The sequence below is a fragment of the Tympanuchus pallidicinctus genome, unplaced genomic scaffold, assembly GCF_026119805.1.
Source record: "Tympanuchus pallidicinctus isolate F22 unplaced genomic scaffold, pur_lepc_1.0 scaffold8, whole genome shotgun sequence".
In the NCBI taxonomy this organism is placed as follows: Eukaryota; Metazoa; Chordata; class Aves; order Galliformes; family Phasianidae; genus Tympanuchus; species Tympanuchus pallidicinctus.
In genome coordinates, this window is record NW_026294802.1 from 14,707,013 (window position 1) to 14,917,967 (window position 210,955).

The following is a 210,955-nucleotide window of genomic DNA, read 5'->3' on the forward strand; positions in this document are numbered from 1 at the left end:
TCGCAGTTTTAATTGCACAGAATTTAAAGCTCATCTTCATTTTGCTCATTCCACAGCACGTTTGACTTTTGCAAAATCATTCACGGGCCTCCACGTATTGGTGTCCCTTGAGGTTGGGGTGAGAGCAGAAATCATTCCAACCTGAAATGATTTCTTTCCTTGGTTTACAAAGAAGCTATGAGCATTTCCTTCCCTCATCCCCTCTGGTGCTGGATGAGCACATCCATCTATGCCAAGCCCTCATCTCCTGGAGCCCAGTTGCCATCCTGGTGCTGCACCAAAGCCATCACAATGGGCATGGAAACACCAAGATTGCAGCCACCTTGACATGCTCATCCCTGGGGTATTCAGAGTAGGTAGTGTCATGGAGGCATGGTTTAGAGCTACAGAGGCAACCAGAATGCTGTGCTAAAGGCTTCCAGGTGCATAACGCCCTGGAAAATTAATGGATCTATCAACAGTTTAGGCAACCAAACATCTTAAAATACGATGCTGAATGTTCTCAATAGGAAGTGGTTGGACTTGGTGATCTCGAATGTCTTTTCCAACCTAATGATTCTGTAATTCTAAGATCTTCTCCATAGGAATTACTTCAACTTAGAGAAGCTCAGAGCCTGGACTTAACAGTTCTTGGGGCCTTGTGATAAGAACCCCAGGGAAAGCCATCACGGTGGCAGGCAATTTTCAGCTCACAGAAAGGATAAAAACACAGCAAGCAGTTAGCAAAGTCCAGATTGCTCATTTTGCCATCGGCATACATGCCTTCATGCATAGAAGGGTTTCCCTGCTGTCCTTCAGGGCATTCACAACCCCAGTACCCTGCTGGTATATAAGTGTCTCTGTGATAAGGGAACTCTCTGGATCCTGCTGCTTTAAATTACTCACTTCCTCTTATTATCTTCTCTTTTTTTTTTTTATTCTTCCTTGCTTAAGTGAAAGTACTTTGCCTGCTCTTGCAAGATCAGCTGTGCCTACTCTTTCCCCGGGGCAGACAGACAGTGTTAGGACCAGGAGGCAACAAAGGGTTTTACTACCAGTGCAAATACAAAGCCCTCTGCACAGCTGTGTGCCCCATAGTATGAAATACTAAGATGACAAAACTGTTCAGATTTTGGCATTTTGGGAGCCAACACCAGTTACTCCTGGTCTGGGTGCCCTCCCACTACCATTGCTACATCCTCTCCTATTGTCCCCATCAGCAGCAGAGGCAATGCAGAGTCACAAGGGCTCTGTTCATCCCAATGGCACAATGGGTCTGAACCTGTTTGGGGCCATGGAATAAAGCCAAGGGTTTATCAACTGACAACAGCTGGGTAGGATGGACAATCTCTGAACAGAATCATAGAATCATTAAAGTTGGAAGAGACCACTAAGATCATCTAGTCCAACCATCAACCTATGACAGAGCGCCTGAAGGCTTATTGAGGGTCTCCAGGCTTTTTAGGGGAGTTTCAAGTTACTCTCAGCCCATGCCATTTTGTGACAACAGCATCTGCCGCTGTTGAAAACTGCTTTCCTTGAGACACAAAGATATTCAAGGACTCTAAAAGCAACAAACTAAAGTAATATGGGCCATGGAGACAGCCCCACTTAGAAAAGCACCAACACAGGGATCACTGGGTTGCTGTGAGGTGAACTTGAGGGGCAGCTGAAAACCCCAGTGAGTTCTCATGCTCTCCACACCAGTTTTAAAGTAGCAATAGGGCCAAGATATTTACTCAAGGACTGGACTGCAGCACCCCTGCTTTGTCCTGATCCCAAAAGTGACCCCAGAAAAGGTACAAGGAAGCAAACATTCATCATTGAGATCTCCCACCGTCAGCTATCTGCAAGCCAGATTATATCCCTGCTTCATATGTGTGGATGGGAGATGTGCCCTCCTCCTGCACAGCACCCATTGGTCCCCTAGAATGGATTTGTGTCACACCCACCATGGGGCCAACCCCAAGCACAGCTATGCTGTTCACTCCTGGGAGTCCTGCTAGTTATGTCTCAGTCCAATTACACAGTGTTTTGAAGTGGTCCAACAAAAGAGATGGTAGCAGCTTGAGACAGTCCTGAAGCAAAGAAGGATGAGCAAAAGATGGTTGTTTTTATAGTTGGAAAAGGGTTATTTGGAAGAAGAAACAAACAAAAAAAGATCAACAATGTGATAATTTATTGCTTTGTCCTGAATTCGACTGTGGTTCTTCCAATTCCCTCACATGAAAATGAAGTGTAAATTGGTATTTTTAAATTGACACCTTTTATCTGCAGTGGAGAACAAGGGCAACGCTGAGAAGAAGCGCTGAACTCTGTGCCAAGATCACTGGGTGGTTCATGCAGAGTGGGATCCTGGACCTGAAGGGAGGTTGTGGGGAGGTGAAGGTCAGCCTTTTCTCCCATGCAACAGCAGTAGGACAAGATGCGTTGGCCTCAGGTTGCACCAAGAGGTTCAGGTTGGATACCAGGAAAAATTTCTTATCAGGATGAGTGGTGCTGCAGCGGCACAGGCTGCCCATGGAGATGGTGCAGTCACCATCCCTGAAGGTGTTCCAGAGCCGTGTGGATGTGGCACTGAGGGACGTGGGCAGTGGGCATGGTGAGGATGGGCTGGAGGTTGGACCGGGTGATCTTAGAGATCTTTTCTGACCTTCACGTTTCTGATATTCTCTGATTTTTAAGACTTTTGCACTTCTCGTGTTTACAGCCCTTCAGATGTCCCAGATCTCTGAGAACTCACACAACTCTGAGCTCACTCAGAACTTTGTTCCTCACAAAGGATGTGCAAAAGGAGGAAAAATGGAAATGGTATTCAGAGCTCTACTGAATGGGAACAAGGTCTCTCTATGGGATAAGAGTTCATCTCATCATGTATTTTTTGTGTGCAATGCTGCATTTCAACTTGTACCTTTTCCCGAAGAGACTCACTGTTGGTCCCTACACAGGCTTCAGCCCCTGGGCAGAAGAACGGGATGGTAGTGAGCAGAACCCAGTGGCAAAGCAATGGCCAGGGAGATTTTATTTTTTTTTTTTCTCCTGGATGCTGAATGAAGCAGCCCTTTTGTGAACAGCCATTGTTTACATTCTTCCAAACAAAAGTTGGGATTTCCTCTGATGCCAGCAGCCTTGTCACCAATGTGTACAGCCAGCCAGATGCTTGAAAAATATTTTTAATAGTGTCTGAACTAATGTGAGCATGCTCGGCGCTTGCAGCAGCAGCCTCCTAAAATCCAAAGTCATGGGACAGGAGGAGATTCCTCGTCACTGCTGAGCAATCTTGTGTACAGAGGCCAAGCACCCAGCACAGCTCCCTGCAGACTTTGGGCCAGGGGCTGTTTGCACGTCTTCAAAGCATCTGCGGATCTTTCGACTCAGAGGAGCCCCTAATGTGTGGGGTGAGATCCTTTCCACAGGGACTGCGGACACCAGGTTCCCAACATTTGGATTTTGTCCATAAAATTGAAAGGTTTCTCAAAACCTGTTGCTGAAGTGCCTAGGAAGCCATGTGCTTCTTAAGCAGTTTTATTTAAGAATTTCTTTCCATTTCAGAAGACCAAACCTGAGAGCACTGTGCCCTGCTCTGCCATTAAAGATATTGTGGAGCCTCCTCTGCAGATATTCAAAACCCACCTGAATGCTTTCCCATGCAACCTACTGTACAGAACCTACTTTAGCAGGGGAGTTGGAGTAGATGATTCCCAGAGGTCCCTTCCAACCCCTACAGTTCTATGATTTTGTGATTCTGTGCCACCAACTGTGCAATGACGATGCAATTTGGTGCTATCTGCATCCATCCCAGTGGCCAGCAGGAGCAGGGAGGTGATCATCCCCCTGTACTCAGCACTGGTGAGGCCGCACCTTGAGTATTGTGTTCAGTTTTGGGCCCCTCACTACAAGAAGGGCAACGAAACTGGTGAGGGGTCTGGAGCACAAACCTTATGAGGAGCGGCTGAGGGAGCTGGGATTGTTCAGTCTGGAGAAGAGGAGGCTCAGGGGAGACCTCACTGCACTCTACAACTTCCTGAAGGGAGGTTGTGGTGCAAAAGGGTCTGGCCTCTTCTCCCAGGCAAATAGTAGGACCCGAGGAAACGGCCAGAAGTTGTACCAGAGGAGGTTTAGGTTGGATATTAGGAGAAACTTTTTCTCTCAAAGGGTGGTCAGGCACTGGAATGGCTGCCCAGGGAGGTGGTGGAGTCGCCGTCCCTGGTGGTGTTCAAGAGGCGCCTGGATGAGGAGCTACGAGAGATGGTTTAGTGCTTGTGGCACTGATAGGAATGGGAGGGTGGTTGGACTGGATGATCTTGCAGGTCGTTTCCAACCTTGTGATTCTGTGATTCTGTGATTCTGTGATCCCAGAGGACAAAGTGAAGATTTTTCTCTCTCTCCACTATGTGCTCTGAGGAACACAATGACGACACAAACTTGATACAACATTGATGAAAACTCTCCTGGAGTCATTAAAAAATAAATGAACGTCACCATAGACCACAAAGGCTTCCGAAAATTTCTGTTTGCAGTGCATCATTTCCCTCTTGCACCTAAAACCATCCAGTAGTGATTCAACTTAAAATCATTAAAAACATCAAAGCTCCTGAAGCATTTCCAATGAAAATAGGTGGACAACAACCTGATGGTAAAGCTGCATGCAGTCACCATAGCGACGGGGCTTCTGAAAGGATGCAGAGAGCATCGCCAGCGTCCGAAGCATGTGGAGGAGCACAAGCAGCTGAAATGGGGGCTGGGACAGAAAAGGATTTGATGATTAAGGACTTTGAGCATCTCCCATACGAGGAAAGGCTAAGAGACCTGGGACAGTTCAGTCTGGAGAAGAGAAGGCTGAGAGAGGATCTCATCACTGTTTATAAACATCTAAAGCATGGGAGCCAAGTCAGTGAGGCCAGATTCGTTTCAGTGGTGTGCAGCAGTAGAACAAAGGGTGAAATTGCAACACAAGAAGTTCCACTCTAACACAAGGAAGAACTTTTTCAGTCACTGAAGGAGCACTGGAACAGCCTGCCCAAAAAGGTTGTAGAGTCTCCTTGTCTGGAGATATCCAGGACTCATCTGGACACCTAGCTTTGTGACCTGTTGTAGTACCTGCTTTAGCAGGAGGGTCGGTCTCAATGTTGTCTCTAGAGGTCCCTTCCAAAACCTGCAATTCTGAGATTCTGTGATCTCTTTGCTGCCCTCCCCACCAAAAGATGAACTCGGGGGACCTGGGGACTGCAGATCCTTTAGAGATGTGTCTGCAGCAGAGCTGCAATTCGTCCAGGTTGGGGAAGAGATCTCATTGCCAAAATGGATCTTCGCCATCTTGAATTTCAACTTGAGTGAGCCCATGAGCAGAAGCCAGGATGAACCAGTTTGGCACCACAAAATCTGCTCTCCTCCACCCTCTCCCTCCGCTCTTTAAACATCCTGGAGGCATTTAAAGCCAGGTTGGATGGGGCTCTGGGCAGCCTGACCTGGTGAGTGGAAGCCCTGCCCATGGCAGGGGGTTGAAAGTGGATGGGATTTGAGGTCCCTTCTAACTCACAGCATTCTGTGATTCTGTGATTAAGAAAAAGGTGGCTTTAGACTCCTCTAGATCCATCATGGGACACAGCTCCAAGAGGACTTCATCTCATTCCAAAAGATGAGACCACACAGAAGTATTGCTTTGCTACTCAGCAAAGAGCAAATACTATTGATAAATAATGTTGATGAAGTCAGGGTGCTTAATACTTTTTCTATTATTGATCTTCAGTGGAAATATCACTGCCAAGCAGGAAGTTAAGAGAGAGAGTGAGATGTAAGCCCAGAGTAAAGAATTGGCTTGAGGGCACCCAGATGAGCAGAACGTTCTTAGAATCACTGTGTGGATGTGGAGTCCTCAGTACAGGAGAGACGTGGACCTATTGGAGCACACCTAGAAGAGAGCCACAAAAATGATTCTGGGGGTGAAAAAAACAGCCTTGATAACAGGCTGAGAGAGCTGGAGCTGTTCAGCCTGGAGAAGAGAAGGCTCTGGGGAAACCTGAGAGAGGCCTTTCAGAATGTAACAGGGGGGGCTGCAAAAAAAAAAGAGGGACAGATACTTTAGCAGAGTCTGTTGGGAAAGGATGGGGGAAAATGGTTTCAAACTGGAAGAATGGAGATTTAGACTGGATATATGGAAAAAGTTTTTATAAGGATGGTGAGGCACTGGTACAGGTTGCCCAGAGAGGTGGTGGGTGCCCCATCCCTTGAGACACCCAAGGTCAGGCTGGAGGGGCTCTGGGGACCCTGATCGAGCTGTGGGTGTCCCTGTTCATTGCAGGGGAGTTGGGCTAGATGGCCTTTAAGGGCCTGTTCCAACTCAAGGAATTCTGTGATCCTATAATTCTATAACTTTCATCCAGAAATGATGGATATTATCTCAAGTTATCTTCTGGTGGTTAATTTGGGGAATTTGTGGCAGACATGTCAGAGCACCCAAAGATTAAAATAAGGCAAAGGAATTTATCTCCACATTAAAAAGGAAGAGAAGAGGAGACAAGGGAATTACAGGCCAGCCAGCTCAACCTCAACTCTCAGAAGAAAAAAAAATCTGGAACAAATAATCTGCTCATTTGCAAATTTCTAGGAGACAGAAACAAGAGAAGCAGGCAGCTTGGATTTGTCAACAGCTAGCCCTGCCAACCCAATTGAACTGCCTTCCAAGAGAGAAGAGCAGGCTCTGTGGATGAAGGAGAAGCTCCAGATGTGGCACAGCTCAGTGGCAGCAAGGCTTCCACATGGTCTCAAGTGATGCTCCCCTACACCAGGCAGGGAAAGTCATTGGATGAAACCAGGTGGCAAAACTCTGCATTATTTCAGTCTGTAGCAGTGGTTCACAATCAACTTGAAAGGTTGAACTGGGTGAGGATCAGTCAGGATCAGCTCAGTTGGATGACCATGCACTGGTTTAATATAAATCAGCTGCTTTCTGGAAGAAAGATGAGGTTTGTTAAAGTTGCAGATGACCTAAAGCTGTGACAGGCTGCAAGTAACACGGATAACTGTCCAGAAAATAATATAAAAGAGGTTTTATACAATAAAATAAGACACTTAAATTTCAGGTGTTCTTACCAATAACATCTCGGAAAGACTGAATATACATATAGATGAGATCAGTCTAAATCCTTATAGCTACATATCTCCCTAAATCAGGAAATTGCTTTCTACTAGAGCACTGTGGAGAGCTCGCCTCCTGATTTGTGCTGTTTCTGCAGAAAGGGAACCAAGGCATCCTTTATTTTACATTTTCATTTCTTATTTTGAAGTACTCTGTTTTGCCTCAGGTGCACTATAACTCACATTAGTGACAAAGAAATGTGAAAAGCCTTCACTGCATCACCCGCAAGCCTGGAGCTTCCATCAGCTGGGAATTCAAAGACATTCTCAACTTTGTACTGGCTGTTGTGGCAAGAAAACAGGCACAGAGAAGACTGTGGCTGATGTTGAGAAAACCTTATTGCTCAAACACAAGTGTTCACAACTGGTCCACTAACCACATAGGCTGACCTTCATAGAAATTATATCTATTCAGATGATAACAAGATGGAAAGCACATTTCTTGGTAGCACAGGTTCTCCAAAATAACACCAATAACACCACGAGAACCATGTCTCTGTCTTGTATTGGGTAACTCATGCAGGAAAACAAATTGGATTTGGGCAAAGGTTCACACCACGCTGCACAAGACTGCTCAGGGACCATGTCAGATGTCATTTCAAGCACCCAGAGGAAGACTTCAGTGCTGCATTCAACACAACAAAGTTCAAAAATAAGTTTTAGCTTTAAGGAGGAAGTGTTAAAGGAAAATTGCTGTGGAGATAAGTATCACCTTACGCCCCAAAACAGAGCTAAGACAAGGTGCTGCATCTTGGCAAACAATCCAAGCAGGAGTAGAGGCCACGTTTCCCCAAGACATACAACTTCCACAACATACATTCTTCACTGGTGGAGTCACTGCATCTGTTGGAAAGCTCACTGGAGTTTCAGCCTAGAAGGAGTCACTCTCGCCCTCAAAGTGTCCTTAGATGAGATTAAATCTTAAGTGATATCTGCAGTGGCACCTTTGGAAATCACTTGGATAGACTGATATATAATTTGATGACCAGATCGTTTGAAACTATTGATTTATGTATTCAATCTTAATCACGATCTTGGTGTGATCACCTCATTGGTCTGCCATCATTTAGCTTAGTAAAACTAATGAATTAGTTTAGCAATACCCTTGCTCAGGTGTGCCTCCATTTGCTGACTCTTAGTAATTAAATCTGCGAGGAATACGCAAAGCAAGTTTACCCTACTGAACAGAGGTCACAAACCAAAGGGTAGCAGCAACTTTCGGTAGGGCCCATGCAGGCAGATCAGTTCTGCATCTCCTTAGCCAATAACCCACGCCCCCTGCAAATGAAGCCATCTCCCAGCAGTGTTGGACACACAAAGACCACCCATTGCATGAGTGGTATGGATCATAGTATCATAAAACCATTAAGGTTGGAAAAGATTTTCAAAGTCACTGCCCCAAGCCTGTAGCGATGCATGGGGATTTTGTAACAGAAATGCAGGATCCATGTCCTGGATCTACACACGGAGGACATCACACGATGGATGAGTACAGGATGTGGCCTTCCCAACCATCCTGTTAGTTAATTGTGTTTGTTACAGACAGTGATATCTGTTAGCTCTGTGACAAGGCCAGAATGTACTGCCTGAACTTTGTGCTGGCTTTAAAAAAATTATAAACAAGCCATTTTAAAATTTTTTTAATTTTTTACTGGGAAAGCTGTCCCAGGCCTGGTCTGTGGCCAATTTCTGTCAATGACAGGCTTTAATTGGGTTTTGTTTCCAGGCTTGCAGCAGCCTCTCTTAAAACCAGCCCTCTGCTCGTGAGCAGGGCTGGGCCCTGTCAGATTTCAATCGCTTCATCCTAGGCCAGGCTGTGGGATGGGGGATGATGGATTACCATCAGAGCAGGCATGTGAGCAGTGGTCGCCTCAGCACTGGCTGTTTGCACCACACACATTGGAGAGAGGGGAGAAATGCAGCCCTTGGGGGTGGGGGGTTTGGTGGCTGTGCCAACTGCCAGCCTCCATTTCCAGATAGGGAGGAAGGGCTCAGGCCATTTTAGGCATTTTCTTGGACTTTCTCTCCATCATTTAATTAAAACGCCCAGAAAAGAGCTATGCACCTTTCATTCCGTGCCTCAGCCCTTGCCTTGGTCCCACACATGGGGATGGGCCCAATGCAGGCCATGTCCCAATAAACCTGGCACCCACCTCAGCCAAAATAAGTCATGAAGATTTTTCTTGCAAGGGAGTAAGTGTGCAGTGATGGCTCAGGCACAGCCCCCGAGCCCCAGTCTCTTTCATGGGGCCCACACCCTTGTGCCAAGTGTCTACTCCTTGCTTCCAACATGTGAGTTGGTGGAAGGCTAATCTGAACTTCCCAGCATTTTATGATTTCTGCGCATCTCCCACTTCACAGTTTTTCTTCCTTGGAGCTGGTTCTTAAACAGCAAAAGTTTTTACAATTGTGTAATTAATGAGAATCAAGTAATAACAGCTGGAGGCATTCAAGGCCAGGTTGAATGGGGACATGGGCAACCTGATCTGGTGCTTGATCTGTCCGTGGCAAGGGGTTGGAACCAGATGATCTTTGAGGTCCCTTTCTACTCAAGCCATTCTACGATTCTGTGATTTAACATCAAACTTGAAGTCACTTTTGTGATCACCAGGGAAAGCCCGCTATGTTCCCCCAGTGCTACCTATATGTTTGTTCAGCTACAACGGAAGTCGAACAAAGTTCTTCATGTCTGTATGATGAAAACCACATTAAGAAGTTCACTGCAATTTTGCAGTGGGACAGTACATAGAGCTATAACGCCATCAGAGCCTGATCTCCATGGCCCCTCGTGAGAGGCAGTCAGAGGATGCTAGCAACTTAGTTCATGACAGCATAAAGTCCAAGGCCACCTGATGTCAGCATCACTTAATAGAAAAGAATGAGAGAACAAAAACCTCATGGATTTTGCAACATGAGGATTCACGATGGACCTTCTGGGAAGAGAAGTGATAAAGCCAAATGCATTAGGAAAGTACGTAACTGATGATTAACCCTATTGTTTTACACCAAGGTGTTGCATTAGTATCACTTGGATTTTGGTGTTTGTGGTTAATTATTGACTTCTACCTATGTGTAGAAGGAAAGCACTCACGAAGGCTCATGTGACAAACAGGGTCCCATTAGCTCTGTCTGAAAGCCAATGCCCTCCATACTGAACACCACTCTATTCAGTTCAATTCTCTGCTGAAGAGTAAATTCCTTCCTGACCTTACTGCAAGAATCACTTTATACTCTGAAGCATGCAAACGAGTAAATCACAAAAATGTTACTACTTTAAATTTTGATTGCAAACATCAAGCGATACATTGCAGTTCGGTATATAGACGAATATTGCAGTACATAAAAAAAATCATTCAGGAACACAATGTTTAAAAAAAGGTATAACAGAAACGTATTTTGCTCTTTATAAACATGTAGGTGGACAGATATATCTGTGGGACAATTCAGAAGCAAATTAAAAAGTAAGGTGAGGATTTAAGCTCAGAAGATTTCAAAACACACTGTTTATACCTTCTGCAGTACAATAAAGCTTATCAAGAACTTTCCCATTGGATACCAGAATCAAAAGAAGTAAGAGGAATGTGAACAGCATGCTTCCTCAGGGTCATTCCTTTCAGTGTAATTCTTTCAGCACAGATTTCCCATATTAGCTTGAGCTCCATCGCATAAAGATCATTTTTAGATCACAGTGCTGAGCTGACCAAATTGGTCAGACGTTGGCCATCACTTCACCATCCACAAGCTCAAAGCAACTTAACTAAAAATATGATGTTTTCATTCTATAACCTTCTGCTTTCATCTCCGTAGTACTCCAGGATAAATCAGCTGCTAATGTAAATGTATTCATTTAAATGTAATTTCATTTAGAAGACAGAAGAGCACTTACACAGAAATAGTGGCACTGACGTTCCCGTGTAATGATCCCAACGTGCTTTATGTAAGAGGGGAAGCATCACTTCCCTGCTGAAGGGAAGAGCTGAGCCTTGGGAGTGAAAGATGGTGATTTGCCAATGCTGGGACAGCACTGGTGCTATTCCACATTTGTGCTTTTGACGTGGAACAGAATATGAAAACAGTGCATAACGATAAGTGCATTTCAGAGTGTGAGATCAGCTTTAAATCACCAGATTTCAAGCAGTGGTGTTTCCTACATGTAGCCCACCTCTGTCCTCTGCTACGCCCAGCAGTCAACACTGCTCTTTTTGCTTTTGCAAAGGGACACTGTATGGCATGTTTGTTAGGACTATAATGCTGCATTTGCTAATGAAATTAAGTGTTTTGGAGAAGTTCTTTTAAGCAAAAACATGTGTTCCGAGGAGGAAACATTCTTCTGGTAAACAGCTGAGCCCTTAACATTTAGCAACATAGCTCTGTGTTTGCAGCTATTGAAAGCTGTGTGACTAAGGAAGCCTGCATTTCTGGGGCCGAGGACTGCAAGCATTTTGCTTGTTGTCAGCCAGCCAGACGTTTCTTTCATGTATACGCTAGCTGCAAGAACCAGCTATTGACTGGTTGCTTCTTATGGTTTTAATAAAATTTGTCTCATATCAAAATGCCGCTGGGTTTCAACATTGACACTGCGCTGAGCAGTGCTCTCTGCTCAGGCACAGCTGGCTCCTGCTTTCCAGAAATATCGATGTGCTCTGGCATTGCTTGCAAAGATTGCAGCCTTAAATCATTTCCTCATCCCTCTGACCCACTCCAAGAGGGACCCTCTGCATACAGATCCCCCTCTTTCATTGGAAGCAAGGGTCATTCCTCCTTTTCCCAGCAAGGAGAAGCTGCAGCAGCAAGAGGCAGTTGAGGCACAGAGGAGAAATTACCTGCTAGCCACAGGCATCAGGCATGGAAAGCTCACAAGGAAGGGAAAACAGCTGGAAACTCGACAAGAAAATAGGAGCATCCCAAGCACGAATGGGATGGAGAAATGCTTGCGCATTGATGCTAGGACACCACGTTCTGAGCACTTGACTCCCGTAGCACAACAGGATGTTATCTCATTCCCTGTAGCCCTCAGAGCAGCTGGGCATGCTTACAGTTTTCAACTACTACCAGCTAAGGCCAAACAAGATCCCACGATAAAAGTTCAATGCCTCACATTCCTCTTCTTATTGCTTTCCTGAGCAGGTTCTCGTTTTAATCAGACTTACGGTACTTTCACCAAGCTATCTCAAAGCACATAACAACCACTGTAATTACTGGCAATAATGAGCTAATTAATTCATCTGGGTATTATTTCTCAAGGAATAAATACTACTGTCCTCAGTGTGGGGGATATGGAAACTAAGGTAAGAGGGAGAGGTGCTTGTTCTCTAGAAAATAGCTTTTTTTTTTTTTTTTTTTTTTTTTTTTTAATTTAAACTAGTTGAATCTTTTCTTAATGTTATTCATATAGGCCTGTGTATTTGGTTTTTAGAATACTTCAAGTTTTATTACTGTTTTCCAGTAATTTAAAATGTTTTTATTTTGGCAGATAACGCTTAGCAGCAGCTGGTTTTGTGCTTCTGTATTGAGGTTCATTTAAGAAAGCTGCAATGTTTTTAGGAAAATGAACAGATGCTGAAGGCTTTCTCCCATTTCTTTATTTATTTCTACTCTATTTACATAGTTTCTATTTTTTTTTTTTTTTCTCCTTTCCTTGTTTTAGGGAGCTGTTTTTTGTTCTGTTTTGTTTTTTTTTTCCCAGAAAAAAAATGACAAGTAGCATCTCATCCTGATTTCTTTTTTTTCTTTTTTATTTATTTTTCATATGCTTCAGCTTATATTTATTTCCCAAATGTGGAAAGCTAACACCCAAGGAACTAACATATTCTTCTGGCTGTGAAATCTCTATTGCAAGAGATATGGTTGTACTAATGTATCAGTACGTTAATGTGAAGAATATAGATGCAGGTCTGACAGCATTCACCAAGGATATACATTTCCCACAGTTTGGATAAGATAGGTACAGTTCCCTAAGTTTGTTCTAAGGCTGAACAGAGAGGAATCTACGCAAATAAAAGACTTGATTGTGGTGGGGTTTTTTTCTGTCAGCTTCCTCCAGTGCTTAACTAAACCAACTGTGCTTATGATACTCTCTGGAGTAGCAAATAACTACCCAGTTTCTTAACTTTTAGGCTGTGATCCAGTGAGCACACGTGCTCAGTCTTACTATGGCAAGTAGTACAGTAAGATTTCAGTGGAACTATGTGCTACATGCAACTGTTGGTAGGAGCAAGCCACTAGATAGGGACTAATGTCACAAAACTCTTATTTGAAACATCTGCTTTCCTCCAAACTTGTTGTTTAGTAAGGGCCAGATTTTTAAAAGCGTGTAGGTGTTTATGTGCACCTTGGTATCTTTATAAAGCTGGCACTAATTCCTTCTTGAAGTATGGATTAAGGGCCTCTGGAGAGTCTGAAAACTGTATATAGACTTATTTCAGTCAGCTTTTAATTCTAAGGGGACTTTAAAAAGTTTTAAAAAGGTTAAAAATTAGTCTCAGCTGTGGTTAAAAAAAAAAATGAAGTGCTTCACAAGCAAGGGAAGAAGTTCAATCTGACAAAATAAACTGAGGTAATACAAGACTTCTGTGACTGGGATATTTCTGAGAATTGAGCAGCAATCAGAGGTAAAAAAACAGTGAGAATCGTAACAGTCTCTAAGGTGATGCTGTTTGGTCATTATTAACCCCAGCAACTTTAGTTCTGGGAGCAATAAGCTTTCTGATCTCAGACTGTTTTCTACTGCTTGTTGTTTTGTTTTGCCAGATGTCTTCAGCTTCATCTTTAAATGTATGGTTTTGAACGCTGTTGCTCCAGAACTCTTCAGGACAGATAAGACACGTCAAATCTTTGATTGCTTCTGTAACTGTTTGAGCAGAGCCCTGCTCCTGTTTTCTGTCTGGTGCTGGAGGGAAACAGCGACAGCTCTCCTTGAAATAAAGCCCAAATACGGGAAGCTCACGGGTGGGAGTACGTGAGGGAGCTGGAGGATAACAGCCAGAGGGCTGGGAACCTCCACCAGCTGCTTTTGTCACAGCGGGTGGTTTTTGTGATAGCCTCTTCCTTAATACCTGCTTCCGTTCGTCAGTACAGGATTGCAGAGGGCTCGGAGCAGGCAGTGAAGGGAAGTGGGATGCCGAGGCCATGAAGGCCTCGCAGATATGAGGAGGAGCAAGGCTGGGGCGTTTTCTCGCTAATGACAGCTGATGTGCGTTTAAAGGTTTGAGCAACCCCTGGCCAGCCGCTAATCCCCGTTAAGCCGTCAAATGGCTGAGGGGCTGCGAGGGGTTACGGCTGTAGCGAGTGACGTTGGGCGCTGGGCCCGGCAGGACCCGGCTGACGGCGTAGGGCCGGGGCGGAGCCTAGCGGTGCTGCAGGCCTGCTCCGAGCCACCGCTGCCGGGCGCTTCTCGGCCGACAGAAAAGTGCGTAAGGAGAGGAAGAAGGAAAAAGGAGTTTTTTTTTTTTGGTTTTTCTTTTTTGAGCACTTCCCCTTTAAGGGGCGGGGCCAACGCAGTTTGCGGAAGAAGCCGGCGAACGGCGGCCGCTGATTCGTCGGCGCGGTCTCGTGACCCTGCGGCAGCCCCACCCTTCCCGTCCGCCGCCGCACGCCGGCCCCCCGCGTTCCATTGTGTGCGCCAGCGCCCCCGGGCCCCGCCCCCCCGGAGCTGACCACGCCCCCTTTTTTTTCTCTTGGCTCATTTCCGGCCGCCGCCGCCGCCGCTCGCTTCCCTCCGAGGACTCGGCAGAGTGAAGAAACAACAGCCGCCATTTTGTTTGTGTGTGAGCGACGGAGGGAGGGAGAGACAGCCAGAGGCCGAGCGGACGGGGCGAGCCGGGGGGAGGGCAGCGCAGAGAGATCCAGGGGCCCGACCAGGGGACGGGGAGAGCAGCGAGGAACCGAGCCGCCCGCCCCCTGCTTTCTCCCTTTTCCTTCTCTTTCCCTCCTCTTTTTTTTTTTTTTTTTTTAATTCTATTTAATTTCTCCCTTCGCTTCCTTCCTCCCTTCCCCCCCGCTCCCGCTTCGCTCGCTCCTCCGCACGCCCCGGGAGCGGCGGCCGCCGAGCGCCAGGCAGGGGCAGTAGGGAGCCTGCGCCCGGCCCCCGCGCCGCTGCGCGTCCCGCCTCCCCCCCCCCCCCTCTTCCCCCCCGCCCATCCGCCCCCCCGCGGGCAGCGCCGGGACCCCCCTCCCCCTCCCTCCTTCGGCCATTTAACCCACCCCCGGCGGAATCTTTATTTGATTTTATTACTTAAATTTTAATTCCCCCCCCCTCCCCTCCCCTCCCCCGCTTCAATTCAGCTCGGAGGGGTCGCTAAGCCGCACCCCCTCCTCCCTCTTCTCCCCCCCCAACCCCCCCCCCCCCCGCTACCAACCTCGTCGCTTCCTTCCCCCACCCTCGCGAAGAGGGAGTCCCCGTGGCGGAGCGGAGCCGGGCAGCCCCCTCCCCGCCCGGCCCCGGCGCCCGCAGCCATCCTCGGCCGCCCGGGAGGAGGGGGAAGGTAGGCAGAGAGCGGGGGAGGGGCCGGCTCCTTCCTCCTCCTCTTGCCGCTGCCGTGGGCTCGGCCCCTCTGCCTGCGCCCGAGGGGGGGGCAGCGCAATACTGAGAGCGAGAGAAAGAGGAAGGGGAAAAAGAAGAGGAGAAAAGGGCGGAGGAGGGGAAGGAGAAGGGGGAGAGGGGGAAAGCAGAGGGTGTCGAAACCCGGCCCCCCGGCTCCCCATCCCGCGATCGGCGCTGCCTCCATCAGGACAACAACCCCTCCTCCTTCTGCACAACAAGATGTGAAGCGGAGACTCCTGGGACTTATCCTCATCCTCCTTCCAGCTCCCCTTGCTGCAGCCATTAAGCGGAGCGACCGAGAGGAAGACGCGCGTTGGAGCTGGGGCCGCCCGGCCGCCCGCCTGCCCCCGGCCCGCTCGCTGCCGGTGGGTTCTTTTTCGCAGGGTGGTGTCGGAGGGGGAAGGCGCTGCTGCTGCGGGAGGAGGAGGACGGCGGTCGTTTTTTCTTTTTTCCTCCTCCTTCTTCTCTCCCCTCCTCCTTCGCCCGCCTCCTGGTGGCGATGAGGAGGAGGAGGACGGCGCCGAGGAGGAAGAGGCTGATGGCGGCGGTGAGGAGGCAGCAGCAGGAGGAGGAGAAGAGCCCCCGGAGGATGAAGATGATGATGGTGACGGCGGCGAGGAAGCACCAGCAGCACAACAGCCGGGATTAATCTCACTGGAAGGAGGGGAAAAAAAAAAAAACAACCAAAAAACCAAACAACAACAACAAAAAAAATAACCAACCAACCAACACCACCAGCCTCGGGTTTTTTTTGTTTTTTTTTTTTTTTTTCTGAATTATTTTTAATTTTTTTTAATTCTTATTTTTGGCGGGGGCTTTTGCCAGCCCCGCGCCCGCGGGCCGAGGCCTCGCTCAGCCCCTCCGCTCCCACCTCGCCCCGCTCCTCCCAGGGGCGGAAAAAGGGGAACTCGGCCGCTCCTCGACCCTCCGCATCGTCGCTCCGCAGCCCCCCGAGGGCCCAGCCCCAGGAGGTTGGGGTTTGGGGGCTCTCCCCGCCGTCTCTCTGCTCGGAGTGATTGTCTAAAAAAGAATTAAAAATGGCCGAGAATGTGGTGGAGCCGGGCCCGCCTTCAGCCAAGCGGCCTAAACTCTCCTCGCCGGCGCTCTCCGTGTCCGCCAGCGACGGCACAGGTCAGTCTCGGGGGCCCGGGCCTCGGCCTGCTTTCTCTCCCATTTCTCCCCTATTTCTCCCCTCTCCTGCCCGAATCCCCCCCTTCTTCCTTTTGCCTCGGGCCTGCCCTCGGCCTTTCCACGCTTCCCTCCCTTCCAGCCCCGACCCCATTCCCTTCACGGCGCAGGAGGCTGTTCGTGTCTTTCTGCCCTTCTGTTTCTTTTGGAAGCGAAGCAGCTCGCTGCATTGTGCTTTTGGGCAATCGCTGACGAGATTTAGTCCTTTTCTTGTCTTTTACACTGTAGCTATGGCAGAGCTCCTCGCAAAGCCGGCTGCCTTGAATTCCTGTTGCAGAAAATTGAAATTGCACAGAAGCATCATCTTTAGCACTCTTTATTGTTGAATTTATGGGTGTGCCTGTCCACATGCACGAATGCGTGGCTTATTTCTTATTTTAGGTGGATACACGTGTGTATTTTTTCTTCTAGAGCTCGTTTAGAAATTAGATTTATTTCTCTGTTCCTTTTTCCCTCTCTCTTGTGCACGCTGCTTATTTTATCATTATTTTTTTGTGATTCTTCTTCTTTGCAGAAGAACATCCAAAATTTTGCTTTTTCATTTGCTTCAAACAGTTCTTTTGCCAAAGCCGGTGGCCTAAATCCTGAATCCAGATTGCTAGTTTAGGACATGAGGTTCATCAGGACTCTTAGAGAAACAAAATGTTACTATACCTTTTTTGCATCAAGAATCAATATGGAGTGCACTTCTTCTTGCATCTCCCATTTCTTTGCTGTGAGACCAAAATGTCTGAAATTGCCCTGTAGACAGATGAGGGGCTTCTCTGCAGTCCCTGCAGAAGCCCTTGGTGATGCTGTGGAGATGAGAAACGATGGGTGTCCTAACGCCTTGCAGATAGATCTGGTTGTGCTGGGAGGGCAGAGGGTGTACCAAAGGGATGTTCAGCTTTTGGATGCCTCTTGAGAAGCAGATAAGCTTTTGGTATCGTTCTGCTGTGAGTGCACTTGGTTACCTGTACCCTGGAGTCTCATTCCAGTCACTTTAGGTCTTCTGGAGCCTGTGGAGATGTGGACAGCGATCAGAGCTGCTGAAAAAAAGGAACAGTTTTCAAAGTATAAGGTAGCTGATTGATCGGTCTCTTGACAGTAAGCAGAAGGTTACAGGATTCAGTTGGATTGAACAGTGGCTGTGGTGATGCTTGGAATCACGTTCAGATTGTGACTTTTGTCTTCCCTGTACCTGGTGAATGACGTATTTAGTTCTGAAAAGTTTGTGTGCAACTTTCAGAGTGTGTTAGATCCAGGAAGGGTAGTGTGTGACTGGAGGAAATGACTGTTCCCCCAAAATCAACAGGTCTTCGGTGAGAGAGCAGAAGAGGGCTGGAGAATCTTTAGCCAGAGCTGACTGCTGGGCTTGGAAACCAGTGCCTAATTCAGCAGTAACCATTTTGACTTTGCCTTGGCAGTGATGATCTCATTCTGTTTGTGAATGTGAATTAATGTGTTGGTTTTTAATTGTGAGCTTATCGAGCAGCTTAATAAATGAACTTTTTCTAGTTACAGTGAAACACTGAGGAGTATTGAGCAGAAACTCAGAAGTGGCAGCACAAAATGGAATAAAATTCTTGTAGACTCACTGAGGTGGTCATCATCTGGTGGCAATGCAGAGGTTTGTAGTGCTGCAGACACTTCACGGATACTACGCAGAGGGTTTCTAACCCTGCTGGTTTCCTCACTGACAGTTTTAAACCTGCATTTGGGACACTTCCATTTTGTTTTTTTTTAACTTACTACACCTGTTTCTCTAATGAAATAAAATCAAGTGCGCTGAACCAATAAATATATTTTGAAGGTTATGTTTTTCAATTGCTGCTTGCGTGGCTCTTTTTTTTTTTCTTGCTTTTGCTGTTGCGGGAAGCAATTTTCAAATTGCCATTTAACCAGATAGGTTAAACTATCTGCTCTTTAAATTTGTTTTTAAAATAGTGCAAGCAGCTCTCCTATCATAAATTCCACGTAGGGAATCTGTTAGATTGTCCCCACTCCAGAGTTCATTATAGAAAATCAGAAACATGGCGCTCACGTGTTTATTCCAGCACTCTTTTTAAACTCAGGGTTTGATTTCCATATTCAACCTGGAGGGAGAGAGGTTAAGAACCTTCAAGGGTGCATCAAACTTTGCAGCACATGTGCACAGTGGGACTGTGTGTTTCCCTTGCTGTGGACTCGTTGCCTTGATTTCTTAATGTGAAATACAGTTTCAGCCTGTTAGGTACGTGGAAGTGATGGCTGGCTGTAAGTTAACTTATTCCCAACCCAGTAGGAGTTCGGTGTATTTATGTTGATGACTGAGCCTCTGATTCACCCACGTTTTCATTTCAGGATGCTGCTCATTTTCTGGCACTGGAATATACTAAACTCAAATAATTAGTTGGATAGAAGAATGGTAATCATATACGTATTATTTTCAGGTATTAAGGCTGAGAGCTTTACCGTGGGCTCACCTTTTGGTTGGCACGGTGTCCTCAGTGTAGCATGTAAATTTGACACTGTGCTAGCAACTTTTCTGTACTGAGTAGCTACATTGAGAAAATTTGCCAGTGTAGCTTTATTTGCTTACCCTTCCTCTCTGGTAGAGACACTGTTTTCATATGTTGCATCTGGTCTGGGAAGATTTATTTTTTTTAACACTATATTAGCAAATGAATTTATACCTCAGTCTGTTTTTTTTCGCTGCTAAAATGGCATAATTTCAGTGCATCCTGAGAAATGATCTCCTTGAGTAAATGCGTAGAAGTCCCTCATAACAATTCATTTTTAACTGGATGCTTTACAGCATTGATTTCATGTCGTCCTTTTTATCTGTGATTGCTTCAGTTTTTCCTGCGGCGATGCTGAGATTGCCACATACAAATTTCTACCTGGTGTATTCAGTAAGGATGAGGTTAATCATTTTTTTTACAATGCTCACTGCCCTTAGAAATGACCTGGGTTCTGTGTACTGGGAAAGCTTTTGGGGCTGCAGACTCCATAGACTGCTGTCTTCCATCAAGGAATACAAATGGAATATACGCAGCACTGCAGTGTGCTGGTACGGTATCGCTGCTTTGGTTGTTAGATCTGAAAATAGGATTGGAAGTGCTTAGTGTTTCTGACTTGCTCTAAGTCAGTTTTCTACGATTAATTAGTTGGCACACGTTCTATCAGACATCACTGCCAATTTGATACGTGCCTTAACTTCCTTCACTTTAACGTATCCAAAAGTCTCATTTTTCTGAGCGCTAACGCATCTTCAGTCTCTCCATTTCAGAACCTGTCTTACAAACAGTTTGTCATCTTGTTTTGTTAGTTTCTTTCAGGAACTGCTTTTGACCTTTAAAACTTTCCTCTCCCTTACAGCAAAGGTTTAAATCTTGCATGAAAACAACCCCAAAAAACAAACCAACAAACAAAACCCAAACTTCTCACCTACAGTTTTGACTGATCCTCATCTTTCATTTGTTCCAAATGTTATCAGACTGTTTCTTTGCTTGAGATGAATCTTACTGATCTTGTCTTTCTGCCTTTTCCAGATGCACTTGTAAGGTTTTCAACTCTGTTTTCGCTCTGCTATCGATTTTTTTTTTTCTTCTTACGGTTTGTATACACATCTTTTAAATAACTTTCACAAATCTGTTTTCTGACCAGTGTCAAAGACCAAGTCATTATCTGCTTGAAGCCATCAGTTCAATATTTCTATTCCTTCCTCTTGAACCACTTTTTTCTTTTTTCCCCTAAGTATTACTTGTAGTGAGCTGAGAAATGCTTTAAAATAGAGTTTGTTGGATAATACAGTCTGTAAACCAGGTGTTGCAGTAGATTATCTGCAAGCCAGGAACAAACACTGCATCTGCCAGGGAGAGTGAAGGGCTATCTCTGCCTTATAGTTGTCTGGGCTGTCAGAGTACCTGCATTAGGAGGAAGGTTTATTAAATGTTTTGCAAACTGACCATTCTGATGGCGCTTAGTAACTTTTCAAAGGAAGTCCTACAGGCTTTGGTTGTTCCTGCACTTTCAGATTGCTGTGCAGCTGCTTTTGCTACTCCGCTGAGTTGGGTGTATCTTACACAGGTCATGAAAAATACCCTGCTAACTTTTGCATCTTTTCTCCATGTTGTCAGAGCAGGGTTAGGATTTAGTCCAGGCAGGTCCTAGTTCAGATCATTGGTCAGTTCTGTATTTGCACGAAAAACCCTCCACCCTTCAGCAGGCTTTATCTGGGGAGAGCGTAGTGGAATCTGGAGCTTTTTTGAGAACGTCTGTTTTACGAGGCAGTGGCAATCAGCAGTGTCCAAATTACAAAGGTACAGGAAAAAGTTTTTGCAGGAAAAGTTCAAAGTGATTTTATTACTAGATCTTAATTTGCTGTGATTTCATGTGTGCTTGTCGCCTGCTCTTCAGAGGAGCAGCCTTTCAGTGCATGTTCTAACAACGCAACGCCATTACTTTAACTTTGCTCTTCACCGTAAGTAGTGCCCCCTTAGAGAGGGTTTGGCCAGAAGTCACTCGGAGTTGTTATCTGGCAAACAGAGTATTTTTGCTGTGTCGTTTTCACCATCAGATAAACACCACACACCTGTCTCCAAGGACCTGGGTTTTCGGTCTTCCCTTACACTGTAGCAGCAGGCTGAAGTAAAGATACATCTGTCTCTGCATATGGTTGTATGCAGTGACAGCACATCCGTGGTTAGGTTGAGTTTGTAGAACTTCAAGTAGAAGTGGATGCAGGGCAATTCACAGAAGTCCTCTCCCTGAGCAGTTCTGATATTATCGGCCAGCGTGATTTTGTTTGCTTCCTAAATAGCAACAAGTTTGCTTAAAATGCATTGGCATACAAACATGTTTAGAGTTCTGCAAAATGCGTTATTTGCTTTTTCAAGCTCTCTTCTCTTACAGAACTTTCTGATGAAAGTCAGGAAAAAGAATGATTAATTCTCTACTCCATTCATAGTAACTCATGGCTTGGTTGGCTGTGCTTACAGGAACAGCGCGGATACAAAACCATGGTCTAAGCTAGAATTTGCACCAAAAAAGTAAAAGTTGATTGCAAGATTTTCAGAAACTATGCAGATCTCTTTCTATTATTGATGACTGTAAAATAGGCTGGATAAACCTTTAGCTCTTTTCCATTTTTGACAGCGCAAAACTCCTCTGTACTGCATTTATTCTGCATCACCAGAAGAAGTGGAATTTTGAACTGCATTTATTTCCTTGCAGAGCTGTGAGGTTCCTGGATATCAGGAGCTCCAGCTGAATTACTGGTCGAAGCTGATTGTCTGATGTGCTGACTTTTGGTTTCTGTATCTATGAACTTGATACTACCTTTCTGGTTTTACTCAGGAGTGATGTTGAATGAACTCAAGTCAGTCAGAAAACTGACTTCACTCTGCTAATTGTGTATGTAGATTGCATCATTTCAGAGTTGGAGATGACAACAAAGTCAGCTTCATTCTTTCCTTGAAACAGATTTGTAACCATTTTTTAAATGAAGCTGATGATGTCCGTTTGCAGACGTAAAGGTGTTCCCTTCCTATCTGCACGTACCCATTTTTTTGTGAGTGTAGCAAACCAGCAGCTCTCAGACTGCAGAGAACACCAGCTTTCCAGACTTGTGTGTGTGATGCTCCAGCATTTATCAGACTCCTGGCTAAGATGCTTTTCTTACTCTCTAACAGTACCACAGACAAGCAGTATGTAACCTAACGTGGCCCTATGGGAATTTCAGTGGCATCCAAAAGCAGGATACTCTTGGGAGTGAGAATACTAATTTGAGACTTGAAAGGTAGCACAATGAAATTCGTGTGAACACCAGCACGCTCACAAGTTAATGGTTAAGTGTGTGACTTCAGCACCTTGGAATTGAAATATCAGCGCTTCATCTTATTTGGATCATCAAGGACAGCATGGCTGGTACCTTTTTGCTGTATTACATAAAAGCGTGAGTACGCTGCTGCACAAAGAACAGTGTTTCTGAACTTCCACCTGAAGTAATGTCTTCCATATATGATTACCACATTTCAGTTTCCCTAGAGCAAAATCCGTGTTCCAGAATCATTAAGTTTTCACTCTTTCTCAGCAGCGAACTGCACTCATCTGTATCTCTAAATGCTGCCTTGTAAAAAGCTTTGAATGAAAATGAAAACACAATATTCATCTAGCATTGCAAGACTCACGTTATCTGGAGTCTACTAAAACTGGTCTGTAAACTAGCTGGAGTAGAGTATAAATTAAACTTGTAGATTAGTTTTCTGCATGGAATTTAGACTTTTCTCCTAAATGTAAGTTGAAAGGGGTTGAGAATAACTTGAAAAATTAAGAAAGAGTGTGGTCCTAAAATAACCTTCAATAGATGTTGAGCAATAAGTGGCTACTTGTTTAAAGTGACTTTTTTATGCTTGCAAAATTCTGATGTTTCTATCTGCTAACTAGTATGAAATTGTGTGTTCTAGGTAATGAATTGCACTTCTTGACCAACAAACTTCTGGTTGTTTTTAAAAACTGATGCCTGGAGCTGTGTGCTAGCATGACTTGCTGACATGTTTTGTGCCTTTGCACATGGTATCTTCTAGGGGTGCTGAGCCCGCTCTCAGAATGAGTAGCATGCGTCCCTTTCAGATGTATTTTTTGCTTGTGTTGTTTGTGGTTTGTCTTCAAGTTATCAAGTTCCTTGATGTGGTGAGCAAATTTAGGTCTTCACTGGATTAGCAGGAAGGAAGGAGGAGGCAGTGCTTCCCCAGTTTCTCACAGGGAACAGAATTAAAAATTAAGTCTATTGCGAAGGCTGTTATTGAAATACTGTCACACAGCATAAGAATTCTCAGCTGTTCTTGCACAAGCAGTAGTGAAGACCTCCACATTGTGCTTCCACTTCAGCTGTGTATGGTGACTACAGTTATGCAGAGGCTGATGTCATAGGATTTTGGAAGCAGCAGTAGTAGCAATGATGAATCTAGACCTTAATTGTGTAGGCTGATGCTGAATAGTTTTTTTCCCCCTTTTGTCTTGAATCAAATTAGTGGATTATTTTAAACTCTCCAATTTAAGGTAGGAAAAATGGTTTGGCAAAGTTCTCGTTACCGTTGGGTAATTGTGGCTTCGCAGACCATCTTATGTGAAAAGCTTTCTCTTTCAAGGCTTTTAATCATAAGCGTAAATCTGGCCTCCAAAATATAGCAAAACTCTCTCACACCCACTTGGTAGGAATCTTGAGAGTTTTTGCCTCTTTCTTAGTGTGCTTTTCCCCCATTGAAGTTGCCTGAACATGCTTGGCTTCATCTTCTGCCATTGCAGATGCCGTGGGAATTGATGATTTTCTTTTGTTAGTGCTTTGTTACCAGTCTGTGCTTCACCTTTGCTTCTGCACTTTCATGGATACCTCAGAGTTGCCTGGTGAGAATGCAGCTCAGCGTCCCATTCTGCCACTTTTACTTCTTGTTTTCTGCCTCCCCCCCCCCTTTTTTTTTTTTTTTTTTGTTTTTAGGGGCATTTCAGGCAATGCCTTTTAGGGCCTGCACTACTGGTGCTGCTTACTATTGGGTGTTGGTTGTATCTGCTGGGCTTTCCTGCTGTTATACTTTGACTCTGTTCAATTCCTGGATAGCTTTGACGTTGCCATGTGGGGAAGATACTGTGCTCAGCACCTTATTGCTGCTATTTGTCTGAAAGCATAGCATAGGTTTCATGTCTTCTGTGTAATCTGTCATCATCCACAGCTCCTGTCAACCTTGTCACGTGCATACTTTGTGTTCAGTGTCTTGTAGTGAGCCTTGCCCACGTGACTCATTGTGAACCGAAGGACTGTGGTAGTGTTTGATCCACTGATACATTTCTGGAACCCAGGAACGCTTGTGCAAAAAGGGGACTGCTCAGCAGCTTGATGTCTGAGTTCAGAGTGTAACGTAGTCCATGGGATGCAGGGACAGAAACCGAAAGTCTCATTCCCTCTGTATGGTCAGCAATAAGCACTGGAATGAGTTGGCTTATGTGACTGATGTGAAGGCTTCTTCTGGCATCACTGTCAGCAAATGGTGCTGTTTCTTCAGATATACCACCTCCTTGGAGATGGAGTGCTTAGATTTGTTGAGGCTGTGGTACAGAGCAAGTGAAATTGAAGTGTTCTGGGCAGTTTTGTAGCATGTAAGCAAGTTCTCAGAAGACTGACTGGATTCATTGTAGTCCTTTTGCTAGTGCCGGCTGATCTCCATACTGATAGAAACTCCCATTTTGTTCTGAAAGGTGGTGGGAAGCCAGAAATGAGAAGGCTACTGACTGTAGGCTAGAAAGCATGCAAGAGAAACTAACACGTGCCACTTAAATCCATATGTGAGTTTCTTTGCTGATAGTAGGAATATGTTGCCCTTGTGCTGTGAGCACTTCTATCAGAAATGTCTACCTTGCCTTGTGTGCTTTGACAGCTGTTATCACTGCCTGGCGCTCCTGCAGTAACACTGGTTTGAAATACCTACTTTGGGACTTGATTGAAAGGGCACTGATTTCTTAATGACTTGTGGGTTTTGATTGCTCGCCGTGAATCTGTAGCGGTTTAAGGGCCTTCTTGGTGTCAGGTGGGTTTCCACCCCAGTCTGGCAGTCTCCTTGTGTCATGCAGATTAGCTGTCAAAGGCAAACTTAGCAGAAGTGTTTGTAGGGTCCAAAACTGTGGAAGCAATGCACCACATACAAGGAAAAGCTGACATGGTGATCTTTGCAGTCACTCTTAAAGCAGAGGGTACAGTTCATGTGACTAAATCTAGGTGAGCTGGGCTGCTGCTACAAAAAATGGACCAGTTCCATCTGCTGGCTTTCCTCACCCACTTTCTTACTACAGATCTAATGGAGCCATGGTGAGTTGGCCGGTTTCTTCACTCTACAAAGACTCATTTTGACATTCAGTGGCAGTACAGTTCGTAGTGGGAATTGTTATATGCCTTTGCATGCAGACACTATTTCGGCTTAACATTTAGTACCTACTTGGATGTTGTGCTTCAGAGGTACCTTCCATTTTTTGTAATCTCAGATGGCAGGAGCATCTATTTCACTTTCCTTTATTAGTGAGATGCACTAATAATGCCATTAACAGCATCATGTGAAATCACCCTGTTCTAACACTTACTGCTTGCTGATCCTGATGAGCTCTTAGGTCAGTCTTTGTCTGTTCTGTTCTGTCCCAGCTTCTCTTTGTCTGTGATTACGCACCGTAGTCTCTAAGGTTTATGAATCAGGTAGGGAAACCTTTGCAGGACTGTTCTGCCTCCTTCCCCTTCACACTACCAGCTTTGTTTTTTTAGTAAGAAATCTTCATGTGTGCCTTCAATGATAAAAAATTGCAGGGCTAGCAATGGCACTGGAAAGCCAGCCAGTTCTATGTGTTTTTATCACCTCTATCTTAAGCTGTTCTCTTGGCTCTTGTGTGGATGTATTTGCTATGATTGTCACGTACCCAGAGCTGTCTGCCCTCACCTTGTCAGTGTTTGGTGTGGCCATAGGTAGTTCTCTATGGCAGGCTGTAAGAGAGCAGTACATGTAAAGGACTGGAATGGATTGTAACGTGTGCCATGTGCACACAAAGTCCTATTTTTCTGTACGGTCCTTTGAGACTGTTTCAGTCTTGTATCTGAAGTCTTCTGCCTCCTGCCACACTCCTAAGTGTGATTCCTTAGCTGAGCAGATAACTGAGCATTTTTCTGTGTTCTTTTAATCTGGCTGGAGAAGACTTTGAAGTTTGTGCTCTGGAAAAGGCTTGGGAAAAAAAGAGGGGAAAGTGGCAAACCATGTCAGAGTGGTGCTTCACTGGCATTATGATTCTGGCTTGTAGGTGCTCTGTTCTTGTATCATAACCCTTCCATTGCACATTCTTTGTGGTTGCCAATCTTTGCAAGTTAGTTTCATATGGAAAGAACAGGATGCTTTCTTATTTAAATTTTTGGGTGTAAAGAATGGGATAATCTCACAGCTATTTAGTTGTTCTGTTTTGATATGGAACTGTTGGTGTGTTGTGTTGCGAGAAGTTAATTAAGAATACAGCGTTTTTATGGCTTTCTGCTTCCTGCTGGTGGGTCTGCATCAAATCCACTTTGCCAAGGAGCTCTGTTAGCCTGCACCAGGGCTCTTGGGTTGGATGAGAGCAAGGCATCTTAGCAGCTGGAAGTACCCACTTGCTTGACGAGGGGGAATTTTGAAAGAACGAGCTCTTCAGAGGCAGGTTAATATTGTCTTGTGCAGAAGGATGAGCAAGTCTTTCTCAATACACAAATGGCACTGCCCTTTTGCAGTGTTATATCTGAAATCATGTAAATAAGTCTTTCTGAGTAAATACCAGTGATGGTTTGAAAGACGAGCTGTTCTTGTATTCAGATGGCTGCTGACCACTTTCCAGGTGGTGTTGTGAATGGCTGGGTATGGAGTGGTCTGTTCTCAGGGGACATGAAGTGGGGTTTGGTTCTGGGACTCGCTCTGTGTCGGAGGCTGCATCTGTTGGAGTAGAAGTTCTTGTCCATCTGCTACCAGGTTTTAAATGCTGAAGAACTTGGACAGAACTACATTCTTTTGCATTCTCTCATTTTGAAACTTCAAAAAATATTGATTGTATTGAAAAATATTGCATCATTGAAGATGAATCCTTAGAATGTACCAGAAAGCAGAACTTTTAGCAGAGCATTTTCTTCAACAGATGGGCTAGCTGATTTTACCAGTTTGATACAGCTCTTTAGTGGAAACTCTCATTCCATCTCTGGTGCTTTGCCTTGATGAAGAATATTTAAGTGGAGCTATGGAGTCTCCTCTTGAAATCTCTGTGAAACCTGAATATTTGCTAACCTTTTATATATTTACAGAATTCTAAAAAGTTATGGTCTTATCTGTGTTGATAGTTGAGAGATGGTTTTCAGAAAAGAAGAAGAAAATAAATCACCTTTAAAACCCCTTAGTACTGGAGTTGTGCAGTTTGGATTCAGTGTTGTATGAAACATTTTGAATATATTTCTTATGCTGCTCAGCTTTTCTGACTTGCATGCTGGTTTTACAGTAGTCTTTCTCCATTAGTATTTGGAACAAGTCATCCTCCAACCTCTGTGAAATTCACTGTAATTGACACTTCCTTCTTAGCAATTGCTGAAATAATGAGTGGTATTGTAGGTCCTTGTCTAGATCTGAAGTTTTTGAAGATGCAGTGGAAGACCTCTTACTGAGCATCCATGAAATGACCTTTCTTCAAAAGTGATGCTGAACTATTTCCATAGTTAAGAACTTAAAAAAACAAAGCCAGAAAAACCCTTCACTGTGTATTCCCAAATTCCAAATGCTAAGCTTTACAGCCTAGTTGGTGGGCGTAGCTGTGTCATACAGTAAACTTTTTAATCACCTTTGTTTTAGCTGCCTTGGATTAAATACCAAAGTGGCACCAAGTGAACGCTATCTCTGCAGACGTTGGAACTTCTTTTCTTGATGAATTTGTTAGACACTGTAATATTCCCTTATCTATGTATCCTAAACAGTAATCTTTTTCTACTTCGTTACTTGCAGTATACTTTGCAAGGAGTCTTGTGATATGAATTTTAAGTGTTTTTTTCTAAATCCTACTGTGTTTTCACAGCTTTGTGGCCAGGAAAGTTATTTTGATTGTTTTCTGGCTATGCTTATTGTGGGAAAAATACTGGCTATTCCATGAAGCTCAGTTTAATTGTGTAGGTCTGTTCTGGGAAGGACTGGGTGTAGAAAATCGGAAGAAACAACCAAACAACAAAACTGTTTTGTTTTTAGAAACATTTTCTGGAAAGCACGTATTGATACTAGTTGTCTCTTCCTGAAAGGGATACTTCAGTGAAGGCTTAAAAATTAAGGTGGTGCTTTCTCATCAGTGTTTTAATTCTTGTTAATAACAGTTGTCTAATTCTGTTGGCAGACTATGGAATAGTTTTTTCCCTCCTTTCCCTTCAAATTTCCCAAGTTGGGAGATCATGTTCTTTCAAAATAAGGCATTGCAGTAAAGACAAGTAGAATGGCCGTCTCCAATTTAGGCTTGATGAGGTGTAGGAATGACTTTTATGATGACTAATTGGGGTAGTTTTCAATAATAAATGATAGAGGAATTCCACTGGAACATAGCGAGTGAATTTTTGATAGTTAAATGAACAATAAAAAAGAATTGATAAACAAGGCTTTTACTCAAGAAGAAACCTTCTGCTGCTGCTTGCATTGACCTTATAAAATTTCTTGTTTTCCAGATTTTGGATCGCTATTTGATCTGGAACATGACTTGCCAGATGAACTGATCAGCTCCACAGAACTGGGACTCACCAATGGTGGTGACATTAATCAGCTGCAGACCAGCCTTGGCCTGGCACAAGATGCTGCCTCTAAACACAAGCAGCTGTCAGAACTTTTACGGGCTGGTAGCTCCCCAAATCTCAATATGGGGGTCGGTGGCCCTGGGCAGGGCATGGCCGGCCAAACTCCACAAAATAGCCCTGGAATGGGAATGTTGAACAGCATGGTGAAGAGCCCCATGGCGCAGGCTGGGTTGACTTCTCCCAGTATGGCGATGGCTACAAGCGGACCAAATCAGGGTCCTTCAGCCCAATCTACAGCGGGAATGATGCCAACAGTAAACAGTCCAGTTAACCAGCCTGGCATGGGAATGAACACAGGGATGAATGCTGGCATGAATCCTGGGATGTTGGCAGCAGGCAATGGACAGGGGGTGATGCAGGGGCAAGTCATGAACGGTTCGATTGGAGCAGGCAGAGGGCGACCAAATATGCCATACCCAAACCCAGGAATGGGAACTGCTGGTAACTTATTGGCTGAGACACTGCAGCAAGGCTCCCCGCAGATGGGGGGACAGGCTGGACTGAGGGGGCCACAGCCTGGAGCCATGAACAAGGTAAGGCAAGCTAAGCTTGACTTTAGTACCCTTTTTTCACATCATTTTATTTCATCTGCAGTAGAGATTCTGTGGAATAGGATTTTTTTGTCTTTTAAGAGTCCTGAATCTTGTGCTAAATAATTAATATACTGCCAAAGTTGTATTTATGGCAATCAGGAGAAACAAGAAGTTACTCAGCAAGTATGGTTTTTCCTAGGTTAAGTGATGGTGTTTTGTTGTTTTAATTCTGTGGCAGCATAGATCGTCAATGTTAATGCAAACTTAACTTCATAGTATTTAATCTATTTTGTGCTTTTGTCCACAATTGTATCTTCTCATCTAGTTTGGTGAGTGTGATGGGAACAAAATGGGGTCTTCTAGAAGTTGTGATGCTTTTCTGTGTGACACTTAATGAGAGTATTTGCTGCCTGTGATCAGATGAGTATTGGTTTGAGCTGCAGCAGGTGAGAAGAAGCAAATACGAGTTGGAATGGGCTGATGTGCTGGATGGTTTAGGACATATGCTGGATTTAAAGAAAAATACATGCTTCAGTTACTGGAGAAAGAATGCTTGTGTGAATACCTCCAAACAAGAGTTGGGTTCCTAACAGCTGTCCAGTTGCACCCAGCTCTAGTTTTTAGTTTGGAAAGGTTTTGCCTACCTTTTTCTAAATTGGAAAGCTGAAAAAATATATTGAGGGGGAAAGGGGGAATGGATGTGCTTTTGTAATGTAAGAGATTTGAATGAAGCAGTTGTGTAATTGCTCTGGAAAAGTGAGAGAAGACCAAATGATTTAAGTTACAAGTTTAAAATTTGTCTTAGCTTGCACAAATAGCTTCACTAGCATAGGGAAACAGATGAATATTGCATAAGTTTCTGAGTTTTGATTAAAAAGCCTCAAAAATATGTAAACGTTTCATTTCATTTGATGGGGCTATTTTGTGTTTATTGGTTAATGAGTGGAAACTGTTTTTAGAAGGACTGATTTCTGCTGTGTTGATGATTTTGCTATGTTTTAATGTACTAAATAAAATGTTAATGTCTTATGAGCATTATTAAAATCTTTCTTGATCTTAGCTGCTTGCTTGAGCTCAGTGTGCTGCTAACTGTGGTTCTGATAGCTGTGACTGGTAACATGTTAATTTTGTGGTCTGTTCAGTTCATGTAGCTTTGCTTGATAAATGCTTTGCTGCAAAGTCCCATTGCTACAGTAGATGTAATTCATAGTGGAAAGAAATACTTGGTGTTTTTGTATTGGAATTAGTTGATTGTTGACTTTATTATATTTTGATTAAAACAAAAAACCTGTATTCAGAGGTCCAAAATTAATGCACCGAGTTTCAGGCTGAAATGTAACATCTTAATCCTTATTTATTGTACCTAAAGTGGAGCTTTAAACTGTTAAAACAACAACGAAACACCATGTTCTTTATCTAGGAGATATCAAGGAAGGCCACAAAATTGAGTTTTTGGCTGAAATAGTTCAAAATGAAGCCGTCTTCATTGCTTCTTGTGCCTTGTGCACATTCTTCCTGCCTTGTGCTTTACATCTAAAGTAAGCAGCACCTTGTGCTTTGGGGAATCTCTACACCAATGCAGAACTTCTGCTTTTTTGCTTGTAGTCTCAGCCTGATTTAAATAGAAAAAAGAGAGATGAAAAAGGGGGGGGGGATAAGCTGAAGGTAAAGTTCTGTAATTGTTGAGAAAACCCTTGGAGACTCGTAGGGTGAGCTCAGCAGGCACAGCCCGCGTAAAGCAGCCCGGGCTGCCGGATGAGAAAGGCACGGTCTGAAATGGAGGCTGAAATTCCAGAATGCCTTCAATTGGTTTGGCTGCTGGCAGGGAGCCTGTGTTTCACTTCGTGCAGCGGAGTTAGCGCAGTCTGACAACAGGCATGTCGGACCGCTTCATCTCCCCACCCATCTGCTTTTGTTTTTCCCCCACCTACAAATCTTCACAAAGTGGATGAAAACACAGGACCCTAAGCAGTTGTTTTCAAAAGCTTTTTTTTTTTTTTCTTTTTTTTTTTTTAAACTGATAAATTTAGCACGGCGTCGCTGCTAACGTGGGAGTTTGTGGAGTAACTTTCATACGTTTCCTTCATCGCTGTGAAAATGGGCATTATTTCAGAGCTGTCCTTTAGTAGGAGGGGGAAAAAAAATAGGCAAAACGTTTGGGCCGCATTCAGCGATGTTGTGTTGGCTTTGCAGAGTTGGCCCTTCATGTGGTGGGAGGTTGCTTCTGGGAGTTGTCCTTCAGTAAGACAGAGGTGTGTCATCCACCGTGGCTTTTACAGACAGTACCGTATGTTTGGTGCTATGCTAACTTACTGGGAGGGAGGAGGTTGTGCTCTTCTAATGGTAAAGATGAGCTCCCAGTGGTCCTGGATTTTAGCAGCAGGGTGGTCATGCTTTGTTCTGCTGTTCTGTGGAGCTGCTGAAATGTTTTCTTCCTCTCCTTAGCAGCTGGTGGCAGTGGGACGCTCGCTCTGCATGGTAGGCATGTTCCTCACTTTCCTAGTTGTGTAACTTCTGTTGTTGTTTGGTGGATTTATTTATTTATTTATTTATTTTTGTGCTTGAAATCCCAAATGCCCGTAACCGATTGATCTGAGGTCAGCAGATACACAAAAACTTGAATTGTCCTCATCAGCCACTTGTAGCGTGGTCCCATGCTGTAGCTTGTATGTATGTTGTAAGCCATTTCTGGAGTGCAAACAGGCATTCCTGTCTCTGTAGCAGTGGTGCTAATGTGGGAAAGGAATCCAGGCTTGAAACTCACCTGGTCATTGGAATAAAAAAAAAAAAAGTTGTAATTTGAATGAGTTTTCTGATGCACATAAGGGTAGTGAAGCACCGGAACAGGCTGCCCAAGGAGGCTGTGGATGCCCCATCCCTGGAGGCATTCAAGGCCAGGCTGGATGTGGCTCTGGGCAGCCTGGTCTGCTGGTTGGAGACACTGCACATAGCAGGGGGTTGGAACTGGCTGATCATTGCGATCCTTTTCAACCCAGGCCATTCTGTGATTCTATGATGCACGTTAAGAGCACCTGAAGTTAGGGGAGAGGATGGGCACAAGGAGAGGGCGCTGTGGTCAGGGCATGGGCCCTGCAGTCATTTTGGGGTGGCTTCCAAACACCTGGGAAGGTTCAGCCTGAAAGGAATGTTTGGAGAGGAAAGGATTTAGAACAAGTTTTGCTTTGTTGAATAGCTTTTTGTTTGATGGGTGCTTGATAGTGCACAGAGGACAGATACTCTTATTACTCTTAAAATAGAGTTTTGGAAACTATTTGTAATGCTTTGATTTTTTCACCATTCAGGCATTTTTTTTCAGGCATTTTATTTCACTGGCTAGCCTTCCAGTTCTGATTCAAGAGTAAACAGCAAACTTAAGCTCTGTAGTAAGTTAAGACGAAGTTCATCTTTTCTGTTTTGAAGCATTTTTCGTTTGGAAATATGTATAGTTAAAACCTTAGTGTGGCTTTTCCTCCTGGCTCCTGCAGTTCCCAGTTATTGATGAGTCTTACAGTCCAGCCTTTTGTTAGAAGGCCGTGCCCTTCACAAAGTGCACAGGTCCACCTGACTTTCAGGCCATTTACCTTGGGTCTCCCACTGATCCCCACAATGCTCTTTCATCAACAACAGGGACCTGAAGGCAATCCAGGTGAGTAGAGGAGCTGCTGGCTTTCCTGTTGGATCCGTTCCACTTGTGTGTGAGATTACTCTGAACATTTAGAAGTGGTGTTAATTCTTAGTAATGTGGCTTATTGTCTGAGTATATACAGAGCTCCCTCTTCTTATAACAGGAGGCACTATTCTGTTTTATCAGTGTGTAGCACTTGGATTAAGAATCAATTGCCATATTTTACAAAGACGATTATTTAGACCTTCCTTTAAATAAAACAGTCAGAAATGTCGTGTTGAAAGTTGCAGAGGCTGAAAATCATGACACTCTCCAAAATCTAGGTAAAGCAAATTTAAGTAAAGAAATTAAAAACCAATGTATGTGCATTAATGTTAGTATATTCATGTCACGCTTTGGGCAGCAGCAGATCAGTGTTCTTGGTTGCTTTATTTGCAGTAATCATTTGACTCGATGTGCGAGAGTACCCATAGCATTTAGATTCTGTGCTCCAAGTGTGCCCTGTGGTCAAGTACTAATTAATTGCAAGTGTAGATGTATGCCATGGTCCTTTGCTTTTTCTTCTTTGTAGCAGGTGGATAATTGCTCACTTTGTCCCAGTTTATGGGGAGAATGTGTTAGAGGAAGAAAGGAAGCAGGAAGGTTTTGTCTTTGGGGATCTAAGTTAGAGTGGATAGGGGAGTTTCTCACACAGATGGCAGTGAAATAATGCTTGTATCTTGCAGTAGATACCTTAAAACATAATGAGATCATCTGCAGAGAATAACCATCAGTAACAGTCCTTGGAAAGATTGTAGCAGATATCTCTGGCGCAATTTTGTTAGACTGTATGTGAGCTGTATCAGAGAGTTGAATGGCACCAGAAAGCGGTGTACGATAAATCAGTTACAAGATCTCCTCTTTAAGGAGCCAGCTGGAATTTAATAAAAATAACTTCCCGGTTTAGGAAAGTTAATTAACTTCTACTTGCAAATATGGAAAGATTACATCAGTGTGCTCTTAAACTAGTGCATGTACTACAGTTACCCCAATAGAGATGCATAGCTGATAGTGCAAATGTTGGGTTATTTCAACTGATGTTATAAAAACTCAACTGGTGGAGGCAGGAAAATCAAGCACAGTTGTTTTCTGCTGTGTGTAGGAATAAACATTTGAGATTACCTTTGCCACCTAGCAGCCATGCATCATTATCTGTTGCTTTTTATCCCTCTCCTTTATTGCAATTTGCCTCTGCTCTGCTGTGTGTGAAGGCCTCATGTGTGTGATGGAAGGAACCTGAGGCTGTGAGGAGAGAAAGAGAGGTGGATGGCAGGTGGAGTAGATGAAGAAGTGCAATGGGAAGAGCAGTGGAAGAAGGTAGGCCAGGAGTGCAGATTCTGAACTCGCTGACTTTGGGCCACAGTGCAGCCACATATGTTTTTACATGGTGTTGTAGAGGAAGCCTTGTGCCTATCTCATGCAGTGCCACCAGAACTGCCTTGCCTTGATTGGCACTTCAATGCTTGATGATGTACCTACCACTTGCCTCCAATAACTCACTAATTTGATGGTGAACTGTATGTCAGTCTTTCTGTGTTTGTTTTTTTTTTTTTCCAACTGATGCACTCTGAGCCTACTGGATTGTTTTTTAATCTTCCTTCTATGATTAGTTATTAGGTTGCTTGCTTCTTCCTGCTTGATGTTCTCCCCCCTCTATACACACACACTTCCCCTTCTTATCCATGTTTCACAGTCTGTCACATCAAATGACACTGGTGTACTCCCTCTTCCAGTGCCAGGGTCACTAATGAGACCCTGTGATCTCACTGTGAAGAAGCTGCCACCTGCCCCTTCCCTTGACTCAGCGTGGAGCTGTGTGCACGTTGTCTGTCTCACGTCAGTGGGTCAGTGACAGCAGGACTGGGGGCATCGCTGCAAAGCTTGGTTGTGGATCTGGCAGCTGTCAGTCTCACCCAGACCAAGGGATGGCTGCTTATTTGCTCCAGGAGACTGAAGCAGTTGGGGCTTTAAGACCCTTCTCAGGTGATGCTTGTGTGTGGTTTTTGGGATCACTTTGCAGTGCCTGCTCTCAGACCTGGCCATGTCCCCTTGTTGGAGGGGCTGATGTTGTACCCCAAGCAGTGCCAATGGCTCGTATTTGAAAATCTTTGTATTTTGTCAGCAGGATCAGAACATCTGATGCTTTGACATCAGTGGAAGAAGTCCCTCAGATTTCTGAAGCTGAGCATCTTGTTTTCACCCAATGACATCACAGTTTGAAAACGTGCTATCAGCCTTCAAATCTCAATTGTTTGGTTAGTTTTCTTAAAGTCTGGTAGCAGCATAAGGGTACAAGGTCTGTGGGGCAGTGTTAGCGATGGCTAGCATAATATATGCTCTAGCACATAGTATGTGCCCTGGTGAGAGCTAACTCCATGTTTTCTTAAGGAAATAATTCCCACAGTCTTATCCCGAGCTGTGAATCTTTTGCTCAGTTTTAGGCAGCAGCGGCAACAAGGAGATGTCCTCAAAGGTTCCAGTGCACTTGGCTCCCTGGAGCAGCGAAGGCTTGGGTCTCACCTGTCTCATTTTGGGCAGCAGCTGCCTGTCACCATGCATGCATTCATCACAGTTGAGACATGGCAGTGGCAGTGCTAAAGGAGACAGAGGAAGCATTTTTAGTTCTTTCTCATTGATGCACAACTTATCTGCCACGTGTAGAGGTTCTTTTCATTTCTCTCTAATGAATTATCACTGTGTGATTATAGTTACTGCTTGGAGTGGGGGGAAGTGGTTGCTATCAGGTATATGACCAGGGAATTTCCTCTAAGTGTCAGGTTTGTCAGTAAGGTTTGTGCTGCTTTTCCTGTTGCAATGGTTTGTTTCAGATTTACTTTACAAATGCGAGTTGAAGGCTGCAGTAATAGATTAGCAGAAATTAAAACCTGGAAAAAGGAAACTTTGGGTAATCACAGAGAACAGGTAATCTGTGGGCTCATAGTTACTTTTCTGTGTGGGTTGGAGAGACTTTGTGAGGAGCAGGAACAGGGTGCTTCTACTAGGGGAGGAGGATCTGAGAGCAATGGGAGTACTTGGACAGATGCATGCCATAGGAGTTTGTGTGCCCTTCTTGATTAAGTCTGGGTATTTTCATGGATCCAAACAAGCATCCAGTAGCCTGAACGCGGAGTCACACACTGATGTGAATTGAAATGTCACAGTTCTCTGAAGTACTTGTGTGCCTTTCTTACTGTGAGCTAAGGCTGCATGAGGATCTTGGCTGACTAATGGTGAGAGCTTGGTAGTCTTAACAAAAAACTCCAGTTTTCCTGGTCTTCCTGCCAGTTGTTTGGTCTCCGAAGACCAAATTTTCTGTGAAAACTGAAAGGGAATAGAATGGGAAGTCAGAGGGCAAACTACTTCACGGGCAGGATTGATCCTGTTCCTTAGATTCTAGACTGCTCCAAGGTAGCAAACTGTGTATTCTGTTATGCTAAAACTGGGGAGTATGCAAATAGTTGATACATAGTGTAGAAAGGAACAAACACTGTGTATCAGTCTGCTTCCATGGTATGGTTTGATAGCTTTGTTTTATTTGCAGCATTCCTGCTTGCTGTCTTGCTTGACCCCAAGTAGTGCTCGCTGCAAGCAAGTTGCAGTGCCTGTGTGCTTGTGGTGTTACCTGTGTCTGTAGTGTGTTCTTAAACTGAAAGCTGTTGTGTACTGAAAATGCAGATGAGAATTGTTATAGCCCTATGGAGAGGAGCTGTGGGGGTACTGACAGTTGAATGGGAAGTATTTGGGGTAAACCTTGATGATATGAATGGGGGGTGGTATTTGTCTCCTTTTGGTGGAAGCAGAAAATTCCTTCTCTAGTCCAATGTACAGATTTGTGATTCAGAAACTGATATGAGAAATCTGTTGAATTACGTGGTTATTGGGTTTTTTGGTGGTTTTTTTTTTTTTTTTTTTTTTTTTTTTGTTTTTTTTTTAAAGAGTCAGAGCAGTTCCAACCAAACTGACTTAAACACAGAAAGGCCAATCTATCAATGCTTATAGGAGCAATCAGATTGAGAAGATAATGATGTGTGATAGGTGTAAATACATGCACATGAGGGAGCAAGGGAAGCACGTGGATCAGGATTGCATTGCAGCTGTTTCATGGCTTCGATATCATTTTCTTCTCTGAAATATTTGTTTGCCTTTTGAATTGTGAACAACATTCTTATTTGAATGTCTTGCCATTTTCATTCCTAGATGGGAATGATGAGCAATCCCAGTCCTTATGGTCAGCCATATAGTCAGAATACTGGGCAGCAGATTGGAGCCAGTGGTCTTGGACCTCAGATGCAGAATAAGACTGGACTGCAAAATAGCTTACCACAGTTTCAAATGGACAAGAAGCCAGTTCCTGGGGCAGGAATGCCTAACATGGTAAGTAGAGTGAAAGATATCTTCAACAAATGCTGTGGCAAACTAAAGCAGAAGAATGTGCAGTGCTCAGATGCTGCCATGTTAGAAGTTTTGCAGCTGTGGATGCATGCTCTGAATCTACACATTACTTATTTGCTTAAGCTCCTAAAATGGCTGATACGGAGGAGAGAGCTGAGCTGTGCTCTATCTGTTAAGTTGCACCTTTACTTTTTACCCTTGAAACCCTATTAGCAGCCAAAATTACCTTTTGCTACCTGTGTGGAAACTTCTGCTCTCTTCTCCCATCCCTTCTCTTGTGTCTGGTTCACTGGGTTCCTTCTCAGTGTGGTTTTGTCTTGAGGATTGTTTTTCTGCTCGTACTTCTGATGCTTTTGGGAGAAGTAGTTCTTCTCAAATGTATTATTATATGTGGTAGTGTCTAGAAGTCCCAGTTGGGTGTTAATTCCTGTTGTGCTCTTATGTGAGCCTATGCAATGGTCCTCATGTTACTGTGGTAGCGCTATTGTTCCCTCATTCCTCTCAACACTGAGACTGCAGCAAGGCTTGGAGAAAGGGGAAGTGAATGGTGGAAAAAGTGGATGTCCCAAGCTTATAAATTACAAGCATTGGATTCACTAGCTTAAATTTAGCAGTAGTGCCGAGTGCTGTAGAAGAGCAAGGGCTGAATGAGTTTGCTTCCTTATTCTAAGAGCCTGAATTGTTTAGGATGAAGACGTGCAAAGTGTCCCACTATTGTTGGGTTGGGTTATTGGTTTTTTTTTTTTTTTTTTTTTTTTTTGGTCATATGTATATTCTTGTTTGTGAAACAAAATGGTGCTTCTGAATTTAGCTTGTGTTTGTCACTGCTTCGGATCTTAGATTGTTTATCTCTTGGGACTCAGTCCTTGACCTAAGTAATTTGCTGAAAAACACTCCCAGGTAAATTTGTATCTCTGAATTAAAGAAAGGGTGATTCCTTGGGTTTTATTTGTTTATGAAGTTGAGCATGAAACCATAGAATCCTAGTACTTCCAGTTGGTTATATTAACAAATAAAGAACTTGCCAAAACTTACTGTCGAGCTTCTGTTCAATTCAGAGCATGTAACTCTTTTGAAGTTGAGTTGCTACCCAGCTGGACCTGGGAATGAAGAGTTGCTGCTATCTCTCTCGTCATTTAGAATGACAGACTGCAAAAAGCCAGCTATGGTTGTACTGGAGCTTAGAAAAGCCCTGAAAGGACTGAATAACTGGTAGAGTCTCGTGTAAAATGAAAGGTTAATACTGCTATGGAAGAACTGGAGTTTAGGAATGCAGGTAGTTGAGCTCTAAAATAACTGGAAATCTTCATGAATGTTCCTTAAAACATTCTATAAGTGAAGAGCCTGTTACAAACTGAAGGCTTTGAAGTAAAACAAGCAACACAGAGTTGCCTCTTTTTTTTTTTTTTGTTTTTGTTTTTGTGGAGTGCTTGTCACAATTCATCTAGAAGAAAGAGGAAGTCTGAAGAAATAAACGTCAGTATGGAAGAAGTAGTAGGTGTTGCCATACTTGACTTTAGTTCTCTGACATGCATTATGCTGAAGTGCTTCATCTTTAGCAGAGACTGGTAGGTGCTTTTCCTGCATGTATATGTGCTAGCTTCCTGATGGAAAAAGGTTTCCTTAAGTTCCCTTTCATTCTCCTGTTCTAGAAATGATCGGTTGAAGTGCTTGGTAGAAGCAGGGGGAAATTTTTTTTCCTTCCAATTTTTGCCTTCCACTTAGGCAAGAATTATGGATGCAACTTTGTAGCTTTCAAAAGATGATTTGAGGCCCAAGTAGTCTTAATACTTCCTAGTTGGGCTAGCAGGAAACACTAAGCTGTGAGCATGTGCAAAGTGAAGTTCTGCTGGTCCGTTATAAGGCAAGAGCTAGAAATAGAGAGGGTATGACATGAGGAGGACGTTGTGGTTGGCAAGTGAAGTACTGCCAGCACTGTTATTAGGTGATGTTTAATATGGATCATCCAGAACTACAGGTAGGTGGGATATTCCCTTGATCACACAATGTAGCAATTCTTCATATATTTGTTTGTTTTTGGTGTTTCCGTGGCAAATGGGCAATTTTTAAATAGATTTATTTCTGGACACTTCCTTTCTCCTTCGTTCAGGGTCAGCAGCAGGCTCCTCAAGTTCAGCAAGCTGGGATGGGGCCAGCAGCTTCACAAGGAATGGGGTCTGGAGCTCCAACAGCAGATCCAGAGAAACGCAAGCTCATTCAGCAGCAACTAGTTCTCCTCTTACACGCTCACAAGTGTCAACGGCGAGAACAGGCCAACGGCGAGGTGCGGCAGTGCAACCTCCCTCACTGCCGAACCATGAAGAATGTCCTGAACCACATGACACATTGTCAGGCTGGCAAATCTTGCCAGGGTAAGTGGGGGAGGAGTGGTTATATAGATGTGGTCAACCTCTGCAAGACCAGAAGGGCGTATGGTAAAAGATGGAGAACAAGTGGGTGGCTTGGGAAACTGAATTTTTTTTGACCTGTCTGTCCCCTTAGGGATTCAAGTTATAACCTCCTCCTCGGTTTTTAAAAGTTTGGTCAAGTTAAGGCAAGATTACAGAAAGAAACAAATGAAAGTGTTTTGCTTATCTTGCAAACTCATTGCAGTACCTTTTGGATGCTGTCTTCTGATAATAGCAGGCACAAAGGAGAAATATGTAAGCAGGAGTCTATTTCCCCTAAATGGAAGGGACAAATCTTAAGCAACAGCTAGCCCAGAATTAAGGTGGTTCTGGCTCCAATGAACTCCTAATCTATCCTAGAAACCAAGGGAGATGTATGCTCTTTTTGGTAGCCTAGTTGTGCCTGGGTTGTGCCAGTTGCTGGCATCTTAATTGCTTGATTCCATGTGCCTAACTCCTTATGTATATGGTGTTGTTCTCAGAACTAGGCTTAGAAATATAAGATAGAGCTTCCAAGGAAATTTAATTAAGCCAATCTAGCTACATATTTAGAGCTAGATAATACTGAACTATGTCAATTAATCCTTTACTGTGCTGTGAAATCGATGTGTGCCCTGAGAGGAATAGTTACTCCCTACCTAGTTTGTATTGGCTGTGTGGAGGTGCTGGCATTAATTTGTAAAGGTTTCTCATTCCCTTTTTTTTCTCAGTGGCACATTGCGCATCTTCTCGACAAATCATCTCGCACTGGAAGAACTGTACAAGACATGACTGTCCTGTATGTTTGCCACTCAAAAATGCTGGGGACAAAAGAAACCAACAATGTAAGTCTGTTGGGAAGCTCTGCATGTTGGGTAAACTATAAAATGCATGTTGGGAGTTGTTTGTACAACAACTTTGTTTGGTCTTCTTTGACCTGGGAATAGATAGTACAGTTGTCATCATGCTTTGGAGTGGCAGAATATTTTTCTGCAGCTGATAGCCAGTTTTTGTGGAACCTTTTTAACTTTTCTAGCAGGAGAGTAGTAAGGGTGGACAAGAACTCTAGTGCTCTCAACCAGTTGATTTGCTTTTCTCTGCCACTTTTTGGAGCTGATGATCTTCTGGAGACAGACACGCACGGAGAGGGTTGTGCCATTTCAGCATTGATGTTCTGTCTTCTCCTGTTTTTCTTCTTCCCCTTTCTGAGTCCTTGGTCTTCCTGCCAAAATTTGCATGACTTCTGTCCTTTTGTTAACTGTATCCTCATGGTTCTTAATGTTATTTTGGGCTCTTTGCATGACATGAACTGGGATATTTCTTGTTCTAAGAAAATAACAAATCATGGCTGTTGAAGAGCTGAACCCTTCTGCTTTTAAACTCTGTGACGTGTGCCTCTGTTCTCAGTATTGAGCAAACAATGTCCTAAATACTTAAGGATTTTTTTTCAGCAGCTCAGAAGGAAAACAACGTTATTGAAATGACTGCTTGGGCCAAAATTCATTCTCTGTTTTCACAATGGCTTTTCCAGACCTGGCATCTTACTTGCATAGTCCTAGAAGGAGACATTTTGGTTCTGAACAACCGGTAGTCTCCTTCCTCTTTTTGTAGACCTCTTTGACTACCTCCCACTGTCCTTACTAACTTTGGTGCATCTCTTCCAGCACTACTGGGTGGAGCTGCAGTAGGACTTGCAAACGCCGGCTCCGTGGGTGTGGGGCAGCAGACTACACCCAGCATAAGCACTACCAGTCAGATAGACCCCAGCTCCATCGAGAGAGCCTATGCAGCCCTTGGACTAACCTATCAAGGGAACCAGATGCAGACGCAGTCTCAGGCTCAAGTGAAGAATCAGCAACAAGGACAGTCACCCCAGGGTCTGCGCCCAATGAATCCTATGAGTAAGTTTAACACTGACAATTGATTAAATACAAACTACAGGCAATTCTCCTGCACTATATCTGATGGAAATTTTGTTACCTACTACCTAATTACAGATAGTTAATGTGCAAAAGGTGTGAGTTTGCAGTGTTTTAGACATGGAATATCAACCTGCTCAGTGGAACAGGGGACTTTAGGGGGCCCAAATGCCTTCTCTTGGAAAACAAGACTTTCTGGGGAAAGCATGTTTTTTGGAAAAAATATTTTTGGGGAAAGGAACTAATTTTTCCAAAGCATATTATTTAATGTTGTCTTGCAGCTTTATAATGATATTGTTATGTCAGTGTCAGGAGTTTTTTGAGTTTTTAATTGGAAATGCACGCATTAGAATGCCTGCATTCCAAGATGCTTCCTTGTCACTTGAACAGTAGCATTTCGTGTTTGTTTCTCAGATCTGCAATGTTAGTTTTAACAAATGAAAAGCAGTACGTTCCTCTCTCTCTGAATTCTGTCATATAGACTCATGTAACTGTAAACTGCATGGCTTATTGTAAAATCACACAAGATTGCATAGGAATTTAATTGATGTGTGTTTAATTGTGCCCTGGCTATCACTGGTGTCAAAGTAACCTTTAACCAGACATAGAAACCTCCTTCCAGACATAGATGCCTATTCCTTTTTACTGGGTACTCCTTTTAGCACTAATAAAAAGAAAAGTCAAATAGATGGGTTAAAAAGCTCTTGAAGATTGAAGAAGTGAAGCTTACCATAGAAAGGATAAGCTTGGAGAGTGTAAACTTTTCACTTGTTTCATTGTTAGGCATGGAGAATTAAAAAGGCTGAGGTAGGAGTCATGCAATCATAGAATGGTTTGGGTTGGAAGGGACCTTTAAGATCATCTAGTTCCAACCACTGTGCTACAGGCAGGGGTGCCTTCCACTAGATCAGGTTGCTCAAAGCCCCATCCAGCCTGGCCTTGGAAGCCTCCAGGAAGGAGGCATCCACAGCCTCTGTGGACATCAGCTTATGAACTGTGTGACAGCTGGGCATGTTTTGGGCAAAAATCAGGATTTGGTGAGGGCTTTGATCTGAAGAGATGCAGCCCTAAGTAGATGGACAAATTGTTTCTGGCAGTTGGAAGAGAGAGGTAAAGCAAAGATTTGTAGTTGTCTTCAACACCACCTTGCTCTCAGGTGGCAAAGTGGGTCTGGAAAGGATTTATAAAATAAAAATAAATAAATTAAAAAAAAAAAAAAAAAGAATAGAGTGAGGGGAGGAACTAGAGGCAGCTATATGAAAAGGCTGTTAAACTGTTGGTTGTGCTCTTAAAGAAAGGTATGTGTAAGAAATACTCCTGAAGTACAGATTTGATAGGATTTGGGTGTCCTGAACATGTATAAAGAACTGACAATGGCTTCCATACTACTCAGCTTCACTAAATCATCTATTCAGAAGTTCCAGTCTGAAATAGGCTGCATTTCTCTTGAATCTTAACTGGTGTGTGTGGGCACTTTTTTATGGCAATTGAGGTTTGCTGTGATTCAGAAGAGATGGTGGTAGATAAATTACTAGAGCCTTTTCCTATAAAGGATTGCCAGTTTTCTTTTTTTTTTTTTTAATACCTGCACTGGATTAGTTGTAGGATCCTTAGCTGTGTAACAGGTGAGAGTGAACCTTGTCAGGTACAGGTTGTAGGTTGTAGCTGAATCTTTTGTTTCGAATCCTTTGTGTATATGTCATCTAAGCCTCTGAATCACAGAAGGAGCTTCTAAGGTAACAACAGAATTTGTAACACAGAACCTTCTGCAGGAGAATATTCTGGTAGATACTATTGCAGAAAATGGAAATTGCTTGTTGCTGAAAATTGCTGAAAAGTTCAGGAAGATGAGCAGAAAATTAGTATTGCTGATGTTTCACTTGGAGGACACTGTGCTGTGCCTTGGACTTCAATTTGGTAAAAAGAAGAGGGTAAATAGTAAAGAGTAATTAAAGTACTTGCATTTTGTGAAAGGAGTTTAAAGTCTAGACCTCTGTTATTGCTGAACAGCTGCTAATCATGCACAGTAGCTATGCAGTTCATTTCACACTACTTACTTTTTCTAGGTGCAAATCCAATGGGGGTAAATGGAGGAGTAGGAGTTCAAACCCCCAGTCTGCTGCCTGACTCAATGTTACATTCAACCATGAATTCCCAAAAGTAAGTTGACTAACTCTTTGCAACCCAGTGATTTGATTCAGCTACAGCTGCTAATGATTGCTCGTAACAAATGAGATGAACATGAAAAAGGTGTATATTAAAATCTTGTGTGCTTATACTTGAGAGGGTCAGAGCTGATTGTAGCTGCTAAGGACAGTTGAAAAAGAAGCCTTGTAGTTGCTATATCTTTGTTTTTATCCTTTCTAGAGATCTGTGTGTCCATTTTAACTTTTGCACTAAATGCTTGCAAACTGATTTTGTTAAGCCACAGAGGTTACAGACGTTATCTGGGTTAGTAACTGGGCAGATCTGAAGCACCCACTGCTGCATTTACTAAGAGAGATGGCATACCACAAGTCTGCTGTTGGTCTGCAATGGGGCTAAGGGGCAACTTATTCACTGAGGTGTAAAAATGATCCTTGTGCTTAATAGTCTCATGGCACTTTTTGGATAAACAGTGGGATAAATTCCACTGATTGTTGTCTCTCCCTCTGCATTTTGTAGCTTTTGTTCCCGTTTTCAAAATCCTTGGATAGCACAGCTTGTACTCTTCTATGGCCCTCTTTAATCCTGGGAGGGGTGCGTTGTTTTGGTGTCTGTGCTGCTGTTTCTGCACAGTTTGTCCATTGATTAGGGAATGGCTGAACTAGCACTTTGTACTAACATTATTCTAAAAGAGGCTCTGACTGTAAGATGACTAAGCTTGGGCTGGGCTTCCATCCTCAAATTCTTACTCTGTTTTTGAAGCTCCATGATGAGTGAAAGCGCCAATGTTGCTAGTCTGGGGGCTATGCCAACAGCTCAGCCATCCAATACAGGAATTCGAAAGCAGTGGCATGAAGATATTACTCAGGATCTCCGAAATCATCTTGTTCATAAATTGTGAGTACCTAATAACAAACAAGGGGCTGGGATGTGGAGCATATAAGGGTCAGTGAGAAGGCAAGGCAAGAAGCATGATGGAGATGTTCTTGCTTTTCTTCTCCTTCGTGAAGATGGATGTGCTGCTTTGGGGTTATTGTCTTGGAAATGTTCCATTCCATACTCAACCCATCAACACACCAGGAGCATTGCTTGGGGACAGCAGCAGTGCCTCAATCCCTCAAAAATTTGCTTACTGCGTTGTGTTCCCATCAGTTGGAGTTGGTGCTGAGGTGCTAAGGTCCAGGTTTGGAGACATCCTAATAGCTGGCATGCTTTTTCTTCAGAGTCCAAGCCATATTTCCTACACCTGACCCTGCAGCATTGAAGGATCGGCGTATGGAGAATCTGGTGGCATATGCCCGGAAAGTGGAAGGCGATATGTATGAATCAGCAAATAGCAGGGTGAGATGCTGTCCTCTGTCATCTGGTTTCATCTCTCTAATCCTACCTGGTAGTGGTTGGAGAGGAAGTGGGGTGGAAAGCAGAGTGTCCCAGGGCTGCTGGCTTGAGTCTAGGAACCAGCCAGCTTGCAGGTGTGCTGGGAATTGGGGTGGTGCCTGTTGTGCAGTGCTGTGCCTGAAACGTTCTGGATGAGAAGAAAAACTTTATGTGGTGCCCTGATGGTTGCCAAAAATGCTCTGACCAATGCCTGTGTTTGCCCACCAACCTCCCTGGCAACCCTGCAGAGGGGAAGCTTCCTTCCTTCTAAGCTGGAATGTGCATGTAGAAGGATGTCAATGTGACCTGTTGCCTTATTTTAACATGTCTCCTTCCCTTTCCTGGATCATATTGCTCTCCCAACAGGCAGAGTATTATCACTTGCTAGCTGAGAAGATCTATAAGATTCAGAAGGAGCTGGAGGAAAAGCGAAGAACCAGGCTGCAGAAGCAAAATATGATACCAAGTGCTCCGGGCATGCCACAGGCTCCTGTGAATCAAGGGCCCAACATGGGACAGCCTCAGCCAGGGATGTCTGCAAGTAAGAACAGTTGGGTTAGTTACTGCTTGGTGTGGGTCAAGTATATAATGTTTTGCAGAGTTACACTGAACTTATTCATCTCTGCTTAGGAGTACTTGCAAAATCTTTGCCTTGCTTATTTGTTAGTTAATGACCATGGATTATCTAAAATTATTTGTGGGCCGTAATATTATGGGCCAATAATATTGAAGCATCCTAACCCTTTATGCTAGATTAGAGGAGATGGAGGACATTGTAGAACTTCAGTCTCATTAGTCTCACCTCTAGAATTGATTGATAGTAACTGAAGTTACCTTTAACAAACAAGTTTTAGTAGTATGTAACTGTCTGGTGTTTAAAATGATTATTATAGCTGCTGAGCAGGAGTTCTGATAATTGAAGTGTTTCCCCAATTTATATTACTTATGCTTTTGAAAGTTTAGATAGTGCTTGCCCTATGCCATATTTATTTATCCTGCTTGGTGTTCTGTTTTGGCTTGGGTTTTTGAACAGATAACTCTTACAGTGTACAGTAACAACCAGATTTCAGTATTTTTCCCCGTGTAGCTGTCTTGTGTTTCACAGTAGTTCTGTTACTTGACACTCCTAATTCTAAATAGATTATTATTATTATTATTATATTTCCTTATAATCAGGCAGTTGCTTATTAGAGTAAAAATGACTTTGGAAAGGAGCTAATGATCAAAATTGTAATGCTACTGAAGACTGTTATCTGTTTACAGCATTAGGAAGTTATGAGACACAGTAGGCTTTGCCAGGTAATAGGTGAAAACAAGTAACACTTATTCTTGCACTTGATATTTCTCCTCCATTCATTCATTACTGCGTGTTTTTAGATACTTCACAGTTAAGAACTGAGTTCTGAAGACATCTAATTGGAATAGATGTATAGCTGTCAATGGCACTATAATAAATTGTCTTAAGAACATGGAGTCAAAATCAGAATTAGACAGTTGAGGAGGCAAGAATCTTGGATTATTTTTCTTATGCTGCACGATGAACCAGTAGTTCCAGTGTTATGCTACAAGGAGCTTAATCTGAGGAGGTTTTCTCCTTTTTGAATATGAATGTGTCTTGGTAATTCCAGTCTGGATCTTTTCATACTTGAACTTAGAACTGGATTTACCAAGATACCTTACCAAAAAGCAGTAAAGGCCTTGAAGATTGGTACTATGAATTTATTTGCAGTAACTTCCTTTAGATGATAGGATACTACTTTCGGGAGTAGATGTGATATTTTGGTTGTTTATCCCATATGCTGGAATTACCAAACTTCAGAAGCTTGATGAATACTTCAAACCATCCCATTTTTATGGTATTTTCAATCAGGAAGTGGAATAACAGTGTAGAGTGGTTTGTAGAAATTCTTGTGGTCTGGAATGTTCTCAAGCTGCTGAGTTTGTCATTGTACCTCAATAATATATTTCATATTTGTCCACGTTTCTAAAATCTGGCTGTAAGTCAATGTTTTTAGTCAATTGGGTATCAATTGGGTTTTGCTTCATACTTGAGGAACTCTGAAGTATGTTTAGAATTACTGAACAATTTCCATACTTTTTTTTTTTTTACAGGAGGATTTTCATTTTCACTAGAATGTTTTCTCAATTAAAAAGCTGGTAGTTTCTAAATGCTGTAATCTTATTCCAGTATCTTTTTTTACAGATGGTCCTATAACTGACCCAACACTGATACGTGCTAATGTGCCAAACCAGATGATGAATCGCATGCAGGCACAGACAGGTAAATGTTATAAGAAAATTTGTTACTGTGGTGGTAAAAGAATCTTGGAATTAGGCAGCCTTTGTTTCACCTGCTATTTTCCCATTTGACCTGTGCAGGATGCTGTAGGGGGCCTGCTTTGCAGAGGGGTTGGACTCAGTGATCTCTTGAGGTCCCTTCTAACCCTTACAATTCTGTGTTCTGTGTGACCAAGAAAACAGATCTGTACTTTATATACATAAATGAGTGTGTATAGATATATTTCTGTGTGTTTCTGTGCACAATGTTGTTTCATTTTCTTGGAAATGTGTTTCTTGTTAGCTGCTTGCTTTGTTAAATGAGGAGCTATATTTATTTATTTTAAAACGTTTCTATGTGAACATGAGATCAGCTTAGGGTGAGGGCATGTCCAAAGCAGAGGGACGATGCTGAAAATTGCTGCTCTGGGGTAGAACCTTGGTTGCATTTTCAAGGAGTATTGCAGCCAGTATAAAAAGCACTTAAATGAAGATTCACAGTCAGAATTTCCAAGAAACGAACTTCTAGTAATTCAGATAACGCAAACTATCACAAATTGTATGTAGGAACAAGTCTTTCAGGGGAAAAAAGCCAGCATGTATTCTGAAGTAGCTTGGATACTTAGTACTTGAAATTGTTCTGTTAACTGGCTGATAGGATATTTTCATGACGTGCTTTCCATTGCATGCTCGAAAATTTTTTTCTTTAAAAAAAAATAGAGAAGGAGCTAACAGCATTCTCCAAATGTTGAGTGGTGCCCAAAGGATAATTCAGGCCTCTGTTCATAAGTGGGTTTTGTTTGTTGTTGATTATTTATTTTTGGCACAAATGCACAGGAATGAATCAGTTTGGCCACATGAACATGCAGCTGTCACCGATGGGACCCCGGCAAACCCCTCCTCTTCAGCACCCTGGACAGCTAAGCCAGGCCGGGGCCATGAACCAGGTCAGTGCGCTTCCCTTCATCCTGGCTATTCAGCTCATGGGTTTGCTGCCACTGTGCTTTCCTTACAATAAGCAAACGAAAATAAATAAGATTTTAAACATTATTCCTGTGGTCTGTAGGCACTTTGGCTCCTTATTTTGCAGTGCAGCAGAAGATGTGTCTGGTCTGTGGTCAGCCTTGGTGATTTAATTAAAAAGACGTATAATTTCCTTCGCTGAAAACTAAGTTTAAGTGGAGTTTGGGGCTGTTGCTTGCCTGAAACAAGGAACGAATTGAAGTCACAGTCTGAAATCAGGATCCCTTTGCTTGGTTGGCAGATATCATAATTTCTATCTTTTGAGAGTCTCATTAGACTTTCAATATTGTATACTATGTCTAAGTATCGAGCAACCATTTTTGCGGTGAGATAAATGTTTTTGTAAAATACTACAAAAGTATATGAAATTAGTTCTTTCTTTTCCAACAGATGGGATTTCCTTCACGTATGCAACAACCAGGAGTTGGCCAACCTTCTGGTCAAAGTCAATTTCTGCAGCAGAACCCATTCCCTGCTTCTTCCCCAGGAATGAATGCAGCAAGCATGCCTATGACACAAACTAGCAATCAGACACCAGTTTCTCAAGTAAGTTTCTGATTTCTGAAGTGGCGTTAGCAGGCTCTGTCATATGCTGTTTTTATTGTTCAAGTTTGTAATAATGAAGAATAATTTGTTTTCTCAAGATGCTATTGGATCTATAATAAACTGAATTCATTTATTGAGACTCAGCATTTTCCTGGCTGTAGTGCTGGTAGTGGCAAGGGTGAAATATTGGCTTGTTCTCAGGCTTAAGTTTAAGTGGAGAGAATTACTTAAGTTTGTTTCTGTGAGGGAAAGAGCTTGTTGCTCAGCATATAGTAGTTAAGAGCAGCAAAGCAGTAGAGCCTGAGAAATTAAAAGAAGCTGGAAGAATAAGTCATAAAAAGGCATGTCCAACCACAGCCATCAAATGTATTTTGCTGCCGTTTGGGGAATAGGAGGGTTGTCACTACTAAAGCTTGGAACTTCCAGTCTAGCAGTTTCTTTTCTGTCCTTTCCCTCTCCCTTTTCAGTGAGAACCTTTCAGGCCAGGAAGAAGTAGGGAACGTCAGTTTGCTTCTCGTTGATGCTTCTTCCTAGTTTGCAGGCAAGATTATTATGAAGTGACAGCTTTTTTTCTTAACCAGTACATCTTTTTGTAATCTCATAGTGCAGTTACAGCTATATGTATTTCTGATGATAAATCTAGTTTTCTAGTCTTGGGGGTGGGGGCGTGGGCATACTATATTTGAATCCATTCTTTCTGCTGTGATGTATCGCCCCGTATTCAGGATGTATATATCTGCATTTTTAGAAAGAAATGTTTTGCAAACTTCAAGTGTAGGCGTGCTGTTCTTTGAATGTATCAATGAGTATTATTTACTCTGAAACTTCTATTTTAGAGCTGAGTACACTACAAAACAGCTGTATGTTCAAGTGACGCAAAATAAAAAGCCCGTTTCTCCTTTTGAAGTAGATGTTTAAGTTTGTCACTTTTTGAGAAAGTATGCCAGTAACTGTGGGAAAGCAGCCATTTTAACAGTACTTAGACTCCTTTTCTATTTGGAGTCATTGCAGATGTGTACTTGTTTTCCCACAGGCACAAATGAACAGCTCTTCCTGTCCTGTGAATTCTCCTGCCATGGCTCCAGGTTCTCAAGGGAGTCACATTCACTGCCCACCTCTTCCACAGCCTCCCATGCACCGAAATTCTCCTTCTCCAGTACCCAGTCGAACCCCAACACCTCACCATACACCTCCAGGCTTAGGATCGCAGCAACAACAGGCAGCAGCAGCTGCCACCACTGTCCCCACCCCTACTCCTCAGGCATTGCCACCTGGACCGCAGTCACAAACTATGCATCCCCCTCAGAGGCAGACTCCAACACCTCCACAGGCACAGCTGCCTCCACAAGTCCAGCCTCCAGTTCCTGTTACACCCTCTGCAGAGCAGCAGCAGCAACCCTTGTCACAGCAGAGTACAACGGCATCGGTTCCCACACCAACAGCACCACTGCAGCCACAGCATCCCACAACACCTGTAAGTAAATATTTTAATTGTACAAATGAGCAGATGTAAGGTTTAGGATCTGGTCTTTCCACAGAGGAAGTAATTTTTTCATGCATGTTGAGAAATTCACAGTGAAGTGTACATACAAGGCCTTTAGTTATGTCTGCGTATGCATAGTGGTGGCATACAGTAGGGAAACAATATGAAATTATATGCTAGGCCTTCCAGTGCATGTCTGTTGTGTTTTCTTCTGTAACTAAACTTGTGTTAGCAGTATGCACTTCATTTAAGCAAGTGTAAGTATAAAAGTGCGTTTAAACTTGATGGAAATAAGGTTATAGGTAGATCAGGTAGATTAGAGGTACATCAGAGCAGAGAAAAATAATAGGTTAATTAGAAGCCTGTTTGTAATGGATTTCTTTTGTTTTGTTTTGTTTTTTTACCTCTCAGCTGTCACAACCAGCTGTAAGCATTGATGGGCAGGTGTCTAACCCCCCATCCACCAGCAGCACAGAAGTGAACTCTCAGCAAACTGCAGCAGAGCAGCAGCAGCCACCTTTGCAGGAAGTGAAAATGGAGATAAAAGCAGATGAAGGGGAACCAGAACAAACAGAGCTGCAGATGGAGGAGAAATCTGAGGTGACTTTGGTTTGTTGTTGGGGAGAATATCTACTATTGTTAGCTCCTTGGTCTCCATGCAAGGTAGTCCTTCTAGACTTCAGTGAGGGAATTGGATGCTACCTGCTGCTGTGGTTTTGTCATCTCCCTTACCTCTAAAGAAGGGTCTCTGTTTTGTGGTGAAATTATGGTAGAAACCAGCGACCACAAGAAGGGCTGTGATAATGTGGTTGGAAGTGTGAAGTTTTTTGGTAAATGCTAATGTAAGAAGGTGCTCAAGATGCGCCTTTCAATGTTATTGGCACTCTTTCTTGTTAGAGTAGTGGCTGTGTATGTGACAGGCCGTTGTAGTGGGTTGTGACAATTTGTTGTGAGGACAGCTGGAAGCGTGACTTCCTGCAGCTGAAGTGCAGGAGTGACAGTCAGAACTGCCTGAGCAGCAAGATCCGTACCTCTTTGCTTGCTTGCAGCTCAGAACTGGTTAGCAGCCCATCACTGCCACTCCTGTGGTGGTAAAGATATGTTCTGGCACATTGGATCAAGTTTTAGGCAAGATGAGATTGCAATGTAGACAGCCTTAATCCTAGAAAAGAGCAGTGGGCAAGTGGTATGTAGGTTTATAGGACTGAAACTTGGGTGACTCTACAGGCAGCTGTGACAGGGTCTAATCTACTTTCCAGGTTAAAGTAGAACCAGCAGTGGAGGAATGTAAACCAGACCCAATGGAACAAGAAGAGAAGAAAACAGAAGTGAAGACTGAAATGACAGAGGGAGAGGAAAGACCTACAACTCCAGCTACTCAGTCTTCTCCAGCAGCAGGGCAGTCTAAGAAAAAAAGTAAGTAGAAACACTGGCTGAATTTCATTTATCTCCCTTAGAAGTGTTGAGAGAGAGAGGAGCTTTCTTCGTCGGTACTCAGTAGGCTTACATGAATTGTTTTTGTGACTCTTGGACAACAAATATTTCATACATGTAATTGTCTTTTGTCAAGTCCTTTATAGCTCTAGTATTATGTTAAGTGTTAGAGAAACTGTCTGTACAGTAGAGTTTGGAGTGACTGTGGCAGACTTTCTAGACAAGCTTATTCCTGTGACATCAGGAAGGAATATAAATTTGCTTTTAAATTTGATGGTGTCGTTCTCTGATTAAATCCTTCTTAAGTATTCTCACCATTTCCTTGTGTTCAGATGATTGTTTTAATATCCTTCTCAGAATGCAGTGTTATAAGGATAAACAAGCCCTGCAAGTGTCTTATACTTGTTGCCTGTAGTCTTTTTACACACCACATCTTTCCAGCATGTTTCTTCCTCCTTACAGCTTTCTGTCTTTCTAATGTTGATTGTTTTTCGAAAGTTTTCAAGCCAGAAGAGTTGCGGCAGGCACTTATGCCAACACTGGAGGCACTTTACCGTCAGGACCCAGAGTCTCTTCCATTTCGACAGCCTGTGGATCCCCAGCTACTAGGAATTCCTGTGAGTGTCTTAGCAAGATACTTTCCTGACTTTAACTCAGAACTGTTCTCAGAACATCTGCTTCAGACCAACTGAAGTCAGTCTTGCTTCCTTTTCTGTGTTGATGCGTTTGAGTAGGTTTGACTTAGACAGTGGAACATATGATGTTTGAGTCAAGAAAATGTGTTTTTTCAAAGGTTTGTTCAGTTCTGTTTACCTTCTGATGAGTGAGCACACATGCCACTCATTGAGGTGACTGTTAACAGATCCTGATGTTTTGAGGGCCTTTTGTGGTTCTTCATTCCTATGAAGATAGTTCTATTGATGAGATACACCTATGAAATGCAATGTATGTAAATATGTAGAAAACTGATTATGTAAAAACTTAAGCAGATGAAGACCACTTCAGAAATAGATAATACTCACTGATTAAGCTTACATTAGCAAAGAGGAGGCTACTGAGCTCCTTGTTTGTGTTGAGTTTTGCACTTGCTTTAGAGCTGTGTTTGGCAGACATTAGTATCCTTTAAGGGTCTGTTTTTTAAAACTTCTTGATTGACCACACCACTGCATTTTTATACACCTATACGTGTACATAGTCCTGTTTAAATGCTATGAGTGACATTTTTTCTCTGAAATATTTTCACTTGGTTGACTTTGTTGGTTTTTACTGCTTTTTTTAAATTGCAAAAATGCAAGGTCTTCTGTAGTAGAAGCAAGTATAGGTATTTCTCATGTTCTTAAACAAGCTCTCAACTGGTTGTTGTATTTGGAGGACTTTCTTAAGAGAAACAATCCTATAATTGATGAGGGGGATTGGAAAAAGACTTTTAGATGGAAGATGTATAGGAGGAAACATGGAGTTTTTATCATCTAGTACACGCATTAGGTTTTGTTATTTGGCTGGTCTCCCAAAAACAGTTCTTCCTGCTAATGTTATTATATGTGTCCTTGGACACGAAAGTACTGCTATTTTCTGCTTTCTGTAGTACTTTGTTTTGCAGACTAAAATTAGTTTTTTACTTCATTGATAGTGGAGGACTGATAGAACCTGAGGAATACAGGAAAAATGGAAAGGAAGCATGGGAGAGTTATACAGAATTAGAGACTTCAGTGCACGCCACAGGGAGCTTGACAGTCAAGTCAGGGAGGAACCTGTTTTTCTTGATGTATTGCAAAAAGATGTATGTGCTGAGAATGCGTATGCTGACATTTCACAACATGATTCTATAGCAGCATTTTGATATGCTACCCTTTCAGGATTATTTTGACATAGTGAAGAATCCCATGGACCTTTCTACTATCAAGAGGAAGCTAGATACAGGACAATATCAAGAGCCATGGCAATATGTAGATGACATCTGGCTCATGTTCAATAATGCCTGGCTCTACAACCGCAAAACGTCCCGGGTATATAAGTACTGCTCAAAACTGGCCGAGGTGTTTGAGCAAGAAATCGATCCAGTTATGCAGAGCCTTGGTTACTGCTGTGGAAGAAAGGTAAGAGTTGGTTTGTTTTTTTTCCTAGATTGGTTCTTGCTCCCTGGTGCTTTGGGGAAATAACAGCAATTGCAGTCATTAGCAGCTACATTGGGTCAAAAATTCTGAATGCTTACCAGGGTTTAGCAATCTTGAATAATTCTTGATTTCAGAATTTATGTATCTTCTAATGCTATCTGTTGCTTAAATTATATATTCATATATAAGCCCTTGTAGGGGGAGAGAAGTTAAGCATCTGAAGAATTACATTGACGGTCAGTGAAAAAGACTTTGCAGAAGCGTTCTCAGTTTCAGTGTATATCAAGGCTGCATTGTATTTCCATGATCTCGATATGCTTTCCATTTTTGGAGAAAAGCTAACTTGAGAATAACAGCCCGCTAAGCACTTTTTTGACTCTAGCACTTCATAGTCTTGCTGTGCTGTGAGATCTGTGCACAGAATAAGGTGGTAATGGTTGGTGGGTTGGGTTATGTTTGCTTCCCACAGAGAGCAAGTAAAAGCATAGGTGTCCCATGTGCTAAGATGGCCCATTCCTTTTTGCAGTTGGAGTTCTCGCCACAGACTTTGTGTTGCTATGGCAAACAGCTATGCACAATCCCTCGAGATGCCACTTACTACAGTTACCAGAACAGGTAAGGAAAACTTGCTTGGTGCAGTTTTGAGCATGACGCAATGCATCTGTGAAAGGCATGCATGTCTACACATATACACCCTCTTCATATGTGCACACCTTTGTGTTATAAGAAAAAATTTGCTGAAAGTGCCCTTGAGTAGTTTCCCTTGTGAGTAAACAATTTCTTTGCAAAAATTCACTGCAGTCTTTGCTCTTCCTTTTTTGCTTGCAGAAATGTGTAATGTTCTGCTAATTTTTTAAGCTATTGTTAACCAAATCTTTAGTTGTCTAGAACTCATACATGAGTTTGTTGACTTGCTTGCTACCATCTAGCAGTATTTTTCATGGAAAAAATAGAGCAAGTATGTTATGCTTGTATGTACGTTACACTTGGCAAGCTTTTGTTTTTCTTTGATGTTAACTGAAGAACAAACTATTTTGTGGCACAAATCCTCAGTGAAGATTTATTTATTGATATATTGAATAGTTTGGTTTCTTTTTGTCCCTTAGTCACCTTAAAAGAACAGTCTTCAGAGGCTTTATTACAGAATTCAAGTCGTCTTTGACTTCTGAGGGCATCTTTTTGCTGACTAGAAAAGTGAGGCAGGAAGAAGCGGAAGAATACATGTTTTAAAGCTCTCGTGTCCTCGTGCCTATTGCCAGAATGTACCATTTAGAGCTGAGGGCTGATTACCTCAAAATTATGTCACCTCCATCAGTTTAGTTCCTGCTCTGTTCTTTCACCTTCCAAAACAAACGGACGAAGAGTAACCACCAAGACTTGAATGCCAAGAAGATTTGACAATTGTAACTTTTTAAGCACCTGGCTAAGCAAAAGCAACAAAGAGCTGTAACAGTTAACCTTCTTAACAGTTAAGAGCTGTAACATCTTAACCTTCTTGTGCATAATAGAGTTTTGTAGCAGTGAATGGAAGTTTATAGGAGCAAGGAGGTAGAAAATAAGTTTCCAGAATCTGTAGTTATAGAATCGCATAGTAATTGTAATTCTGGATTTAAGATACAGAACACTCTACATTATAGCACTTGATAGACTAGAAGACCAATATTGCAAAATCTGGCATCCCTTAATGTTTTGAAACATTAAAATGGAGTATTTGCACTATAAGACACGCACATGTGATTTTCAAATTGTTATATATGTACGTGCATGTACATCCAGAGACTCAAGAGCAACATCCTAGAAGTAATCTTCTATGCATTATCTCAGGTGAAGACTGGTAGAGAAGGTTTAGACTTCTTGACTTAGCTTAACAGCTGTTGTAATGTTGCTTTGTGGCTTTACAGTTAACTGTTGCAACTTCTTTTCCTTTTATTTTTAGATGCCTTGTGCATTCAGTTAACATACTTCAGTAGGAGAGAGGCCACAGTTTCAAAACATTTGAGAGCTGGGGTAGAATCTTAAATCAACCAAATTCTTTTTCAGATGTGAATTAAATCTTTTCCTGTGATGCTTATTTTACTGGTACCTGGACTGTTCAGGGCTGTGGCAAAATTGTATCAGTGCAGAGCACTTTGTGTGCAGCTAGCATTAGGAATTTTGTCAATGTGCAGTTTGACAGTTTGATAACGAGTATCTGAAAGATTTTGAGGACTGATTTTATTAAAAACTTTAGATATTTAACCTCCCCTTCCCAGTGAGAAAAAATCCTGCAGCCTTTCAGAATTTGTACATCTAAGATGGAAGACTGCCCTTCTTCCATTGGTGCCCTGCAGATCTTCCTGCCAACAGAACTGCTATGCTGATACACACATCAGAGTGGCAGTTCTTCCTTCTTTCTGTTCTTTCCACTTTCTCATTTTAATTCTTTGCTGTACATGGCATGGATTATTAAAATGAAGAGGGTATGGGTGTGCTGAAAAGAAAAACTCATTTAATTTACTTTAATTGTTTACTGCTTGAGAGCCCATTTGAGAGATATAACGCTAATCTGTGCTTTGCCTTGGCTTTCTGCTTTGTGTTGTCTTGTCCTGCTTTTTTTTTTTTTGTCCTGCTACCCCACATTTCTTTGTTCATGTGCATATTTTTCTCCTTCATGCTTGTCATTGTCTGCATTTGGCTTTGATTGCACAAAAGAACCCACACAAAACCCACACAAAACAAAAACCTACCAAACCTAATGCAGGCCCTATAAATCTGCATCCTTGAATATCCTTGTCACCGTTGATGATCTGCTCTCTGCTCCCATCCTTTCCTTGGCTGTGATTGGTGACTCCATTGCTTGGCTTGGGCTGTGTTGTGTGGACGGAGCAGTTCACCCAAATATGGCCTTCTTGCTGACAGGTATCATTTCTGTGAGAAGTGCTTCAATGAGATCCAAGGGGAGAGCGTTTCTCTGGGAGATGACCCTTCACAACCTCAAACGTGAGTCACTTATGTTTGCTTTGGTTTTGCATTCATAAGCTGTGACGTGGTCTAAAGTGCCTTCTCAAAGGGAAGGAGTTTTAGTTTTAGGTAACTTCCTTATTTCTTATGCCAGGGTAGAGAAGACAAGATATTATTTGGAAAAGCCTGGACTTGTCCTCTAAGTTTCTTCTTTAATGTTTGGACTGATTGAACTGTAGCTAAGAGAAATTACAGCTGTGCCGCTAGAGGGGAAAGAGTGGAATCACTATTTTTCTGAATAAAACATGAAAATACTTTATTGGATAACCATGGATAACATGTTGGATAAAAATAACCATGCCTACAGGCAGGTAGGTAGGTGATAGGCATAGTCTGAAAAAGTTGAATGTACCATTCTGCTTATAGACTGGGTGTACTATTAAACGTGTATTCAGCTTCAGATTGCTTCTCATCTAAATCAGAAGTAGAAAATGTTTTTTTGCCATTTGCCATTCAACAGTATTTCACTGTTGGAGTGTCATCTGCTCATGAGAAATGCTGTGCGTTTGTTGAGCAGGTAATGCTAAAAGGCTGTGGATGGCTTTACTTGCCTTTACTTCTATGGTAATAGCATTGTTGGGACAGTCTTCCATTCCACTGTGCCCTTTTTACACCTCCTTCAGAGATCTTGAAACAGATATTTGCAAGACTAAGGAAGCCCTTGAGGGAAAGATGAGCGCCAAGCAATTGTTCTGAAAGTTTTGAGCTGTAATGCTCTTTTTGGGGGGAGGTAATTGCAGGAACCATGGTTTATAAGTTAATATGCTTGAGGAATTCTGCAGGTGACAGTATTCAGAGTAAACACTGACATAAAAGGACAGGAAGGTTAATGCAAATTGGACTGGATCTTTGTCATTACTTCCCAGGGAGGAACGTATTGATCACCTCATGCTATTATGAAGCACCATCTTTCAGAGATCCAAGAGTTCTTACATGGTTGCTCTGGATTACTTTAAAGCAAACTGGTGTCAAATAATACCTGGGACCTAACTGTCAAAAAGATGGAGTTTCTAGACCAGCAAATGATATAGGGAATGCAAAGCTAAAGCATTGAGTGGTGGCTATGTTAGGGCTGTGGCATTTGGAAGCTAAAAATTCTCCTTTGAAATTAACATATGAGGAAGGCAAGACTTTAGAAGAATCTGAAATCAAGATAACTTTTTTCAGTAATGAAAGATAACTGACATTCTCTGTCTTCAAAATATCAGGGACACATCAAATTGTTCTTTTACTGTAAAAACACTGATATAGCTGGTCCAAAAATTGAATCAGCAAGTTACCGTTTACTTTGGTAAACTGAACGAGAGAGATCACAAGCTGTTATCTCATAGAGAAGAATTTTTTTTATGGATAAAGTCAAGGATGGTACACACTTTGTCCATCACTTCATAAAATAAAATACCTTTCCTTGCAGTGCTTAGTGAGAGTCTGTATTTAAAAAAAAAAATCTGCTTTTGTCCCAGTGTGTGGTATAACATGAATGTCTTTTATTAAAACTGAGTTTTATTGCCTGTTTCTCCATAGCACGATAAACAAAGAACAGTTTTCAAAAAGGAAAAACGATACACTGGATCCTGAACTGTAAGTAATGCTGTCTCATTATGAATGATCCTCATTTCATCACAATTCCTTTGTAAAAGACATGATACTCATTTGCTTACCACCTTTGTTTTTCATCATCTTGCAATTTTCATGTAACCGTTTGTTAGCCCATAGGGGCTGCTAACTAAGTGGCATATCTGGCATTGTGTCCTGAGAACCCAAATTACAGCAGCTGTCCTTACAGAAAATGTGAAATCATATGTATGGCCTGAAATTAGTGCATTTTGTTGTCTTATATGTAGATCCAACAAAAGGATGAATGCAGGTAGCTTTGAAACCCTGTTGCAGCAAGCGCTTACGTCTCAGAACTCATTTGGGTCACTTGGCTATAGCTGCTTTTGGGGCTCTGCTGTAGCACAAGGAAAAGATCTGTTAAATCTGGTCCTTCTGCACTGCTCTGGTAGCAGATTTGTAGGCATTTGATAAAGATGGTGGTGACTCAGCTGCTTTTCTTTGTTTTCCAGATTTTTTTTTTTTTAAAGCCACTTTATGCTCCTTCATTATACACCTATGCTGCAATTCTGAAAAATGCTGTCTTCATTCTCAAATGAATGAGCAAAAAGGAAGCATGTTCTTCCCACACCATCTTTCTATGACGATATAAGGGTCAGCCAATTCTTCTATTTTTCAAGGGCTGTGGGAAGAAGAGAATAATAACTTGATTCATAACTTGTCTTTCCCTTTGTTGTTGTGGAGATGCAGCCCAACACTAAAATACAAACCTAAATGCTCTGTGCCCTACATAAACAACAACTATTCATTCTAAATCCGACTTACAAATAGATGTGTTCAAAAGGAGTCAGATTGTCCTGATATGTGAAACAACTTTTAGGTATTTAGGAAAACTACATTCACTGACTTTCGTGAAGCAAGCTGTGTAACTTAGCTCAGAGCCGTCCCTAAATCTGCTCTAGAAATCTGAAAATATCTAGACATTGCTACTATTTCCCTCTTCCCACTTTTCTGCAGTAGATGTGCAGTGTTCCTCAGGCTTCAGGCATAGTGGGGTGACTAATAGACAGCTGTTTCTCCTGATTCCTTGCTTCTCACACAGTGAATGAATTTTCTTCCTTATTATAGCAACAAGCAGTTCACAGGTTTGATCCTTAGAAGGGTTTCTTTTTAAAAAATGAGCGAGGTGGATGGACGTAAAGGAAGCAAATGGTAATAATGTATCCCTGCATAGACTTGAGCTGACAATTATACAAAACACAGAAGCAATTAATGGTACTACTGACCTTGATTCCTTTCTTTCTACAGATTTGTTGAATGTATAGAGTGCGGAAGAAAAATGCACCAGATCTGTGTTCTTCACAATGAGATAATCTGGCCTTCTGGGTGAGGAATTTCTCTTCCTTGACTGTAAGATAGATTTACTAGAGTTAGTGCTTGTGTAAAATTTGTCTGATAAAACCCTATCCAAGCAAAAAGTTGCACGTTCACCTGAAAAGCTTACAGAATACACAAGGTAACCTTGAATTCAGAAATTATATTTTACTGTTACATGTGAAGTTGTTTTGAATGTTCCCATGTAGAGAAGAGAATCTTTCAGCTTTGTTTACATTTAAAGATACTTGTAGTTCCTGTAATAATTTCCTACCAATCTATTTTCTGTATAACTCAGAATGTTTTGTCATTTTCAAATTCTGTAACCACTAAAGAATTTGAGACAAATTCACTTTTTTTTTTGGCTTCAGTAATCAGATTAAATCTGAAAAAACAATCTAGTCTTCTTTGAATCAGGCTTTTGCTTTACATAATTTGGTACTTCATCTTCATCAGAGACAACAGTTTGACACTGTTTGCTCTGGGAATACTTTAAGTTAGACATATTGTCAGATCTGCCAGAGAAGACCCTTGCTTTCTGAGCCGAAGTTTGCAGGTGGTGGTGGGGTAGCTGACAGCAACTGCTCCCCCTGACGTTTAGTGACTCAACTGCAACTAAGAAATGGGCTATTTCTGCTGGCACTATTCTCTCTGCAGTCTTTCAGCTCAAATGTCAGTTAAGGTCTTTTCCAGACCTTATCTGGTGAAAGATTTTGCTTCCAGTCTTAATATGCTAAGGGATTTATGGTCTGATTTGGGGTGTTCTTCACGTTCTCATATTTCTGTTTCAGCTTTGTCTGCGATGGCTGCCTGAAGAAAACAGGGCGAACCAGGAAAGAGAACAAATTCTCTGCTAAAAGTAAGTTTCTTATAATTGCACCACAATACTTCCATTTAAGAATAGGGAAGAGATGTCTTCTGTGCTTGTCCTGCATTTATTTCAGTCTTTTGAGTTTGGTGTATACAGTTGGTCAGCTCTGTCCAAGAGTTCTTGATGAGAATGTTTGCATTCCCAGATGCTGCCTTTGTGCAGGATTTATGTACTGTGTGAGGGTCCTGCTAGTGTAAGGTGCATGGTCTTTTTATTACGTAATAAACATCACTGAGAATTAGTTGTGTGACTACAGTCTAACTTAATTCTACGATTACACATTTATTACTGTGTTGCTGCTCTTGGAAGCTTGGAAAGCTGCATCAGGTGAACACAAAACTTGGTATTTCCTCATGATGAAGGTAGCTGGTATGAAGGTAATATAGGAGGAAATCTGTGCAGTTACTATCAACCTATCTTACAGACAGAATCTTTCAAAAACTTCTTTATTTAGTTATTTACTTTTTTTTAATATTTGCCATACTCCTCCTTTCCACCCCCCCCCTCCAGGAAAAAAAAACAGAAACCTAGAAAATCAGTATGTTTGAATACAGATTCAACCATAAGTACAACTAGTGCTACGCAGTACTTTTAAAGGAGCTGCTTTGTAAAAGAGGAGGGGGTCTTTCCAACTCCGTAAATTGTCTCGAAATGTGGGGGGAGACTGATAGGTGGTGTACAATTCTGTCAAACACTCTGTTCTCTTTGATTGTTCTCAAAATAGAAAGTGAAGAACTCAAAGGTTTCAAGTCTGTGTCTTTTTTCCAAAATCAAAACTTGCTAATTTCACTGAGGACATTGGAATTATGCAAGGATTATTTTACGGATGTTAACCTGCTAAGTTCTGTTTCTAGCAATCTGCATGTGTTGCACACTTAGCATAGTGATGCTTTTGTTGGAAAGTGCTAAACTGTAAAATGTAAGAGTTTGATTAACAGGCATGTAACACTAACAGAAGTAGTGAATAGCAGTGGGACAAACCCTGTTATGCCATAAGTTTTAAACTCATTCTTAACTTTAGGTTTTGTCAGTTACCTGTATGCTTGGTCTGTTGTCCAAATTTTGGTTGAATCATAGAATTGCTCATAGAATTGGAAAAGACCTTAAAGATCATCAAGTCCAACTGTAAAAAAAAAAACAAAAAAACTTCTGAACAAACTACATTACTTGCAGTCAGCCGTGTTTAGTAGTTATTTGTCAAAATAGATTCTTTTAGTAACTGGAGATACTAAGCTGGCTACTGTGGCAGAGTTTACTTCTATGTCTGCTCTCTGCTGTGTCTGAAAGCAATGTTTTGTAATCTAGTTTAAGTAATTAAAAGCTTAAACGCTTCTTTTCAGGAGGAGCCTTAATTGCAATTGACTTGTAAGATAGATAAGAACTGGTTTGAGATGCAGAATCTTTCTTCGTTTGAGTGATGTCTAAACTACAAGCGTGCCTGTAGGTGAAAGACAGTTCATCTCTAGCTAAGAGTAGCGTTCAACAGTCATGATTTAATTTATAGTAATGAACTGCATGCATTGATTTGCTTTTCATATGACACCTGAATAGAGAAATCACACAATCACATTTGAACAGTTCCATTTTGTATGTATTTAGAACTGATTTTACTTTTTCTGCAGGGTTACCGGCTACAAGACTTGGTACCTTCTTAGAGAACAGAGTCAATGATTTCCTAAAGCGACAGAATCACCCAGACGCAGGAGAGGTTACAGTTAGGGTGGTACATGCATCTGACAAAACTGTCGAAGTAAAGCCAGGAATGAAAGCAAGGTATGTTCTGTCCATTTCCAGTTTTGGTTCCTTTTGAGGAGGAGCTGTGGGGGAAGGTGGGGAAGCTACTTGATGCTATCTTTTAGAAGCTGATAAAGACTGTTGAGTTTAAAATCTCACCGCTAACCAGTTCTTGATAACAGGTGTTACAGGAACTTCCATTATTGGTCATGTCCTCTTTTTTTGTAGCAAAAAGTGGATGCATTTATATTTCAGTAATCTGTAAGCGTTTAAGTGTAAAATCACACAAAAATTACAATTACACTTGGAGTAGCCCTCATTGTTCCTTTGACATAGTGATATGTATTTTCTAATGTGAATATATTTGACACTTTGTTTTTACTTTCTACTTTGCAGATTTGTAGACAATGGAGAGATGGCTGAGTCTTTCCCCTATCGAACAAAAGCACTTTTTGCCTTTGAGGAGATTGATGGTGTAGATTTGTGCTTCTTTGGGATGCATGTGCAGGAGTATGGCTCAGACTGTCCCCCACCCAATCAAAGGTGAGTAGCTGTCTGATAACTGCTAATTTTATTTTGGGAATGTTTCAGTTCTGTGAAACTTTGTGAAACAAAGCTCTAAAAGTTTTGATGCTACTCTAAAAACAAAAACAAAACAGTTACTGGAGGAAATATTTTAGAATCACTTTTTACTGGAGATGCTGGCTGGCAGACAGCGCTGACTGTGGGATCACTTGTCAGTATTCTAAGAGAAGGGATTGGATCAATCTAGACGGAGGAGGCTAGCATATTAACAGCTGGTTTCTAGAAGTAAATTAGGATTAGACGTTTTGAGGACTGTTGTACTGGATCTTTCAAATATGTAAAACATGAAAAAAAAATAAATTTAGAACTAACTTGAAATCTGTTTCTGATCATGCCCTCTTTTTTTTTTTTTCCTAGGCGAGTGTATATATCTTACCTTGACAGTGTTCATTTCTTCCGCCCTAAATGCTTGAGGACTGCTGTCTATCATGAAATCCTAATTGGATATCTAGAGTATGTCAAGAAATTAGGGTAAGTATTCTTTTTAAATGTTTCCTTCTGTGCAGATTTGTGTTCCATAGCTCTCACTGCAAGTTACTAATACCTATTATGCAGAACATGGTGCCAAATATCATACCAAGTGACAGAGTAAACTGGTAATACCTGTGTACAGGTGAGAAAGAGAAAAGACAAAAAGGAGATTAACAGGCCTTTCAGAAGAGGCTTCATTCACATACTTCAGGTATATAGTTTCCAGACTGATGTTAATCTTCCTTAAATCTAAGTGGAAAAACTGACCTTTCTGTCTGGGTTATGAAATTCTGGTGGCTGTGCTGATTGTGTACAGTACTTGAGAAATGCCATTGCTTCAATTGGGTCATTCCTTTGGGCTGGCAAGTTCTTACCCATGCTTGTTTGTGTGGAGAGAAGTAAGTTTCTTCTGTCTGCACTGATTAACTCTTGCAGTTGTGCAAGGCTGCTAAGAAATCTCTTGCAGAAAGAGCAGTTCAAATTGTGAAAAACTGAGAAGTTGGAGGAGGGGAAGGAAATTATACACAGGACAGTGCAAAAGAACAGAAAATACATGAGGCAGCACAAAAGAGAATACAGAACAGGTGAAATAAGAACGGTGGAAATGATCATAAATGATCATGACTACTCAAGTAGAAAAGGCAGTAAAATAAGCATCAATCTACTGTCAAAGGTATCTGGTATCATTTAGCAGAGTTATGAAGAAATTTTGGGAGATGAGTTGCATGAGAAAAATTGGGAGAGTCAGAATGGAGGCAGGTGGTACTGTACTGTTTTCAGTACTGCAGAGAAATGATCAATGTGTGAACTTTGAAGGCATACTTTAGACTTTTTTTTTTTTTTTTTTTTACCACTTTTTATTGTATATTTCTGACCTGGGAATCTGTAAAACTGCTGCATGGAGCTCAAGCCTCAGTTCTACTTAATGCTGTCCTCGGTGGAATAGTTAACATCAGGTTCTAATTTTGGGAAAACAATATTGGTCATGCAATATCATCTCTCCCTTCTCAAGCAGAAGGAATGACAACTGGCTGCAGTACCTCGGGTTTGGGTAGGGTTCTGCGGAGCTGTTTATTAGCACACCAAGGATGGTTATTTTTCTCTAACTTGAGGTCTGATCATTCCTCCAATGGGAGTTTTTTGTTTTTTAAACTAATAGAGAAGAACTGTGAATGAAGAAGTGATCTTCATGGTATTTTATTTTCTGCAGCTGCTACTATCTGGATGCCATTTGTCTTCATAGTACTTGTGTTTGTATACCCAGTAGTTGAGGTCAACTCAGCTCAGTGACTACCTTTTTTATTCTTGGATATAATGGTGAAACCTTTTAAAACAGGTCTTCAAAGTTAAAAAGGAACTATAGTAGAAAAAGGAGTTGTTCAAGTAAACGCATGTTTTAAATGTTCCTAAGTAGTGAATGATTATGCTGTCTCCACGTTCTCATTAGTTATCAGGTGACACTTGCAGGTCTACTTTAGGCTTAGATTTTACCTTGACTGGAAAGCGTGCTCACTTTGTGATTTATTCTGCATATAGTGCTGAATTTCTGAAAGTCATTGAAAAAAATGCAAACATTATCTATGCGAGTTAAGCTGGAATGAACACTAGAATTAAGTCTTTGAGAGCTATTATTATCCATCTGTTAATGTGAGCCAACTTTGAGGTGGCTCCATCTTGTGGCAGAGAAGAAAGCAAGTTCTATTAATAACTCAGAGCCAACATATACTGTTTTTTGTCTAATGATGCTAGGTATACTACTGGACATATCTGGGCATGCCCACCAAGTGAAGGAGATGACTACATTTTCCATTGCCATCCTCCTGACCAAAAGATACCCAAACCCAAACGACTGCAAGAGTGGTACAAAAAGATGCTGGACAAATCTGTGTCAGAGCGCATTGTTCACGACTACAAGGTTTGTTGGATGACTGTCTGTGTTAAGGGCTGGTTTTGACCAGCCTCATCTTGGTTTCTTCCTTGCCTACGCTTTGTCTGATTCTGGGATTGTGCTACATTTAAGGGATTTGATCATTAAAATCCTGGAGTTAAAAAACAATCCTATTCAATGCATATAGCTTCTGAAATCAGTGCTAGCGAGAGATTTTAAGTGATGAGGTAGAACAAACTAAATTCTTGAGGAGTGATGTTTAAGAGAGCAAACCTCACCTTTGTTAATAGAAAGAACTTACGGGATATCTAGTATTCCTGTGTTAAATATAGCTGTGGGGTAAGTTTGTGCATTGAAGTCTATCAGGTGGTTACATGAGTGGGAATATTTGAAATGTGTCTGAGGAATTTTCTGTAAATGATGCAGTGTTTAATCTGTATATAGACCATACTCTTACAAACTTAATTCAGATTTATTGGTGCCTTTTTTAATCATCTATCAAAAAGCTTACCTTTACTCACTTCAACTGTTGTAGTGGTAACCAGGTGTGTTAATTATGCAGGATATATTTAAGCAAGCAACAGAAGACCGTCTGACAAGTGCAAAAGAGTTACCTTACTTTGAAGGGGACTTCTGGCCAAATGTTCTGGAGGAGAGTATTAAGGAACTCGAGCAAGAGGAGGAAGAGCGGAAGAGAGAAGAGAACACTAGCAATGAAAGCACAGATGTAAGAGTGCTTCTGTTATTTCATGACGTAATGCAAAAGTTGTGATTTCCTGTTACTCAGTGAAGCAGAAGAAGGGCCTAGGCTCTTCATTTAGCTGGCTTTTTCATGTTTTGCTCTAATTAAAACTCGAATTTATGTTTTATAAGTTAAAGCTGTTAAAATACCCTCTACATTTGTATTAGTGGTTGCTGTTCACATGGCTGTAAACCTGACTAGTTACCAACATCTTTAAAATGGAAACAGCTGCTAGTTGAATATTTTGTTACCGAAATTCAACTGTTATCAAGGTTCGTGCTGCAACTTTGGCCTGGCTAGGAAACCTTTTCCTTAAGCTTTCGCTTTTGAACAGTGACTCTTTCCTTAGTAGCCTGGACGTTATAATAATGATCGTAGCAGAGCACCAGAGAAACACAGCTCTGATTTAGTAATTCACCCAGCATAGGCTTTTGGTTTTTTTCAGTAGGAGGTTTTCAGGCATCAAAGATCTGAAGCTCAAAATAAAACTGAATTGTTGTAGGGCTACTCAAGCTACAACAATTTCTTGCTGGTGTCTTGTTTGTGCCATTTTCTTTTTGGAGAGCATACAACAAATGTGCTTTCACGTTCCACAAAGAACAAAAAAGAGTTATGCCTTTTCACAAACAAATTCATAAATGAACAGATGCAGAATTTATTTGCTTGATCTTCTGAGCTTTCATGGAATAGGTGGTGAATCCAGGGTGAAGTTTTGCCCACACAGTAGTACTTGCTAGTTAGCTCTGAACACTGATATAGATACAGATATTAGAATTTTGTTCTGCTTTAGAGTTGTTGTCTAGAAGATTTCTGCATCAAAAAAAGCTTGTTACAACTAGAATTTGTAATTCTCCTTTGCTGTCCTTGCAACATCTCCTGAAAGGCTTTTGAATAGACTTAAGTTTATGAGCCATCTGGGAGCTAGGCAACTTGATACCAAATTTGCATTAACTAAGTTAGTTGAAGTTTCTTCTTTGTTTTGTTTTAACTACTGCACCTTCCTATCATGTCCTCATACTAGAAATTATGTTACTAAGGCTTTTTGGACTGGGAAGAAAAACTTTGTTAAAATTGGTTTGATACAATCTGTTGGGCAGAGGGCTGTAACAAACTAAATGTAGGTGGAATAAGTCTGCCTTACCTCTGGTTAGTGCAGTATCAGTTGTGCTTTTCAGTTATTTTTAGTTTTGAATTGCATTAAGAGCCATTTGCTGAACACATTGGTAATTATCCAGGAGATTCTACAGTGTTCAAATATCATAGGCAGATGGGTTTCACTAAATATCATTCAGCGTTCTTTATCCCTTATAATTCCTAAACATTTATGCTTTTAGTGTTCCTGTTACCATACCTGGATCTTGTTATCTTCTAGAGTAATTCCAATTGAATTAATTTAATCTTTCAGGGGACCCCAGTAAGTGTCTTTGAAGTGCCTGTGAAGTATGTTTAGTCCTGCTATTAGAGGTGTGAAAGTAATAAAATGCTGGTGTGGTGTGATGTAGGTACCTGACATAAAATACCTTTAAAATTATTAGGTGAGCAAAGGAGACAGCAAAAATGCCAAAAAGAAGAACAATAAGAAGACAAGTAAGAACAAGAGCAGTTTGAGTCGTGGCAATAAGAAGAAGCCTGGCATGCCGAATGTGTCCAATGACCTTTCCCAAAAGCTGTATGCCACTATGGAGAAACACAAAGAGGTGAGAGTTGATAGGATGAGAAATACTGTTTTGAAGTATACAGATGTTCAAAACCTTGGTCCTTCTGACAGAACTGTGTGCTGTAAATCATACAGGTTTGACTGGGGAGTTGGGTGGTACACTAGACTTAGGTACCAGTAAGTGGTCGTTTTCTTTGCTATGAAGAAGATAAACCAACTTGCAGCACACTCAGAGGTTTGAAGTTTCCCAGTTCTTAAGAACGCACTACTGTAGTAGCACATCATTCAGGCATTAGCTGGGCCTGGAAATGTACACTGGAGTTTGAACAAAAAGTCTTGATAAGTGCTGGCATTAATTATTTTTATTTCAATTCTCAGGTTTTCTTTGTCATCCGTCTCATTGCTGGCCCTGCAGCCAACTCCCTTCCCCCCATCGTTGAGCCTGACCCACTCATTCCATGCGACCTGATGGATGGGCGCGATGCTTTCCTTACCCTTGCTAGAGACAAGCACCTGGAGTTCTCCTCACTGCGAAGAGCTCAGTGGTCAACCATGTGCATGCTGGTGGAGCTGCACACGCAGAGCCAAGACCGCTTTGTTTACACCTGCAACGAGTGCAAGCATCACGTGGAGACCAGATGGCACTGCACTGTGTGTGAGGTATGCTTGGTGAAGTTTTCCCTACTGGCATCCCTATATTTCTGTGCCCAGAGTTTTCTCAATGTTGCAAAAAAGATTTGTACAGTTCACCTTCTGGCAGTTGAGGAAAGAAGGATGTTTTTTCTTATCAGATAGTACTACTAGTTGGCTACTCAGTGAAATTTTTATCTTCTACTTTCAAGCTTTCAAAACTGAAGTAGCAGAATTGCATTTCCTGTAATTCATTTAAAGTGCTGTTGCTTAAACAGCTGGAAAAAGTAATGGTTGCTTGGGCTCTAATTACTTGATCGTTCTGAAGAGCAATGTGTTCGTTCTTCCAAACTGTGGTGCTGCAGTATTTCTGTAAACAGGGCTCTCCGTCAGTTTTCTGATACAAAGGTTTTGCTATACCATAAAACAGATTTCTGTTCTTGGGTGATTGTTCTGTTGTCACTCTGTAGTAGCAAACAGCATACTTATTTTCAGAACTGTTAGCAATATCAGTGTTTGAAGACCGAGCCCGGTGGGCCTGTTCCCAGAATCTGGAAGAATCTTAAATCTGTCTTGTAACTTAATTTTTTAGCCTGCTAGAAGTAAATGGTTGCCGTGGATTTGTTTCTGAAAAATTCTGATTAAGTTTTTATATTCTCATTTTGAAGTAGGTATTGGAAAACAAATTCTACGTTTCTTACGGATTAATTGAATCCCTTGGATAACTTGGATCATCTTAAATAAATTGAGCCCAAATTCTTGCTGTTGCTTTCACAGACTGTAAATGCTATTCTGTTCTTCTATCAGCACACTTTAGGGTTCAACTCACCTGACAGCCCAGCTTTCATCCTTCCTTCTTTGAAAGTTGAGTAAGAGTGGTAGGAAAGGTACCCCTTCTTTTGAAAAAGCATCATGCAACAGCTGTTTGATCCTTGCCTTTCTTCTCCTTTTTTAAATCAGGAAAGAAAGGGATTCTTTTCAGCCTGGCTGAATCACTTGTGACTTATTAACTCAGAGCAAACTTGTTATTCAAGGTACACGTTTGTGTAAACTTCAGACACCTTTATATTCCTGCACACTTTCCCTGGCTATAGTTTCAATTCATTCCTCTCTGCTACCTCAGTGTAGCCTGAAAGACTGATTTTTTTTTTTTTCCCCCAAGCATTAATTTGCCCAGAACAGTCTGGGAGTAATGTGCTGAGATGGCATACACCATTTGCTTATTGTGTGGGAGTAACAGGAACACTGATAACTTTACCTTCGTTGTCTTTCCAGGATTACGACCTGTGCATCACCTGCTATAACACTAAGAATCATGACCATAAGATGGAGAAATTAGGCCTCGGTCTAGATGATGAGAGCAACAACCAGCAGACTGCAACCACCCAGAGCCCAGGTGACTCCCGCCGCCTGAGCATCCAGCGCTGCATCCAGTCCCTGGTCCACGCCTGCCAGTGCCGTAACGCCAACTGCTCGCTGCCATCCTGCCAGAAGATGAAACGGGTTGTCCAACACACCAAAGGCTGCAAACGCAAAACCAACGGAGGGTGCCCCATCTGCAAGCAACTCATTGCTCTTTGCTGCTACCATGCAAAGCACTGCCAGGAGAACAAGTGCCCAGTGCCCTTCTGCCTCAACATCAAACACAAGCTCCGACAACAGCAGCTTCAGCACCGCCTGCAACAAGCTCAGATGCTCCGAAGGAGGATGGCAAGTATGCAGCGGACCGGTGTGGTGGGCCAGCAGCAGGGGCTGCCCTCACCAACGCCGGCCACCCCGACGACTCCGACAGGCCAGCAGCCCACGACGCCGCAAACTCCCCAGCCCCAGCCTCCACCCCAGCCCGCCTCACAGCCTCAGCCCGCGCCTCCCAACAGCATGCTGCCCTACAGCATGCCGAGAACTCAGCCCCCCGGCGCTGTGTCCCAGGGCAAGGCGGGCGGCCAGGTGACTCCTCCGACTCCACCCCAGCCGCCTCAGCCGCCAGTCCAGGGTCCTCCTCCAGCAGCGGTGGAAATGGCCATGCAGATCCAGAGGGCGGCGGAGACCCAACGACAGATGGCGCAGGTTCAGATTTTCCAAAGGCCGATTCAGCACCAGATGCCCCAGATGCCGCCCATGGGAATGAATCCTCCGCAGATAGCCAGGGGTCCTGGTGGCCACATAGATCAAGGAATGGGGCCGGCGGGGATCCAGCAGCAGCCACCTTGGGTGCAGGGTGGCTTGCCCCAAGCTCAACTGCAGCCAGGAATGCAGAGGCCATCCATGATGTCAGTAGCCCAGCCAGGTCAACCGATGAATATGGCACCTCAGCCAGGAATGGGCCAGGTACCTGGCGCTGCCCAGCCAAAACAGCCACCTCTGCCCCAGGCGGCCTTACAGAACCTACTGCGGACACTCAGGTCTCCCAGCTCACCCATGCAGCAGCAGCAGGTGCTTAACATCCTTCACTCCAATCCTCAGCTGCTGGCTGCTTTCATCAAGCAGCGGGCCGCCAAGTACGCGGGGTCCCAGAACCCCCAGGGGATGCCTGGTCAGCCTGGCATGCCCCAGGGCCAGCCGGGGCTCCAGCCGCAGCAGGCCATGCAGGGGCAGCAGGCAGGGGTGCACCCCAACGCAGCCATGCAGAACATGAACCCTATGCAGGGGGGGGTGCAGAGGCCCAGCATGCCACAGCAGCAGCAGCCGCCACAGCAGCCGCAGCAAGCCATGGCTGGGATGAATCCTCAGGCACAGCAGATGAATATGAATCACTCGGGGATGGCTCCTCAGTTCCGAGACCTCCTGATGCGGCGGCACCAGATAATGGAGCAGCAGCGCCAGCAGCAGCAGCAAGGAGTGGGACCGACGCTGGGGCCAGGGATGGCCAACCACAACCAGTTCCAGCAGCCCCAGGGAGTCGGGTATCCGCAGCAGCAGCAGCAACAGCAGCAGCAGCAACGGATGCAGCATCACATGCAACAGATGCAGCAAGGAAACATGGGACAGATAAGCCAGCTTCCCCAGGCCATGAGTGCAGAGACAGGAGCCAGTTTGCAGCAGGCTTTCCAGCAGAGGCTGCTCCAGCAGCAGATGGGGTCCCCAGCTCAGCCCAATCCTATGAGCCCCCAGCAGCACATGCTGCCCAACCAGGCCCAGTCCCCGCACCTACAGGGTCAGCAGCTCCCTTCGTCGCTCACCAATCAAGTGCGCTCTCCGCAGCCTGTCCCCTCCCCACGGCCCCAGTCCCAGCCCCCCCATTCCAGCCCATCCCCCCGGATGCAGCCTCAGCCTTCTCCGCACCACGTCTCCCCGCAGACCAGCTCCCCCCATCCAGGACTGGTAGCTGCACAGGCTAATCCCATGGATCAAGGGCACTTTGCCAGCCCGGACCAGAGTGCAATGCTTTCCCAGCTTGCTAGCAATCCTGGTATGGCAGGCCTCCATGGTACAAGCGCCACAGAACTGGGACTCAGCTCTGAGAACTCAGACTTGAATTCAAATCTTTCACAGAGTACACTAGACATACACTAGACACATTGTAGCATTTTGGGAGCAAAAAAAAGAAAAAGAAGAAAAAAGAAAAAAGAAAAAAACTTATTTTCTCAAGACTTTTTGTACTGAAGACGAATTTTTTTGAATCTTTCTTAGCTAAAACAACATTTTTCCCTGGACACATCTGAACTCTGCAGCAGTAGTTTGTGGTTTTCAAAGCAAACCAACAACGAACCTGAGGGACAGTAGAGTACAAAGAATATATTTTTGTTATGGCTGGAATCATAACCAGTCCTTTTTCTTGTTTATTTTTTTTTTTCCTCGTGTGCGTTGGGGAGGTCGGGGGAAGAGGGTGATCTTCTGGCTGTTGGCCAAAGGACGCCCTACTCGTTGCCTCCAATAGGTTTTATTTTTTTTTTTTAAATTAATGAAAATATGTAATATTGATAGTTATTATTTACTGAGGCAGATGGTAAACATTTTCCCTATTCTGGTTTTTCTTCGTGTCACCGCAAAAAAGAAAAATACCACAGTGAAAAAAACGACATCAAAAAAAGCCACCAGAGGAGAAACTTTTCCTAAAGCCGGAGGACAAAAGGGGTTAATGTTGCTTTAAGAATACATTACATATATAAATATATATATATAAAAGTAAATACCGATCTTTTCCTCTTCGGTTGGAAATATGTCAATTCTTTGAGAGAAAAAAAAAAAAAATGTAAAAATATTAAATAACTCAGTCCCCTCCTGAAGTCTACTTTTGTCCTCCAAGAATTTTCTATACAAGAGTCTGAGCTTAAAAATAAAAACTTCAAGTATTAAAATTTGTACATGTAGAGAGAAGACGACATTTTTTGCAAATACACAGGGGCAGCTGCCAAATGGATGTAGTATATATATTGTGGTTTCTGTTTTCTTGAAAGAATTTTTTTTTGTTTGTTATTTTTACATCTAACAAAGGAAAAAAAAGAAAATAAAAAAGAGGGTAAGAAACAATTCCGACGGGATGATTTTAACCTGAGAAAAAGTCCCTGGGGTTTCTTCTTTCTGCTTGCTTTCTCTCTCCTCTGCCCTTTTTCCCCACCCTCTTCCCACTTTCTGTAAAACTTGAAAATAGAAAGCAAAAAAAAAACAAAAACAAAAACAAAAAAAAAAAACAACCCTCAAATGTTGTAAATCATGCAATTAAAGTTGATTACTTATAAATACGAACTTTCGATCACTGTATAGACTGTTAAAAATTGATTTCTTATTACCTATTGTTAAATAAACTGTGTGAGACAGACAGCCTGTTTTTAATGATTCCCTGCGCTCCCACACGTGTCGCTCGTTGAGGAGACGCTGGGGTGGCAGAAGATGTGCTACTTCCGATGTTCGCCGTGTAGAAGTTGGAGAGCTATTTAATGTACATGACTGTTTTAAAGTGCAAATCTATGCTAAGGGGACGTGGAGTAACGAGTAGTCTTATAAATGGACGCTTTTTTTTTTTGGTACAAGCCTGCATTCGCGTTTGTTCATGGCATGTATTTTACCAAAGAAATGAGGTCTGACCTCCTCAGCTGTGCCGCTCAGCTGTACCGCACCCTGCTCGGCCAGGCTGGGAGCGGCCGACGCTCAAAAGACCTATTTTGCATTTTGAAATGAGAACTATTGTTTGGATATGTGATATTAAAAGATCCTATTTCACTTGGAATATATTGTACAGCTTTTGGCACCGAACTGCGAGCTTGAGAGAGAACTTTGCGTGGGTATTGCGTAGATGCTGCGCTGCAGTAGCTGATGGGTGCCCCGTTAATGCTGCATTGCACCCATCTGTGGGCTGTCCACAGGGTGCACATGGCTGCTTAGCATGGAAAGGCTGAAGTGCTCTTGGTCTCACCTGACAGCAGTGTGTGCAGGCAGCTGCTTCTTATTCAAGCGTGTACCCCTATTTTGGGGATGTCCTGAACAGAAATGCTTTAGCTAAGGAGTGTGTGTTCAGCAAGGCCGGTTGTGTGTGCCATCTGTAACTGTGTGCACATACTGTCAACCCTGTGGTGTCAAAGCTGGTGCCGTGCGCTGCCTGAGTGCCATATGTACAGAGTAGCCAGGGAGGGCTTCCTTAAGTACAGCCCTACCCTGTGGGTGTGTATGCCGTGGCTGTGGTGGGATAGTGACTTGTACCTGTGTGTTGTGCACCTGAAGATCTGGATGTGGCCAGAGCACAGCAGGGCTGTTGGGATTGTCCCTGTGTCCACGAAGCCCAGATAACAACACGAGCAATTTGCCTTCAGGAGATGGCTGGTGGAAGATGATGGAGAGGGGAGCCTGACTGCACAGGAATCTCGGTTAAGAGCCAAACAAAAGCCGTGGTCTGTTACAAAGTGGGCAGATGTTCATGGTTGTTAGAAACTTGGAACAAAAAGCTTGCTATTTAGATACAAGCACAAGGAGGATGATTGATCTTACACAGGAGCATAAGTTGTGAATAGAAAGGTGTACTAGGTGGCAAGATGCCTTCAGCAGGCTGGCAGACGGTCCCTGGAAGGCTTATGGAATGCAGCCCTGTGCTTTGGCGTTCTCCATCAGGCAATTCTCATTCTGATCATCCCTAAATGAAGTCAGCTCTGTGCCAAGCCCATTACTGCCCTCCTGTGCAGTGGAAGGTACTGACTGCTGTTGATCCTGTGAAGCAAACAGAAGCCCCAATGGTGAATACCCAGGGCAGCAAGATGGGATGTTTTAGGTCTGTGTTCTCCATTTCAACCGTGGCAAGCTTTCTTCTTTCTTTTCACCCAAACAAAGCCTAGTTTTACTTTCAGCCCTTGGGCCTCACAAGATGTAGTATAAATAAAAATCCTTCTGACCACACAGGCATTAGTGAAGTATAAAATGTACCCAGCTTACTGGCCTGCGTTATGATATTTCTATGTCCCAACTTAGAGGTTTGAATGAAGGCTGAATTGCAGTTGCATTGCTGCACCAACAGATGCTGACCTACTGACTATATCTGTTCTGCCTCAAGAGCTCTCCTCTTGTCAGGAGGCCACACAGCTCCTCCACTCATGGCTATTGCAACCTGAGCTATCAAGATGTGCTCCTGGTCTCCTCTGTAGATCTGCAGGTGAAACAGGACACATCTTCCCAGTGCCTAAAGTGGCGATCTTACAGCCTCATTTATCATGGGAGTCTCCATTTTTCAAGCTGATGGGCACTAGCGTCAGTAAAGATGAGTGGATGAGTGATTCAGGTTCTTGAGTCGTAAAATCACCAAGATTGGGAAAGACCACCCAGATCATCCAGTCCAACCACCCACCTACCACCAGTATTTCCCACTAAACCATGTTCCAAAGTACAATATCTAAATGATTCTTGAACATCCTCAGAGATGGTAACTCAACCACCTCGCTGGACAGCCCATTCCACCACTAGAATACTCTTTCACAGAAAAATTTTTTCTAATACCCAACATGATTTTTTAATGAGCGATGGCAGACTGCCCCATACAGTACCTCAGTTGGATGCGCCTGCAGTCCCAGAAGCTTGACTACCCTATGTTCTTCTACAAATGGACCCTGAGCTTGTTTGGAGATTCTAGCAAGGGGACACAGCTACCATATACCCTTGAGCAATGAATGGGATGTCTCCGTCAGGGAAAGTCATCATCTTTCACTAAGTAAGCAGCTTTGGGAGGGATGTGCATGGAACAGTGGGGAGGAAGGAGATACCTACCAAGCCAGCAGATCAGCCTTAGCAATCAATGGGGTGAAAGATGTCACAGCCAGTTCACCCTCACATCTGTGAAACTCCAGGAAAGTGATGTGGCTGGTGTGTGGCAGTTGTGCCAGTGTCGAGGCCTTACCATAAAGAAGTTCTTCTGCATGTTAGTACGGTAAGTTTTAAGCCAATGCTCCTCGTGCTATCGCTAAACACCGTCAAGAAGAGCCTGGCCTCATCCATATGCCTCCCATCTCCCTCAAGATCATAGAATCACAGCATGGCCTGGGTTCAAAAGGACCTCGAAGATCACATAGCTTCAGGCCTCCTGCTTTGGGCAGGGTTCCAACCAGCAGACCAGGCTGCCCAGAGCCACATCCAGCCTGGCCTTGAATGCCTCCAGGGATGGGGCATCCACAGCCTCTCTGGGCAGCCTGTTCCAGTGTGCCACCACCCTGGGAATGAAAAACTTCCTCCTAATATCTCACCTAAATCTCCTTTGTCGTAGTTGAAAACCACCCCCCTTTATCCTATCATATCCACCCATGTCAAATGTTGTTCCCTCTCCTGTTGATATGCTCCATTCAAGAGCTGGAAGGGCACAGTGAGGTCTCTTCAGAGCCTTCTCTTCTCCAGCTAAACAAGCCCAGTCTCCTCAACCTTTCCTCGTAGGAGATGTGTTCCAGTCCTCTGATCATCTTAGCGGCCCTCCTCGGGACCTGCTAGAAGAGCTCTGCATATTTCTTGTGCTGGGGGCTCCAGGCCTGCATGCAGTACTCCAGATGGGGCCTCGCAAGAGCTGAGTAGAGGAGGGCTACCATCTCTCTTTCCTTGCTGGCCTCCCCTGTTTTAATGCAGCCCAGCATATAGTCGCTTACGGGCTTCAAGCACATGATGCTTGCTCATATCCAGCTTCTCATCCACCAGGACTCCCAGAATATTCACAAGCATTTGTGTGATCCCCCCTCAGCCCTCCTTTCCCCAGGATGAACAGACTCAGCTCCCACCATGTCTCATGTGTGATTGCCATCACATCACACCCCTGGAAGCACGCACACATCTCTAGTTCTGCCTGTTTATTCCCCACGCAGCGTGCATTGCCATACAGGCACTGTAGGGAAGCAGAGGGTGCAGGGAGCTCGAGAGGGATGCAGGAAGGTTTAAGCCAGGCTCTTGGCAATGTTGTCTTCCCTGAGGAGTCCTCACAAGATCCTACGGCACAACTGGAGGTTTCTCTCCGCAGTTCACTTAGAAGACATCATTGCCAGGCCCTTCTCTGTTGCAAGTGACACGCGGAATCAAAGTCTATCACCACAGAGCAGTCATAAAGCAGGCATGTTCACTCAGCGCTGCGCACCTATGCTGGATGCAGGGGGGTATTGCCTCCTAGCCTGCGTACGGGAGGTCAAGAAAGGCACATGCTTAAAGAGCAAGCTGCTCACATATGCATTGGATGTCCAAGAAAAGGTTGTTTTATTGCAGCGAGTCCCCAGAATGATGGACATTTTTCCCCGCCCTGAGGCTCAGTTCTTTGATGCATGGGAGGCATTTCTCCCTGGTCATCTGGTGGTCTTTCTGATGAAGGCCGTTGTCTTCCTGGCTGTGTACTCTTTGACCTGGCTGCAGTTGGAGGATGCTTGCCTGGCTCTGAACGGTCCTCTTATCAGCATCAACTTCATCCACCAATCCACTGCTTCTTTGCTAATTTGTGGTTTACTGCCCGGCCTGCTGCCTTGCATTCCAGACATGGGATAGCTAACAGTGTTGTTTGGAGAAACAGGAGACTCGCTGTCCGCACTAACTCTCTAGGTCTGCATAAAAGCATCTGTTACCGGCAGCGAAAACCTGGCTTAGAAAGGTCAGACCTGGAGCTGCCAATTCAGCACCTCATGAAGGCATACAACTTCCAACCTAACTCATTTTCCTCATTTCACAAGGAACTCCATTCCATTCCTCCATCAAATGTGGTTTAATCAATCTAGCCAGCTTGCTTTCCAGAACACTTTGGCCCCAACTGCTCAGTTGTGTTCCATCTCATGCCCACACACCTGGCCAACATCAAGGTACACAAAACCTTGATCCCAACACCATCCCAGTAATCAGCCAATAATTTACCACCTCTATTCTCCTCCTTCCTTCTGGAGGCGACCCAGCCTCCAGTCAGAAGGACAGAAAAGGACACTCCTGCTGCTCCCAACCCCTTTGGTGTCTTTCCATGGGATGCAAAGTCTCTTTCTGATATTCGGCCATTTCCTCGTGGCAGCCTCCCATGACCCTACTTGGATGACAATCAGCAGATGGTGGTGTTCTTGTTTGATCAGATGCCGTGGAGTCTCCTTAACATCTCTGACACGTGCCCCTAGTGGACAGCAGAGCTCTGTGGAGAGGTTGTCGGGCAGCAGATGGGGGCCTCAGTGCCTCCCGGCATGGAGTCCCCAGTCACTAAGACAACGCCGGGCAACGGTGCCCAGCAGCTGCTCCCTGGCAGGGGCTCTCCATCACCCGCTGAGGTCATTCCCTGCGTCAGCATGGAACCGGAACCCCAGAGCCGATTGCGTCACACAAACGTGCTGTGTTGGAGGGCCTGCAGGGTTGCCCTGGGGACCTGCCTGCTCCCCAGCCCGGGGCGCATCATTCACTCTCTGTGAGGTGACACTGCAGTGTGGTGTCACAGTGGCTGCGTCATACACCCTTGTGGAGCGGTGGGAGCGGTGGCTCAGTCCGCTTGTGGGACCCGCAGGAAGTGGAACCAGAGAGAGCTTTGCGTCTACCTGGAGGCATCCTGCTATCATGGAGAGGCTGAGATTCCTTCGAGGTGAGTCCCTCCACCTCTCTGGACACCACGACGCTGCCCGAGCACACGTGTGCCTCCAGTGGCTGTTTAGGACATTGTGCCAGCAGCACCGTCCTTGCTCTGCCCAGTGCAGCTGCCCACCGTGGTTTCCCCAGCACCCCCGCAAGGGGAAAGCTCCCTCCCCTGCCCCCGCCAACCACTCATACCCCTGCGCTGTGGGGCTGGAGGAGCGTTTTCCCCCCACAGCTGGCCGGCTGCTCGGCCCTGGCTCCAAGCAACACCTGCAGCAGCTGCTCTGCTCTTTCCTTCCAGGTCTCTTTGCTTGTGTGGGCTGCGTGCCCAGACGGACGCGTCGCAGGGAGAGAAGCAGGGTGTCAAGCCCTGCCCCTACCTGCGCCGCGACCTTACTGCTTCAGCGCCTGCAAGATCAGGAGGTGAGTTGGGGGCATCCAACCAGCAACCCTTGCCCTCCTGGCCCAGGGCCACGGCCCCGCGGGTGCCAGGCCCGGCAGCACATCCACAGAGCCATGGGTGGCAGCGGGCAAAGCGAGCGTGACTGATGCTTGTCCCCAGGGTGACCGAGCGCAGGCGTACTGTGAGCTGGAGAGCGCCCTGTGCCAAGACAGCAGCCGCCCGCCGTGCGGAGTGGTGAACCGGCTGCTGGCAGAGGTGTCCCGGGACCTGACGGCAGCCCAGGTGAGGGCTCCCTCCCAAAGGCAAAGGGAACCGCCTGCCCACGCTGGTGTTCTGCTGGCGGATGGTGGTGGCTTAGCTCTTCCAAGGGCCTCGGGCAGTCTCCTGGGCCGCGTGTCACCAGTGACTCTCTTCCAGGGCGTGACCAGCAATGTGAGGACAGCTGCCAGCAATGTCCTGGTGGCTCTGGCTCGGACGCACTTCACCTTGGTGATGGCTGAGCTCCAGAGCCACCTGAAGGCCACGGGGGACATGTGCAAGGAGTTGGTGCTCATCACCCTGAGCAAACTCTTCAGCACCTATGGTAGAGTACCCTCAACCTCCTGACATCTAGAACAAGCGGGAAAGGGCTCTCTGCCCTCCGCGTGTGATCTGCCTTCAGCTGGGGGATGCAGGGCTGCAGCCCCTCCTCCCTCGCTGCCAGGACTCTGACTGTGGCCCTCTCCTTCCTCTCTGCAGCTCCACAGTGCATCCCCTTTGTGTGGCTGATGCTGGCAGGCCTGCGCAGTGTGGTGGGCCAGGTGAGGAGTGGCCAGATCCTGCGCATCGCTTGTGCTGGTGAGTGCTGGCCCCAGAGCAGGGGGCCTCAGGACAGCCCTTGCACCTCACCCTGCTGCAGACTCTCACAGGCTCCCTTTTCTCTCGCTCCCTTTTTCAAAGAAATATTACTATTATTCTACAAGTATTTGGTTATGTTTTTTCAGTTGTGAAACAGTGGCTGGATGGCGTCAAGATTCACTTGTCCGCAGGAATGCAATGCCCCTGGCCTGCCATGGAGAAAGAGCACACCTACGAAAACCTTCGTGAGCTGCTCTTCTCCGTGATGTGGAACTGGCAGGACTGCCAGGAGGAACAGGTGAGCACTGCTGCATTCCCAGCCCAGGAAGGCAGCAGGGGCACCCATGTCGGCAGCTCTGTCTGTGCCCAGTGGGCTGAGAGCTGAGGGGTGATGAGAGGGAGTGGGCTGGCTCTGCAAAGGGCCCTGAAGTGGCTCTGTGCCAGGGAGCAGCTGCATGTCACAGCACTGTGGCAGGAAGAGCTGGGGATGAGGGTACGGGGAAAAGCTGCCTGCCCTCCAGAGCGAGCCCATCTCCTGCTGGGCGTGGGGGTGTGGGGAAGGGGAAGGGAAAGAGAAAGAGAAGGCCCTCTGTGTAGGAAGGGCAGGCCTTCAGTCTTTGATACCGGGCCTCTGCCATCCTCTCCAGGACAAACAGGCCGTCCTTGGGGCTGTGGCTGCCATGTTGGAGGTTCTCCTGCAAGAGGAGCGGCACCAAGAGCACGTCTGGGAGCAGCTCCTCTGGCTCGTTCACCCGTGTCAGGAGATCCAAGACACCTGCAGGGTGGCCAAGGTGAGGCGTTGTGCAGGGCTCAGGGTGGACGTGGGGCCCGTGCAAGTGCCACGAGGGCTCAGGGGGATGCAGGGAGGAGGTGGGGAGCCCTTGGAGAAAGAAGGGATGGGTGTTCAAGGGAGGTCTGAGGCTTCCTGAGCTCTTCAGTCAAAGAAGGAATGGCCTGGACAAAAGCCAGGAGGGAGCCAAGACTCACAGGGGCTCATCTCCTGGGGATGGGAGACTTTGTCACCACCACCTGGGTGGTGGGGCTCTGAGTGCCGGAGGAGCTGTGTGCTAACAACTGGGGGGACCACAGCCAGTTGCATCTGAGGGGGGAGAAGTGGGCTGCTGGGTGGGAAATGCCTGCAAATGATGCCCAAACACGGCTCGACTGAGAGCAGAGAGACTCTCTTGGTGCTGCTGGGTGGTGGGGGATAAACAAGAACGCCCGTGCAGGAGCTTCTCCCTGCAGAGAAACAATTGGGAAACAGTTTCTCCACTCGCAAGTGGCTGGATGTGGCTTCATCCCTTTCTTCCTCTCCTGGTTTCTTGCAGAGCCTCACAGTCTTCCTGGAGGCCTTAGGGGGCACTGCGTCAGTCATTCCAAGGGACAAGTTTCAGGACGTCACCAGTGCCGTGTTCTACCAGGTAAGGGCAGCCTATCCTTGCGCCCACAGCAGTTTCCCTCTTGGCTAAGTCTCAGGAGGACTGCAAAGCTCCGAGCCCCTGGAGAAGGCGGCTCAGCCTTAGCTCCTGCATGCTCAAGGCTGCTCCAGAGCCGTGCATGTACTCCCGGGGATGCTGTGGGGCGGCCTGGGTTTTGTCTGCCTGTCCTCTTCCCGAGAGTGCCCAGGGAGACGAGAGCGGGCAGCACAGCGTCTTTTCCGTCCTCAGTGCTGATGTGATTGTATCAAATGGACCTTGTTCCCACAGCTCTATGACGACAGCAAGCAGCACAGCGAGGCTGATCGTGCACAGCTGACCCACTGCATCATGCTGCAGGGTAAGGAGAGGAGCCTTGGCCATGCTTGGCTGTGCCCTGGCCAAAACCTCTCTCACAAAGCTCAGGAATGGGCGTGAGGTTCTTGCTAACATCGCGTGGGATTTCCTCCCTGCAGCCCGGATCTGCCCAGAGGAAATGATCCTGTTTCTGCAGTCGCAGCTGGGCGATGACTGGGAGCCTGGATGCGTGGCAGCCCTGGGTCTGCTGGGTGCTCTGGCTCGCTCTGATGGTCAGTACCACGGGTTGCTCAGTACCACGCCTTGGGACTGCCAGGGCTCCCTTCTGCCACCTGCGTTGTGGCTCCGCTCATGCTTCTGTGCATCTCTTGCAGAGCCCATGATGACAGAGAAGCTGCCCCAGGTCGTCGAGGCTGTGCAGCGTCTGTGCAGCGACCCCAGCATCCGGGTGAGCTGGTTTGGGAAAGGAAAGTGCTGTTGGGGCGGTGATGCTGCTGCCAGCACAGGCAGGGCTGGGGTGACTAGAGAGCTGCTGGGGCATTGGCCACACGGTCATGATGGCTCCTGTGCGGAGAGCAGGCAGAGTGGAGCGGGCAGGTCCCTGTGCTGTGCCTGGAAAGCGCACAGCCTGGTGCTAAGGCCTGGCCCTCACGTCAGAAGCCAAAGCTTCTCCTCTGCTCTTGATTCTCTGCTCATGCCCAAAGGGCTGCCCTGATGAGCAGCTGGCTTCCCTTTGCCTTCTGACCAGGAAAATCACACCCATAATTGACCCCTTGCAGGTGAGGACGGCTGTTCTTTATTTCATCAAGGATCTGCTCAGTTCTAACACCTGGAGCTGCTCAGCCTGGGATGTGGTGGGGCACATCTTCAGGGAGTTCAGCCGCGCCACAGGAAGAAGGGTAAGGACAGTGGGCAGCATCTTCTTGTGGAAGACCCGTGCTGCTCGGAGGGTGGCACAGAAGCACTGCTGGGGCCACACCTCAGCCTCCTGAGAACTGAGCATAACCAGTGTTTCAATACAACTGTCGTGCAGGCAGCCGGAGACCTTTCTGCCCGGGAAGCCCAGGAAGAAGGAGCTCTCCAGGAGCTGTGCATGGACATCCTGGGATCACTGGACGTCTCTGTGAGAGGGATGTCCAAAGTAAGTCACGCTCTGCCCTGCTGCTGCTCCCTGCCCTTGCAACACGTCTTCCTCGTCCCTTTCCAAGACCCCAGCTCTCTCCTCCAATGTGCTCTGAAGCACACAGGACTCAGGGAAATTCACAGAGTCCTCTTCCTCTCTGAGCAGAGGCAGGAATGCTGACCTGCTCAACTGCCTCGTTCCCTACAGCTCCTGTGGCCGCGGCTGCTGCTGTTTGTGGTGCCAGCGCAGTACACAGGCATGCTGATGCCAGTCTCCCGCTGTGTCTGTGCCCTGGCTGAGAAAGAGGAGCTGACAGGACGGCCGATAGAACACCTGGATCCCCATTTTGTCAGCTCCATGTTTCAAGGTAGGAGCAAAAACTCCCCCAGGGAGCTCTGCTGACCTGTGGTAGCACCCAGAAGGGACAGTAGAGATGGGCATGGCTGGGCACGCAGTGTCTTGGAGTCTTACTCAGCACTTTTTTCTCTTTGCAGGCCCACTGCTGACGCCCCACATACTGCTGGCACGACTGCTGGTGAGTACATGCTCCAGAGGCCGGTGCCACGAGCAGCCAGGAGGAAGCAGCGTGGCCATGGGCAAAGCTGTTGGCTGCTCCTTGCCTGCCAGACAAGAGCCAAGTTTCTTCCTTTCTGGGGGGAAGCAGCTGCTCTTGCTGCAGAAGTGACCCTGCTTTTTCTTGCTCTCACTCAGGTGGTGGCAGGCAGCCCTGTAGCAGGCAGCCAACTCCAAGCGGCTGCCTTACTGCTGATGAAAAACCTCCACAGCAGGTTCCACAGAGCTGTGGGGGCCATGTGGGCTACTGAGATCCCCCTGCTGCTGCAGTGCCTTGAAGGTAAAGTACTGGTGGGGAGGAAGAGGCAGAGGCAGGGAAGGGAAGGGGGGTGAGTGAAAATGCAGCTCTGCAGAGTGCCAGAGGGGAAGCACTGCCTGCAGCCCAGTTCTTGCTCTGCTGCTGTTCCTATTCCTGGGAGTCAGCACTGAGGCCCAGGGACCTATGCCCCTGGGGATCTGCCCATTCCAGGACAGGGATGGGCCCTTCAAGTCCCCTCAGACAGCAGCCTTGGAGCACTTAGTTCCCTGTTCCTGTGGGGACAGTGTTTGTGGGGAGGGACAGGTCACTGTGGAGGGGGTGCGGGTCCCAGCTTGGCTGCGTCAAGTGCCCAGGCCAAGCCAGGTTTGCAGCAGCTCTTCTGTGCCTTGATCCCAAGTCAGGGTCTTTGTCTTCCTATTGCTGTGCAGGGAAAGATGAGAGCTTCCCGGACACTGCCGAGTTTGAGCGCCGTCTGCTAAAGGTACAGCATTGCCGGGAGGCGCGGTGCAGAGGAGTGCTTGCCTGCCCCAAGTAGCCCCGCTCCCACGTGAGCCGCTGTGGGACAGGAGCAGCCTCTCAAGCGCTGCTGCGGAGCGGCCGCACGCCTTTGTGGCGCTGCCTCTTCCGCTCTGTCCCAAGCCCAGGGGGGTCTCAGGAGAAGAGGGCGGGTGGCTTTAATGGAGGGAACGCTGGGGGAGCTGCGAGAGGGACTGTTCTTCCTGACACCTCTCCCTAGAGGGCTGCAGCAAGTTGGGAGTGAGGGAAGAGGCAAAGGGCAAGGGAACATTGTCTTCTCCTGTTCTCCAACAGTTCCTGAGGGCGTCAGTGCACACCGTGGATGATGAGGCGTGGACCGAGGCCCTGAGCAGTGAGCTGAGCTGGCGGCTGAGCAGCTCTGCCAGCAGCTCTGCAGAAAAGGTGAGTTCCCCCCGGCTCTACCCAGCGGTGCAGCTGCAGGTGTCCAGCTGGGGCTGGGGCTGCGGCTGGTGCTCTGCCCACGCGGGATGCTGATGCTGCTTCCCAGTCTGTGCCCCGCAGAGGCCTTTCCCTGCAATCTGCCCGGGGATGGCTAAAGCTGGGCCCTGCAGCTGCTCTCAGCGACTCCCAGCGTGGGAGCTGGCCCTCCCCCAGCAGGTTAAGCTGCTGCCACATCTCCCCTTCTTCCTTCCCTTCCCGTCCCATGCAGTCGTTCCTGTACAAGGCTCTGGGCACAGTGCTGGGATCCTGTCAGGGAGTCCTCCACGTCCAGGAGAAGCTGCTGCAGCACCTGCAGGAGGCAAACGCGGAGGAGCCACGTGAGGCCCAGGTGAGCTCTGCTCTCCTCCAGCTCCTGCCAGCATCCTGGCTCTGGCCCTGGGGCAGAGGGCTTTTCCTGGCCCTGCTCCAGGCCTTTCTATCTCCTCACTGCTGCCCTTTTGCTCAGGACAGGACCTGTAGATTCAGGCCTGTGCCAACGGCCCCTTGTTCTTTTGTGCAGGGAATCGTCTCTCTTCTCAGCCATGCTGCCGAGAACAACTTCCACACAGTCCTGGCCACGCTCACCATGTTTGCGTCCAGGCTGTGCAAAGGCCGCAATGCCAGGATTTCCAGGCGCAAGAAGGTAAAGCGTTACGGGTTTCCACCTTGGCATTCTTCGGCCTTATTTTCCCTGCAGCTCCTGCCTTGGGAGCCCAGGTGCATCGCGGGGCACTGGGGGCCGTTAGCGAGTGTCTCAAGGCATTTCTTCCCACACAGATGGAGCTGGACAGCACGAGAGCTCATGCCACACGCAGCGCTCTCATGCTCGCCCACGGCAGCGTGGCACTGCGTGCCTCCAAGGAACAGCTGCTTGCCCACCTGGAGGGAGGCATCGTGGGCAACATCCTGATGCTCTACAGCTGCAGCTGCCGGGTGAGAGCTCAAAGAAGCATGCCAGGCTGTCTGAGCGCCCAGCTGCAACCCCTCCACGTGGGGGGGATGCTGAGATGGGCCTTTCCTTTCCAAAGTCCCTCGGGGAAGGGTTTGTGTCCACATGAAGATCCAAGCCCTTCCCTTAGTGTTGTCCCCACTGTCTCCCTTGCAGCCCTTGTCCCTTCCCGCAGTTCAAAGAATGTTCTTCTCTCTTGCTCCTCAGGACTTGCAGAACAACCTCGCTCTGGTGCAGAGCATCACCGACTGCAGCTCTGCCTTCCAAGCTGTGGGTGGTTCTGCAAGCTTTAACCCCTCCTTGAAGAGCAAGCTCCTGGAGATCCTGATGGTGAGTGCCTAGAGACAGGGCTGCCTGCAGAGGAGTTCTGGGCTGCGCCACAAGGCTCGCTTCCCTGGGGGCATACAGGTGTCCAGCAGCCACACGTCTCCAGCTGGTGGGGACCTTGGGTGCTGGCAGGCAGCGGCTGGGCAGCGGGCTGGGTGCACCAGCTGCTGCATTCTGCAGTGCTTCCATGGGAAAGTGATGGGGCTGGTGTGTGGCAGTTGTGCCTGTCTCGGGGCCGGGTGGAACAACTCTCGTGCGCCCCTTGCTCACTTTGACATTGTCTCTCTGGGACTTGCAGGACCTGATGAAGAAGTATTACTCGGGCATCCCTGTCTCCCCAGTGCCTCTCAAGGTGGTTCTGGCCCTGGAGCAGTTGAGGTAAGGGCTGAGGTTGCAAGGCAGGATAGTGGTCCCCGTTTTGGGTAGCTCCTGAGGGCCCGGAGGGGGCAGGGAGGGAGGAGCTGCATCTACAGGGGAGACGGCTGGGCTGTTGTGCCCAGCGAAGTTGAGGTTTGGGGCAGGGAGAAAGGCCCTGGTGCTCCTGTCCCCTGGCAGGGAAGAGAAGGGAGAGCTGGGGTCTCCTTCCCTCCAGAGCGGGAGGTGGTTCACTGCTGCTGGGGAGGAGGTGGGCGCTGCTGGAACTGAAGACAGTCCTCAGCAGCATGAGCTGGGGGTATTGGCTTTGTAGCTGTTGATTGGGAGAAATTCTGAGGTTGCCTGAACCAGTCTGGAGAGCACTGGTAAAGGCCCTTTCTGATTTCTCATCCTTTCTTCCTCCTCTCCTCTCCTCTCAGCAAGCTGAAGCCCTCTTTCGAAAGCAAGGAGATGCGTGAGATGTTGGTCCTGTGCTGCAAGAACATCGTGACACATCCTTCAGCAGAGATGATGCTGAAGATCAGGAAGTCACAGCAAGCAGCACAGTACCTGCAGGTAACCTGCCGTAACTTTCCCGGCCACCTCTGGGTCGGCACCCTACCTCAGCACACACCACCTCTGCTCTGGCAGCAGCCGTGATGCTACACGTCACTCCCCTCTTCTGCTTTCAGCTTCAGCAAACAGCACTGAAAGCTCTGGGCCGGCTCATGGGGGTCCTGCTGGAGACAGAGCCCAGCGGTGGCTTCTTCCAGAACATAGTCCATGTGAGTATGTGCTGCGGGGGCAGCAGTGCCGGTGCTCAGTGAGGCCCGCGGGAGGCCTTGAGGGAAAGGGCTGGGAAAGGAGGGACAGGGAGAGGGCTGGCAGGAAGGCAAGGAAAAGACGTCCTCAGTGAGACAGATGCTCTACCCCAGGTCCTGCAGAAATCCATGACATCAACCAATGCGTGGGAGCGCAAGAGGGCCCTGCAGACCTGCTCCCAGCTGCTGGCTGTTTGTGAAGAGCTTCAAGTGAGTAAAGAGCCCCACCGCATGCCCCCTGCTCCCTCCCCGGTGCCCCTGAGCTGGCAGGTGAGCTCCGCCCAGCTGTGCATGCTGTGTCATGGCATGAGAAGGCACAGATGGGAGAAGCTGGGGAGAGCTGGGGCCGTCTACAGCTTTGTTCCTGCCTCTCACCCCTGCAGAGAGGAGATGCCTGTGAGCACTTTGGCTCCTTGGTGGGATTGCTGGCGCCTCTGACGTGTGACCCCATGCCCGCATCCCGCCAGCTGGCCGTCACCTGCCTGAGCTCCCTTCTGCGAATCCAAGGTGAGTCGAGCAGGCGTGCTCCAGCCCTCTGCCCTGTCCTCTGTCTCTCCCCCGTGGAAAGCAGTTTAATTTCCAGAAGCATGACTTCCCTTTTCTCCCTGTGCTCTTTCCAGCCAAAGCAGTCCACACAGTCATTGAGACGGGTGACATCGAGAGCCTGTGCGAGGGCCTGCATGCCTGCAGCATCGCCTCTCAGCTCCAGACCACGTCCAAAATGGCCATGGTATGTGGACCCAAAAAGGGGTGGTGGGATCTCTGTCCGTAGAATTCTGCACGACCCTGTGCTGCTCCCAGCCTCTCACACCATTTCCAAACTGAGCTGTCACCCTGAGACTGCTTTTCTCAGCCAGTAGCAGGAGGCTCTGAGCTATGTCTGGCCTTCAGGCAGCCAGTGCAAGGAGTTGATGCCATGATGTGCGTTTGTGTGTGTGTGTGTGTGTGCATGTGTGACTGTGGCTGCTGGGAGGTAGGCTTTGCATGTAAGCAAACACCATGGGTGCAGAAGCTGAGAGAAGGCTCCAGCGCCTTCCGTATCAACAGCAGGGTACAGACAGCAGGAGCGCTGTGATTGCCGCCTGAATGAGCGGCAAGCCGCTGAGCTAAGAATGCCCTCCAGACTGCTTTGTGTTTGGAAGAGCTGCAGCAGAGCAGTGATGGGATCTCTCCCGCTTCTCATTTCTCTGCAGATCGTGTGCAGAAACTTCCCCATCGAACGCACCGTTGACTTCATGGCGGCCATCAAGGAGACCATGCGGAAAGCCAACGGAGTGCGCGTGCGTGCGTGTGGGAAGTGGATGACCACCTTCCTGCAGATGCACGGGAAGGACATCAGTTGGAACGTAAGAGACTTTCTGCCACGTGTCTTGGACTTGTTCTGGCCATTGCACACGGCTAGGCCCTGCAGAGTCCAGGGTGCAGCAAGTCATTCTTTCTCCCCTTCTTCTCTCAGGTGCCTCCGCTCCTCTACGTCCTGCGCAGCATCACATCGTTTGCGCAGCAGAGCACGTTCCTGCCCTTCCTGTGCCAGGCGGTGGTCATCCTCACCCGCTGTCACACTGAGGCCGTGATGAACAACTTCTCCCGGCCGCTTGGGCCAACAGACAGGTACTGGCACTCCCGCCTTTGCTGTGCCTGAGGTCACAGTTGTAGCTGGCCTCTGCCAGAGGAATCCAGGGAGGAGGCAGCTTTGAGTCTGTTTGAGGTCACAAGTCACATCTTGAGACTCTCCTTTTTCTAGTGAGACGTGGAAAAGAATAAGAGAGTTTTGCCTTCAACGCTGGAGCCGGTAGAAGAACGAAGAGAAAGACAAAGAGGAGGAGGAGGAGGAAGAGGAGGAGGAGGAAAGAGAAGGAGAAGGAGGAAGAGGAGGAGGAAGAAGGAGGAGGAGGAGGAAGAGGAGGAGGGAGGAGGAGGAGGAGAAGGAGAAAGAAGAGAAGCGAAGCAAAGCGAAGAGAAACCATTAATCACATAGAGAATTGTAATTGTATTTGAATTGTAATTGAATTGTAATTGTAACACTATTATTATTAATATCTTTAATAATAAATACATAAATAAAACCACTATTTATATTAATGTTATTAATATAAAAATCCCTCTGATCATAGGAGTGTAAAAGCCAAATGGGAGGTGGCAAAAGTTCAGACACTCTTCCTTATCATAGCTGAATGAATTGGTTCGTTCAGAACTGTGGAACAGACTCTAACATCTTCTTAGAGCATTTCCTGGCCAGGAAGAATTAGATCACATTATTCTTGGAAATCTAGAAAGCAAAGGATGATTAGTTATGGCTCTGACCGATTAAGGACTTCCTCCCCAAGATGGGCTGCGTGATGGAAGTGATGCTCCTTGAGTAACAGACCAACAGCAAAAAGCACAGAGAGCAGTTCTGCAAACTGGTGAAGCTGGTTGTGTGGAGGGCTTCTATCAGAATATTCTGCAGTGGTTTTCAAGGTTTGTTTGCGACTGCTTGAGTGTCCATGTGCATCCTGAATGGCCAATATGTTCATCCCTCAGTCTGTCACTGGCAGGAGATGTTATGTTAGGAGAAACTGGATATGAGCAAGCAGGGTGCGCTTGCAGCCTGGAAAGCCAACTGTGTTCTGGGCTGCATTAAAACAGGGGAGGCCAGCAAGGAAAGAGAGGTGGTACTCCTCCTGTACTCAGCTCTTGCGAGGCCCCATCTGGAGTACTGCATCCAGGCCTGGAGCCCCCAGCACAAGAAATATGCAGAGCTCTTCTAGCAGGTCCCGAGGAGGGCCGCTAAGATGATCAGAGGACTGGAACACATCTCCTACGAGGAAAGGTTGAGGAGACTGGGCTTGTTTAGCTGGAGAAGAGAAGGCTCTGAAGAGACCTCACTGTGCCCTTCCAGCTCTTGAATGGAGCATATCAACAGGAGAGGGAACAACATTTGACATGGGTGGATATGATAGGATAAAGGGGGGTGGTTTTCAACTAAGACAAAGGAGATTTAGGTTAGGTATTAGGAGGAAGTTTTTCATTCCCAGGGTGGTGGCATACTGGAACAGGCTGCCCAGAGAGGCTGTGGATGCCCCATCCCTGGAGGCATTCAAGGCCAGGCTGGATGTGGCTCTGGGCAGCCTGGTCTGCTGGTTGGCGACCCTGCACATAGCAGGGGGGTTGAAACTAGATGATCACTGTGGTCATTTTCAACCCAGGCCATTCTGTGATTCTATGATTCTGTGACATGTCTTTGCAACTGCATCTGTCTCTCAAATACAACAGATACTAGCCAGATGAGGCATATGTCTCCTGATGGGGAAATGTAAATCAAAAAGAAGACTTTTAACTTTGCATGCAACTCAAGTACAAGTATGCAATTATATCTATCCCAACATAAAGCTCTCAAAATCATTTCCACCTTCTGTAGAATGCACCTGGGATAGCAGGAAAAGCAGAACACAATACTTTAAAAATGGCTTGTCTATTGATTTAATTGATTGATTGGGATACCAAGTCTTGGAGTCAAAATGTGGTCAGAGAGCAGGAAAAGCAGGCAGAAGAATATACTCCACTGTATTCCTTAGTTCAAGGTTGCAGTCGTCTCTTCTGTGTATTTTGTGCCAGTGATGGACATCGTGGACATCTTAGAGGAGCTGCCTCCTGTTTGAAGGCACAGTCCTGCACTCTCTGGGGATTTTCTGTAGCGAGGGAAGGTGCAGAACTTGGAATGGGGTTGATGCACATACACTGAGCTGTGTTACATTAATGAGGGGTATTTCCCATCTCTTCCCATTCTCTTTGACGGCAGGAGAACCAATACCCAGTGGGGATGCCTACTGCCAGGAAGACATCACATTTACTGCCAGGATCTAGGAAGAAATTTCTTACACAGGCAGTGGGGTCGCAGAAAGCAATCTAGGTGACTTAGGTATCAGGTAGATGTTAAGAAGGTAAGTATTGGCTCAGGGTACTTAACTTGAGATTAATAGTTGCCTTTTTTTTTCCTGCTATACATTCACTGCTAACCATTCCGATGCTGTTTGGTCAAAAAATTGTTTGGTGAGCCCGTGGGTCACCGACTTGTACAGTGGTCTTGAGATGGTAATGGATGTTAAAGAAGGGAGCTCCCAGTCATGACGACCACAGATAGGTCCATTGAATCTCCCCCTGAGAGAACCAGCCAGGGAATCAACTACAAAGTAATCCTATGTTTCCCACTGCAGGATTTGGTGGACAGCAGTATCAGTATGGGAAGGAGCTGAACAGGCCTCTGAGCAACCTGATCGAGCTGTAATTCCTGTTCACTGCTGGGGAGTTGGACTAGATGAGCTTTAAAGGTCCCTTCCAACTCCAATAATTCTGTGTTTCTATGACAAATGTAGGAGAGCTGGATGTGGGGATGGAGCATTTACATACTTGTTGCAGTTTTCAGTGCTTCAGCCCTCCAAGCATCGGCGTGGCCCTCCTCTGGACCTGCTCCAGCAGTTCTTCCTGTACTGGGGGCCCCAGGCTTGCACACAGTACTCCAAACAGTCTCACAAGGGCAGAGTAGAGGGTAGCAATTCCTCCCCCTCCCTATCAGCCATCCCTTGTTGTTTAGATGACTCACCGCTGGGTCTTAGCAGTGTAGAAATACTTTTTTTTCTTTCTTTCTTTCTTTCTTTTTTTTTCTATCTACTGTGCCAACACATTGAAGTTGATAAACCAAAGTTTGGCATGGAAGACAACAAATGCTAGAGATATGAAGAGACAGTGCTTCCTGCCTACGCTTAACTGGGAGCTGGGATGAGGGATGTTGCTAGTGGGTCAACTAAGACCACGGTACTTTTCTACGGTGGGGGGGAGGGAAGCTGGCTTTGCATGAAATGACTGCAAGCTGAGGTTGAATCAACAGCTGCTCTTTGGAAGGCGGGAAACATGGAACGGTGCGGCCGCCGTAAGGCGCCACGCTCTTCCGCCTTCTAGCGGAAATCGAACTACGCCTCCCGTCGTGCCCCGCGGGGAGCGCAGGGGGAACAAGCTCTTCGCTGATTGGCTTCTTTTCTTCCATCTGCGGCCAATCAGGTGCGCGGCTGCTGGGGGGATGCGCTCCACGCGCGTGAGGCGGGCTAGCGTCCTGGGAGCCATGGAGCAGGAGCAGCAACAGCAGGGGGAGGTGAGCGGCGGTGGGGTCGGGACGGCGCCGCCAGAGGCCTCCTGCTCCGACAGCGGAGCGCTGTGCAAAGCCCCACAGCACAGGCTGCGGGGCCCGGGCCGCCTCGTGTCCCGCGGGAGGCGCGCGGTGCGGGCTGTGTTGGCCGTGTAACGGCTGTTTGCGGGCGGTCCGCCTCCCCGTGTGGCGTCCGGTGTGGCTTCAGCGGGCCGTGGGGGTGGGGAAGAGACGGGGGCACTGCGGGTGTTCCCGCTCGGTAGCGCGTCTCTGCTTTCAGGCCCTTTTGGTTCCGGAGCAGCGGTCCGAAGTTCTTTGCTTCCTGCGATCTGAAGGGAGGTGCGAGCACAGAAGGGGCTGAGCTGCACAGTTCCTAGTGCCTCCCCTTACAGTGCTCGCTGTGTTGATGCTGCCTTCTTGCTGCTGTCTTGCGAATTCCTAACACCTTTTCTCAGGTTGTTTTGCCCTTATTCTTAGCTTGAGGCTTTTGTGGTCGGCTCCTTTCCTTCCGTTCCCGTCTCTCTGCTCTCACGGTAACAGCTCAGGATGTGACCCTGCCTGGATGCCAGGTGTGATCGGATGCAGAGACGTGGTTGTAGGGAAAGGCTCTTGAATAAAAGGTGACCTGTTGAGACAGCTTCTGAACTGAGGTCAGCTCTGGTTTTTGCAGTTTCCAAAGGATATAAACTCAAATCTGAAAAAAGTTGGCCAGCTGATCACAGAAACACCAAGGTTGGAAAAGGCCTTCAGGATTATCCAGTCCAACCATCCACCTGTCACCAATAGTACTTACTAAACCATGTCCCTCAACACAAAATGCAAACGTTCCTTGAACACCTCCAGGGTCAGTGACTCCACCACTTCCCTGGGCAGCCCATTCCAGTGCCCGACCACTCTTCCAGAGAAGAAAAGTAGTATATCCTAAAATCTGATGTTTTGTTAGTTTTGGTGGCCAGAGCGTGTAACTTGGTACTCTATGGGAAGCTCACAGTGGCTTTGATGATGGTGTCTGCACTGCTGTGCAGTTGTTGAAAGAGACAGTGCCTGGAAGGACGCGGGCTCTTTCCGTCTTTGTCAGTGTGCCTGTGAAGTTCCCTGCATTCATCCCACATTCCTCAAACTTTATGTCACTGCAGCTCCATGGCTGTGTTTTTTCCTCTTGGGAAGCAACGTACAGCATACAGTCTTCCTCTAAGGGAACTTGTTGCAGGAGGAGCAAGGCCAAGTGCAGGGTGCTGCACTTGGGCCGGGGTAATCCCACGTATTTATACAAACTAGGAGAAGAACCCTTTAAGAGCAGCCCTGCAGAGAAGGACATAGGGGTCCTGATGGATGAGAAGCTGGACATGAGCCAGCAGTGTGCGCTTGCAGCCCGGTAGGCCAACTGTGTTCTGGGCTGCATTAAAGAAGGGGTGGCCAGGAGGAACAGGGAGGTGGTTGTCCCCCTCTACTCAGCTCTTGTGAGGCCTCATCTGCAGTACTGCGTCCAGGCCTGGGGCCCCCAGTACAGGAAGGACATGGAGATCCTGGAGCAGGTCCAGAGGAGGGCCACTAAGATGATGAGAGGGCTGGAGCACCTCTTCTATAAGAGAAGTTGATGGAACTGGACTTGTTTAGCTTGGAGAAGAGAAGGCTCGGGGGGGACATCATTGTGGCCTCCATATTTGAAAGGACTGTACAAACAGGATGGAGAACAACTGTTTATGAGGGTGGATAGTGAAAGGACAAGGGGGAATGGTTTTAAAGTGAAAACGGGAGGTTTAGGTTAGATATTAGGGGGAAGTTTTTCACTCAGAGGGTGGTGATGCACTGGAACAGGTTGCCCAAGGAGGCTGTGGATGCCCCATCCCTGGAGGCATTCAAGGCCAGGCTGGATGTGGCTCTGGGCAGCCTGGTCTGCTGGTTGGAGACCCTGCACATAGCAGGGGGTTGAAACTCGATGATCACTGTGGTCCTTTTCAACCCAGGCCGTTCTGTGATTCTTTAAACTCCTGAATTTGAGATTGTTGCATGGATTTCTTGCACAGTCCAAGGCTTCTCTGTGGTCCTGAAGGTCTCCCAGCAGTGAAGGCAAGCTTGTGAATGTTTGGCATAAAATGTCTGTTTTGAAGCTGTCAGTTTCTTTTGTTAGATGGTGTCTTCCATTAGCAACACACCTTCATCTTTGGAGAGGGTGGAGGAGGAAGGTGAGGAGGAGGAGGAAGAGGAGGAAGAGGATGACTTGGACATCTTTGGAGGCTATGACAGCATCCGGAGCTACAACAGCAGCATGGGCAGTGACAGCAGCTCCTGTCTGGAAGAATCTAGTGATGATGAGGTGGCAGATCGGGAACTTGGGGATCTTCCACTCTCCCCTGTGCACCAGCCACCCACGGGCCGGATTACAGAAGACAGTGGCTCTGAGCCAGGTAGTGCCCATTCTGGTGTGTGTGATGGAAGGAATGAGGGCTGGTGGAAAGCAAAGGGTGTGTGATTTCCTTCTGAGTATGCTCTGGGAGCAGAACTGGACTGAGACTGCAGGTTCTGGATTACATGGGGGACCCGCTATGTGCAGTGGGGATTGCCTGGGCTTAGATCTGTCACTTGTAAAGCATAGACCCTGCTAACTGCTCATGTTTCTGTGCTTTTCCTCTCAGCTGTGTGCGAGATGTGTGGGATTGTGGGAACCAGGGAAGCTTTCTTCTCTAAGACCAAACGTTTCTGCAGTGTCTCCTGCTCCAGAAGTTACTCCTCAAACTCCAAGAAGGCCAGCATCCTGGCCAGACTGCAGGTGAGTCAAAACCCATCCTCCTTCCCCGGGGATAGAGCAGAATGCCCCTGTGTACAGGAATGGATTTTTGCTGTCTAGTGAGGTCTCAGGTTGCTCTTACCAGTGGTTTCTTATTTCCGATGAAGCCCTGTATGGGAACTGCTGAGTCACAGCCTCTGATGGATCACCTGAGGCGAGCCATGAGTCAGCCAGAGGAGCACAGCTGAAGGCAATTCACCTGTGCTGCCGGAAGGGGTGGAGCCAGGCTCCACTCCTCCTAGACCTATTTAAGAGCTGGCTGCCAGTGGGGAAGGGTCTCTTCTGGTGATCACCTCTCTTGGTGTTTTGTGGTGAGCCCAGCCGAAGGGTAAGCTCTTCCACTTATTCTCTTTTTGTTATGGTTGTCTGCTCTGCCTAACTCTCTTGATTATATTGTGATTATAACATCTTGATATCTATTGATTATACAAGCCCCCAGGGAAAAGCATCCCAGTTGAGAGGTGTTGTTTCTTAGAAGCTGGGGAAGGACCTAGTTATATTTTATTTGTTATATCTTCTAGTTCCTGAGAGCACTATAGTAACCTGAAAATCGTCTCTGGAGAGATGTGCATCTCCTGCTGGCCAGTTGCAAGCTTCTCTTTCTTCCTATTCCACTAATGTTCCTTCTTTTGTAGGGGAAGCCGCCAACGAAGAAAGCCAAAGTCCTGCACAAGGCAGCCTGGTCTGCCAAGATCGGGGCCTTCCTCCATTCACAGGGCACAGGGCAGCTGGCAGATGGGACGCTGACAGGCCAGGATGGTGAGTGTAGGCAGGTCATGAGGAGGTGCATCTTTAGGAGGCGTGACCGCGAGATGCTTCACTGATTTCTCCAGAGATGCTGGAGCCCCAGAGGTGGCCCCAAAACTCCCATTTCTCAAGAGCAAGTGACACCACTGATGGGATCTAGCTGCCCTTCAGGGAAAAAGCACTCGAATACAGAGTCCCTGCTCACTGGGTGGCGTGGTGGCATGTTGTAGCCTGGAGGTAATTGAGTACTGTGTGCTTTTAGATAAAGCTCTTTGCCTTACTTTCTTCTGTTGTCTGTTTCTAGCGCTAGTCCTGGGCTTTGACTGGGGAAAGTACCTGCAGGAACATGGCTTCAAGGCAGCTCCAGTCAGCTGCTTCAAACACGTGAGTTCTTTGCTGTGCCTCACAGTGTGCGTGGTACACGTTGCATGCACTGGGCTCTGTGGTGGTGAGTGGAGAGAGGCCTGGGGAGAGGCCTGTTTGAGCACTGTTTGTGAGGAAGGGAGCTGGGGTTTCTCACAGCCAAGAGTGGGAGGGAGTTCCATGGGGGGAACCTTTAATTTCAAGGGTGGAAGCAGAGGAGTACTGCCAGTGGTGATGTGTCTTTACTGGGGTGGGTTTGACTGGGTTGGATGGCAGACAGTTCCCAGCTGCCTCTGTGGTTTCTGTGGGTAAGTACCACACGCAGTGATGTGCAAGGAGGAACAATAACTGTTCCTCCATCAACTGCTCCTCTGACAGCGATTGGCAAGCCCTGTGAGCCAAGGAGCCAAGGCAGAAAAAATGGAAGGATAGCAGCAGCTATATTCTCTCTCTGTTAAAATAATTTGATCTGTGATTAGTATTAACAAAATTGGGTTTTTTTTGAGTATAGATCAGGAAGATGATGGCAATTTTATTGATGATTTGGGATTTTCATACCATAGAATGGCAGCAAGATAGGTCACCCTGAAAAGTAATGCCTCTTAGTTCCATGGAAACTACAAAAGATGCAAAGAGCACAAGAACAGTATTTGGTAGAGCAAATTCTCAACTATAAAGCCCTATAAAACCTGGTCACCACCATTAGCTGAATCGTAAAGATGAGCTGATGGAGACAGTCTTCATTTTGTGGTGTGGCAGCAATACATGGCTATCTGGGACCTAGCTTGTCTTTCACATTGCTGTCTCCTGTGCTGCAATGCAGTACCCACACCTCACTATGCTCACATCCACTGTTTACTCTCTGCAACTGTTCAGCAATCATCAATGAATGTCAGTGGGTGCAGTTTTTTCCACATGGAGGAATTCAGTGACACACCTTGGCTTCATCCACACTTCCATGTCAGATGATATTTTGTCAAACTGCCCCTCTGCTGCCCTCTGTCACATGGCAACAGAATGGGATGGAATGTTGGCAGGAAGGTACAGCCTCTGCTGCTATGTCACTGTGGGCCAAGGAATAAAGTAGGAGGCATTACTTTCAGAGCAGCTCTCCTAATTTGAGATGGCAGAACAGCCAGCAATGAAAGAATACTTTTCTACCTCTTGGGATCTTCTATAAACACCCCAATGAAACGTTGGTCACAGTTTGGTTGCAGCTGGCAGGTACAGGAGGGATAAAGCATGCAAATCTTTTGTCAAAGGTGAAAGTGCTCAGACTGCCAATGTCCCTTTTAAATTGTGGCTGCCTGTATTCTTTAGGTGCCGCTCTTTGATCAGTGGGATGACGTGGTGAAAGGTATGAAAGTGGAGGTGCTGAACAGTGATGCTGTGCTCCCCAGCCGAGTGTACTGGATTGCATCGGTCATCCAGACTGTAGGTATGCCTGCAGTGCAAATGCCAACAGCCAGGCACAGCTGACTGCTGGGGGAAACTTGAGTGAGAAGAACAGAGCTGGTCATGTAAAGCATCAGCTCTTTGGAGCTCAGCAATTCATGGAATCATAGAATGGCCTGGGTTGAAAAGGACCACAGTGGTCATTGAGTTTCAACCCCCTGCTACATGCAGGGTCTCCAACCAGCAGACCAGGCTGCCCAGAGCCACATCCAGCCTGGCCTTGAATGCCTCCAGGGATGGGGCATCCACAGCCTCCTTGGGCAACCTGTTCCAGTGCATCACCACCCTCTGAGTGAAAAACTTCCCCCTAATATCTAACCTAAACCTCCTGTTTCAGTTTAAAACCATTCCCCCTTGTCCTATCACTGCCTGTCCTTGTAAACAGCCGTTCCCCCTCCCATTCATAAGCTCCCTTCAAGAACTGGAAGGCCAAAATGAGGTCCCTCCAGAGCCTTCTCTTCTCCAAGCTAAGCAGGTCCAGTTTCCTCAACCTTTCTTGATAGAAAGAAATTGCTGAGGGATTTTGGAGCAGGAAATACCGTGGTATAGAAGAGGGAGGAAAACAGCATCTGATTCCTTTTCTGGTTGCTGGGTCCTTTGCAAGGACTGTTCCACCTCCATAATGGTTGGAGAAGCTCTGATAACCTGTGCGGAGTTCTGAATTCCTTGTTGTAGGGAATAAAGCTGTAGTACCCAAGACAGAGAAGAGAAATTATGTCCCTGATGCCTTTCTCTGGTTGTCTTCTCTATCCTGACAGGATACAGGGCCCTTCTGCGATATGAGGGCTTTGAGAATGATGATGGCCATGACTTCTGGTGCAATTTAGGCACAGTGGATATTCATCCCATCGGCTGGTGTGCCATCAACAGCAAGATCCTGGTGCCACCACAAAGTGAGTGTGGGACAAGAGAGACCAGAACACTGGCTTGGCTGCCTTTGGTTATGCATGGTACGGTGGGATGGGCACTCCTACCCACAGCTCTACTTGTGCTCTGCTGTGACAGTTGGGGTTGTTCACCCTGCATCTCCCTGTGGCTGACCCAGGGGGCTGCTGGGTGCCGAGCTGCTGTGTCACATCTGTGAAGGGATCCTAATGAATGTAGTCCTTCTTCCTTCTGACCTTCACAGAAACTATGTTTAGTTTTTGGAGGTTCATCTTGGATGCTGTTTCTGAGCAACGCACTGGCTCCAGTTCTTGCTCAGCTAGCAGTTAGGAGAAGGAGGCTAGTTTAGCAAGATTCTGGCAAGTGGCTTTGTTTGGTAGGACTTACATGTTCCCTGTAATACCACTTCCACATCCAGATGGGTGGAGCTGGATGTCAGCTTGGCGCAGTCCCTTCTGTGGTGGTGATCCCTCACAGGCCATCGTGAGGGTGAGCTGCAGAGTAGAGTCTGTCTGAGAGCAGAGCGTTGGAGTGTGAAAGCCTTCTCGTACAGATGAACTCTCCTCACCGAAGAGGAAGGGTGTAGCACAGTCCTTTGGTCATAAAGAGTTGCTTTTTCCCTTATGCATGTCTAGCTATCCATGCCAAGTACACTGACTGGAGAAGCTACCTCATGAAAAAATTGGTGGGAGCCAGGACCATCCCGGTGGATTTCCACATCAAGGTGAGGCCTTGGTGAAGGCGGTGCTTCCTTTATTGCTTCTCAGGAAGCTGAGATGGTTTTTGCTGCTTGTTCCTGGAACACAGCAGAGAGCTCACGCTATGGCAGGTGTTGGAGGCAGGCAGATGTGGTCTGTGTGTTTCTTCTCCCAGCATTCCACTCCCACCTGATGAGCAGAAATGGGGAGCACCTTCCCTTCAAAGATGGGCATTCAGTTTAGGCTGACTGAAGTGTCAGAGTCCATTGAGAGTGCTCTGAGTAATTCTATAGCACTCTGAGATCTCCAGTGCCAGAAAGTCAGGTGTTCTATAAGTGCCTTTGGGTATTTGCAGGTGAGTACAGATAGGCTGTTATCAACAAGCTGCAGGTCTCCAAATAGTCCATCAGAAGGCAGCCAGTGACTCACTGGGTCTGTCTGTAGCATAACTCCAGTGTTGGAGGTAGAGTTGGCAGGTGGTTTATCATGTTGCTCAACCTTTGGTCACAGTAGATAGCGAAAATAAGGACCTGACCTCTTGAAGTCTACTGAAAATCCTATTATCCTTTGGGAAGCTGTACCTCTCTGTTCCCACCCTGGAAACCTTTATGGCCTCTTTTAGGGCTGAAAAAGGCACGCAACTCCCCATTCAGTTCCTGCTGAACAGAGAAGTGATGTTTTTCTCACCTTCCATAATATTCCACATGCTGGCTAAGCACGGCTCCTGGTCTGCGGTACCTGTTGTAAAGCCACAGGACCAAGGGAGATTTAAGGTGGATGTGCCCAGCCATGCTGTCATGTTGTGGGGCTGGCAGCTCCCTGTGCCTCTGGTGAATTCAGCCCCATGCAACACTTGCCAGAGATTTGGGCGGCTTTGGGCAGTGAAATGAGCTGAGCAGAGTGTGTGTGAAGGGGAAAGAGGTTTCTTTGAAGTCTCTGGGGAAGGAAGGCACTGTGTGCAATCGCCTCACCTCTTCTTGTTGTTGCCAGATGGCAGAGAGCATGAAGTACCCGTTCCGGCAGGGCATGCGGGTGGAGGTGGTGGATAAGAACCACGTGTCCCAGACACGCATGGCAGTGGTGGACACTGTCATCGGGGGTAGACTGAGACTCCTCTATGAAGATGGTGACAGCGATGATGACTTCTGGTGCCACATGTGGAGTCCCCTCATCCATCCTGTGGGCTGGTCACGGAGAGTGGGCCACAGCATGAAGAAGACAGGTAGGGATCAGGCTCCCACAGGCATCTTTTGGTTTGCCTTTGCTGCCCGGCTCTACTGTTAACACCAGTCCCATCGTGGTGGCAGATCAGGCATTTGTTTTTGTATGAGCTCTGTATCACAGCCTGTTAGAGGAAGATGTAAAAGGATTGATGTGTTTTTATTCGTCTGATCTGATCTTGTTTAGCTTTTGAGTTCTCACAGATAACTGATAGCCAGCATGTTTTCTTGCTGCATTTGCTGCAGGTTTCTCACTTCTTTAGTGTTTTTTTTCCCCCATTCCTTGCAGAAGAAAAGCGCAGTGACATGGCAAACCACCCCACCTTCCGGAAGATTTACTGCGATGCTGTTCCCTACCTGTTTAAGAAGGTAGGACAGGCCTTGCTTTCTGCCATGGCTACAACGCAGGGAGCAGTGATGCCACTTCCTTGAGTATATGTTGCTTTGTGGGCAGTTCAGGGTGATTGGTCTGTTCCCCTTTCAGCTATAGGACAGTGAAGTATTTGGGGTGTCGAGGCAGGGGAAAGTCAGAATAATAAGGCAGGAAGACTAAAAGATGGCATCAGATTGAGGAGTGAGCAGATGCTCAGAGTTTTGAGTAGGAGTAAACAGGTGGGGCCTGAGATCAGAAGGAGACTGCTGCAGAGCAATAGCCAGATGCTCGGTCTGGCCTGAGTCTTGGCAGCAACTTGCTGGCATAAGGGCAGTATTGTGCTGTCTGCCTCTTTACACTGTATTTTAGTTCTTTATTTCCCCTCCCTTCTTGTGTTAATCCAGTTTGCATCTGGGGCAGTTGGTGTCAGGATGGGGCTGTCCCACACTCCTGACAGTACCTGGTGTTGTGGGCTCTCCTGTAGGTTCGTGCTGTATATGCTGAAGGTGGTTGGTTTGAGGAAGGCATGAAACTGGAGGCCATTGATCCTCTGAATCTGGGCAACATTTGTGTGGCCACTGTTTGCAAGGTAAGTTTTGGGTGGGGAAGAGGTCTTCTGGCTTTGTCTGAGACATTCCAGCCTTTCCTGAGGTCTTTGCAAATGGATAGGACTGGGTAGAATTTTGCCTGGGAGACAGGAGAGCTGTAAAGTGGAGCTATCAAGAGAAAGGTGGGCAGCTAGGATATGGAGGGTGTGTTCTGGGCTGGTACTGGAAAGTAAATTGCTCCTCCAGGTTTCCTCACGAGGGTGCTCTGCATCTCCCAAAGCAGGGTTTCCTTGGGATTTCCCTCAAGAAGGGAACTGCTGTAACAGAACCCCAGGCAGAAGGCTGTGATACCTGGGGTCTGGCAGGGGGGATCCAAAAAACTTTTGACTGGAAAATATCCCTTTAGGCAGCTCTTCAGAATGCTGAGAGGCTGGGGGCAGTTGTGCTTACAACATTTTGTCAGTCCTAATTAGCTGCAATGGGCGTTATGAAAGGAGTCTCACTGCTGTCAGTAGCTGCCTACAGCTGGATTGGGTGACCTTCCCTTCAGCCCAGTAACAAACTCACAGTGTGTGCAGTGTAGAGGGGGCTCTGGGCTGCCAGTAGGATCTGGTTTTGGGGGGGACAGCAGAGCTCCCAACCTTTATGGCGGAGCCCTGATCATAAAACTGATAGTGTCAGTTCCAGTCCTGCAGCAGTTGCTGCTCTGAGGATTAGCTTATGCTGGCTGACGTATCAGGAGAAGCTTCTGTGGATCCTGGAGCATATACTAAAATCTGTGAAAATATACTAAAATATACTAAAAAATACTGCATTTCACTGTCTAGTGGCAATGGTGGTTCAGCTGTGGGTGCTGTGAGATGTTTTGAAAGGAGAGACTTTAGAGCACTTTTGCCTTTCCCTCCTATCTTAGGTGCTCCTGGATGGATATCTCATGATCAGCATTGATGGAGCCACATCTGATGATGGCTCTGACTGGTTCTGCTATCATGCTTCCTCACATGCCATCTTCCCTGCCAACTTCTGTCAGAAGAACAACATTGATCTGACCCCTCCAAAAGGTGAGATTTGGATTCTGGCCTGTGGCAAAAATCTGTGCGCAGAATCTGCTGGACTGGGCTTTTCTGGGAGGTGGCAGATTGAGATGAATCAAAACCTCTGAGTTCCACCCTTCCTGGTTTTTGAGATCTAGCTGACTGGAGGAAAAGCTCTCACTCAGTACCGAGTCTTGGTGAAATGAAGCAACGTCTCCAGAGGGCATCACTGTTAGTTTAGCACCTGAAGGATCATGGGGACAGGTGTACAACTCCAGTGAATAACCAGCGGTGTAAAGGATAACAACGCTGGGAAGTGATAACTGGAGCTATTGCTCTGTGACTCGGACCACTAGAAATGGCAGGAGCCACCTCTTGTTGCACAGATAAATCGAGTCTGATATACCATCCCTCTAAGAGTGGATTTTACTGCCTCACCTGGCCATGCCCAAACAGGCCTACTCTGAATTTGTGTTGCAGCATTTTGTGTAGTGCTATTCTGTCTTCCCTTGATGTTGCTGTGGGTGGGATAAAGATTGCTTGTAGTGGTTTGCTTTGGATGTGCGATCAAATCCCTTCTTGATTGTTTCTCCTCACCTATTTCTGTGGTCTGATATACGATTGACGTGGGTGTTGCATCTTTTCTCTCTTCCCACTGGAGGGAGGTGCTGGACTGCCGTGGAATCTGTACTCTAAGAGTATGTCCAAATCAGATTTACACGCTTTGGAGGTAGCTACTGTGCTTCTCTCTTGCCTTTTCTCTCAGCTGATCTGCCCAGTGGTTGTGTTTTTTCTCTGACCTCTTTTTCCTCCTTCAGGCCAAGATGCAAAGACTTTCAACTGGGAAAGTTACCTGGAAATGACAAAATCAAGATCTGTTCCGGCACGGCTCTTCAACACAGTGAGTGCTGCCCAGGAGAAGAGATGTGTTTGTAGTCAGCAAGAAAGGCCACAAGAGTTCTGTCTGTTGTCGAGTGGTTGAGGCTGGAAGGGGCTTCTGCGTCCATCTGTTCCAACCTGCTTGAGCAGGGACACCTAGAGCAGGGTGCCTAGGCCCACGTCCAGATGGCTTCTGAAGGTCTCCAGGGAGAGAGGGAGGGAGATCCTACAGGCTCCGTCAGCAATTTCTGCCTGTGTTCAGGCTTGAGAGTGGGCTTTTTCTTTCTGCTTGCTGTAGGCAAGCCTGTAGCTGTTGCAGGGAACTGCTGTCCAGTATGGCTTTGGTCTGGATGCAATCGCCTTGAGTTTTCCTTTATCTTCTTAATGCACTCAGGACTGCCCAAACCACGGCTTCAAGGCAGGCATGAAGGTGGAAGCAGTGGATCTGATGGAACCCCGGCTCATATGTGTGGCCACGGTGAAGCGTGTAGTGCACCGTCTCCTCAGCATCCATTTTGATGGCTGGGACAACGAGTATGACCAGTGGGTGGACTGTGAGTCTCCAGACATCTATCCTGTGGGGTGGTGCGAACTGACAGGTTACCAGCTGCAGCCGCCTGTTGTTCCAGGTGAGTGAAGACTTGACTCTGGTTTCTAATGCTGGAGGCCAAGGTGTCCTCCCTCCTTCTCTGTGAGCGGCTCCTCGTTTTGGCCCATTTGACAGCTTGGGCTGGGCTGGCTCCCACAAGTCCTTCTCTGCAGCCGCACGAGCTTGCAACTGGCAGAGGAAGGAGTGTGTGGTGAGGAGAAAACAACCTGAGGTTTGAGGTTGGCTCAGGTTCCCCTCGGCGTCCCCACCTGCACACCGACAGAGAGCTGCTTGTGCTGAGGTTGGGTAGAGTTCAGGTGGTCCTGTCCCTGCACAGCTCCCTCTTCCTAAGCACACTACAGCCTTAGCCAGGTAGCAGGGGCACCTCGGGCACCGCTCCCTTAGCTCGTAATTTCTCTGACTCTGTGGAAGGTAAGAGTTTCCCTCTCAAGAGTTTGTTCCTTTCCTTGTCACAGGGAGGCCATTGCCTCACCTCTGCAGATTACTTCCTCTTGCATCCAAGCTACAGAGCTCATTTTCTCTGCCTGTTCCTGCCCGACATGCACTAGGCCTCTCTCCCCTGTGCTGCCCCAGCCTGTCACCCTGTGCCCTCACGTGGAAGCACAGACAACAGCTGCACTAGGGCCTTGCTTTCCCCTCAGCCGGTTGTCTGGGGAAGAGGGCGCTGACTCGGGGGGACGGGTGTATCTTGTTTCTCGCTTATATCACTTCATCCCAGTTACCTACTGGTTGTGGGACTTGGCTTTCGTTTCCCTCTCGTCTCTATGGCAGAGCTCACAACTCCAGTGAAGGCCAAGGAGGTGCCCAAGAAGAGGAAGAAACCCTATGGAAAGAAGAGTGAGTGATGTTTGATTAGTGCCCTCCCGCTCGCTCGCAGGCTGGGCCCAGTGAGAGGAACCCTGTGTATGAGCAGAGCAGGAGAGAGAGGCCTCGTCTTGCTGTGTGTGCTCTCAGTCAGCTCTGGGTGTGACAGCTCAGCTTCATCCTTCTTACTCGCCCCCATTACCCAAGAGCAGAGCGCCGTGCGTGTGTGGGAAGGCTCTGTCTCACAGTCTTTTCTGTTGGCTGAGGTACAAATGGTGCTTGTTTGCAGGCGTGAGGTGTGCTGCTTTCCCACCATGTCTGTGGTAAGAGGGAGTTTCTTGGCCACAGCTGGAGGGCAGCCAGAAAGCAGCCCTGGCTGCTTTGTGCTGAAGGAAAGAAAGCCTTAAGATGGCTGGAGAGGCCAGTAGTGGGGCTGGACCGTGTCACTGTTCTACCTTGTCCTCGTTGCTGTCGTTGTTGCAGTAGATATGGCAAGTCATGCGTAGACGGGCAAGGAGTTCATTCCCCGGGGGGTGGAGAGGAATGGACATCTAAAGAGTACACAGACACTGAACCTAAGTAAAAACGTCAGCTAAAATGGAAAATAGCAATGCTACAGTGTCCATGCCCTGGAGCCACCGTGCCCATTTCTTAGGGCTAGACCCAGACAGGTAAGCAAATCTTGAATGGACTCCAAGAGGACCAGCTCCTGGGAATTTAGGCACATGCTGAAGTCCATTATCTCTAATGAAGGACAACACGGAGGAGCATATGTTGAAATGATGAATGTAGAGTTCTTCTTCAGTAGCTCCTTTCCTTTTTTTTTATGTAACCAGTTGGCAGCTAATGATGGTGCAGTTTGCTGGTTGGTTGCGCTGGTCCCTGGCCTGTGGCTTCTCAGTGGAGCTGGGGTGCTGATCTAGCAGGGGAAAGAAGTGCACATTTTCCTATGCTTTGTTATCTCTTTCTTAAGGAAAAAAGTTACCTGCCAAAACCCGCACCATCAAGCAGACGGCCAAGAAGCCTCCCGTCTCACGGCTAAAGCGAGAAGCAAAAGCTTCCAGCAAAGCTTTGCCAGATCCAGCACCTGACGAGAGTAAGGGAATGCATTCCTTGACCCTGTAGCAATGTGCAGCTCTCTGGTGCTGGGGAAGGGGGTTGGGTAGGGTGCTTGGTGTGCATGGGGTGGGGTCTCAGAAGAGTTCCTGCTGCTCATAAAGGCTTAATTTCGCCTTTGCATGGACAGAGAGAAGGTGGACCACACTGGCTTTCCCTGTATTGATTTCCCCTTCTCTTTTTCCTTTGCTAGTCATTGCTGTGCAGGTGAAAGAAGAAACCATCGACCCCTTGGAGGCAGAGTTTGAAACCACAGAGCTTCCTGTTCCTATCAGCAGCATAAAGCAGGAGGACACAGACTGATCTTGGAGCATCCTGCGGTTGCCTCACTTCATCTGTGGCCCTTTGGGAAAGGTCCTGTCAGTGAGAAGTAGAAGACTTAGAGGGGCCTTCTCTCTTTGTGGCAGGCCACCCTGCATCATCACATCTCTGCTTTCTTGGTGAGCAAGAAGATTGCCCCCAGGCCTGTAACTTTAAGCCTTAGCAAATAGACTCAGAAAAGCCTCAGGCTTGCAGAGGAGCATGAATGGGTAGCTGCTGGCAGTGTGCTCCCTGCCCCAAAGGCATCTTTTCGAGCAGAAACCGCTGATGGGGACAGAGGCTGCCAAAACACAAGAGGGCAATCTGGGCTCTCAGCTGCAGCTGGAGATGTCAAAGATGTGATTTGAGATGATGCGTGCAGGTCACACGTGTCAGGGAATCAGCTGCTGTGCTGTGCTCTCTGGGTGCAGCCGCTGCCTTTGGGAAGGAGAGGAAGAGTGGAAAAGCTGAAAATGGAAAAGCAATGATGATGCCTCTTAAGAGAGCAAGAGAGCTCTTTGTGTACCATCACTTCTTGCTTTGGAACCCAGAACTGCAGTGTGCATGGTGCACAGTTTGAGATTTTTATTTTTTAGTAGTTCTACTGTAAATTTGATCAACAATATGTATCCTAAGGCCCTGTGGATTAAATGAAGGAAGAAGCCAAAGGCTTGTGTCATGTTTTCCAGAATACTAGGGCAACCCAAACTGGGGAGCAGAAAAACAAATCGGAAAGGTCAAGTAGCAACAGAGACAAAGAAGCTTTCTAAGTACTCCTGTGAGCTTTGTACAGGTGGGGAAGTGCCTGTCTTGTCTGTGGTGCTACAGGCCCTGTGTGGCTGCAGCACATCTGCCTTGTCAAATGCTGCAGGGAAATGACAGCTGTGCAGGACAGTGTCTTAGTCATGAAATGGCTGCCTTGGCTACGCGCCCCTCTCCAGTTTCCAGGCAAGAGCCTGCAGTGCCAAAATAGTTCATGCTTTGGAAAGTGCTTCGTGACAAAATAATCATAATAAAATGGCAATGATGGCAAAACTAGTTAGTGAACACTGGAGAGAGTGAAACACGAGTGAAAAAATTGTGGAGGATCGGTGTCAAAGCTGATGGGCGAACTGGGCCATTGCAGTCTGCCCTGTGTATGTCTCCCTGGGTCTCTGAGGAAACTTCTGGCCCAAAAAGGGCCAATAGAAAAGTGTTATGGAAGCAGCCTGTTGTGGGGTGTTAATGAAGGCAGGGAAGGGGGTGTCCCTGCAAACCCCCTGCAGGGGGATCCTGTTCTGGGGCAAAAGCAGAGTGTTTCCTCTCTTCCCCTCCCAGTGGTGCCAACCTATGGCCTGTTGTAGGGAATAGGCCAGGTACGCTGCTTATGAATGGGGTGGGTGAACCACTGATCAAACTTTGCAAAAAGGAGAACGATTTCAATCTGCTTTTGTTTTAATTCTAAGGAGCAGCTGGGAATTCAGGCAGTGTTTTCTCTGATGAAAATTTTTAAGTTTTCTCCTCTAAGATTTGAGCCAGCATGGGATGCTAGAGCTGCTTCCAGTCTGTTTCAGCATTTCTGAACCTTTGAAAGCAGTCAAGGAGAAAGAACATTTGTGAATTCCAGCTTTTCTGCTCGGCTCTTGAAGGCTTGTGAAGGTAAAGCAAGCATATGGCTTTGCTGTTGGAGTCGTCAGATAAAGCACATAGCAAACACTGCGGAAGCTTTCACACAAGTCCTTTACAGGATAATGTGCCTCTGTGGTCTGCGAAGACAAACCTTGCATCTGTCATACTTGGCCAGGACAGGTCAGCATCACTCCACTGTGGCCAAGCTCTCTCCTTCATACCCTGTACAAGCTCTGTGTTGCTGCAGCGAGGACAAGCCCAGGAAACTGCTCTGAGCGTGTTGTAGGTACAGCCCTGTAGCACTTCACATACGTTTCCTAAGCTTTGTTTTTCCTGAAGCCTCTGGATGGTGGTTTTTCTGACCTCTTCTTCTTGCTGGGTTTCCTTGCAGCCTTAGACTTGTCAGCACTGGCTCCTCTGGCTCTCCAGCCAGGACAGTTTTGAAAAGTGGTGGAAAACTTCACCTTCTGCCCCTGGGCTTCTGCAGGGGATGCGCAGGTGGCCCCAGTGCGCAAGTTGAGTTTCTCAATCCACCTGGAAATGAGGCAGAAGATCAGAGGAGGAGCAAGAGATGAGGCAAAACTGCATGTGAGCGGGTATGAATTGTTGCAAAACCTCTTGCTCAGGGCCTCACCTGCCTGGGCTTGGAATATCTGCTCATCCCTGTGCATCACTGCTCTTCTTACACTCTTTTTGCCACACAGATGTGTCTTGCAGGACTAGACCTCCCTGCTGAACCCATGTCACCAGTTGGGCAGCTCTGAGTGTCCCTGTGACTGTGTCCCCTCACAGCACTCACCTGTACAATGGTAGCAGCCTGCAGTCGCAGTGGAAAGGCACATCCCTCAGATTGAGGATTTCCAGCCCTGTGAAGTTGCTCATGTTAGGAATGCTGCTCATTTTGTTGCTCTCCAGATGCAGGCTTTTGATCTTGGGTCCAAGTCCAGCAAAGGCACGGGGGGAAATCTGCAATGGAACAAGAGTGTGGCAAGGGGATCACTGTTAAGAGGAGCAAACTCTGCTTCACAGCCACTCTGGAGAGCTGAGAGCCTGTCCTGAATTTGGAGTACCCATGAAAGAGTAGCTCTAATCAGCAGTGACTACGGGTTGTGTTCTAGGACTCACTAGATCCTACTCAATGTTTCTGGGAAGAAGATGATGTACAGGTCATAGAGTGATCTCTAAGAGGTGCATGGTCTGTATGAGATTGGTGTTAGCACCAAATTCTTGACAAGGAGAAATTCAGGGTTATAGCAGAGGAGTCCTAGAGGAGGGATCATCAAAAGAGGAGAAATTGGGATTGAGGAAGGAGCGGTTTGAAGAAGGGTTACAGGAATGATCTGTACCCTGCCAGCATTTGCTGTCTTTAATGAACAGGGAGTGAGGCTGTCCCAGGTCAGCTGGGGATGGGGCAAAAGCAAGACACAGCTCCATCCCAGCACAAGGAAGCTTCTCCCCCTGGCTGAGCTGTGGAGTGTCTCCCGAAGCTTTGGGAGCCTGGGGACTTTCAGGGGGTAGAGGTTCCTACAGGGGCCTGTCCCCTGCTCACACGCACCTGCTCCAGCCCCATGTTGTCCAGATAGAGGTGCTGCAGGCTCCCAGCCACCGGCAGGAAGGCACCATCCCTGATGTGCTTGATGGGGTTTCGGGACAGCTTCAGTTTGGTCAGGGCAGGCAGGTGCTGCAAAGATGATGTGGGCACCTCCTCCAGGGAGTTCCTCTCCAGGTGCAGCTTCTCCAGCATCTTTGTGGCAGCCAGGGCAGCAGGGCCAATGCTCCTGATGACATTTCCAGCCAGGCTCAGCCAGCGCAGCCCCGCCAACCCTGCCAGGTCACCTTTGGCCAGCTCCCCAATGGCATTGTGCTGAAGGTGGAGGGAGAAGAGGTTGGGCAGGAGCTGGAAGGCACCGGAGGGCACCTGCGTGAAGGCGTTGTGATCCAGGTGCAGGTAGGCGAGCTGTGGGACCCCCTCAAAGGCAGCGGGCACCAAGGTGCTGAGCTGGTTGTCAGAGAGGTAGAGGTAGACCAAGCTGGGCAGACCCCGCAGTGCCCCAGAGTGCAGCTCTGCGATACCACAGCTCTGCAGGTGGAGGGACACCAGTTCCTTCAGGCCCAGGAAGGCACCTGCAGGCACCATGCCCAGGGCATTTCGACGTAGGTCGAGGAGCTGGGTGTCTGTGGGGAAGCCACGAGGGATCTTCCTCAGGCCTCTGTTCTCACAGTTTGCGTGGTGGAATTCAGGGGAGCAGGTGCAGCCCGTGGGGCATGGCCCACTCGTGGTTCCCCCAGTCTGCACCGAGGGCACGGTGGGATTGGGGACGGGCACCTGGGGCTCCCCGCACTTCATCTCAGAGGGCCTCAGGGAGTCGAGGGGTCGGCCCTGGAGGGCTGCGGGGGCCACGCAGGTCCCCTCTGTCTGCACTCTTGCCCGCCCCATCCAGCGGTGGAAGGGGAGCAGGAGGCAGGAGCAGAGCAGGGGGTTCCCAGCCAGGCTGATCCTCACCAGCCCCCCGGCCCCCACCAAGGCAGGGAGCCCCTGCAGCTGGTTGTGTGCCAGATCCAGCGTCCTCAGCAGGGGGCTGCGGGAAAAGGCATCAGGTGCCACGTCCTGCAGGGCCGCATGCTCCAGGGAGAGGTGCTGGAGGGAGGCCATGGCCACGGCCTCCTCGGCCAGGTAGGTGATGGGGTTGTGGCCCAGCTCCAGCCGTGTGGCCTCGCTCAGCCGTGCCAGAGCCTCGCTGGGCAGCGCCTGCAGCTCGTTGTGGTCCAGGCTGAGCCTGCGCAGGGCAGGCAGGGCCGTGAAAGCTTCACTGCCCAGCACGTGGAGGGCGTTATGAGACAGCCGGAGCCACCTGAGGCTCTGCAGGCCCTGAAAGACCATGTCTGGGAGGTAGACCAAGGCGTTCTCCCTCAGGTCGAGGAGGGTGAGGGACTCCAGCCGGCTAAAAGCGCCCGGCTGCATTTCCTCCAGGTTGTTCTGCCGCAGGATGAGCTGCTGCAGGGAAGACAGCCCGTCCAGGGCTTCCTGGTAGAGGACAGCGATGCTGTTGGAGGCCAGGTTGAGGTGAAGCAGCCGCCCCAGCCCCCGGAAGGCCCCTTCCTCCACCCTTTCCAGCTGGCTGTTGCTCAGGTCCAAGCGTGTGAGGTAGGGTGTGCTGAGGAAGGCTCCGGCTGTTACCACCTTGAAGCTGTTGCCCCGCAGGTCCAGCTGCTTGGTGAGCTGCGGGTCATGCAAAGCTCCGTGTCACCGCGGGGCTGTGGCTCACCCCCTCCCATGCCCAACGGTTCCTCACCCACCTCGGGGATGGTGTCAGGTATGGCTGTCAGGTTCTGGCTGAGGCACAGGACGTGTGCACGGAGGTTGTCACAGACGCAGACCGCAGGGCAGCGGGCTGCAGTCATCCCTCCCGGTGCCAGAGCCAGCACCAGTGCCAGCAGGAGCAGCTCCATGCTGGGGCACCTGCGGCCGAGGAGAGGAAGAGGTGAAGGAAGGCAGCAATGCTTTTCTCACCCCGAACAGTACGGGGCTTCGGTGGGAACCGATGGGGCAGACGCTTGTTGCGGCACACACGAGGCCACTGGCTTTGAGCAGCCGTTCTGAGCCGCCACGCTGCGCCCAGAGCTCCTCCAGCCGCGGTGCAGAATAATGCTCAGCTCTGTTCAGCGGCAGCAAGGAGCGGGTTGGTTTTGGCAAAGCGACAGCGAGCTTCATCGGAGGGTACCGGAGAGGGGCCAGGGCTAAGGGGAGCACAGAGGGCTCCTACCACCGTTGTGCAATGGGGCCGACGGGGCTCAAACACGTGGGAGCCACCGTGCTGCCCACCCTCTCACTCCGATCCCGCCTCTGCTCTCCTCGCCCTCGCACTGCGGTCACATCCCCCCGGCGACGCAGCGGCCCCAGGACACCAGCGCTGCCCTCCCCCTCTTTTCCACACACCTTTTGGGCTTCACGCAGCGAGTCCCAGGTCCTCGAGAGACGGCAAGGAACGAGGGGGAGAAGCTGTTGCGTCCTGCTTCTGCTCGGCTCCTGCAACACCGCCCGCCTCTCCGTGCCTGCACCGGTATTTGCAAAAGCAAGCGCTGAACGGGACGCCTTGTGTCCCTTTCCCAGCAGCGCTGGCTGGAAGCAGCCAGGAAGGGGGGAGGAGGCAGCGGCTCAGCCGTCACCTCCTCGTCACCTTACGGGACTGGGATTCTGGGCGGCTGCAGGCGGCACGATGGGAAGCCGGCTGCGGGGCAAAATGTTTTAGCTCTGCCTGCAAGGAGCCCAGTCCTGCTCTCTCTCCTTACCACCGGATCGCTGCACGCAGCCGGAGCTTTTCCTCCCCTCTGCCACCGCTGCTTTGCTGCGCTTAGAAAATTCGAAATAAATACTCTGCCTTCAGGGTTTGGTGCACAAGGCAGGCTGAAGCAGCACTGCTGTCACCCCCACCTCAGCCTGATTTTCACATTCCAGAGCAACAAGTGCTCAAGGATCCCACGCCAGAGCCACAGGAGGGTTGGGACCTTAGAAATTACAAACTGTTTCACTTCTTGTTTGCTCCCTCCAGCTTGCAGTAACACTTCTGTTTGCAGCTGTTGCCAAAGGAATAAAAGGGGACCCAGTAAAGGAGGCAGGGCCCAGCCTTAGCACAGAGCTGAATGCTGCCATCACAGCCTCCATTCCATTCCATTCCATTCCATTCCATTCCATTCCATTCCATTCCATTTACTGACTCAGATACAGAGTTTTGGTTTAGAAAATATCCCTTGCTTTTAGCCTTCAGGCAACCTTTTCCAGAGTAATGCAGACACTGCTCACCTGAAGGTGTTCCCTTTCCCTCGGTTGTGGGCACCGTGAACAGGCCCACAGGGTGGCAGAATTCAAGCAGAGACTGTATGCATGTAGAGCTGGAGCATACCACACATTTCCATCCACTGCTTCAAACCCTTTCTTCTCTGTAAGCATTGCCTGCAAACCATGTGAGCAAACAGCAGCTCCTACATCATACAGGACAAGCATGCCCCCCCTCCCCCCCCACTTAATGGATGGTAGCTGCTCAGCTAAGTCCATTTCCTTTCCTGCTTCTGGCACTCTGTACAGTATAGCCAATGTAAGGGCTGGGGCAAGGATGAACACTTTCCTTCAATCATAACTGAGGAAAAAACAATCAGTGCCAAGTGAAGGGAATTATTACTTTTTATTACTCTAAAGAGAGGTGTAGATTCTCAGAAGCCCAAAAGACGAGTGCAGGTAGTTGACACCAACATGCAGGCAGGTGAACCAACTTCAGTGTAGAGCATGGGGTACCTCCTGCTACTCCTTCCGCGCAAGAACAAGGGCTGCCCTACCTGAGGAACACCACCATTGCCCTAATTCTGTGCTCTTACCTGTGCTCAGCTTTCAAACATGTGAACAGTCCCACTGTTCCAAAGGTAAGACTGAAGGAGAAAGGGAACACATTTCGTATGGACTTCATGGATTGTATTCATTTCCAGACCGAGTCTATTTAGCCAGGAAAGGAGAGGGAAAAGGAAAACTACACAGGCAGTGACAAAAAAAATTACAATGAACATATGCTTGCTCCCTTAAGCAATGGCCACCCGGGTCAGCCACACTACACAGACACTCCAAGCCAGAGTAGCGGGGGAGCAACACCCTAAAATACAGATTGGCCACACGGCACCTTCAAGAAATAAACTCAAAAGAAGAATCAATGGAGAGCAGACCCTGCTCCTCTGAGCCAGCAGCAGCTGGCAGGGGGCACGTCAAGCACGGCCCTGGCTGGAGAAGCAGCAGCAGCATAGCTGTCCTCCTGCACAGTCTGATAAAATAAAATGGACAGCAAGGGTTGATCCTGATGAGGGCGCTTCCAAGCTCCGTGTTCATTTTGGCACACCCTTGCCAATGCTACAGAAATGGAGAGAGACTCTTCAGTTCATGCTGAGCTCAGAGCGTAAGCATCAGCCCCACAGATCAGAGAGTCACTTCATGAGGAATAGAACAATATTAAAAATAATAATAATAATAAATCAGCAGGATTTGCCCAAGTTTATGAAAGCAGAAGGAAGGACAGACCTCCAACAGGGGCAACAAAACAAAACAAAAAAAAGGAAAAAAAAGACAGCACATCTGCGTGGGCTCCAGGATCTGATTTCATTGTGCAGCTCTGAGTTCTCTGCTGAGGACAGTCCTACAGGGAGAGAAGGCACATCTCTGCCTCTCACAGCTGGTGGAGGGTTTGTAAAAGCATGTGGCGGGCAAAGGAACAGGAGTCGAGAGCACGGTTTGGTCTGTAGGAAGAAAATAATTATTTACAATAGTAAAGCTTCAAAATTGCATTGTAGTAAACTCTAAGTGCCCAAATAAACACCATCTCAAATACACAGGGCTTGCATGTGCAACAGCCTACACATTTTCCCATCAGTTCTCTCCCTGTTCTCTGGTTCCCATTCAGCACATGCTGTAAAAATTCTCTCCCCTATTGCAGACAGTGAGAGAGTTGCCAAGAATCAGAAAATTTATATCCAGAGGTACAAAGATGGGCAGCAGACTGCTTCTCCCTGCAGCCCTGTGCCTCATTTTTGGCAGCAGGAAGTAGGTGGGAAGAGAATTCCCCTTCCCTCCCTGCAATGGAATTTTCCGTACAGATTGCTTTTAGGGCACCTGAAATGCATGAGACAAAGCTGCTTATGTTCACATCTTTTCTCACCAAGCCAACACCAACTTCAGCCTCCAGGATTCTTACGCTTTCAAGAAGAGGCAGCGTAACCCTGGAGCCTAAGAGCATCTGTTGGCTTCAGAAAAGGCCAAGAGAACCTGCTGTTGGCCTGAAGTACCTGAGATCATATCCTGGAGAAGAGTCAACTGCTTTTGTCCCCACAAAAGCCATTTAATGTCCCACACCTTCAGGAACATAGCAGGACACAATTTGCAGTTTATTTTCAGTCTCAGGGAGGGATTCATTGAATCACAGAATGGTTGGGTTGGAAGGGACCTCAAAGCCCACCCAATCCCACCCCATGCCATGGGCAGGGCTGCCGTCCACCAGCTCAGGCTGCCCAGGCCCCATCCAACCTGGCCTTGAACCTCCATGCATTTCAGTCATCGTGTTCAGAAGACCCAACCCTGTTTGCATGGGTGCAGGTTGATTGCATCTAGGCAGTGTCCCATTTCTGGGAGCAGAGACACTAAAAAGCTGGTGCTGATCACAGCCAAGCTTGCTCATCTTCCACCCTTAACACCAAACCTCCCCTAACACTACTATGGAGTTTCCCCCTTGCTGTGGAATTCAGTCGCCTGTTGCTCTGTGGCGGGCAGTTGAAAAAAGACCAGCAATGTGATCCCATCCAACAACACAGAGCTGCAAAAATAAAATTAAAAAATTCCCCCAAAAAACCACCACAGCTTCTGGAGAGCGACGAGAGGACAGGCAGACATCCCTGGACACTGCTTCCTCCTACAGGATCATGCAGATGCACAGGTGGGATCACAGCACCCTCTTGTGTCCAGAAAAGAAAATAAGGACAGAGAGCAGCAGAGTAAGATGGATGCTGCTCCCAGCACATACACTGCAGTTTCATTATTTTTTTTTAATAGACAGCACTATCCACAGCATCACTGCTACAAAACAGAGGAGAACGAGTAGTCCAGAAGTAATATAGTTTCACTTTCTAGAACTGCTGTTAACATGGCTGGTTGCTGGACAGGCCACTGCTATGCATCAGCTTTCACAGCTTCAGACACACCACCTGCAAAAATCCTCAGCTCATAACAGCCTGCTTCTAATCCCAGCAGAGCTAAGAGAAGGCTATCAGTATTTGGCTGAATCCCTCTTACCCATGGTTTGTACCAGCCACAGCTACTTGAGGCCTTTGCCCTTTACCAGCACAAGATTTCAAGCTTCTGCATACTCCTCACACCAATGAAAATCAGGAAGGCTTAAGCCTTTTCCTGAAACCCACTAAGCTGTCCTGACCCTACGTGGCACACAGTCTGTGATGAACCAGGCAGCCACCAAAGGCCAAATGGATTTCAGGTGGCTTTCGGTACTGAGACAGTGCTGGACTATTTCTCCCCTCTGCTCCAGAGCCAGTTTTCCTCTGCTTCTTCCTGAAGTTTAACACTTGCTAACCTAAACCTTGTGTATTGGAGTAAGAAAGATAGAGGGCCAAATTATTAATGCTTAATTTTAGAATAGGTACTTAGTGGGCCTTAACAGAGCAGCTTACATGCAAGCTATTAACCTTCCATTACACCAACTCTCACGGAGAAAGAAGATGGCATGACGAGTACAATACTCACTTTGTGACAAAAGCAGAGAGAACTGGGGCCAGGGATTTAGGGAAATAATCCTGCTGGACCACATGGTTCAAAGTCATAAGAATACCATAGAGGCTCGGGACAGCTTTGATCTTCTCTTCGCTCTGAGAAAAGGACAAGAAGATGGAAATCAAGCATCAGGCAGTCACTGCTTTATCCGATTCACTGCAGATGACCAAGGCAATGAACTCCCTGTAGAATGAGATTCTCCCATACATGGTAGTAAATGCTGTTCACAAGGTTAAGCATGATGTTCCTCAAGACCAAGGTGGCCAACTCTATAGCCTCCCTGCACCAACATCTGGAATGTTACCACGTTGAGGGTACTCTAGTACATATCATTTAAATATTAGTCACTGATTGCATCAGCAGTAGGGAAAAGGAAGTAATGAACATGCAAGCAGAACAACCAAACCTCAGAGGCTCTGTGTCAAAGTGCTCTCCTGCAGAATTCTATCTGATTTTATCAAGAACTGAGTTGCCTTAATTACACAACTTTCTCTTGCATTATTCTGTAGCTCAGTTTTACACCACCTCCAGCTCTTTGTTGGGATGCCTCCAGAACCTGATGCCCCATTCCCAGCACTGCTCTCGCACTCATGAATAAGGTAAAGTTATTACCATTCCTCCTCCTGCTTACACCACAATGCAGAATTTCTTCTTGCTCCTAACATGACACTGACCTACATGCCCCAACTTTCCTACCGTTTTCATTTATTTTTCCACTGCTATCCTCTTAATCTCTTCATTCTGTAGACAGAAACAAGACAGCCGTTTCTGGGTATGTGACCTCATATTTCATGGTGCTAAGGATATCTGTTGCCCACGTGCTTCCACTTATGTGGGACAGAAAGTTATGAAGCTGTTCCCTCTCCCCACATGCCTAATTCATCAGCAGTCCCCCACAGGTGACAACAACTGGTTGGCTGATTACTGAGGCCATTATTATCCACGCGACTTCCTGCCACAGCTTTTCCAGAGCACGAGTCTGTGCTTAGTGCTTCATACATCTGTTATTTTCTGGATGGGATAAGAGGTAGGTGGCAGTGCCCAAAACAAGCATTCTGCAGAGCAGAAAGCCATCCTGGGTTCTGTAGACCTGTGAAGAGGGGATGCTCACTTTTGGTCCCATTTGAATGTACACAGGGACGGGCTAAATGGATTTTTAAGGACACAAAGGATGTGACCAGCATGTTAACAGCCTTCTGTTCCCTGAGCTGGATATTAGCAGAAGGAGATTCATAAACTTAATTAAGAGGAGGCTGCTAGAATACAGACATTCTGCAGCTTAGAATCATTTTGGCCCAAGCTTCCATTTTCAGTTTCCAGGTCTTGAGAAGAAATGATCCTTGCAGCCCTAGTAGGCAAAAATATTGAAGTCTGCAGACAGAAACTCTCCCCAAGGTATCTCACTGAAGGCAATGCTACAGGTATTCTGATGCAGTTTGCAGGCTCCCACCGTCTCTTGGGAGGAAGTCTATTCCATATAAAGATGTATTTAACACTAGAGTGACGTGGAGAGAAGTTAAATGCTACTGATCAAACATGAGAAGTTGGATATTTGTTTGAGACGTGCTACTATAAGATGCCCTAAAGGACCATGGTTAATAACAATATTGCACATCAGACACCTGGACAAAGGGTTTGTTTGTTTTTTAATTAGACATCTGGAAGAGCCTATAGACCAGCAGCACGACCCTCCCTACCTTTAAGGGACGTCTGGGAATTCAGAGCACAGAAAACAGAAGAGGTACAAATTGCTGACACCATCTTCATCCTAATGCAATCTTGCAATTTTTGCCGGCAGTGCAGACTTCTATTGTCCCCGGGCATTAGGCATGCACAGGCACCCAGCTGTTTCCATGGTAACATAATTACCCCAAGCCCAACCGGTTTTCAACAGCCTAAGCAGACCATAACTTAACTCTTTCCTGCTTCCTCACCTTAAGTAGCCCCATGTGGATCAAGAGTCTTGTGATGAACGCATCTGAATTAAACGTGGCGGAAGAGAAAGCTTTTTTCATCAAGGCATCTAAAAAGGAAATGCATCACATGAAAACAATACAGAAAGGGACTCTGTAAAAAAAGTTTAAGATCACAACCGACCATTTCCACCATTTGTTGAAGGAATTTTGAGAGGTAATGTGCCCAGGATTAGGTAGAATCTCTGAAACCAAGACAGAGAAGATCTGGTCCTTAAGTGTAAGGCCTGATACTGGGATTTAAGTGGAAAAAATAATAGCACAAAATCTTATGGCCAAGTTTCAAGTGTAGCTTGATCTCTATCCTATGCACCACGAGATGTTCTACTCAGTGTATTTGTACTATGAAGCACATGTGCATATGTACATATAAACGTCATCAGTTGAAGTAGAGCAGTAGACCTAAAAGCTTGAGATGTAAAGGCCAGCAAGATTTCACCTTTCTTTTGAAGCCAAGTTCTCACTGTATTCTCATTCCTTTTGTTCAGTTGTTCCCTAGGCTTCCTTGGGACCCATATACTGCTGCTAGCTGTGGGCAAACCAGTGTTTTATCTTCTCTTGTCTACAAGGTAAAAAAGGCACAATCTTGACTTCTGACTGTTGTAGTTTCTTGGAGTGAACACAACCCACTACAGCAGCTGCAGAGCAGTGCGGGTCATTCGCTAGGGACCTCCTCATCAACTCACAGTTACTCTTCTGGAAGGAAAGCAATTACTAGGTACTGCTTTTCCCTACAAAGCAGGAGTAGTAAGGAAGAGCTCTGGTGTCAAGGTAATACATGCACAGCATGCTTCAGGCAATGCATGCATCCTGCACGCCATTTTTTGTGGGACACAACTCACAACGGGCAGCAGTCAAGGCTGGCACACACTCAGTGAAATGCCAACAGATTACTTTTGGCTGCCTGGACCCACACACCACTCCAGTTAACTCTGTATTAATTTACTGCTTTACAGACAATAGCTAAGTCTCACCATGCTTACGTATTCCAAACTAAGAAAATGCTAACTAAGGGAACACACACTTGTTTCAAATAAATCACTCTAAATGGCCTTAAAACCAATGGATCCATTTATTTTGCACAGTACTGATAGGTAACTCACGGATGGGGAAACTGTACTGCTGCATCATTTGGAAAAAAGATGAAAGCAAGTGGTCAAAGTGCACAGGTGTTGTTTGGAATTTCAGTTTCTCAAAGAGAAAATGAAGGGATGCTATTAGTACACTCACAAATAAAACCTACCCATTCTGTGCTGTACAGTGAGAAACAGTCCCTTGTTTTACAGTACCTATTGTGCCTCAATAACTAATTGTAACTAATAAAGAGGTACACTAGATAAGAGATCTCTCTTTACATTCTCTTAAAACTAAATTGGAAGGCTACTTCCTGTACTTTTCAAATGAGCAGCCTTGGAAAAAAAAAACAAAAAAAAAAACAAAAAAAACAACCTGATCTTGAGAGACACAGAACTATTGGCTATTGATAGCACAGCATCAAGGAGATTCAGGTAAGGGCAACACACGACCACGAAGACAGCAACAAGGGACACTCCTCATCAAACTTTAGAAGCATAAGACTTCTTTCATTTAGAACAAGCCTTTACTTCCACTCCACAAAACAGCATGTCACAGCTTGGTACTTTGTAATCTGGGGTTTCCTGCTACCAGAGTCAACCAATTGAATACCCAGCTCACAAAGGCCTTCCTTTGCTTTGCACTGCATCTCATCCTTAAGTGAAGAAAGATTGTCACCTGTTGTTTCATGCACTGCTGTTTTTACTGGGGCTTCATCTTTGAAGACTGAAGATATCCTTAAGAGAGCTGTAACTACTTTCTCTACATCAGATGTATCTGTCTGAAAGGCAAGGAGAAAAAAAAAAGAAGTGGTAGCCAAATAGAGAAGCTAGATCTCTGCCAACAGCAGTGACAAGAAATACAGCCTCCAGCTGACTGACATCAGTTTTGCCTTGGCCCCACTACAAGACATAAGCAACACTATGAAACAAAGTTACTCTGTGTAAAACACCTAGGGTGCCTGTGCAAGTATTAAATGCACCACCTGCTTCCACAAGGTTCCTCAGGGAGGAACTAGGGAGAAGCAGCAAGTCTAGGACTGAGAGAAAGTTAGCACTTCTCGGGATTAGTGATCCTGAGAAAGAGTCAAGTGCAGCAAACCACAGGCTCACCTACCTGCTGAGCTATCAGCACAGAACACTTTGGCCCTAGCCGCAGCAGCTTCTCAGGTGATGGGAAAGCAAGGAATGTGGCAACATCCACAGGAGGAGACGGCACGGGAGTTGAATCCTGAAACACGCAGAATCCATCTCAAGTTTACTCTTAAAAGCAAATAAATTGGTACAGCAAAGGCACACAGATCTGACTTGCAAAGGCACATCAGGTCAGAATTTGTTTTACTTTAAAACTATTCAAGGTTGGAATGAAGCTAGAGGTAAAACAGACACAATATTCTAGCACGACTGCATGGCAGCGCACATGCAAGGTTCTTACCACACTCTGAAGATGGGGAGACTTTTTCCACCCACATCTGTCACACTGGCTGTTCAGTTTGTACCACTACATGTGTGCACACGCAGCCTTTAACAAAACAGCTTGCCAAGTCACCCATTTTCTTCACCTTCTGCATGCTATCTCCCTGCCTGTTACCACAGAGCCAGTCCATGCAGGAATGTGAATTACTGCCAGCACTGCAAACTCTCTCTAAATCTTGTATCCTCCTCAGCTCTTCTCCAGACAGTAAACAAACGTATCCTGAAGTAAACTTACCTGTGAACTAATTATTTTCTTAGGAGTCATTGAGTCCTGTTCTCCCTGTCCTCTTTCCTTCAGCTGTTGCTGTTCCACCTCCTCCTCTTCTTCTTCCTCTTCCTCTTCTTCTTCTTCTTCCTCCTCCTCCTCCTCCTCATCCTCCTCTTCCCCTTCATCATCACTAAAGTTAGAGAGTTCACATATTCCATTAATCACATACTTGCAATTCCTATATGCTGGTATTCAATTTTTCTTTTCCAAGAACAAAAAAGCAGCCTCTCCTCAAGACTCAGTGCAAGAAGTATGCCTTCACTACAACACATTAGGAGGCCACCCGAGACTTCAGCCATCCAGTTGACAGTGGTAAGCAAAAAATGTAGTCAGTAACTGACACCGAATTAATTCTATCAATGAAAATAGTGTACAAGGCTTATCCTGCTTATGTTACAGCACTCCACACTGCACTCAGACCAACATCCAACTGCAATTACAGTTGATGTTACAGTTCTTACCTTAAACAAAGTAACTGTTAATAAAAATTGGTAGAAAACTTCTCATTTAAATTCTGGTGCCCTCTTACCTCAACGATCCCAGCACAGTTGCCATATTGAAGCCTTCAAGGATCTCCTGCAGTTGCTCACACCCCTCTTCACCCAGGCAGTTACCTGCATCCAGGGAAAAAGGGAATACATTCAAAAGATGCACACAAGCTTGTTCTTGGGAACATTGTTACAGCTTCTTATCTATATCTGTTTAAGTTAAAAAATAATATCAGTAATTTCTACATCAAGGCTTGGAGGCGGCAATGCAGACTTCAGTCATTGGAATCAAACAGCTGTTTAACAGATTCCAGAAGCATTACACAACACTTGGAGACAGACAAAAGCCTCTGCTGTTCAGAAAGTCTTGGAGAAACTTCCTGCTAGCTCTGTAAACAGCTGTTAGTCCCAGCAGTTCTGAAATGCAGACTTGGGTACGAAAGGCAAAAGCCCACAGTGGTCAAAGTCTCCAACTCCTCTGTAGAGATCCGCACAGAAGTTTTTACTTACAATTTTGAAGTATCTAAGATCACCCTGAACAGTTTTTAAAAGTTGTGTTGAGAACAGCTACAGGTGTCACTCCCATCCTTCTACCTTATGGGATGTACTGAAACTACTGAACTCTAACAACTGCCTGAGTTCACATCTTAAGACTGCCTTCAGAATCTAACCACTTCTGTCCCAGCATCACCCAACCTCAGCTACTCCCACATAACCATTTTTTAAATGCCAGATATTGTAACACCAGCACGGGTGATCCTGTAACCACTCTTTCTAGTGGTTTCTAGTTGGGGTCAGACTACATGTGCTTTTACCTAGCAAGCTTACTTACCATTGAGATCCAGCTTCTCCAGCTCTACCTTATCTTCAATAGCTTCAGCTACAGACAGAGCAGCGTCTCGTTTGATCTCACAGAAGGACAAATTCAGTTCCTAAGAAGCAAAAAACCACTTGTTTACATTGTTCCTGTAATATCTATCATCCCCATAAGCTTCACACGCTCACAAGCTTTCTGGAAAGATTCTAATTTGAAAAGGCCCTTAGGAAAAACAGATTTTTAACTGGAAGTGACATTTCTCTGCCTCATTTAAACAAAGTATTTTGAAACATACCATAATAAAAGCAACCACATAAGTTAAACAGCCACAAAGACCACACACTATTATGACTGCTCCCTTAAAAGGTAGCACCTGTTCCAGCCCTTAGCAATCAGCTGGTTGAAGACTTTCACCTACTCAAGAAGCACTTCTTAGAGAACCAAGGGGAGGAATTGTGGAACCACTTAAAGGAAGAAAGGCACGTTAGCTCTTTAATTTCCTCTCGTCCTCTCATGCTGCCCTGGGATTCAGCAGCATGTCCAGTCTGCTCAGGTAGCACAGACTGCCCTGTTGTGTTACCTTCTCCCAGAAATTGAAGATTTTTGTTTCTAAGCACATTCTACACCAGCAGAGCCCAGCTACCAGTCACACAATTCACACTTCAAGTTTTACTGAGGAACGGTAGCTGCTATACTGAACGAAATGCACATCTGCCTTTTAGTATTTACATTTCAAGTTACAGCCTCCTAAAGACAAACTACACCATCCCCCACCATTTCACATAGTGTTCTGCAATCCTTTCCTGAGATTTAATATTAACAACAGAAGGGAAGTTGTTCTTGAACACAGTGAATCAGTTACTATTGCTTCATACTACTCTCCCTTAACCATTTCTGCTCTGGAAGAGCAGGGTTTAATTTCCAACTGTTCACACAGAAAGTCTCATTACAATCCTTACTTAAGCCTACCTGGGAAACTCAGAAATAAGTTCTGGTGGAACCAGCAGAAGCTTGAGGAAAGGATCTCACAACAGAAGGCACCTAATTCTTACTGTACCAGATTCATACACATAGATAAACATTAGCACTGCAGCAGTGCTGAATTTTTGGTTTTATCTGTAAGCTTCCAAAAATGGGAATTGTGTTCAGCATCTGTCCCAGTGCAGCTGTGACCCTAGAGAGGTGTATCTAGAGATTCTAGTTCACTTATATTACTGACTTGACAACATTTCACAAAGGCCTAAGTCCAATGCCAGTGAAATTTAAATACTGATACAGAAAGTGAAACAAAAAAACCAACTGTTTGAACCTTTGATACATCCCCCAAAACAAGAAAAGGCAACAACTGTATCAACACTGAAATGATGTAGAGATCACAAGATACTCAGGAAGAGAGATATCTCAGTCTGCTCTCATGACTCTCAGGGGTTCTAAAAGCAGATACTTCCATTATTAGACTTTCTGAAGAGCAACTGCTAAGCTGAACCAGCAGCTTAAAAAACATAAGTGGGACCTAATCAGATTACTGGTATACCTTCACGCAGAACAGTCTCACATGGATGTAGTGATGCCACTAATCTACAACTTCATCGCTTTCAGTTACAGGCACAGAGCTGCACTGAGGAGAAAGCCACCTTAAAGTAATCAGTAGCAGTAGGAGAATGGACACGAAGCCAGGTAACAGAAAATAAGTCATTTTCAAAAGAGACTCAAAGCTGAACAGCAGAAGGCAGTACCTTTAATTTATGAAGTCCTTCTTTAAGAGCATCAGCAATGGCAAGAGCACCCTTGGAACGCACCAGGCAGTCTCCAAAGTTGATCACTTCAACCTGCCGAAGTGCTTTCAGAGTCTGCAAGACAACACAAAGTTGACGGTACAGACATACAAACCAAATGCGATATCACTTCTGGAAGGCCATCCTTCCCACCTCATTGTGGTACGTGGCTGCACCAAGCCACAGGCTGATGCTGACTGACTACATTTGAAGAGACGGGGAGGTAGAAGACAAATCAACCGCTTGGAACAACTCACCTCTGCCATGGCCACAGCTCCTTTCTCTGTGAAGGTGTTGTCATTCAAATTTATAACCTTAAGCAATGAATTGATAGCAAAGGCCTGGGCCAGTGCTGTGATGCCAGGATGGTTGATTCCATTCTGTGGCATATGGACCTCTTCTAGAGTCCCAATGATCTGCGAAAGGATGCAGATACAAAAAAAGGCTGTTAGAAGACGCATTTCAACTGAAGAATATAGGACTCCACTTTTTTTTTTTGCTCAAAATCTACTTGCAATTAAGAAGTCCGTTAGCTCTTCTACACAGAATTACTTAGCAGCAATTCTATCACAAATCTAAGTGAAATATATGGCTTGTGGCAAGCATCTAATAAGTTATGGGTAGCTCCCTGCTAGTACGTCTATTCTAGATACCTCAAAACAAGAGTTCTCAGTTTGAGGTTCAACCCTCAAACAAAGAAAAAAAAAAATCACTAGTTAGCTACTATATTTTATTATATTAACTCATGGGTTGAGATAAAAGCTATTTACTATGTCAGAAGAGAAGAAAAATACATTAGTTGCAATGCTACCCACTCACCAACACCCAGCTAACGCCACAACGGCCCACCAAAAGACAGCCCACCAACAATGCAAGGTCCCACGTGCATGTCACAAAACACAGTAATTCATCCAATTCTTATAGTCATTCAGTCTCAGTTCCTCTTGAATCGCTTTGTTACATGCCCCTCAAGTACCTAAGTCTTGTTTTTGCTATGATTACCAGTTAGTCAATCCAGAAAGACCTCCATAAAAAAAAAGAGCAACCTATAAACTGCAAAATCATCATTAATACATTTTACAATATGCATTATCACTCAGAAGACATTTTTAGCAGCAGTGGAGGAAAGCAAAGAGATGTAGGTGGCACCAACCACAGAGACCTCTCTTCCTCTGGTGAAAATGGAAGTTGATCAGAGACAGCTAGAAAAGTTGAGATGTCACAGGCTGATGCCAGCAAAAACAGCAGGTTGCTCCTGCCAATTGACTGAACAACTAAGCAAGGAAATCACTAGTACCTAATCACTTGCTCCACCTATCCCAGCACCAGACAACGTCCATTAGTACAAAGGAAGGAGAAGGAATAGGACCAAGAATTTACTAAGGACATACCTATTTCTCCTACTTGACACAGCAACTAGTTACATGCTTGGAAACTCAGTCACAGAAACATTCAGCCATCCATTCTAATCACACCCGTTGAAGATTCCAGTCTCAGCAGCATTGCTACTTCAAGTGACTTGATAGCCAGCCATTGTTTCCAAGCCATGGCAAGCCCTGCGAGTGCTATGTGCTACCTCTACCATCAACACTTAAATATACCTTGCTCCCACTTGCTGACAAGAGCTGGTTTGATACTTACTCCAAAGGCTTCAGCCAGCGCAGTGGCACCATCATTCTCCAGACGATTTCTGCCAGCCACAAATATCTTCAAAGCAAGAGGCTTGCCCTGGGCACTTGATTTCCTGTGACATTCTTTCAGGGCAGCAGCCAATATCTAAAGGAAGCAGAAGTAGTTTATACAGCCTCACCATTTCATTGTGAACGCCAAACGTTTTGTGTATCCAATTCTCAAGCAATAATACTTCAGACACTGACAAAATACACTTGCTTCTACAATAAGTTACACAAGAAAACTGCTACTGCAACACTTGCACATAAAGTCCCTAGGACAGAAGAGATGATTTTGCAGTAAAATACATCGATCCCACTAACATTTGGTTAATAAATATGTAAATGAATGGGTAATAATGACAGTCAGTCCTGCTTTTCTGCTTCACCAAATAGACACCCTTCAGTGCTAGGCTTGGTTTTCTCACATCTCCAAGGATTTTAGTTCTCTTGACATGGAATCTAAAGTTTAAGACAGACCTGTTTTCCTACCATGGAAATTATTATATTTCAGGAATTTGTCAGTATGAACACAGAGGGAAGGGATCATGACAGACTGGAGAAGTGGGACAGGAGGATTCTCATGAAGATCAAAGGACAACACTAGTTCTAGCTCCTGGGGAGAAACAGCCCAGTGTAGAAATATATACTGGTTGCCAAACAATAGCAAAACAGCTTAGTAGTGAAAAAAAAACCAACACAAAAAAACAACAATTGGGAATTCTGATGAAGTGCACCATACACTTGCAGCCAAGAAAGCCTACTGGGTTGCCGTGGAAGAAAGCGGCGTAAAGAAGGCAGTGTCAAACAAATGTTACAGACTGATGCAGAGAAAATTCCATTTGAAAAAACACAGATACAACAAACAAACAAACAAAAAAAAAACCAACCAAACCAAACACTTTTTTACTGCAAAGGTTGTCAAACACTGGGGTAGATTATCCAGAGAGCCTGTGAAGTCTTCATCTTCTGAGATACTCAAAACCTGACTAGATATAGCCCTGAGCAAGCTGGCCTGGTTGCTTTGAGCAGGAGAGCTGGGCTAGATGATCACCAAAGATCCCTTCCAAATCCAATCATCCTGTGATTCTACGTAGGGAAGTCTGAAACCAAGTCCTGGCTCTGACCTCATCCCCAGTAAAGAGACCACTTTTACCTTGCCACCACCAATGCCCATGCCACAGTTATTGAGCTTGAGTTCCTGCAGGGTGTAACAGGCAGGGCTCTTCAGCAACGCCTCAAAGCCACGCACACCATCTGGCCCAAAGGCATTGTCACTCAGATCCAGCTCCACCAGCTGGGCTCCAGCAGTGATGAGTGCATCCCCCAAAGAGATCTGCAGGGAAACGGGTGACAGGGGTGAGGGGAAAGAGAGGACTGCCTGTTACTGACAGCAGTGCTGCAGTGGTGAGGTGAGACAGTGATGCTGCAAAAAAAATTCTGTTCTGAAGATATTCTGCAAAGTTGCCTGGAGAAATAAAACTCCACAGCTAAAGCCAGAGCAGGAGTCACACAAAGCAAGCTAAGGATAACTGCAAGGAAGTTACGAAGAACTGTCTCATCTCTTTAGGCCAAATACTTCTCCAGCTCATACAGAAGGAGCTAAAAAACACATTACTTATTCTGAGACACTTAGTGTTAACATACAGAGAAAAACTCACTAACGAAGTCCCAGAAATACACTCCCACAAAAAGCATGGCAGGTGAGAAGATAAGTTATATGAGGCGGAAGTCTCAGATCTAGTTTTCACTTACCAAAGCAGGAGGGATCTCAGATCTTAGCCTCCCAGTAAACATGTCACTCCAATGACACCTCTAAAATAAGAAACATGCAGATGGGAGCCATGAAAAAAATATTTAGGACACAATGGTACAGAAATTTACACATACAAGATGCATTACATTAGTATGGACAGCTTAACGTTGCCTGCTGTGGCCTTGCCATTTGATTGTGCTAAGGAACAGTGACAACTAATACCACAGCTGCTTTCTTGGAAGGACATTAAGCCACCATAATGCATATTGCAAATAACAGTATACAAGAATTGTTGCTTGCATTTGAGCTGGGCTTCTTTTCTGCTGAAAAAGTTACCAATGGAAAAAACAGCAGGAAATTGAAAGACTGGAACATAAGTGCATTTTACTAAGGGATGGAGCTCAACAATCTGACTGACTCGAAAAGCCACAAGTGGGTGAATCAGTGTTTCATACTCCTCTCCTGCAAAGAGCAGTGCCTCTAGCAGCACAGCATCCTTCTAACATTAGGATGAAAGAATAGTAGGGAAACACAGCTTGGACACAGAAAAACCTTCTGGCGCGTATCCTCCATCAATTCCTTCATTATTCAGGTACTGTATGAAACATCACTCACAGAAGACTTGACCATTCTCCAGCTTTGCCATTAGAACTTGTTTTGTGGCCACAGGTCTTTGTCTACAGTTGTTGCCTCCACAGAGAGGCTCTTTCTTGCACAGCTTCCCAGCTTTAAGATTGGAAGCTTTTTGAATAGGAACAGTTAGGAACACAGGAAGTGCTCCTCCCGCTATCCCAAAGTCTCCAAGTTCTGCTATATTGTCATATGGTTATTCTTATCACTGGAAGAACAAAGTAAGCTTTGGGGCTAACTCAAGGCAGTCTCCAGAAAGAAGAGTGCAGATTGGCCTTCAGTGTTTCTACAAAACTTTTCCTGCCCCCACCACCCACTTGAAGGTCTCACCTTGAGCTCTGACTTCTTCTCCAAGGCTTTAGCAATAACCTTCGCTGCCTCCACACCCACTGTGTTGCCTTCCAGACGCAATGCTTCCAGGCCATCAAATTCCTCAATTTGTTTGATCACTTCTTCAGCTGGAAAAAACACACAGTATTCAGTTGGCCTTGCGATTACCATCTTAGATATCACAATAACAGTAACACAGTGAGGCAGAAGTATTTGCTAAACGCTACACTTAGCAAGAACATCTGAGTAACACTATCTGAAACAATCCTGAAACAGCAATGGAGAACACAGCTACAGTGTCAGGTCACTAGACAGAATGCCCTCCATCCACCACCCTCTCTCCCCTTTCATGATTTATTTCTATTATTACTTTGTCAAATGTGAGGTTGGCTGCATAAGTTTGATTCCTCTGCCATTCAGCACATAGTTTAGCAATGCAGGCATCAATAAAGACAAAGGCCTAAAATATGATGGCAATGGGTGCCACATCAACAGGAATGAGTTCCCACTTACTGGCAGAAATAGATGCCTGTTTAGCAAATGTGACAGAGTGGAACAATTGTACTCTGGAATACTCCTATTCAAAGCAAAGGTGCAGGCTGCAGTCTCTCTCCTGCCACTGACATACCCAAACTCTTTCCTCAAATTTCAGTGGCTTTGCACTATTAATATGGCACAGAAAAAGCACCACCGTTAGAGTCAGTAAAGATGGTAGACAGTAGATCAAATAATATCTCTGAAGAACATACTGTTTTTTCATGTAGCAGAAATGTTGGTCTAAATGTGTCTTTTCTCTTACCATCTTCAGCTGTGTTGAGTTTAAGGCTCTGGCCTTTGAAGCTCAACTGTCCGCCACCCACTTTGGTTTTGGCAAGCGACTCTGCAAGCTTAGCGATGTCTTCCGATGCCATTTTTCTGCTTTCCCAGTGCTAAGAGCTGTCAATTAAAACAAATGGTCACCATCAAAAAGATAAACTATAATACATAATCTGTATTAGCAATCATCTTTATAATCACTAACGTGCTGGTGTTATTTCCTGAGATACCTAATTGAGTATTCAGTGTCACTACTGTTTTCCCCATAGCTCGCTTACAACCACCAAGCTAGATTAACATTTCAAAGCCAGCCAGACGGTGCTGATTCTTCCAGTACTGAAGTGACTTGGGTTTTGATGAAGTTGTTACACTTCCCAAATGACCAATAGCTAAAGCTACTGGAAAAGACCACTTTAAGATGTTAGCCTTTGTGCACAACACTTCTATAATTAAGATGTAATATTCCCTCTCCTCCATGCCCATCCCTTAGTAATCCATGCCGTGCTGCTTTTTTCCTGTTCTCCAAACCCAGACAGAACAAACACAACTGTTCTTCCTTTTCAGCAATATCCCCAGTAGCTCCTAACTCAGCAGAGTTCCAGAACCACAGAGCTGCTGAAAAATCATGTGTGTTGTACACAGCTCATTCTGAAAGTAAGGCCTCCTATTTATTTCCATGGAAACTACAACAGATGCAAAGAACACAGTAACTCCATTCGACAGAGGAAATTCTCAGCTACAAAACAGTTTTTCAACGTAAGCACCGTCATTAGCTATGCATTTTTACCAGTGATAAACCAGAGCCTACGTGCCATGCTCATAAAAATCTGTACCAGTGGAGATGATCCACTGCTTCACAACTGCTACGACAGCATCGCTGCAATGAAAATGAAATGAAAATGTTGCCCTCAGAGTCCATTGTTCATCAGCTCAAACAGATGGAAGTCAGAAGGTGCCAGAAGTGGACTATAGGGTGGATGTGGTAGAACAGTCCAGTCAAGACTGGCAATGTGTTTTATGGCCTTCAAAGTGGTACAGGTCCTGATGTTACTGCATTGCAAGGAAAAGGTTGCCTTCTTCTCTGGGCTCAATTCTGGAAGTTCAAGCCTGTAGTTTAGTCAGCATCACAACATAACAGTCAGAGTTGATGGTTTGTCTGGGTTCGAAGAAATCCAGAAGAATCACCCCCTTCCTATCACAAAAGATAGTGCACATCACTTTACCCACTGAGGTCTGTGTCCTGAGCTACTTCTTCCATGGCAAATTCACATGCTGCCATTCCAAGGATTGCTGTTTTGAAGCATTTGTTTTCAGCTTCCCCGGGGCAGAGCTTCTTTTCAGCTTTCATTAACTTTAGTATTTGGGACATAGAAGATAAAACACCTCCAAGGTTTATCAGCACCATCTTTTGAGGATGACTGTCCTCTCAGGTAGATGCTGACGATAAAAAGAGGCTCAAATAAGTCACTGCACTGATTCCAAGTCACAGACATTGTGCAACAGGCAATGGATGCTCCCAATCTCTGTCAATCCAATTAAAAAGGAGAAGATGCAAGGATGTCCCCCAGCCATGAAGGTTTTACCACAAGGAACAGAAGTTAGATAGGGTCCAGCAGTCAATCTGTTCACCAACTTTAATCTTTAGCTTTATAATACTTCATTACCCAACAGTCTGAATCATAGAATTGCTTTCGTTAGAAGGGACCCTTAAAAGCCATCTGGTCCAACCCCCCTGCAAAGAACCCACAGCTCAATCAAGGTGCTCAGAGCCTCTCCAGCCTGACTTTGCATGTATCCAGGGATGGGGCATCCACTGCCTCTCTGGGCAACCAATGCCAGTGCATCAAGTACCCTTATCAAAAACAGCTTTATTCTTATATCTAGTCTAAACCTTTCCTCTTTCAGTTTGAAACGATCTCCACTTACCCTTTCAGAACAGATCCTGCTAAAGAGTCTGTTCCCTTCTTGCTTATATCCTCCCTTTAGACACTGAAAGGCTGCTCTTGAGTCTCCCCAGAAACTTTTCTTCTCTGGGCGGAACAGCCCCAACTCTCTCAATCTTCTCTCTCACAAGGAGGCATTCCATCCCTCGGATCAATTTTGTGGCCCTTCTTTGGACATACTCCAACAGGTCCATGTTTCTCTTGTACTGAGGACTCCCCATCTGGCCACAGCACTCCAGGTGAAGGTCTCACAGCACAGAGCAGAGGTGCAGGATCACCTCCCTCACCCTGCTGGCCATGATCTTTTTGATGCAGCCCGGAATACAGTTGGCAAAATGAAAGCAAGGGTCTATTTACCATGAGGTTCTCCTATACCCGACAGACCTACTCACACCTTTCCTTCTCCCTGAGATTTCCTTTTACTTTCTATTTCATAAGCAGTGACAGGTTCCTAATTCCAGCACGCCAACTCCCCAGCACATCCTGCAGCGTGTTTCATCGCACACGTCGGCCGCACCCAACCACTTACCTACCCGAGGGCTCGTATGCCACCAGATCTTCCACGAGAAAACCTTTGGACAAACATTGAAATGTCAGAGTTACTAAGCACTCTTAACAAAACAGGAGCTGGAAACGCGCCTGCTGACAGCCCAAGGTTACCCTCCTCGCACTCCCTCCCTTCGGAAGGTCCCTTCGCTGCCTTCCGCCCCTTGACGTCCCCACACGCTGCCGGCCCGCAGAGGGCGGCTGTGGGTGGGGTTTCCGAAGGCTCACGGGCCACGCGCGGAGCCGTCCCCGCGCCTCACGAGGCCCCGCGTCGTGACAAACGTCCTGAGGGACGCCGCTCCCTCACAGCCCCCTCCCAGCGGTCCCCGACGGCCGCCGCGCCTCCCGATCTCACCTCGGGGCCTCCGCCGGGTGCGGGTCGCTGAGGGGCCGAGGTGTCGCCGGCACGGGGCCGCCTCACGCCGCCGTCGCTGTCGCCGGAGCGGGTGGGGGAGGGGCGGGCGGAGGCGGAGGATTTGAAAGCCGGCAGTTTTGCTCTCCCCGCTCCCATTGGCTGCAAGGAGCTGCGTCACTGAGAGCCGCCCCGCGCGTGACGCCGCTCGCCGGAGTGACGCAAGCTGCGCTCGTGGGCGAGGCCGCGGGGCATGCTGGGATATAGAGTCCTGCGGAGGGGCGCATTCCCGGCGTGCCTCGCGTGGGGGAACCCTACGGGGCCTGAATCTAGGAACGGGCTTCCGTCTGTTGCGGTAGAACTATTTGATAGAGCAAATTGTCAGCGACAAAACGCCGTCTTTCGATATAGTCACCACCATTAGGCTGCCTGTTCTCGCCAGCACGGAACAAGAGCCTGCATGCCATGCTCATAACAATCTGCACCCCATTTGCACCGTCACTTGCTGCTGAGAGGCACCACCCCCTCCTCAGTGTGCTCGCTGTGCTCGCATCTGTTTGGTCTCCATCAACATCCAGCAAGCATCAGTGAATGTTAACAGATGCAATTTTTTTGCATGCAGGAATTCAGTGACACAACTTTGCTTCATACACACTTCCATGTCAGATGCCATTTTGTCAGACTGCCCCTCTGCTGCTACCCGTCGCACAGCAGGATACTGGTGGGAAGGTTCAACTTCTACTGTCTCACCGCCATCGTGCACCTTTCATGTCATAAGCCAACATTATAAAATAAAGAGGCATTACTTTCACAACTGCCACTGTATGAGCAAGAAATGTGGCACTTGTTATCAATTCATCACAGTCTAAAGCAATAAGCAGGATTGTATCAAATATATCCAATTCTTTCCTCTTTCTGCCAAATATTGGCTGAGCCAAAGGATCGGGGATAAAACCTGCATGGCTGCAGACATAGTGCAGTGAATGTGTGCTGTGCCATTGCAGCATAGGTAAATTAATTCTCCTTACAAGTACAGCTTTACATGTTAAAGTTAGTTTTATGACACTGCCATATTTTGCAGTAGAGATTTGCAGCATTTTGACTCTACTGAATACAAGACCTGGATAACCATGTTTCCAAATTATGAGAATTTTCATAGAATCACAGAGAATCATGGAATTGTCTGATGGATCACCTGAGGCGAGCCATGAGTCAGCCAGAGGAGCACAGCTGAAGGCAATTCACCTGTGCTGCCGGAAGAGGTGGAGCCAGGCTCCACTCCTCCTAGACCTATTTAAGAGCTGGCTGCCAGTGGGGAAGGATCTCTTCTGGAGATCACCTCTCTTGGTGTTTTGTGGTGAGCCCAGCCAAAGGATAAGCTCTTCCACTTATTCTCTTTTTGTTATCGTTGTCTACTTTGCCTAACTCTCTTGTTTATATTGTGATAATAACATCTTGATATCTATTGATTATACAACTATATTGTGATTATAATATCTTGTTGTCTATTGATTATACACTGCTGAAACTCAATCTTGAAAAATAATGTTGTATAAGCTGTCCTGTATAAAAATACATTGTTTTTTCCAGGATAACTCCTTATTGTGAATAGATCATGGTTTAGTTCCGCTTTCTCCTTGGCTTCTAAGTGCTCTTGTTCCTCTCATCCAGCTGTTTTTATCTTGCCTTTTAGCTCTGAGAGCATGGTTGGAGGCATCCTGGCCTCTGTGACTCGCTCAGTGCCCCATCCCTGGAGGTGTTCAAGTAAGAGGTAATCTGCTGAACAGGTAGCAAAAATAAGCATTGTCCTATCCCTGAATCAGAGTAGTCAGTCTTTAGGTTGTATTGGACAACATAATGAATATCTAAAAAAAAAAAAAAGTAGATTGTTATTAAATATTGTGAAGAGAGTAGGACAATGTCCTCCAACGTTGTATGGTACATTATACAATTCACAGTCTATATTTTGTAAATTATCAGTTTATTGTGCTGACAGGACTGCTGGCAGCCAATCCTACTCTGTATCAAGTATTTCCTACTCTGATTAAAACATTCTGAATCCTAAGGAGTTTTAATACGTTTTGGATGATACCTTCTATCCGCACCTGAATATTACCTGAGATGCTTTTCTGCAAATCACTGAGTGATGCTGTTTTAGGTCATGGTAAATAGAGGAGTGAGGCACTGAGGAGTAAACATGTCCCTGATTATATATGAAAAAGGGGGATAATTTAAACTGGTGTCAGTCTGGAAATTATGACCTGATGGGAGGCAGAAGTCTTTGAGGAGTGGAGAACCCATCTTATCAGCAAGGCAAGGTTGGGAGCCAAGCATAATGCTCATTTCAGAGCAATATTTGAAGTTAAAGACATTGCTGCTGGCGGGGAGGGATGAAATCTTTATCCGAGGTGATCTGTGTACCTCTATGTTAACATCCTTTTCCCATGATGCTATTATGTGGGGTGTTGTGGCTGGGTAGTTCATTTTCCAGAAACACTGATGGGTTTGAGATGAGAACAAGCCAAGCATTTAATTCCAAAATTTTTTGTTTAATTCCAGAAGATTTTTATGTGCATGTAAGTTACATATATGTCTTTTGTATAATATGCAACAGTATATAATGCAATAATATTAATATTTTATATATACACACAGTATTTTCATTTCTACAGGAAGGTTCATGTTTATATATCGTATTTTCAGGGAAGCCGTCAGCAGTGTGGGATGCAGTAAGTGCATTCCAGACTGAATAAATCATTAACAACATTGTATTAAAATCAAGAACAGAGTTTCAAATATTTCAGTGCTTTGTTATTATTTTTTAAGCCTAATTCGACTTAAAGAATCTCAGCACCATCCAAGAGGGAAAGCTGCATGCATGTAGGCTGTGGGAAGCGGTAGCCTCTAGGGCCCAGAGGATATGCGGGAGGCATTTTCTCTGCTGGTGCGGCTGCGAGCGAGCAGAGCGAGAGACCTGGAAATGAAAGTAAAGAGCTCAGGAGGCACATGGAGGGAGCTGCAGGGGCAGCCGATCCACAAGCAGAATGCTCCCTCCTATAATTAAATAGCACTTACTGTTATTATTACTTATAGTAATAATACGTTAATAATACCTCTAGTAATATAATACCATTTATCGAGGAAAGTTATACGTAGCGTGTGGGGGAGAACCCGAGGAGAGGTGAGTCCTTTATGATTATTTTATTATTATTATTAAACCGAATGGCTATGTGTGTGTATGTGTGTATGTAGACAGGGGGTGGACTTGTGAAACGAGAAAATCTGGACATCGCTTCATTAAAAAGTAAAGGTTTCCAATGCTGACTGCATAGATGCAATGTTGTGTAATTGCAAAAAAAAAAAAAAGTGGGGGAAAATGATACTGGCGACATTCGGAAGCTAACCCCCCGCTTCTGCCAAAAAATGTGGGGCTTGCAAAAAAAATAATTGTCAGAGATCCTAATCCCACCCCCCGGAAAAAATGTGATGGTAATCTGAAAGTGAACAGCGAGGGGAAAAGCCCCTGGGTTTGTATTAAGAACTTGGGGCTCATTGTGCTCGTGGCTCGTAGCTTTCAGGGCTGCGTTTGGGGCTGTATTTGGGTTGCAGCTCTCCCTCCTGTTTGGTAAAAGCCCCGCTGAACAGTGGAGAAGCTCAGCTGGAACAGCTTCCCAAATGCACCTTCCTTAGAGCTTGTAAAGTTTATCAAATGAGAAGGTTCTGCTTTTGTATTTATTTTTTGTATTTAATTCTTAATGTTTTAAGCAGCTTCCGGGTAGCACGAGAGGTTATTTTTTATTTTATTTTCCCTTTTTCGTAGAGTCTCTCCCCCTCCCCCCGGACTCCTGGAGATGTGTGGTTTCTATTGAAGCGGGAGGGGGGGGGGGGGGGGATGGGGAAGGAGGAAGAGTATGTTTGGGCTTCTTTTCCGTTTTCCGGGAAACCTGGCTATTTTCCTCCCCGGCAGCACCGGGAGTGGAGTGATGCCCGGTTGCGGGCACCTGGTGGAGCCCCGCGGGGCTCGGAAGGCATCGCCGGCTCCACGCAGCCCCGGCCGGCGGAGGTGGCGCTTCCGCCCGCGGTGGCCGCTACGCAAGGCCGGGGATCGGCGGCCTAGTGCTGCGGGTGGGGGAGGAGAGCGGGAGCCGTGAAATCAGACCCGACGTTTACATTTTAAAATGAGGCAGGGGAGGACGAACTGGGCGGGCAGGAGACCTGAGTGAGTGGTCGAGGGGCTGGCAGTGTAATCTTACCGTGCTGCTGGGGCAAGAGGAAGGTGGCCTGCAGTAGAAGGTGGGAGTCCTGAGGGAGCCAAAAGGGGGGTGATGAGGACCTGGGTGCTCTGTTGAGGCTTTGCCCTGGGGAAACAGCTGATGGCTGCTTCTAATTTCAGCTGGGGCTAGTTTCACATTCACTGGAGACTGGACATGGCCATCATTCCTGGCTGGATGGGGGAAAGTTCTATGAGCAGTGGCTGAGGAACCGGCAGTGTTCACTGTGGAGAAGAGGAGGTTCAGAGGAGACCTTATCACTCTCTAGAACAATCTGAAAGTTTGTAGCGAGGTGGGGTCAGCCTCTTCTTCCAGGTAACAGCAATAGGATGAGAGTTAATGGCCTCAAGTTGTGTCAGGGAAGTTCAAGTTGGATATTAGGAAGGATTTGTTCTCAGAAAGAATGATGCTGCCCTGGAACAGGCTTCCCAGGGAGGTGGTGGAGTCACCATCCCTGGAGGTGTTCAAGAAACATGGTTGTGGTAATTAGGGATGCAGTTTAGTGAGTAATATTGAAGGGAGGTGTATGGTTGGACTAAATGATCTTAGAGGTCTCTTCCAAACTCAGTGATTCTATTATTCTATCCTGAAAATTGTTGTTTGTGAGAAGTGTTCTCAGAATCACAGAATGGCCAGGGTTGGAAGGGACCTCAAGGATCATGAATCTCCAACCCCCCTGCCACATTCAGGGCCACCAAACTCCCCATTTAGTACTAGACTTATATAGACTAATACTAGACATATAGACTAAGTGTTCAGACTTAGGGAGCAGCCTCAGGAAACAAGCTGGAGCCCTTATTTGTGGCGGGCTTAACCTGTTTTGCTTCACCACCATGGTGGCCAGATTACAGCCAAAGTCTTCATGCTTGCAGGTTAGCAAATCCTGCATGGAGAAGAGAACACAGCCAGTGGCTGAGCTCCTGTCTGAGCTCTACAACCTGCCACTTGCATTTCAGTGTGCTCATTTCTGGCTGAAATGTATTAGTCCAAGCCTAGAAATCAGACAGATATGAACTCGTTGCTATCGCAGAAATATACTGTGAAAAACTTTGTGCAAATTCAGCTTTGTCGAGGCTCTTGGTAAGGTAAATTAAAGTATTTCCATTCATGTCATATTCTCTCATTGAGTGAATCTACCTGGTTTGTGACTGAGTCACTGTGTTTACTGAGCTGTGTTTCCTTCTGAAAGCAAGAAAACCGTTGTGCCAATCTGCAGTATTTTATTTATTTGTCTGACAAATAGTTTGTAACTCATTGACAAACCATGAATAAATTCCTCTCCAGATGTTGGACCAGAGGGGGCAAACATTTCAACTGAAATGATAAGGGCTTTTTGGTGGTGATATAAATATCCTGGATTCTAATTCTGGTAGTGATTTGAGCAGACAAGTCTGGACAGACAGATTTGGGGGGGAAAAAAGGATGTTCAGGCACACTGCTTGATGAAATGTTTTGTACTGTGTTTCTAAAAATATTTACGCGACCGAGAAAACAAAAGCTAAGCAGGCTCTGTGCTTAAAATTAATTATGCATCAACTATGGTGTGGTGTGCAGCAGAACCAAAGCACTGTGTGTGTCAGTGGCTGACTGTACTCTGGGGTTACAGACATAATGAGTGTGCGGTGTGGTGTAAGGTTAGAGTGGGACGTGATGGTGAAGAGGCTGAGTTTGATGGGAATGCAACCGGGGGGGTATGAAAGGGCAAGAGGGATCTGCAGTAGTGGTGGAGCATGCTAGAGGGAAGAAGAGAACACGTGGAGGAAGGTGCTGCTGTGGAGTCAGATCAAATAGGAAAGATGGTTGTTCCTGAGAGATAAAATAGGTTGTTAGGGCAGCGGCATGTGGTGTGCATTTTGAGGGTGTTGCCATGAGAAGATGAGTCTTACGTGTGAAATTATGACATAAATGTGAAGGTGTGAAGGAGTGCTAGCAGAGGAGGCTGATTACCAACCTATAAGGAAAGAGGAATGTGGGGCAGCACCAGAGCACAATACTGTAGAGGGGCAATTGAACCTGTGGTCTGTGTCTAAAGAGAGCGATGAAGAGTCTTGTGTTGGGAAGCACTAGCTGTAGAAGATGAGACTTGGACTGCTGAGGGGAAACAGTGTGCAGGGTACAGAAGTTTTTTTTATGTGAGTTTTTATCAAGGATCAAATCTTTAACAGGGTATTGTGGGATGTAAAGATGATCAAACCATCTAAGTGAAGCAAGGGAGGAAAGGGGTATTCTGGATCTGATGGCCATGGGGAGATTAAAAACAAGGGGAACTCCAGGATGCAAGAGGAGTTGGTTAACTGTAGGAAAAAGATGTTTTAGAGCCTTTTCTTGCAGGCCTTTGGCCCCACTCCACCTTTTCATCAGCAGTGTTTGAATGCCACTCTGTGGACAAGCAGCAGTGACCAGTTCTGGTTGTAACACGTGCCAATATCTTGCTGTGGAAGATGGTCAGCAGTGGATCAGGGTAGCCATCAGAAGTGGTACTGATCTTCTCTTCCTCGCTCCTTGCAGTAGTATTTTGAGAAAAGGGCTGAGCTCAGTAGTGGAGTTGAAGCATGCTGTGTGTATCAGAAGCTTTTTAAGGTGATGTATCAGTTCTGTGGATATGCACAACTGTGAAGATATGCCACAGTGCTTTTGGAGTGCAGCCATTGACTTTGTGATGAACAGTGTCCACTTCCTGCAGTCACCAATAATAAGTCACCATCAGGTCTGTGGGCCACAACTTTCCTTCTGTTCTTCTTGTTTTCTCCAGCGTGGCTTGTGATGAGGAGCAGCAAGAGCAAGAGTTCTCCAAGGAGGACAAGCCTGACTTTTTTCCCCAGCTCTCACTGCTGTCTGTGTGCACATAGCTCCTACTTCTCCTCCTCTTGTCTGTTCTCTCTTCTCTCTTTTCAGTTTTGTGTAAGGAGAAATACTGAATGAGATGACTGTCTTGTTTTCTACCATTCAAACCTGCCTGCTTGTAGCTTCTGTGTTCATATTAACCTTGCAGTCTCCTTGTTAAATTTCTCTCTTCCTGATTGCTCATTATCCAGGTTATTTATAAACCATTCCAGGCCTTCTGGTGGTGGTGTGCTGAGGTCTACCAACTCTTCTCCATTGCTTCTGTTAAAAGCCTTTATAGAGGCACTGATCATCAGTCATCTCATCTGCTGGCATTCTGGCTTTCCCTTGCTTGCTGTGCTGCCCATCCCATTCCACATACAGCCGCTTGAAATCTTCTGCCTGCTGTTTGGACCAGATTGCTCTCATATTTAATGTCTGATGACTTACAAACAACACTGTATCACTTTCAAGCCCTTGCTTACTTCTGCTGCCTTTGCTTTTTGGTCTTTATCTCATCTCTATCTTTTTTTGCCTAACTGTCCTTCCTGGTAAAGGGCAAGTATCAGCCATTCTGCACTTTGCATAGTGCAGAGCATAATCAATAAGGGCTTGCTTAGCTGCCAGGATTGATTTTCATGTACCTTAAAGGTTCCTTCACAGTGTTCTGGGCTGATCGTGCTGCAGATACCATAAGATACATTAGATACAAAGGCATCTGTAATATGAAAGGGAGCCAGGTAGTAATGCTCTCCAAGAAAAATGACTTTTGTTTTTATCCTAATCTTTTCAGAGGCAATCCTAAGCTGTGGATGAATGTTGTCTTCAGTTCCATCTCATTTCAGTGTTTCTGAGCTTGCTGTCTTTGTCCATCTGTGTGCATGCCTATGGGAAAACGTTCCGCCGAGTCCTCCTCAGGCTGCAATTCAAAGCATTGCAGAATGGGGGGGTCCCTTCTCCCTGAAGCATCCTGGAGCCCTCTTACTGCTCCCAGCGAGCATTCCCAAGTTTCTGCTGCACTTGTCAACTGATTTTCAGCACAAAATATCCATTGCTGAGGTCCCTTACTGTCTTCTTATGTATACCACAGAAAGAGATTCCACCTCCTTCCCAGTGCCTCACTGTGATGTGATTCCAGATGCCCCACATAAATTACTTATTTGGTATGCAAGGATGTTATAAACCAGTTTGAGTCTGGCTCAGTGGTCATAATTGCTTATCATGGAAGGGTCCATGTGAAAATTCTTGAAATCTCTGCCAGTGTGGGGGAAGTGTTTATTTTTTCCCTCTTTCCTAGAAGGCAGTCAGGATTGCATTTGGTTCCCATTGCTTTGTTTATTGGCAGTCTAAGCAGCGAGCTCAAATTGAAGCAGTTCCTCTTTGCCTGTGTATCCTGGCAGTGGCATGTGAGAAAAAGCAGATACTGGGTAGCGAGCTGCTTGCCGTCCTTTGTCTGCAGTGTGGATAAATCATGGGCTTCAGTGTTCTGTGCGTTTGGGCTGGTACATTTTGTTAGTAGTAAGTTGAAGCACACACAAAATACTGTGCTGCTTAACTGCCAGCAAGACCTGTAATGACTCTTTTCCATTTTTTTTCTTTATTCTTCTGCAGTGATTGTAATGGAGAGACAGAAGAGAAAACAAGAAATAGAGAAAGGACTTCAATTAATTCAGTAAGTGGACTCATTGCTTCCTGTGGCTTGGGAGGTGGTTATCTTTGTATCAAGGATTGTAAGAATCAAGTTCTTTCTATTCACCTTTCTTAGGAAGAAGTATTCCTATTATGTCAGTGAGGAAAGGAGGGTAAAAACCAGGTGCCTTGTACACTGCTGTTACCAGAAAGAGATGACCTGGGCTCTGTTGCAGTTGCCAGCCTGGTCATTGCCTCCAGTCACTCTTCTGCAAATATTTTGTGGCTGCCTGGAGCTTATGGTGATTTCCTGTATGGTAGCTACAAGTTCAAGCACTTCCTTATGATGTATGGTCGTGCTTTTGCCTCCAGTGGTTGTGTTGGCAAAAGCCTCAAGGTCCAAGTTGCAGGATGAGTAGGGAAGAAATAAGATTAGAGTAAGATTTATTTTCTTAAGGCGTGCTTTGAATCCTGCAGTTATTATGAAATCTGTCCATCCACAGTAGGGAAAAAAGCCAACTCTTCCAAGTTATATACTGACATCCCTTGGCGTGGCCATTGTATTTTTACCCCACTTGGAAATTATGTGAGGCTGGTAACTACTCTCAGACAGAAAGTTGTGAGGTTTGTTTCAGTAATGTTTATAAAAACGTGTAAGGTTCCCATAAATAATTTAGAAATGCAGGATGTTGTCTGTGTTTCTTGAATGTGTCTTGAGCTCTGAACCAGGGAAAGTGTTATTCATTGGCTTGTTTTGGGGTAGTCCAACTTTATAAGAGTGTGAATGTTTCTTGCAAAGCCATTACATTTCCTGTAGTTAATTTTAAGGATTTGTACTGATGAAATTTTAAAAAGTTTATTCTCTGATCAGTAAGGCCATCTATATAATGCTGTATTTCAAAGGTGAGGAGGGGCATGAAGATTGCTAAGGATTTCTTGAGAACTTTGTATTCTCTCTGGGAGAAATAATATATGTGGAGCAAACAGGTGCTCTGATTTGAAGAACAGAGCCTTTTGCCTGTGTCTCGAGGCTGTTGTGGGACAGGCGTAGCCCACACAAGCACGGCCAGTTCTAGGGCACAGCCTGGCAGTCTTGGCCAAGGCAGCAAGAATTGAATGGCTTCTTGCACCTCCATTGTTTTCTCCTTTCATTGTGTTTGTAGTGTAGTCCTGAAGGCATGTGGCTGAGGTAATGGGGAGGAAAGTGATTGTGTTTATCACTGTCTTTTCTGTGACTGCACAGAGGATTTGAGGAGGTCTTGAAGTGACCAATCTGTTGCCTCTCATCAGAGCTAGGTGCATTTGTGCTCCCATTTTCCATGACAACCTCTCATGAGATTTTCTCAGAAATGTTTCTTTACAGGTGGCTGTCTGAGGGCACGTGACAAAATATCAGATGTGCACAGAAAATAGCTGAGAATAAGATTCCTCGTGTCTCAAATACCTTTGGGACCTAATCATCTCTTGACGTCACTGGGTCCGTCACTGAGCATAATGTTCCCTAATTGTGTTCTCTTCACTCCAGCTGTCTTTTAAGTGATAAAACATTCAGTAAATCACTGAGATGATCAAAACAGGACCAAAAAGATGGTTTTCTTCATCAGACAAAAGTGAGATTTTACATGGATGCTTGAATCACGAACACTTTTTTTTTTTTTTTTTCAGGTCTACATTACCTTTAAGCCAAGAAGACTATGAGGTAATTACAAGATGTTTTTTTTCTGAAGTTGGGAACCCTTAGATTAACAAGATTTGTTCTGTTACATAGCCAAACAAGAAGTAGAGAGCAAGAGTGGAGCGTAGGGATGGTCTGTCACAGTTTGTCTAAAATGTCAAGCTTTAAGAATTCTGGCAAGGAAAACTTTCAGTGGAAGGAGAAAACACTGGAGGGATCAAGAAAGGAGGAAATGTGACTGGATTATTCTTCTCCACCAAAAGACTCGTGCTTTATAGGAGAGTGGGGATGCGGGAGAATTGTGGTGGGCAGACAGGTTGCTGAAACATGGGAAGGAATGGGAAATTGGGAAACTGCCTCTGTTTCCGTGTATCCATTTCAGTCTGTTTGCTCTGTTCCCGCTGTTCAGGCTGTCTTGCAGAAGCTGGTGAGAAACTTGTTTGCAGAGGGCAATGATTTGTTTCGAGAGAAAGATTTCAAGCTGTCGCTGGTACAGTATGTAGAAGGGCTGAACGTGGCAGATTATGCAGCCTCTGATGAGGTGACCATCCCAAAGGAACTCCTGTGCAAGCTGCATGTCAACCGAGCTGCCTGCTACTTCGCCATGGTGAGTGCCTTCCCAAGGCATCCCCAGGAGTCAGGAAGGACAGCTGGATTGCTTTGGGTGTCATGCAGTTGGCAAACATGTCAGGAGGATATTCAGCCCCCAGCACAGAAGGAAATGGTGACATACAGAGAACTTGGATACCTCCTCACTATCACGTTGTGTCTTGTAAAGCCAGAGGAATGATGTAAAGGAATGGGGTCCCGCTTTTGTTGGCCAGCCCTAAGGTACTAAGAAGGCAGTTCAGGTCCGTGTTGAGGAGTTAATGCACTCTGCAAATGCAGTTGTAAAGAGCCAGTACCTTCCTGTGCTGACTCTGAATATTGCTCTGGAAGTTTGCCTGCCTCCCCGCATCTGTGAGACTGGAAGACGGTGAGAAAGCTTTGAATCATGGCAGAGCATTCAGAACACATATGGAAAATTATTCTGAAATAATCAGGCTCTAAAAAGCTGTTCTCTTCCATTTTCTTCAGGAATGCAACAGCCTACTTTTATGGCAGAGCCCCAAAGCAGGTCCATCCTGTTCATAATGAGGCTAAGTCCTGTGAAAAAAGTTAACAGGTGGTCACATAATTAAAGACTGTCAAATGTAACACGTCCACGGTAGAAGGGGAAGCAGTATAAGGTTCTTCATCAGCCCAAATCGTGCTGTTCACTAAGTTTAAAGTGTTCTGCATTTCACCAGATTTAACAAAATGCAATGAGTGCATTTCCAACTGTCTTTTCCATGCTTTTGTATTTCTGCTGAGAGATACAAAACATGGATTCACACAGAGAAGGGCTTGTCTGCTGTGCTGACTTTTGGTGGTTTCTTCCACGCAGGGGTTGTACGAGAAGGCTCTGGAAGACAGTGAAAAGGCTTTAGGTCTTGACAAGGAGAACATCCGAGCGCTCTTCCGCAAAGCTCGCTCTTTAAATGAACTTGGAAGACACAAAGAGGCGTATGAGTGTAATAGCCGTTGTCTGCTGTCCCTCCCCCATGTAAGTTTTGGACATACAGCTTATCTTGATTTCTGGGGCTCACCAAGTTGCTCTTTCATCACTTAATATTTAGCCTGAGGAAGAAGGAAAGTTGGCTATACTTGGTGACATGCTTATGTCCAGGATTCTTCTCCCTCTCTCAACTCAGAGAGGATATTTGAATGCTCTTGTTTCTTCTGTCCAAGTCACAATCTGCACACAGTACCAGCCAGAGACACTGGCTAATGGCAGAAGGTTTGCTGGCCTATTCACAAAGTGCAAAAAGTTGCCCTAACAGAAGGTGAGCTAAGGCCATGAAGGTGCTTTAATTAGCCCTTTTTATATGCCTAATGAGAGTGACTGTGAGCATGGCACAAATGCAAACTGGAGCCCTGTGAGGAAACATACACGTTTTTCCTGTTTTAGATAAAAATGTCTGATGTTTTAGTTAATAATTGCTAAGGCAAGCTGATAAAGTGTTTTTGTTTCTGAGGGATATGTGGAGGGGTCCTTGATGATCAGTTATGTTCACAGGTGTGTAAATTTTTTTTACTTAAGAGGGGACTATTCACATATACTAGGCCCTGTGTATTTTCTTAACAATGCTTTTATTGAGCTTTCTTTTAGGCCAGATATTGAACAAGTAAGCAGACTCTGATTACATCCCAGTGAGTGCTGGTCATCTTTGCTAAATTTAGTTCTGATCCATCACAGTAATGCTGTTAGGGAAAAAAGGCAATTACTTCAGCAGAAGTTGTTTTTTTTTTTTTTTCTTATTAGAATTGCAGAAGCAATTTTATAAAGCAGAGCCATGTTAGCAGTTTGTTGCCTCTTTTGTATTCAGTTTACTTGACTTGACAGAACAAGGTGACCAAAACACACAAAGTATTATGTTAGGGAGTTTTAAAGACCTATTTCGTAAATCCTTTTGTAAGCAAAACTGCCTAATACATCTGTCCATGTAAAACTGTACGTGGCTGCATCTCACAATGTAGTTCAGCCATTTTTATATGTGGCTGAAATATTAAAGGTCTTGGTGGTCTGCAGACATTTTATCTAGCTTTTCTGGATCAGGATAGCTCAACTTTACAAATTCATTATCAAGACATCTGCATTCCTGGCTCCGAACAATTCAGTCTTGTAAATTAAAGCATGCCATTGCCTTATTATCTGATTAACAGAAATCACAAGCCTTCTCCGCATCAAAGTCAAATCAGACTGTCTGTCATCTCAGTTCTGTTTCAACTACACCAGTTGCTGGGCCTCTGGAACAGTGAGGTGCTACCAGTTTGTGTTGCTGTAACAGCTGAGAAGCAGCTCGTATATTAAAACTTGCAGTGATGAAGGGGTGCCACTCACTTGACTCATTGTCTAGCAGAGTTAGTTTAACCAGGTGCAGATATTCAGTGCTGATAGTTTGCAGAGATTCCCAGCATGGTGAGGCTGGTGCTTCTCTGTTGTCTGCTTTTAGGATGGCACAAAGGGTGGTTTTTTAGGATATTGCAAGAGGGCATTTTGCGTGCCCTTATTGAGCATCCCCTTGCTTAGATGGGAGACAGTAAGCACCTGAGGAAAAGGAAGGCTAAAGAAGAAGTCTCAGAATGACAAAGAGTAAGCTCCCAGTCCCAAACCTCAGGCCTGCTTGTTAAAAATTAAATCATGTTGTTGGGAAATGAAAGCAGCCTAGAGAAAAATATTCTTGATCTTGTCCAAGCATCAGAGAGGACGTCTTAGAGTCGTGATGGCATGTGGAATTGTATAGGATGAGCCTGGTAGGTATTGTTGTGAGATCAATGAAAAGAAATGATGCAGGAGGTGTCAGAAGGTACCTGCAAGAGTGTTTAGAAAGGTGGAGGAACCAGAGACAAAGAGCACTGAAAACATGATTGGGGTAAAATATTAAAAAGTATTTAAAAAGGCAGAGTGATGGTTATCTCAGACAGTTCTGAGAGTTGGAAGGGATGGAGTAGGGGGAGGCAACCATAAGAACTGACTGAGAGATCTCTGGAGAATATGGAGCAGTTTCAGAAGAGGAAGGTACATCCTGGAGAGATATAAGATGGAGAGAGAAGAGGACATGGGTAAATTGGATTTTTTTCTTCAGTGACTTCAGACCAAACCACTGTTGAGGATGTGGGGAAAGAAGTTCAGTCAAAAGGTGGCATTTCAGATTGAGGGGAAAAGTTACTGATGCAGTGAGATGGAAGACCCACAGGCTAGTGAGGGGCTGAAGGGGAAAAAAATGAACCTGCAGAGAGAAGAAAATTGGGAAGATCAGAGTTATGTGGTAAGCAGAGAGAAAAGAACAAGCTTCAGGGTTATAGATAAAGGACATATGGTAGCATTAAGGAGGGATATTGCAATAGGTTGGGCAAGCATGTTGTTTTCCTTTGAAGAAACTGTTAAAGGATGCCAGTATTTTTGCCAGCGGGAAAAGGGAGGAAAGCACAAGGAAGGAGTTGCTGATGATAAATAAGTGAAGAGGTTTGTGGCAGGTTAGTCCAGGCAGAACTGGAGAGAACGGAGCAACCTCAGTACCTCAGCAGGAATGATAGGAACGTTCTGGTTTGCATGGCCTCTGCTAGGGTTGCTGTGCTGCTATCTACAAGTGAAGCTTTTTTTTTGGCACGGCTGCGCGGACAGCTGCATTCCTGTTTGTTTTGTCTGCCACAAAGACACAAAGCTGAAAGTGTCCTTCCAATGCTTTTGTACCCAGGATGAGAGTGTCACACAGCTGGGACAGGAGCTTGCACAGAAGCTGGGACTGAGGGTTCGAAAAGCATATAAAAGGCCTCAGGTATGACTTCTTTATTTTCTTTTTTTCCTGGAGACTATCCTTTGGCTCTTTCACATTTACTTCTGCAAAAGTGGTAGGTGCACTATAGACACAGGTGTATTACACTGCAGTCCCCCCAGCAGGCCACTGGCTCCCCTCCTTATTCTGCCTCTCTGACTCACCTTTGCCTTTGTCCATTTCTGACCCCACTGCTGCCCTGGGTCTTCTGCAGGATGTTCCCTGCACCTCCAGCAAAGTCAGACTGGTGCTGCAGGAGAAGGCTTTAATGTGGTAGGAGCCTGCACCTCTATGAAGAGAGGGACATGTGGTCTGATCCCAAAGGAAATTTTGATTCACATTCCTTCCCCTGTAACAGGAATGTGGTTGATACCCTTCTGGTCAGATGCTAGGAAAGAAAGCAGCAAAAATTAAGCTGTTGGTCCAGTTAATGGACCCCAGTGGCTAGACCTGGCTTTGAAAGAAAGTGCTGTAGTACAGTGTACTGCGTAGGTATGGAAATGTATACTCTGGGATGGAGCTAGAGGGCGTTAGGCCACTGCTGGCCCTCTTGGATAAATCTGCTTTGGTGTTGTGAAATCATGGGGTGCATTTTCAGGAGTAAGCAGCTCTAGCTTGTGTTACTGAATGTTCACACAGTGACTGTCAGTGTGCTTTGCTGAGCCAGCTCTGCCAAGCGTCCTCAGCCCCCTGCACAGCAGTGTGTTGGACACCTCCAGGGAACCTTTACAGTATTTGGTGACGTGGTTCCTGGGCATTCAATCTGCAGAGAGCTTCTGAGAAAAGTGTGGCTCTGATGTCATGTTCCACTCAATGACAAAACTGATGTGATTGATCCACCCAAAACCCTTTGATGCTGTAGCAACTCTCAGCACTCTGAAATGATTCTGTCTCAAAGAAAAGGAAGTTTTACTTGGAAAATACTTCTTGTAGCTGCTCATTGTGTTCATTGGCCCAGCCACGTTTTTTGCTGTTGTCACATTACTGAACTCTGATGGGCTTAAACCATTCTGATGTGCTGGAAAAACAAAGACTATAAAAGACAAAATGCTTTTTATTGCTTGATGTGTAGTGATTGGTATTTTGATAACACCTTGCCATCTTTTGTGTTGACTTACAACTTTCATTCCAGTGCTGCAATGCCTTTCCAAAGCTGTGATGTTTTAATGAAAAGGCAAAAAAAAAGTTTGTTTCTTTAGGAATAATGTTAGCTTCCTGACCATGCATTGTATGTTAGGTGTTTAGTAAACACTGAGGTGACACTGAGGTGTCCATAATAAATGTGTGGCCCTGCCAGCGTTCATAAAACTACCTTTGTGTCACAGAGTTATGCTTTTGGGGTGGCTTTTATTTCTAGACAGTGCCTGAAAGAAAAACTGTATTCAGCTTTACCAATTTTACAAGTGTTTGTGGGCTGTCTCTGTTCTAAGACATCTCTCTTCTTGCAGCAGGAATTGGAAACATTCTCTCTACTCAGTAACGGCACGTCCATCAATTTGTCAAATCAGGTACAGTTGGCATCCTCTAGTTATTAATGTTGATGGATTGCTACTGGAATGTTTCTGAGCTTTATTTACATATGCATTGATAGCTGTCTTTTAGAATTTAAATATACTAATTAGTGTATTCCCCTTTGTCCTGGTTTACCTCCACTGGCAGCTAAGCATCCGCAGCTCTTCTCTCACTCCTTCTACCAGTAGGATCAGGAGTAGAACTGGGAAAAAAGGGTAAAAACTTGTGGACTGAGACAGGCAGTATAATGGAACAGAAAAAGGAGGTGAAAATAATAATAATAATAGTGATAAAAGAATATAAAAAGCAAGTGATGCATGATGCAATTACTCACCACTGAGTGATGCTCAGCCTGTCCCGAAGCAGCTGCAGCCCCTCATGTCACCTCCTCCCAGTTTCACTGGTCAGCATGATACCACATGGTATGAGATATCCCTTTGGCCAGTTTGTGTCCTCTCCTGGTTCTGTCCCATGCCAGCTGCTTCTTGCTGGTGGCGTAGTACAAGGAGCTGAAAAGTCTTTGAGTGAAAGCACTGCTTGGCAACCAGTGAAACATCAATGTGTTATCAGCATTATTCTCATCCTAAATCTAAAACACAGCACTATAGCAAGCTACTAAGAAGGAAATCAACACTGTCCCAGCCAAAACCAGGACAACCTTTATAAAGAATATTGTTAAAGAAATTTATTTCTTTGAAAATATTTCTGGTGAAAGCATTTTTATTGTCAACAGATCAGTGGCAATAGTTATTTTTCTTGGTTATTGTGAATGGTTTTCTTCTTTTGTATTTTAAATAAGTTTCAGTTTTCAGGTTCTTACATAGTTAGGACTACACTAAGTAAAGATCAGGAAATGGAGATGCTGAGGAAATAGAGGTCAAATCAAGCAGTGTAGTGCTGTTGTCCAGAAGTGAGCAAGGTACATGCACAGTTTGTTATTCTTTGTATTGTCCTTTGACCTGGGAGATCCTTGAGCAGAGCTCTGCACAAATATTGAACCAGAATATAAGAAATTGCTGAGTTCTTTGTTCCACCACCAGCTGACAAAAGCCTTGATGTTTTTACAGGCTGTCTGGTACTTCACATTACTCCTTAAAGCAAGCAAAGTATAAAACCATAGCAATTGGCATTTTGTTTGACAAGGTGGGATTCGAAAGAACCAATTTACCTGCCAGTGTGCAGAGACTTGCCTTCACATCTTTCTAGGAGAGCGAGTCAGTTTTCTTGCATAGTTGTGCCTAGTTTTTCATTTGTAAACCTTGAAGAAATTGAAATATTGCAAAGATCAGAAGTTGTGTAAACTATTGCAGTAGATGCAGTATCTAGAAAGCAGTGCTTTACTTGTGCCTTTGTAAGTTTAAACTTAAAGCACACGTACTTGCATCTGTTTATGTTACTGTAAAATTTGGGGCTCATTTTATTCCTTGCCTGAAGCTTTGTGTCAGCAGTTGTCTTTGTGGAAACCTTTTCCTGTTGTGAGTTTGCTGTGAAAGTTCGTGGTTATTAGATTGCAAAGTGAACTAAGAGAAGGAACACTGTGTCAGACCAGGCTAATCAGATCTCTCTGCACAGGGCTGACTGACTGGTTTGTCCTGGGACTTGGGACACAGTATTCTTTCTCACCCATACAGGAAAAAAACCCAATTCTATATACAGATTTGCTCACGTGGTTGGGCATTATGCAGAGTTGGTATTCCATTGCAGCAACAAAGCTTGTCCACTGCTGGAGGTGAAAGTGCATAGGTTTTGGATGAATGCACTCTTAAAGTTTTGTGGTTTTACTGTTCTTGCACTGAAGTGTTTTTGCACTTGCAATAAAGAAAAATAAAGAGCCTGATGTGTTTGGGAATAATAGAAGCTCTACTCTGTGAATTGAGAATATCTTTTTCAAAGATTAAGTTCTGGTGATAATTTCTCTGTTCTTTGCCCTCTGCAGACCACTTCCAATGGTTTGGGGTCGATTGATGATATTGAAACAGGTAAAGATATTTCTCTTCTCTGATTTTTGTGGTGTCAATGTGGTACCTGACCAGGCTGGCAGGCCTGAGAGGTTTGTGGTCTGCGTTTGTGTCTGTCTGTGTGCTCCTGACTTTAATACCCAGGAGGAAGAAAAGATGATGGGAAGCAGGAGCATATGGGACTGTTACCTTAACTAGTTCTCTCCCATTATCTTCCTTATTGCAGTCAGTTATTGAGGCACTGTCATGAAGGGCAAAAGAGGCTGAGCAGTTATTTGCCTATTAGTACCTCATTCAGAAAAGCTTCTTGTGCTTCTTGTCCAGGCCCAGCAAGGGACATCTCCAGGAATTAGAAGGGTGTGCTGATGTACACAGCTTCCTCCAGTTCTGCTTTCTTAATGTTGACCTTGGTGCAGCTTCTGAGATTCTTTTGTTACTCCCAGACAAAACAGTCCAGATAAAGTTAAGGTTGTAGGCAACTGTCTGTGCACCAAGCACGTGTTGTCCTCCAGGACACTGAGATGGAGGAGTTCAAAATAAGGGGGTTGGGAAGGACCAAGGAGAGCTTTGTGCTGCATTAGGAACAGAGGAGGAGCAGAGTGAGGGCCACAGGGTTGCTTTTCTCATGCTGAGAATCAAGTGACCTTAACTCTTCCCCTGGCTGCATGCTTTGCCCTTTGTAGTGTGCTGGCCTCTGAACATGTCAGTCTCTGTTCCTTTGAAAAGTAGCTGCAGCACTAAGTGTGCAGGCTTAATACTGCAGGTAGCTATTGCTCTTTTTATAGAAAGACACTAATTTCATAATCGGGGTGCTCTGGTGTCTATTTTGTTAGTTCCCTGTGAATTCTGGTTCAGTAACAGAATGCTGCGTGCAGGCATGAGACCCAGTTCCCCAAAACATGGAGAGTTTTTCAGTTATTTGCTGCGCTGAGATGAGCTGGGCTCTTACTGCAGAGTGAAGAGTGGCTGCAACCAGGAGGCTCTTTGTCTCGTCAGGGCTTGGTGCAGAAGCAGCATGCCAGCTTTGCTGCAGCTCAGGCAGAGAGAACATTTTCTGCTAGATCTTTTCAAAATCACTGAAATGATGTGTTCTCTGTTGCCCTGAGATTGGCGTGCCATTAGGAGAGCTGTGAGTGCCAGGTGCCTCGAGTGAAACCCACAAGGCTGTTAGGGGGTTTTGTTGATGTTATTTTGGGGTGTTTTTGTGTTGTTCTGTTTTTTTTTTTTTGGGGGGGGGGGGTTGTTTTTTTGTTTTTTGTTTTTTGTTTTTTTTTAAGATGCAAACTCCTGACAGCCCTCCCTCCTTGAAGTCAACTGATGAACTCAGCCCTGTCCTGTATATGTCGTGGCTCAGTATTGCCTTTGGCCAATTGATGCATGGAGGAGCAACTGCTTTTTGGGATGCAGAATGAGAAACAGGGCTCTTAAAAGAACTCTGTTCACCTCTGTGGCAATGCCCAAGGAAGCTCCCAAGTGGGGAACATTCTGCTAGTTTTGGTAGAAAGGAAAGGAATGGACAAGACCCTCAATGAACTCATAATAATACATGCGGCTTAGTAGCGTTGGAGCAGTGGCACAGGAAGGCAGGATGTACGTGTGCTCTGTTCATCAAGGAAGGTTTATGGTTTTTGTTTTTTAAAGTTGGGGCAAATGTTAAAGTGGGCACAGGGGGTGCATGAGCTTTCTAGGCAGAGAGTAGATATGGACATGGTGATTGGTGAGGAAACTCAGTGGATGGGAGTGTCGTGGAGAAAGGAGGGGGAAGGGAAGAGATAGGATGGAATGGAATGGAATGGGAGCGAGGAGCCAGAAGGAGGAGAGGGTTTGGGTAGTCAGAGAGGAGCAGACATTTTTTTTTCTGCTTTTCTTTGTGGGATCTCTTGGTTCCTTGCTCTTCTTCCCATTAACCCGTACCAATCTGTGGGACAGCCCTTATCTGTCTCTGCCTTTTTATTGCATATTCAGTTTGTCGGAGTTTGGGGTCTGTTAGGGCATATGAGGGCATTTCTCTCTTGGAGAAGGTCTGAACTTGTAAATCCCTTGAGGCTATATCATTGTGAACCCTTTTACTCCCCCCTGCACGTGTCCCTGGCCCCTACGGCATGTCCTGAACTTCTTGTTGGCCTTCATAGGGATCTTGACAGTACTCCAGATTAAAACATCTGAAAAATGGGAAGGGACAAGCTGTCCCTTTGTGCTGAGGGAAATCTGGCTGCACTACCAGCAATGAGGACAGCACCAAAGGGAAGCTGAATGGCTGGCTCCCAAGCATGGCTGGAGGGTCTGCACCAAGGGGAACTGAACTGAGAGAATCCTTCGCAAAGGAAGCATGGGGATTGGAGCCAGGCCTGATCTGAGGAACAGCTTTTCCTGTGTAACCGAGGGCATTTACAGCCTTCCTTTGAACCACTCCACTGCCTGTGGTGGCTGAGTCCAGCTGCAATGCTGAAAAAGTGTGTTGGAGCCCATCAAGTACATGTGCTGTCCTTTAATCACATGAATGAGTTTTGTGGAGAGGGACCAGTATCTTGCTATTCCCCCCTCGCCATTCCTTTGTCATTGCTTGGCCTCTGGTGCTCTGTACAGCAACCTCAGCTGCTGTCCTCCTGCTCCCAACTCCAGAAGGAAAGGTAGCAGCAGGCAGGGGTGGGATCTTGTAGGATCAAGATTTGTACTTCAGAAACTTGTCAAGTTTCTTTCCTTCCTTATCAGTCCTTCTAATGAAAGCTATTGTCATTCCCTCCAAACTTTCCCTTGCTTATAGCTTCAGACCATGATAGGTACAGTGCAGCCACTGCTATACGGATGGAGGTAGCAGCACCTTTTTCTGATTTCCTTTCTTTTATTCCAGGACATCTGCACAGGGGCAGAATTAAGGTAGTTTGGGTGCTTGGTTTGAGACCTGCAAATGTATTACTTCATTTCCTGAATTTCTAACATTTGAACTTTTTTTTTAACCTTTAATTTTTTTTTTAATTTTTTTTTTTTCTGGAGAATATAATGCTCTTCTGTAAAGAATACGTGCTTGTAACCTTAACTTCACTTAACAGAGGTTTATTTTGCATGATGGGAACACATTACCTTTTCAGTAGGGTACCAGAGCAGTAAGGAAACCTTAGGAAAAATCCCTGCCTCTTTCCTGCCCCAACCCTTATTCACACAAGTTTCTAAGGGGATGTTTGGTGCTGAAGTGTTTCGGGGAGAGTGTGGGGAGCATCCTCCCACCTGCAGATATCAGGAAGCATAGAAGAGCAGGGAATTTTCTAGAGTAAATACAGCTGAGTGAGTCTGATAGGACTTTAAGGGACACATTTTTAACACAGTGTGATGTGAGCTTCAGATCTCTGGCTTGTCCCAGCAGGACCCTGTGGTTTCATCTTTTGCCATCCAGGATGCCTGATGGTTTAGAGAGATTGTGTGAATAAGCAAGCCTCTGGGGTGACAGAGCTCTGAGGAGCAGAGAAGGCAGTGGTCTGCAAAGTGCCTTGGTGAGGAACATTAAAGAAAACACCAGGTGGTGGGTTCTACAAGAATCAGGTTATGTGCCCTTGGCCTTCTGTCCCAGACACAGCAAATTCAGTAGCTGGTCAACCAGCAGCTCTGTGGTGTCCTGGTTACTGCTTGATACACCCTGACAGTCAGTCTGTGCACTGGCCTGTAGGGTGTATTTCAGCCATCTGTGAGCCATTGGAGACTGAGAGCAAATATCAAAGAGTAAGAGCAGACCAGAGCCCCTCCTCTCTGAGAGCAGGACATACTTGGTGTTTGTGATTTGACGTAATGGTTTTGCCAGGCTGTGCTTTGCTTGCACCCTCCTGGGTGACTGACTGTCTCTGTTTGTTCTCCATCACAGACTGCTCTATGGACCTGCAGTGCCTGCCAGCTCCTGTGGCCACCCCCATCCCCGTGAGCGAGGGGCTGTCCCCTTTGCACTCAGATTCAGATGCAAAGGGCCTGCCTAGCTCGCTCCCTGCTGCTAGCCTGCTCCCATCTCCAGAGTCCGTGTCTCTGCCAGTGCCTGACAGTGTGGAGGACTTCACAGATGGGGACATAATTGGGGAAGAACTGGACTCCCTCCTGGATTCCCTCGCTGAGGGTTCACCGTACCCTCTAGTAAGAGTGGACATTGCATAATTCCCTTGCTGCTTGATCCAAATAGATCCTTAGAGCCTACAGATATGTGTACTGCTTCTCTTTCTGTCACTTCTTCCTCCTGGCTCTTCCTCTAGCAAAACTCATTCATTCTTTTGCTTATTTCTGCAACTGGCTTGTGAGTATCTAAAGAGCTCCTCTTTAAGCCTGCTTTGCTGTGTGCAGCTTTATGCAGCTGACCTTCAGTGGCCTCCCCCAAACACCGTCTTCTCCCTGGCCTCTGGTGTTTGTGGATTTGAATCAGGCCTGAGGGTAGATGTGAGTGAGTTGAAACACGTGCAGTGGATGTATTTTACACAGTGATGTGCTGGCTGCATTCAGCCAGAGCTCTTTGCACAGGTCTCCATGTTGTAGAAACAATCAAATTGATGCTTATGTTGGATTTTAGTTGCCAGTAGTGCAGATGTTGTGTGAGTCAGCTTTGATCTGGAAGCAATATAACCACATTTGGGCAGGAAGGAACTTGAGGCAAAAAGCTCTGCTGAGAGGTGCCAAGAGTAATGGTCATTACCCCAACCTTGGTGCTGTGTGTATTCAGCTGTGCTAGGTCTCAACCTGAACTGGTGCAGGTGCCCAGTGCAGGGCTCTGCTTTGTGAGCTGATGAGCTCTGGTGCCCCAAAACCTCCTCAGGGACCTCAACCCAGACTGTATGTGTTGCAGACAGGTGGGGAGGTCTGTGGGAGGTCTGCAGGCAGGTGGAGCTGCTGGGTGTCCTTCTGCTTCAGATAATGCAGCACATGCTTGAGTGGGAGTCTGTTGGCTCTGTCTGTGTTCAGACACTCCCTTCTCCTTGTTTCTAATACGCTGCTTATCCTCTCCCTTCTCAATCTCCAAAGTCTTTGGTCCAGGGCACCATTCCCACCAACCTGCCAACAGAGATGCCCCAGCTGATCCCCGTGTTTCCAGGGGGAACTCCGCTGCTTCCTCCAGTTGTGACAGCTAGCATCCCTGTCTCCACCCCGCTGCCACCTGCCTCCTTTGGCCTGGTGATGGATCCCACCAAACAGCTCTCCTCTTCCTCTGTCTTGGATGCCTTTGAGCCCCCACCCGGGGGAAGTGGTGGCTCCACCTTAGATTCCCTGGATTCCCTGGACCTGCTCCCCTACGCAGACTCACGTCTCGATGCCCTGGATTCCTTTGGGACAAGCAGAGGGTCGCTGGATGCCTTGGACTCCTTTGCCATTGGTAGGTGTGGGGCTGACAGGTTTTGTTCTTCTTTACCTGTGCTTGCCACGGCTGTTTCCTTCAGTGCTGAGGTCTGTCCTTTAGCTGTCTTTGTCAGTGCTTCAGAACAGGAATACAAATGTTGAAGAGGGCAGGCAATTGTATTGAGCAGAGCAGCTGGGTATGTCTAGCTCAGGAGTTATAAGGAGGACTGTAGGTGCATAATCCCAGATAGCTAGCATGTGAATGCTATGAAATCTCAGAGGAGAAAGGAACACAGGATGTTTAATGAAGACGAGTGAGGTCTAATTATGGCTTGGTATCCAGGATACCTCCCTTGGCACAATTTGCTTGACTATAAAATGTTTCTTCCACCTTCCCTAGTGACTGTTGGACATTTGGGGCCAAATGAGCAAAATCCTGGTGACTTTTAAATGAGATAGGACATTTTTGCACTGGTCTAACTGGTAAAGGCCAAGGTGGGTCTTTCCATCTCTGGATTCAGAACAGTGAGCATCCCATTGCCTTGAGTACTGGACTCTCATGTAATAAGGAGCCAAACTGTGGAGATCAGTGGGCAAAAAGCAAGTTTCCACCTGTCTCATGAGGGATGACAGGCTTCTTCAGGCTGTCTGCTCTAATGCAGTATATTTTGGTTAGCAAAAATATTTTCTGAAGAACAGAGATTGGCCAGTCAGCACTTCAACACTCTGATTTACCTAAGGATTGGATTGCCCCAGAGCTGCCACCTTAAAAGTGTCAGAGCTCAGTGGCACAGAGTTGAGTTCACTATAGTTCTGGGGACATGAAGGCCTTTCCTGGAGCTTTTCCAAGACTTACATGGGGGATTTAGGTATAAAATGTTACGAATAAAGCAAAGTGATTTTGCTGGCATGTGTTTGTCTTTCTGTGAGCAGAACTACCTCTGAAAGTGAAATGGTTTTGTTTTTTCTCCCTTCTTTGGCCCAGAAGAAACCAACCCTCAGGAACTGCGACATCCACCTGGCAACCAAAAACCATCCCCCGTGGTGAGTGAGCCGCTCCCCCATGCTGATGTCCCAAGGTGCTCTGGAGCCAAGGTAGTAGTGACGTGGGTGAAGTAGGTAATTTGGGCCCCTCTTTTTAACCTGCCCCAGTGAGCATTTCCTCCCACCTTGTGACAAGGCAGGGAAGGATTTTCCCAGAGTCAGGAGGAAGACATTTGTTCTGCCTTTGTTTTTATCTGCAGTTCTGCATATTGCCAAAGTAAACTTGGTGTGACCTAGGTTGTAGGATCAACGGGGGATCAAGGAGGCCAGTGTGCTAATGTATCTTGCCTCTTAACTATGGATCAGAGTAATCCAGGCTTTCTTAAGAGCAGTGTAGTTCTTTACTCCTCTTTCCCCTGTCAGACAACTTTTCCTGGTTGCTCTGTTCCTATCCAATGTCTCCAGTCCTGGGTGAAAAGGGTGTCAATGGTTAGCAAATTTGGAATGCAAATTGTTCTTCTTAGATTCCTGTTCACCTGCTGTGCCTGTTACATAGCTATAGAACAAAATCTTTGCCCTCAGATTAATTCCAAAGACTCACTGATAAGTGGATCCTTTTTTTTTTTTTTCCAGGTAGCGGTGGGGTTGATTTGAGAGTTGGTTGTAATGGATGGAATGAGAATGAGTGGACATTCTGTTCTGTCTCATGGTAGAAAACTGGTGCCCCTTACCAAGGGAGAAAGAGATCTGTCCCTGAGGTGATCATATCGCGCTGCGTTATTTTTGAAAAAGTTGCATGCAGCTTTTCAGGAAATGTCATTTCAGAATTGAATGTTTTGATGAGGAAGAAGATGAAGAAGTTTTTTGAGTGACTGGAGTGAGGTGTGAGGTTACAAGAGTTCTCTTGGCCATACGGCTGCAAAGCTTAGAAGAGAAGTGTGTGTGTTTTTGTACAGGTCAGCCTTGGAGGAGTGAGTCACCCAGCTGTGCCCAAAGTCACCGAGCACCTGCTGTCCCAGCCAGAACCAGTAATACCCAACACAGCCTTGCTGGTGAAGAACCCTCTGGCATCCACCCATGTCTTCAAACAAGCCTGTCACATCTGCTACCCTAAAACAGGTGATGTGTTTCCTCTGTCACCCACAGCATTGGCCATGATAAAGCTTTGCCTTTCTCCTGGCTAATGGACAGAGGCTGATGGATGTCACTGCTGCAGGGCCCAAGGCTGGTGATTACACTTATCGAGAAGGCTTGGAGCACAAATGCAAGCGAGACATCCTGCTGGGCCGGCTGAAGAACTCAGAAGACAAGACTTGGAAGAGGATCCGTCCTCGCCCAACCAAAACCAACTTTGTAGGATCATATTACCTGTGCAAAGGTGATCTGGGGGAGGATAGAGATGTTGGTGGCTGGGAAGGGGTTGTAAGGTGTGGGCCAGGGGGTCTGGAAAATGACTTCCTATTGGTCTTGCCTGCTGTCCCTGGGGTCTTCCTGTCCCATCAGTAGCCCACAGCCTGTAAGGTCCAGTGCAGTCAAAGAAGATGAACTCCCATGCTGTGGAGAATGGGCAGTGAAGAAAGTGGTGGAGCAGGAAAAGAGTTGCAAAGGCATAGTGTGGCTCTGTGCACAGCCAAGGGCTTGGAGCTACCCTAATGCAGGCTTTGCTGGGAACCTACCTAGCAGCCACATGGCTTGGCCTGGGGGAAGGCTCCTTTGCTCTAACCCCTCCCTTGGGTCACATTTAATGTGACTGGAATGGTCCCTGAGGCTGTGTCATTGGAAAGCACCCAATGAAGTGGGGGAGAGAGCTCCATAGTGGAGCTCCTCAGTGGTGGGCTGCTAGGAGAACTTCATCTGGTTTGGCTTTAAAAGGGGTCAGTTAAATTTCAGTGTGTCCTTAACCAAGCATAGCATTATAGCAGGTCTCCAGTTTCCACAGCAGATTGTGATCTTCTTGAGATCTTCTTGAGATTGTCACTACTTAGAAGTTTGCATTAACTTTTCTGAATGCCTCGGGGTAAGCAAACTTGGAGGGAGATGTCTTTTCTTTAACTCTGTGTTTTCTTGCTTTCAGCTCCTTGTGAGGTGTGGGCAGTGGGAGGAGACAAAAGAGAGCTTAGTTTCTGACTGGGCCGCCCTCCCTGTGTGGTGGTGTGTGCTGTTTGTTGCTTTGTAGATATGCTTAACAAGCAGGACTGTAAGTACGGGGATAACTGCACCTTCGCGTACCACCAGGAAGAGATCGACGTGTGGACGGAGGAGAGGAAGGGGACTCTCAACCGTGACCTCCTCTTTGACCCACTAGGTGGGATCAAGCAGAGCAACCTTACCATTGCCAAGCTCCTGAAGGAACATCAAGGCATCTTCACCTTCCTCTGTGAGGTACAGAGCTGGTGGGGGAGAGTGGGCCCCTTCAGCTTCTCCTCTGTGTGGATCAGGACCATTGATACGTCCCAGCCAGTGCCCTGTACGCAGAAAGGCAGTGAGCAATGGATGCAGCCATGTAGGATGAGGGTGAGGTAGTTTTCCTCACCCATCAAGCTGCCTGAGGTGCTCACAGCCACCGGGGACCACATTCCTCTTCCACTGTCTTGAGGTGTTGTTTTGAAGTGTAATTTGGATCCATCTGTTTTAAAAATCAGAATCCCACAATGCAGCAACTTTCCACTGAATGTCACAGAATTGCAAAATGGAAAAGGACCTCAAGGATCATGAATCTCCAACCCCCCTGCCATAGGCAGGGCCACCAACCTCCCCATTTCATACTAGACCGGGTTGCCCAGGGCCCCATCCAGTCTGGCCTCAAATACCTCCAGGGATGGACAGGGCATCCACAGCCTCTCTAGGCAGCCTGTTCCAGCACCTCACCACTCTCATAGTGAAGAACTTCCCCCTGACATCCAACCCAAATCTTCCCTCCCTCAACTTAAAACCATTTACCTTTGTCCTGCTATTATCTACCCTTTCAAAGAGTTGATGTCTGTATTGAGCGACTGCCTTGGTCGGTTAGAAATTAGCTCTTACCCCTTTGATGCACTGCAACATAGAGTTCTCTGAGTTGTCATTGTAATATGTGAAGAAACATGTTCTTAGCTGTAACTGTTGTGTGATTTTATTTTATTTTTTTTCCCTTCTATTTCTCCTCATTTCCTCCTTGTTCTTGCTCTGTTGTCCAACTGGAAAAGAATATGTGGCTCTGACCAAAATGTTTCCAACCACAGTGGAAAATACTGTGGAAAATAAGCCAAAAATGTTGTCCTGAAGCTTTTCCAAAAGTTTGCTTACTTTATTCTAATGTCCTACCATGAAGTTTTCACCAGGCTTGTTCAAAGTTAGAACATTAGAATAGGCTGGCTCTGGTTCTTCTTCCTCTTCCAAGTGGTTCTGGTTTACTTCTCTATAAGGTTCTCCCAGCATGCTAATTCTTCTCTTCTCAGATTTGCTTTGACAGCAAACCCCGGATTATCAGCAAAGGGACCAAGGACACACCATCTGTCTGCTCCAACCTCTCTGCCAAACACAGTTTCCACGACAACAAGTGAGTGAATGTTGGTTGCACTGATGGGAACAATCTCTCAGATGTCCAACCAGTTGAACGCCAACCCCATGGTCTCTTTCTTTCTTTGTTCCCGATGGGTTCCAATCGTAGGCCAGCTCAAAGTATGGTCAGTAGTGCTACATGCTTCTCCCTCCGTGTTTGCTGCTGATGCTAAGGGATTTGAAGCATGAGCAAAGCCCTTTTGAAGTCAACCTGAGACTTCCATTGACTTAATTTGTCTTTTGAGTTAGGCCTTTACATAAAGGTCAAGCCAAAGATCCTTTAGCTCAGGATCCTGCCTCTGACTGGCTGATAATGAATGTTTAGGAAAACAAGTATAAGAAGCATATCAAGTACTCAGTAATACAACCCCTTCTGGCTCATGGCAGGCTGAGGAACTTTGTTGAGCCGGAGGAGTTTGTATATTTGCAGCATGTTTTTGAAGTGAATTTTTGAATTTGAACTCATCACCCATGGGCTGAGGAGGTTGCAAATATCTGCCTAGAGTTGAGACTGACTGAGAGGGCAGCAACTTGGTTCCTAGGTGTTTTCCTACAGTTCGCATCTCCTGATCTCCTAGAGCTGATCTTCTGTGTCCTTTGCCTGTTCAGTCAAATGTACGAAAACCAGATGTAAGGAGGAGCGGGAGGGGAATTGGTGCTCTGATGACTCACGTTTCTCTGGCCTGGCTGTAGGTGTCTGGTCCACATCGTACGTTCCACATCCCTGAAATATTCCAAGATCCGACAGTTCCAGGAACACTTTCAGTTTGATGTGTGCCGGCACGAGGTGCGCTACGGCTGCCTGCGTGAGGATAGCTGCCACTTTGCTCATAGTTTCATTGAGCTCAAGGTCTGGCTGCTGCAGCAGTATTCAGGTGAGTGTGGCTTGGTGCAGGACTGGTGATGTGTACAACTTAGTTTCTTCTAGCATGTGCCTGGAGCCAGTTAAGAAGGGAAGGAGGTGATATGGAAGTGCTGAGAAGTTGTTGCTCACTTGTGCCTATGCTTAATCTCTCTCCTCAAGAGACACAGAAAATAGTGCCAAGGTGTTCTGTGAGATTATTTGGCCCTTGTCCCTTTACAGGAGCTATTGTAAACTGCAGACCAGGGAGCTTTTCCTTTGGGACCAGCTATATAAGTTGAAATGATTGTTAGGTAGAATTGAATCTTCAAAGGTGTTTTGATGAAGATCCTAAATAGCAGTTGGGACTTGGAATAAACATCTGGCACATCTCTAATTTCTCTGAACAAATTCACCAACGGTGTGAAGTGATAAGATTCTTGGTGTTTCCCAGAAAGGCTTTGATGATGTACGTCTGAAGAGGCTACTACAGGAATTATGTTCAGATCACTCATACATTTACATGGCCACATCTGGCATTTTCACTCCTCCCTGACGATGCTGGAGGGTTTTTCTTGCTGCTCTCCTGTTAACTGAGTAGATGTTGGTCCACCCACAGAGTTGCCTGGATGTTTTTTCGCCACAGGGTCTTGTTTAGTGCAGAATCCAGCCTGGTAATGGGAATGCTTTAGAGAGGAAACATGTTTTGAATTTTCTTTACCATTCTTTGATGTAATTGGAGGCAACTAACTCAGTTTACTGTTCAACTCTCTGTCACTATTGCTCACGCAGTCCTTAGCCTTGACTTGGCTCATGAAGGACAGTGGAGAACAAGCAGCATACTGTGGCAAATGCCATCTCCATTTTGCCCAGCTGTCTTCACTTACTCATGGCCACAGGAAAAAAAAAAATTTAAACACTAGAGTTTCTAAGATGATGTGCTGCTTGTGAATCATATGCAGGATTACTCCACTAAATGCTCATGATACTGTGTGTAGTACTCTGAGCACTCTAGTATTCAAGCATCCTGCTCTTTTACCTCACCTCATTTTTATTTTTTATTTTCAGAAGTCTCTTTGCTCTCTCTTTCCTTCTTCCTTCCTCTTCTGCCTGTAGAAGAAATTGATTGGTTTTTGCTTTTTGCATCCTTTTCTTGAAGGAGTCACTTTCAAAAGAGAAGCTGAGGAGATAAAACCAAGAGTTTAGCTGCAGAAGTGGTCAGTAAGTCTTGTGCTTGTTCTTGTCTTTTCCAACAACAGGACAGCCAGAATCTTTTTGATATTTCTGCAGAGAAGTGGATATGAGCCTGTTCTACAGTGGTAGATTATTACCTCTCTAAAATACAATCCTTGTTAAGGCAACAGATGAACAGTGGTTGTCACCAGTCTCTGAGAAGGCCTTAGCCTTGGAGCAGAGAGCTTGATTTAGGCTCCAAGTGCTCTGCAAAAATAGGAAGGGAGCATCCATTGTTCGTAGCAGCCTGCATTTGAAACCAGTAGGCTGTTGCATTTCACAGCCATTTGAGCTCTTACAGAACATGTGGCTTTGTTCATGGGGAAATGGATGGCACTTACAGAGTGAAGGTTCCCATGATTTGAAAATGTGGGTGGGCAAGGACTGCTTCTTTCTTCAGTGTGGCTCTTCACAGATATACCTTGCTATCTTCCTCTGTCATTGGAAATCAGAGCCTTTGCGCTCACTAGTGATGTTGCAAAAGAATGTTGAAGTGTTAAAAGTAATCAGCATTACTGATCACCTTTTGCTTCCCGGAGTTTCTCTTTGGGACAGTTCATGCTTTGTATCAGAAAACATTCTTTCATATCTGGGGGTGTTTTCCAACCACTACATTTCTAGACCATATTGTTCAGTTAGTTCAGATTTCTGGGAGTGGGAGAAGGCAGTTATTTGAAATTCAGCCTTCTGACAGGAGCTGTATATCTTTGTCCTGCTGTTTCTTCATGCCGAGGATCAGTGCAGGAGTGAAGAATGGAGATGATGGAGGTTGCTTTGGCCATTTCCTCTGCCAGATCCAGTGCAGTGAATTAACTCTTCACTGTGGTTTTCCCAGCTTTGTAGTTTTTGCCCCCAAAGTGTAGATCAGGGCTGTGTCCAGCTCTGGACTACTTAGACATGAGAGAGAGAGAGAGTTGCAGTTTTACTAACTCTACATAGTGTCTTTTGGGATTTACGGCTAATAAGGAAAAAATCTACAACAGCTCTGATCTGGGAGTACCAGCTAGGCAGCAGTTGCCATTTTAGAGGCCTCAGCAAAACTTCCTGGAGAAAGTCCTTTAATCCTGGCCAAACCCCATACAAACAGTAGTATTACTGCCTGGCGGGGATTTGGATAGCTGAAATCACAGATGGGGAAACTGAGGTCAGGTGTAATGTGGCTCACCCAAGTTGCACACAACCTAAGCTGAGATGAAAGCTTGTGTTTGCTGGCCCTTATCTCCTGGAACATGCTGACTCCCAAATTGGAGATCATGTCCATATAGCATGTCTGCAGAGCACCAAACTTTGATAATAGAAGCTGTTGGTAAAAGCAAAACAAACAGTTTTGTAAGCCCTCTGGGCTGGGAGCACTACACCAAGGCCATCCTCAGCATCCCACTTGTTGCACTCAACTAGCAGTTATAAGATACTTCAGTTTGTTTTGACAGATATTTTAGGTCTTTATAGCACTTAAATAACATGGCTGATCTCTAATGGAGCCAGTTCTCACACTGACCAGCCAGCTCCTATTCTTCCATACTTTTCTTTTGATGTTTAGTTCTCTGAGAATTGCGGCACCAATCTAATCTGGTTGGTGCTGACAGAGGATGTTACTTCACCCTTGAGTTGGCCAGGAGCTAATTCCTTAGATAAAGTCTAACCAACCCTCCTTCTCCTTGGCTGATGCTTTTGTGATTCCTGAAACCTTGCAGATCCTTTCTTGCTGAAGGAGAAGCAGCTGTTTCTTTGTTGGTTTTGCACTTTTGATCTTTCCTTTCTACTTTGGCTGGACTGTTGAAATTCAGCTTTTTTCTTTGCTTATTGATTGATGAACACTAAACTTGAAGTATGTAGCAGGCTAGCTAATCCTAGCAGGAATTAATAGATCAACAGTAACAAAATGTCATCTTTAGAGCCTTGAGTAGATCTGTTGATTTGGTGTTGGTCAAGGTCTTGATCCCTAGTCAAGAATCAGCATCTTGGAGGCAGCGTCAAGGTTTTTTGTGCGCAGTCTGAGAAGAATGCCAGATCTGACTATGCTCAGAAGACCAAACTCTTCCCACTTGTCTGGTTGGAGTGAGAGTGCTGGAGAGAGATCCTTCCCTACCTTGTTTTTTGAACAGGTTCTATGGTGGTGTTGGATTCCCTCACGACCCACCTGCTGGCATTCCTGGTGGACTGCTGGGAGCTGTTAGCCACACAGGGGATTCCTAAGCCCCAGTGCTGGAAGTCTTGCCAGCCCGCCCTCCCTCTCTTCTGTTGGCCATAGTGGAGTAGCTCAGTCCTGTCTCCTCCTTCTTGTTCCCAGGAATGACCCATGAAGATATTGTGCAGGAATCTAAGAAGTACTGGCAACAGATGGAGGCACATGCCAGCAAACCAACCAACAACATGGTAAGGTGCATCTCAGGCTTGTTGCTCCTAACTGTTCCAGTGCTTTTTCTCTCTTTTCCTCCCACTATTATGCCATGTGCCTAGCAGGTCCCGGCAAACCAGGCTGGCCACAGAGGAGGAGGACAGCTGTGAGCTTTCTGTTTTGCAGTGCTTGTGATGATCTTTGCATCTTGTTTATCAGCATGGTATCTGCTCAGTTCAGTGGTGGAGAAAAGCCCTCAGAGCAGAGAGGGCAACACACAGAATGGTGCTTCTTGCAACATCTTGCTAGTGAAACTGAGAGACTTTGGGGGTCCTGTCCACACAGAGTGGGGATCAAAGATGTCCTGCTGCCCTTTAGTGGCCAAGGGATGTTATGGCAATCTGGAAGGACTGTAAGAAACAACTCATGATCTGTGGGGTTACTCAACACGGGAGCGTGTGGAACTTGTGGTTTAGGTACTGTTGGGGCTGGTCAGAGACCTTGGTGGCACCTTGACAGGGGGACAATGTGAGCTTTGTCTCTGCTTTGTTTCACCAGTCTCAGTATAGGAAAAGGTGTTTTTGGCTGCACTTGAAACACAGCCAAGAGATTTCTCTGGAGAGGCCTTTCAAACAAAGAACACCTCTTTGTTTACTTTATTCCAGCTCACTGGCTATGAGTGGTGCCACCTTACCCTTTCATTCCTTCAAGGAGGTGTTCTGTAGCACAGGAGCAGAGCCCACCTAGTGAGGTTGATTCCTAGCCCTGAGATTGAACTACAGCAGTTTTCTGTCATTAGAACAGTGATTTTCTGTTCCTTGGTTACTTTCAAAAGATAAATCTGGTGAAATTTATGTTGTGCCTCCTAGCAAGCTCTCAAAGGGGTAGGCACAATCCTCTCCCCTGCAAAATGATGGAGAATGTGTTGTGAATCCATTTCATTCCCACCTGACAGCTTTCTTCTCCTTGTGGAGACCTAAACCCATCACTACTTGGCCTGTCCCTTACTCCCAGGGCAAGGGTGATTCACCTCTGTTTGGGACCTCCCACCAGGAGTCTCCTTGTACTACTGAATACAGCTTTTGAGCGTCCTGGAAGAAAATGTTTTGTAGGACAGAGGTCTCAGTCACTCACATGGTGTACAGCAGTTTTTTTTTGGCTACATCACAAGCCACCAGAAGTATTCTGAAGGCCATAGGGTGCTGATGCTGGGAAAAGTCGCTGTGCTCAGCATGGGTTATCCCACTAGGAAAGACTCAGGTGACTTGCAGTGATGGTCTCAGTGTGCTGCATGCCCAAATGTCTACTGGTTATGCTGTGTGAGATGGAGTCATCTTTGAGGAAATGCTCACCAACATACATCCATATTCTGCTGTCATGGTCTGAAATGACAGGGGAAGAGGGTGCCGTGCTGACTGAGAAATGGGAAGCAGCAGTCAAGAGTAACCAAGGTCACTAGTTCCCAAAGCTGTCTGCCTTGCCTAAGTAACTTGTTCTAACCTGTCAGGAAACTGTATGTTTGGTCCTGAAGGTATGAGATAAGTTTTTGCCATCTGTATTGTGTGAGAAGTGAAAAATCTGAATGGTTCCATCAGACAGAGCTGCCTATGTTCTCTTTCTAGCCTGGTATAGAGGTGGAGACAGATATCTGCATTTGCACAGGGGAGGAAACTAAGTATGAATCTGCAGCAGTTTGTGACAGTAGTTAGATTTATCTCCGTGGTCCCTGCCCCATGGAGAATGAAGTCTAGTGATTGGTTCTTTCCGGCCTGCAATGGAGCTGCCAGTGTTCTCCAGAAAGCTCTGCCTTGTCATTCTCTGTATAATGTTGGGGTAAAATGATATCAATGGGCATCTATATTTTTGAAGCCTTGCAACATCATGTTCACAATTCACTGGAGGTGCTGCTGTTAGAATAAGCTGTACACAAGGCATGGTCAGAGCATGTCCACTGAAGCATGTGAGCTCTACATGCTGAGTAAGGGTTTCATTTCTGGCTGCTGGGGCTTGCAGGGACAGAGGCTAAGAAATGCCAGCACCTGCTACAACAGCCATCAGGGGATGGGCAGAGAGCTGTATTTTCTGGGTTCTATGGGCAGTGTTTCATACCGATGGTCAATACAAAGTCTGGTTGTGCCCCACACATGCCTGGTGCAGAGCTGGATTTACCCTGAGTTCTTCCAAGACTTCAGTTTGTTCAGAGGTGAAGCAGCAGCCTTGTTGGTACAGTCAGAATGTGCTTACTAGTGGCACCATCAATTATCTGTAGGACTTGGCAGCTTATCACAGGGTAGGGAGACAGTCAAGTCAGTCAGACATCTGTTTGCAGTAGCAGACCGTGGCTTGGGCATCAGCACATATTCAGGCAGAGTGCTCTGCTCTGGGATGAGACACAGTCTTGCTGCTGAAGACCCTGGCGGCAGGAATAATGTATCTGTTGAGAGATGTTTTCTTTTGCTATTATGTTCCCCAGTTCAAGCAGGCTAATGTGACTCATAGTTTTCTCAGTGTCCTTCCAGCTTTTGAAGTTGGCCTCCTGGCAAAGACAACTTCCCAGGATTACTGTAAAAGCAGACCTCTTCTTCCCATCGTCCAGTGTGATCCATGCTTGCCCTGGTGCCCTCCGGTCAGTGGAAGCAATGATCTTCCCAGGGATTTTGCAGCAGTTTTGTCACAGCAGCCAGTTGGACACAGCAGCTGAGGGTTATCCAGTTGTGAAAAAGAAAGGCAGGCAGCATACAGGCACCTGGCAGCCGTGATGAAGATCTAGTAAGAAATGGAATATGATGATACACTTCTTGCTGAACACTTGGCAGGGAGCTCATATGGAGGCTGCAATTGGAATAAGCCCTGTGGCTGCTGATGGAAGAGGCAATCATTCATCAGGAGAGATGGTTGTAGGTAGCTGGGAGTCCTCAACTCCCAGTGCACCCCAGGAGCTGAGGGTTTTAAGCCCTCGTTTTTTCTGTTTCTTGTGGGCTGTTTTGTTTCACCCCACTGGCCAGCTGCAGAACTGCCATGCAAACTGACCCCAGAATTAGCAACTTCAGCAGGGAGATGAAAGGATCATCCCTGGCTGTCATAAGGGATACTTGTGCCTAAATACAGCTCACTCAGGTGACTGAGTAACCCGGGCTGCTGTGTTGTCCCCCAAGGGCACACGGATCCTCCAGATAGCATTTTATTATGACTTGAAAAGACTTCCTGTAGCTGGGAGACATGCATGGCAGTGCTGGGGCTTTGCTTTTTGCAAATCCTCAAGTGGAGAACTATTGTGCCAAAGACTTTTATTTATTTGGTTGCCATAGTGCATAGCTAACACTATATTGTCTGGCTTTAGAACAAGGGGTGGTGCCACAGCCGGAGGCACTTTTGTCTGGCTTAGTCTGCTACAGCCTCATGTGATACTATTTTCCACGCTGCTGGTTATCAGCAGCCTGCCAGGTATGTGTCTTGCCTTTACAAATACAATCATGTATCGGCAACAGCAGCAGCTTTGATTTTTGTTTTACTCCTAATCCCCTGGGAGCATACATGCCCACTGGATTAGTGACCAGCAGTTGGCAAGACTCCTGTGAAGAAATGCATAGGGCTTCATTTCGTCATGCATTTCTGAAAAAGCAGCCTAGTGCACCAGAATTACCTGAGAAACATGTTCTCTCCCTCTTCAATCTATTGTGACTTCTGGAGCCACTCGGTTTTTCCTTTTGCTGGTTCAGTAGATTTGAGTTGAGCTTTCTGACTGTGCTGCAGAATGTGTTGCCTGATAGATTATATGGCAGATAGCACTGGGCTGATAAAAGCCAGTATTCCAGCAGTACTGTTGTGTTATTTCAGCCCCATAGGTATGGTGGGTCAGTGGCAAACTGTAATTTTCTTTGAAAAATGGAGATTAAAACTACTGTTGAATTGCCACATTTGAGAGCGAGACACCTTACTGCCTTCTGTGATATCCCAGACCTCAACCCTGTTCATCCTGCAGCTGGCCACTTTAATGTGTTCTTGGTGGTCACCAGCATCAGTGAAGACCAACAGATGAACAAGTCACATCACAGATGCCACCAGAGAGGCCACCTTACAGGCAAGTAGGCCAGAATCAACACTGCTTTGCAATAGAGATGGTGGTTCTCCGGAAGTCCTTTAGCAGTGAGAGCCTTGCAGTCAGCATGGGCAAAGGCTACCTCTCTGGGTAGCTTTTCACAGAGCCAGAGGGCCTCTGTCTGCCACATCTGCTTTGTAAGACTGTGTCTGACAGATGCAGAGTGGTAACCAGTAGCTTATGTAGTGTTTCCTGAGAGATGCTTTGATTCTGCACCACCCTGCATTTGCTGCTTTCCTTTTGCCAGATGATGCATGCAGGATCCACACTACTGCTGTTGCTGGCAGAAGCCAGCTCCTTTGGGATGCTGCTTGCCTCTCTCTTCCTTATGAGATGCTCGAGATCAGAAGTGAAGGCATGGCAGGTGTGGGGGCTGCTTGTGTAGTTAGCAGCTAGTGAGCTGCTTACTGATTTGCCACTTTTGTGCTTCATGGTTGGTTCCATCACCAGGATGCTCCATGTACCTGTGCCCACAGCTGCTGCCTTGCAGTCAGGTTTGGTCTTTGGTTTGGAAATGAACAGGAGACACTAGCATTGTGTCCATCAGTGATGGTATACAGCTTAAAAGACTTTTCAGAGATTTGCTGAGATAATGCATGACAGTGGTGATATGGGACTTGCTTAGGTTGTTGGGTTTTTTCCTGCACAATCTGTTGGTCATAATCCCAAAGCGTCCACTTGTGATGATGACAAGTAGAAGGCCAATTAAGCTAAGTGGCTGAGAGGATATGAAGTGTGGGTGTTTATGGTTGTACCTCTATCCAGAGATTGTAATTGACTGCCTGTGAAACTCATAGTAAGGGCACTATGAGGGATGGAAATCTGCCCAGAAATGGCTTTAAAAAGTATTAACAAGAGGACCCCACTCCGACTTTGGTGTTTCAAATGCCCAGTGTAACATGAGCCTCTTGGTCCAGAAGCAGCTCCTGCCTTGTGTCACAGCCTGGCTTCCTCTCCAGGAGATCCTCAAGCTGTGCGATAGAGCTCTCTCTGTGCATAGCAAGGAGGATGTGGGTTGCCCTCCCTGCGGGGAAGCAGGGATTAAGCACTGGGGCAGCTCTTGCAGAGCTTGTCTGTACATGGAGGTACGCTGCAGGGGTTTGGCAGTCAGGCCTGGTCAGTGCTGGAAGTTGCCAGGCTGGCTGTGCTCTTGGCCAGAAGTCAAAATGCAGGAAATCATGCTGAAGCCAGCGTTAGTTTCACTCCCATCTGGTATTTCAGTGGCCACCAGCTAACTCTGGTGAAGGAGAGCTGGGCTGTCTCTGTTTTAATCAATTAGTTTCTGGCACGTGGGTGCTCTGGGAGCTGCCACTGTAGCATTTTAGGGGGTGTGTTTTGGCTCTGCTTGCCTGAGGTGCTGGTTCTCTTCCCCAGGCTTCTCCCCGGGCTCCCACATCGAGCACCTTTGACCTTCAGATGAAATTTGTGTGTGGCCAGTGCTGGAGGAATGGACAGCTGGTGGAGCCAGATAAAGACCTCAAGTACTGTAGTGCCAAAGCCCGCCACTGGTGAGCAAAGCAACCTTCTCTTCTCCCCACCCCTCCTGAAGGGCAGGAATTTCTCCTCTTACATTCTCTGAGGCTTCATTTGGCATAGTTGGAAGAGGTTGTAAGGTTTCCTAGCAGCCTCTTTGTCCTCAGGGTATTTTATAGTGAGCATTGCAGGTAGCTGTTTTCCAGTTTCCAGCTCTCTTTATTACTGCTTGTACCTGCTGCCAGCACTGTGCATGGTGCATCACAGCCAGACTCTTAATCTTAGTGCTTGCAGTCCAGCTCCTGCAATTCCCTTTCCTCCAGCTGCTATCATTACTCCTTAGCAAGGTCACTAAAATAGTTCTGCTCTGCGCTTGTTTGTACTCTGTGCTGTTTGAAGATGTCTGTCATGTCACTACTAGCAATTATTCAAGGAGTTGTACTTCTTTTTAAATTAGTTTCCTTAGCCTTTTCATTGCTTTTGTTGCTCTTCTCTGACATAAGTCTTGTCTGTTTGTACCTCCTGAGTTACATGGAACCCGTTGGGTTTGATAGAAAGGGAGTATTGGCTGGAAATAGGCCATTGGGCCATGGAAACTGTGGCCCCTCTCACCCAGGCAACTTGGCAGCACAGGATGGAAAGGTTTATAGGACATTAGTTCCCAAAACACAAGCCACATAGGTACAGTTCAGCATGCTATTGCAAATGTTAAGACCTTTGATGGAAAAGACACAGAGGCAGGAGTTGCTGGAGGAAGTGAGAAGGAAAGGATTACTTCTTAAAATGGGAAGATAACACCTCTGTGCAGCTGCTGAACAGAGCTGAGGCTTTTGCCCAGGGTATTTCCTGGTGATCACTTGCTGATGCTGCCCGAGAATTAGTACTTCATGTTCATAAGATAGTGCTTGTAATGACTTGCATTTCTGCTGTACCTTTCAAGCAGAAAATATTCCTAAATGTTTTCTCCAGATCTTGTTGCACAAGAATTGGCTGTGTCAAAGGGTGGAACGCAGTTTAGTAATTCATGGTGATGCCACGCAAGACGTGGGGGAAACTTTTGTGGCTATACAGAAAGATATATCCCAGAAAACATGTAAGGAGCAGTGGGAGAAATCCTCCTAAACACCCTTCTTCAGACTCCTCTGCCAATGATATCTAGGAGCAGGTAGATAGCGGCAGGGACAAGCTAAAATGGAGGATCTGGTCATCTCTCCATGTTCGAGAGATGCCTGAGGAAAACAAAGCTTTGTTTTGCTCTTCCTTTTACCTCAACTGATTTATTCTCTCTTCCTTAGTTGGACAAAGGAACGTCGAGTTCTGCTGGTGATGTCCAAAGCGAAGAAGAAGTGGGTGTCTGTCCGACCGCTGCCTTCCATCCGCAACTTCCCACAGCAATATGATGTAAGCCCCAGTAATGGCTCAGCCAAGTGCCCCTTTCCTCCCACCGTTGTGCAGTGCTTTGAGGCATGCTCTGTTGTAGACCTGTCTGGGAAGCAGGCACGTGATGTTGGCTGAGGTGTGAGAGCAGGACAGACTGAAGGCAGCGAGATCTCAGATGCATCCAGAAAAATGGTGGAGCAGGAAAAGGAGCAGCACTCATTTGAAACGCTCAGTTACACATGTATGCAAGTTCCTGTTGCTGTTGTTAATGCAGTCACCATCTCTAGAACTGGTTGGCACAGGGTTTGGAGATGAGGTTTAAGGCTTCCCTTAGGTCAAGGTTTCTCAATGTGGGTGAGAGGTGAGATGGAGTACTGGGGAGAAGCCTACCCCTGCCTTTGCTGTGTCTGGACTGCTGTCTGTTGTGAAATTTGCCCAAATTGTGTTTTGAAAGCTGAACTAAGAACTCAGCTAAAAAGCCTCATGCTATGAGGAAGACAACAGATATCCAACCTCTTCCCCCAGCTCCAAATATGGCAGATAGTTATCACTCTCACCCTCTCTTTTCCTTTCTCCCTAAAAAGGAAAAGCTCCTCTCCTTGCTGCCCCATGGGATCCCCTGTATCCGTGTCCAGGTGGAAGGTGAGGCCTTTGGCACCCTCCAGTTGAAAGCCTGTTGCTGGAGGCTGGGAAGGGGCAGCAAGAGATTATTATGGTTGCTGCAATAGGAGATGAGGCCCCCATGAGTTGTGAGTCACGCAGTGAAAGTAGGTTGCCATAGGCCTATCTTTGCCTGCTTGGAGATGGCTGGAGAATGTGTCACCTTTGGGGCCAGCAGTGTGACCAGCAGGAGATATTGTTAGGTCTGTCCAGGTTGATCCCTGCTGTTTTCCCCAGGGCCAGTTGCATGTGGGAAGGGCACTTAGAGAGAGGCCAGGTGCTGAACTGAGCTGCCTCTGTGTTTATAGGGAGATCTTACCTTTCATGTTATAGAGAGCTTGAGGAAAAGAAGCATCAGTTAATGATACATGATGTGTCCTGTTTTGTGACCTCTCCTGTGTGCAGTTTAGCACCCTTATTGTTTTTTGAGTCCATTTTCCCCTCCAGCAAAGAATGTTTGCGCAGATGCTAAATTTTGCTCTCTGTCTTTTAACAGTTATGTATCCATGCACAAAATGGCAGGAAATGCCAGTATGTGGGTAACTGCTCCTTCGCCCATAGTCCCGAGGAGAGAGACATGTGGACCTTCATGAAGGAAAACAAAAGTGAGTGTGGGAAATGTGGGCTGTGGATGCAGGGTCTGTTCAGACTTATTCCTGACAAGTTGTTGCCCTGGCAATTCCCCAGAAGAGCTTCAGTGGCACTGACATCAGCTGAATCCCACACAGCTTTGTGCCCATGGGAGCAGAGGACTCGTGGAGGGACTGTCAGCTCTCTGTCATCCGTTGTTTGTTCAGACCAATGGCGAGCTGGGAAAAACAGATTCTTTGCAATGCCCAGTTTTTCAGGTGCTTACCTAGCTCTGGTGGGAGCTGCTGATAAGCTTGAAGGATTTCCGGTCATTCAGTTTTTGTGCTTGGATGGAGGGTCTTTCTCTGCTGTGTCAAATGCTATTGTTTGTTGTGGTTCAAGAGCTTTTGTTAGTGGGCCTTTTTTAAGCACATCAGACCAGTCTGGATGTGTTTGTTCGAGCATAAAGGTGAATCTTCAAACAACAGCATTGTTTCAGTGTGGGTCAATTTGCATTAATTATTCCACATTACCTTGAGTTCTTCAGTTACCCATTAAATGAGGGTAATCACTAATCTCTAATCACTAATGCACTGCATTTAGAAGGTCACATTGTTACCTGCAAATTCTTATTTTTCTGTGGCCTATCTCACAAATTGATCTTGAAAAGGCAGATGTGCAGTCAAATCTTCCAGCCAAAATTTCTCAGCAGCATCCCAAATGGGTTTTAAACCAAAAGCACCAAGACACATGGATTGCACTCCTCTGGGTAGGGTTTGAACTCTGGGGCAGGCTATCATTAGGTCTTCCTCCCCTCCCTAGTGCTTCCTGTGGCCAGCTTGCTTATGGGCTCTCCTCCTCCTTGAGCACTGAGGATGAAGTGTAGACTTAGAGGAAAGGGATGGATCTGAATCCAGCCCCTGCCTTCACTGTGGCTGCAGTGAGACGCCTGCTGGGGTCAAGCAGAATCAAACCTGATGGAGAGTCGCCTCATGGGGTGAAGTCCATGGGGATCTTGGGGCACCTTCTGTCCTTCCTGAATGTACCTGCTGTCATGGGTGCCCCTTGACTCGTAAAAGACAGCTTCTCATGACAGGCTGGGGAGATGTAAATTTAGCTCCTCTGCCCACAGCTCTTACCTGGGAAGGTGACACTGAGCCTGCTGAGCGCTGGCCTGAGCTCTGATGGCAGGAGTTGCTGCACTGGAGAGGGGAGGAAAGGGTTGCCCCACCATTCATCCTTTTCTTGTAGTTTGTGCACGGTGCGGGAGGTTGTCTGAGTGACTTCACGGGTCGCCTTTGTGCAGTACTAGATATGCAGCAGACCTATGACATGTGGCTAAAGAAACACAATCCTGGGAAGCCTGGAGAGGGAACACCACTCACTTCGCGAGAAGGGGAGAAACAGATCCAGATGCCCACTGACTATGCTGACATCATGGTAAACAGCTAATCTCTTGTCCTTCATCCTTCTCCTTCAGTGCTCCAGGTATAAGCCAGCAGGGGCTGAATTGCTCTTCTGGGAAAGAGCCTGTGCTGATGTAGGTTAAATGGACAGCTTGGAGCAGCACAGATGAGGTGGGAGGGGATTTACCTGGGGCAACAAGGCTTTGGACAGCTTTTCTGTTAATCCTCAAGTGAGTAGGCGTTTCGCATGGGCTCAGCCTCTCCCCAGGATTCCTGCTCCTGGGGAAGCTGGGAAAACCACTGCTGGCCTGTGAGAAAAGAAGGGGAACCTTGGAGATGAGCTGTGTGTGGAGCACAGAGACCTGAGAAAATCAAAGGCAGATGTATCTCCTTAGCCTAGGAATGGTGGCTGGGGAAAAAGTTTGTGCTCCTGAGGGGTCTTGTGCTGCCTGAACGCCTCACAGTCAGCTTGAACTGTGGGTAGACTCACAGCATCTCCTCTGCTTGCCTTCAGCAGCAGCATAATTACCAGAAGATGATGTGTCAGGGAAGAGTGTGAGGTCTTAGAGTGAGGCAAATATCCAGGATGCTTGGGAGGGAGATTGGGAGAGGTGATGCCAACATAAGGAAGGCCAGTGAGTGTGAATATTGATGCACTAACTGGCCTTTTGCCCTTTCTGCACCCATTAGATGGGCTACCACTGCTGGCTCTGCGGGAAGAACAGCAACAGCAAGAAGCAATGGCAGCAGCACATCCAGTCAGAGAAGCACAAGGAGAAGGTCTTCACCTCAGACAGTGACTCCAGCTGCTGGAGCTATCGCTTCCCTATGGGAGAGTTCCAGCTGTGTGAAAGGTACCGTGCACATGGCTCTGTTTGATCCCAGAAGTGACGACTCCTCAGTGGTAAAAATACATTTCCCAACACGGCTTCAGAAAAGGAGAGCAAGCTTCAAGTCTGCCCTTTGTAGCCATAATGTGCTCTGCTCTTGGTCTGCTAAACAGAGTCTGCTTGGCTTAATTCTTGGGGGAATCCCAGATGCTTTATTAAATTGTTTGAATGGCTCACACCCTCTGAATCAGTGCCTTGAGGTGCCTTCAGAAGGCTTCTGATGGTTAGAAATGCCATTTTGGTTAGAGAGAAGGCTGTGTCTCTTGTGGCTGCTTTAGAATTTCCTGGCACTTCCTCTCTTGGGTGGTGGCTTCTTCTTGTCCCCTCTGGTCCAGCTCTAGCTCACACCATTTCATTCTTTTGACCGAGTCTCCTCATAGGTGCTGTTATTTCTGCGTCCAGCTTCTCTAGTTGTCTTCCTTTGGCTGCACGCAAGTTGTAGGAGAATCACCTCCTCCTTAGCAGGGAGAGTCTGCAGCCAGTTTTGGTGGGCCCCAGTGGAGTCTCACAGACGGAGAGCTCAAACCCCCTGTCCTGGTGGGGGATTCCTGCTGACAGTGCTGCTTGTGCTGGCAGGTTCCAGAAGAGCAAGGCCTGCCCCGAAGGAGAAGAATGTCGCTATGCCCACGGCCAGGACGAGCTGACGGAGTGGCTAGACCGCAGGGAGGTGCTGAAACAGAAATTGGCCAAAGCCCGCAAGGACATGCTGCTCTGCCCCAGGGACGACGACTTTGGGAAATACAACTTCCTATTGAGGGATGGTGTATAGTGAGGGCCGGGGGGGGAGGGGGGAGCCTGTTGGCTGGAGAAATGCAGGGCGGGTTTTCTGAGTGAGGCAGTAGCAGGGCGAGCGAGATCCGTGTCTCGCAAAGAGAACTTTTTCTTTTCTTTCGTTCTAAGATTTTGAGATGATGATTTGTTAGTGGTGAATGAAAACGTGAATTTGATTCTCCTTGGCCAGCGAACGCCATGCTCACCGAGTTTGTGGTCCATCTTCTCTCTGTTATTTCCCCTAAATTCTCCTTTCTCTCCATCTTTTTGTTTTCGCTGTCCTTCGTTTAAAGGAATGGATCCGGGCCGTATTAGGATGTGAATGAGAATTTCTCCTTATAAATCCCCTGCCCTTCAATTGGGGCTGTGGCTGCAGAGGTCAGGAAGACAGAGCTGGGAGAAAGGGCTATAGACATCTGCTGAAAAGGGGACCATGAAGTTCATGTTCTCCTTTTCTCAGCGCTGCAGAGCAAGCGTTGCAATTGGCCTGCTTTCTTGGGAATTCAGTACCAGAAGGATTGGGAATTGAGATGCAAGGAAGAAAAGCCACAAGATGTGGCTTAAAACATCTGGGTTTAAACCCCTACTGATTTTATTCTGCTGAGGCATCAACTGCAGCTGAGGGAGGGGGGTAACAGCCATCTAGCAGAAAGAGTGCAGCTAAAAGCAGCTAAGTAATTACACTTTTTACAATGGTGGGAACTACATTGTAAGAAGCTATAGACTGTTTTGGCTGACTGTAACCAGGAAACAAGTTGGTGATGCCTCACTAGATGTCTTTCTCAAGTGTGCAACATGTTTTTGGAGTGGGTGGTTTTGGTTTGTTATTTGTCTAGTCTGACTGGTGCAAGTAAGACATCAAAGTCATCTAGGAGGTGTACTGGAGACTGTGACCTGTTGTGTGTCACTATACTCCACACAGCACAATCAGTCAGGAAGAAGGCTGTAATCAAAAGGAGTCTGTATTTCTCAGTCTGCTTGTGTCCCGGAGGGATGCAGTGAGGTTCCTTTCTTGCTCTTTAAGTGGCATGTGTTGGTGGTTTTATACTGCACCAGCAGATGATGAGTTGATGGTTGGACTAGATGATCTTAGTGGTGTTTGCCCACCTTAATGATTCTATGAACTGGATGGGGATTGAATTAGAAGGACACCATCAGGCAGCGTGGGTGTAATGTGGAGGGCCTGGCACTGGTCATGCTTTGCTGATGGGAATTCAGCTGGAAGCTTATTTACAAGTGCTAACTGTCCAGTCCAGACTCACTGGACCTCAGCACACTGATGGTTCTCTGTCAGGGCTGAACCCCTGTCCAGGATTTTTGGTTTTCATGGTGGCAGCAGTGAGAGGCCTCATTCTGTATGCCAGCCTTGTTCTTTCTGGTGCTCCCATCCTGTAAGCAGTAAACATGTCTTATCCTGAGCTTCCCTCGCATGTCTCCTGCATCCAGCTGTGCTCTGCAGTTTTGTTTGCATGGATGGCATCATCTTCTCCAGCACAAAAGCTTCTCCTTCCCTGCCTTCATGATGATGTCTTTTTTGTATACAGACTCCCAGAACAGCAAGCTGAGAGCCCTCAGGGCTGGTAGACAGCACTGTATCCATGGCAAATACAATTTAGCTGTGTTCCACATGGTGCTTCAGCATTGTTGAGTCCTGCTTTACCCTGCCTGCTCCTATATCCTTCGGGTTGCCAGCTTTGAAAAAGATGGGACACAGTAGTAATATGCAGGAGATGCTGTGGGAACAGCTGGCACCTTTCTGAACCAGCCTCCAGGTAGCTGCATTAGCAGCACTGAGATAGTTATGGCCCAGGAGCAGGATGTGCTGCATGCTGGTCTTGGGTCTTTCTAGTAGTATGATATGCCCCAAATAAGCCACATGTGCCTCTGAGTTTGCTTCCTCACCTGTAAAAACACAGAGGGGGTCATTTTTTCATGGGAGGTTCCCTCCTTGGCTGCACAGCACCTTGAGATCTGCCCTGAAAGGGGCCTGGACTGTAGCATCCAATGAAACATGAGTGGCTTATGGTAGATCAGGGAGTGGAGGGGTGGGAAGTGGCCATTTCCAGCTCTGCCCGTGTGAGAGCTGAAGGATGAGAGCCAGAAGAATCTGCACGGATGGAGAAAAAGAACGACCAATGCAATATCAGATATGGCATTTTTTGAGAGCTTAGGTACTGTGTTCTCTCTGTTCTTTGTTGTCCAGATCGTATCTTCTGCTGGTGCTCCTTGTGCTGGTCAATTTTATGAATAGAGAAAGGGAGGGGAAGTGATAGGCACCAGCTCCTGGGTTATCTTGTCCTGCTGGGCAGAGATGCCAAGGAACTAATCTGGACTGGGAAATGTTGGAATATGTTTTTATTTTTAATACAAATCTGCATCTCTAGTGTGACTCAAGCGTTCGCTGCGCTGTGATTTCTCATACAGTAACTTGTTTTAGGTTCCAGAGTGGGTCATTGTCCCCTCTCCCTGTCTCTGCATGGGGAGCTGAGCTGCTCAGTGGGACTGGGATGGGGAGAGGCCAAGCATGCGTGAGGGGAGGAAGGCCCACGGTCACGGGTGTTGCGTTGAGTATCTCTTTTCGTTTTCCCTGATATGATAACCTGGTCTGTGGTGTTGCAGTACTTTGTCACCAGACTTGTTTTAGTGTGTATATATGTGACCCCTCCCATGAAGCATATATACACAGGTATTAAATATATCGCTCTATATAATATTATATGTGTGTGGTATCAAAGGAATCTTTTTAATGAGGGTAAAGGAAAAGGACTCGGGCCAGGAAACGCAGCATCTCCATTTAAAATATGAAGGCTTTTATTTGGATTAGTGAAAGGGAAATAACAGAGGGGAGGTTTTATATAGATAGGTATAAATTCTGAGATGGGGCAGGTTTACCTGTTCATGCTTTTAAAACCCCCTAGGATGTCCTTACAGTCCCATCTCAGTGAAAGGGTATTATACTGCTAATTAGGGAGTGAAGTTTTCACAATAAGGCTTTGCTTATATTATCTAAGAGGACATTGTAAAAGGCAGGAAGCTTCACACTTGGCTTCCCAGGCTCACTTTATCGAGTCAAGAGGTTTTTCTTCAGCACATGATGTGCTTTCAGTAGAAATGCTTGGTGCTCTCAGCTTCACAGCAGTTAACCCCACAGATAAGTTGTAGGGCTGCTTTAGCAATGCATTCGCACGACCCTCTGATAACTCTCTCTTTTATTCATTCTTCCGAGGGAAGAAGAACATTTTGCAGCGTGGAACCAAGTCCGAGGGTTATTAACAATGCTTTGAATTTATAACATTAGAAGAAAATCTCACGTCCTGTAAAATAATCACACACATGGAATAGAGACTTTGATTTAGATCAGCTTGTTAAATGCTGAAGGACTTGGTGAGAATCTCTTCCCAAATCCTTTGGTAAGGGTCAAGGTGTAAGCGATGCTTTTGTGAGCCTGACCTTTACGGGGAGAAGGAAAAACAAATCAAATACCCTATTTTGCTTGTATGAAACTGTATGTCAAAAACAAATGGGTTTTAGCAAGTGAAAGGAAAAGATAGCAAGGGGATGCTGCACTTCTGAGCTGGGTAGTAATGATTTCGAGTCCTTTAATATGTCTTTGTATTAATATAATTTAAGAATACCACGCTTTACTATTAAAAAAGAACTTAGTATCTTTCATAAGGTCTAGTATCAGGATAATAATGTAGATGTTTTAACAACATTTTTGGTTTTGTTCTTAAAAAACAACAACAAACTTGCTTCTTTTAGCCTTTGTAATAGAAAATAAAAGTGTGCACTTTAAACCCTCTTCTGATACAGTGTGTATTTGCATTTTTTCAAGTAGCCCACAATGGCTTCTTACACAGGTTCCAGTTTTCCTTGCTGTAAGGAGGGAAGCAAGGAGAGTACTTCTGGCGTTGCATCGTTTGTGCTTTTTACCTTCCTTCCATATAACCTACTGCTCATCTTGCCAAGTAGAAAATTGCATGTGTTTACCAACAGATTCTGCAGTTCACCTCAATCCAGAGATTGCTCTGCTGTGCAGGCTGCTCTGTTCAGCTGGATCAGCCAGTTGTGCACCTTTCCAAGGAAATGCCCTCGTTCCCATCCCGAGCCGCATGCAGCTCAAGCCATGAAAAGTGTTGGTGCAAATTCCCCCTGGTGGGATGCTGTGTGAAGGTCATACCTGGGGGACAACAGCAGTATGGAGACACTTGTTAACAAAACTTTCTTTTTTCTCTGCCTATACACGATGCAGATGAAGTGCCAAAACTGAAGATGTGGCAAAGACAAGGGAGTCCCGTGGAGGCACCCTGCTACTGCTGTACAAACTCCAAGAGTGACTAGAAGGTCGGACTCAGTGAGACCTCAGGAGGGGAGACTTGATCTTCCTAATGTGCCCGGATGCAAACATGACAGCTCAGGGCCTTCTGGTCAAAGGAGAGGCCTGAATACGATATTAGAGTGCAGGGAGAATGGAATGGGTGCATTTTTAAATGCATCGACTGGGTATATACAATATGAGAGGCATTTGTTTTAGCCTCCACAGATGACTGAGACCCTGCTGGCAAGAGTGAGTGTAACTTTTCCAGTACAATGGAGACTGAAACTGTCAAACTGTGAGGCAGACAAAACATAGGGAGAAAAACAAAAAAAAACTGCAGTATTTTCCTGGCAGACCTGAGATTCAGCTGTAAACTCCTCACCAGTGTTTCTTTGCTGAAGAATAGCAACTTACACTTTAAGGAGGCAGGAAAAGGAGTGGTGGCTTCACCCTCCCAGGAATTTCAGCAGATGTGGAGGCAAAGGGGAGAGCAGGAGGTCAGCCTGGAAGGATTTGGGTCTGATGGCAGAATGAAAGTAGCTAGGGAAGGGACTTTCTCCTTGAGAGGTGAGAGAAAGTCTGCCTTTAATGTCACAGTGCAGCAGTATGGCAGAGGCAACTTGCCTTCCAAAGTCCCTAAGTTGCAGATGGAATTCCTAAGCAGTTTTGTGACTGAGTGTGTCTTCCCACACTACAGGGAAACATTTCTGGGCAGTGGCAGCAGGTGATGTAAACATGGTCATCACTGTTAATTGTTTGTAGCTGCCATTGCAACCAAGAAAGGGAGCATGTTGCATCATGCCTGTGGAAGGAGAGCAGGACATGAGGGAGCTGGAACTTGTTGAGGTGGGTTGCTGGCCAGGAAGGAGGGCACAGAGTAGGTAATACTGTAGGGCACGAGGTGAGGAAAACATTGGGCAAAAAGTGATGTGCTAAATAGTAAAGGAGAGAGGCAAGGCTGGATGGAAGTGTCTGGTACGGAGGGAAATGGAGGAGGAAAGGCTGCAGGAGTGCAGGCTGGAGCAGAAAGCTATTTGGTGAGAGGCAAAGGAAGGTGCAGAACAGATGGATAGGCATGTATGGGGTGAAGCTGGGCAGAGGTCTTCTTTCCTCCTGGAAAGCTGTGAGTGCTGCTCAGCAGCTCCATCCTATGTCTCGGCCAGCCTCACCCCTTTATCCCCAGGATGGGAGGGGAATGGCCAGAGCCCATCTGTTCCCATTAACTTCTCTCCCTCACACTGGCTGGATTCTTGCTTTCTGCTTCTCTGCAGTTCCCCCTCCTGGCAGGAGCAGCAGGTCGCAGTGCCCCCAGGGTAGGGGTGTTGTTTCCCAGAAGCAGATCCAGCTGCAGCTGGGATAAGAGCAGGGAACAGAAAGGATGACAGCTCTGATTTATTCAGTGCCCTCTGCAACAGCTCCTGAGATTGCCCTTCATGAGTGCTCCTCTCTGTGGTTTAGCTTATGGTTAGCAGTTCCCCAGAAAACTCCTTTTCTTTTTCTTTCTTTTTTCTTTTATTTTTTTTCTTGAGAGCCTTGTGAGGTACAGACAGCAATGTTCCAGGAAATAGGGTTATTTGTTATCATCTGGGATAATCCTCCCAAAAATGACATTTACCAAGGATTGAGATGGAAATCTCTAAACCCAGATGCCAGAGTAGATTTGGCTTGCTTGGAACCGGAAAAACACTCAGTGCTGGAGGTGCTTTTCCATGCATTTCTCTGTGGATTTCCTTTCTCTGATTCAATTGTGGGCCTTCAGTAGTGCTGGGGCCCTCCAGGCGGACAGTCAGGGAGGATGAAAAGCTGCATACTTTCTGTAATTGAATACTAAGGCACGCTCCCCTGTTTGTACCCCAGCGAAGCTCAGCAGCAGAGACAGAGAGTCCTAGTTCCAGGGAGTGAGATGGCCTTTGTTTTCCTCAGCCGAATGGCTTGAAGATACCTACAAAGTTTCTGGATGTGGGGATCTACATCCACAATGCAGAAGTGGATTTTCAAGAGAGACTTTTCAGCAGACTAGATTGCGTCTTGTTGGAAAAGTAGGCGTTTGTATCTTGGCTTTTGGGGATCAACTATAGCCAAGCTGTCCAGGCTTCTTGTGAGACTGGCTATTTTCTTTCAGCTTGTGTTCTTTCCCCAGACTCAAGCTAACTCTTATCTGTCTATCATGTTCTGACCTCTTGGGCCACAGCGCTGCAGGGTTCCTTCTCCTGCCAGGGGTCACATTGTTCCTGGGAAAGGTGAGTGAGTCTGGGATGGGTTGGCCACGGGATGGCTGAGATCACTTACAGCCAGCCTCTCTCTTTTGAGAAGTGGCTGCAAGAACACGCATCTTCCTTGCCATGCCACCCAACCATCTTCCACAGACCCTGGCAGAGGCCCAGCAATTGCTGTCCTTGGATTTCCCCATCCTTCCTTAAACACCTTTGTTTTTTGTTGCTCTTGGCTTCTCCTGGGCTCTGCCTCCTGCCGTGGGTCTGATAAAGCAAAGGCTTGGAGAGCTCCCAAAGCCAGCTCTGCCCAGGCTCCCCGAGTATTTCTGGAACAGGGAAATGCATAAAAGCAGCTGTAGGCGTCCTTCCTGCGCATGGCAGCACAACCTTTGGTGACCCTGAGTCCTTCTCACGTTATCTCCCTACCTAGCACCTACTTTTCTGGCAAATGACACCACACAGGGAAGGCCACATGCAGAACAACAAAGATGCCGTGAGCCTGGCTGCTGCGTGAGCACCCCAAGAGGTGGGCATGTCTTGGCAGCAGGGTGGGAAGGAAAAGCTCATTAGCTTTTGGCACGCGTTTTGGGAAATTAGTTTTTAGAAATACTTTTTGCCTCAGGCAGGAGATGTAGGTGATTCCTTCTGCTCAGCTGTGCTGTTTGCTCAGAGGTTCCCAGTGCTGTTGATAGGGCTGCAGGAGGTGCCTGTTCCAATGCCAGCCCTGGCTTGCAGAGAAAGCAAAGCTGCTGGCTGCCTCCAGCCATGGGCTGTATCCCTGCAGTGGGGAGGTACAGGTACTGAAGGCTGTGCCAGGGCCGGGCCAGCACCAGGGGATACAAATAGAGGGACTTGCAGCAGCAATCTGTCCTTCCTCAGGTACGTGAATCACTCACCAGCCCTCCTCCACACAGGGGTACAGGCATGCGTACATGTGAATGTATGCAATGACCTGTCTGGGGAAGAAGTGGCCCATTAGAAGATGAGAAGGGGGCTCAGCATAATACCTCATCAAACCTGCCTGTCCATATCCCACATTGCTACTATCAAAAAGGGTTTTATGCATGTATTTCATGCACCTGTCCGCTAGCAGCAGTGTCTTGAGACCATAGAAGAGACTCCAGGATGTGGGCAGACGTTCTTTCAGAAAGGTTGTGATAAAATTTTTCCTGCCAAATAGTCCCTGCCAAAGTGAAAAACGAACACCTACTAAGCCCAATGCCCCATGCAAATAAATAGTTAAGTTCCCCAGTGGAGGCTCTCATTGGAGCACAGTATTTATTTGTCCTAGGAGCTAGCACGGGAAAAAAGAATTACGGATGTCTGGAAGGAGGCAGTGACTGACCTCTGGCAAAGGGATTGCTTGGGCAAGAGAAGAAAGAGGAAACCATTTACCAGGCTGGGTTTGATGAAAGAATTGAGGCTGGAGCCTCCACCCAGACCACGGGGAGTAGGTTTGATCTGCAAGACCTGCAAGAGGAGACCGTGTGAGGTGATATGGAAATTTCCAAATAATGGCTGTGCTGCCAGAGTGGATGCTCTCAAGTGGCTGAAAAAAGAAAGCTGTTTCAAGAGCAGCAGGGCTTGTAAAGCTTCTAAGAGTTTCTACAGACTTTTATCCTTATTTCCAGGTACGCCTCAGAGGAGCAGCAAACCTTATCTGTCACCTCAAAGTCCTCTCAGTACTGCTGGCTCTGCCTGTACCCGCACTATTGTCTGCTAGGGGCTATATGTGCTTTGGGGTCTCAGCTACCAATACGCATGCCCCAGATGAAACAGAATAAAAACCAGCAGGTTTTCTTGCTGAGGAGTCATTAATTTGACTCTCTTCTTCCTAGCTTATCTGTCTAGTAGAAAAAATATATTTAAACTTATTTATCCCTTTGTCAAAGCAGATAGTGTGTTCTGGGTAAAGGGGGGGGGGAATAGATGGATGGATAGATACTACTGCTGTGTAAGCCTCGTGTCCTTATCAAGTCAGACAAAAATGTTTTTTATTTTCTAAGAGGAAACATCCCATTGGGTTATTGAGCCAAGCTTTCATTTCATCTGAGGAAGCTGAGATGGCAATTAGTAATAATAACCATTAATGCTGCACTTTTGTCAAATGTCCTTGCTGCTGGTGGGCTCCCCATAAGATGTGCTCTCATGACACACAACCAAGCTCCCTTACGAAACTGCGGCCTCACATTGTGCAGCCAGATGCTACCACACAGTACAAGACCCATAGAGACAATTTTCAGGAGTTTCTGCCCAGGAAGGCACCCAGGCATGCCACTGTCTCATGTTTTGGGACTGAGATTGGCTGGGAAAGACTGGCATGAGGGAGGGCAGCAGAAAGGCAGCTGCAGAAGTACTACTGATGTGGCCCTTTAAAGAGACCAAGGGAGCATTCCTGGGGCTGAGGGAAAGTTGGTAACATTTAGAACTGTATGAGGAGCCTTCTCACCCAGCTCCTTGCAATAAACAGAGCTGTATCAGAGAAGTCCAAGTGCACAAAATAATTCCTTGGAGCCTCAGGGTGTCAGGAAGGCAGACGACCTCTGCAGCAGGTGCTCTGCAATTCCTGGTGCACTTTGGGCCTGTAGAAAGATCCCTGCAAAGACAGCAGGAGAATTAGGGTTTTAAAATGAATGTATTCCTGGCTTCTGCAATTTAAATTGTTGTTCCTGGAGTCTGGCTCTCTATGTCACATTCAGTGCACCCTTCTCTGTGGCCACCCATTTAGAGCCAGTGCAAGTTGACTGTGGCTGGTCAAGTGTGTCAGAAAATCTACTGTGAGTGGCTGACCGGGCTTCTGAGTGATGGAAAAGGTTGCTGAGAGCTGCACTCACATGGGATTACAGCGAAAATAAATAATGAACTGATCTGATAATAGTGCAGCCAGAACAAATTCTGCAATCTATGGCCATGCCTGCAGCTCTCCATGATGACACAGAGCCAACATTTCAACTCCATTCACTAAAGCAAGCTCAAGCTTTCTCCATGTCAGGGACAAGAGGGCAGGTGGATGCTCTGCACTGCTTTGATGTTAGTCCATACCATGATTTCTGCTTCTCCGGGGCTGGATATTGGGGCAGTGTTGATGCATCCTACCAGTGATGTTACCAAGTTCTTCAAAGAATCACAGAATGGTTGGGTTGGAAGAGACCTTAAAGCCCACTCAGTTCCACCCCTGTGCCGTGGGCAGGGCTGCCACCCAGCAGTTTGGGCTGCCCATGGCCCCATCCAACCTGGCCTTGAACCTCCAGGGATGGGGCACCACAGCTCTCTGGGCAGCCTGTGCCAATGTCTCACTACCCTCTGAATAAAGAATTTCCTCTGAATATCTAATCTAAATCTCCTCTCTTTTAGTTTAAAACCTATTACTGCCTATGTAAAACCTTCTCCTGATTGAGAGCTTGATTTTCATCGGGTTGTGAGTCAAGAAGGGCACATGGTGTTGGCAGGAGATTTTGTGGACATCGCAAACACAAGATGAGATGTGCCTTCTCAGCTCTATACACAGTAACTTGTAAATGCCCACTGAAATTTAAGAATTCAAGATTTTGAGTGACAGTTTCCTCCCAACAAACCTAATTTGCCAAAGCAATAAATGTCAGCAACAGGACTAGAGGGAATAACCTCAAGTCACATCAGTGGAGGTTCAGGTTGGATATTAGGAAAAATTTCTTCTCCAAAAGAGTGGTCAGGCGCTGGCTGACAATGGAGGCAGTGGAGTCACCATCCCTGGAGGTGTTTTAGAAACACTTATGTTGTACTAAGGGACATGGTTTAGTGAGGAAGTACTGGCCGTAGCAGGATAGTTGGTCTAGGTGACCTTGGAGGTCTTTTCCAACCTTGGTGATTCTATGACTCAAACCGCTGCAAGTCAGGAGCAAAAAGAAACAAAGGCACTTCTGTTCTCATTATTGCACTCAACAAGAGAAGACCCCAGCACATGTAAGCTGCTCCTTGCCAAGACAGATCCCTATAAAGAAGATCAGATCTTTTTCTTCCTGTCTCCTGTCGATCCTCCACACTAAAAAAAATCCTTCACTAATAGAAGGGGCTTGCATGCTGCAGATGTTACCTAACCAGCTGTTATCAGAGTACTCTCAGGGTACATGAACTTGCCTCACATCACCGCTTTGAGAGGAGGTTGTTGGATTTCCAATAAAACTCTGTGTCGCTTCTGAAGAGAAATTCTGCGCTTTGTGCCTGATGCAGACTTGATAAGGAAGATGCCTTTCACTGTTAATCAGTAGGGACTTAGCATGGACACACAGTAAGTGTTACATCATAGAAAAACAGGCACTATCTGCCTCTCTGACAGCTGGAAAGTTAGCAGGCAGATGCAAGCACGATGTGTATGTCTCTGTGGGGCAGGCTGGGCAGCTCATAGCTCCACAGATCCATTTGCTGTTGTGCTCACAGCCACAGTGTTTGTATTTATTATAACACCTTGGGAAAGAAAAGGGTGCTGCCTTTTCAAAGTTAGATAACTGGCCCAGTTCTTCGCAGTCGGATTGGCTGCGAGAGGCCCTGTAAAACCGTGCTGGCCAGCAGCCCGGCCCAGCCCTGCTAGGCTGCAAGCGATTTCCACAATTGGCCACTTCAGAGTGGGAGTGGGGGAGGTGAAGACAGCTGGGCAAACTGCATCTCCACCAAGCTGCTTCCCTTCCTCCTCGGGTTTTCTCAGCCGGAGTTATTTGGCAAAGCCTGCTCCGGGTGCCTCCAAACCCCTCTCGTGAGGTCCAGGCGAGTGGGTTGCGGCACTGGCGGCCAGGCTGCTGGCACTCCATTGGCCTCTCTAGAGCAGTCCCGGCACAGGACATGTCAGTCTGCAACAGCCCTGGGGGCCCCGCTGCCCTGGACTTTCCCGAAGTCCTGAAGTCCCTGCTGGAGTACTCCTTACCCTGGACCAACAAAATGACAGGTAGGACGGAGGGAACGCTTAGGGGTCTGGTTTTTTCTCCATAAATTGCAATGCGAGAAGCGGGCAGAAGTTTGTTCACTGCAAACTTTTCAAGGGTGTGCTGCCTCACCAAGTGAGCTGGGGAGTGCTGGGAGTGAGTGTGGTGTGCAGCTGGGAATAAAACAGCAGTGATGATGGATTGATTACAAAATCCATCAGGAGTGCTGAGCTCCTGATCTTTTTAATCTCAGCTACTTCTTGAACGCCCTCAAAGCTTTCTGAGCAGGGAAGAATTGGGTACAAACCTTTGTGCTCACATAGGAGCAACTTCCAGGATTTCTATCCGTGCTATGTAATGGTTAATGAGTGCTCAGTCTCTGGACTCTACTGCTCCCCAGATGTGCGCTGCCTGGGGTGGGGTGCCCAGCTGGCTGATTCTGTGCAAACTTTGTGCATGATGCTGCAGTTGTTTATCGGTTAGAAGCTGAGGTACAGAACAAAGCAAATGTTGTGTTTTCTTTGCAAGAGCACTCAGGTACTCCTAGGCTTTCCCACTCTCTGCAGCCTCCGAGAAAACAAATGGAAATGATCCAAGAAGTTGTTTAGTCTGTGCTACTTCTGGGCTGACCAATTCTCTCCTGTTGGGCACGCTCCAAGCGCCCATCATATAACTCACGGACTTGATGGTTTTGGATGGGATGCCACATGCCCTTGGCAAGCTGTTTTTTGGTTGTTGTGTTGTAATGTTTGCTGACAAGTGCTAGCGAAGTGTGTAGGAACACCTCAGCACCATACGCTCATGTCCAGGCACGAGCAAGTTGAACTCACCAAAAAGAACTCCTGCTGAGTTGGCTGTTGGGCAGGGAGCTGCCAGAGGACAAGGCAGACAGCTCGCAGTCTTGAGGGCAAGCGTGACCCAAGCTGGGAGCAGAAAAGCCAGGCCCACAGTGCGGAGGGGAGCTTTCCTTTTGCCCTGATTGTCAACAGGAGAGAAGAATGCTGTGGCAGTAAAGCAGCTGCCTGCTGAAATACAGCAAACACTGTGGGAAAAGGGAAGGGGAAATGCCCATACCTTCCAGAGGCTTATTTTATCACATTACTCTGTTCCTCCCATCTGTGAGCTTGCTTGGCTCACTCCTTTGCTGAGACTTTGACTGGCGTGCTTTACCTGGTGTGCTTACATACCACATGATGTGAAGCCACATGTTGGAAGCAGGTCATGTTTTCAGGGCCGACTGATGCCCATGTGGAAAGCAGACCTGGCTGGGAGGCAACCGGTAATGGACAGAGGTGGCTCACATGGCACAGAGCTTTGCTGGGGCTCTGCTGAAGTATGGCTGGCCCTTTGAGACCTCTGGTCTCCACAGCCAGGTGGATTGAACTAATCCAAGGGGGGAGTGCTGGCAAGATTGGTCTGTCTGGCAAGTAGGAGTAGGGACTGTTGGGGATCAATGATTTGCAGAGGAAATTATTTCATTTTAACTGAATGTGGCTTATTTGGCAGCTGAGGTTGCTGTCTTGTGGCAGCTTTCCTCTTCAGTCCTGGGACCACCCTGCCTCTTAGCATCACCTCACGTAACCCTCAGAATTGTGATTATTGTGCCGCTTCCCTCCTGCGGCCAGTGTTCCCATCACGTCCTGCTTCCCACAAAGTTCTGTTCTCCCTGCCGGGTCTCCATACCTACACACCCCTCTTCTGTTTTTGTTTGGCCCTGTGTCTGAAACGAGGATTCAGACCTCCCAGCAGAGCTTGCTGGACATGTCCCACCCTGTGCTTAGCACTGGGCTGCTTTCTGCTTCCTTCCCTGCTGCATCAAAGCTGGGCTGTTCTGCATCATCTGTCCCCGACAGTGACAGCCAAGGCCACTGCATTCCTCTCCTCACATCTCATTGTCCCCCTCTCTTCCTCCTCGGCTGCAGAGCAAAATACCAAGTGTAAAGATCCAGGCAGATCCCAACTCAACCAGGAAGGTACAGCTGAGGGAGCAATGTCCACTTCGTGCTGGCAGCAACTTGAATCCCTACTCCCTTGAAGCAGTAAGGAAAAGCTCTCAGAGCAACCTCCCTCCTTGTTGGTGGGGCAGAGCCCACGCCTAGGCAGGGTGCTGTGAGAGGGAACCCACAGGAATGCTCCCCAGGACCTTCTGCCCTCAGGCAGAACAGCTAACATTGTGCAGGCCGAACCCTCCCCATGCACAGTCACGAGGCAGTGGCAGTGTAGAGTGAACTTTAGCTTCAGCAACTATTTAGCTGGGGTGGAAATGGGCTGGAGAAAGAGCATGATCAATCTAAACGGAAAATCCCTGGAGGAAAGGCTGCTGAGTGGATGTAGCAACCTCCATTCACACAGACGTCACCCAGCAAAGTAGCTGCCATTTAGATCTGTAGGGGGGGATGCACACAGAGCACATTCCTTGAAGGAGCTATGTACTGTACTGACACATAGCATCATCCCTGGGGGCCTCCAGCCACAACAACAATGGAACAAAGCAACCCAGAGAGCTGTAGCTGAATGGGGAGCCTGCAGCCTGCCCCACTTTGGCCAAGTCCCCTCATCCTATTCATAAGAAGCTGCTGTTTCCCAGCCTTGCTAGGTTGTGTTCTTGTTACCACCTACCATTTAGCTGTTTCCTGGGCAAGGGCTTTACTGTAAACCTTTACTTGCCCCTTGCTGAGCTGCATGTGCTGCCTCTGTCCTGTGTGGTCTGACATCTGTCTTTCATTGTCCCGTGTGAAGTGCCATCCCTCTTCTACTCATATGATTATTTCTTCTGCCAGCTGAGCTTGGCAAGGCAGAAGGAGCCTGTGAAAGGCACGTGGCAGCCCTGGAGCACACCAGGCAATGGAGCATGACCTGTTCTGCATGCTTTTGCAGCTGGGTTTATCAGCTGCAATGATATGTTAACCCACACTGCTCCAACATCCTACATTCACCAGATGGCCTTCCATGTGAGCTGGCATTGTCAAGGAGATTCTGTCTCCAGCCTATGCAAGAGTAGCAGCTGGCATTTAGGGTAGAGTGTGCTCCATGTCCCTCTGAGTTGGACAAGGGCTTGCTGCAGTGAGGTATCAGTGGGGAGCACCTACCACGTGTCACTTCCAATCTTGTCCCTTTCTTCTGGGGCATGCGGAGAGGAATTCAGACCTGATTTTGTGTCTCCGTGACCACTGAGATTTATTAGAAACGGTCAAGTCAAGCTGTGCTTTGAAACCACGATGTCTGAAGTTATTTCTGAAGCCTTTGCCCTGGAGGTCTGCAGAGGTGCAGCTGAAGCAAGGCAGCATTACTGTCTGCCAGGAGGGATAGGGCCCTTTTAGGGGGGAGAACCATTCTGCCCTTTCAGCCTTGGTGCTGCAGGGTGCAGCCGAGGCTCTTGCAGAGGAGCTGTGTGCCCATTCCTCCGGCTGCTCGCAGCACCGGGCAGGTTTGCTGCAGCCAGCCTTCAGTGAGAGCCTTCAGGAGGCAGCAGCTGCTGGCAGCAGAGGCCTGTGTCTGTGGTGCTGTCACTTCTCCGAGCTTGTCGTTCGGCAGAAGCTCCATACGCTCTGCCTGTGCTCTGGGGGATGAACTTGGCACGCACACATCTCCCTGCGCCTTCAGAAGCTTAAATCCCAGCACGAATCCCTGCCACTGGAATAGAAGGCAGGCCCTGCCCGGACCACTGAGGGCAGCTGACGTCCCTCCTGGCTGCTCACGCTATGTGGGGCACGCAGCGGCCGCAATGCAATGTAGGGCAGAGGGAGATTAAATCCAGGCCGTCTGGGCACGGCGATCCCGGGCTCCAGACAAGGGATATTTAGGGATCTGCCTGCCAGGGCGGGGCCTCGCCCCACAGCAACCGCTGCTGTGATGCAGCTCCCCAACGGCGGGCCTGGACCCGCGGAGATCAGGGCTAGCGACAGCACTTCACGCCATACCGTTTCCACAGCCGCTAACGGTTACCGAAGGCCAGATGCCCGTGTGTGTACGCCGGGGGGGGGGAAACTCTCGCTTCTGCGCATGCGCGCCCACCCCGCGACAGGCGCTGCTCCTCCGCCGCCCCCGCGCGCACTCGGTCCGCCCCTCCCGCCGCCTTTAGGAGCAGTTGGCGGTGACGCAGCGCTCTACAGGAGGGGCGAGGGGCGGGGCCTCGCATGCTAACGAGCCGCCGCAGCCTGCCCCTGCACGTGCCCCGGAGGGCGGGGGACGCGTGCCCGCGCCGGCCGCGGAGGGGCGGGGAGGGCGGAGCCCGACGGCGAGGTCCCGCCCCTAGAGCGGCACGGGCCAATCGGCGCCGCGGAGAGGGCGGGTCGAGTCGCGAGGGCTCGGGTGGGCGGCGCCGCGGCGCTCGTGAATATTGAAGCGAGAGGCGGGCGCGCATGCGCCCTTTCGCTCCAGCTGCTCGGTGTCGCTGGGTCCCGGGGTGCCGCCGCAGCAGCCTGGCGCCGCACGCCGTGGCCGTCGGCGACCATTGACAGCCCGTCAGGCGCCCGCCGGCTCGCGGGGAGTATGCCCGGCCGCGCCGCGCACCAGGAGGCGGCGGCGGCGGCGGCGGGAGGAGCGGCAGCGGAGCCCACTGCAGCCGGGGGGAGCGCGGGGGTCGTCGCGCAGCAGCCCGAGCAGCAGGGCCTGGCGGGAGCCTTCCCGCTGGTGCTGAAGAAGCTGATGGAGAACCCCCCGCGGGACGCGAGGCTGGGTGAGCGCGCGTGGGCGGCGGGAGCGCGCGGCACCCCAGCCCCCCCGCTTCCCCTCTCTCCATTCCCATTCCCCTCCTTCCACCGCTCTCCCCTCCCTCTGCCATCGCCGTCCTCCCGCCTTAGGGGCGGGCCCGGTGCGGGTTGGGGGGGTGGAGATCCGGGGGGCGCCCCCTGCGCCCGTTCTCTCCGCCCCGAGCCCCGCAGCGTGCCGGGGGGAGAGGCTGGGGCCGCTCCGGGTGCGTCGAGGCGGGGAGAAACGCTTCAGGTGGGAGGGGTGTAGGGTGTGCCGCGGGAGGCGGCCGCCTCCGTTGCCGCAAAGTTGGGCTGGAAGGAGCCTTCAGGTGCCTCTGTCTGCTCTAGGCGCTAAGCGAGCCTAATCCCCAAGGGTGTGCCCAGTACCTGCGCCGTCCTGCCCGGCCGGGGCTCCTCTGCTCCTGAGGGCAGCGTTGTGCAAACAGGGCTGGCTGCAGCCTTCCCAGTGCAGAGCCGTTGGCGTTTTCTATCCCTGCACAGTACTGCGTAAACCTATTCGTCTCGTGATTCTGGCCAATACCTTTTTCTCCTTTCTGCTTAAAAAAAAAAAAATAACAATAATAATAGAAAGGTCAGCCTCGGATAGAGGTTGGCCGTGTTGCTATGGCACAGGATGCTGCAGTGCATTTTGAATCTCCAGTGTTATGGCAGTGCTGAGGTTGTTATCCTCACCCAATACCCTTTAGAGGTGACAGTGCTATCAGAAACAACCTCAGGTGGTGTGTGGTGACCAAACGGGATATGGCTGCTTTGTTTTCTATGTCCAGCATTTGGAGCTGTGAAATTTTAAAACAAATAAGGATTTCATGCCTTGCACTGCTCTAGAATGAGAAGCACTGAGTTCTTTTCCCCTTACCAGATGACCCTGTTCCAGCTTGGGAAGGCACACAGTATGACCCTGTTAAGCTTATTGGTGGGCCTGCTGAATTCTGATTACCCCTCTCCATTCACACTGGGATGAAGTTCACACTGTTCCCATTCTTAAATTTCTCCCTGGGCTTCCTTTAATTCACCTGGCACTATGTCATTTCATTTCATGCTTCCTGAAACGTGTTGCTTTGTTTGTTTTGGTCTCGATGCTTCAATTCTCTGCATGTTTGCAAGACAGAGAAAAAAGGCACCTCTGTTAGCAGGTAACTGTTCTTAATTTTACAAAATACCTGCCAGTACAATTGCAACTACTGACTTCGGAGGATCCTTCTTTTATTTTCTGTTCCTTTACAATGCATGGATGGAACCAAAGTGTCAGCAGGCTTTCTAAGAAAGGCTCCCGTGTGCTTTGCGTGTTGACAATATACAATTTGCTGTATTATTTTGAGGTAAATGGTATCAACTAGCTGCAGTTGTGTCCATTTATAGTCTGCACAAGCTTCCTATGGGTTTTCCAACTGCCCTGGGTAATTTGACTACCCAGTAAGCGAGCAGGCTTTCTAATCCTTCTGAGCAACAGCAGAGGACATCCAGTTCCAACTGAATGCCATCATCTTGAACGCTCTGCCATGTACTGAGTATATGCAACAGCACTTGTAAGTTGTTCTTGAGCAGAGCATAGGGTTAAATAAAAAAACCCAGTAATTTAAAATAATGAAGCCTGTGGAGTAAGGGAAGAGGATTAATATTTTGGAGCAGGAGTGTAGGTCCTGCCTATTAATAATGAACTGCTGCATACTCTCCAGTCCAAAGGATGCCTTAATCACCAGTTGCATGCTGGTCTGGCAGGAATGCCTCAACAAACATCACAGTAATGGGCATCAGAAGTACATTATTCTAAAACCTATCTTGTTGCACTGTCACAAATGGGGCTGAAGATCTGTGGAAGAATCAGCCTTGGACTATACAGCATTTTCTGTATAATTTGGCAAAATATTTTTGATGAAGGGGGGGCTTCCTCAAAAGTGTGGGTACTGGTAGTGGCCTAAACATCTGTCTTGTCTTGTGAAAAAACAAGCATGAGCAATAAAGCTCTTTCCAGCTTGCTGAAATGAGTGTTTCCAGCTGTTAGTGACCTGGAGTTCTTGATTTTTTTGTTGCCAGAATTATTTAAGGTAAACTAGAGACCTCTCTTAACAGCAGATGTACAAGCTAGTTAATAGGTCATAGTAGCAGAATGAGAGGACTAAATTGGACGTGAGCTTTCAGCTGCAGAACTACAGTCCAGATTTACCAGGGTGACCTTGAATCACTGCAAATGGAGCCTCTTAGGATACTGCAGCTCTGCTGTCAGGTAATACCTGTTTACACTATAAATATATTTGGAGAATTAATGTTTCAGGTCCCTGTGCTGGGGCAGGCGGAAACTTTCACCTCAAGATGCAAGAAGTTAATTAGTGTTTCATTAGATATTGTGTACCCAGCAGGATGTTGTGCAGCAGGAAATAAAGATTAAATGAATTGAAAGAAAGCCAGTGGGAAAATGTCAGTGTAAAAATGATCACACAACAGTTCTATCTTTTTATGCGTCATGTTTGAAATACAGGGGCACTCAGTATGCCTGCTAACGGCTGCTATTTTAATTTTGTTTCAGATATTGCTACTAGAAGTGAGGGTGGAGAAAGAGGCAGCGTAGCTAAACAAAGACCACACTGGGAACTCAGTGCTTGTCCAGTTCTCAACGTGTAGCAAAAGGAAAAGAATCAGGTGGTCCTCTCATGTGAAGAAAGGATTTAATTTGATGTGAGCCAGGGACAATAGCAAGGGGAAGTTGGAAGGGCTGCGGTCTTTTTGGGGTACTACAGTACAGCAGGATGATGGTGCACATCTGTGGGGCTCTGAAAGTTCTTATTAGAGCCACACGTGCCTGCAGTATGGATCTATCTTCTGGGTTGGGGGGGAGAGGAGGGAAGGGAGGGGTTGGAGACGCAACAGCTAAGCTTTGTATTTTGAGATGTTGCGTTAGATGTTGCAATGCCCATGCTCTACTGTCTGTGTTAAGACTTGCATAGTTTATAAGGAATACTGATGTTTTTAAGACCAAGGGGTGATGATGCTTTGATTCGACATTCACAAGTTGTCTGTCATGTTGATAAAAAAAAATAAAGTGATTTATACAGAAATCATTATTGTCACTTGCTTTGTATTGTTACGGGATTGTACACCACTCCTTGTACAAATCTGGGTGGTTGTGTTGGGCAATATGCAAACCTTACGGGAATGCACTATCCTAGATTCAAAAGCTTGATGTAAAATGGCTGTTCTGATTTGGTGGAGTGTGCCTCACTAGTGACGTCATCTTTGTGTGTGAAACAGAGCAGACAGCATTTCTTTAGTTGCTTCGAGTACAAGCTGTTTAGAACATTCGGTTAGTTTGGATCGTGGCTGTTAACCTGAACATTTGCTTTGCCTGGGAAAAGGTAGGGAAGTTAGTAAAGGAGTTTATAGCAGGGATAGGTGTTGGGAGGTGGAAGTTCAGAGGCAGCGGTGTGAAGTTGTGAGGGGAGCAGCCCATAGCTGCGAGGAGATGATGTTGACAAAGCTTACCCTTTAGGTACTTATTGTTAGTCCCAAGTCTGTAGCTGATAAGTATTTTCTTGTGTGCTTAGATTAGTAGCTATCTCTTGTATAAAATGTTCGGGGGATGGTAGATGAAAACGATAATTTATTTTGTGTGGCAGTGCTGTTCTTTGAGCCATAAAAAGCTCTTTCAATCTCAGTTCCGTCTCAGCTAAGGCAGCAGTGGAAGGAATGCCAGTTTTATCAAATAGGCTTTATATAAATAGGCTTTTCTGATTTAGAGCACGGTTTCAACCACACTCCCACCTCGATGAAGTAGAATACTCCTTTAGTATATTTTAGCTGGTCTGGAATATCCTATTGCCGAGGGCTTGTGCGTTTTGCTAGGCTGATGTGTGCAGATGGTGGAGATCCACAGTGCTCCAGTGTACTTCCCTGCAGCCCTTGTTCCCTCCGAGTGGGTATTTTATCTGTTTCCTTGATAAGATGCAGTTCCCAGTTGGTACAGCTGCACCTGGTGACTGTTCCTTTTGATGGCAGCACTGGCTTCAGTAGTCGCTGCCCTAACATTGCTTCTGCAGTGCTTCCTTGCAGTGCAGGTAGAATTGCATAGCTATGAGGAGAACTGGATCAGGAACAGAACTTGGACTTTTTTTTTTGCCAATTTATTTTTATCTCTAAAATTATGTAATTATTCCATAACTTGAGTTTTCTGCTTGGATTCTGTCCCAGACAGTTGTGAAGATTCAGTAGCTATGGGGAATGTAGAAACAGCCATTTTTCAGTATTACATGCTTTGTAGCATAGTAAATGGAGAGCTCATCAGTCTTTTCTGGCTTGGGGCTGGAGATGTGGGAGTATGCCTTATCAGACATCTCCCCAAAGAGGAAAAATTGTGTGTAGGTACACTGAGCTATCTATAGTGAACAGCATTTGGAGCTATTACTTTATGTGGACATGCTGAGTCATTTTAGAAAGGAATGCATCTACAATACTGAACAGTAGTGGTCCGGGTCTCTGATGTGCTGTGGACCCTTCTAGCTGATTTTCAAATGCAATCTGAAAACTCTTATTTACTTCTGAATGTCAATCTAAATTATTCTTCTGCACCTTCTTTCCCTCGTGCATGGAATAAACTACTCTGCTTCCTCAAAGTTCTCTTAATGGCTTCTGTTGTAATTCTGTGTCAGGACATTCATTTCCCCATCTTCCAGGACAAGTCAGGGAAAGACAAATGAACCCACAGCAGCAAAACCAGTCTATTTTGCAGTGGCTAGTGAATAATAAGCCAGATGCAGTATTATAGTGTACTTTGGTGAGTTCTCACAGGAGAGTTGATGATCTTCAAGGCTACTCAACTGTGGTCCAGCCCTTGCAGGGGGGCAAAGCACACTATGCTGAGCTGCATACAAATGTTGCCTTTCAACATCTGCATTTCCAGATCATGTCTTGAGGCAGAAATATGATTTACTGAATTTTCTTCCATGGGATTTTTTTTTTTTTTTTTTTTTATTTTAAGCTGCAACTTGTGCAGTGACCTACTTGTATCTTTCAGATAAAGAGAAGAAGATAAAGCTTGAGGAAGATGAGGCGGCAGCTGCCAGCACTATGGCAGTCTCAGCTTCCCTCATGCCACCTATTTGGGACAAAACTATTCCTTACGATGGAGAGTCTTTCCATCTGGAGTACATGGATCTGGATGAATTTCTCCTCGAGAATGGAATTCCTTCCAGCCCTACTCACCTGGATTTGAACCAGAATCCACTCATGCCTGTGGCTAAGCTGGAAGAAAAGGAGCCAGCCAGTGCATCCACCGGTTCTCCTGTGTCTTCGTCATCTACTGCCGTCTACCAGCAATCTGAAGCAGCCTCCAGCACAGGTAGATGGAATTGTTTTGATTGTTCTGCTATCAACAGGTGCTTCTTCAGATCCAAGAGGAGATGTGCTAACCCATTGCTGCTAGCTGTGGCAGGCTAAGTAACAGGGAAGTGCTCAGCATAGCCCGTGTGTCAATTCATGAAGATGCTGCCTCTCGTCTTCCTCAGTCTCCTTGCTGGAGAAATGAGTCAATGTTTACAAGTATGCAGCCTTTCTCTTTTGAAATCAGTGGAGCTGGAATGCCAGCATAAAGAATTTGCTTTCTTAATTTTGCTTATTTGGTGAGAAGCTGGGCGTGTTGTGAATTTAGCTGCTCAGATTGTCTTCTAACAGATTTGATAGGTTGTGCCAAGTCACTTGTACTGCCTTGGTTTGTCCCTCAAATAACAATGCTTAATTGGAAAAAAAAATAAATAAAAAGGCAGCCTTTCCTTGCTTGCCTGTGAAAATGGCAAACTGACCTTTGGAAAAGGTCTATTAATGGTACAGTTTAATATTCTGTGTTGCTTTGAAGAGAGAATGAAGGAACAAAGAAACAAAACTATGTACTTAAATGGTACTGAGAAACTTCTGCTTTTCATGAGTAGGGTTTGAGCTAGGTTTGGAGTTTAAACTTCTTAGCCACTAAACTTGCACAGTGCTATTTCAGGAGCAGAGTTTACAGCAAGCATTTTGCTGAGGACCTCCTCCTGGGAACCTATGCGAAAAGCAAAACATTAAATTCTTTCTGTAAGACATAAGGTGTGTTATTTGCTTGTTTTTTTCCAGGTGGCATATGAAAAGGTTTGTTCATTGATCTCTGCTTCAGGTTGCACTGATATTACAAACTCGATGAACTTGAGTTGCTAAGTTGCATAAATATGTCAAAGTTCATGTGAACGCTGTCAGGCAGCTTGTTGGGGCACTTCTGTTCCCATGTGGCAAGGTTGTAGCATGTATTTCAATTTGTACCAAATCTACACTTCTTTAGTCCTTTGGTAATGCAATTGTCTCACCTTTGAAGGACTTAGGACTGCAGTGTTTGGGCAAGCTTTTTTTTTCTGTGATGTTTTCAAAGTGACAAATCTCAGGCTGATACAATTTCCATGCTTAGAAACCAACTTGCTGTAGCAACCCTAAATGTGCTCAAGAGCAAAAAAACACTTTGAAGAAGTCTTAGCTTTTGTCCCACACCTGTCTACTCATGTCTGTTAGTCTGGCAGGTGGTCCTGGAACTTGTGTTACAGTGGACATACAGTACCAAGCATTGCATTAGAGAAATATCAGGTAGTGCTATTAAATGCTAGCTGCAACAACAGAGGTATCCAGCGTGGCTTCTGAGTTAATTCTCTTCATCCTGCTGAATGTGTTGCAACTTCTGTTTTTGACAGAATCCCCACCGCAAAATGAGAGAAATACACCCAGCCCCATTGATCCTGACTGTGTAGAAGTTGAGGTGAATTTTAATCCTGATCCTGCTGATTTAGTGCTGTCCAGTGTGCCTGGTGGTGAGCTTTTCAATCCTCGCAAGCACAAGTTTACTGAAGAGGACCTGAAACCACAACCAATGATTAAAAAAGCAAAGAAGGTTTTTGTCCCAGATGAGCAAAAGGTAACAGATTTATTACTGCAGACTTCTCTAGGCTGTGATCAAAATTTTTCACTCTTTGACCAAACACACTCACATATAAAGGTAACGTGCTGTACATGCATGACTGGGGAAAAGCATTGCTGGGAATAGAATTGACAGGTAAACCACTGTTCTTGCTGTTTTGCTGGTTTAGTACCATGAGATAATTACCAGGCAGGAGCAACTGAAAATGATATACGCAGAAATTAGAAGAACTATCTGGTCACATCCACATCGGCTGCGCTTTGAAGGCCAGTGTATGTATTTGCCCAGCATTATGCCTGCTGTAGCTTTGAGCAGGCAAGAGAACAGGCTATTTTTCTTGGAAGTTCATTCTTGAATTGAAATTAAGTCAAGAGCAGATTTCAATTGGACAGCATAGTAGCCAGGTCTTTTATTCTCCCCAGTTCTAGGAGGGCATCTTGTTTATGCTAAAGCAAGACTTGCCTGTGATTATGAAATCTTACAGTGCTCTCTTGCCTATATTTTAGCATCTGAGCCTTACGAACCAACGAAGGAAGCTCTCAAGTGTGGCGTGTAGTGCCCTTATAGGACACAGGTGTTCATTTGATGCAAAATGTCAGGTTGGCATCTTTTTTTTCTTATTTCTTTCTGCTCCAGGACGAAAAGTACTGGACAAGACGAAAGAAGAACAATGTGGCAGCAAAGCGTTCCCGTGATGCTCGACGATTAAAGGAGAATCAGATCACAATTCGGGCAGCCTTCCTTGAGAAAGAGAATACGGCCCTGAGGACGGAGGTTGCAGAGCTGCGCAAGGAAGTGGGGCGATGCAAGAACATTGTTTCTAAATACGAGACCAGATACGGACCCTTGTAAGCACACCCCTTTTCCTTGTTAGGGCTCGTTGTTTTAGCCTCTTAGACTTCTCTGCCTTCTGTAGAGACTTTCAGAAATAAAGTTTGTGGAGGCTTTGCCATTTTGCATCTTAAAAAAGAAAAAAAAAAGTTGGCAAAACATTCAGACACATTTCCTGATTATCACATTGCCCAAAAACTTAGTGTCCGTATTTACAACTTTAGCACTAATAGAGCACTTTCTGATGTCATACGAAAGAACAGATTATCCTGTCCAAAGGAATATACACGGATTCCTTGTGACTGGACAGAGCTTTTGCTTTCTGTTCTAATCTCTCTTTTTTTTCAATGGAGGGAAAAAAGCAAAGACCAGAGTCCCTTAGGCTCTTTTTTTTTTCTTTTTTTTGTTTTCAAGAAAATCTTACTCTTTTGTACCTGTGTGCCACCTCCCTGCCCCAGTCAAATTGTGAAACATCATTTTAAGATGTTGCTGTGCAGCATCATGAAATTTTCCTCTCCCATTTAGAGGCACTAGAAAGCACTCTCTTCCTGTTGAAGAGGAACAGAGAATCTTTAGGACAGGGAAATGTTCGATCTCTTGTGGAAACTGAGATCTCTACCTTTAGCACTAGGAAAACTACGGTCAGTACAGTGTTGGTAAAATACTGCTCAAGCCTCTAGATAGGCTCTAATTCTGGGTAACTTCCAGGAGCCTAGAATAGAGAACAGCAGGGAATCCCTCACTGTACAGATGACTACAGAATAGTTTGTTGTGGATTTTAAGCTGTAATTCTACCACCACCCTTCATTTTTTTGTTCCCTGAGGGGAGACTTCTTCCTTGAATTGCTGATGAAGCAGCATGTTCATCATAACTGAGGAGTAAGGGGGAAAAAGAAGTCTGCCTTCTTATGCTGAATTTGAGGCCCATCTGTTAAGGAATTGCTTTTAAAATTTTTACAGAAAATCTTCTGTAGCATGAGAAACAGAGAAACTAGCCACTGTTACTTTGTTACACCTTACCTGTTGTACAAAGGTTTTGTTGTTTTTGTTTGTTTGTTTTGGTCCTTTGCCTCCCAAATATGCTATGGAACAAGCTACCAACAGTACACCTCCATATCTCTTGTGTAGCAGTGTATCTGGACTCTGTGCTTGCTGGTTCTCTCTCTAGCATGCTTCTTGATAGAAAATTAATATACAAGACTTGCTCTCTTGAAAATAATCTGTTCTCAGCACCAAGTGCTGCTTCAACAGTATGTGCTGCTAAAAGAGAACTATGTTGCGTGTGATGTTGGGACCTTCTCCATGACCTCCAGCTGCAAGAACCAGAAGCTTTAACAGAAGTATTTGTGCAGAAGTTCCCTTCTAGAACAAGAGAAGCTATCTTAAGATAGCAGTTATGTCAGAACTTCTAAGCTATGCTTCCTGGGCTAATGCTTCTATTAGGGAGTGAACAAGAGGTAGCAGATGTTGAGGGTAGTTTCCAGTTCCCCTCTTGAAATCTGAAAAGAATGTTGAGGGAAATGAAACAGAGGTTCTTTCCTGTACTAAAGACTTTGTGCCCAGCTTGTCTTTTAAACATAATGGAAAAATTGGTATGAATTTAAACCAATTGTGCGTTGACTTCTTAAGAAAGTGGAGAAGCAGGCTAATCCAGTACAGTTAAAGTAAATGTATGCTTTGATCTCTCTCCCCTTTTTATGTTCTAATTCGACCAGAGTGTCTCTTCGTACTGTGTTGGTCTGATTTCTTTCAAACATGCTAAAAATGGTCACCCTTTGAGCAGGGGATTTGCTTTCACAGGGTGGTGTGTGGTGGTGGTGATGGCGGGAAGTATATTATAAATAAATTGTCACACTTAACACTTTGCTTTGTTTAAAGTGACTTATCTGATTCCGAGTGATGCAACTTTAAAGACTTTTAAAAACAAAGAAACTAAAAAGCACACATGAATCGCCAGTCTTCAGAGTGAGCAGTGAAATCTTTGAGGTGTCCCAACACAACTGACGATGACCCTGCCTGCCTGCTTGCCTGCAAGTACCCCATCTGAACTACCCAGGGCTGGGCATGATGAAAAGTGCAAAGTCTCCTTAATTCTGTATATGGCTTTCTTATCTGTCTTTCTCACTGTAACTATGAACTACAATAAGCTTACTTACTGGGGGTTTTGTCAAGACACTCAAAGTTCATGTTTCAAAGTCTGTTTACAGCCTGTGTGAGTAGTGACTGTTTTGGCACTCGAGTGGAAGAAAATAGAGAGATTTAAATGGAAGTGTCTGTATATATTCAGAACTGCTATACTTTAAAACTTCTTTCCCCTGCAGTAGAATAAGTTGTACCTAATGCTGCAGCTCGCTTCTGGTACAGCATAGCATCTTGTGGAGTATTGTGAGTGCAGAATCAAAGACAGCAGTTTGTGACGTGTGAGGCTTCCAGTGCAGAGTAATACAGCAGATGTATTGAAACAATGCAGAAAGCACCCCAGTGTGCCATATGAAGGCCTGTAAGAAAATCTCTATCAAACAACCCATGCCAGAGGAAAAACTCTGCTGTAACCTGTCTTCTGATTTTTTTTTATTTTTTTTTTTTCCAAGGCTCACTTTCTTTTAATGGTGTCTCGCTGAAACAAAGTCTGATCTTGTGTTACGAGTTAGCAGTCATGGACAAGGTGCTGGTCTGATCCCCGTGTCTTTTGGCAGTGTAAGGCTACCAAGTGAGTATTAGTGCCAGCAAAGCAATGGCTATGAGCTGCCATGCTGCAATTTGCCCTCTCTTGACTACATGAGAACTGCAGTGGTAGAAGAGTATTTCATTTGTTTGACACATCTGAAACAGCTAAAGACTTTGCAGAGGTGCAGCAGACACCGTAAGTACCAGGACCCTTCCTTATGCTGGTACGGGAGAGTAGATGAAAGCTTAGGCAGATTGTGGAGATGATTATTGTGTGTAGAAGATGGGGAAAGTAGGTGGAAGGTCCTTTGTAATAGCTTCATCAGCCAAACAAGAATCTACCTTTATGTTGAGGAAGGTTAAGAGCTGTATTTAAGTGGGAAGAACAAGTACTTGCTTTCTGGGAAAGTAGCACAGAGCTGTAGCCTGTAAGACAGGAGTGAATGTTTGGTGTATTTGTGCCTGGAGATTGATGAATAGCACACACCTCAAGAGAAATAACCCAAAAAGCTTTCAGAAGCACAAGTGCCTGAGTTATGAGGCACAACTAGTTACCAGCAAAACCTGACACAACATTGAGCAAGTATTCTGAGTTAGTGTTTACCCAAGAGATACCCCTCTTCAGAGCAGAAAGGCAAAGAGAGAAAGATGCAAGGCAGCAGATAATGTTGTACCTTCACTTAAAGAATAAAAATTAAAATGCAGAATTTGTAACTTTTTTTTTTTTTTTGAAAGCATAACCTTTGTAAAGGGCATATATATTAAATGCACTTATTGATATGTGATTTATAATGGACCACGATCTGGAGTGGAGAAGGTATTTTTTACTTTCATTGGTTGCAAAATTGTACTGAGTGCACGATCAGAATTTATGATTCTGAGGTGATCTCTGAGCATCCTCAGATGGATGAATAGCTCAGCTCTGCGTTGCTGGAACATCAGCATGTATCACTACCTGTAGCAAATATTGCAGATTCGAATGGATATTTTTGGTATGTCCTGTTTTTCTTTTTCCTTTATTTTGATGATACTGACAGCATGTAAATACAGCAACTCTTTTTCCATTTATCATTTCTACGTTTCCAGTTGGATTTGGCTATTCTTGACAGTCATGCTTCCTGCTTAAATCAAAGAATATTGTAACTGGGCAAGGAGTTGCTAATCCTTCATGGGGTCTTGCTGTCTTACTGCTTTAGGAGCATGTTTTAAATGCCTATACATTGTATACAGGACCTGGTTTTGCAGTATGCCACACTATTTTAACAGCAAAACAGTAAGAATAGTATGTGCAATTCTGTCTTTTCCTGTCGTATCAAAGGTTTATACAGTGGAAACTAACTGTGTATTATATATATATATATTTTATTTCAGAGAAGACTGTTAGTAAATTCTTGTGCTTCCCTGTAGAACAGTGCACATCTGCACATCCTGTTTCACGTATCTACAGGTTGCAAAACTGGAAAATCACACTTCAGGATAAACGTGACTGATCTTCTATAGTTGGAGATTTCTGTTTTTTTTTTTTCTGTTAAGAATCAACATCTTCAAGGGTAGATGAGGAGGTGACAACACCGAAAGGAGCGTGCGCGCGTTGCCAGGCGGCAGGGTGACGTGCAGCGCTCGTTTCCGTTCTCAGCTTTTGCAGTCTTGGGAAGTTGAGCTTAACTGCTTCGAGCGTGCTGCTCCTTTCAGAAAGATTCACTTGCAGTCTTGTTTCTTTGACGAGGATGACTGTCCTATTTGTAAATGATAGCTCAGATATGTTTTGCGTAGAGATCGTAAGGCCAATATTCTTTTAGCTCAGTCTACGTGTTAAAAGATGCTGAATTGACACTGTTAGCGTCTGAAGTTCTCTAACCTTGGGACGTGCTACATAGAGCCCGTAAGTGTGCCTATACTCCTATATACTCCATTGCATCCAAAAAGGGACCATCTCCAAGGGGAGGGAATAAAGGGAATGCATCTTGGAGCATCACTGCAGGGATTGCCATTGAAGGGAGCTGTTTTTGACAGCTCTACATTGATTAAGAAATACATTGAAATCAAACAGCCGTTGCACAGCACTAGCTTTCAAAGTGCATAAACTGTTGATACTGGCAATTGACTGTTGTCTTATTCTACAGAAAAATTGACAATGAATAAGTGATGCACAAAACTTATTGCAGTACTGCTTTTGTACGTGACCTAATCCACACAGTTGCATTTCCATGCAGCAATGCATTTCGGTACTTAATAAGTCCCTAGAATTTTATTCTTTCACCTGATGCCGAGATCTGCTCCCAGTGAAGCCATTAACAAAGATCTCATTAACTTCTATAGGAAAAAATCTTTGTTCTGATGAGGTGAGCATCAAGCTTTAAGCAAGCACTGGAGCCCTGGGTGTATTTGTGTAGACTGGAGCGCCCTGTGCTGGGATCAGGCAGATGTATCCCTGATTGCAGGTGTCGTGTTCATAAACCGATCCTTCACTTATTTGTTCACACAGTTTTGATGTTCAGACAGTCTGAAATCTTTCCCTCCCTCCCCTGCCGTGGACAGGGTTAAAAAGCATACTATTAACTTGTGCTGGGAGAAGGAATGTTTTTCGTTGTTGCTTTTTCTTGTTTACTTGTTTCTTTTCTGAAGAAGAATGTTATGTGGCTTTCTGCAGTTCTTTTGGTAACGTTTTATATAATTTCTGACAATTTTCCCTGCTGTGCATTTTGAAAGCCCAAGGTATTTCAGCTGTCAAAATCACTTTCAGTGTTACCTGCAGTGTTACCTACTGATTTTAACAAATGCATTTCACAATGAAGGGTGCAGTGGAAGGCCAGCAGTCACAGCTCAATAAAACATTCTTGTATGGGGAATTTTTTTTCCCCCCAAAATAATGGATTTACACAGAAGAGAATATTGTTGCTTCAGCCTTATAAACCTCTTCAGGATAACATGGCTCTGTTCCTTGTGATCAGATGCCTTCATTTTTAGTGAGAGTGAAGGTATCTTGCACCCTTTAAAACCCAGACAGGATTTCATTTGCCCTCACTGTTTTAGCTGATAAGCAGGAGATGAGAAATGCAAACTTATCTTAATGCATAGATCTTTTTTGTTCTTAGTAATCTACATCTAAATCCAAAAGCAGCAAGATAAATTTGTCAGTGCTGTTGTTTTGCCCTTGCAGTACTGGAAGATACTGGCTAGCTTTCTAGATTTTCAGCTGATTACTCTGATCTGTATAGCTGCAACAGGGTGAAGATGGATAAATTCACAACAAAAGAATGGGAAGAAGGTAGAAAGAGTAAGCATAACTTCTGTGGAGATGCTAACAAAATGCTAATTGAGAAACTACATGATTTAATTGTCAATAGCGCAGATCTGTCGTACAGAATGTTCATTTTTAACTTGAGAGTATGCTAGGAAGTCCATTTTGGAACGGAGACTTCAAGTTGAAGCAACTATGGGGGAAAGGGAATACTTTGAGGGAGATACATATATAGATAAACATAAAAATAGCTGTCGAGTAAAGCAGAAAATGGAAATGGGGAAAATGGTACCACAGGTTACTGACCCAAATTAGGCTGCTGAAACCAAAGCTGTTTAAATTTCTGCAGCAGCTTGGATCTCCATCCTATAGAAGATTGTTTAGGTTTTAGGAAACTTGTTTAGGTTTGGGAATCTCCTTTTGTTGATCTCATGCCCACAGTTCAGAAGGAAGTGAAAGGAATACAGAGATGGGGGTGGAGAGTTACTGCAGAAAGGCATGAACAAATAGCTATTGCTTGAACTGAGTGTGCTGTTGTGCCAGGCCTTGGCTTGCCCCTGCGAGCTGATAGTGCTGTGTCATGAAGAAATTACTATCTGAGGCCCCAAGTGTTTTAAGACCTCGGTTGTGCATGGGATGAGCCCTGCATCCATAGAGAACCGCGTGGACTTCACAGGGTCTATTTCTGAATGTGAAGCTCTGTCCAGGCAGTCGGCCGCAGAACTGTGTCCTTAACACCGTCAGTTGTAGCTACAAGGCTGTTCATATTAGATGTAATTTGGGTGCCTGTTACGTAGCCAAAACCCTCGTTACGTCATTTTCCCAACCAAGGCATGAGCAGAAGCCCTTTGCTGTACAACACCTGTAAAAAAAAAAAAAAAAAAGAAAAAAAAAAAGAAAAAAAAAAAGTACTACACATCCATCTAGTAAATTAAGGCATGTGATTTTGGTCTGTGGGTCTCAACAAACTTTGCTCGTGTACCTGCCTGAATGTTTCCTTAGATCTGCAGCTGTGTCTCGGTGAGAAGGGATGGCGGCCTTTGTTTTCCCCAGGGAGCACAAGAGCAGCTCTGGTCCGTCACGCTGCTGGCCAGGATCGTGGAAGGATGCATCCTCTGCACTTTTATGTGAAGTTGTCTCAAATATGGTGATTAACATGACTATTGAAATACTGTATTTTGTATAACTTAGGACGTGTACATACACTTTTAAAACTGATCTGTTCTATGAAGTAATAAATAAGTGCTTCCATTGTAATTCCTGGATATTGTTAATGCTTTGTGTAGCTTGATTTGGGACGATTCTATTTTTTTCCTAGAGAACTACAGAAATCAAAACCAAGATTGATGTTGTGGAATTCTAGTCTAGTTGTGATGCTTTCTATCAAGACAAAATGTGTTTAAAAAAAAAAAATAATAAATAAATGAGCTACTTAGGCAGAGAAACTGAGAATTTGAGGGAACTGATTCTCTTCCAGTCTTTCTTTAAGGGTAGTCACCCATGGCACCAGTAACTGTATTCTTCCCACCCCATTAGCTGAGCAATTAATTTTGTTGTGCGTGAGTAGCATTTGGAAAGTGGCAGTGTTAAATGATTCATAACACTGAGTGATTGAGGAAACTGAAAGGGCTTGGTTTGTTTGTTTGTTTGTTCTTTTAACTGTTCCCTCTTTCAGCTTGAACAGATCTGCCTCCACCCTTCAACCAGACTGCAGCAAGTTGCAATGAAACAGTGAGTGACTTACTGAAGCTCATTTGTATCCTGGATAGCCTACATCTCTATTAGATGCGTTACGTACATAGATGACACGAGTACCCTGTCTTGGTTTTAGAGAGGGAGAGCAATTAACGAGTTGAAGTTGTGCTGGATGCTGCACAGCTGGAACACCCATCAGCTTTCATGACCTGTTCTATCTTTTGTTAAAAGAGGAACAGTGGAGCAAACTGGGTTGATGGTTGGACTGAATGATTTTACAGGTGCCTCCCAACCTTAATGATTCTAATCACAAGCAGTCCGTTGGGAAACACCAACACTTTGAGATGTGGAGACTGGTCTGTCAGTCTTCAGTAGGAGATCAGCCTGTGATAACAGCCTCTCCAGCCATAACATAACTTCTTTGTCTTCAATGCTGTACTGGAACGGACTTTATCTGGTATCAGCTGCTTCTGTGGTGTTCCATAAACAACAAAGCTACAGCATCTTTTCTAGTGAGTACAGATGATCTCTTCTTCCCCACTCCCTTCCCCCACCCGTGTCTCTAGGCTATAAAATAGCTAAGCATATGTGCAGGGTGTTCAGAAAATTCTGTTCCTATAAGACTTTTTCAAAGGCATTCAGGCTCAAATAAAAAGTCAGAGGGAGCTCCAGTCTGCTATGTTTGGCCTAAAAATCTATTTCCTCTTGGATAAAAATATTTTATTTGGCTTCAGATGTGGCACTGATCTGTCCCAGCAGTTCAATGGGATGGATGATAAATCTGCACAGTGTTTATATGAGAGACAAATGAACCTTAGTTTTACTACGTGTTAACTTGTCTAATCTCTTGGATGCCTACTCCTGAAGGTTATCTAAATAATTCCTACAAATGTAGCTGCTTTTCAGAGCAGCCCATGAAATCAAATTGAGATCATTCTGGCTGAGAGATTCTATAGAAACAAAGGAAGTAATAAAGATTGTATTGTGGCTGGGTAAAGCTGGATCGCCATAAATGGTTTTAATTCATATATGAATCTTTTGTCCCAAACTACTTATTTTGTACATAAACTTACACACTCTTGGCAGCTGTTAGAAGAAAATAAAGGTGCTTAAACAGCAATCAAATGAAGAAAGGGCATTTCACTGTTGCAGAGTTGGTATTATTTTATATTTCCATTTATTACACTTTTTAAATTGTATAAACCACAGATTTGAATTCTCAAAGTCTTCAGCTTGGATTCTGTGAGTAGTTTCAATCCTCTCACCTCTCTGCTCATAACTGGTTTTTAAGAAAAATAAAAGCTTTTGTTTAAAATGTAAAATTTTGACTGTATTAAATTCTGTTAGTACCCTTCCTTTTTAAGAAATAAAAAGTATATTCCACTACGCAGAGATTCAGTAGTTTTGTTCTCTAGATAGCAATCTGTGTGCTGAACACAACTGCCAGCGTTACACCTGCAGTTTGCACTGAAGATGGCAGATGCTGAAGAGCTGCTTGCCTTCTGTGACCCCATTGCTGTTCCCATGTGTTAACTACTTGGTGTGCAGGTAGCTGCTATCTGGCTCTCCTTTTCTCAATGAATCAGTTTGAAAATCTGTGAGGATTTGAGGACAGCTTTTCCATTCCTTCATTTTTAACCTAAATTTTGCTTTTTTTCTTTTTCTCCTTCCAAGTGTTGACAGGTAAAGATCAACCTAAGGGGAAAGGAGTGGTAAGAAATGCCATTTATACGCTCAGTGTCTGGCTGACTTTCCAGAGGAAGATGCTTAGTTTCCTTGGCCTCTTGCAGTCTATAACAGTTCTACCTGAGTTGTATGCTCTCAAGGAAGATGAGGTCACTGGCATTTTAGTGCATTTGGGCTATTTTAGCATACCATGAGAATGCAGTAAGGTTGATTTGATTCTTTGCTTTTGTTAAAAGTATCTCATGCAGAGAGTACCTTGTGATTTGGGGGGTGGGGGCAGGTAGGAAAGAAATGATGTCAAACAGGAAACGTTGATGTTCACTGATTGCGAAGGGAAGAGGTGTACAGACTAGGCACTATATAAAGAAGTCTATGAAGAGCGGCTTAACCTCTTGTTGAAAAGGCTAATTCTGAAATGAATGCACGAAGGTGACTGTGAAGATGACTATCTACAACCCGCTGTGGTGGATTAGCAAATGAATTGGTGTGATTTTGCAGAAGGAAGGAAGTGTAACCAAGTCGCTTTTCCCTGGCTATCTGCCTGAGACATGATTAGCGATTCAGGCAATCTGAGCAGGAAAGCTAAAAAGCTAAACGCTGTGTAGAGGAAGGGGCCTGACCCGTGCTGTGTGTTGTGAGCCAAGAACATGACATTGCCAAGACAAAGTACTGCAGTAGAAACTGAGTGGCTACAAGGGTGTGTTGGATGCATCCTCATAGTGCTTCTTGGCCTCAGTGCTAGAATCAGGGGGAGATGCTTGGTATCTGTTCCCTGTTGTAAGTGCAGCTGGCAGCAGTGCAGATGTTGATAATACAGCGCCTTCTTTCCAGGGTGATTGTACGTCCTCTTGCATGTGTGGGGAACAAGTTTCTAAACATGCCAGCTCTGAACATTGTACTGCTAGTTCCTTACAGGAAATGGAAGTGCTTTCTCCTACTTGTAGCTATTAGTGATCTGAAAGGTGGCTATGAAAAAAAAACAGCTTCTTATTTCAACCTCCTTCCCGCTGTACGCTGGGGGGATCTGCTGACTTCAGGACTTGGACTGTATTCCATTTTCCTCTTTTCTCCTCTGATCTGCAGAGAAGCAGGGAAAGAATCTGTCCTCTGCTGCTCTGAAATAGCAACTGGAATGCTTTCATTGAGAAATATGCAACAGAGAAATATACACCAAGCTCAGGGTGCTTGCTTGCTGCTGGTTGTGATAGCTGTAGTTACAGTTAGTATAGTTACATACATCTACATGTAGTTAGATGTAGCCATTGGAGAGTACGTTTCAAATATTTTATGTAGCTTTCAAATGTTACAACTCTCAACTTGGGCTTATAAGATGCTAAATCCATGGGTGAGCAGGTTGCAAAAATGTTTTCAACTTCCTCTTGCCCTTAAAACAAGAAGAATAAAAGTAACTGAAGAGCAGGCTGATACTTTCCCTGCTGATGCACAAAGCTGGAGGCAGCCTACTGTGGGCCTGGTGAAAGCAGCAGGACCTGCAGCATCCCAAATCCTGGGTGGGATGTTGCTGGAGACCCTGTGTGTATACCAGGTACTACAGCCAAAACTGCCCACAGTGGAAGGAGGCAGAAGACTGGAGATGCGGTTGAGTAAAGGATTCAGTCTTTCTCCCCGTGCCAGTGCTGGGAGGGAAAGGCATTCAGGGGGTGAGGAGGGAGATCGTTTCTGGACTAAGGAATGAAAAAGCAATGGAAAGGAACCAGGAGCTAACCAGTCGTGAGCATGTAAGATAAAAGTCGGCCATTTATGCTGGAATGAGGGGGCTGCGGGGCGTCCCCGGGAAATAACAGCAAAAGGGCAACAGGCGACGACCCTCCTTCCCTCTGAAAAGGGAGGAGGCAGATGAGGGCTCGGAGATTGCCTCCCCAGCGCCTGGCTGGGGGAGCAGGGCCAGGGCCGGGCTCGTCGGCGCTGCCAAATGGCGGCGGGGCGGTGTCATGGCGGCGACGTGCCGCCAGAAGGCGCTGCGGCAGCGCGCAGCGCTTCTCAAGG

General features: G+C 46.0%; 6 protein-coding genes, 1 long non-coding RNA gene and 1 pseudogene across 24 annotated transcripts; 6 read left to right on the forward strand and 2 right to left on the reverse strand.

The window, feature by feature from the left end:
* The first annotated feature begins 12,249 nt into the window (after nucleotides 1-12,249).
* LOC128073730 (uncharacterized) lies at nucleotides 12,250-14,056 on the forward strand. Its single transcript, XR_008202851.1, has 2 exons — nucleotides 12,250-12,404; nucleotides 13,867-14,056. It is a non-coding gene; the product is annotated as an uncharacterized LOC128073730 (long non-coding RNA).
* A 1,456-nt stretch (nucleotides 14,057-15,512) lies between these two features.
* EP300 (E1A binding protein p300) lies at nucleotides 15,513-73,732 on the forward strand. 2 transcript variants are annotated; one of them, XM_052667702.1, is made up of 31 exons: nucleotides 15,513-16,789; nucleotides 29,046-29,704; nucleotides 37,566-37,742; nucleotides 39,871-40,132; nucleotides 40,879-40,992; nucleotides 41,812-42,048; nucleotides 44,133-44,226; nucleotides 44,974-45,108; nucleotides 45,435-45,552; nucleotides 45,955-46,129; nucleotides 47,792-47,869; nucleotides 48,703-48,812; nucleotides 49,276-49,434; nucleotides 50,468-50,908; nucleotides 51,329-51,517; nucleotides 52,177-52,333; nucleotides 52,850-52,968; nucleotides 54,208-54,447; nucleotides 54,992-55,080; nucleotides 57,364-57,444; nucleotides 58,990-59,046; nucleotides 60,328-60,405; nucleotides 61,185-61,252; nucleotides 62,887-63,037; nucleotides 63,395-63,541; nucleotides 63,941-64,054; nucleotides 65,804-65,969; nucleotides 66,505-66,669; nucleotides 68,220-68,381; nucleotides 68,720-69,001; nucleotides 70,247-73,732. In XM_052667702.1, the coding sequence occupies exons 1-31, from the start codon at nucleotides 16,696-16,698 to the stop codon at nucleotides 72,482-72,484; spliced, it is 7,356 nt and encodes a 2,451-aa protein (XP_052523662.1). In that variant the 5' UTR covers nucleotides 15,513-16,695; the 3' UTR covers nucleotides 72,485-73,732. The 2 variants fall into 2 exon arrangements, with proteins under 2 accessions (XP_052523662.1, XP_052523663.1); XM_052667703.1 differs by having other exon boundaries at nucleotides 15,514-16,789; nucleotides 49,279-49,434.
* Nucleotides 73,733-78,931: 5,199 nt separating this feature from the next.
* On the forward strand, nucleotides 78,932-89,125 carry LOC128073260 (maestro heat-like repeat-containing protein family member 2B; annotated as a pseudogene).
* Nucleotides 89,126-92,321: 3,196 nt separating this feature from the next.
* Nucleotides 92,322-106,892, forward strand: L3MBTL2 (L3MBTL histone methyl-lysine binding protein 2). 3 transcript variants are annotated; one of them, XM_052668005.1, is made up of 17 exons: nucleotides 92,322-92,410; nucleotides 94,536-94,812; nucleotides 95,041-95,174; nucleotides 95,828-95,951; nucleotides 96,244-96,323; nucleotides 97,623-97,740; nucleotides 98,516-98,650; nucleotides 99,278-99,366; nucleotides 100,331-100,562; nucleotides 100,850-100,929; nucleotides 101,418-101,522; nucleotides 102,395-102,542; nucleotides 103,334-103,416; nucleotides 103,789-104,023; nucleotides 104,776-104,841; nucleotides 105,782-105,904; nucleotides 106,118-106,892. In XM_052668005.1, exons 1-17 carry the CDS (start codon nucleotides 92,339-92,341, stop codon nucleotides 106,225-106,227), a joined length of 2,211 nt encoding a protein of 736 aa, XP_052523965.1. In that variant the 5' UTR covers nucleotides 92,322-92,338; the 3' UTR covers nucleotides 106,228-106,892. The 3 variants fall into 3 exon arrangements, with proteins under 3 accessions (XP_052523965.1, XP_052523966.1, XP_052523967.1); XM_052668006.1 differs by having other exon boundaries at nucleotides 100,853-100,929; XM_052668007.1 differs by lacking the exon at nucleotides 104,776-104,841 and having other exon boundaries at nucleotides 92,323-92,410.
* Nucleotides 106,893-107,640: 748 nt separating this feature from the next.
* CHADL (chondroadherin like) lies at nucleotides 107,641-112,885 on the reverse strand. 2 transcript variants are annotated; one of them, XM_052668002.1, is made up of 6 exons: nucleotides 112,634-112,885; nucleotides 111,770-111,885; nucleotides 111,130-111,292; nucleotides 109,388-111,052; nucleotides 108,632-108,798; nucleotides 107,641-108,366 (listed from the first exon to the last, which is right to left on the reverse strand). In XM_052668002.1, exons 1-6 carry the CDS (start codon nucleotides 112,883-112,885, stop codon nucleotides 108,150-108,152), a joined length of 2,580 nt encoding a protein of 859 aa, XP_052523962.1. In that variant the 3' UTR covers nucleotides 107,641-108,149. The 2 variants fall into 2 exon arrangements, with proteins under 2 accessions (XP_052523962.1, XP_052523964.1); XM_052668004.1 differs by having other exon boundaries at nucleotides 111,770-112,861.
* Nucleotides 112,886-112,993: 108 nt separating this feature from the next.
* On the reverse strand, nucleotides 112,994-132,171 carry RANGAP1 (Ran GTPase activating protein 1). 3 transcript variants are annotated; one of them, XM_052668009.1, is made up of 17 exons: nucleotides 132,060-132,171; nucleotides 131,692-131,730; nucleotides 129,199-129,335; nucleotides 128,400-128,527; nucleotides 127,439-127,498; nucleotides 126,840-127,019; nucleotides 125,655-125,789; nucleotides 124,271-124,429; nucleotides 123,975-124,088; nucleotides 122,254-122,353; nucleotides 121,463-121,547; nucleotides 120,901-121,063; nucleotides 120,307-120,420; nucleotides 119,869-119,971; nucleotides 118,078-118,166; nucleotides 116,117-116,238; nucleotides 112,994-114,105 (listed from the first exon to the last, which is right to left on the reverse strand). In XM_052668009.1, exons 3-17 carry the CDS (start codon nucleotides 129,308-129,310, stop codon nucleotides 114,036-114,038), a joined length of 1,734 nt encoding a protein of 577 aa, XP_052523969.1. In that variant the 5' UTR covers nucleotides 129,311-129,335; nucleotides 131,692-131,730; nucleotides 132,060-132,171; the 3' UTR covers nucleotides 112,994-114,035. The 3 variants fall into 3 exon arrangements, with proteins under 3 accessions (XP_052523969.1, XP_052523968.1, XP_052523970.1); XM_052668008.1 differs by having other exon boundaries at nucleotides 131,688-131,730; XM_052668010.1 differs by lacking the exon at nucleotides 131,692-131,730.
* Nucleotides 132,172-133,604: 1,433 nt separating this feature from the next.
* Nucleotides 133,605-179,565, forward strand: ZC3H7B (zinc finger CCCH-type containing 7B). Of its 10 annotated transcripts, none has more exons than XM_052667935.1 (23): nucleotides 133,605-133,827; nucleotides 140,762-140,822; nucleotides 142,445-142,478; nucleotides 142,864-143,061; nucleotides 143,881-144,039; nucleotides 146,735-146,815; nucleotides 148,261-148,320; nucleotides 150,261-150,303; nucleotides 154,136-154,395; nucleotides 155,272-155,620; nucleotides 156,569-156,681; nucleotides 157,524-157,686; nucleotides 157,784-157,945; nucleotides 158,744-158,949; nucleotides 160,005-160,105; nucleotides 160,801-160,982; nucleotides 164,472-164,557; nucleotides 169,993-170,126; nucleotides 171,387-171,492; nucleotides 172,628-172,736; nucleotides 174,008-174,141; nucleotides 174,798-174,961; nucleotides 175,574-179,565. In XM_052667935.1, the coding sequence occupies exons 2-23, from the start codon at nucleotides 140,770-140,772 to the stop codon at nucleotides 175,764-175,766; spliced, it is 3,090 nt and encodes a 1,029-aa protein (XP_052523895.1). In that variant the 5' UTR covers nucleotides 133,605-133,827; nucleotides 140,762-140,769; the 3' UTR covers nucleotides 175,767-179,565. The 10 variants fall into 10 exon arrangements, with proteins under 10 accessions (XP_052523895.1, XP_052523893.1, XP_052523896.1 ...); XM_052667933.1 differs by lacking the exon at nucleotides 133,605-133,827 and adding an exon at nucleotides 134,837-135,237; XM_052667936.1 differs by lacking the exon at nucleotides 133,605-133,827 and adding an exon at nucleotides 138,488-139,034.
* Nucleotides 179,566-186,896: 7,331 nt separating this feature from the next.
* TEF (TEF transcription factor, PAR bZIP family member) lies at nucleotides 186,897-208,584 on the forward strand. 3 transcript variants are annotated; one of them, XM_052668173.1, is made up of 5 exons: nucleotides 186,897-187,217; nucleotides 196,912-197,235; nucleotides 198,605-198,825; nucleotides 199,465-199,676; nucleotides 201,538-208,584. In XM_052668173.1, the coding sequence occupies exons 1-5, from the start codon at nucleotides 187,115-187,117 to the stop codon at nucleotides 201,557-201,559; spliced, it is 882 nt and encodes a 293-aa protein (XP_052524133.1). In that variant the 5' UTR covers nucleotides 186,897-187,114; the 3' UTR covers nucleotides 201,560-208,584. The 3 variants fall into 3 exon arrangements, with proteins under 3 accessions (XP_052524133.1, XP_052524134.1, XP_052524132.1); XM_052668172.1 differs by lacking the exon at nucleotides 186,897-187,217 and adding an exon at nucleotides 191,596-191,872; XM_052668174.1 differs by lacking the exon at nucleotides 201,538-208,584 and having other exon boundaries at nucleotides 199,465-200,067.
* Nucleotides 208,585-210,955: the final 2,371 nt, after the last annotated feature.

What these genes read in the sequence shown, in the direction of transcription:
- ZC3H7B (XM_052667935.1), top strand. Translation starts at nt 140,770, where the DNA reads ATGGAGAGACAGAAGAGAAAACAAGAAATAGAGAAAGGACTTCAATTA. An exon ending in GCTGCTGCAGCAGTATTCAG is followed by an intron (nt 160,983 to 164,471) that starts GTGAGTGTGGCT and finishes TCTTGTTCCCAG; the next exon opens with GAATGACCCATGAAGATATT. An exon ending in AGTGCCAAAGCCCGCCACTG is followed by an intron (nt 170,127 to 171,386) that starts GTGAGCAAAGCA and finishes TCTCTTCCTTAG; the next exon opens with TTGGACAAAGGAACGTCGAG.
- TEF (XM_052668172.1), top strand. Translation starts at nt 191,686, where the DNA reads ATGCCCGGCCGCGCCGCGCACCAGGAGGCGGCGGCGGCGGCGGCGGGA. An exon ending in CCCGCGGGACGCGAGGCTGG is followed by an intron (nt 191,873 to 196,911) that starts GTGAGCGCGCGT and finishes TGTATCTTTCAG; the next exon opens with ATAAAGAGAAGAAGATAAAG. An exon ending in GAGACCAGATACGGACCCTT is followed by an intron (nt 199,677 to 201,537) that starts GTAAGCACACCC and finishes CTTTGTTTAAAG; the next exon opens with TGACTTATCTGATTCCGAGT.
- CHADL (XM_052668002.1), bottom strand. Translation starts at nt 112,885, where the DNA reads ATGGACTTAGCTGAGCAGCTACCATCCATTAAGTGGGGGGGGAGGGGG. An exon ending in GGGAAAGGGAACACCTTCAG is followed by an intron (nt 111,886 to 112,633) that starts GTGAGCAGTGTC and finishes ATACCGGTGCAG; the next exon opens with GCACGGAGAGGCGGGCGGTG. An exon ending in AGGCTGCTACCATTGTACAG is followed by an intron (nt 108,367 to 108,631) that starts GTGAGTGCTGTG and finishes CCTCATTTCCAG; the next exon opens with GTGGATTGAGAAACTCAACT.
- RANGAP1 (XM_052668010.1), bottom strand. Translation starts at nt 129,310, where the DNA reads ATGGCATCGGAAGACATCGCTAAGCTTGCAGAGTCGCTTGCCAAAACC. An exon ending in CTGAGATCCCTCCTGCTTTG is followed by an intron (nt 127,020 to 127,438) that starts GTAAGTGAAAAC and finishes GTTTCCCTGCAG; the next exon opens with ATCTCTTTGGGGGATGCACT. An exon ending in GGAGAAGCTGGATCTCAATG is followed by an intron (nt 121,548 to 122,253) that starts GTAAGTAAGCTT and finishes CCCTGGATGCAG; the next exon opens with GTAACTGCCTGGGTGAAGAG.
- L3MBTL2 (XM_052668005.1), top strand. Translation starts at nt 92,339, where the DNA reads ATGCGCTCCACGCGCGTGAGGCGGGCTAGCGTCCTGGGAGCCATGGAG. An exon ending in CAGTCAGCTGCTTCAAACAC is followed by an intron (nt 96,324 to 97,622) that starts GTGAGTTCTTTG and finishes TGTATTCTTTAG; the next exon opens with GTGCCGCTCTTTGATCAGTG. An exon ending in TGATCTGACCCCTCCAAAAG is followed by an intron (nt 102,543 to 103,333) that starts GTGAGATTTGGA and finishes TTCCTCCTTCAG; the next exon opens with GCCAAGATGCAAAGACTTTC.
- EP300 (XM_052667702.1), top strand. Translation starts at nt 16,696, where the DNA reads ATGGCCGAGAATGTGGTGGAGCCGGGCCCGCCTTCAGCCAAGCGGCCT. An exon ending in AATCATCTTGTTCATAAATT is followed by an intron (nt 45,109 to 45,434) that starts GTGAGTACCTAA and finishes CTTTTTCTTCAG; the next exon opens with AGTCCAAGCCATATTTCCTA. An exon ending in AGATGGAGGAGAAATCTGAG is followed by an intron (nt 51,518 to 52,176) that starts GTGACTTTGGTT and finishes TCTACTTTCCAG; the next exon opens with GTTAAAGTAGAACCAGCAGT.